Below are 288,358 nucleotides of genomic sequence, written 5' to 3'. Positions count from 1 at the left end.
AATCCATTGATTCAAGAGTTTGATTGAGGAATTGTTAGAAGCATTCCAAAGCTTGTGATGCCCTTTATCAAGCTATACCCCACTACACTAATTACAAACACTTTTGAGTTGTTTAGGAGTCTTTAAGACCTTCAAAATTGACTTGTAACTTTTTATGCCAACTTCAAAAACAAGAAATTTTATTACATTAAATCTAGGCATTATCTTTCAACAAAAAGTTATTAGCATTCTTATTTAGCCCCATCCAAAGTTTCGAGAAAGGTCTAGGAATAATTTGTGCTGAAATGTAAACTTAATTTAAATAGTAACCTTATGCAAATTCAAGGTTGACATTGTCCATGAAAAAATCATTGCTCAATCAACCTTGTCCTCTCCAATTTGGAGTTCTCCCTTGTCTACCAAATTAGTCTAGAAAAAAACTCAAAAAGGTCTAATCATTCTCAAATTGATTATGTTTGAGAAGGGTACATTTAACTCACCTTCAAGGTGTGAATCTCTTTGTAATGATAACATTGCTCTCACAAAAGCCATAATATTGAAACCCAATGAATGCATGAAAATACCAAATTGTAGGTCATGTGTCTAATGGCTTCTTGTTTACTCATTTTTTTAATATTCATTACACATCCAAATTGTCACCAACTCTGTAACTCTCTATCCTCCACTAAAAACATCAAATTGCTAGAGGCAACTCATTGTTTTGTGTTGTTTGTCATGACTAGGGATGATAAGAGTATGAGTAGATATAAAATATTTTGTACAAAATATAAATATATTCCTATGTCACAATGGATAATCAATATTGATTAACTTTAAAGATGTTAAGAAAAGGGGAAATTTAGTTAAAAACATTGGAAATTTAGTTTAAAATATTGATAAATTGTTAATGAAGATAAACTATTGAATGGACTTATATCAAAGGTAGTGATTTAAAAATAGAAGATATGAGTCAAAGGGGGAGAAATGAACTATTGGTGAATGCTACTCAGGGAGAGAAGTGTTATAGTTAAGATATGAGTCAAGCAGAGACATGAAGTAGAGAAGTGTTGCAAGGAGGAGATGAAGGGTTTATTAGTTCTATGAGTATTTTCATAAGGGGGAATATATAATAGAAAAAAGTGGAAACATTATTGTGTTTCATCATAATTTGAAGATGATAAATATTGGTGAGTAGAGGAGGTCTGAGGCCATGCACCAATTCATGCACAATTATCTAGTAATTACTTTGAAAACCAAACCTAGTGTGACCTTATTAGGTCTATGTACTTTACATGGGTTAGGTGCTATAGGAATGGAATTGGGAATCTAAGCTTTGGAGTCTTAAATAAATTTGAAAAGGGTGTATGAATCTACCCATAAAATAGTTAGATTTCAACCTAAGAGGAATTTAAGTCTACAAAATTAGAGTAGGAGACCTATAAGGAATTCTATGATAGTCAACATTTTGTACTGTATGACAATTGGAGGGTTAAACCAAGAGTTGATTCTCAATCAGTTCAACATAAGGAAGGTGTCCCAATAGAAACTTGGGGTTGGTGAAGCCATTGGTGAAGAGTTATAGTTATTGGCTTGGAATAGGGCTAGTATCCCTAAAACAAAAAGGTGCAAGATCTTGATTGGAGAAGTACTCACCTTGGAGGAGTTCACAAATGACCCTATCACTTTGGATAGGCCACAAATATGATATCCTAAAGGAGTAAGATATTATGAAGGCCACAAGTTTAGTTTGGTAGATTAGGAAGAAGAAAGTGCTTAACCCTATTTTCTTGCTCAACATCTTTGCATTAGTGAGGGGGAGATGAAGAGGATAGATGGCTACATAGATATGGAAAAAATAGAAATATAAAGAGGGGGGGCGGGAATAAGAGAGAGTGAGATACAAGGATAACATGAGCCAAAACTACCAAATTGCAGTGCTTGAATCCTTCATTAGAAAATTGACACCCAAATTTGAATCCGAGTCTACAAAACAACATGTTCCTTCCACTTGTCATACTCTTTTATTTCCTTTTAAAGATGCTCTATGATTTTCCATAACATGCATTGTAAATTTGTTAACAAGTATAGCTCCCTCCTACAAGTATTTTATGTGTCATCTTAGATTCGTCCCCCTCTCATGTGAGATATCTCTCTTTCTTATACATCACAACTATTTATTGAAGCTGAACAAGCTAATTGTGTTTTTTCTTCTTGTCTATATTCTTTTTGTAACAATGATTTTTTCTTCTACACAAACTTTGCGATCACTTGTGATCAAATTTTTATCTTATTTTTAACATAAATGTTTAGAGAACTTTTGATCTAATTTTGTTGGATAGAGTAATTTCAAACTATTGATTTCTTTCATGGAGTTCCTAATAAATCTCAAGGTTCTCATTTAGGTGATCAATTGCCAGGAGGTCCACAAATATTTCCTAATAAAGTTTATTGCCAGGAGGTCCTAATCGATCTTGACTGATAAAGTTTATTGCAAATCAATATTGTATCGAAAATTCAAACTAATTAGGTATTGAATTAAACTTGATAACAAATGATAGAAAAGGAAAACTTTAAACATGAACAAGATCATAAATCATATGACGATGACATATTGCAAATGATTATCTTATGTTTAAACAGTGATAAAGTTTATTATTAATCAATATTCTATCAAAGTTTCGAACAGATTAGATATTGAATTTAATGTCATACATAAACATATCTAATTTAATGTCATACATGCACATATCTAATTTAATTTCATACACGAACACATCTAATTTAATGTCATACATGAACAAACATATAATATAAAATGATAACCAATAATGTCATGTACATTAACAAACACATAATATATTATGATAACCAATAATGTTGTATATGAACAAACATATCATATATTAACCAATAATTTCATAAGTCGAATAATGTCATACATCAAATATAGAATGTCATATACATCAAATGTGTATTGAATATGTCCACTGATGCCTATATATATACATGTCTAGATCAACTATATATTTTCCTTCCCACGAGGGGAAGGAAACAAATCTCTTGACGTCTTCTGTTGTCGTATGGAGGGAGATGGTGGAGACGACGGGGTCCTCTTGACATGCTCACTCATCCTCTTGTTGAGGCTCTTCTCCAACTCGAGCTGATACAAACAAAGTAGATATGAATCAATATTTATTATACGTTGAAATCAAATATATGTACACACAAAATCAATTATTTTCTTACCACCATCAAATAGTCACTCTGCAAGTCCACCTCGAAGGCTCGTGGACAATTAGGTGTGATGAGACCCTACAACAATTCAATAAATATAATAACTTATAAATAACATTAGAAATTTTGAGACTAACTATTATAAACAACTAAAATGAAGAAAATTCTTTCATGCCTCAGTCAATGGCTATGAGCTAGCCATAGCTGCGGCCACTCCACGATCAACAGACTGTCGAAGATGAGGAGGTGTGTCTAATGTCATGAGCTGCATGTCATACAATACACATTACATGTAACATGAAACATGAAATAAATATAATCAAATGAATTAAATTAACATGAAACAACTATATCTGTATGAAGCTCATACGATGTCTATGCTCCGAGTCTGTAGTAAAGGTTGAGGGTCCTGTGGAGAACTGATGCACATGCATAATTTTTTTTGTCAATCCTTAATATGATTACGTAATATATATATATATATATATATATATATATATATATATATATATATATATGTATGTATGTATGTATTAATTAAAATGATTAAATTGATACATACCTCTGGACTTGTGGAGGGGACAAAAAATGGGCCTAGAGGATCGCTGCTAGGCCCAACAACACTCTGACCCTAAATTTTGAACAATATCAATAGATGCTAATTAATTAATCATTCACTATACATATGAAATTTCATCAGATTAGTAAATTATAATTGTAATTTACCTGTGTGTCAATGCCAAATGTGTCGTTCAGGAACTCATCAGTGACGAGCCCATCATCCTCACCATCTCCAGTATGAGTGCCAAATGTGCATAGGGATCCACATGAAGTGTACATGTGACCATGATGCACAAAAGGCTCCCCCTCAACTAATGGGCTCATGGAATGGATGAGGGTCTGCGTCAAAGCATTAACGGTCCTTAGAGTGTTGGCCTCTACATGTTCCTTCACAACTAAAGGAATAGTCACATGCTCATGATGTGGCTTGACCACAGGTGCCCTAACTACATTAGGGTCACAACATGCTCTCGGCCTCTCAAATGATGACCCCCCACCTCTACCTTGGGAGTCTAATATATCAAAATAATTGGGGATCTCCCCAAGGACAAACTCACAATATAATTTCTTCAAAAAATACATGGGGACCTTGTGATTGTTGCAAGGAGGGGCATCAAAAACCATCCACCATCTATCTCAAAAATTATTTCTAATAGCATCATGTATGCACCAATGGATGGGGAATTGTTTAGTACCCTCTCTAATAGTATTTTGCTCACCGGGTTTTCTAAATAATGCACATATACTACCTTTTGGTATTTCTTTTTTTTTAACATCTTCATATGATAATTTATTTGCATAAAATATTTTTTGTTCATCCCTCTTAACCCTCCAAATATCTAACTGACCACTAAATGAGGCTATTTGGGTTTTAATGGATTTGAGGGATGATGCCAATTGAGCCCTCATTGGATTGGTTTGTCCAGATTCTTTCAATCAAGCAATGAGACCTTCTAATTTAGTTTTGCCTCTCTCTATTTCATTTATTATATTTTCTTGTGTGCCTGGTAGAGGTCTTGCAATTGGTTCAGGTTGTAAAATTTGTTGTTCTTCTTGAGGAGGGTTTTGGTTTTGAGGTTGTTGAGGGTTTTGAGGTTCTTGTGGATTTGCTGGTTGATTATGGACATTTCCTGATTAAAAATCAATTGAAATCCAAATAAATAAACAAATCTAAATGAAAACTATAAAAACCCTACAAAACAGTATGAAAAACATATCAAACAATGCAAAGTTAAGTTTAGATTACATATGGCGTCGGCGTGGGTGCACTTGTGATCTCAAATTTTGTCAGCGAGAAGGCATATTGGCAATGGATGGTGCAAAAATGTTGAAACTCCAACCCGCATACATGTTGCTCTATAGGTAAAGGGCAAAAACACTGATGGAAATGATGGGTTGCAGGTGTGTAGCCCATCATATATAAAAATTATGTTTTGCTAATAGCACGTACATGCTATTGAAAACAGAGGGAAAAAAAAAAAGTTGGCATCTTTTTAGCACCACAACTCGGTGCATATGCCCTTCAATTGAATTACCAAATAGGTTGAAAAATAACCATCTAGAACCTTGGAGTTAGTCATTTATTAGATTTTCAAGAGAGATATTTGAAAGGATTTATATCATTGAAGCATTGTGCAAAATGACCGCTCAACAACTATGATACCACATCTTGAGTTATAGTTAGGACTTGAACATAGGAACTTCAATTTGATACAAGAGTGGTCTACCAAGATACTACCTTCTTTTGGCTAGTAGCCATCAACATTAACTTATTTCAACAAATTTCACTATCTGTTATATTTGTCCCTCTTAATCTTGTTGAGAAACTCATGTCTTCTATAAAGTAAAAATTTTAAAAAATTCTTCAACTATGCTAACAAGATTATCTCACTTAAAATGCTAGTCAAACCCTAACTCTTATGAAAATTCTATAAAACATGGAACATATAGAATAATTGTAGATCCCTCAACTAAAATTCATTAGTTAATAATCATTGCTTGCTGGGATGCACATGACCTATTATAGAAGTCACAATATGTCATATACATAATGAATTAAAATTACGTATTAGTTCAAGAAGAGACATCTCATCCAATCAACCTGCTGCTATCAACTAAAAAGAAGACCATCTATTATAAGTGCCCCTTACCACCAAAGCATGTGATTTATGGTATTCAACATGTAATATACATAGTTTAACCCAATAGGGTTCATGCAAGTAGCTTTAAAATGTTCATCTTATTAACCAAATTTGTATTTTATTTTGAATCTTCATATGATTTTTTAGACGTTAAACATATACACAATATTTTCTTGTGTCGTATCTCATTTCCTGGATAAATTTTGTAGACCTTTGGCAGTTTTTCCTTGATTAAAAAAAAAAAAACCCAAACCCATTTTGCTTACTACAAATCAAAGGAAATTCAACAAAAAAAATTAAAATTCTCAGTGAACACAAACAGTCACCAGCAGCTCTGCCTCCAATTTACCTATGTCCAAACTAGTAATAGCTGTCAAAAAACAAACTAATAAAAAACAAATACTAATAAAAAGATTTAAAAAATGAAAAAGAATACAACACAAGTATGTGTGTACCTTTTTTTTTCGTTGATTAGCTCCACCCATTAATTGTTGGAAATGATTGAAATGATCATAAGAAAAGTTGTTGGAATAATATATGGAACTGGTAAAGAATGTCCTCAATCATTATTTTATCATTGATGTCAAACTTGCTACTTGCAGGAATGACAATTGCTTTAGTGATCCAAATACTATCAATTAGTTGATTGTCAAGGAGGAGTCAATCAATAAGATGTAACTAGAACACCTAGAGAAAGGTTGAAGTTATGATGTTGTAATGAAGTACAAGGATCAACTAAGCCACTGATGAAAAAGTGTATTTGATGACATACTATAAGATACAAAGAATGGGCACACTAAAACATATCAAAGATTTAAGGTTTTAGCTAAGTCTTTTGTAAAGCTCAACTAAGTTCATTAGAGAGAAGGAGTCGAGCAAGCTAGTAAGAGCCGAGAAAATTCCTAGTTAATGCCGAGTAAACTTCAAATATCGAGTAAACTTTAGATGCCGAGGAAACTTCAGATGTTGAGCAAGTTCAGATGTCGAGTGACATAGAGTTTACCAAGTGTCGAGCAGGTATAAGTGCCGAGTAACACAGAGGTGTTGAGTAACATAGAGGTGTCGAGCACCAGTAACTCAATAATGCCGAGTTGCTGCATTATTTTGGAAATCAAAGATTCGCCAGATCTAAGCCAACAAGGTTGTTATCTAGAAATTTGTGAATTAAAAGGAAGATAAGAATGATAAGTTGGTGGCACAGAACACCATGTAGAACATTTTTAAGGATACAACTGGAGAAGTTTTTAGAAGAGAACAAGATATGGGGTAGATACATTGTATCCTACCTAATCCATTTTGAAACCCTAAAATTTGAGAGGGAGAATTGAGTGGCAAAGGCAAATCAGATTTCTATTTAAGAAGACATAAGTTAATAAAAAAAAAGAGAGAGGTGGTCAAGCATAAAAGCATGAAGTACTGAAGAAGGTGCTAAGGAGAAGAAAGCACAGGAACTCTGTTTGGATAGACGACCACAAGGATGATTGCATTGGCAGAATGAGTAAGAAGACTCAAGGAGACAAAGCTTGAAAGGAAGACAAGTAGTCAGAGCTAGAGTGATTGAAGCCAAGCATAAGGATTGAATTGAAAGTGTGATATGAAATTTGCAAAGTATGTTGTAAGTTATATCAAATCAAAAGACCATTATCGTTACTTTCTAGCAATTGTAATAGTAAGTTTAAATCCTATGGACTTAGGTTGGTTTAATAGCCATAAGATAAATCTTTTAATAGGGTGACATTCCAAGTGAATGTTCTAAAGACCTTTAACCAGGCCCATTCCTAACAGTTTGGTGAAATCCTCTAACAGGGTCACATTTAACAGTGTGTTGTAAGCCTTTAACAGGGCATCACTTAAGAAGAGTGAGAATCAAGTAGCATGTTACTGGTGGTTTTTCTCAAATTGGGTTTCCACATAAATCATTGTGTCATGTGTTGATCTGGGATGTTTTATCTTTGCATATTGATTTACTATAACTTGCTTATATGATTGATTTAAGTTTGGATGGATGAAAGGTGTGTGGATTCATTAAATGTAGTAAAAAGGTATTAATAGGGCATTTGGACCTTGGATAATTGATTCACCCCCCCCCCCCCCCCCCCCTCTTAGTTATTCTAAAGAATTCTAACAATTGGTATTAGAGCCTGACTGCTTATTTAGTTTAAAGGGACTACAAGCAGAAAAGATCAAAATGCAAAAAAGAGAAGTTCCCAAGCTGAACAAAGACAACTTTGTTGCATGGCAAAGTTTGATGAAGCTACATCTTAGATCCATAGGAGATTATGCCCAAAATTCAATTTTCACTGAACATGTAGATCCAACAGGTGCTCCTACTACAGAAGACATGAAAAAAAAGCAAGAACACAATCAGACAATGCTGGAAATTGCCTTTGCACTCAGTTATGCTGAATTTGATGATATCAAAGGATGTGACACTGCATTCAAAATGTGGAAAGCCCTATTAGACGTCTATGGAGGAGATCAGAATGTACAAAGAGCAAAAAGAGAAAGTCTCAGAGGAAAGTTTGATGACATGAAAATGGAAGAAAATGAGAATGCTGCTCAATATGGTGCAAGAATAAAGGAAGTGGTAAGTGCAATAAGATGCTTGAGTGGTTAACCGGATGAAGATACTGTTAATAATAAGCTCTTAAGAACTTTTCTCCCTATCTATGCTATTAGGGTATCAGCAATACAAGAGCTAAGATGTATACCAGGAAATAATCTAAGTTTTGAAGGTATAATAGGTAGACTCACTGCATTTGAGTTATCTAACTTTGACAACTACAGACTTGAAAATGTTGAATATGCTTTTAAGGCCAAGTTATCACTGAAAGATGTTGAACATGTGAAATCAAAGAAAGGAAGAAAAATGAAGTATGTATCCAATGACAGTAGCACTGATGAGGAAGATGTGGAACAATTGGAAGCATTGCTCGCTAGAAGATTTCACAGGGGCAAAGGAAAATTCAAAGGTAAGATGCCTATCATTTGTTTCAATTACAATGAAGTAGGTCATATTGATGTAAGGTGTCCACAGAAAAAGGATTCCAAGGAAGGCAACAAATACAAGTACAGAAGAGATGATGACAAGAGAGATTACAAAGAAAAAGGTAAGAAGTGTTATATTGTTGAAGAAAATTCTAATGACAATGATGATGAAGTTGTTTATGTAGCCATGAAGGACCAATCTGATGAAGAAGAACCCACAACACTGGTAGCATGTATAAACAAGAATGACAGATGGATCATAGATAGTGGATGCTCACATCACATGACAGGAGATAAAAGTGAGTTTGTTAACTTTACTCAGTATGATGGAAATAGTGTTAGATTTGGTAATGATGCTCCATGTCAAATCAAAGGAAAAGGTTCAATTAAGCTCACAGAACAAATTTCATGTGACAATGCATACTATGTTGAAGGATTAAATTACAATTTACTGAGTGTCTCACAGTTAGGCAATATAGGTTGCAAAGTGGAATTTGGAAACAAAACTGCAAAAATCTATGATACTGATGGTAAACTAATAGAAAAAGGAGATCAAACAAAGAGTAATTTGTTTTACCTTGATATGGATGATGTTTCTTGTCTATTTGAAAAATTTGATGATGAATGGTTATGGCATAGAAGATTATGTCATGTCAACTTTGACAATCTAGTCAACATCAGTAAAATGAAGAAAGTCAGAGGTTTACCAAAATTGAAGAAGCCTGATAATATTATGTGCAATCAATGTCAGTTAGGAAAGATGACAAAGTCAAGTTTCAAAAGCATAAACTATACATCTAAAGAGATACTTGAGTTAGTTCACACTAACTTATGTGGTCCAATGGAAATACAAAGCTATAGAGGAGATAAATACATAATGCTATTTGTTGATGACTATTCCAGGATGATGACTGTTATGTTCTTAAAACAAAAATCTGATGCTTTTCAAATGTTTAAGTGGTATGTGGCTAGAGTTGAAAAGGAAATTGGAAAAATCTTGAAATGCCTAAGATCAGATAGAGGTGGTGAATTTACATCAAATGAATTTGAGATATTCTGTAATGATAAAGGAATCAAAAGACAAACGTCAGCTCCTAGAACTCCTCCATAGAATGGAATTGCTGAGAGAAGAAATAGATCTGTGATTGACTATGCCAGAACATTAATGATGGAAAAGATTGTTGCTCTAAAATACTGGAGAGAAGTGGTAAGTGTAGCTATTCATACACTGAACCGAGTACAAGTCAAGAAAGGTACAAATACAACACCTTTTGAATTATGGTATGGTTACTCACCAAATGTAAAACATTTCAAAGTGTTTGGTTGTAAATGCTTTATCCTTAAAGATGCTAGAAATGGAAAATTTGATGCAAAAATTGATGAAGGCATATTTCTTGGTTATTCCACTAGAAGTAAGGCATATAAGTGCTTGAATACTAACACTAACAAAATTGTGAAAAGTGCAAATGTAAATTTTGATGAGCACATAAAAGTTCAAGCTGAAGTACCAAAGAAAATGGAAGAGTACAGAACCTTTGTGTATTCTTATGAAGGAATGACTGTTGATAAGGATGATGTCAATCAAATTGAAACTCAACAAAAAAATTTAGTCTCAGCCGAGTCTCAACCAGTGAATGCCAAGTTGCATTCAGAAGTCGAGTTCCAGAATGAAGGAAATGGACAATCTAATTCTGAAGATAGTACACATAATGAACAACAACCTGACAACGAAGTGCATAGTGATCCTGAATCTGGAAGATCAAACATGGAAACAAGGATAGAGCCAAGGTTATCCAAATATGTAAAAAGACATCACCCTGCTGAAAAAATAATTGGTGACAAAGATGTAAGACCAATGACAAGGAACAGACTAAGACATGAATCATGTCTGATCAGCAAATATGAACCCAAGACAGTATATGGTGCATTACAAGATGATGACTGGTATAAAGCTATGGAAGAAGAAATTGATCAAATAAGAAAAAATAAAACCTGGAGTTTGGTTCCCAGACCAACTGACAAGAATGTGATTGGCACCAAATGGGTATTCAGAAATAAACTAGATGAGAATGGTGAGATTACCAGAAATAAAGCTAGACTAGTATGCAAGGGTTATGCTCAAGAAGAAGGAATAGACTATGGAGAAACATTTGCCCCTGTTGCTAGAATGGAAGGAGTAAGAACTTTACTTGCATATGCTGCCTACAAAGATTTTAAAGTCTATCAGATGGATGTAAAATCTACCTTCTTAAATGGTATACTAGAAGAAGAAGTCTACATTGAACAACTAGAAGGATTTGTTGATGAAAACAATAGGGATATGGTGTGTAAGCTACATAAAGCACTCTATGGTTTGAAACAAGCACCTAGAGCATGGTATGAGAGACTTCACAAGTATCTAGTGCAAATTGGATTTGAAAGAACTAATGATAACAACAACATGTACATCAAAGCAGAAGAAGGTAAAGACATTATTGTATCTGAAATATTTGTGGATGACATAGTGTTTGGTGGTAAGGAAGTACTTTGCAAAGGCTTTGCTGACAAAATGAAACATCAATTTGAGATGTCTATGTTTGGAGAAATCAAATTTTTTGTTGGGTTGCAAGTACATCAACTCAAACATGAAATATTTGTTACACAATCAAAATACATCAAATAAATTCTTAAAACGTTTGGATTGGAGGAATCCAAACTAGTCAGCACACCAATGGCAATAGGAAATAACCTGTCCAAAAATGATGAGTCAGCTGAAGTCAATCAAACAATGTACAGATCCATGATTGAAAAACTACAATATGTTGTACATAGTAGACTAGACATAGCATTAGCAGTTGGAATAGTGGCTAGGTTCTCTGCTAATCCTAAAGAAAATCATCTCATAGCAGTAAAAAGAATAATGAGATATCTTAAAGGAACTAATAACTTTGGTCTATACTACAAAAAGAATAGAAAATTTGAGCTCAATGCATATACAGATGCAGACTGGGGAGGAAACATTGATGATAGAAAAAGCACAAGTGGAGGTGCATTATTTCTAGGCAAAAGGCTAGTCACTTGGACTAGCAAGAAACAAACATGTACATCCCAGTCCACTGCAGAGTCAGAATATGTGGCAGCTGCAATCAATTGCAAAAACATTGTATGGCTCACACATCTATTGAATGGAATGAAAGAAGAAGTAACAAAACCTATGATATTGTATTGTGATAATACAAGTGCTATAAACATATCCAAAAATCCAGTGATGCATGCAAAAATCAAGCATATTGCAATCAAGTATCATTATGTCAGAGAATTGGTAGAAGACAAACAAGTAAAGTTGGAGTACATTCACACAAAGGAATAAACTGCAGATATCTTCACCAAACCATTGCCCAAGGATGCCTATGAATATCTTAGAGGCAAGTTGGGGGTAATACCCCTAACTCAAGCAGTTTAAGGAAACAAGGAAGCTGCCCTGCATCAATAGGAATAAATCATTGAAATATTAATAGGTTGATGCAAAGGATGACAGCAGGAGCAGAAACTCCAAATCAGTCACAAGCATGGTGATAGAGGGAGAAAATCAACAAGAAGCCAAAGCTTATATTTTGCATGATAAAGATGCTACATCTTTGGCATTTATGTCAAAGAGGGAAAAATATGCAGGAATCTGATCAATACAAAGAAAGAGGGAGATATATATGAAAGAGGGAGATATATGAGATCAATAGTAAAAATGAAGCAAGACAATGTATACAATCTTGGTGGTAACTAAGTTGATTAATTGATCAGTTTGGTTTGCCATCAATGCCAAAGAGGGAGATTGTTGGAAATGATTGAAATGATCATAAGAAAAGTTGTTGGAATAATATATGGAACTGGTAAAGAATGTCCTCAATCATTTTTTTGTCATTGATGTCAAACTTGCTACTTGCAGGAATGACAATTGCTTTAGTAATCCAAATACTATCAATTAGTTGATTGTCAAGGAGGAGGCAATCAATAAGATGTAACTAGAACACCTAAAGAAAGGTTGAAGTTATGATGCTGTAATGAAGTACAAGGATCAACTAAGCCATTGATAAAAAAGTGTATTTGATGACATACTATAAGATACAAAGAATGGGCACACTGAAACATATCAAAGATTTAAGGTTTTAGCTAAGTCTTTTGTAAAACTCAACTAAGTTCATTAGAGAGAAGGAGCCGAGCAAGCTAGTAAGAGCTGAGAAAATTCCTAGTTAATGCCGAGTAAACTTCAGATGCCGAGTAAACTTCAGATGCTGAGTAAACTTCAGATGTCGAGTAAACTTTAGATGCCGAGTAAACTTTAGATGCCGAGCAAGTTCAGATGCTGAGTGACACAGAGTTTATCAACTGTCGAGCAGAACCAAGTGCCGAGCAGGTATAGGTGTCAAGTAACACAGAGGTGTCGAGTACCAATAACTCAATAATGTCGAGTTGCTACATTATTTTGGAAATCGAAGATTCGTCAGATCTAAGATGACAAGGTTGTTATCTAGAAATTTGTGAATTAAAAGGAAGATAAGAATGATAAGCTGGTGGCACAAAACAACTGGTGAAGTTTCTAGAAGAGAACAAGATATGGGGTAGATACATTGTATCCTACCTAATCCATTTTGAAACCTTAAAATTGGAGAGGGAGAATTGAGCGGCAAAGTAAAATTAGATTTCTATTTAAGAAGACATAAGTTAATAAAAAAAAGAAGAGAGGTGGTCAAGCATAAAAGCATGAAGTACTGAAGAAGGTGCTAAGGAGAAGAAAGCATAGGAACTCTGTTTGGATAGACGACCACAAGGATGATTGCATTGGCAGAATGAGTAAGAAGACTCAAGGAGACGAAGCTTGAGAGGAAGACAAGCAGTCAAAGCTGGAGTGTTTGAAGCCAAGCATAAGGATTAAACTGAAAGTGTGATCTAAAATCTGCAAAGTATGTTGTAAGTTATATCAGATCAAAAGACCATTATCGTTACTTTCTAGAAATTGTAACAGTAAGTTTAAATCCTATGGACTTAGGTTGGTTTAATAGCCATAAGATAAATCCTTTAACAGGGTGACATTCCAAGTGAATGTTCTAAAGACCTTTAACCAGGCCCATTCCTAACAGTTTGGTGAAATCCTCTAACAGGGTCACATTTAACAATGTGTTGTAAGCTTTTAATAGGGCATCACTTAAGAAGAGTGAGAATCAAGTAGCATGTTACTGGTGGTTTTTCCCAAATTGGGTTTCCACATAAATCATTGTGTCATGTGTTGATCTTGGATGTTTTATCTTTGCATATTGATTTACTGTAACTTGCTTATATGATTGATTTAAGTTTGGATGGATGAAAAGTGTATGGATTTATTAAATGTAGTAAAAAGGTATTAATAGGGCATTTGGACCTTGGATAACTGATTCACCCCCCTCTCTCAGTTATTCTAAAGAATTCTAAAATTAATCATGTGTGGATTCATTTGTTACACAAGCGATGGAAAATAATATGCATGCACAAACACTTAAATGCTATGTAAGGAGATGGAGCTCACAATAAATGACATCTATGGAATTATAAGGCACATTACAATAGAAGATGGATTACTCTTGTGGGCTTCCATTTGTCCCATGATCTTCAAATATGTGGAGTGTGCACTTTTGTACAAATGTCATTCTTGAAGCCTGTAGAACAAACATCTTATTTTTTCCTTAATATTTGTATGAAAAAATAAAAAGACTACTGGAAAAATATAAGCATAGCCAATAAGAACCCAGAAATAAAAATTATAAAATTTCATTTTAATAGTATGATTTACACAAACCATAGGATAAGTGAAATTATAAGCAGTCTAGTTATTTTCTGAGGAATGAATTAATAAATAAAAGAAACTCAAAAACCTTAGTCTCCTGCCTTATGAAGGGACTAATAATGCAACTTTTGGCTTGCCCAATTCTTTAGTAACTTTTATAATTTGGCTAACTTGCTGATGAAGTAAGAGGGAAAGATATCAATAGTATATTTTACAAACTTGAGCCATTTCCCAATGATGTCTCTTTTGCTTCTTCACTCAACATTCACTTCTTTCACTAAAATAATGACCCCCACATAACATTGATTACACGAAATAGATGTTCATTGAATCTTGAAGAGGTGATGACTCATCTCCTTACCAAGATATTAGACTCTTAAAAAAAAATTTCAACTTCTTTAGCCATCCTTACACCAAGGAAGAAATTAAGATTGAAAAAATAAGTCAACTTTGACTATTTAACACTTTTAGTTTGAGAATGAAACTTTAACATGTGATGTTTAAGTTGTCCTTCAACTACTGAAGCCCACTCTCTTTCTTTCTTCCATTGTGTAACATTGATCATCTTCAAGTTATTCACTTTTCCTAATTATCAATCCATTATGTCTTTGTGGATGCTTAGAATCACTACATGCTAAGAGTTGACATCTCTATGTGGCCTCGTTCAAGCCACATGTGTTGCATGGTGTTCGTGTAGATTCTTCTTAACTCCTTAATGGTTTACATGGAGAGAATTGGTGAAAGTTGGTGGCTTCAATATTTCAATGAGGCACCTAACTAATTCAAGTTGTGAGTTTTCTTATTCATTTCATACTATGCATGCTTATTTACCAAAGCGAAATATATATAATGCATGTGGCATAGGCATGAAGGATGTTGTTGTTGATAAGTTGGGAGCCTTGGTGAATATTTAAATATACTTCACAATCTTTATAACTTTATCTAAACTTACCATTCACTTGTATTTATCGGGATTTGTGTCAAGGTGGCCAACTCTTCAATAAGGAGAGACTTTGTTTTTGAACTCCAATTTTGAAATGAATTCAAAATACAATATATTACTAACATGGCACTAATAAGATGATTTCCTATAGCTACCAACTCTCCTCCGAATTGATAGGATTAACCTAAGATGGAAATAACAATTACATGCAAATATAAACAGTATAAGAAAATAATAGATCGCACAGAAGAGAACATAAGACACCAAGAATTAATGTGGTTCGCCCAAACCCTGGGCTACGTCCACCAAACAACAAGACCAATATTATTATGATCCATTGATTACAACATGATTACAATCTGTAATCCCTTACAACTCAATACCACCACAAGAGGCAATCTTTGCATCACACATAATGAAACAATCCCTAATCATAATCCCTTTTGTACTAGTATTTTTTTCACTTTAGGGTTAAAATTAATTACAACATATCGGCTATAAAATGCCAATAAAGTAGCCCCAAAAAAAATTTGTATAGTACTTCCTGATTAGTCACCACAAACTAACAATCTCCTACTTGGGGACTAATTAGGCTCCACACTAAATAAAAATCTCCCACTTGGAGACTGATCCTATAGCTATGTCACTACTCCATGAGGCACCCACTGGATCAAACCATCCTAGACTCTACTGTTAATTTATTCTATTCAGTCTACAAGATCAACTAAAGCTGAAGAGGAGTTCAACTTCTCCCTTGTAAATACCTTTGTAAACATATATGCTATATTGTCATCTATATGTATCTTGTCCAGCTTTAACTGTCCATCATCTAGAACTAACCGAATGAAATGACACTGCAACTATATGTATTTTGTCTTTGAATGCATAGCTGAATTCTTTGCAAGATGAATGACACTCTAACTCTCTATAAACAAATAATTATCCTTCTAAGGGTGTCCCAATTCTTCCAAGAAGAATTGAAGCCATATCATCTCCTTGGCTACCTCTATAGCGGCAACATACTTTTCCTCTGTAGTGGATAAAGCATTAACCTTATGTAATTGAGAAACCCAGCTTACTATTGCCCACCAACAGTAAATACATAAACTGTAGTACTTCACCTAGTATCAATATCCCCTCCCAAATCTAAGTCAACATATTATTGTAAATCAGTAGTAGAGCCCCCAAAGTGTAGACACTTACTGGACATTCCTCCCAAATATCTGAGAATCCATTTTACTGAATTCAAATGCTCAATTCCTAGATGACACATATACATGTTAACAACTCCCACTGCATGTGTAATATCTAGCCTTGTACATACCATAACATACATCAAGCTTCCTACAGTTGAAGCATAAGGTAACTTGGACATCTTATCCTCCTCTTCTTGTGTCTTTGGACACATCTCCTTAGTCAACTTCAAATGACTAGGTAAATGTGTGTTGAGAGCTTTAGCATTCTCCCTAGAGAAATGTTGCAACACCTTTGCAATATAATTAGCCTGAGATAATATCAATTTATAATTCTTCCTATCTCTGCAAACCTTCACACCAAAGGTTTGGTTTGCAACCCCAAATCCTTCATAGAAAATGCATGTGCTAACTGACATTTCAGCCCCTTAATGTGATCCATGTTAGACCCAGCTACAAGCATATCATCAACATTTAAGCACAAAATAATGTAGCTGTCATAATCCAACCTCTTAAAATAAACATAATGATCTGAATGACACCTACTATATCCATGCTCATGCATAAAACTTTCAAATTTTAGATACCATTGCTAAGGTTCTTGCTTCAAGCCATATAAACTTTTCTTCAATCTACACACTAATTTTTCCTTACCTTTGACCTCAAATCCCTATGGTTGTGCCATATATATCTCTTCATCCAAATAACCATAAAGAAATGTTGTTTTAATATCAAACTGCTCCAAATGCAAATCTTCAATAGTCACAATACTTAAAACAATGTGAATAGAAGTCATTTTTACAACATGAGAGAATATATCATCAAAATCAATGTCCTTTTTCTATGCAAATCCTTTTATCACTAACCTGGCTTTAAATCATTTCTTACCTCCATCCTCTTCTTTCAACCTATAAATCCATTTATTATGTAAAGCTCATTTACCTGAAGGCGACTTGCATAAATCCCAAGTCTTATTTTTTAGCAAGGAGTCCATTTCATATACCATTATAGACTCCCACTAAATCTTAGTATCCACCTACACAACTTCATCATAACATTTAGGTTCACCAACATCAGTAAGTAAAATAGAATACAAAGAGGGAGAAAATCTTTCTAAAGGTCTACTTAGCCTTGTTGATTGTCTAATATTCACTGGTGTGTGTGGTATTTGTTGTTGTTCATTGTTGTAGATCATGAGGAATTGTTGGAACATCATCTTTTGGAGTATCATCCAACACTACATAATCATCTTCTTTCTTCTCATATTGCTGCAATAGATCTTTGTACAACATTTTCTCATTGAATATGACATCCCTGCTTCTTACAATTTTACAATTTTTAAAATCCCAAAGCCTATAACCAAATTCATCAATGCCATATCTAAAAAATACACATTTCTTTGACTTAGCTTCCAACTTGGTTCTATTTTCAGAATCTATATGAGCAAATGCTTCACAACTGAAGGTTTTGAGAAAAAAATAACTCACCTTCTTACTAATCTGTGCTTCCTCTAGAATACCACAACCCAAAGGAGTAGAGGGACCTCTATTAATCAAATATACAATATTATTAAAAGCCTCCACCCACATATTTAAGGGCAACCCTACATGAAATCTCATGATCCTTGCACACTCTATTATAGTCTTGTTCATGTGTTCAACCACTCCATTTTTCTGTGGAGTCCTTGCAACAATTTTTTGTCAATGAATACCATTAGTGGAGCAATAATCTTCAAATTCATGACTACAATACTCATCATCATTATTATATTTGAGACATTTTAATTTCTTACCAATCTCATTTTCAACCAAGCATTTCCATTTCTTAAAAGTTTGAAAAATATCCTAGATTTCTATCTAAGGAAATAAATCCATCCTTTTCTAGTTGCATCATCAATAAATGTAACATAATAATGAGAGCCACCAAGGTAATATACCTAAGTAGGTCCCCATAAATCTATGTGCACAAGCTCTAATCTCTCACTTTTCTTTTCCTTCCCACTCTTCACAAAACTCACTGTCTTTTATTTTCCATACACACAAATTTCACAAGAATCCATATTAACACATTTCATACCTAGTAAAACTTGCTTTGAATGAATTACTTTCATACCTTTCTCACTTGTGTGACCAAGTTTGTTGTGCCATAGCACTATATCAAAATCTACAACAACTATTTGTTCTCCCTGCTCAACAGCAAAACTATTCCTAAACACTCATTTTTCTCTAAAATAATCAAGTAGAAGGAACAATATGACATGTACAAAGATATAAGATGCCTAATTTCACACCTTTTGCTACTACAAGGGAACCTTTTGAAACCTTCCAATTTCTATCATTAAAAGTAACTACACAATCATCATCACTAACTTACCCTTTTGAAATTAAATTCCTACTCAGCCTTAGAACATGTCTTACCTCATGTTGTAGCCAATGATTCTCATTTTACAACTTAATCTTAAATTTTTCCTTTCCAACAATTTGATAGGGTTCATTATCACCCAAATAAACAAGCCCAAAATCCTCTTGGACATAATCAATAAAATAACCTCTATGAGGTGTAGCATGAAATGAAGAACCAAAATCTAAAACCCATGAATCATCAACACTTTCTAAAGACAGAAGCAAAACATCCTCTTCAGATTTGTTACTTACCACATTTTCCTCCTTGTTCCCTTCTAGTTTATCTCCTTTATTTTTCTTTTGAATCTAGCAATCTTTCTTCTTATGCCCTAGTTTCCAACAGTACCAGCAATCATTTGGTCCTCTCGATTGAGATCTCTTTCTCTTTTGACTTTCCTCTTGATTTCCCACGATTTCCAATATTGTTTCCTCTCTCAGTCATTTTGTTTGGGCTTTGTGCATTCAAAGAACTTCCTAATGTAGATCCACCTAAGGTTTTCCTTCGAGCTTCCTCACCCAAATTAACACCGGTCACATCATCATATTTTAGGGCTTGTTTGGTTGTAAGCGTAGGAATTGAGAATTAGAATAGAAAATTTGAATGAGAATGGAGAATGAAGAATAGGAATGGAAAAATGCAATCCAATCTTGTTTATCCCTTGTTTGGTTATGCACGCTTAAATTCGAATAGGGTTAACTTGCAATCGGCGCCATTTGAAAATATTTTTGAAAATGCAATCGGCGCTATTGGAAAATCGCTGAAATATTTGAAAATATTGAAAACAAAGTTCCAGCGCTCACCCCAGGTCAAAGCGGATTTGAAAATTTAATCAAATTTGAGAAAGCTAAAATGAATGCAAGAATAGCAATTCCAATTATAGATATTTTTTGGAATGGACAAAAGCTCATTTTGGGGCTAAAATGAGAATACATATTCCTATTACATATTCCTATTCCACACACCAAACAAAGAATACAAATCATATTCTAATTTCCTATTTCTATTCCGGTTATATTCTAGCAACCAAACGGGCCCTTAGGGTATTAGATCCAGAAACATAATTACTCAGTCGTTATCAAGCCATTCTAGCTTTCAGGCAAAGAACACAAAATCAAGAGAGCCCTAATTTGTACATCAAAATTAATACCCTTAGAAGATAACTAACTAGTAATAGTATTAAGCTCATTTAAATGATCCACAATAGATCCACCTTATGCCATATTCATATTAAAAAAACAATTTATACCTTATTTGAAGCAGAGGGTTTTTCATACAATTTCACTAGGGTTTTCATCAACTCTTCCATCATCTTTGTTGTTGTAATGTTAAATGTCACTGATGGAGCCAAGCATAATGAAATACTTCCAAGTGCCTTTTAATCTAAAATCTCCTAGTCCTCATATGTCATAATTCCTTGTTTCTTGGATTTTCCTTTCAACGGCTTCCATAAATCCTTCTGATAAAGATAGTCTTCCATTTGCATCTTCCATAATTGAAATTTTTTCCCATTAAACCTATCCACCTTCACCTTACCCTCGTTTTTCATCACTCCCACTCAACCATGAGACTCCTACTCAATCATGAGACTTTCCTACAGAGAATAATTGAAAAAAAAAACCTTACTCTGATACCATTTGTTAGGATTAATCTCAGACAGAAATAAAAATTACATGCAAATATAAAAAATATCAAAAAAAATAGATCGTACAGAAGAGAGCACAAGACATCAAGATTTAACATGGTTCACCCAAACCCTGGGCTATGTCTACCAAACAACAAGTCCAATATTATTATGATCAAGTGATTACAACCTGATTGTGATCTGCAATCCCTTATAAATCAATACTACCACAAGAAGCAATTTTTGCATCACACATAATAAAACAATCCCTAACCCTAAGACCTTTTTTACAAGTATTTTTGTCGCTTTGGGGTTAAAATTAGTTACAACATGTTAGCCATAAAATTTTGATAAATTAGCCCTAAAAATTTTTTGTATAGTACTTCCCTAATTAGTCACCACAAACTAACACATATATCTTGTAGATATGGTACTTCATTTGTTAGGCACAATGAATAGTTATAATACTCTTTGAAATTAGTTATAATAAGTACTCATTCGATTTCAAATTTGGAAGGGCTAAACCAATTTGTCAATATTAGAGCTTCATGTATTATGGTCAGCTAAATCCTTGATTGAGGTACTTTAATTAGTCGATAGGCTATTATATGTGGAGATTTCACATAAAACCTGTTTGATCATACTGGATACCAATAACTGTTTTAATTTCAAAATGACTTCATTCAAAACTACTAAAAGGTCAATAAATGAAATGAAAATTTGCTTTTGAGATTTATGCGCTTCATAGAACTAACCATGGACTGAAGAAACTGAAAGCATATCAGACAAATGTGAACTTCCCTAAAGGTGCACATAGCACTGACATCGATGACGTGGATGTATTGTTAGAAACAATAGTCCACCAAGATAACTAAGAGGGGGGGGGGGGGGGGGGGGGGGGGCGGGGGTGAATTAGTTATCCAACAATTATAACATTTATATTCTTTAAACAAACTTAACCATTCAACCAAAGTAAATAGCAACCATACAAAGATGCACATAGACAATTACACTAGATATGTTAACCAGGGAAACCCTTGATCAGAGGGAAAACCCCGGTGGGAATGATGCCCACAAAATGATGTACTAATATAAATATTTCTTATTAGAGGATAGACCCTATTAGGAGTCTGTTACAATATTTAGTATAATGAGTCCCTGTTAGGAGACTTTGAATCCCTGTTAGGAGATTCCAACCCTATTAGGAGTTGTGCCAACCTTGTTAGGAGTTGTGGTATAATGTATGCAAGAAGAGCCCACTGCCCAAACATGCAATTTCAACTACAAGAAGAGCTCACTGCTCAAACAAGTAATTTACTGGTATCCTCTTCTTTGCTCTATCCTTTCCTTCGTCCTGTCAATTAGACCAATCATTGTTAGACCTTGTAGACCAGGTCACAAACCTTGGATCCAAATACCAAACCTTGGATCACTAGGAAAAACATCAGCAATGAAGTTTCCTTCACTTTCGCACTGCTCTACTCAACTTTGCATTCCTCACTCTTTGTTTCTTTTTGAACATTCACAATTTGCATTCATCCATATCCACACATATCATGATAAAGGAAAATTTCCTTCCTTTATACCGAGTTCATAAAATAATTCCTTGAGTAGGTTGTTAGTCCTTCTCAATTAATTATTATAGGACCTCACTAAGAACATGTTACACTTAGTGATAACCTTAATCTTCCGCCATGCAAATAGAATAACTTTTCGTACATGTAATATTATTATGAGCGAGTTTAGGCACGTCATCCTCAACATATCTTCTACATGTCCTCAACCTCAACCCTCAAGATATCAACTCTAATAAGAGATATAACAAGTTTACCAGAACATGCCTCTATAAACTCTATCTCAAAACAGACATCACCAAAACTTACAGAACTTCTTCTAGCCTCATCCTTTCTACTTTTGACATTAACTATATATACTAGATACTTTGAAGTATCTCCCATAACCTCAGATAGTTATCATGCTCAACTAGTCATTTGTACCACCTTGATCTTTCCATTGTTCTTGTGCTAGATACCACATAAGACATCAAACATGCTATGTTGACATCAATGACAAACTTAGTCATGAATGTAACATGTCATCAAACCAATCTTCAACAATCTTGCCAATCTTCCAAAAATCTCCCCCTTTGGTATTGATGGCAACATAGATGAAAAAACATCTAGTTCCAAGAATACCAACAAAAGAACAAACAGTCTTCAAATCCTCTTCATCAATCATACTCCCCCATTAATATACCTCAATGTGTTCTATATCAAACTGTTATTACAAATTCATGCCTAACTCTCCCCCATACTCATTTTGAACATCTTCTGAGCATAATGTTTTTCATGCCAATCTCTCCCCCATTGACATCAATGTCAAAGGTTTCTGCAACCAATGTCTCTGCATCAAACTCTACAACAACTGATACTTACTAGCTCGAGTGTCAAAAGACACTTTTCAAAACAATATCAACAAGATTCCTAGATGACTTTGTCCATCATAGATACTCACCCATATAGGAAGCATTAGCATCCAATCTAGTCAAATAATGGTGCTCTGTTACCCTAGACTATTGCACTCTTGCATCTTCTACTCTGATGTAGGAAGGGGCATAACCCTAAGCATACCTCACAAATACTCAAAAGTCTCTTTGGGAAGAGTCTTACTGAATATATTTGCAATTTTCTCTTTAGTGCTCACATACTCCAATCTGATTTCCTTGTTTGCAACTTTTTCTCTTAGCATATGATACTTAATAGAAATGTGCTTCATCATCGATTGCAATACTAGATTCTTAGACATATTTACCATGCGTGTGTTGTCACAATGAATAAAAACAAGTTCACTAATTTATATCCTTATATCCTTTAGCATCTGCTTCATCCAAATTACTTTCTTGTAGTTATTTGCTGCTACAACATACTCTGTTTTTGTTGTACTTTGAGATGTACAATCTCGCTTCTTGCTTAACAAAGAAACCAATCTTCCTTCAAGAAAGAAAGCTCCTCCATTGGTTCTCTTTTTTTCATCCATACTGCCTACCCAATTTGCATCAATATAAGCACTTAGAATAAAATAATTAGATCTATCATACCACAATCCAAACTTAGATGTTCCCTTCAGATATCTAAATATCCTTTTCACTGCTGCATAATGGGCTTCTCTGGGATTAGCCTAGAATCTTGCAACAATTCCAACTGCATTTTTTATATCTAGCCTTGTGTGAGTCAGATATTAAAATCATCCAATCATAGATCTATACTTCTTCTACTCAATAGTAGGTGTCTCATCCTTAGTAGATAACTTGTGTCCAGTTACCATAGGTGTTCTAATAGGCTTACATGTTCCCAAACCAAACCTTTTTAGCAAATCCTTCAAGTACTTAGTCTGAGAAATAAAGATTCCTTCTTTATTCTGTACTATCTGTAATCTTAGGAAATATTTTATCTCTCCTATCATACTCATTTCAAATTCCTTCTTCATTTCTTCTACAAACTTCTCACTTTTTTCATCATTTCCTCCAAATATGATATCATCAACAAATATTAAAAAATCATCAAACCATCATCAGTTTCTTTCCAATATAGATTACTATCTATCATACCTTTGCTATATCCAACCTTTTTCAAATGCTTGTCTAACCTTGCATACTAGGTTCTGGGTGCTTGCTTCAATCCATACAATGCTTTCCTTAGTTTGCATATTATGTCCTTGTCATATGTCAAAGGACATCCTTCAGGCTGCTTAATGTATACCTCTTCTTCAAGTTCTCCATTTAGAAATGTTGACTTGACATCCATATGATATACTTTGAATTTCTTCTATGTTCCATAGGTGAAGAATAATCTTACAACTTCTATTCTAGCCACTAGAGCATAAGTCTCTTCATAATCTATTCCTTCTTATTGTGAATAACCTTTACATACCAATCTTGCTTTGTTTCTCACAACTTCTCGTTGCTCATTCATCTTGTTCCTAAATACCCATTTGGTTCCTATCACATTCTTGTCTGCTGGTTTGGGGACTAATTCCCATGTCTCATTCTTTTCTATCTAATCTAATTCCTCTTTTATAGCTTGCTTTCAATAATCATCTTTACATGCTTCATCTGCATTCTTCAACTCAACTTGAGATATCAAGCATAATTCTTCATTCACTCAACTTCTTGTCATCACACCTTTGTCTTTGCTTCTAATGATTTGTTCAGATGGGTGATTCTTTATCATGTTCTTTCCTGAAGTAGGAGTTGCTAACTCAACTCTTGGCTCTACTAAAGGTTTGAGCTTTGTTCCTACCTTTGCTCTCCTTCATTCTACAAATCATTATTAGTCTCAAGAAATACCTCATCATTCCTTGGCTTAGTAACACCGTCATCATCTGAATTGTAATCAACTATTCTCTCTTGTACTCTAAATTTCTCATCAATTGTCACATTTGCACTTTTCATAATAGTCTTATTTCTCTGATTATAACATCTACAATCCTTTCTTTTCAATGAATAACCAAGAAACATACCTTCATCACTTGTAGCATCAAACTTACCAATGTCATCATCTCTCTTTATGTAACACTTACTTCCAAATATTTTAAAATACTTAACTTTAGGTGAGTGACCAAACCATAGTTCATAAGGTGTATTGTTTGTGTCCTTCCTGACTTGAACTCTATTCATAGTGTAGACTATTTTATTCATAGCTTCTCTACAAAATGTCTTGGATCCATCATTCTCTGCTAACATAGCTCTTTTAGTTTCTGTAATAGACTTGTTCCTTCTCTCTGCAATGCCATTTTGTTCAGGGGTTCTTAGATTTGATAGCTGCCTCTTAATTCTATTTTCCTCACAATACATGTTAAACTCATTTGAAGTAAATTATCCTCCTCTATCTAATCTTAAACATTTAATCTTTACACCAGATTCATTTTCAACTCTATTCTTGAATATCTTAAACTTGTCAAATGCCTTAGATTTCTCTTTAAGAAATGCAACCCACATCATTCTAGACAAATCATCAACTAGAATCATAAAATACTTTTCACCATAGAATCCTCTTGTCTTTGTAGGACCACTAAGATTTGTGTGTACAATCTCCAACTTCACTATAGTGGTAAACTTCTTGCTAAGAAAAGAAGTTATGTTGTGCTTTGCCAATACACATTCTTTGCAAATTTTGTTAGTAGGCTTTACAATCTTCGACTCACAATACTATCAAAGTTTATAAGATAGAATCCCTTATGTCATAACCAACTATCATCTACCTTTTAACCAAACATGTCATTTTAGTAAGATTCAACTGAAATACATTACCTCTAGATCTAGTTCATGTTCCAATTACCTTTCCATCTTTGTCTCTGATCATGCATGTCTTTTTTGTAAACAACAACTGATAACCTTTGTCTACTAGTTGTCCAACACTCAAAATATTGTGCTTTAAACCATCAACAAAGTATACATCCTCAATATTAGTTTTACCATCAAGAGTTATAGATCCAATACCTTTTACTTAGCATGTTGCATTGTTTCAAACTCTGGCAATTCCTCCATCCTGACTTTTGAAGTCAAAAAACTTGTTCATATCACCAGTCATATGATGTGAACAACCACTATCAATTATCCAATTAGATTTCTTCTCAACTTGTGATACCAAAGCTACATTCTCTAGAATTTCTTCTTGAATTGCCACAAATCCAATTTCATCATCACTAGCACTTAATGCTTGATCATTAGAATCATTATCCTCATTTGCATACATACAATCTCTATCTTTTCTAGTCTTATGATTTCCCTTATACTTTTTCTCCCTTTTAGCACACTTAGATGCATAATGACCATATTCATCACAAGTCCAACACTTAAAGATTTTCTTACCTCCTTTCTCTCTTCTTACCAGAAGGGCTACTGCTTCATCAATGTTTCTATCTTCCTCAGATCTGCTATTGCTAGCAAAATCTCCTCTAGTGCTCATGCTCCTTGATAGGTTAGGTCGAATATTCAAGGCACTAAAAACTATCTCTATTTTGGTCAATTCTCCAAACTATCTAAGTTCATTCTCAACTGCTTCATTTCTTCCAAGCAATGTCTCCTTAGTGAAATCTTTGGTACAAGATATCAACAACTCTATCATATGAACTGCTAACTTAAATGGTGGAGTTAGAGTCTTCAATATCTTCCATATAACTCATCTTCTTCTTTATTTCCTCCTTGAGCTTTAATACCTGCAATAATTTCTAATATCCTGCCTATATATGTTCTTACAAATTCATCTTCCATCATCTTACCATCTTGAAATGCACAAATACAACTTTGTAGCCTCAACTTCTTAGAATGTGCATCACCTTCAAAACTATTTTCCAGAGCTTTCCAAATCAAATGTGAAGTAGGAAGTGATTTTACTTGATTGTACTCAATTTCAAGAAGTGCAGTCAATAGTGCTTCCCTAGCTCTCATGTCACACATGAAAAGATCTCTTTCTCCCTCGAAGCAACTTTCCAACTCATTTTCTTTGATGATTGTCTTCACTGATTTTGTCAAAGATCCAATATCCCAAACCTATACACAACAAATGTGTCTTCATCTTTTCCTTCCAACTATCATAGTTTGTTCCATCAAACTTCAAACTATCTTTCCTGAACATGTTTGTCATGGATCTCCCAAAGTTGTTAAACTTTTTCTTCAAGGACCTGATGCTTTGTTACCAATTGTTAGAAACAATAGTCCACCAAGATAACTAAGAGGGGTGGGGGCTGAATCACTTATCCAACAATTATAACATTTATCTTCTTTAAAAAAACTTAACCATTCAACCAAAGTAAACAACCATACAAAGATGCACATAGACAATTACACTAGATATGTTGACTAGTGAAACCCTTGATCAGAGGGAAAATCTCAGTAGGAATGATGCCCATAAGATGATGTACTAATATAAATATTCTTTGTTAGAGGATAGACCTTGTTAGGAGTCCGTTACAACATTTAGTACAATGAGTCCCTATTAGGAGACTTTGAATCCTTGTTAGGAGATTCCAACCTTGTTAGGAGTTGTGGTATAATGTATGCAAGAAGAGCCCACTGCCCAAACATGCAATTTCAACTACAAGAAGATCCCATTGCTCAAACAAGTAATTTACTAGTATCTTCTTTCCTTTTTCCTTTCCTCTATCCTATCAACCTGACCAATCACTATCAGACCTTCTAGACCAGGTCACAAACCTTGGATCCAAATACCAAACCATGGATCACTTAGAAAAAACCTTAGCAATGAAGTTTCCTTCACTTCTGCATTGCTCTTCTCAACTTCGCATTCCACACTCTCTATTGCTTTCCAAACATTCACAATTCACATTCATCCATATCCACACATATCATGATAAAGAAAAATTTCCTTCCTTTATATCGAGTCCATAAAACAATTCCCTGAGTTTATTGTTAGTCCTCAATTAATTATTATAGGACCTCACTAAGAACACATTACACTTAGCGATAACTTTAATATTCCACTATGCAACTTGAATAACTTTCTGTACACACAATATTATGATGAGTGAGCTTAGCCATGCCACCCTCAACATGTCTTCTACATGTCCTCAAGCTTTATCCTGAAGATATCAATTCTGCTAAGAGATATAACAAGTTTACCAAAACATGCCTCTGTAAACTCTATCTCAGAAAAAACATCACCAAAACTTACAAAGCTTCTTCTAGACTTATCCTTTCTACTTCTAATGTTAACTACATATACCAGATACTCCTAAGTATCTCCAATAACCTCAGGTGGTTATCATGCTCAACTAGTCATTCGTACCAACTTGATCTTTTCGTTGTTCTTCTGTCAGATACTATAAAAGACATGAAACATGCTATGTTGACATCAATGAAAAACTCAGTCATGAATGTAACATATCATTAAACCAATCTTCCAATAATCTTGCCAATCTTCCAACATGTATTGTTACCAAGTCTATAGAATTTAAATGCCCGATAGCAACCCGAATGTCAGGTGGATGAATTGTCTTCCTATGTGGACTGGAAAAAGGGGATATCAAAACACATTGACAGGGGAGTGTGAAATTTTTTGTCATATTCAATAAGCATTTGGTAGGATTGTTTCCTTATGGGCACACAGATAGAATAGTGGGAAGTCCATCAAGAAATTGGCGCAGAAGATGGATTTGGGTTTGCTTGCTAATATGGTCATAGCTAACATGCAAAATTTTCCTTGTAGATGCTAACAACAACTGGTCTCCAAAGACACACAACAAAGGTAACTTATCATTCATTTTACCAGCCAAGAGTACTTAGGATTGCCATTGTTGAGTAAAGAAAAATCTTCGTGATTTGATTTAGGTAATTATTCATATTTTTTTATGTCAATGCTTGTAGAACATTGTTTTGACACCTTTAGGCTACCAAATATTATACTTTGTTTACTGGATGAAATGACTACAAGCTATGTGAATAAGAGTATTAGATTAAATGTGAGGGGATCCTCATTTGTAGTTTTGTGATGGCCCTGTAGTTCGCCATCACAGATGTTTTTTGGCCTTGATACATCTCCAACGTTTCCCTAGCTTCACCACCAAAAACTCTATCCTATCCAAGTTGTTGTGGCCTATGGAATAGAGAGACATGGAATGGGAAATCTAGTGGAAGCTACACTTAAAAGGATAGTCAATATCCAACCACTTATTGATGGTTGTCGAGATAACATTTCTTAGGTACCTCACTACTATATATGTGGATTTTTTAGCTTGAGGAATTGTACTCTCACATTATTGTCATAATTTTTTCTATTCTTCCCTTGTGGATTCTCCCTTGTAAAGGAAATTACAATTAATTTTTCTAATTAAAATTAGAATTTCTTGTTAAGTGTCAGTGGAATGTTTCTTGGACACCTAGCTCTTCCACAATTCATCTCCCTTTTTCAGTTGGATTAACCTATGAATTTTTTAAGAGAGTAGCTCTAGAAAAGTAAAATTGATAAAAATACTATAGATGTCATCCCTAAGAAGAATACGAATTATGAACTAATATATTTAAAATTTCAAAGATCCTACACAACATTGCCAATTTTGGCTGAATTATATTGGATATGTTTAATTATTTTAAATTGAGTTGCATAATATTATTATTTATTGTGTGATATTATATAAATTAAATCAAAAGTTAATTTAAGATACATCTCATATTAAAGTTAATAATAAATATCAAATCAATGTGTGATTTTCTTTATTTAAGTTATGAAGTTTAGTAGTCTATTGACTATTTTTATTTGATTACTCAAGCGAAAGTGGAGCATTATTAGGTAAGTGTGAATTTTTTGACTTTTTTCTATTGTATTTTTAAGTTGTGAGTACATATTTTATGCAACTTAAGCGAGCTTAAGTGATTATAAGTTTCAAAAATGTCTTTTTATGCATATTAAATGACTCGTAATCTAAAGACTTAAGTTGCCTCCTTAGTTTAATCATTTAAGTGACATGCATTTTAAATGATTTTAACAACCATGTGCTTAAAGACTAAGGGGGTGTGGGATTCAAGGATCCTATTGCCTCATATTAGTGATATTTTTTGGAGCATTTGAATGATTTGGTAGTGGATCAAGGGTTGAGGTTAAATCATAAAAATCTTCAAGGATACTTTTGGAGTGCACTATGCTATTAGTTTTTATATATATTATTGATGCAATCTTTTTCTTAAGATGTAAAAGCCTTACGATATCCTTGGTTTTATAAATAGATGAGCTATCCCTATTTAGAAGGTTGTGTTTAGTGGAAGGGCTTTGGTTTGTATGACTAAACACACCATTTTTAGAGTTGTGATTGTCTATCAAGTTTGAAGGACAATTTGGGGGTGCACATTAAAGTTACATTTAGATTGGATGATATGTAGCAACGTGTCTTCAAATTTCTAATCATTATTTAAAATAACAATATAAAGGACAAGTGGATAGACCAAACACTAGTTTTCTAGGAGTTTTTCCAAGAATAGCTAGGGTTTGAAAATATTCTTGAGATTTCCTGCCTGAACTTGAACACTTATAATCATCCTAATCTCTTCTCACTTGTACATGATAGTCTCCTTTGTGAGATACTTACTCTAATGGAATTTGGGTTACATCTTTCATTACCATCACTCTTGGAGGTACCAATGTTGATGTCACCAGAGGAGGTGGTGTTGAATCTTGACCACATTCTCCCAAGTTGAAAACATTTGATAGCTAAATGTTAATTTAAAAAATCATTTGTTGTCTTGGTAAGTTTACTGTAGTGAAATCATTTCTTGCATGGTCCTAATCTTATGATCTCTCTTGGCAAGAGGAAAAATTCCCTATAGAGCTAAGCTACGATGATAATCACAAAATGTGGGTGGAGGCCAAAGAGTAATCCCTTGCTACTCACTATGAATCTCCTCCATTGCCTTGGACATATCCATTAAATGTTTGTTGCATTTCTCTTGGCATAGTAGTCAGAGTAGGTTAGGTTTCCTAAGATCCAAGTCTTGATTGTTAAAGCCTATGCAGATTTTGACTAACACGTGAGCTTGATTTTTTACATTTTTATGTCATTTCTAATATAAATCTAAACTCTATTTTCCAGTTTTCCTAGATAAATTTAAAATCAAAAATTAAAAAAATCAAATAGAAATGATGACTATTGGTGTTAGCATGTGTATGACATTTACATGAAAACTATCTCCATTGTATGTTTGTATTATATGTGTTTTTTTTCTATTGAATTAGGATAATGGGATGGAGACATGAATTCCATGGAAAATTGGGTATATAGATATACATGCACACACAAGCTCAATCAAAGTACAAAATGATACCATTGAAGTTTCAGAGACAATATCATTTAGGTTAGTTTATGAATCTCTCAAGTACTAAAGACCCCTAGAATTTAGTTTCTAGTATTGACTTCATCTTTACCAACATTTAGCCTAAAAATCATTTTTTTATGTTGGTCATTTATGTTCCTCATAAGAGAAGACAATATGAGGTCTTTTAATAAATTTTAAACAATAGAAACAGAGCAGTGCCACTAGAAGAATAGTATATCAGGTATGAGACAATTAGAAATTTGAGAATGAAAGACAAGACCGTGAAAGTAGAAATTTTGTGAATTTTGAATTATTGTATTCTTGACATTTTGTTTTATATATTATTTATGACGATTGACTAAGGACTTACAACTCTTGAGTAAGGATTCTCTCGCATATTGATACTTTATAAGAATTATTCTCTTTCTACACACTCTATTTGGCATGAAAAAACATTTGCAATTACTTTTTCTATGACATGAGCATTTGACAACTTCTAAACTACCCTTTATTTCCCAATACTTATTTCCATTTTAAGCTTGTGCAATTGAATTCCATTTAGCCTTATGGTTTTCCACATAAGTATAATGCAACTATAGTTTAAAACTTATTTTGGTAATAGAAAAGAGAAACTAAGGAATAAGGTCTAACTACAGAGCTAACTAGGATAATTCATATGGTTTTCACGACAAAATGATTCATGGCACAAGAATGTTGGATGTGAAAAAAGACAAGTTTGTTAGAGGAAGATTCAATAGTTTAGTTTTGGGAACTACACCAAAATAAATTTGTAGACCATATAGACAAAAGGTTGACTATGAGGATATATAAATTAATTCATATGAAAGCCATAATCTATTTTCGAATTATAAAGAAAAGATTGCTTATTTTCTAAAAAAACTATAAATAGTGTGCCACAATATACAAAGGACTTCTGTTTCTATAAGTATAGTAGGCTTATTCATAATAAGGTGGTTTGTTTATGCCAATTTATCTAATCTAGCTACTCAAGTGATTATCAATGCAGAAGTTGCCAATGAACCATATAGTGTTAGTTTATACTTCACAAATCTAACAATAGGAAATGTATTGTACAAATAAAAAATAATCATTATTTTTGTGGTTTGTAAGAAAGAAACAATAATAAATAAATAAAATGGTTAGACAAAAATGATTCTCTTTTAATTACCATTCGATCCCAAAATGGAATCAGTAAACAATATAAAAGGCTTTCATAGTAACTTCCTCCTAATATATAAATAACAATGCCTTTTTTTAAAGAATTGTGTGATCTAATAGTTATTCCAACTTTTATTTTGAGTAAAACATTCAAGATACACCTATTAAAATAATGCACACATTGCCAACGAACCCTATAGTGTTTGTTTACACTTCACAAATCTAACAATTGAAGAGACATGTAGGACAAAAATTAAAGGAAATATATTGTACAAATCAAAATTATTCATTGTGATTTGCAAGAAAGAAATAGTAAAAAAAAAAAGGAAATAGTTAGAGGATAAATAAGCTCTTTCAATAACCACTTGACCCCAAAATTAAATTAGTAAACATTCCAAATTGCTTTCATAGTAACTTCCTCCTAATATGCAAATAACATCACTTAAATTATTTTAAAAGTGTTGTATGATCTAATAGCTATTCTAGCTTTGATTTTAAGTAAAACATCCAAGATATATCTATTAAAATCAATTCAAATTTAAAACATTTGATTAATATACATTAAAATTTCAAAAGTACAAACTACAACATAATAACAACTAATCAATGGACACTCATATTTTGTATTATCATCTTTGGTATTATCTTCTACTTTGAAATATGTAGTCAAATAACATTTTGAAAATGGTGTCATATTTTGACTAAGTAATTAGTTTTCTTTAGGATTTTTCCTATTTTTCTATTAAACTTCTCTTAGAGTGCTTTGTAATTCCATGGTGTGGAAATTTGAAGCAGAAATACAAGATCCATTTGCACAAGCTTGAAAGCTCTACCAAGAAAACCACTAACCATAGTCAGCCGTATACTTAAACAAGTTTGGCTAGTGGACATATGTAGAACAAATGTTACATTTTTCAACAATACCATGTGGCCAATAAATATTGCTTGGATCAAAGAGTTTCTACAAAGCATTCCTAACTTATATTCTCTCTTGATAAAAGTGCCAACTTGACTTGCTTAAATTTTTTCTACAATTCAAATTGAAGAGACTTTATAGATAATACCAGTCAAGCAATGGAGTATTGACTACCAATCATTAACTATTTTAATTGTGACTTGTCATGCAACATTTTTTGTTTTTCTCTAAAAAATTGAGTGCAATTAACTAGCTACATTTAAAGAAAGCAAAAAATAATTCGTTTCTATGTGATTAAAGAAAATATGGATAGATTTGGTGACTACATAACCAAGGGTTTTAGGGATGCAATTTGGAAAGGTTTGTTTGGAATTAAGATCTAACAAGTCCTAATTATTAAGAGAGTTTTGAAAGAAAGAAATTGTTTCTTGATATATCCCATTCGGATAATCAAATAAGAAACCTTGATTGTTTTTAATTTTGGTAATTCTATTGATACAAGTATAAACATTTCAAACATGCTTCACAACATTGATGTTGACCATTGAATTGAGCTATCAATTGATATTGAACAATGACACCTAAGATATATATCATCAAAGAAACCTTGCAAATTACAGTTGCAAATGACAATCTTATGCATTCACCAGAGCTTGAATCCTCTCAAATAAATGGATATAATATTGAGGGACTTCTAGAAATGGCTTTTCCCACACTCTTCTCGAATGGTATTTCATTACAAATGCAACCTCACTATTATCAAGTTAAAATGCATGAATATGTATTACACTTAATTAGATTCCATGACAGAAGATTTGGAAACCACCCTTGAGGTTTAGCTATTTTGTATTGTATCTAATGATGAGATATCACAATCAAGGATTCTCTTGTGTGTTTGTTAAGAAAAATCTAGATGACTACATCCTAACAATCATTGAAAATATTTGCACCCACATACCACAATTGCCCAAATCTCAATTGACTAAAAAATTGATGTATTTTGGATCTTCCTTACAGGGAACCTGAGTGTATTGGAGAAAATTTCTTGGTGGGCTTTCAAATATGATTAACCAACTAGGATCCCCTACTCTATTCTTCACATTTAGTGTCACAGATACTAAATGACCAGAATTTCAATGATTATTTTTAATTGGCCTTCCATCTATCCTTCAAAGTAACAAAAAATACACAAACATTATTATTAATAACGTAGATACCACATCCGTATTATTGTATCAAAGGTTCACAAATTTCCCCAAAGAAGTGATAGATAACTTCTTTTGTATGACAAACTAGTGGTACATATAAGAATGGAAAATGAATTTAAGAATAAACTACATATGTGACCCAACCATTCATAATCATATCAATTTAACCATATTTATTTTGTTATCCTCTTTTACATTTCCTTTCATGTATTATAACAAAAATGATATATGTGGGCAACTATCTTATATTTGCTTGCACTTTTTGTCACTATCGGCAAACCCCTTGCTCCACTGGGTGCAACTGCTAGTTGCAAATTACATTCCATGCTTCTTTTCATGATCATGACCTCTTAAAAGTTACCAAACATATCGATTGCCAAATCATACAAGTTTATGAAGTAGGTTAATTCTCCAAAGACCTTGCATCTTCAATAAGTATTCTGAGGTGCATTTCATACATTGTAACTATAATAATGAGAGATCACATGATGACAATCAATTATTGCTTGTTTTTTCCCACAAAATTTAGCCACGATGACAAGGAGTGACTCTAAGAACAAATGCTTTCATATTGACTGATATTTTGTGAAGAACATCCATGCAAAATAATTTTGTGTCACTCTTAGAGATCTTTGAGTTTAATAATTCTTGTATTTATTTCTTACACATGACTAACATCTCTCTTCAAGATTTGGATTGTGATTTCCATGCATCCCCTTTAAATGTTAGAAGGTTTGCCATTTAAGGATTATTAGAGGTCTTTCAAGCAAAATAGTACTTTATCATGGTTTTTTAATGCAAGAAAATTTAAAAATTTTCAATGGAACGGAGCTGACAATATGGAAACTTGCAACTCTATTGTCTTGATTTTTATGAGTGTATGATCAATAGAACCAAATTTTTGGAAACATATTCTCTAGATTTAGTCATGAGGCAATTTGATCTCTAACCATGTTCTAGTTTGAGATATTTGACAAAGGAAATGCTATGCCTTATGCCTTGTTTTACTTTTGCATTTTCTTACCTTACTTAATGATTATGCTTATTTGAATACTTAGATTTGGTAACAACCCATCACTAGTATTAAATGATGATATAAGAGTTTTCTAAATAGAAGAAAATTATTATATAGAAGATTCAAATAACTTGTATGGCTAACATATATAATAATAAGAAGTTTATGGTACATTTTATTATAGGATCAAGGACTAGCTAAATCCTTGATCCAAATTAAGCAACATGATTATTTAACTATCACCATCTTTTCTTTATTTTGTTCTATTTTAGAAACACGCATTTAAAAAAAGGAAGTAATATATAACTATAAAATATGAGTTCTTGAAGGGGGGCAAACCCTTTACAATGAGAGTCCAAACATCATTGAAAATTCAAAAGGGCTAACAACTTATAGTTGCAATAAAACTATACAAAATTTTGTAATCCATGTGTGACATATTCAAGAATATGGTCACCATAATGACATTTGTATAAACCTTGAAGAATGTGTACAACATAATACTATGTCTATGTAACAACAATACCAACAAAATAGGATTAAACTTATTAATACCTTTGTACTTTCATTAACACTTGTGTGACACTATGTTCACACATCAATTTCTAATTTAAACATGTTGATTGAGACAAACATTATTGACAAGCCATGGTAAGAGTCATCGATGAAAGATAAAATTATTTACTATTGATCCATGCTATAGTAGAGTTCTAAAAACTTTTAAATGTGTACATAATTCAATTAAAGCGTTAGGAAATAATTTAAATATTTAAGTGATTCTAAAAATATCTCATTTATGTCATATAATTAAGGTTGAAAGATACATGTGCAAAATAATGATAAACCTATAAAATGCCAAAATAAAAGTCTACATTCAGATTTGAACATTGATTCTTACCCCTAGTGATGCTTAGGTTTCATTTATTGTATCCTTAGGTACAAAATTTTGGTTGCGAAGGACCTAGTTTGAGTGGGATTTGTCAAGTTCAAAGAAAGCATAAAAAACCACAAATTTCATCTACTAATCGAAAGTTGAAACATGTAGAAAATAATTGAATCAAGAGAAACAAATATGATAACATGTATGTTACAAATATCAATATATGACATAATAGTTTTAAAAAAATTTAAAAATACTCAATAAAATTTTAGTATTATTGCAAACCCTAAAAACTAATCTAATTATTACAAAAAAACAAGGAGCGCAAGCACCAAAGTTCCTGCCTTTAGTGTGGTGGGTTTGAGGTAAGAGTTGAGCGAAGTTGTATATTTGATTAGAAACTTGGAATATAATGTCGGATGTTCATGATGATCTACTGCATCAAATCTACTTTTATAAGTTCTAAGAATCTGTAGATGTCAATATAGATTTCACAATCTAGAATTTAGCATTTAATGCTTACTACCTCTTCTTTAAACATACACATGTTCACTTTTTCCATTCCGCTCAAAGGATTTTTCATGTATATAATTTTTTTATGTATGATGTTGGCAAGCATGTACGTAAACCAAAGATAAATCACCAAATTCTATGAGAAGTGTTGGTTTTACATTGGAGCTCTATCTTGTAGCAGTTTGACCTATTAATGACAATGCGCATGATGTATAAATATAATATTCAAAAATTAATTTCTCAAAATTAGCAAGATAATTTTTTATTTAATACTTTATCATTAACAATAGATAATTAAGATACTCTTTTTAATAGTGATTCTATTTGGGGATGAAACCTTTAAAATTGATTTGGTGAAGGTTAGTGATAAATGTGTAAATTGAGAAGTTGTAGTTTGATATCAACTATCCATCATGCTTGAAAACAATTAAGAATGAAATCTTGAACTTATTCTTGAACCATCCCCCATCACGTAAGTTCAAATGAATTTGATGCCAAAGATTAAATTAAGAATTTGTTGAATTCGACAAAGGCTATTAAATCAATAATTAATTGTCTAATAATGCAAAAACTTTTGTAATTATATTAAAAAAGAAATTATTTATAAACATAAATAGAATCTTTAATCAAACATAGAAAATAATGTACATGCATTTTCTATGTTTCTATATTTCACACATGTTACATGGTATTCTAAAGTTTTGACATTAGTAGGCCATACACATTGCAATGTGGAGCTTCCCATCATGTGGCAATTATCGTGAGTTTGGTCCATTTTTTTTTTCACTTTGATCCCTATAATTCCAAAGATCTTACAAGATACACCTACAATTTTTCGCATTTAGCATACATAGGTACAAATGAATTCACTACTAAAACAATCACATATTCATGAATTACCTCACCTTGTTCGAAATCTTCTACAATAGCAAATGTTGATATAAGACTTGCAATAGCAATTGCATTGGGTTTGAAACGTGTAAGAAGCATTCGATTGAAAAGACTAAGAAAATGTAATAATAAATAATTATAGTACTTATTGTAATTGATCAAAAAATATAAAAATATATTATATTTTGTTATATCATATTAATATTTAAGTTTATATAAAATAAAATCACACATTTAATAGGAAAAATAGTATAAAATTTTAACATGTACTAAAATTTTGCATATGGAAGAAACAATTGTTTCTTCCCAAAAAACAAGTCCCTTATTATTTTTTATTATTTGCACAATTATTGAAGTACATAGACAAGAGTAAAATTCAATAATAAATTTTATAATAATAATAATAATAGATCATTATACTTTTTAAAAATAAATAAATTTAAATTTGTTTGAATTCATATAAATTGTAATTTTTAATTTTATGAATTTAGTTTCTTTTGCTTACAAACTTTTATTATAAAATAGTGATAAATATTATAAACTAAAATAAATCATTAAAACTAAACAATATTAGCACTTCTTCATTAATAATAATAATAACACTTGGAACTCAAAATATAAAATATAAATATAATTTTTTTATTAGAACTTTTTGAACTTGATATTACATCAAGTCTCATATAAATCTCACTTCATTGTTTTCTTAACTGCAATTTTGAAAAACCAAAAAAAAACCAGCTGAAAAAATAAGAGACGCAATGCGTCATAGTTCCTGCCTAATGCATTATGGTTGTAGAGGTGTAGATGAGTGGGAATAAGGTTAAATAGTTCTAAATTAGCATTGCAAATTCATTAATTTTTACCTAGAAATGTGATCTAATAGGATGGCTCATATCTTATTCTTAAGTTAAGTTCTCATCTTATATTATTATATCTTCAGGCATTTAAGCCTAAGAATAAGAGGCCAAAGTCCCCAATATGGCACTAAGTACTTAATATCATACTATGATCAACACATATGCTTTGGACAAATTTGCACCTATCATTAGCATTGGACAAAAACTAGCATATAAATATAGATAGAGATAAATAGCTATACAAAGCAATAACAACATAAACATGTATGCAGAGGAAAAAATGATAGATAATATAGAGGAGGAAGAAGAAGAGAGATAAAATAGCAAGATAGAGCGATACCAACATAAGTTGTGTGTGTGAGAGAGATAATTAAATACAAATTTTTTTCGTAATAAAACAAATAGTCAAAATAAAATCATGGTGAAGGGATTTATTTTAGAGATAGTAATTATAATATGAGTCATGACTGAGATTCTATTTGGAATGTGGAGAAGCGTTGGCTGCCGACTGGGCTAGGATTTTTCCCCTAGCCTGTTCTTGGTGATTGATCTTTATTATTTTTTTGTTCTGTTTGGATTGCTAGCTACTGGACATAATTTGCGTCGGTGTTTTTGGAAATCTTCTGCAGTCAATTTTAGATTGGGGTTTTATTGTTTGCATGGAAGGGCCTGGGATTTCTTCTCCATTGGTGAGAACATATGGTTCTTCTCCAACTATGCATGCAATGCGATCTAAATCGTTTTATTCAGGGGAGAGCTCCAAGCTGAAAAAAGTTAATGGTTGTTTTCCGCGTAGCCATGATCGCCCTGTTCTGGTTATTCCTCCAACGACTGTAATGGAGGACATTGATTATTGGACCAAGCATGCTTTGATATGCAAATTTCTTGGAATCCAGATTTCTCTATCCGCTCTTGAGGCATGGATCCGCCGCTCATGGCAGGTGGAAGGCGATATGGAGATTATGTTGGCAGGGAATAGTTATTTTTTTGTTGTATTCTCTTGCATGTCTGATCGGGATCGTGTTTTTGAAGGAGGCCCTTATTTCTACAACCATGTGGGGTTATTTGTCAAACCTTGGCATTCAGGTTTTAATTCTACTGAGGATCTCCCTTCAACAGTGCCAGTTTGGGTTCGCTTGCCTCGTCTTCCCTTGGAATTTTGGCGTGAAGACATCCTTGGACAAATTGCTGCTTTGTTGGGGAAGCCGGCTATGATCGCACATCAATCCCTTGATAAAAAGGTTATTTCTTATGCTAGAATTTGTGTTGACATTAATTTGAATAACCCATTACCAAATTCTTTGGAAATTTGTATGGGGGATTCTTCTTGGGTGCAACAGTTAGATTATGAATCCCTCCCTTTCCGTTGTCGGATTTGTCATGAGTATGGTCATTTACAGCATCAGTGCCCCCGTAACTCGAGTTTCAAAGGAGTGGATGGTTCTACAGCTGGCAATGCTGGTGGTTTGGCAGATACTACAGGGAAAGGACAATCTCAAATGGCTAATACTACCAAGGGGATGAATTTGCAAGATGCTACAGGTAAGGGTAAGGCTCAAATGCAGGATAAGGATGGATTTACCCCTGTTCGCCCTCGAGCTAAGGGACGTGGTCAAAAGAGGCCTTTGAAAGAAAGATTATCTGATTCAGGTTTTAACCGCTTTGAAGTGCTGGATAGTATGGTTCTAGAGGAGGGTATTCCTCCTCCTATCTCTTTTGATCCAGTTTTCCCAGATGAGAGATCTGTTCCTAAGGATGCTTGTGGGGCATCCCAAGTTGTAGTATATCAGAACTGTGAGGTCCCTGTAGCTCCTGTGACAGAGGCTCTGGTGACTCTTGCAGTATTGGAGGATAATGATGTTGTTTTAGCTGACTTGGTTAAAGATGTGCTACCATCAGGTAAGGGCAAGGGATCTCCTCTCCCCTTGGGGTTGATGTCTCGACCCTTTAAGCGGGCTTCTTCTACTCCCCCTCTAAGGAGTGGGCGCAAAACAGATCAAGAGAAGATTAAACTCACAGGAGATATATTGATTGAGTCTGGTTCAGTGAAACCTTTGGATTCTCATTTTCCCAATTCTACCCAATGATGATTATTCTCTCATGGAATGTAAGGGGGTTGAATAGCATCCCTAGACAAAAGGCTATTCATAACTTGGTGGTTGATCATAGTCCTGATGTTTTTTGTATCCAAGAGACTAAGCTCTTTGTGGAGTCTATGGTCCAACATGCCTCTAGTATTTGGTCTCGTGGCCAATGCCAGTGTGTTGGGGCAATAGGCAGTGCGGGTGGTTTAGCTATATTTTGGGATCCTCAAAAAAATTCTCCTCTTGGCTGGATGTCTTCTCGCTCAGCTCTCTCTATGGTAGCTTCTGCTCTAGACTCAGGAGAGGTAATCATGGTTACTAATGTGTATGCACCTGTTGATCTTGTGGGAAAGGAGGAACTTTGGGAACATATTCAATATGTTAGAAATTGTCATCCTTATCATCCTTGGGTGTTAGCAGGGGACTTTAATTCAGTTTTAAGTTTGGAGGAGAAGCCTGGTGGTTTGGCTAGATTAGGGCCTTCTTCTGCTCTTCTTCGGCAACACATATCTCTTTTGCATCTCTCTGATGTTAAGCCTTCTAATGGTCTCTATACCTGGAATAATCGTAGGACTAGTGTTGCTGCTATCTCAGAATGTCTGGATAGATTTTTTGTTTCTTGCTTCTGGGTTAGCGGCACCCTTACTATCTCTTCAGAAATCCTTGATTGGAGGGGTTCAGATCATTGGCCAATCAAATTTTTCGCTATAGGGGCTTATGTTCTGAAGCATCCTCCTTTTAATTTTCAGTTGATGTGGCTTCGTGACTCCTCTCTTCATGATTTTGTTCTTTGTTGGTAGAAAGATGGTGCTCCTGCATATGGTACTGCAATGTTCTCATTTTCTAAAAGGCTTCAATATGTTAAAAGGCAGCTCAAGATATGGAATAGGGAATGCTTTGGGAACCTTCACTTTATGAAGAGGCTTGCTCAAGAAGATCTTGATGTCATCACAAGGGAGATTAGAGATCGAGGTTTCTAAGAGGATCTTGGCAAGGCTGAATCCCTTGCTTCTAGAGCTCTAGAAGAATGGAAACTTCGAGAGGAAATTTTTTGGAAGCAAAAGGCTAGAGTTGATTGGCTTCAGGAAGGTGATCGAAACACTGCCTTTTTCCATAAAACAGTGCAATCTCACCAGAATCAGAGCACTATCTCTTCTTTGGTTAATTCTCAAGGTATCCAACTGAATTCCTTGCCAGCTTTGTTCCAGGAGGCTATTTGGTACTTCTCTACCCTCTTCTCTGAGGACTCTCCTCCTGCTGATAATGAAGAAAATCTTATTTTGTCCTGTATTCCTTCCCTTATCACTCAGGAAATGAATGATTATCTCATGCATCCTATCTCTTTGGAAGAGTTGGAGGAGGTGGTCTTTGGCATGCCTAAGGGGAAGGCTCTTGGTCCTGATGGCTTTCCAGTTGAATTCTTTCAGGAATTTTGGGACATCATTAATCATGATTTGTTGGAGGTGGTTAAAGAATCCAATGCTAGCAAGAAAATGCTTCGAGCTTTGAATTCTACATTCTTGACTCTTATTCCTAAGAGAGAGGGTGCTAATCAATTGGAGTTTTTTAGACCAATTGCCTTATGTAATGTGGTTTACAAAGTTATTACTAAGTTGATTGCTGAGAGACTGAAAAGGTGGCTTCCCATTATTATCTCAGAAGAACAAGGTGGTTTTGTTGCTGGCAGACAAATTTTGGATGGGGTGGTTATTGCTACTGAGGCTATTCACTCTATGGCTACTTCAAGGGAGAGAGCCATGTTTGTTAAGCTGGATATGGCTAAGGCCTACGATAGAGTTAAATGGAGCTTCCTAAGGAGTATTCTTCTTTCTTTTGGATTTAGCTCTGACTGGGTGAGTTGGATTATGAGTTGTGTTACTTCTGCCTCTTTTTCTGTTCTTATTAATGGTCAACCTTCTCAACTATTTGGTGTTTCTAGAGGCCTCCGCCAGGGTGACCCTCTCTCCCCATATCTATTCATCATCATGGCTGAAGGCTTGGGCAGATTCATTAAGCATCAGGTGTCCCAAAATTCTATTCAAGGCTGGCGGTGGGGTAATGGCTTACCTTCTCTTTCCCATCTTCAATTTGTTGATGATTCTGCTCTTGCCGGTCTTGCTAGGATCAAGGAAGCTAAAGCCTTTCAACATGCTTTGGATGTTTATTTGGCAGCTTCAGGCCAGAAAGTTAATGAGCATGAATCTTCCATTTACTTTTTTAACACTCCTGATTCTATTCAGCACAGGATTGTTGGTATCCTACGGTTTCAGATAGGATCACTTCCTTTGACTTATCTTGGCATTCCTATTGCTGTTTCTAGGCAGCCACATCTCTTCTGGCAAAATTTGATTACCAAGCTTCAGGATAAGGTAAATCATTGGACTCATAGATGGCTTTCTACTGCTGCTCGGATTACTCTTCTTCAAGCTGTTATCCAAGCTCTTCCTACTTATAGAAGCATGGTTCACGCTGCACCTATTTACTTTCTCAAGGAGTTTGATGCTCTTTCTCGACAATTCCTTTGGAGTGGTAATTTGCGTAGTACTAAATGGAGCTTGGTTAATTGGGCAACTATTTGTAGGCCTAAAAAGGAGGGTGGTCTTGGTCTTCGATCTGCTCTATTGAGTAGTCAAGCTTTGGCTGCTAAACTTTATTGGCGATGGTGCTCTGGACAACATCAACTTTGGGCTCGTATTATCACTCATAAATATTTTCATGGTGCTGATCCTTGCTCTATTTCTGCACTTCCTCTTGAAGGTCGTGGCTCAATGGTTTGGCATACTTTGAAGACAGGTGCGATGTTGGTGAAGAGGGGTCTATTCTGGATATGTAAAGGAGGTTCTCAGGCTTTGTTTTGGTCTAATGCTTGGGATGGATTCCCTTCCATTTTATCCATATACCCTCATCTTCAACCTCTTTGTGACTCTTTTCTTGCTGCTGGATGGGATAAAGTGGCTCATTACAAGACTCCTTATCAATTGGGACCTGTTGTTGGTTACAGATGGAAGCATTCTTCTGATTGGCCTCCAGGAGGTACAGACATGGATCGTCAGGAGCTTTCTCAAATTTTGGCCTCTAGAGAGTGTTCTTCTTTGCTTGGTCCAGATGTTTTGGCTTGGGGCAGTACCTTGTCTAGTAAATATCATGTCTCTGTTGGGTATCAGGAGATAACTAGACAATTATTTGGGGATGCTGAGGTCCCTTGGTGGAAGCAAGTTTGGAATAAAGTTTCTTGGTCCAAGTGCAATTTTTCCATGTGGCTAGTGGCTCACAACCTTTGTCTTACCTGGGATAATCTTTGTAAACGTGGATTTCAGGGCCCCTCTTACTATGTTTTGTGTGGTAATGGAGAGGAGTTTGTCTCCCATCTGTTCTTCCATTGCTCCTATTCTACTCAGATATGGCACCTTTGGTGGAGTGCTTGGGGTTGCTCTTGTTGGCATGCTTCCTCTTTGCCTGAGTTCTGGGCCCGCTTGGATAGTGCTCCCTCCAAGTCTTCTTCTCTCCATGCTGCTTGGATTGCTGGCCCATCTTTCATGCTTTGGCATATCTGGTTGGAGAGGAATCGTCGCATTTTCCAAGATGTTTGGCTTGGTGTTTTGCATCTTTGGTGGAAAATATCACATTCTCTTCAGGAAACTATTCTTGTGAAGTGTGAGCTTGATGGGGGTATGGATCCAGTTGATCTTGCTATCTGTAATCGCCTCAATTTTCATCTGCAGGATGGGGCTGCAGCTCATAGGTTTCCTTCTATGTCCAGGCAGCTTCACCATCAGAGGAAGGGTCGGGTTAACCGGGATGGGCACTGGACTCCTCCTCCCTGTGGAGTTTTGAAAATTAACACTGATGGTTCTTCCCGTGGGAATCCTGGTCCGACTGGTATTGGCGGAGTGGCTCGTTGTAGTTCTGGGGATGTTAAATTTTTCTTCTTAGTTCATAAGGGTGATTATACTAACAATCTCATGGAAGCTTAGGCTATTTTATATGCTATGGAACAGTGTTGCTTGTGGGGATGGAGTAAGATTATCTGTGAGTCTGATTCACAGGTGGTGGTGAACATGCTTTCTTCGCAAGAGCTTGAGGATGTTAGTTAGCAGCTGGCCACTTTTGTTAAGCAGTTTCTTTTCTTCTCTTCCTCTTTTCAGTTCATTAGGTTCACGCATATTCCTCGTGAATGGAATAGAACTGCTGATTGTTTAGCCAAATGGGCTTCTAGTCATGATCTGGGTTGGAATATTAGGGATAGGAGGCAACTGTCCTTTGAGATGGTGCAAGAATTTGATGATCTTGTTGCTCAGGATCGAGCTCCTTGTTGTATTCCTTTCTGTCTTAATAAATTTTTACCCCTCTTTTTGCAAAATAAAATCATGGTTATAATAAAAAATTAAAATATATTATATTTTAATTAATGAAACTAATAATTTAATTTTTATATGAAAACTTACATTTGAGAAAAAATGAAATGTATTGAAATATAAAAAAGATTTTATAAGTAAAACTAATAATTGTTTAATTTTACACAAATAAAGAAGGTTTACTATTTAATGTTTTGTATTTCCAATTTTTTCATAAAATAAAGTAATTTTTAATTATGAAATAATATCTATATAATTTAATATGTACATTTGTAAATAAGAAATATATGCAATAAATAAATACAATATAATAAATAAGAAATAGAATATAACTATTTAATTTTTAATACTAATGTAGATACGACTCCGATACCACTGATGAAGGGCCACACCACCTTAAGTTAGTCCAGATCCACACTCTTGTAAAAACCTCCAAGATCTCAACTTGTGCTTGCAAGCCACCAAGCAACCTCCTTGTTTCTAAACCGCAGTCACTAGCTCTTCTCACAAACCTAATGCAAGATCCAAGTGTAAACTGCCTCACATTCGGCGCTCTGTCTACACACTCACAAGTCCACCACAATCCTACTGTAAACTGCCTCACATTCGGCGCTCTATCCATAGACTCAGGAAAACTCACTCTTCACTTTCTCCTCTTTCTCTTTCACACCTTCCAACTTTCACACATTCAAGCTTTTCCTTCCAAAGCTTCTACTTCCCGAGCTTCTCCTTCTCGAGCTTCCACTTCTCAAGCTTTCACCTTCTTCTCGAGCTTTCACTTCTCAAGCTTCCACTTCTCAAGCTTCTCCTTGAGCTTGATTAGAAATGCTCATATGCCTTTCTTAAATAGGCACTTATCACCCAATGCATGACTTATCCACAACCTTCTAGAATTCCTTCACAACCTTCTACAACTTCCATAACCTTCTACAATAGTCATAACTTTCTAGAATTCTTCCCACACACCTCGATAAATGGAATGACAACAATTTATTTTTTATTTTTTCTATTATGCCACCTATGCACCTCGAAAATAGAAATCCCATTTTCCTTTCTTTTCTCCTTTTTTATTTTTTATTATTTCTCCTCTAATTTTCGTCACTTTCTCTCTCCTCCAAATTTTTTTTTTCAATAATTTTTCCATGCAAGATGCTCCTGCATCAGACTCCCCCGGTAGATAGAAAAGTGTGTCCCACACTTTGACGCCAAAAAGAAAGATCTACAACCATCTTCATCTTCACCAAAGGTTTCCACCTCAACAGGGACAATAAAACCACCATGCAAATCTTCCACATCTGCATTACTCTATCAAACACTAAAATCTCAACCATCCAATCAACATGCTCACTCCCAGAAACAAACTGAACATAATGCTTAATCAACAAAACTTCATTCTCATCAACAACTAGTGAATCCACACTAGTAGCAACAAACCCTGCATCAACAACAAACTCCATATCGGCACCAACATGTAGATCTCCATCAATGCATGCCAAACTCTCAACACCAGCAACCTCATTGCTCACAATAAGATGCTCTGCAAGATACAAGTCACCACCAACAACTAGATCATCCACGACCAAATGCTCTGCAGTCTCCATGTCAGATTCAACCAATTGATCATGAAAACCAAGCTCTGTCCCAACATCAACAACATTAGGAATATCTTCAACAACAACCTCTAGTTGCTCTGTAGGTTCTGCATCAGACTCCATAATCTGATCAACAAAACCAACCTCTTCCACCTTGACCTTCTTAGCTTGATCAGCCAATCTAGCATCCAACCGAGAAATCATCTTAGAAAAATTCCTCTCCATTATATCATGGATTTTCGCAATCATCTTAGGGTCCAATCCTCTTGGAGCCATCTCCCAAGATCTTCGTAGACCCTCTGCAACAAATCCTTCCTACGCTCCTTGTGACAACCAATTTGTTTGCAAGTCAGATCGCAACCCGCCACCTCGCATGAACAATCAGGAACCACATCACAAGTCTAGGACCACGGATTTGCAATCCACAAGCTCTCTATGATCATGCCTCAACAATTTTAGTCTTCCATCTCCGCATCCATCGATCAATCTACATGTCCTCCCAAGGTCCTGGTGCAAACTGCCTCAGCTTCGGCGATCTGTTTACACGCTCAGGAACTCCCACTCTAATAAACTTCACCCAACCAAGATCCCGGTACAAACTGCCTCACACTTTGGCGATCTGCTTGTACACTCAGGGACTCCTTCTCTGATACCACTAATGTAGATACGACTCTGATACCACTAATGAAGGGCCACACCACCCTAAGCTAGTCCAGATCCACACTCTGGTAGAAACCTCCAAGATCTCAACTTGTGCTTGCAAGCCACCAAGCAACCTCCTTGTTTCTAAACCGCAGTCACTAGCTCTTCTCACAAACCTAATGCAAGATCCAAGTGTAAACTGCCTCACATTCGGTGCTCTGTCTACACACTCACAAGTCCACCACAATCCTACTGTAAACTGCCTCACATTCGACGCTCTATCCACAGACTCAGGAAAACTCACTCTTCACTTTCTCCTCTTTCTCTTTCACACCTTCCAACTTTCACACATTCAAGCTTTTCCTTCCAAAGCTTCTACTTCCCGAGCTTCTCCTTCTCGAGCTTCCACTTCTCAAGCTTTCACCTTCTTCTCGAGGTTTCACTTCTCAAGCTTCCACTTCTCAAGCTTCTCCTTGAGCTTGATTAGAAATGCTCATATGCCTTGCTTAAATAGGCACTTATCACCCAATGCATGACTTATCCACAACCTTCTAGAATTCCTTCACAACCTTCTACAACTTCCATAACCTTCTACAATATTCATAACTTTCTAGAATTCTTCCCACACACCTCGATAAATGGAATGACAACAATTTATTTTTTATTTTTTCTATTATGCCACTTATGCACCTCGAAAATAGAAATCCCATTTTTCTTTCTTTTCTCATTTTTTATTTTTTATTATTTCACCTCTACTTTTCATCACTTTCTCTCTCCTCCAGAAATTTTTTTTTTTTTTTTCAATAATTTTCTCATGCAAAATGCTCTTGCATCAAATACACAGTTTATAGAAACTTAATAATAATTTATATATCTTTTAGAATTGAATTATTTCTTTTTTGTGGTTATTTCTTTTAGTATGCTTTTTTTGATATAAAATATAATTATTAATTTAATATTAAAATATATATTTAAGTTTTAAATATATTTAAACTATATGATAAGTTGTTTAAATAAATAAATAATAATAATAATAATAAATGATATAATTTTTAAATTGTAACATTATACATATTAAAAACACTATTATAAAATATAATTAAAAAAATATTGTTTAATTTATTTTTATAAAAAGTAAAATAATAGTAATAATTTAATTACTTTTATTAAAAAATAAAGTTTTTAAAAAATTAGAAATTCAAATACAAAGATACAATATTTAACTCTATATTTGATTAAAATATGTATATTTGAACTTGGGAAGAAAAATAGATAGTGATAATTTATTTTGATTAGACATTCATTTGTGAGGTGGAAGATAAAAAATGATTGTTTTTGAAAAAGTTAATCCACTTGTCACAAATGTAGAAAAGATAAGGTTGTAATGAATGCATTGATAGATTTTTATAAATCAATGTATTTGCAAAGTGTTTTAAAAATCTATATTTATATGTAATGAAAAATAATTTTACTCACTATTTTTACTCCCAACCAATAGCAATAAAGATAATTAACTTTTTTCATATTTTAAAATTATAGATAAATGTATGAACTATAATAAATATATGTCAGCTGAAAAAATTCGTTCATGTGATTGGTTGTTTATAAAGTTTTAATTGCACCCCACAGATGCAATAGTATCCTCCAGGAACTAATAAATAGGCCAAATAAATACAAATGGGTTGGCAACGTAGAAAATTCTTATGCATAAGTATTGGTAGCCATGGATATAATTCTGGAGCAATTTTTTAATAATAATTGCGTATCAAGTTTGTCCACAATAAATCCGCTCACAATGGAGTGCATGTGACATATGCACTTTATAATTTTATTACTCATTTAATGATAGTACTTGTAATTTTAGTGATTTTTATAGTGGGTAAATTAATTAATTCATTGCCTTTTTGATTGAAAGCCAATAGAATTGAAAATAAATTGCATTATAGATAATTGTTAAATATAATAAAATTAGAAAACTTTAATAAACATAAATGAGTTTAAAAATATTGAAATCTAATTGGTACATTTAAATGCAAATGGGATTAAATGAAAACAATAGTTACCTCTAAGAAGATTAGGTCTTTAACTAAGAATTACTTTAAACACATGAAAACATATGAAATTAGTATATGCATGAAAATGACATAGACTCGACTCAATTTAAAATGGAATAGTTGCTAAAATTAGTCACATACCTCAATGTTTTGCACAAATGATGTCCTCTCACAAATTTGAGGATAATTTTTTTTTCCAAATTCAGAGTAATTTCCATGCATAACAAAACACAAAGTAACTTTATACTTTTACAAATTGATCGACCATTTTATAAACAAAGGGAAGTTCCTTCGTGCACTAAACTTATTAGTTACATTCAGCACATATTTCTTTTATTCCATGCACTACGATACTTTTTAATGAAATCCATCGTCCTGGTTCCTCCATTTAAATATGTAGCGTAAAATGTCAGAACATTCAAACGTTTGTCTAATTTATTAAAAAACAAATTCTTTACCAAAAATTTTGTTCTATTGTAGAAAGCCTTCACTCCAAATTAAAAGTTATAATTATCCATTAGACATAAATTTGTCGGGAAAATTTCTCACTCTTTTTACTTAGTTTTTCACTTTTCCGCTTTTAAGGCTGCGTGACCGTTGAACGTTAAGAAATAAAAAAAGTAGTGGACACCCCATTATCTTCTTCTTCATTGTTGTGCGTGCACATAATCCATGAAAATTCTATCAAATCATGTCAATAAGGAAAAGCTAAAGAAAACCGGCACTCTGATAACAAGCAGGCAAATTTCCACTAAAATTTGTAACAGGTAGCCATGGCGATGCTCAATAGCTCTACAATCAGTTCACTCAGCAATTCATTTGTGAGCTACCCGAATATCTCTCTTGCCCACAGTGCCAATACCTTTCAAATTCCAAGATTACCCAGAAGATATTTTTTCCCCAGGTGCTTCAATTTTTTAAAAATCGCAGATGTATGCTATTATAGATCTATCAGGATTTGAAATTGGAATGTGATAAGGAGGAATGTGATGTATAGTTATGTGGAAGCTATTAGTGTATGTATAGTTCTTTGGAAGATTCTTTATATGTTTTTTCCCTAAGAGGATTACACTTTCCAACGTTTCTCTTTGCGTCAGAACATAATTGCTTATAATCCGGCTTGTCTGCAAATCTTAGCTTTGTTTGCGTAAATTAATCTGTACAGAGTTTTGCTAAAAGGAAAATATGGCTATTCTTCTGCTTATTAGTATAAGTACTCTTCATTTACAGTGGATAGCATCTGGGGTCATCCAGGACAGATTCCGAGAACTAAGATTTCCGGTAATTGATTTGCGTTGTCTTGCGTTCATCTGGTATATAGAAAGAAGGCGAAAAGAAAAATTGTCGAAAATATTTATGATTAATTTGATGGGATACGAGATTAGTTGACGTACTTGTTGATGACATTGTTTACATGGTATCTAATTTGGAAGTAAATTTGTAAAGTTTTACCTGACTGTCTTCACTTGAAATTCGTAGGTTAGGCTATGACTGCAAATATTTATGTAATAGATGCCAGGTATCGTTGTTTTGCATGGAGGTGAGCAGACAATTTGTTTCTTCTTCCACTTTATTAGCTTTATAGATAACAGGTTCTATATATAGCAGGTTATTTTTGCCATGAAAAACATGCCGCATAAGGGATCAATCAGTAGCCTAAGTGGCAGCACCCAAGGATGCTGGAAATGTCCTAGGCTCATTGATAATAACATGGTATCGGAACTAGATCAGAATGCCAACCCTAGAAATGTGGCTCGAGGGATGCTTGGTAGAATAACAAACCTCACTCTGAGACAGCAGGGTACCCCACTTTGCCTAGCATTGCCACGAGAAGTTTTTAGGATTAAGAAATATACTTTGCACCTGTAGCAAATCTGACAGTATAGTTATCAGGTTAAAGGATGTTATCTGTTTTTCATTTTTCGACTTCATCTAAGTTACACAACTTATGGATTTAAAACCAACTAGTTTATGACTGCAAATATTTGCTGTCATTATGACTCATATCATCGTATGGTGGATGGTTTAAACTTAGAACTTAGAAGGAAACTTGTTTGCTTTTCAATGCTCCTTACGAATCCTTTGTTTGTAATCAGCTTACAAGGAAATGGCAACTGCTTTTTTTTCCTTTTATAAATTTTGAAATTGGATTCAATTTCTGTTTGCAGGTGCGAGGTGAGTACCGAAAGCAGGACAGACAGCAGGAAATCAAAGAGAACGCTGTTTGACAATGCGAGTAATTATCTGACAAATTTTTTAAGTGGTAGTCGAATTGGATCAATGCCAATTGCTGAGGGGGCAGTGTCTGATCTATTTGGGAAGCCTCTCTTCATTTCCTTGTACGATTGGTTTATTGAGGTCAGTTATATTCCTTTGCATATTTTCTAAAATATAATTTGATTAAAAAATCAGGACCTTGTAGGCATAAATCTAGCTTTTATGTTTGAAGTGAAAATAGCTTTAGTATCATCTGGCTAAAACTTCAATTCCTAGAGGAAATTTGAACACCACCCAAAAAAAGTAAATCTTTATGGAGACAAGATTATAATTGTGGTGTGAAAACTATCACGAGGTCCAAGGGAAAAAATCTAGTACTGCTTTGAATTAGTGGCACCGAATAAAGAAAAAGCAACCCAGTGAGGTCTACCGTCTAATACAAACTGCCAGCAATGTTATAGTAACATGATAGTAGCTGTGGTTAGTTGAACTGTCATCGTGCATTAGCAGTAAAATGAACATTTAAGTCCTTTTGTGATGATTGCCCCTTTTCAAAATCTGTGGGTGTATTGAACAATAAAGGTCTGTGCTAATGGAATTGCTTCGATGTGGCAGATGGGGCAGCTTTCAATAAAAAAGTAATACAATGGCAGTAAGATGAGCTGGTTGATTTTTCTGCTAAATTAGAATACTGAAGATCCCAAGTGTACTGAAGGGTTGGATATCGATTGCTGAGGATGATGTTATGTTTCTTGGTCAGGCCATCCACCAAGGTTCAAATCCATGGAGGTACGATTGGGGCAGGTTGGATCCTTGGGTGATTTAATGCTGATGTCAGTCCTTCCTGTTCAAGGTAGCTTAATCAAAGGAGAGCTTCTGGTTTAGACATATGCTTGCAGATCACGTTGTGATCCACTTAATGTTCTGGAAGAGATGTTGATATTGTAATTCATTTGTTTCTGTAGAAAAAGTAAAACCTCAAGTGTAACAGGAAGGAGACCTGCTCGGCAACTCACCCAAATGATTAAGAGTAGTAGTGCATTCACTGAATTGGTTTCTAAATGTTAAGTCTATAACAGTGATAACATACTGGTCTGAGAGCGCAGATCACACTTAGTCTTCTTCCTTTTAATATCATTCAAGGCATTACATATATGTCTTACATCTCTTGTGATGGGCGGCAATTTCTAGGATATGTTAATGTTAAACTCATTTAACATATTATGTTAGTTTTGTTTATGATTAGACATCTCCATTAAGTCGCCGATTTCTGGGAGAGGAGTATAAGCCGACCTAGAGAGGGTCATGTCCCTTTGAGGGACATGCCCTTTGGTTATGGTGTTAAAGGTAGGAATTATTGTAGTTTGAGGACACACAATAATTACAAGTCTGCTCCCTCAAGCAATATTACCAGTTCAAATATATTGCAGAGATAAAGAACATTCAGATCAGAGTTAAAGGAAGACAATTTCCTCCCTACTTCAGAATTTAAGAAGATCATATTCAGCAAGAAAGGATATTATACAAATCTGAATTATTTAGTACAGGATTTGCAGAAACTTTACATGGTGTCACAGTTCTGTTAGTCGAACCTAGGCTCTGCAAATTAAGTAATCAGACCTTAAATATATCTAGCATCATTCTCCTATCTTCAGTGGCATACACAATCAGATCCGAGGACAGGTTTGATGGGAAAGCACATTTTGATGTCTGGAAATTCAGAATCATGATGATTCTTAAAGAAAATGATGTAAAACAATTTGTTGAATTATCAGCTAGACAACCTATAGTTGAACCTCATAATCCGTCTGGATTAAAAGAAATAGGAAAGCCATTAAGATCATATTAGATGGAGTGAAAAATGATATCATACCCATGCTTACAAAACATCAAATAGCATTTGCTATGATGAATGCACTACTAAATGCATATGAGGTTAACAATGCAACCAGAATTCTAGCACTAAAAAGACAACTAAATCACATACAAATAAAGAAGGGAGAATCGATGAATTCTTGCTTCCTAAGGGTTGCCAGCATAAGAGATGAAATTTCAAGTATAGGAACCATCATTAGTGACACGGAACTAACACTGATGGCTATAGATGGATTACCAGATTCATGAGAAACTTTCGCACAAGGAGTAAGTGCTAGATATAAACTTCTTGACTTGAACAGACTTGAGGGAGATTGTCTTCAGGAAGAATCCAGAAAACTAATGAAAGGAGGGAAATTGAAAATGGAAGATGAAGAACTTCATGTTCTTAATACAAACTCCTAAAAGGGCAAGAAAAAACGTTTCAAGAAGAAAAGGGAAAATCAAAAGAATAACAAATCTAAAAAAGATCTATCCAAAATAAAGTGTTTCAAATGTGAAAAGTTTGGACACTATAGATCTAATTGTCCTGAGAATTCTAAACAACAAGTGAATTGTACAAATTGTTGATGCGAGTTTTGTATCACTTACATAACATATTAGCAATTGAACATTTGATACGGAGTATCAAACATAAAATTCCTCTGTTGAAAAGTTATTGCTCATGGGACATGAGTATAACTCCAATGTTCCTTACACTATTGGATACTCGCTTAGTTTTATCGATGTGATTTGCTGATAATCACGTAGGCGGCCTTACGCTATTCTTTCGAGGATGACTTGGACTTTGGTGGGATGAAGGTGATGTTGGCTCAGTTTGTGAAATGTGCGGGTGGTAGATAATGTTGATGGTAGTGATGATGGAGGGTGTGTCTGCCGATGATGATGTTGATGGAAAGAGGTGGTGGTGGAAGGCGATTGGATGTATTCTAATACTTGACCTACTCCTCTTTCTCTAAACTTTGACTACCCAGCTACTCACTATTCTACTCCTATTCCTATGAATGGAAGGTTGGCAAATGGACGGGGATCGAACCTAATGAGAGCTGACCAGTGGCCTCACTTCCATAGGTGCAATGATTCAAAGGAATGATAAACTAGTTTACCACGCAAAGCTTCCCAACTAGCCGCTAGGATGCTAGTGGTCTAGTATTGATCCCTATCAAACATTTACCAATGCTACCATACAACTATTCATCTACTTTACTCTCACTTAAACAACTTGAAATGAAATTTGCTTCAACAACTTGAAAGGAAATCTAACTAAGTGGAAGTAGAAAACATGCAATAATACTCAATGTTCTTAATCAACATGCAAATCGCAACAATGAAAAAGAGAGCAATTTTGGTATTATCTTCGCAACAATTTCTCCAACACTTTACAAATGAGAGAAAATGGCCTTATATAGGGGCCAAAAATACAATGGACGGTGGAGATCAAAACAAAATCAACGATTCAGATTGGATCCTCCAAACCCTAATTAGGGTTGCCACCCCATCGGCCAATGAGAAGCTGCCACCTCATCAATGGACCAATGAAAAAGGTGCAAAAAGTGGTAACCAATGAGAAGGCACCAAAATGGTGGCCAATCAGAAATAGACACTTGTCCTATTCTAGAAGAAAGAGAAATTGCCACTTAGGCTTACATCAAATGATCTTCTAATATAAATCTTTCATTTTCTTTCATTTTCTTAGCTAAGGCAATGCACTTAGCTAGCCTTTCGTTAACTTCTTCCATAGGAGGACAAGGTGTGTGCTTTGCCCTGAGTTCCACTGACTTCACCACGCTGCTTGTTGCTTGTAGCATCTTTTCATGATCCTTCTCATATTCTTTCGCAAATCCAATAAAAGCACTTAGAGAGGAATGGGTGCCCAAATGCTTTTTCTTGATAGCAACCTTTCCTAACTCATCCAACTTCAATCCAAAATCTATCTCATTGACATCCTCTTTGCCAAGGGGGATTGTCCTTCCTTTAGTCTGTTCTTTATTCGTATCATGTCCATTGTATCGATATTGGTGTTGGTTATTCTCTTCATTTTTAAGAAGGGCGTTTTGGCCATCATATCCTCTTTGTCTTTCTTAGTCTTGTCCGCTTGGGATTCTTACTTGCATTAACATCCTCCATGCTCGTCACCCTATTGCGGGATGGTAGAGTGGTGGACCAGAAGGCAAGTAGAACCAAGGGAAGCAATCTTAAGACTAGAACGAAAGAAGGATGTCAGCTTAAGGACCCCTTACAACTCTAGATGATGAAAATTCACCTTAACCAATAATCTTACAGCGACTTTTCGGAATTAGGACTTGACCTTAAGAACTTCAAATCCCTTGCAAATCAGAAATTTATCATGTAATTCACCTCCAAATAAAATTGCCCAACCTAGGGAAAAAATCGCAGCTCTTCTTGAAAATCAGAATTTTCTCTCCCACAAAATTCGGCTCCCATAAAATTTACCCTCCACAAAATTCGGCTCCCACAAATTTTGGCCTCCACAAATTTCCCCCTCCACAAAATTCACCAAGCAAGACGAGTGCAGATCTGCTCTTGCAAAATTGCCAACGCCTTGAGAAGTGAGGAAGAAATGGGAGAGAGGCCTCCTCTTATACTCAACTTTCTTACTCTCTCCAAGCTAGCCGACTTGGACCCTGGGAGAAAGAAAAACAATAATTAATGCAAAAATTATGGCTCACAATTAAATACTTAGCTAAATATTAATTTTGCTAAAATGAAAATTGCCTTTTAAAATTGCCAATTAGTTCTAAATTGCAAAAATAAATTAAATGATGCCTTGGAGATGTTAAATATTTTCATTTAATGAGGATTTAGTAATTAATACGTCATTAAAATTGGATTTTGGCTAACCAAAAGCCATTTTTTAATATTAAATTACCAATTTCATTAAAGGCAAAAAGTTTTCAAGGCAATTTTAATCTATTAAAGCCAATTTTTTGCAATTTTTACCCAAATCGATTTTGCTATGCCAATAATTTTTTTTTTTGACAAAAATAATTAAAATTTCTTCTAGAGCCAAAAATTGATTTTTTGCAATTTAGCATCATTTCAACAAAATTAAAATTTTCACCAAAGAAAAATTTGAGATTTTCCAAAACTTAAGTTTAACAATTTTTTTTTTTTTTTTCTGAAAGATTATTCAAATTTATATAATTATATCCGAATTTTCAAAGCAAAACGTCTAAGTACAAATTTACAATTTTATCCTGCCAAAGATTGCTCTTTAAAATTTTGTTCGGCCTAAGGATGAAATTGGTTGCTCTGAAAAATCAAGTTGAAACCGGGTGAAAATAAGCTAAGCCTCCCCACATTTGTCCTGAAGGTGCCAAGGCATGAAATTTTCAAAACTCAAAAATTTTGGACAACCCAAAAATTTGCTGAGGCAAAAAAGAAAAAAAGAAAAAAACGGGGGGTCCCCAAAGAATTTGGGGCGATGGTGTGAGAACCTCACGACAAATGTTATTAAGGAAGAAGATAACTATGATCTTGAGAATCATGTATTGTATTCGTCACTATCAAATGAAGTCTCAAGTAAAGTATGGGTAATTGATAGTGGATCTTCTATACATAGAATAGGATACAAAGAAGCACTAGACTCTATATCAGAAAAGGTTAATGGCAAAGTTATCATTGGTGATAATTCAACACATTCCATTGAAGGAATTGTAAACTGTACCTTGAAACTAAAATCAGGAAATTCTCTTTTTTTCAAAGGAGTACTCTACATACTAGGAATAAAAAAAAATCTAACCTCGGTTACAACACTGAAGATGATGGGCATAATGTTGCATTCATGGATGGTAAAGTAATAACCTGGGCAAAGAACTTCTCAATTAAGAAAGCGAAGTTGATTGGTCAGAGAAAAGGGTATTTGTATGAATTAAAATTCAGAACCTAGTCAACCTATTCAAGCTTTAATTCATGAAGTTGCAGACATAAATGAAATATAGCACAAAAGATTAGGACATCTAAATTTCAAAACCTTATCAACTATGGAGAAGATGGTTACTGGTTTACCTAAACTAAATAAAGACCACTTAAGCATATGCAAAGGGTGCACTCTGGGTAAGAACACCAAAAGTCCTTTTCATGATAGCACTAGAAAAACCAACAATGTTTTGGAATTAATTCTTTCAGATTTATGTGGACCTATGTCTATTCCTTCTCTTGGAGGATTCTGGTGTTATATTTTGTTCATAGATGACTTCTCTAAGAAAACATGGATTTACTTCTTAAAGTGCAAAGAATCAAAAGAAATCTTAAAGAGATTTAAAGAATTCAAAACATTAATTGAAAACTTATCAGGACATAAAATTAAAACTCTTAGAACTGATAATGGAGGGGAATACACCTCAGATTTGTTTAAAAGGTTTTGTAAATAAACATGAATTAAGATGGAGTGCACCATCCCTTATAATCCGGAACAAAATGGGGTAGCAGAAAGAAAGAATAGAACAATTACAAAAGCTACTAGAGCTATGATATTTGATCAAAATCTAGAGTATTATCTTTGGGCAGAAGCCTCTTGTACTATTGTCTATATTCAAAACGGAAGCCCTCACTCCTACCTTAGATATAAAACTCCTAAAGAAGTCTTTACTAAGGTTAAACTCAATATAAGTCATCTTAGGATTTTTGGTGCCCTGTATACATCCATGTTCCAAAAGAAAAGATAACTAAGTTAGAACCCTCCGGAAGGAAAGGTATTTTTGTAGGGTATAGTGAAACGTCTAAAGCATATAGGATTTTCATACCTGGACATAAAAGTATTGAACTTAGTAGGGATGTAATTTTTGAAGAAGATCTAGCATTCAAAAGAGCCCCAAGTTTTGAAAAACCCTCTCCTTTACCTAGTTCCAAAAGAAATACCGAGTCTGAGTCTTAGAGGGAGAACATAGAAGAAATTGAAGATGAAATTCAAAATCTTAATCTTGGAGAAATTCAAAATTCTAAGAAAAGACCACTTTGAGCCATTAAAATAGTTGAGGAAGCACAAGACTTTGTTGCATCTTTTGGAACAATAAGAGAAAGCAAAAGACCCAAAAGATTTTCTAGTTATACAACAAATATGAATGATCTGTCCAAAATAGAATCAACCAATCCTTTAGATGCTATAAAACATATAGCTTGGCCAGAAGCTATGGCAGAAGAATATCGGTCTATTATGAAGAATGATGTTTGGGAAATTGTTCCAAGACCTAAAGGAAAATCTGTTGTTTCTTCCAAGTGGATATTTAAAATAAAGCATGCTACTAACGGTAGCATTAAGAAATATAAAGCCGGATTTGTAGCTAGAGGATTCTCTCAGAAAGAAGGGATTGATTATGAAGAAACTTTCGCTCCTATTGCCAATTATACTTTTGTAAGAGCAGTCCTAGCCATTGCAGCATCAAAGGGATGGAATGTACATCAGATTGATGTAAAAACAACATTCCTAAATGGAAAAATTACAGAAGAAGTATGTTTGGAGCAACTTGAAGGATTTGAAATTCATGATCTTTACGTTTTTGTTTGCAGGCTCAGGAAAGCTCTCTATGGGCTTCAACAAGCTCCAAGGGCTTGGTATGAAAGAATTGATAAATATCTCACTGGCTTAGGATTCTCCAAAAATGAAGTCGGCCCTAACTTATATTATAAAAGGGATAAAGATAACATGATAATTTTGATACTGTATGTTGATGATTTACTAATAATAGGTGATGATCATCGCATAGATCAATGTAAGAAAGATCTAATTAGAGAATTCGAGATGAAAGACTTGGGACTCCTTCATTACTTCCTAGGACTAGAAGTACGATAGAATTTAGACAGCTTATACTTAATCAAGGGAAGTACACATTAGATATTTTGAAGAGATTTGGAATGTGGAATTGTAAGTCTATGTCTTCTCCAATGGAGACTAATCTACATAAACTTAAAGAAGCAACAACAGAATCACCTTCCATAGATTCTACTCTTTACAAACAAATGATTGGGTCTCTTATGTACTTGGTAAATACAAGACCTAATATTTGCTATGCTGTTAATGCCTTAAGTCAGTTTATGTGTGAGCCAAAGGAGATTCACCTAGTTGCAGTCAAACACATTATGAGATACTTAGAAGACACTCTTAATTTTGGGCTCAAATATGAGAAAATTGATTTAGATTTACATGGATTCACTGACTCAGACTGGGGTCGAAGTGTTAAAGACAGAAAATGTACTTCAGGATGCTGTTTTAGTTTAGGATCAGCAATGATATCTTGGATATGCAGAAAATAGTCTTCAGTAGCTCAAAGCTCCACAGAAGCCGAATACATTGCAACAGTGATGGCTTCTAGAGAAGCAGTTTGGCTAAGAAAGTTACTTGTGGGATTATTTGGGCAAGCCATGATTCCTACGATTATTCATTGTGATAATCAGAGTTCCATCAAGCTTTTGGTGAATCCAGTTTTTCATGACAGGTCCAAGGATATCGAAATTCCTTACCATAATGTAAGCGATATGGTAGACAAGAATACTGTAAAATTAGAATACATTTGCACTGTAGATTAGACAACAGAAATTCTCACCAAACCACTATCTAGAGTGAAGATAGATCACTTCAGGAAAAGACTTGGTATGGTTGAATTGTAATCCATTTGTATTCTTTAAATTATTAATAAAATAATTTTATTTGTCAGGCTATTGACTGTTATGGGCTCCACCATCTGTATTCATTATTTAAGAGGTGACTATCTCTGAGATAATGAATACTTGTATAAAAAACATTATGAGAGATGACGATCCCTCAGATAATATATTAAACAGTATAGAACTATTGTTAGATCTAGGTGAGTTCAAGATCAATTTGTGAAATAAGCATTTTTATGCCTATTAATCACAACTTGGATAAAGGAAGAGTTTATTCTCCAGACTTTATTCTATTTTCTAGTAGATCTTAACTCAAGATCAAGTTGTGATACAAGATTACCAATACCTATGAGTCACAATTTGGATAAATGAAGAATTTAATCATTCTTTAGATTTTATCCTATGTGTATTGTATTACATGCAATACTGACATCACTAGTATAAGTGATAAGTCATATCACAAGATAGTTATATGACTCAGTATCATGTGTTCCATGATGCCATTTTCTCAAGAAGATTCAGATAGTTATAGAGTATCAATCTATGCTTATTCATCGTAATTGATGATGCTAGATATCTTATCTCTTAGTATGATTATCAAGTTAAGAGGGAGTGTTAAGTTAATAACAGTGATAACATACTGGTCTGAGAGTGCAGACTGCACTTAGTCTTCTTCCTTCTAATATCATTCAAGGCATTGTCTATATGTCTTACACCTCTTATGATGGGCGGTGATTTTTAGGATATGTTAATGTTAAACTAACTTAACATATTATGTTAGTTTTGTTTATGATTAGACATCTCCATTAAGTTGCCGATTTTTGGGAGAGGAGTATAAGCTGACCTAGAGAGGGTCATGTCCCTTTGAGGGACATGCCCTTTGGTCATGGTATTAAAGGTAGGAATTATTGTAGTTTGAGGACACACAATAATTACAAGTCTGCTCCCTCAAGCAATAATACCAGTTCAAATATATTGCAGAGATAAACAACATTCAGGTCAGAGTTAAAGGAAGACAACTCTTCCCTACTTCAGAATTTAAGAGGATCATATTCAGCAAGAAAGGATATTATACAAGTCTGAATTATTTAGTACAGACTTCGCAAAAACTTTACACTAAATGGTAAAACTCAGAGCTCAAATGCTAATACACAATTATTAAGGTGTTTGAGCTCAAAACCGATCCATATAGAATTTCCCTAATAGGGATACACACTACTCACTTGAGTTCTTCTTGGTATATGTACCATGTGCAAAGGAGGATGTATTCAAGTTAGAGTTGTCATTAATTATATGAAATTAGAAGAAAATAAGATTGAAAGAGAAGAAGAATGAAGATTGTAAGACACCACCACCAAAGCAAAAGGATGGCTGGTGTTTTGTTCTTGCACTTTGTCCTACAAATGAGTTGTTTTTAAGTATATATGGATGCATTGGTTTCCAGATTCTGGACTTTATATGTAGATTGTTATAGACAATCCCTGTGGAAAATACAAGATCCATTGTATCTCATGGATTTAGTCCATGTAGATTGTGTCTCAAGGATTTATTGGTTCCCAAAGGGCTTGTTTTTCATAGGTGGTTACTGTTAAATATTCTTTGATTAAACCAAGGAATTTTCAAAGGTGGTCGAGTAGTCTTTTTCTGGGGTCCTCCAAAACTCTTAGTCATAACTTAGGTCAGTTATTTTAATGTAACTGCACAAGTCAAACCATTGTGCTTATACTGTTCATGTCTAGCATGTAGGCGACATCTGTCAGAAGAAGAGAATAAGGTAGGAATTTTGACAGCCTATTTAAGCAACATGAAACCACTGCAGCATTGAGCATGATGATCCCATGAGTAGAGACAAAAAGGAAGGAAAAGTATAAGGCCCAGCCACACATAGAAATAGATATGGGAAGGTTGTTGTGTAGGTGCTTCAGTGCCTCTAGAAGCAACCAGCTAATGTGATGTCCCCAGTCCAATTCAGCAGGAAAACTTGACGACAAGGGAGCGCCGGTAGAGTAAACAGTAAGATGATGCTGGCTTCATATTAAGAATGGCTAATCATAATAGAAAGTTTTTTTTTTAAAGTAAATATTTAGCTAAGTAACTCCACTCTCCATATGAAAAAATTCTTAGGCAAAGTAGGCCAGATCACATATATTAGTAGGTGAGAGTGGAACGTAAGACCTCCTATATCGAGGTCACCCCAGTAATGCACATAAATGTTTGAAGGAGGCAATACTTCTTAATAGAGGTAATTACATCTATCAAAGACGGCGATCATCTTTGATAACAGCAATCAATATACAAACAGCCATCTGTATATATATCAAAGTCTACAAGATTATCTAAGAGATATGACCATTCTTCTTCATATCCCCTCGAGACATATTAAAGAGACATTGCTGTTATTCCAAAGGCATTGAGAATCAGATTAGTTTATACTGCTTGCAGACCTAAGTGGAAATAATACACCAACAGTCAAACCATCAGATGGCATGAATACTTAGAATACAATCAGAGCTAGTGATTCAACCATTGCTTAAGTAACAAATATTATATCAGAGACAGTGACAAGTCACTTCCTATCAGCCAGTTTACAAAAGCCATAAATTGGATCTGAGGTACAATCATCGCCAAATCCACGGATTTTCTAGCTGCTTATTCCCAGCATAACCTTTTCATCAAGGAGAACATTGAGAAGCTTGGGGCCCAAATCTTCATTTTGTATAGGAAAAGACTCGATCTGCTGATAGTGACAGGCTGTCCCATAGATTATATTCAGTCTCATGGACGTTAAATTTCTTTCTTTTGCATAACAATAAAGCATTACATCTGGGAAAGTGATAACCAATTATACATCATTGTTCATTTCCATTACAAAGACAGTATATTAGAGAAGTGATCAATCTGTATACTTTCAGATCAGTATAGTTAGCATTGCATAGGCATCAAGGGAGATATCAAAAACCGCATACTTCAAGTTGCATATGTCCAAGGAAGATATCAGGAACAGCAACATTCATTTTGATCCTAGACTCATCAGATTTTAGATCTCTAAGATCGATTCATTTATCCAGATCGTTATTAATCTCCAGTATTTAGACCAGTGCCATATAACTCACAGCGAGTCATTGCAAGTTCAGGTGGGTCACTGGCTGTACAGTCTCTGGCAAATTTATATAACCTGCCAGCATGACCCACTGGGTTATGGGTGGATAATGGGTCATGATCCGCATGACGTGCTGAGCCAGTGGGTCATGCCATGACTCACTAGGTCTGATGGCCATGACCCTTGTGCCACTCGTGCTTTTCAAGTATTCTAATTTCCTCCCACTGTCACAAATGCTTGTGCTTTCTCATGATTGATAACTTTAATCACAATCTCTTTGACAAAGTTGCTTACCACTTGGGATGGAACTTTGTATTTAGGGGATATTAAATTCTTTGCAATGGCTCTGCATTTTGTCAAGGTTTTGATAGGATTTTTATCACCAGTTTCTCAATGGTTAATACTTTAGATGCCATTTCTTTCTTCATTCTATGATTCAAAAGTCCAAAGACCACTGCCTTCTATCTATTTGTCCTTGTATTATGCCTTCTCTTCCCTAACTTTGCATCTCTAAATCTTTAGCAATCTGATCTTATTCACATACGGCAACTTCCATATACTTCATGTGCACAGCTTGAATTATCTTTAATAGCCTTTACACCTCATACAAACTGGTTTCACTCTCTTTCATGCAGTGAGTAGCCTGGGAAGCCTTTCACACCATAGAAGGAATGACACCCAACAAATAACTCCCAAATCTATCACTAGCCATAGATATAGCTTCTAGCAATAGCGCTAAAAGAATCACCCTTCACAGCTTATGACTAGCAAGGGTTGGACATTACAAAATGTGGTGGCTACTAGAATGTAATGTATAGCCTTCAGTTTTTTATGAAGTTATTTTGGAAATTTGAGTTATGGCAAGGAATAGATAATACAAAGTTTGCTGATTTGTTTTTCAGTTTTCATTCACCATTCTTCATGAACATGTGCAGGGCATAATGTATAGGTAATATTGGATAAACTAATGTGCATTCATCATGGATGTACGCGATCAACTTAGCTTCTATTTGATGATGCTATAGTGTCTTTAAGTTTAATTCAATAATTGGTGCATGAAACAAGTTCAAAATCGTTAAAAATCTCTAAATTTCAAGGATTTTTTCATTTTACCAAGTATAGCCAAGTTGTTGCCTAGTAAGAGTCGAAGTACCCTTGCCGAGTCATAGCTGAGTCCGAGTCATGGAACTATGGTCATGATCGATATGGCTTACATCCATGTGTTGCATTTAAAGTTTACACATTATTTAACATATGTGCATACCCATGAGAATGCCTGCTTGAATGGTCCACAATATCATTTAATTAAGTTAATAACTATTGTACCCGTACAAAAAATTTGTATGTAGTCACAGTTTGATTCAAATTCTTAAAATTCCTCATTTGATGAGCCATACTTGAATCCTTTTCATGGTCATCAATGTCTATGTTGTTTCTTGTTGGTTTCTTTGGAAAGCCTTCAAAAGTCACAGTGACTACAACTTACAAAACTGTGGATACTTTGCAATGGATAGGTTTTAAGGATCAATTGCAAACCAGCAATATCGATCATGACCATGGCTCCATGACTAATGTGGCTTTTGAAGGCTTTGCCCTTTCCCTTTTGCAAGCTTTTCTTATTAACAACCGTTCTTAATTAGTTTCACTTAGCTTGTGACATCTCTCTCTGTCATTGGAAAATTTATTTCATCTAATTGCACAATTTTTTGGGGTAAAATACATTTATATCTTGAATTATTTTAATGACCTTTCTACGGAATATTGCTTGAAGTTGATCTCACAATTTATAATTCTTTTACCTTTCACCCATTTTAAAATTGGGTTATGAACTAATGGTGTGATCTCCTCTACATACTTAGAATCTGCTATTGCATTGTCAAATGGAAAAAAATCCTTGAAATCATTGACATGGAATATCAGATGCATCTCCAGATTATAATGACATTATGTGTAGGGAACATTAAATTTTTCTACTAGATTTTTTCAGCTTAAAAGTGAAATCATTTTGTAAGTTACTCGAATAAGATTCAAGTAAATGGAGGCAAAAAACGTGTCCTTAATGTCTAGGTCTCTTTGTTTGTTTGCTAGGGCTAACATCTTTTCTTCAAACTATATGACAATTCAATTATGATATCGTTTGGATAGCTCTCCCCTTATTAACTAGCAAAGGATCATCAAAAGCTATCCGAACCTTATCAGATTTAATTATTAAATTCCTCAAAAAATTACTTGTTTATTTAGAAAATTGCTTGACCCTCATCTATTTATTTATAATGTCCACGGAAAGAACTACTGTAAAATTGATTCTTCATACAATTGCTATTTTAGCAAGTCATTTTTTTATCGCTAATATAGTAATTTTGTATTGATAGTTCAAAAAGTTACATTTATGCCCCTGGTTTGGCAGAATGATCAATTCAGACCCCTTCATAGACAAAAAAGTATCACCATAATATTCAATTATCCATCCCGCAATACTTACTCAAGTTCTACAGTTAAAGAGCACTAATAGTAAACTATCAACTATTGAAAACATCATTTTCATTTCAGCTGCCCATTCGACAAAATTGGACTAGACCACACTACTTGACTTTAGAAACAAAGGGGAAACAACAGACCTAGGGCACACTATTCAAACCACCGCTGCATCGCCTCCTGAGAATGATTTAAGACGACCATCCCCCTGTGGGTATCCACCATACTTTGCTTCCTTCCTTTCACTTACCTTACAACACCAGAAGCCCCAGCTCCATTGGAGGAAGTTGCAGATTTTAGAGGAGCTGTTCTTCTTACATTCGCGGTCTTGTTCTAGCAGCCGAGTTCCTCCTTAGTTCTTTGGACGTACATCAATAGCTCTTCCCAACCATCCCACACAACATCAATTTGCTTCTCAACTAGCCGTGAAGAGCTCCACAAAGTTAGTGGCTGCAATTCCACATCACCACCCTCAATCACATGCCATGGCCCTTGCACCATACATAGATCAACACCAGGCACTGCCTTCCCCACTATGGGCACCATTCCTCCAACCCATTGCGGACGAATGTAAACCCTCATCACATTCAATGCCTATTTCTGCATCTTGAGCTACAAAGACTATGCTAGAAAAAGTGACAAACGTCCAATTCATTTATGGTTGAATGTCTGTGCTTAGCTACTCCTTGCCGAGAATTTTGTAGGCACACCCCCAAAACCTATATCGTCAAACTGAAAAATGCCTTGTGCGTTTCATAGTGATCACCCCCCAAAATGTTGGAAGCTGGTTGGGCAAATTCAGAGAGAAATTGGCCTCCATCCTTGGATCACAACCCTCACAATAAATCCAACTCACAACTACTTGCATTACCAAAACACCCCCATAAAAAGACTACTGAAAGCTCTAGAAAGAAACAACCATCGTCATCTTTCATGACGACAAGGAAAGAACTCATCCCTGATGTAATGCTAGGGTAGTTTGCTCCTTTAGTCCTTTCTTTCTCAAGAACTTGCGCAGGCTTTCTCTTGTCCTATTAGGGTTCCTTTGATGCCCTAATCTCTAGAGGATCTCTACCCTATCCTCTAACTACTCACTACCTAGTTACACCAATGGCTTTAGTTCCTTCTCCAAATGCCTCTTCAAGCTAGCTTGCTGACTTCCTTCCTTAGTCTTTCTTGATCATTTTTCTCAACCTTGTAGGACAAGTGATGTCATCCTTCTACACTTCTAAACACAAATTCCACATGTCACATTCAAGTTCTTTACTCCTCCAAAACTGCCAAAAATAGGGCTACTAGAATTAGTCCTCTAACTTGAGTTTTTGGACTTCAATCTAATTTTCTTTGAATGAGGTGGGAAACAAACTATGGCTTTGAGTACCCTTTTGGAAAACCTAAAGGATTTTGTGGGTCTCAGGTTTCCAAGCTATCCATACACCTAAAAGCAACTTTTATGCCTATATTTAAGGGTTTCATAACATGTATGGTAGGGCTGACTAGGGTCTGATCATTCCCTCAATAAAACTTGTCATGAAGCCTTCTCCTTTTGCATATAGTGACATGAATCACCTCTCCTCCTTCTGCAACACTTGGTTTGAAGTATTTCTCACATTCAAACCCCTAATCCTTCCTTTCTCTGCTGTGATCACCTAACCAAGTATTAAAAATTTGCTTGGGGCATCACATTTAAATTGCTTAACACACTTTCCAGGGCCCCAAAAACTATGTACATAGGCTTCACTCCCATTTCCCCTAAAGCCATGAAGAACTCACAATAGGAACTCATGGGGGAGCCATTATTGCACAAAGAATCAAAACTGAACCAGAACATAGGAGATTTCCAAATGAATTTCAAAACCTTCTTAAATGAATACCTACAAACTTGCAGCCTGAATGGAAAAGTACTATAACAACACGAACAACAAAGATCCAACACTAGAATGAAAGCTTCAATCCTTTATTCCATACAGGCAATCAAAAACCTCAAAAACTATTAAAACTGAACTAGAAATCGTGGATCTAATTGCACAAAGTTTTCTGATTACAACTCCCAACCCTTGGGATGTGTTTATTTCATGGTTTTATAAGATCGAGGTTGCAGGCAGTTGGACTAACCACCAACCTCGTTCTTGCATTTTTCAACTTTTTGTCAAAAAGTTGTCAAGCAACTTTTCCAAAAATTGTACAATTTTGACAACTTTTTGCATCTTTGAGCTATTTGGCTCTCCTTGACTTGGGAACTTCCAAACCTGTCTACTTTGACACATTAATGATGTCTAGGCATGATTTAGCTACCAGGACATCCATTAGCATGATTTTTGCCATTTTTGCATTATTGACAACTTTTGCACAATTGTAGCACAACTGACATCTTTTTGACATCTTCTCCCTTTCTTGCTCCAAATGACAAGTTAGGAGCTCCAATCCATGCAATAGGATGTAAGAACATTATGGAGGTCAAGATGGTTCACAAACCATAGTTTCCTCATGTTTCCATGGTCCTAGACCCATAACCCCTAACACAAGCAACACTAAACAAGCACACCAACAACTCCTAAAATGGAAACTTCACCTAGGAACAAACTCCAAACAAAAAGATGACCTTGAAAGGTCCAAACTCATACTTCTGACTTGGCTAGAGTCAGTACATGCCAAAAAAACAACTATAACCAAAAATGGGAGGTTGTTGACTGGGTGCCCCTGCACCAATCCCGTACAAGCTCCTGGGGTGAAAAACCATCATTTTAAAATCCCATATACCAACTTGCCGCTACATCATGCTCCGTGGCCCCCCCAACTTCAAAGCCATAAAACTCATATTAAAATATTGAACTGCATGAGCTTTGAAAATATTTTCTTTTCAAAAGATTAAGTTATTTCCCCTCCACCTCAATACTCCTCCAAAGCTCTGTTTTTGAAGTCTTCAAATAACTCAAAAGAAGCATGTTCTGACCCTCTAACTGCAACATTTGAAAATTTGTCCGCTAACCCATTCGCTCCACGTAGCACGTGTCATTGTGAATTCCTCAATCAATTTGAGCAGGGATCAAATTCTGCTAATATGTTTATTCAAATACTAAGTGTGATATTGCTATCGGGATTTAAGTGTGTGATTTTGAGTCAAACTCATTGACCCATGTTTCATGAGTAGTGATTCAACATGAATCCATCTCTCATGAGAATAAATGGAACACTTAGCACTCATTGGATCTAGGTGATGCTCATAGGGGTGAAGCACTGAGACTTCCCGGGAGGTCAGCCATCCCAGTACTACGCCAGCCTGAGTGTGCTTAACTTCGGAATTTCCTCCATGGTTAAACCCAAAGCTTGCAACCCCATTTGCAAAACCTTCACCAAGTGTTATGCCTTATGAACCATTCATTTGAAAGCCCCTTAAGCTCATCAATTGATAAGTAAGAGATAGTTTCCACAGTAAAATCCTGATAGCAATATCACAATTTGTCTTACTGTGGAAATTATCTCCTACTTATCAAATACTAAGTGTCAACTTCTTTAATAACAGCGTTAATGATTATATGCGAATCACCTTCAAGGTGCAAATTTCTGACACCCATCGGTTTTGCCATTAAGACTGCATTGACTGCAGCCATACACTCAGCTTCATTATTAGTTCCTTCCATCAACTTGTTTGCCCCGATTGAAAAGATACTCCCTGTTTCATCTCTAGCAACATATCCCGCCCCAGACAGACCAGGGTTCCCCTTGGATGCTCCTTCAAAACTTATCTTGATCCCTTCCAGATCTGGAGGCCTCCAAACCTTATTCATGCTGGCATTAAACAGAGGTTTAACCCTTACCAGTCCATTAATGGGCCAGCAACTCATAATTACTTAGTGTGACACACATATTTGAATAGCTTCTTATCTTAATGGCCATCCATCTATAGAATCAACATTTTTGGAGGAAGCATTGGTTCTTTGCAGATAAATGCACAATCAGAGATGCTAACTGTTATTGCCTTTGTTGTGAGAGTATCTCCAAAACATGACTGCTCTTTCTGACTCTTTTCTATTTAAGTAATAAATAATGAATTTCAAAAAGAATTAACTAAATCTTCTTACCTTAAAAGGGTCGCTAATTTTTACTATGTTGGTTACTTTATAGATTTGAATTCATATTGTTGATTTTGATGATCCATTATAATAGCAACATGCAGTTTTTGTATACCGTGTTTGATCCTTTGAATTTAGTTCTACGATTATTTGTGGTTTCTTGTACTTGGTCTTGTGGCTGACTATTCTACATTTCTCTATGCTTTAGAGGGCAAAGGGAAGCATGTATGGGTAAATAAATAGATATTATTCTGCAAATACAGGAGAACAAATCTGAGGCTATTCTGATGGCATTTGGTATTGGCAGCATGGTTCTGTTTACAAGCTTGCTTTTGGGCCAAAATCTTTTCTGGTAGTTTCAGATCCAATAGTTGCTCGACACATTCTTCGGGAGAATGCATTTGCATACGACAAGGTCAGTATCACATCCGTTGATCTGTTGATGCTCATATTTGGAAAGGATCTGGTTCACATAAATATTTTGTTATTCAAAACCATTCATTAATATGTTGCTGTGATCATGTCTTTTTATATTTTTGTGCAACATGCAACCTTTTGAAATTTTCATGCAAAACTTTTGGATTATCTCTGATTTTCCACAACCCTTTTTATTCAAATGACTAGCTCTATCATGCATGACCTACAACCTGGTAGAGTTCTTTATTTGTAGAGGTTCTCAGATTTATAATTATTATGTTCAATATAATCATTTTTACATCCAAGATAATAGGCTACAAGGATCTAGATGTTTTAGCATTTTAATTTGCCTCTTCAGAGATATTGCACAATGGAACAGCATGCAAGCATAACCTTTCTTCAAATTAGCAGGGAAAGCTATCTAATATCTGAACACTACAAAAACCTAAAGGTATGAATAGGTTTTTTAGTCATGTGTACTATAAAAGATTGCGGATTGGGTTTGTGAAAGAAGTGTTTGAAAGTAGGCTTATCTTTTTAATATCAGAGGTTGAGCACAGAACCTGAAAGGTACATATCTCACAAGCAATGTTGTATAAATATAATGTTTGGAATCAAACTAAGTAAATTGAAAGGCAGATGCTTATTACCAGGCTAAACATTGAGATAGGTAGATCCTGATTGACAAAATGAGATTAACAAAAACCAATTCTACTAAACGAAACCATAATGTAAGACTTAAGAAAAGTAAATCCTGATAGGTACACAAAAATACGTGCCAAGACAAAAGATGAGAATTAATACAAAGTTTACCTCAACTCTTTAACAGAATCTACTTTTAAAAGCTTTATACAGAAATACATAACTCAATCGAAAATGTGAATGATTATCCTAGCAACACAAGCTTTACTTCAACAATCATTAAGCATGACTTGTGCCGAGACACTTTTTTATAGGTTACAATAAATTGCTTGAAAGGATTTTATAATATTTATTAAAAACCCAAAAAACTATATCTTTAAAGGAAACTATCTTGCAAGTGCTGAAAAGCAGAAAGAAATGAAATTTAAAGCTGACTAATCTAAAAGCAATTGATAAAATACAAGCGGCCTAAGATAGGCTGAAAGATGCTGGGAAGGAATAATGAGTGAATATTGATTTCATTTCCCAAAGAAGCCTTTGACTAGTATGAAATAGTACTCTGGATTTTGCAAGATTTGACTTTGACCAGCGGTATGGAATTGTTTTTTGAGTTCTGTTTATATTCTGAATTTTTTTTCTTTCAATTTTTGGTATTTTATCATGATTTGAAATGCAAGGTAATTTTAACTAATTTTGAAACTAATAACAGTAAAATAAATCATACCAAATGAACAACTTCAGGTGTTTAATAAATGTCAAGAATCATACAGAGTTCGTAGCAGGCAAAATGCCGAATAAGATTATTGCTGATAAACCAAAGTTGACATTTAAATTACACTCGAGGGCTAAATTTTGCAAATCCAGGCATAACTGTTCAAAATTATGATGCACTTTACCAAACCCTAGCTGATGTAACCTGCTGGAGTGAATGTGCAGCGAGCTGGCATTGTGTGGCTGGCTGCATGTAAGATAAAACTGCTTAAAAAATAAATTCTGATAAGCGTCTATTCACTCGAGGGCTAAATTTTGCAAATCCAGGCATAACTGTTCAAAATTATGATGCACTTTACCAAACCCTAGCTGATGTAACCTGCTGGAGTGAATGTGCAGCTAGCTGGCATTGTATGGCTGGCTGCATGCAAGATAAAATTGCTTAAAAAATAAATTCTGGTAAGCCTCTATTCTGTTCTAACATTAATTCTGCCGACACTGTCTGAAACAGTGAATTTTCCCTCCCAAGAAGTGATGCCATTCCTGCCTGTAGGTGTACAGCCTGCTAGGGATGAAGAGGTGATACAATGCAACAATTATCAAGCCCGATCTGCACCCTCTGACCCTACTTTCCACCCAAATTCTGATCAACAAAGTGCTTTTCCAGCTGATTAAATAATCAATTGTCACTATGATCAAGTTGGAGGATTCTCAATATGATCAAGTTGGAGGAATGTCCAACCCTAATTCTTCAAGAGGTTTCGTTCCTCAAGAATAATCTGCTGCAGATTCCAAAGAGCTCTGCCATTAATCACCTTGAAAAAATGATAAGCTGGGATGAAAATAATAGCCTGGATAATGAAAAATAGTTTAGGAGTAACTCATCAAAATACGAGTTGAATTTTTCCACATGGAAGAACAAAGAAGATAACTGAAACGCTGAAATTTGTTTGCTCTATTTGCTTGTTTTGTCATCTTCTTGCTTTCAAGTTGTACTTATACAGTTAAATTGAGTAGTTTAATGACCCTTCTAAAGTCGGCCTCATTGAATTTTATCTACCTTTTTAATATAATGGTCATGTCCTTGGCTTTTAGAAATTCTGGTCTTATCATTGTTATGAATCTTTGATCTGGCCAAATATGGGCCTAGGAAAGCTTGAGAAATGCTTTTTACAATGGCTGAACTGATATCATAATATCACGTTTGAAATTGATCTTGTTTACATTTTTCTCTCTCACAAAGACATATTTTACACATGACATCATAGGTTTGTTCATTTCATTTAAAAAGTTATCGCTCATTAAATATCAGCATGCAGCACATTATAAATTGACCAAGTGCCTAGTTTGTACTAGATTCTAATCTCTTGATTCATGCTACAAACCTGCAAATCTAAGATTTTGTAAACTTCAAATTTTTACGCATTTTGCACAGTTTGATAATTTCATAATGTCATGATTTACTTTTGAGACTTAACATGTTACTTAGCACTTCTTGAAATGCTAAATTAAGAATGTAGATATACTTCTGCATGGATTTACAAAATTATTTCTCTTATTGCATTTTCATGCGTGTATTTTTCTTGAGTCTTGTAAGCGTATGATAGATTTATGCTATAACGGATTTTTTTTTTAGCATGGTTTTAACAAAAAACTTATGGTTTGGAAATTACAAGTAAAAGACGACTTCAATCTGGGACAAGAAAAGTGCATCTAGACAATTCTGTTAGGTTGGAGGAGTCTGTTTTCAATTTTTCTTGTGATTTAGTTTGCCTTTAGAAGTATCCTTTAGGATGTCTCAAGGTAAATGCTTTGTGCAATGTAGATGTCAATTTATTTTTCTTGTACTTAAAAATTGCATAGGTAAACATTTAAAAAATTAAAAAGATTGAATCAAACAATATGCAAGCATTTTAATATCTATATTTAGTTTATTTTGCATATACTATATTTAGAGAAGGGTCCTCCATTCTACTTAAGGGGTACTTTATTCTTGCCACACTAAAATATGTCAAATAGGAATATTATTTTTAGAAGCATTTACAAGACATTTCGATAAGACATTTCGATAGTAAGCAAAATTCGTCCTATTGCATGCCTAAGCTTCTAGCTACCATTTCAGGGAGTTCTTGCTGATATTTTGGAGCCAATAATGGGAAAGGGCCTTATCCCTGCTGACTTGGAGACATGGAAGCCAAGAAGGAAAGGTAAGTGATTGAAGGAAAACAATTGCTCTACTTTTTCTTTGAATGCAAAGACCCTATTTGTTTTGGCTTAGTTGAACATTAATCCTTGCAATTAATACTAATGCATCTTCTAAGAAAATGGGATTGATTTTGTTTAACTTTTTTTGGTTGCTTCATTTTTAACATTTTAAGATTACAATATTATTTTCATTCTCTACTTTTTGGGGGCTTGATATCTGACACTCCCTTTATCATGAGTAGGACTCTTCCATTGGCTATAACTTCATCTACTATTGTTTTATTGATCCGTCTATACATCTATATTTTCTTTGTTGTTTTAGTCTATACGTCTATATGTTTCTTTACTTGTGTTCTATCTATCTATCTTCTTCATTTATTTTTTATTGTGCTAGGGCCCATGGGTATCCCCATGACTGCTCTATCTGTTTATCTTCATAGTTGATGGTATTTTATATGCACTTATTTTGATGTTGGGCTTGTATTTGATGATTGAAAAAGCTAAAAGTGGATTTTTCTATATGCTCTTGCTGTAATACCATTGCCTGAGTTTTATTGTTATAGCTTTCATAGGATTATTTAGATAGAAAATAATAGTTACATGCAAATATAACCAATAATAAAAAAGGAATAAAGCATACAAATGGAAAATAAGACACAAAGATTTAATGTGGTTCCTATGTTAGATCGGTGCGGAGGTGTGGCGGTGCGGAGGGACGAGTCTTGGGTGTGGGGAAAAAAAGGCCTCAATTTCGGGACGACCGGGGTGTGGGGGGGGGGGGGAAGGGGGGAGGTTGCATAGTATACATATATGACTTGAACTGCTAATTATGAAATGATACTTAAATATAATATACCAAATATAGTTGAAAAATGAATATAGAAAATTGAAATGTAATTCACAAACCATAAGTTCAAACTTCACACTTGAAACTTCATAACCAATGACCATTGAACTTAGTAACATACTCATAGTAAGTTGTAACATTAATAATATTAAAGTTTTAAACATTAACTATCAAATGACAAAGATGAAAGATTCAAAATTCATTGTTTAAATTATAAATATGATATATCATAAAGATCAAGATGCTTATGATTACAATGAGTAGAGTAGCATGAAACATTGAAATGAAATAATGTATCATGGTCATATCAAAGTGAGTACAATCTACAAAATGTCAAATGAGAAGGTAAGGGTTGGAGCTCTCTAATCATCCCCTAGACCAAAGTCCTCATCACTAGAACTACTAGACTCCTTATGGGTAAGATAATATAAAAAACTTAAAAAAGTTGACTTTTCAACATGGGTGTTGGATGTGTTGGGTGGATATTTTGCAACCGATAGTTTTGGGTAAAAATTCAGTCGCAAAATAGGATGACCAGCCATAGCGTGTGAGATAGAGTCTCTCCTACCTTATAGGGAAGGCTCCCCCTTCTCACTGTTCCTTGGATCAACTCAAGCTAAGCAAGAAGTCGAGAGATTTGGTAAACAGGGTGTTATTAATATCCTTTCTTCTTAACTTTCAAGAAAGGATCCACTTATTTGTAAGGCAAGTAATGGGCAAGGTGAATCTCTAATTACACTTCTACAAGAGCTGGAAACAGTGATACTAATAAACTTTACCTAACTCAAAGGTTAGCCAAAATGTACTGGTTTGGCTCTAAGTCCAGTTGTACTTCTATATGGTAAAATTTTTACAATTAGGGCACAAAGACTCCTAAAAGTAAGAACAATCTAACTATTTTGTGAATTAAGATGAAAATACAAGCTACTGACAAAGCTTCTAGCTATGGATTTTCACAATTGTCCCTGGTCAAAGCTCGAGCTGTAATTGTTTCTTAACTCTTTTCAATTCAATTCACTAGAACAATTACCAATAACACAAGATGATGAATCAAAGACAACTTGGATGAATCATAGACAAAGCTTACAATTCACTCAAATTACAAGTTCACTTAATCAAAGTTAAGTCTCAAATGCTCCTTTGTATTCACTTTCTCTCAAAATAGTGTTTTACACAAACAAAGTTATGCTAGCACAATTTCTCCAGAGTTTTCTTGCATAAAGATAATGATGATTTTACAATGAGGGGGCACTCCTTTATATAGGCAAAGAAGTTGAGAAAAAGGGGGAGGAAAAAGTGGGAGCAACTCAACCAACTTTGACTAAGTCTAACTACAGAAACTAAAGGGTTACATGCAACTGCACATGCAACTCGCATTACATCTTTTGCATACATGCAATTACACTTTTTCATGTAATGCATTCTAAACAACTATGAAATAGAAACTATACAACAATCTTAAAGATTGCTTCTTAATACCTTGAATTTCACAATGACGTCACGCACTGTGGGAAGATCAGCAATCTCCATAGTCTTTGATATGGCTTCAATTCTCACTGCATTTTCATATGCTGATTGCACAACTTTGGAATTTGTTGTTGTATTATCTAAAAAGTTTTTTGTCAAGGATTTGTACAACACAAACTTGTTCATTGTGTGCGAACCAAAATTTTCGGAATCTACATCACCATTGATCTTGATTGTATATTCTAAATTCACTCTTTCTGCTGCCAAAAGATTACCAAGATTATCAGTAACACTGCATCCCAATTGCTCCAAATCACAAGTAAGGCTTATTTCAACTGCTTGACAATCTTCAAGAGCCACTTGCAATTTTGTGATAAACTTTCTTAATATCTCTTCCTTATAACCAATGAGTCTTTGAAATCTGAAAAACATTTCACATGACAGAAGAACGTCACATGAGACCATAGTATCTAGATCAAATTTTATTATTTCATCCCAATCCTCAAGGATTTCCTTTAGATTATCTGCTTCTTGAGTCAAAGAAGAAATTAAGTTTAGTTCCATTTTGTTCATCTCTTTGACACGCCTTAGAACTGCAAGTGTCTCTGTGATTGCTTGAATTCCTTCAATAATGATTTCTTGTATCCAAGACTTAGTAGCTTCAATCAACCTTCTCTCTTTAGATATTTGTGATGTAACAATAATATTTTGAGAAGATTGCTTTTGGATGACCTCATTCAAACGAGCTATTTCCTCTTTCAACTGATTCTTCTTTTCCCAAAGCTCATGATTGCTTTTTGATACATTTGTTAATGCATCTTGAACATCTTGTAAACAACTCAAACGAGATTGCTTTCCAACTTCAACCTTAGTAAATTTGTAGTGAGAACGGGTAAGCTCTTCAACAGGTTTATCTACTAAGGGCTCAGTGATCTCAACATATTTGGTTTTGTCAGAATCAACCAAAATTCTGGAAACAATCTTATCTTTCAAAGATTTAGATTTAGTCTTCTTCACAGGAAGATTGTCAGGAGGAATAACCACTTTCCTTCTCTTTGTTGTTATTCTACTCAACCATGCAGGTAGGCTGAAACTTTCATCTGTAGAAGCAGGCACAGTGGAGACCATTGGCATTGATCCAGATTGTATATCTATAGTAACTAAGGATGATTCAGTCTATACCGCTGAAGGCATAGGAACATGTTGAGAAGATTCCGTCATGAAAAATTCAAATCTTGTCAAAGATGTATCGAGTTGGGAAACTTGACTACTGGTAAGAGTCGAAAAATCTTCAAACACATTTGCTAAATATTCATATTGATCATGTGCAGGAACACGAGGAGCAATAGATGAAATTGGAAGAGCCATGGTGTTAACTTCTGAGATTGGAATGGAGTGAGTGAAAACAGTAGAGAATGAATCTACATCATCATCAAACTCATGCAAAAAAGGCTCTTCATGTGGAGAAGACGTGCAGGCTCGTGCAGGCTTTGGAGGAGATGTGATCCTAATTTCTCCTTCATTTGAATTTTCTTTTTTGGATTCTGTTTCCAATTCTTCTTATGATTGTCACTGATTCTTGAATTGGTTCAGGAACTTGAGATGATTTAGTTCCTTTTCAGTCCTTTAATTTGAATTTGAGAGTACTCTTGATATTAGAAGATGAGGCACCATCTTTCCTTGTAATTTCCAGTTGTGATTTCCTGCCAGGAGGACCAAAACTTCCACAATCCAGACCCATCTTAGGATTTACTCTTTTAAGGCCTTTACTTTTCAACCACTTGTTAGTGTTTGCTAAGATGGATTGAAACCTGTCCATAATAGATGTACCTTCCTTTTGTTGCCATTGAATAGGGAAAGGGAACATTTTATCAAAACCGGCTTGATGAAATTCTGGAGCAAGGATGTTGCCATCATCTTCAACTTGGAAATTTGAAAGAATTTCCAATATTAAAGATTTGATTATTTGTTGCAAGCTTAACCTGCAATAATCTATCTTTATAATGTCAAGTTCTGTTCTCATGTCAATCTAGATATCTTCAATGCGATGAACATGAGTGTAGGCCCTCTTTATCTGAGAGTTCATTTTTCAATAATCAAAATCAAATCTAGCTTTGAATCTCTTCAATGTAATCAATTGCAATTCTGCTTCCATATTCTTCGCTTTAGGCACAGAAACAATTGAATAATTGCCAATAGATAAAGGCCTAGCTGAGGTGATGCCAAATCTGGGCCTATGTGAAGCATGCTGATCACTCTGCATGTCCATGAGTTGTCTTGCTAACTCCATTAGAATGATTCAATTTGTAGCATACCTAGGTAAGGTATATGACTCTCCTTTGAAATATTTGTAATAACCCCAATAGGTTATAACTTCTTCAAACACCAAAAAATCTTTATACTTCAGTTGTATGACATTTCGTCAAACACTTTGCAAGCAAGCTCTGATACCACTGTAATAACCCACCTCTAATCTGCCCTAAAAAAAAAGCTGATGAAAGCTCAAAGAATTTCATCAAACAATTCACATGCAAAGGACGTATGACTGATATAGTATTTCAGCTAGCCTCAAATGACCTTTTCTTCAATTTGCATCAATGAAAATCTTGTGCTAGAAGACTACAATGGACTACACAATGACCTAACATGAGTGTGCTACTAATTTTGACAATATTCAGTGCATATATATGATCTAAGCATGAGAAATGAACACCTACAACCAACTGGCATTTTTACAAACAATTGGTATGCAAACTAACTAGCTGATAAATAATGATATTAAATTGCTTAAATGGCACCAGCAACTATTATCTTCTTAATTGCAATGAAAATTACAATGCTCATGAAATATGGCCAAGACTTTGGCATTTACATGGATTACAAAATGATAATGCTGGTATAATGCACACTTACAGCTGAAAGCTTATAACACTCTAAAAACCAATACATAACAAAGAACCTGGTTGTAGATGGCTGTAATAATTTTCTCCTATGCTGCCCCTTTTACTTCGTTTTTTTCGAATTGCTTTTTCGGCCTGCTTTTTCGCACCCGCTTTTTCGGTTCCGCTTTTTTCGGACAGCTTTTTCGTACTCGCTTTTTTTAGCTTGCTTTTTCGGTTCCGCTTTTTCGAATTGCTACTATGTTGAATCTCAAGACCATATCTTTCAATGGCGTCAAGATTTCCAGCTTGAAGGGATTTCGTCCTCCAAACTATTGAGACATAATCTCCAACAAATTTCCCAATTTCTTTGATATTTCCAAGCATGCCTAAATGAGAGCTATCCTCTTTCTTTTAATCCTTTCCTCACTTGCTCCACGCTTCCGTCTTGCCAATGTGGGATAATACATGAGTTTTAATATTATTTCTTTTTTCCTTTTTACGAAGTCCATGTATGTACTCAAAAGGGGGACTCTTGATTTTTTATAAAGTGACTTTATGAAACATTATAATATTTAATTTAAATAGTCACTTTACCGTTGTAACTTCAAACATTAAAATAATATACCAAATAAACTCGAAATCCCACATATAATAGCTCATCAGAAAGAGCCCAACAAAACGCATCTCATCCTGTCACTGAAAATTGAAGGCACTGCATCCCCTTATTGGCTTACTAAAAATAGTAAGTCTTTCCGAAAACCCAACAAACGAACTCCGTTTGGCCTGTAATTAAATTTGACTAGGCCAAATAACCTCAGGATCCCTTTAGAAGTCCTGGTTAGCCCTCGGGACCATACAAAAATGGGCTAACGACAACATACCTCCAAACTGGCTAAGTGGGGGACATTACAGTCCACCCCTCTTGAAATTGCTTGTCCCCAAGCAATCTCAACTCAGGATGCTGAATAATCTCCTCTGCCTCCCATGTCACATCCTCAATTGGTAGGTTCCTCCACTTTACTAAGTACTCCCTGATAGTCCGCCTGCGAAGCACCCTCTCCTTGTAGTCAAGTATAGCCTCGGGAATCAAGATAAGCTTTCCCTCATCATCGAGAGGTGGCAATACTACTAAAGGCACCACATTATGCTCCAATGCCTTCTTAAGGCGTGACACATGGAACACGTTATGCACTTTACTATCTGCAGGCAGTTCCAACTCATAAGCTACCTCACCCACTCTTCTGATTACTTTGAATGGTCCATAGTAGTGTGGTTTCAATTTCTCTGCTCCACTCCTCTTGAGAGAGGACTGTCTATATGGCTGTAACATGAGGTACACCATGTCTCCTACCTCGAAAGATCTCTCAACCCTGTGCTGATCAGCATATTGCTTCTGCTGATTTTGTGCCCTTTGCAAATTTTCCTTCAAGGATCGCATAATGTCCTGACACTCCTGCAATATATCCTTGGCCTTAGGCACCCTACTGTCCCCAAATAACAAATCTAGAAAATTAAGAGCATCATACCCGTACAGTGCCATGAAAGGGGACATTTGAATAGACATATGGAAAGAGGTATTATAGCAGTACTCCTCTAGATGCAGCCACTTCACCCAAGCCTTCTGCTCTCTTGCAATGTAGTTTCGAAGGTACCCCTCAACCCATTTATTCACTATCTCTGTCTGCCCATTAGTTTGGGGATGGTAACTGGTACTCGGAGTTAGCTTTGTTCCACACAACCTGAACAACTCCTGCCAAAAGTGTGTCGTCGGTAGAAATTGTGCATCGGCCGACGGGTAAACAGTTTGTAGTGGGCATAATGTATCTAGCCGACGGATTCCTTCGGGAAAGTTCTTCGGAAGGTATTTATAACCCCTTTGGGAAGCATTGTAAATATGAGATCTTACCATCAAAGCATAATGTACTGTTCTAGCATATGTGAATAATAAAGAGAAGTGTTCTGCTGTTCAAGTTCGTGTTTATTATCTGTGTGCAATTCTTAATTAACCTATGTGATAAACATTTGGCGCCGTTGCCAGATGGACCTAGTACGCAGGCAGGCGGATATGAATTAAATGCCGAATCAATTGAACAAAGATAAGAATAAGCTGAAGGAAAAAGATGACATACGCGTTGCGCAGGAAAATTTAATTTTTGCTCAGCAGACAGAGCGCCGAAGGCGATTCTAGAAGATTGCCGATGGGAACAGGAGTGCCGAATGATTGTTGAAGGAGACTTGACAACGGCTTGAGTTGGTGGAAGAAGCGAGGGAGAAGTTTCTAAACCTGCATACGCCACGGGAAGAGAATCCTGACGGAAGGAGATCGACTCGCACGGCTCGGAGTGCCGAAGGAGCACGAGCGTGGAGTGACCTCTTCGTTCGAGATATACTTCCAAAACGGACAGCTTCGGTTGACGAACCCCCTTCTTCACCAAACACCGTAGGAGTCGAAAACAGCGCGGAAGCCGAAAACAGCGCGGGTGTGCGGAATAGTGCGGGTGTGCAGAACAGTACGGGTGTCCACAACAACACCGGTGTTGGAAACAGCGCAGGTGTGCAGAACAGCGCGGGTGTTCAAAATAACGCGGGAGCTCAGAACAGCGCAGGTACACAACAAAACCCTCGACATACAGTGATAATGGCAGGTCCGAAGGAAAAATTGCCTAAATTTGATGGTGATGAAGCAGCTGATCTCATTCGACATTGTAAAACATGTGAAACGATCTGGAGGGCAAATGGCATAACAGATACAAACGAATGGATCCGACAATTTCCTGCTACCCTATGGGGTGTTGCGATTGATTGGTTTACTGATGCTGATCCACAGAAATTAAATAGTTGGGATAATATTAAGGAGTTCATCGCGGAATTTCAACTTTTGCGTGATGATAATGAAATTGTAGCCGAGATATTCAATACCAAGCAAAAGAAGAATGAAACAGTACAGGTCTTCGCCAGGAGATTGAAGGACTTAATCAGTAAAATGGAGAATAAGTCGGCAGATGGACCCCAGAAAAGATGGTTCATTGAAGGCCTTCACCCGAAGCTTGCGGAAAAAGATGAAGATCGTACCACCATCCACATACAATGAAGCGTACAATCGGGCAATGAACCTTGAAAGCAACCAGAAGACAAAGAAGAAGAAGAAGAAGAACAGCTCGTCCGATTCAGATGACGATGCATCCTCAGGAGATGATAGCAGAGATGACGAAGGAAGCAACAAGAAGGTCCGTGCCCTCCAAAAGGACATGATGCGGATGATGAAGGACTTCAAAAACATGAACAAGGAAACTAAGGGCAATGACCTATGGTGCACAGAATGTAAGAAAGAAGGCCATACAAAGGGATCCTGCCCGAAAGATCAATTTTGTGAAATTTGTCAGATCCTGGGACACTCGGTAAAGGAATGCCCTTTCAATTTAAAAACAAGGACATCGCAGCAAGTGTTCGTGTCACAGGAGGCATCCCCGTCAGGAGGGAACGAGAACACCAGTACGGAAGGTGCCACATCAGGTGGATATAGAAACAACCGGCGCGGTCCAAACAACAGCAGCAATAACAACAATGGTGGCAACAACAACAATGGAGGAAGGAGTCGAATTCAGTACGATGCGAATGGTCGGCCAATTGTTCAATGCCGCGCATGCAATCTGTGGGGTCACTTCGCCTGAGAGTGCACAACGACGAACACACCGAAGTTGCTATGTCGATGGTGTGGACCTGGCGATCATGATGATACTAAGTGCCCGAAGTTTGGAGTAAACTTGATTACCGTAGGGACAGACGAGGAAGAAGTTCTGGCAATCACTCGGAAGCAGGCGAAGCTATACCCTGACCCAACGGAAGAAAAGAAGAGATTGGAGGAAGCAAGGGCAGAGATCCAAAAAGTAACACAGGCAGAAACATCACACCTGAAGGACCCGCCAAGTACCTCAGTCTGGAACTGTGCAGAACAGAATATTGTACGGCAAATATTGCAAGCTGAAATACCCATCAAGATAAATGATCTGTTGCTAACTATGCCTCAACTCCGTACGACCCTCACAAATATAGTCCCGAGTGCTAAGCAACCCGTAGAGCAAGACAACGAGAAACAGGGGGGTACAAGTGTAGAAGATCCGATGTTGTTAGCTCTCTAATCTGGACGCTATCTGGCGGTTGTTGAAATGGGCATTCTCGGGACTGTGCTAACGGACACGATCGTCGACGGAGGATCCGGTGTCAATGTGCTACCAGAGGATACTTGGAAAAAGTTGGGACGGCCGACATTATGGCCACCTACCTTCCAGTTGCTAGCGGCCGATCAACATGGAATCAAGCCATTGGGAATACTCACAGCGCAACCAGTGACAATCGGAACACAACCATTCCTATTGGACTTCGTTGTGATTCCTCTCAGGCGGAAGGGGTACGATGCTATTTTGGGTCGGGGGTGGCTGATACAAGCAAAAGAAAAGCACGATTGGAAGAAAAATACTTTATCACTCGAAAGCAAAGGCCGAAAGTACGTCATCGATCTGCACACTCAGATGGTCAGGGAAGAAGCCCTATCGTCAGATTCTGAGGGAGAAGAGGATGAAAAGGGGCAAACTATGGAACCGGATCAGGAGGGAGTTTTACGACTGGAAGGAGATGACGATTTGGATTCAGTAAATGGTCTTTACCATTGGCAGATAGAGGATTATGAATTGTTTCCAACCTGCAACGTACTGACAATAGAAGAAAACAATACCGATGCCTTTCGAAAGGAATTCACTGAAATAAAGGAAGGGGATGTGCCACTCGATGTGACCCCGGCGCATCAGTTCACTAAAGGAGAACCCATCAGATACATTGAAGTCACGTTGCAGACCATGAATTTGGGAGACGAAGCAGAACCACGGAACATACTGGTAGGAGACAATTGGGACCCAGTACTGAAGACAATAGCATTCAAGATATTTTTAGAGTATAAGGATGTCTTTGCATGGACATACAAGGACCTAAAGGGCATAACACCTGAATTGTGTGTGCATCGCATTCCATTGATTGAAGGAGCAATACCCGTACGGAAGAGGCCCTACAGAATGAACAAAAATTATGCGGCTCGGGTTACGGAGGAAATCAATCGGATGCTAGAAGCCGGAATTATTTTCAAGGTGCAAACCAGTGAATGGGTATCCCCGATCGTAATCTCCTTGAAGGACTCCATTTAGATCCGAATATGTGTTGATTTTCGATGCCTAAATGCAGTTACCATCAAGGATTCGTTCCCGATCCCATTCACGGACACCATCCTGGAGGAGGTAGCGGGACACGAGATCTACTCATTTATGGATGGTTTTTCCGGCTACAGTCAGATCTCAATCACAGAGGAGGATAAACTGAAGACAACATTTGTCGTAGAAGATGGGGTCTATGCCTATAATCGGATGCCGTTCGGTCTGTGCAATGCGCCTGCGACATTTCAGCGGATCATACTAAACATATTTGACAAGATGTCCGTCGGAAACTTCAAGGCATTTTTGGATGATTGGTCAGTGTTCAGTGTGGAGGACAAACATCTGGCAGCCTTAGGCGAGTGTATGGAAAGATGTCGTCGTGCGCGTTTGGCCCTGAACCCGAAGAAGTGCAGATTTATGGTCCCACACGGAAGGTTGCTCGGATACATAGTCTGTAAGGAGGGACTGAAGACAGATCCGGACAAAGTACGGGTCATATTAGAGATGCAACCGTCCACCAATGTAACAGAGGTAAAATCTTTCCTTGGGCATATAGGGTATTACAGGCGTTTCATCAAAATTTTTGCCAAGATAGCATATCCGTTGGATAGGTTAACTTTCAAGATAGAATCGTTCCGATGGGATAAAGAACATGATGAAGCATTTGAAGGACTCAAGGTACGACTGGCTACAGCACCTATTTTGGCATACCTGGATTGGAAGGAGTTTCATGTGCATGTGGATGCATCGAACTATGCAATCGGAGCAACTCTAGTGCAGATGGGAAGACATGGGTTGGATCATCCGATCTATTTCGCCAGCCGGTTGCTATCAAAAGCTGAACAAAATTATAGTACCACCGAACGGGAGGCATTGGGGATGGTCTATGCTGTACAGAAATTTCGACACTACTTGTTGGCCACTCCATTTGTATTCTACGTTGATGATCAGGCCCTGTTGTATATGATCAACAAACCAGTCATTCAAGGAAGAATCAGCCGATGGTTACTTCTATTGTAGGAGTTTACTTTCAAGATTATTGTCCGGCCAAGAAAGAAACATGTAAGCGCGGATCATTTATCACGTATCAGAACAAGAGAACCGGCAGACGGTGTAAATGATGACTTTCCTGATGCACAGCTGTTTCAGATTGCTGCACTACCAGAATGGTATACAAGCATCGGCGAATACTTGTCAACAGGACAGTTTCCAAATACAATGCCACCGAATGAAAAACGGAAGTTGGTGATACGGAGTGGAACATTCCAGCTGATTAATGGATTGTTGTATAAAATGGGACCCGATCAGATCTTGAGGCGTTGTGTCCTAAAGGAAGAAATTCCATGGGTACTCAAGGAAGCGCACGAAGGACCAGCGGGAGGACACATGGGGCCGGACGCAACTGCACGAAAAATACTTCTAGCAGGATTATGGTGGCCAACAGTATACAATGATGCTAGGGAATGGGTTGTTGCCTGCGATACATGTCAGCGAGATGGAAAACCTTTGAAAAGAGATTCATGCCTCTGAATCCTTCTCATGCTCAAGAGCTTTTTGAACGGTGGGGTCTGGACTTCATAGGACCGTTGAAGACAAACAGAATCAGAAGGTGCCATTACATTGTTGTTGCAACGGAATATTTGACTAAATGGGTGGAGGCGCGTGCACTACCGGACAATTCAGCGGTAAGTACAAAAAAGTTTATTTATGAACAAATAATTACTAGATACGGCATTCCGTTGCAATTAGCAAGTGATAGAGGCGGACATTTTGTAAATCATGTGATCCGACTGCTTACCACGGAGTTCAAAATTTATCATTTGCTATCAAGTCCGTACTACCCAAGGGCAAACGGATAGGCTGAGGCTACCAACAAAATCTTGGTATCAATTATATACAAATCTTGCGCAGTGGAAGGGGAGGATTGGGAGGAGAAATTACCTTCTGCTCTGTGGGCTTACCGCACGGCATACAAAGTCACAACAGGACACATGCCGTTTCAACTGATGTTTGGACAGGAGGCCGTAGTACTAGCGGAATTTATGATACCAAGCTTGCGGATAGCACTAGAAAACAAGTTGGGCCACATGGAAAGCTTAAGGGAGCGGCTGTATAAACTGAACAGGTTAGAGGAGAAGCGATTATTAGCATAGTGGGCAACTAAACTAACGCAGAATAGGCGGAAGGCATAGCACGATAAGCACCTGAAGCTAAACAGGTTTTAGCCCGGACAGTGGGTATTGAAGTACAACAGCCGGAATGAGATCAAATCGGGTAAGTTCAAGGTTAAGTGGGTCGGGCCGTATCAGATTCGGGAAGTAGGGGACAATGGAGCAATCAAATTATGGACTTTGGATGGACACAAAGTGCCTCAGGCGGTGAATGGGTCAAAGTTGAAGATATATCATGAGCGGAAGACTTTTGCGTCAGAAAATGGCCTTTGGGAGACCCCTCTGTCACTGCAGACCGACGGTGATGACAGTCAAAGGGAAAATTGACTGCTATTTTTTTTTTTTTAAAAGAAAAGGGAAAAAAAGTACCGTACGGTTTCCATTGTAAGGTATGGATTTCATTAGTACCGTACGGTTTTTCATTGTTAAGGTACGGATTTCATTAGTACCGTACGGTTTTTCATTGTTAAGGTACGGATTTCATTAGTACCTACGGTTTTTATTGTCAAGGTATGGATTTCATTAGTACCGTACGGTTTCCATGGCTAAGGTACGGATTTCATTGCCACCATACGGATTCCATTATTAAAGTACGGATTTCATTGCTACCGTACGGTTTCCATTGTCAAAGTATGGATTTCATTGCTACCGTATGGTTTCCATTGTCAAAGTACAGATTTCATTGCTACCGTACGGAATTCATTGCCAGAGTACGGATTTTATTGATACCGTATGGATTTCACAGTAAAGGACACTGTACGGTATTTAGTATATGAAACAAGGAGCACCACCGTACGGATTTCACAGTAAAGGAGGAATAACGTACGGTTTTCAATGTCTGCAGGATTGTGTCCGGCTTTCTAGATAAAGTAATGTGTAGTACAGTTTGCAATGTACGGCTTTCCAGATAAAGTAATGTGTAGTACGGTTTGCAAATGTGAAGTACGGGTTTGAAGACAAGGCTTTATAATATATAGGCCTTGTGGGGGTACCAAAGACAGAGTTGCAGATAAAATTGATGAGCCCTCTTTGACGTTTGCAGATAAAGTAATGTGTAGTACGGTTTGCAAATGTGAAGTACGGGTTTGAAGACAAGGCTTTATAATATATAGGCCTTGTGGGGGTACCAAAGACAGAGTTGCAGATAAAATTGATGAGCCCTCTTCGACGTTGAGCTTGTATGGATCCTGCAGTGCAACAGAGGAGGACAATAGCATTGACTGATCATCTTGAGTTGAAACCTCCACAAGGTTTTTTTGCTCTTTCCATGGCGGCAGGTATTTACAATTGAATGTACAACTTGTAAGTGGTAACGTACGGATTCCAAATTGTTCTCATGGCATGACCGTACGGTAACCACACCATTCCCATAACCCACTGTATGGACTTTTTTGGGGCAACCACTCTATAGACTTGTGCTCTTGCTGCTGTACGGATTTCTTAATTTCATCACCGTACGGATTTGGAAGACCGTTAGGAAAAGATAAATATAATTAATGGAGTCTGTAGGTAAACGGCAGTGGAAAAACAATTAGCACAGTTCAAACTTGTGGAAGGCAGGAGCATGGCAGGTACAGGTAATTTGAATGAAGGCTCGAGCAGCAGCAAGGAGAAGCGTAAGACTGTAGCACCTGCAGTAGCTAAAGTCACACCACAGACTATACAATTTGAGGGGTTAAATGGAATGGGTTGCCGGAAATGGTGGCAAGAAACCCCTGATGACCATCCAGTCAAAGCAAGCATTAGAAGAGCGCAGGTTGAATGGGCCATTCAAATGCCGGTTTTTTGCATTCGAGATTATGAAGGGTATCTGCGTACCATGATTGAGACATATGGCAGAGCTTCTCGCAGGAGCACATTTCAGTATTTGGGACGAAACTTAGTGGTATCATTCAAAGCAGCAGATTTCACATGGGTTTTTGGCATTCCAGGGCAGTAGGGCAGAAAGATTCAGCCGAAGAAAATTCCAAAGGACGGGAAACTATTTTTAATCAAATTAGTATGTGGAGATTTGACTGAAGTAGAACAGGCGGCATTAGCCGAGACATCAAAGGGAAGGGGTTTAAAGAAAACCGACATTTCGGAAGGGCCATGGCGATGTCTGATGGACTTGGTCAAAAGCAGGCTCACGGGATCCTCTAGGGCATCGGATATCACATTTCTGCAGATGTCCATGATGAACAGCATAATGACTGGGAAAGTGTATGATTGGGCGTCTGTGCTGGCTGAACGGATGCATGAATTCATGACTCTCCAGCACAAGACCTTCTATGCCCCATTACGCCATTGGTCTATTCCTAGATGCTGTAGCACGATTGATTCCGACAACGGCGCCAAATGTTTATCGCATAGGTTAATTAAGAATTGCACACAAATAATGAACACGAACTTGAACAGCAGAACACTTCTCTTTATTATTCGCATATGCTAGAACAGTACATTATGCTTTGATGGTAAGATCTCATATTTACAATGCTTCCCGAAGGGGTTATAAATACCTTTCGAAGAACTTTCCCGAAGGAGTCCGTCGGCCAGATACATTATGCCCGCTACAAACTGTTTACCCGTCGGCCGATGCACAATTTCTACCGACGACAAAGTGGCTCATAAACCTACTATCCCTGTCACTGACTATGTTCCATGGCATCCCATGTAATCTAAATACCTCTTGAAAGAATAGCTTTGCTATCTGTACTGCTGAATATGTGGACGAAATTGCAAAGAAATGTGCAAATTTTGTCAATCTGTCTACCACAACAAAAATACAATCCCGACCCTGTACCTTGGGGAGGCCTGTGATGAAATCCATGGAAATGCTATCCCACTTCTTCTCTGGTATGGGTAGGGGCTATAGTAAACCACCTGGAAAGGAATGTTCCTGTTTGTTCTGCTGACATATTGGGCACTCCCTAAGAAACTGAAGCACCTCTGTTTTGAGTCCTTTCCAAGTGAAGCGTTCTCTCACCTGCCGATATGTCTTAAAGGATCCGGGATGTCCTGCCAATGGTGAATCATGAAATGCCCTCAAAATCTTCTGCTTCATAGCAGACCCGGGTACTAAATAAATCCTTTCCTTGTAGATGATCAAACCATTTACAACAGTGTATCGACTATCCTAAATAGTTCCTTCAATAACACTAGATGCCCAACTATCCTTGGCATACTCTGCCAAGATCAACTCTCTCCAATCGTCCATGACTATCCCAACAGCAAGCAAATGAGGCCTTCTGGATAAAGCATCTGCGACGATATTTTTCTTCCCTTTGACATAGACTATGTCAAAATCATAAGCCTGTAACTTACTCACCCATTTCTGTTGCCTGTCATTAAGATCCTTCTGTCCAAGGAAATGTTTCAAGCTGTTATGATCTGTTTTTACTGTGAATCGGCTCCCTGCTAAGTATTGCCTGAACTTAGCTAGCGTGTGCATGATTGCTAGCATTTCTTTGTCATAGATGCTGTAAGTTCTCTCAACACCTCGTAATTTCCTGCTCTCATATGCGATGGGATGTTTGTCCTGCATGAGGACAGCTCCTACGCCCTCTCCTGAGGCATCACACTGCAGCTCAAAAGGCCTGGTGAAATCTGGAATGGCTAAAACAGGGCATGTACTCATCAGCTCCTTGAAACTGTCAAAAAAATCTTGAGCCTTCTCCGACCACTTGAAACTGTCTCTCCGTGTCAAATCTGTAAGTGGTGCTGCTATCTGTGAAAATCCCTTCACAAATCTGCGGTAGAACCCGCAAAGCCCAAGAAATCCCTTGAGTTTTGAAATGTTCCTCGGCGGTGGCCAATCTAGAATGGCCCTGATCTTGTCTGGGTCAACCCGAACACTTCCTGCACTAATAATATGCCCTAGATAGAGCAACTCTGTCATCCCGAACTCGCATTTACTCATCTTGGCATATAATGACTCCCTCTCTAGAATGTTGAGCACTGCATCAATATGCTTCAAATGTTCCTCCCAAGTACGGCTGTATATCGGTATATCATCAAAAAAGATCAACACAAACTTCCTCAACTGATCTCTGAATACTCTATTCATACAGGACTGGAAAGTGGCGGGGGCATTAGTCAACCCAAAGGGCATGACTAAGAACTCAAAATGTCCATAGTGGCATCTAAAAGCTGTCTTCTCCACATCCACCTCTCTAACCCGTATTTGGTGGTAGCCGGATCTCAAATCAATCTTAGAGAAGTAGCAGGCACCGTGCAATTCATCAATAAGCTCATCAATGCGCGGAATAGGGTATCGGTTCTTGATTGTCTTCTTGTTTAGTTCCCTATAATCAATGCACATCCTCATTGTACCATCCTCCTTCACCAATACTACTGAAGAAGTGAAAGGACTCTTGCTTGGTCGTATGTGCCCCATGTCAATCAACTCCTTGATTGCCTTTTCTATTTCATTTTTATATCTCTTTGGATGGCGGTAGGGTGTGATGATGACTGGCTTAGCCCCTTCCTCTAACTCAATAACATGCTCGATTCCCCTATCCGGGGGTCTCCTTGGAGGTATCTCACCAAACACCTTAGTGTGCTTGGTTATTATTTTTTGTACATCAGGTGGATACACCTGTTTATGTTGCTCTGTCACCTCAGGCATTACTCTGAACTCTGCTGTCCACTGCACCTGGTCGTGTCTGAAGAAACTCTGCATCCGCTTGAGTGACACCACTCGTAGTCTCCCGTCTGACAAACCTCTGAGTACTATCTTCTTACCATTGGCCTCAAACCTCATTTCCATTTTCTGTAGGTTAAATGTAAACTCTTCCAGAGATTTCATCCAATTCATCCCAAGCACCATATCCTGATCACCAATGTTGACAACAAAGAAATCTCCCACCATGTCATAATCTCCCAAACGAAGCTGCAAGTTGGAGATTTTCTTGGTACAGTCGATTTTGAAGCCGTTGGCAACCATCACCTTAAATCCCCTATGCTCTTCTATATGTAGCCCTCTGCGTGTCACAAACCTTTTATCAATGAAGTTATGTGTTGCCCCTGTATCAATGAGTGCCACAAATCTTTGTCCATCCAAATTTTCCCTAATTTTGAAAGTGACGGCCTCCCGTATACTGGACAACTGAGCTATCGTGCTATCACTGTGTGCTTCCTCATGTGAAGAATTATCATCTCCATCTGATTCTGATGACTGCTCTGAATCTCCATCAACTGACTCTTCGGTTGAAAAGTACTCCATCTGCTTAGCTTTTGCTTTCAATGGACACTTATGTGACAAATCCCAAGGCTCCCTGCAATGAAAACAAAGCTTCTTCTTTCTGAGATCATTAAGTGTCTCATTGTCCAACTTCTTACTTTCCTCCTTAGGTGGCTGACCCTCTCTATGAAAAGGTTTACTGTCCTTATCTTTCCTCGAAGGGAAACTCTTTGCTTGGAATTTATTTTTAGAAGCTGAAGAGGAATCCATGTCACGAGCTTTCTTAATGGCTTCTTGCAAAGTGGGAGGGTTGAGAGCTTTAATCCACCCTCTCAACGGATCAGCTAACCCATCTATAAATAGAACCAGTATCCTCCGTTCAGATACATCTGTTACTAACATTGCAAGTTTTAGAAATTCTGAAATGTATGTTTCCAGTGATCCCCATTGTTTAAGCTGAGCTAACTCCTTGAAATGGAGTTCTGGATCCTTCCTATCAAAACGTTCAATCAGTCTCTTCGTAAACTCCACATATGAGGTAATGTGTGCATGAGCCATAGTGACCATACCATGATGCCAGCACTTGTGTGCTAACCCATCCAGATGAATTGCTGCATACTTAATAGCTTCTTCCTCAGGCATAGGGTTCAATTGAAAGTATGTATCAAGCTTTTGAACCCAAGCTCTTGCTGTAGACTTCCCCGAGCCATCATAATATGGTAACTGAAGTTTCCCTACTTTCTTTCTTAGCTCATAGCTCTGGTTCCTGTCATGTCCACGTGGCATATGTTTCATCCGCACATCCATATACTCCTTAAAGGTAATTGCAGCAGTAAAATCTGGACCTCTGGCTTCCCAATCTCTTCTCAACTGGTCCTGTTTATCAGTGATCTGGGGCTCTGGTATGGGCTGCTCTGGGGCTCTAGGAGGAAATATGGGAATCATGGGCCTTGAACCCATTGTCCTAGCTTGCTGGGGAGCATGACCGAAATTGTTCCCAACTTGTTCACCTCCATTATGTGTCCCATCCTGATTATTCCCATTCTGATTGTTACCATTTTGATTATTACCATTCTGATTATTTCCTCCACCCATGTTAGCATTCAACCCCATTTGACAAGCCATCATCTGCATCATAAGCTCCATTCTCTGATTTTGTTCCTGTGCCCTCTATTCTGCTAATCGCTGTCCCTGTGCCAAGGTCTCTAATAACAGTAAGAATCTTTCCTCTCTAGGATCCCGAGCATTCCTGTCTCCCATATTGCCGTCTTGATCAAAGAATACCTCCTCTGTGTCTGTATGACTGGATTCTATGTCCACCTGCACGGATGAACTAGATTGTTTGCTCTGCAGGTCTGGAATCCTACTTTGTCTTGCTCTGGTATTGCGGAAATTATAAGGCCCCTGTCGCATGCTCAAACATAAATGCTCTGATTTTAGTGTTTTGACATTTCGTCAAACACTTTCCCTTCTATCTGGCTGTTCCAAATTCCCTATAAGACTTCCACAGGATGGCAGGACTTATAGCTTTGATACCACTGTAATAACCCCAATAGGTTATAACTTCTTCAAACACCAAAAAATCTTTATACTTCAGTTGTTTGACATTTCGTCAAACACTTTGCAAGCAAGCTCTGATACCACTGTAATAACCCACCTCTAATCTGCCCTCAAAAAAAAGCTGATGAAAGCTCAAAGAATTTCATCAAACAATTCACATGCAAAGGACGTATGACTGATATAGTATTTCAGCTAGCTTCAAATGACCTTTTCTTCAATTTGCATCAATGAAAATCTTGTGCTAGAAGACTACAATGGACTACACAATGACCTAACATGAGTGTGCTACTAATTTTGACAATATTCAGTGCATATATATGATCTAAGCATGAGAAATGAACACCTACAGCCAACTGGCATTTTTACAAACAGTTGGTATGCAAACTAACTAGCTGATAAATAATGATATTAAATTGCTTAAATGACACCAGCAACTATTATCTTCTTAATTGCAATGAAAATTACAATGCTCATGAAATATGGCCAAGACTTTGGCATTTACATGGATTACAAAATGATAATGCTGGTATAATGCACACTTACAGCTGAAAGCTTATAACACCCTAAAAAACAATACATAACAAAGAACCTGGTTGTAGATGGCTGTAATAATTTTCTCCTATGCTGCCCCTTCTACTTCGTTTTTTTCGAACTGCTTTTTCGGCCTGCTTTTTCGCACCCACTTTTTCAGCCTGCTTTTTCGGTTCCGCTTTTTTCGGACAGCTTTTTCGTACTCGCTTTTTTCAGCCTGCTTTTTCGGTTCCGCTTTTTCGAACTGCTACTATGTTGAATCTCAAGACCATATCTTTCAATGGCGTCAAGATTTCCAGCTTGAAGGGATTTCGTCCTCCAAACTATTGAGACATAATCTCCAACAAATTTTCCAATTTCTTTGATATTTCCAAGCATGCCTAAATGAGAGCTATCCTCTTTCTTTTAATCCTTTCCTCACTTGCTCCACGCTTCCGTCTTGCCAATGTGGGATAATACATGAGTTTTAATATTACTTCTTTTTTTCCTTTTTACGAAGTCCATGTATGTACTCAAAAGGGGGACTCTTGATTTTTTATAAAGTGACTTTATGAAACATTATAATATTTAATTTAAATAGTCACTTTACCGTTGTAACTTCAAACATTAAAATAATATACCAAATAAACTCGAAATCCCACATATAATAGCTCATCAGAAAGAGCCCAATAAAACGCATCTCATCCTGTTACTAAAAATTGAAGGCACTGCATCCCCTTATTGGCTTACTAAAAATAGTAAGTCTTTCCGAAAACCCAACAAACGAACTCCGTTTGGCCTGTAATTAAATTTGACTAGGCCAAATAACCTCAGGATCCCTTTAGAAGTCCTGGTTAGCCCTCGGGACCATACAAAAATGGGCTAACGACAACATACCTCCAAACTGGCTAAGTGGGGGACATTACAATATCCAACTCTCAAGTATGTGAAATTGGGAAATTGAAGAAAAATGCAGCTATACTGGTTTACCTTTTTCTATGCTGCATCAGATACTCTTTTGATACACAACTATTTATCGAACAAACACCTATAGTGTCCAAAGAAGGCATCTTGGACTCTTCTGTAATGGAATTTACGATTAGCCAAAGTGATTTGGTCATAGTATTGCCAAACAGGTATTTGAAGACAATCACCTTTGGTGGAAAGACCCGAAAAGGATCCCATGGCAGCAACAATGTAAACTAGATAAGAATTTATGTAAAAAGGTATTGATGTTTCTACATTGCATATTTACTGATAGAGCGCAGTACTGATAAGCTCTCCCCAACAGATGTGTTCTTTGCTCTCTATAATTTGAAACATAAATTTGTACATCTATGGCTCAAAATCTAAAGAATCCTTAAGACCATAGATCCTGCTGAGAAGGATGATGAGATCCTTGTATTCCTGTTTAAAATTTGACTAATGAAGAGTCTTTGGCCACCTTGAAAAAGTGCTTCTTTTGTTCTCTAACTAGTAAAGGTTGACATACTTCTGATAATTGCTCTTTTGTTCATTCCAACAAGCCAATGACAATTCTTTGGTTTTAAATCAACATATTCTGATTTGTAAGGAACTTTGAAGATTTGTTCAATAAATTCAGGGTCAAAGCTAATGATAGCCTTGCTGTCAACATCTTTGATAGTCCTTGTCTTAGGAGTAAACTGCCGTGCACATTTATAAACAAAATCAGGTTCTATGGCCGCCATGGGAAGTGTAGAAATCAAATAGACTTTGCTTCTTTTAATACGTTTTATCTCATGAGTAGCTGGAGCTTCAACTCTTTGTAGAAAATTAGCCACGTCTACATGACCAATCTTCGTGTCCAACACGTTGTCTAAGATAGATGTAATTGAAGAAAGAATTGCATGAGCCAATTCTTTATTATATTGGTATTTCATCTTGCCCTTGGATTTGGATGGCGAGGACATTTCTTGTGCTTGTATTGCAACTCAAAAATCCCAAAACACAAATACATCATTAGAAGGAGTCTCCATGCAAGTGAATGCTGGAGCAGCAGTGAAGATTCGAAAAGGAGTGACTTTCAAAGAGAAAGCATATGCATATGCAATGGAATGAAAAGTGAAATGAAATGAACAGAATGCGGAATGAAATGATATGGAAATGCAAATATGGAAAATGAAATCGAAAGAAATGGAATGGAATGAAAATGTGGGAAAGTGAAACACATGGGAATGTGTGCAAAGTGAAAGTTGCTGATTTCAAAAGTGACTTAATGTTTTCAAACATGCGTATATGTAAATGCAACATATAACGGAAGATGGAAGGTGAAATGAGATGCAAGTGCGAATGAAAGGTACACTTTACGTGTATATGCGGATGAAGGATAGCATGTAAAACATGTAATGAGGTGGAAACATGTACTTATTCATGTAAGTGCAAATGCGCATGTGAAGATGGAAATGAAACATGGAGGTGAGATAATGAGTTATACAGTCACTTTTGGAGAAAGGAAGAAGTCAAAGTACATGGAAAGTGAAAATGACATCCTTCTGTCTTTTTAAATATGACTTTTGATCAAAATCGGACCTTTTAGATGCAATTATACGTAAGACATTTCGTGTAGTCGTGTCGTGCGAATGGAAGTGGAAGATGAGATGGATGAAAATGGAAACGGAAAATGGGATTACATGCATGTGCGGATGGCAAATGAGATGAAAAACATGTAATTGCATTTGTCGGATGAGATGTGAGATGGAATGACATGGAAATGGATTGTGAAAAATGATGATGCTTTCGCAGGTAATGAGGGAAAAACAAGTTTTTGGGAAAAAACTTGCAACTTTTCCAAATGGAGAAAAACTGACAAACAAGCACACAAAACCAAAATAAAAGAAAAAACATGCCTTTGAAAACAACTCAAAACATGCCAAGATGTACTGCACTCCAAAGATAAAAGTTGAATTTGGAACTTAGGGAAAAACCAAAAACATCAAAATGAAGGAAAACTTCATATTTAAAGGAAAAGTGCACATTCTAAGGCAAAGATTTTTACAAATGACATCCATTCAACGGTTTCATGCATAAAATCAGCAAAGATAAGCATGAATTAAAATGCAAGAAAGAAGAGGTCCACTTACATGAAAGGAAGTGCCAAAAATGAAGGAAAAGATACTCTTTGTTTGAAATCTTCTTAAAAAATGGTGAGAACTTTTCAAATCTTGTAAATTCGAATGATGAAGGGCAGCAAACAAGGAGATTATTATGGAAGATGCCACAACGTGCCCTAGATCCTCTCCCTTTTCCAACGTTTTGAAGATTTCAAGCTCTTGGGATGTTTTTGCAAAAACGTGTTCCTCAAAAATGTGTTCCTCCAAGCAAAAACATGTTCTTCCAAACAAATCGATTTGGTGTTTTAACACCAAAATGATGATCACAATGTGATATAATCAGCAAATAAGGTAAAAACAATTTGATTCCAAGCAAAAACGTGATCCAAATTTGAAGATTTATGAAGTTTTATGCAAACTTGTGCCCTAGATTGGGAGATTTGAACATGTTTTTCGGCTCAATAAACTGATTTTTAATGGGGGCAAAATGATCACCACTCCAAAATGCCTTGAATGCAAGTGATTTCATCCAAATCCATGGAGAAAATCTCTAGTTATGATCAAAATCGGAAGTTTTTGGAGCAAGAACATATTTTCTTCACAAAATAGGACATTTTCATGTTCATTACATATTTTAAAACATGTTGAAAGGCAAAATCGGACCTTTTAGAGTCTATTGCATGTTTAAAAATATGTCTTAATGCATAATCTCACTTTTTGAAGCTCATTGCATATTTTAAAATGTGTAAGACTCCAAATTCGGACCTTTTGGAGTCACTTATATGTTTTAAAAACATGTCTCACCTTTTTGATGCACAAGCACAAAAACTCAACTTTTAATGTCATTGCATCAAAAAGGTCCACTTTTACAAGCTTTTGATGTAATGGCATGAAAAATGTCCTCAAAGTGAGTTTTTATATGCAATAACATGAAAAATTTTCACTTTTCATAGTTTTTTACATGTATTTGCACATAAAAAGTCCACTTATGTTTCTCATAGTGTTCCATAGACTTGGTTCTTTCCTTTTGTTGTTCTTTGATATATCTATCATGTTTATCAAACAATTTTTCCAAAGAAACCAAACCTTTAGGAATCTTGTTTCCTTTGAGTTGAATAACTTCATGACTGGTTTTTGGATCTACTTCAGAGAGCACTTCATTGGGACCACATTCACCTCTTTCAAAATACATTTCACCAAAACCTTCTTTTGTTTCAAGAAAGTTGATAATTTGATTATCATCATTGAACACTTGCCAATGTTCACAATTATCTGGAATACTTGGTCGGTAGACCAACTGTATCTCATAGATGTTGTCTTGGAAATCCCATTGTGGAAGTAGAAGAGTGGTTGAAACAGCAAGCGTATTCAATCCATCTTAGCAAAGACTAACAAGTGGTTGAAAAGTAAAGGCCTTAAAAAAGTAAATCCTAAGGTGGGTTTGGATTGTGGAAGTTTTGGTCCTCCTGGCAGGAAATCACAACTGGAAATTGTAAGGAAAGATGGTGCCTCATCTTCAAATATCAAGAGTACTCTCAAATTCAAATTAAAATTCAAATTAAAGGGTAGAAAAAGAATTAAATCATCTCAAGTTCCTGAACCAATTCAAGAATAAAGCTTTTAAGTTATGCATTTCACTTATTTTTATAAAAATGTCATCAATATGGGTCAAAAATAATATTTATGCATCATATTAATCAATATAATTCATAAACATTAAGTTAAAGTGACATCTATATAAGTATTTGATTTAAAAATAAAAATTTTTAAAAGCAACTATATAGTTCTATAGTCACTTTAAGTGAAAAATTAAAAAGTAATTCAACTTAAAATTATAACATAAAGTGCACTATAGTCACTTTAAGTTATAAATTTAAGAGAAAAATAACTACAAAACATAACAAAAAGTGAGTAAATGTTATATTTTTGAAAAAATGAATGTCAAAATGAAAATATAACATCATTTTTTAAATTCGTGCTGTTGCACCTAAAATGTCCACTTTTGAGGCACTAAAATGACCATATCTCTTGATTGACAACTTCGATCGATCTCTAGGCTAGACCGAATCAAAGGGAAAAACGAAAGGCATGGCATGAGCAAATCTAAAGGACTAAAAACAAGCAAACGAAAATTCAAAAGAAAAGAACGGACTGTGAAGACTTCAAAAATCAAGCAAAGGATCGACAGAGAGCAAAACAAAAATGACTTGACAAAGGCCTTTAGTAAAAAATTTTGATATTCGAATTGAAATAGATCACTCAATCAACATTAAGCAATTGAATATCAAATTCAAGCTTAGAGAAATGCGAAACTAGCTTGAAAAAGTTTTGTGCTATTACCTACATTTTGTGGTGACAAAATGCAGGACAACAGGATGCACCCACGCGTCCCTTGGAAGCACCCCACATGCACCCAAGATGCACCCGCGTACTTGTCGGTTACGTCGAATGGTGCAACTGCGGTGTGGTGCTGGTTAAATGGCGGCGGCGAAGTGTGGGTGCGCGATATACCCGCACTCGTGACATATGTGCACCCAGTGCACCGGGGTTTTACCTCGGGTGTGCACACTCAAGTATCACTGGGTGGTTCAACCAATCGTGGGCTTTGTTCAGAAATAGAGAGTCGAATATTATTATTGAGTAACTTCTAACTTGTTACAATTTGCAATCTCCCTTAAAACTCAATATTGTTGCAAGAAGCTATATATTCCCTTTAGAAAACCCTAACCCTAAGCCAATATTACATGACTTATATTGGCTTAACAAGTTAACCTAAACATACTTAATGATAAATGGTTGATGAGTCAACTCGAACTTATGGAAAGTGTACAATACTTGTCTGATTAGTCATCACAAATCAACAATTTCCCACTTGGGGACTGTTCAAGTTCTATAGTAAACCGTCTCCCATTTGGAGATTGATCCTATAGCCACTCTGCTAGCCCTGAAGCTCCCACTAGATTGACGCACCTTGGATGCTTTTTTTCTTTTATTATGTTTAGTCTAGAAGACCAATTGAAGCTAAAGAGGAGTTCAACTTCTCCCTTGGCACTACCTTTTTAAACATATCTGTTGGATTGTCATCTACATGTATCTTTTTCAACTATAATTGTCTATCATCCAAAACTGATCGGATGAAATGGTATTGCAATTGTATGTGTTTCGTGTTTGAATGTAAGGCAAATTTTTTGGCAAGATGAATGACACTCTTGCTATTTGTATATAGTTAAATTTTAGTTTGTGAGTGTCCCAACTCTTCCATGAAAGATTGTAGCCATATCATCTCCTTGGCTGCCTATGTAGCAACAAAATACTCTGCCTTTGTAGTGGATAAAGCATTCACCTTCTGTAATCAAGAAATCCAACTCACCGTTGTCTTACCAATAGTAAATACATATCCTATAGTACTTTGTCTGCTATCTAAATCCCTTGTCAAATCACATTCAACAAAGCCTTGTAAATCAATAGTAGAACCCCCAAAATGTAAACATTTGCTAGATGTACCTCTCAAGTATCTGAGAACTACATTCTTATGCTCAGTTGTAGGATGACTCATATGTTATGGTAAATCGATGTTGTAGTTGTATTAAACAAAGGGGATAAAGCTCCTTATATAGATTTACAAAGACCATGTTTCTAAAAGAAACAATCATGAATCAAAGACAAAAATAGAAATTACTGTTACCAAATTTTACACATGTTGAATTTTACTTTAAGTAACATCACAGAAAGTAACATTGCAAAAGGAAAATGTACATTTTCTATTCATTTATATTCCATCATTTTTGCAATCATATATGAAATCTTGAGCAAAAGAAATTCAATATTCATTGCATAGATCATCAATTGATATGTACAATTTTCATTTTTTACAAAGTATGAAAGCGTTAATGTGCTGAATAGAGAAGATCTCACACAAGCCGTGAGTATAACTACTAGGTTTCTTTCATCAAGAAATACACGAACAGATATATATATATATAAATGAAAGAATAAAGAGTAGAGATAACCATTCATTGCCTGTTGCTTTGACTGGTTATGAATTCTCTCCTTGCTGCACCCATCCAGCTCCAAGCTCCATGATCTCCAGCGTCTGCAAAAAACATAAAAGCAACTGATGTTAGATCTCGAAGGATCTAAGAAATGATTATATCTCTACGACTACATATTCTATCTGCCAATGCATTCTGTCATGAAAGAAAATAAGCAGTGATATTGGCATTTAGTGCTGAAAGAAATAAAATCATTTGTGAGTGTCATGAGCCCGTGCTCGAACCTCATAAGATATGCAATAGGATAGAAAAGATGAACAGAGTAAAAAATCTGTATTATGAAGCTTTGGATTCCTAAAAGGTAGGAATTAAGACTCTATATGGTGCAATGACCCTGAAGGATTCTTCAAAACCCAAGCAATAAATCCATTTGGAAGCATCTGCAATCTATCAAGTTATTTATGAACGTTTGCAACAAGCAAATGGGAATCCAAGTTCTAGTTTTAAATTCAACAAAAGAAATATGAAGGGGGAGTATCAATTTGAACAATGCAGAAAATCTTTACAAGGATGGACAGTTACAGCTTCAAATTAGAAGACAAAAGTGCGGTAAATGATAGGGATACCGAGGAATGCTGTTTGTATCTTATTTTCAACAAAAATGATAAGTACCTCAGATATAAGTTGTAGCTACAACAAGCCATTTATGTTTGTATTGAGCATTGAAAACATCTATTCAGAATTTTCCATCCACAATGGAAATATGCAAATTGGCAATCAACAAGAAATACCTTATGCAACATGATAGCAGGATAACGGAAATCAAATAAAGTATTTCTCAAGCAATATTAATAATAATGCCCTATCTATGGAGCTTCCTTTTGGTAAGGATGGAATTAGTAGACTAAAGTGGGCTACCCGGTTTGTTGTTCTGAGTATAATACTTACAGTCACAGTATATACAATTATTGTTCTTTTTGGGTGCTGCCCATTATGGGGATCAAACAAGTAATAAAATTCTTCAGAACAAATAGATGGAAGGTAGAGTCGGGCAAGGAGTTGCTGATGTCTGTGTCATATCATTTTCTGAGTCTTATTGTTATTATCATTTTCTGCTTCTACTTAACGAGGACTAGTCTATGGTTTGAGGTATCATCACTCATGATGAAGTGTGCTAGATCTGGGATGAATCAGTCACGAATCTTGGCCCAGTGAGAAGGATTCAAAATGATAAAAGCAAGTGGAGTTATGCATGCTATAACCTATATTAAAACAAGAAATTCAATTTTGATAAAAGCTTGCAGCTGAAAAATGTGAGGAAAGCACAACCCAACAAACAACAAACAGTATGTTTTTGCTTAAAAAGAGACGAGGCTATTACAAATTTTTGCCATCAAGTTTCATGTTCAGCCACTAAAGGTTTGGGATCCAGATCCACAAAAATTAATCAATGAGATTCATGATTATATGTTTAAAAAGCGACTCTTTCATCTGAACTTAGTCCTGAGACAAGATAACCAAGATGCCTTGCTACCTATAAGCTTGAGGTTGAAGACCATCCAAATGTAATTGTTGTAACAAATACAAGCAGAGGAGATAGAGAAAATCTCATCACAAAAAACAACTTCCAGCAAAACCCATGGTGGATTCAAATAAAGAAAACCCTGTAGACAGCATTAACATTGTATATTTGACCATGGGAATACATATAGATTCATAGAACAGCAATGAAATCCAAACACAAAATCTAGAATGAGTTCTTTTTAATACTACAACAGAGATAAGATCTCAATCATGGTGGCCAACAAATCTACAGTATGAAGTGATAGATAAGACACCAGATGCATCTTCTAGGAGCAGCAATGGTATATGCAATAGCCGCTAGTAAATGAAAGAAACCAATTCGAATCCATGAAATGAGTGTCCCAACAAGCAAACAGAGGAAGCCATGGTTGTTTTTTCCTTAAAAAACCCAAAAAGGAAAAGTGACAATAACAAACTCAGATGTAGCGAATACCCATGGCGGATTTAGGCAAAAACAACCATTTCAGGTTCTCACCAAAAAACAACTCTCAAAACCCATATGTGAAGAATGTAAACTGGAGTATATAGTTACAACAAGTAAGCATGGCGGCCTTCACCACAAAACAGCAATATGTTTTAATGAAGATTAAAAGAGTAAAACCCTTCCAAAAAATAGTAAATCTCTGTTATGGCGGCTGTAAGATTCAAAAAAAATGAAACCCTCCTATGCGTGATGCCATCAAATGTTCAAGCATATGGACATCAAAGAATAGTCAGAGATTTAAACTCCAGCTACTTCTCAGCAGAGAAAAAAACAAATATACATACAAGAATAGTGAAAAGGAAAGGAGCAACAGAGTAATTTTATAACGGCACCATACCTCCAAGCTCGGCAACAGAAATAAAATGAGTGCGTGCCTAGCATAAAAGAAGGCTCGTATGCTCACAGTTTTTGCTAGAAGAAGGGAGAAGTTTGACTTTTTTTTGTAGTTCCAGCAAATACAAGGATGGTGGCCAAAACACCAGTAAACTCTTCTAATAACAGCAAGCTCGATAACATTGGGAAGGAAGCAGTCAAGTTCTACCAAAAGACCAGCAAGCTCTCATGGCGACTTTGCAAAAGCCATCAAACCTTTCCAATGGCGCAAACTGAAACCCTCATTGCCTCCTCACAAATTCCTCATTCTTCCAGAACATGCGAATGTGAAAAATGGTGAAAAATGATTTCCCTTTTAGGGTAACAAAGGTTTTTCTTTGCCTTTTCAATATTTCATAATCAGTGAAGTCCGCAAGTAGTAATATGGGATTTTAATCCCTTTCAAGTTTTTATGTCGTATGAGGAGGGGGGTGTTATGTTTTGCCTTAGGAGAAGCTTAACATAGTAGTGTTTTCTTTTATTTTTGCATTTTTGCATAGTTCATTATTATAAGAAATAATATTTAAATGATAATTTAAATCATTTAATATTATTTTCTTATTCCAAATGCAAAATAAAAGGGCATTATTTTAATTATTTTCTTGCATTAATATCAATCATTGTAAAGGATTAATATTTAATGATAATTTAAATCATTAATGTTAATTCCTATTTTAAAATGCAAGAATGAGGGTTATTATTTATTTTCTTTTGCATTAAGTTTACTTGTAAAGAAAATATTAATTTGATAAAATTATAAATCACTTAATGTTTTCTATTATCAAATGCAAAAAGAAAATATAGGTCATCTTTTTCCTTGTCATCGCCTTTATGTCAGATATGTTGGAAATATCTAGAAGTTTTATATGTTTGGGTCGGATTTGATTTTGTCAGGGCAGTTGAGGGGTCTTTATTGCATTTTGGAGACTTTTGGAGTTTGCTCAAAGATAATAACTGCATTTATGAGAGACAGTTGTGATGATTTTTCAGACCATGCTTTTTGGGGGATTTTGTACACTTTTTGGAGTCTTTTCAGGGACTCAAGTTTGGCCTTTGGGGCTGTATCCGACCCAACATTTATGGCTTTTGAAAAATGCAGTTGGATGAAGGTGTTAAGTATGAGTTTTTCAATTCATTGTAGGGGGTTTTGATTTTATGGATAGAAGTTTTGTGGCTATTCTCTGAGTCCTGGACTTTATTCTACAGAGTCTGTAATTCATTTCTGGAAATATAATACAGGTAACAGCAGTGTGATTATGCTTTGTGAAGTTATCAGTTAGGCCTTTTCCTTTCTACAATTTTTGTGTGCATTTTTAAATGATTGGATGGATTAACTTGTGAATGTTTCATTATTCCTTGTTTTTTTGTCTCATTCCAGCACCTTTGTGTAGAACAGTAAGTTTGTTTGCAGATTATGATATGTGTTTCTAAGTGAAATTGGTCAAAGTGAGGTATTAGTTTATCCTCTTTTTTGTAGTTTCAGTGTGAAAACCTTATTATAAATCAATTGTGCAAGCCTTTACAGGAAGTTGTGCTTCATTTGTGTTCCATAGAGCTATATAATCCTCTCTGTTACATGTGGGTTACGTTTCCATAACCTTTTATGGTGTGTCACCTCCTTAGTTTAAACTTTAAGTTTTAGGTTTGGTTTTCAGTAATTTCTTCCCCTTTTCCCTCAAGTTTTTCTTTAAATTTTAGAGGTTATCACTGAAAGATTCAATAGGAGTCGGCCTAGAATCCGGAGGTTTCATTTCATTATCCAGTCTTACATAGTGAAATGAATCCCATGTTGAGTAAGGATTACTGAACATTTCCAGTTCAGTAAAGGGTGCAAATCCTGAAATTTAACAATTACTTAATAAACTAAAGACTAACTGAGATGACCATTCAAGAAACATTAGAATATTCTAATACCCTTTCGTAATAGTCATTGTTTAATTGTTGTTTTTTGGTCACAAATTCTTCAAAACGTTTAGCTATTGTTGAGACCCTCCCTGAATTTGTAAAATGTAAATGACTAAGAAGCCAAAATTCATCCACAAAAGATCAAAGAAGGGTGTCCCCTTCTTTAGAATATTTTGCAATAAAAGACAAACTTGCCACTGACTCGGTCACTAACCCTTCTAGAATCAGCAAAAGCATTTGACTAGAAATCATCACAAAATATCCAACCTGATGTTGGATAAGGAAGCTGCTCTTCCTTGGAGATAGAGACAATACTAAGAATAGCCAGCACAATTTTGAGGAAAAATTGACAAACCCTCCAAACTTTGCAAGTGAACATGATGCTCCAAAAAAAATTGCAAAAGGCCATGATTTTTAAGGAGAAAAATTGATGAAAACCCAACACAATTATTGAGGTGAAAAAATGATCAAAACCTAGCATGATTTTTGAGGTGAAAAATCAATCAAAACCAAATTGAATCCGAGACATGGATAATCACAAAACTTTGTTTTTAGAAAAAACAGTAAAACCCAACTGATAATTTTTGAAGAAAAACTATAAACCCACAAAGGAATCCCACACAACTTTGCAAATTATAGTCATAAATTTTTTTGAGGGAAATTATGAAAACCCATCAAATTCTTTTAAGGGTGGCAAAAACAAGACTTTGCAAGGTAAACCAGCACATACAAGTACATGCAACAAACATGCAATTATATGAAATCCTCACAAAATAGAGACATTTGCTGAAACCAAGAAATTGTGGGATCAAAACTCTTAACTAGGCTTGCGATTTCCAGCAAAAATCCTCGAAGACGAACCAAAAAAGTTTCATAAAATACCTCTAGCGATTTTTATTTCTAAAAATTGAAAATCAAATTTTTGGAGAAAAATCCAAACCAAAAGAGGTTTGAGTTTTTTTTTAAAAAATCACCAAATTTTATTAAATCCCATCGACTTGCTTTGATACCATATTTGGGTAAATCGATATTGTTGTATTTGTATTACACAAAGGAGATGAAAGCTCCTTATATAGATTTACAAAGACGATGTTTCTAAAAGAAGCAATTGTGAACTAAAGACGGGAATAGAAAATACTTAATAAACTCAAGACTAACTAAGATGACCATTAAAGAAACATTATAATATTCTAATATCATATACCTACTAACAACTCCCACAACATGTGCAATAACTGGTCTAGTGCATGTCATGACATACACTAAACTATCTACTACTAAAGCATAAGGTACCCTAGAAATTTTATCTTCCTCTTTTTGTGTTTTTGGACACATCTTAGTCAATTTCAAATGACTAGGCAAAGGTATGCTGATAGCTTTGACATTCTTTATATAAAATCTCTACAACACCTTTTCAACACAATCAGCCTGAGATAGAGTCAATTTTTCGTTCTTCCCATCTCTGCAGATTTATCATACGAAAGATTTGTTTTGCTGCCTCTGAATCCTTCATCTCAAAGGAATTTGCTAGCTATTGTTTCAACCCCTTAATGTAATCCATGTTTTACCCATGACAAGCATATTGTCAACATATAAACATAACATAATGTAACTATCTTCATCCAACCTCTTAAAATAAACACAATAGTCTGAATGACATCAGCTGTATCCATGCTCATTCATAAAACTATCAAATTTAATTAACCATTGCCAAGGTGCTTGCTTCAAGCCATATAAAATTTTCTTCAATTTGCACACTAAATTCTCCTTACCTTTGATTTCAAAACCCAGTGTATATTTCTTCTTCCAAATCACCGTGGAGAAAAGTTGTTTGAACATCAAGTTGTTCTAGATGCAAATCTTCAGTAGCCACAATACTTAAAGATAAGATAAATTTATTAATGTCTAACAAGAGACCACAAAAGAGTCTAAGGGATTGAAAGCATACAACGAAGGGAATTGCCAACAATAGGAACACCAAGCGGTGATTGGGAAAGGAACAAACAATAAAATAAAAGACCCAAAAGACTAGAGAAAAGATCTCATCAAAATCAATGCTCTTTTTTTGTGCAAATCCTTTTACAACTAACCTAGCTTTAAATCTTTTCTTACCTCCATCCTCCTCTTTCCACATATTAACCCATTTATTTTGTAAAGCCCTTTTACCTACAATTAACTTACATAATGGCCAAGTCTAAATTTTCAACAAAATGTCTGTTTCTTTTGTCATTGCGAACTCCCATTGAATCTTTGTATCCAGCTGCATAGCTTCATCATATCCTTTTGGTTCATCAACACCTGTTAAAAAAATAGAGTACAAAGAGGAAGAGAATATTTCAGGAGGTCTACTTGGCCTTTTTGACTATCTAACATTTATTAGAGTTTGTGGTAGTTGTTGTTGCTGTCATTGGGGAGCATGAGGGACCATTGGAACATCCTTTTTTGGAGTATCATTCAACACTACATAATAATTTTCTTTCTTCTCTTCTTGCTGCAACAGAGCTTTGTACAACACTTTCTCATTAAATATGACATTCCTGCTTCTTTCAATTTTACAATTTTCGAAGTCCCAAAGTCTATCGGCAAATTCATCAATACCATATCTAAGAAATATACATTTCTTTGACTTAGATTCTAGCTTGGTCCTATTTTCAGAATCTACATGTGCAAAAGTTTCACAACCAAAGGTTCTGAGAAAAGAATAACTCACCTTCTTGCCTGCCCATGCTTCCTCTGAAATACTACAACCAAAAGTAGTAGGGGAACCTCTATTAATTAAATAAACAATAGTGTATAGCTTCTGCCCCACATGTTTAAGTGCATCCATCATGTAACTGTATACTTATTGCACACTCCATTATTGTCTTGTTCATGCATTCAAACACTCAATTTTCTTGTAGAGTTCTTGGAACAATTTTTGCCTACGAACACCATTAGTGGAGTAAATTTTCAAAATCTCTTCTGCAATACTTACCACTTTTATCAGATGTGAGACATTTTAGTCTTTTACTAGTCTCATTCTCAACCAAGCTTTTCCATTTTTTAAAAGTTTCAAATACATCATATTTCTGTCTAGGAAATAAATCCATACTTTTCTAGTTGCATCTTCAATGAATGTAATTTAATACAAAGAGCCACGAAGGGAAGACACCTGAGCTAGTCTCCATACATCTCTACACATAAGCTCTAATTTTTCATTTTTCTTTTCCTTCCTACTCTTTAGAAAACTCTCTTTTTCTTTCTATAGACACCACTTTCACAGAAATCCATATTGACACATTTTAGACCAATTAAAACTTTCTATGAACAAAATAATTTCTTACCTTTTTCATTCATGTGCCCAAGTCTGTTGTGCCATAGTGTTGTTTCAAAATCGACAACTATTTGATGTTCTTCTCGCTCAACTGCAGCAATTGTTCTCGAACACTGTATTTTTTCTAAAACAATTAAAATAGAAGGAACAATATGACTTGTACAAAGATATACGGTGTCTACTTTCATACCTTTTGCTACTACTAAGGAACCTTTTGGGACCTTCCAATTTTTATCATTAAAAGTAATTGTGTAACTTTCATCATCTAGTTGCCCTATTGTGATTAAATTCTTACTCAACCATGGAACATGCCGTATCTCTTTTAGTAGCCAATGATTCCCATCCTACAACTTAATTCTTCCCTTTCCAACAATCTGATGCTGTATCTCTTTTAGTAGCCAATGATTCCCATTCTGCAACTTAATTCTTCCCTTTCCAACAATCTGATAAGGTTTATTATCTCCCAAATTGACTAAGACCAAAATCCCCCTAAACATAATCAGTAAAATAACTTCTATGGGGTGTAGCATGAAATGAAGCCCTGAATCTAAAACCCATGAATCATCTACATTTTCTAAGGAAAGAAGCAAAGCATCCCCTTCAGATTTATTACTTGCCACATTTACCTCTTTATTTCTTTCCTTTTTGTCTCTTTCATCTTTTTTTTGAGACCAACAATCTTTCTTCTTATGACCTGATTTCCTACAGTGTAGCAGTCTCTTGGTCCTCTGAATTGAGATCTCTTTCTCTTTGATTTTCATCTTGATTTCCTATGATTTCTAGAATTATTTCCTCTCTATCGTTTTGCCTCTACCTTTTGCATTCGAAACACTACCTGATGTAGATCCACTTAAGCTTTTCCTATAAATTTCCTCAATCATAATAACACCAACAACATCATCAAAATTTAGGGTATTTGAACCAGAAACATAGTTACTAATAGCCATTGCCTAGCTATTCCAACTTTTAGGCAAATACCACATAATTAAAAGAACTTTAATTTCTTCATCAAAATTGACATTTATAGAAGATAATTGAGCGGTAACTGTATTAAACTCATTTAAATGATCAACAACAAACCCACCTTCTACCATCTTCATATTAAATAATCACTTCATGGGAAGTACCTTGTTTGAAGCGGAATGCTTTTCATACAACTTTGTTAGGGTGTCCATCAAGTCTTCAGTTTCTTTTATTTTGTATTATTAAATTCCATTGATTGTACTAGACATAAACATATACTTTCAAGTGCTTTCTTGTCTAAAATATTCTAGTCCTCATAAGACATATTTGGGTCTTTCTTGGATTTTCCTCCCAATAGCTGCCATGAATTCTTTTGATAAAGATATTCCTCCATTTACATTTTTCAAAACTGAAAGTTATGCCCATTAAAGTTTTTATCCTTCAACTTACCCTCATCTGCCATTACTCCTACTCAATAGTGAGACCTTCCTACAGAGGATAATTAAAACAACTTGGCTCTGATACTACATGATAGGATTATTTAGATAGAAAATAACAATTACATGCAAATATAAGTAATAACACAAAGGAATAAAGCACACATAAATGGAACAAAAGACACAAAGATTTAATGTGGTTCACCCAATCTTGAGTTATGTTCACCAAATTGAGAGTCCAATATTATTATCCAGTGACTTCAAATTGTTAAAAATCAACAATCTTTTCCTTTCCTTCACATTTTCCTTACTTTTCCTATTTTTGCAATATCCAAAATAGATGTGACATCAAGCAACTCTGATTTGAAACATCACTAGGAATAGAAATCTTTTAGAACAAACATAACAAGTTGGTTGTAATGGGAATAGAAAAAGGGTTTTCTATATTGACACATAGTTGTATGTTTTTTTAAATCAAGGTTGCATGGGGATGGGGGTACTTGGGTACTTAGGGTATGGGTATGACTATTTTTCAAAATAGGGGGCGGGGGTACTTGAGTACATCAAACTTTTTAAAAATATAATTTAATATTTATAGAAAATCATATGAGTCATGTCAATGGTTTTTCAAAACAAGAACTGTGACAAAGTTTGTAGATGTTATGTATTATTTTCAGTTTCATATTTGCTATACATTTGTAATAATAATATTTGATAAATGTTTAGATGTATAATAGAGAAGGCAGACTTTAAACATGAACAAGAAGATCATAAATCATAACAATGACATATTGCAAATGACAAACTTCTGACTTGAACAGTGATTAAGTTTATTGTTAATTAGTATTCTATCAAAGTTTTAAACTTATTTTATATTGAATTAAGCTTGATAAACAACAAGCTGATATGCAAACAAAAAACCGATATAGAAATCAAAACTCTTATTCAAGGTCCTTAGCTATGATGCTTCCCACTTAGTACACGATAGTTGGATACATGGGTACGTGAACCCATGCAAGCTAGGTTTAAACCTTTCATAGTACTCACAATGATAGTTAACGATAGTAGAAAATTAAAAAATAGTAAAAATATTATTAAAAAGGGAACATGCCCCACAATTTCATCAATAAAAATTATAGCCTATTTACATTACTTGCCAACGAAGTTAGAGATTTTTTAAATTAAAAGTCACACGAAGGAATGTAAACCAAGAGCATGTATTCCATTTGCATTGAATGCGAGATCTAATTTTCTTTTTGCATTGCATGTGAGTGTTCTTTTTTCTTTTTCATTACATTTCATTTACGAAGCCACCTTTAAGCTTTTTCCTATCCGTTTATGGTCTATAAATCATGTCTTTTATAGATCTTCCTCCACGTCTCTAGTATATGCTAAGCTTTTGTCCTCCCTGTCTTCATCTTTGATCATTTCATTTCAAGGATTTCTCACCATATTTCCTCCCTATGCTTTCTTGTGTTTGAGATGGATTTGTTCCTCTTGGTGCATGTTTATGTGTATGGCTGGTTTTATATATACCAAATAATAACTTTAGCGCTGATTTGGAAATCTCCTATTTTTAACTCCATTATCTTTGAGGTATAATCTTGTTAGCAAATAACATAGTCTACAACACTTTGACCATTGTTAGTCTTACAAGTGATGTTTCCTAACTTTGGCCCTGCCTTTATGCCATTGCATATGACTATTGTGTACAAACTGCATAAGCTGAATAATTCTGCTCCACAAGATGTGACATTACCCTTAGTATCTTGTGAAGTTCTTGCTCAACTTTGATTGCTCTATTGTTCTAACCATATTGGGTCACTTTTTTTTGCAATTTCTTTTCAAATTGAGGGCTTGGTTATTGGCTGTCCTGTGATTAAAGTCTGCTATTATTAGAACTTCCCTCACAGTGTTAAAAACATAAATGTCTTTTTTTAGTGATGTATAGGGACTTTCTTGATCTAGGCTCCTTTTTATACACGATTTTGAGCCTTTTGGGGTGAAATAGCACAAGAACACTTGGCCTTGTATAGCCAACCTTCTCCAAGCACAAGAACACTTGCCCCATGAATAGGTGGTTTGATGAGGACTACAAGTCCTTCCACCGTGTTTTCACTCTGTTCCCTCTCTCCACATGACTTCCTCCACCTGGCTTAAAAAATTCTATCACTAGTTCCTTTGCCATATGAAGCTCATTTTTATTGCTCATCGCAGTAGGATCCTTCTTCCTTCGCTTTCGCAGTACCCATAAGGCCTTTTGGCGCACTCTTTTTCTTTGCTAGTCCCCCCTTTCCCCTACGTTGGATCATAGCTTCTTTGTCTCCCACACACTACCACTCTTTATGATTTCCCCAACCAATGCTCCATTCATATACCCCTCCCACCCATTGCCATCTTTTCACATGCATCTTGGATCATAGCTTCTTGGTCTCCCACACTGCCACTCTTTATGATTTCCCCAACCAAGGCTCCATTCATATACCCCTCCCACCCATTGTCCTTTTTTCACATGCACCAATGTCAGGAAGGCTATCAGATTGATGAATAGTAGTAGGGCTACGAATGAGGAAGGGTTCTAAGAAGAACTCTTCAAGCTTGGCATCGTAGTGTTAGGTCCTTTCCTCATGACCTTTTCAATAAGGTGGTTTGTATGAGGCTCCTCCCTCTTGATGACGACATATCATACACCTGATACACAAGGTTGGCCTTGTCTTGGATCTCAAGAACTATAGGAATTAGATTAACGTTGGCCTCGTCTTGGATCTCAAGGTTGGCCACAATTTTACATGCTTTTCTTTCTTAGGAGTTAGATTAACGTCACCTGGTGCTAGGGGACTAGCTAGGTTCAGATCTGATTATTAGACCTTGGATCACACATTTACTTTCAGGAATATTTTTGAGTAGGCTAGACATCGCTCTTCATAGGTCTACTATTGCTTTGTGGACTTTCACAAGGCCATGATTGAGTGCCTAGGGTTGCGCTTTTTTAGGAAGCTCCATGACATTGGCATCTCTGAGACTCTGTTGAGTGCCATAATGAGACTCTATGAGATGGTGGTTGTTCATGTGAAGACCCTCCTTGGGGTTTCAAACTTCATTCAAAGCACCAGTAGGGTGAAGTAGGGTTGTCCACTTTCTCCTTCCCCCTCAAAGTTGAATATTGATGTGCTTGAGGGATTTTGCAAGAGCATTTGCTTTCAGAGGATGGTTGCTTCGCACTAGGTCTTGATTTCTATCTTTCTCTTTGTGGATGATGTGGTCGTCTTGGCCTCCTCTCTTGAGGGTTTGTAGAAACTACTTGATGGCCTTGCTTCTTTCTATGACTCGTCAGTTGACCATTAACCTGGGGAAGACTAAGGTGATGGTCTTCAATGGCCTTAAGACCTCTCACCTCCACTTCTCTTTCTAGGGTAGCGAGTTAGAGATCTCCTTCATACACTTATTTGGGAGTTCAGTTTTCTAGCCCTCATACATCTGACCCTTCAACCTTGTATCAACAAAGGGTATGGTTCCTTAGCTATTTTGGAGACACCTTGTTGAAGATGATTCTCATGGACTTCTTGATTAGACTGATGGTGCTTTATGGCTCGATTATTTGGGAGACCTCTTTGTTGGAGTTGGATTGGGTTTCAATTGAGAGAGTGCAGTTGTAACATTTGGATACCCTACAACTACAATTAGCTGAATTTAACATTCTAATTATTAGATGAGATAAAAAGCTATTCGAAAATTCTGAATCTATTTTGATTACTAAATATCAAATTTGTTCTAATAGTTGAGAATACTGAATTTTAACTCTAGTCTAAATTATTGCAAGAAAACCTCAGCTAATATACTTAAAAGAATCATTTTATTTTACTTCTAATTTACAAGAAAGTATCTTTCAAATTATATAAAGAAACTTAAATAAACAAAGATACGTACTGATTTTCTTGAGAGACTCTTCCATTTAATTGACCAAGCTCTGACTTTGGTGAGGAGAGAAGCATTAACATGGGCTTAACCTCCCAACCGCAGACCTTTTTACTTATCCCCACAAGTTCTAATTTAATAGAACGGCCCTCCCTACCCTGAGGTCAGGCTTGGGATGTTCATCGATCCAGTCATCAGAGTACTCTGGTGGGTTGAGGTCCCAACAGCTATTCGATTGAATAGCTGAAGTATCAGGACAACAACGCGATCATTTTGTTGTGGCATGAATGCCCTTCTATCGCCCTGGTCAGGGATTTCAGAGGTGGGTTTTTGTAACCCGATCTCCACCGCTCAGCTTGACAATCAAAGTGGATTTACATGAGCTAATCAGATTATTTTGAATTAAATAATTATTGATATCCTTCTTGTTTTTCTTGTGTCAGGTTCATCTACACATCTCACCATTAACAGATCTACAGATCGGTGATTAATCAGTGCCTGAACCTTTTATATCTTATTCATAAGATTATGGTTCTGCTTTCTCAGATTTTCCTTGGTTTTTTTTTTCAGAGTTGATCTTCATTAATGATTTTGGTTAGATGAAATAGAGCAGTTTATGACACCATTCTACGGATTTGTGATACAGGTTGATAATGATGCAATTCTATATTCAAGTATTGTGGATTGGAATGGTGTATAACAAAAGAATGAGATCAAAAATCTTAACATATTAGAAGCATCATATACTACATTGCTAGACAATGTTTGCAACTCTATTGTTTCCTATAGTTATGATGAGCTTCAAGATTAATATTATGACTGAATCTTTTCACTTAACTCTTCCTCACTGTTACAACCCGACTCAGAAAGAAAGAAGTCATAGAAGATGAAGAAACAAAACGTGAGTAAGGGAATGAAGTACGTTTTAACACACTCTTACTTGTCCACAGTCTGTTGAACGATTTGCTTGTGTCTTCAATGCAACTGACTCCCGGCTCTCAGAATGTGCAAGATCGTCTTCACGTATGGTGTGATGAAAGGTTTCGTGGTTAGACAAATCGGGATTGCAGGCGTGAATGCTTGGCAAGAAATTCGGGTATCAAAAGAACAGTCTAAAATGGATAACCCACGGCAGAGAAAGAAGGCTTTTCCTCATCACCAATTTCAGATCATTGATAGACAATTTCTCAGACCATGGCGAGAGTATCAGCAGGCGGAAGGCATTGGTTACTGTCATTTGAAAACGACAAAGGCAGGATTTAAAAGATATGAATCGACTTTTCATCTTCTACCGTTACAAGATTGAAATACGATTGGAATTCCCATTGATTTGAAATATAAAACGTTGGGACAATGGGTGAAAAGTTTTATTAATATAATTTAATGTTATATTATTATTTTGGTTAGATTATAGTTAAGTATATTCAAAGTGACATTATTGTATTATAGATCCTTTTATAATAGTGCCACTTTGCAAATATTTAATTGTGATTCTAATCAAAATAATGATATAATATTAAATGATATTACTTATTTTTTAAAAGGTAAGAATTTTATTATTTAATTTAATAATCTTGTATTATTATTTTTTTAGCTCATGTAACTTTCCACTTTGAACTTTTATTGTCAAGCTTTAACAACCTTGCCATGGCTTCTTTTTGATCAAACCTGATATTCTTGATAACTAGGTCATAGGATCGTCCCATTTCCGGATGACCTCATTTCGTAATGCTTCCCCTCCTTCTCGAGTCTTTATCCTGCAACCTTCAAAACAATCATTCTCGCCAAAAACATCAATTTCATAATTCATAATTTGCTTAAATAATACCGTTAGGAATTTCATCATACATAATAATTGATTGAACAATGGTTAAAGAAAAATTATATTCGTTTCACATGAACACAACGGCTATAAACTATATTCATTTCATATGAACACAACGGCTATAAACTATATTCATTTCACATGAATACAACGGCTATAAACTATATTCATTTCACATGAACACAACGGCTATAAACTATATTCATTTCACATGAACACATTGGCTATAAACTATATTCATTTCACATGATCACAACGGCTATAAACTATATTCATTTCACATGAACACAACGGCTATCTTTTAACTAAAGAGAAATTAGGGCAAAAATTGGGATGTAACAACAGTCCATTCTTTGACGCATCACTAGATGCAAGCAACATACACCTCACAATATTGTCCTTGCTAAGTTTGGTGTCAACCGTTCTAGGCTTGGTAGGATCTTCGACCTGGTTTGATTTTTACATCGTCTTCATTGGTTTTCAAATTCCATGGAGGGGCATCATAGGTACTCCTATCTTGCTTCTTGCTCTTCGTAAGCTATTGTGGCTTCTAACACCTCCGATAGGGTTCGATGCTGGTATACTTAGGTCGCAACTTTCCTTGGTTCGATTTGGATCAAGATTGATTGACTCCTTCCATTCTGGTCTTCTTTGGATGCCCTTGCTCGTCTCCTTCCTTCTCTGTAGGAGTTGGACATGCATATCAGATTAAATGTTTACAAATACTATATTCACACCACTTGGATTAGTCCTCATGGGGGGTTTGCCTAATGATAACCTATGCAAAGCATTTTCTTGAGGTCTAGGACAGGATCATTATCCACCTCTTGTATCTTTCCCACCGCTGGTCACATGCTCCTTGAATCTCCCTTGGTTCCTTTAGAGTGAGATCTCATTGGCTCTGTGTTCAAACCAACCATCAAATTGCTAGAGAGGACAGGTTTTGCCAACTTTCTACTTTGGGGGAGGTCAAGACAGAGTCCCATTCATCTTTCATTGTCCTATTTACTATGAGATAAGAGGGAAATTTTGCTGCTTGTTTAATGGGGTTTAGTCTCTTTCTGTCTCTTTTAGATACATTGACTAGTGGTGCTTTGCTCTTTATCCTTAGGAGGCCTCAATGTTGGCAGTGTGTGAGTGTCCCTCACAAGGATTCATGACAGAGTGTAACAACCTCATGTGTCTTTTATATGTCTAGTGGTTGTATCAGGCATTGACAAGTTGATCTTTTGGTGCAACAATAACCACTACTTCTAACACTTAGACTTCGAGACCACTCCATTCAATGTCAACTCCCCACAAGACTGCACCCCAACCGACTCATTACTTTGTTCTTTGGGGCACTTTCACAGGTATGGGGTACTAAGCATTAGTTCGGTCTCCCCCATGCCCACTTTTGGGCACTCTAGATATGGTACTGTGGGAATTTCATTTAGTAGAGGTCTTCTTCATCTAGAGGTCTTTAGAGATGGTGTGGGAATCCTTACTGCCTTGGGAATTATCCTTCAGTCTTGGATTTCTTCTTTGTTGCTCAGAATAACTAGCTAGTTGTTTGCCCTTTAGTTGTAGTTGTTCTCTCCCTAGTACCTATCTCACCACTGGTCACATTCCATCTGGATTCCTGTCAGTTCCCTTAGAGTTGGGTCTCACCATCTCCACACTGAGATAGGTCATTAGCTATAGAGAGAGCACAAGATTTGTCTGCTTTGCAATAGTGGAGAGTCGGAGATCAAGACCATTTCATCTTCCATTGTCCTATTTATTATTAGACCTAGGGGAGATTCTCATGCCTTTTTAGGGAGTCTTGGGATCTCTTCACTTTCTTCAGATACATAGATTAGCAGTATCTTACCCTCTATGTCCAGGAGGCTACCATACTTCGACGCCACATGCTTCACCTTCAGGCTCCAACACAGTCACATTCAGACTCTTGCTAGCTTATCACCTACTTGTTCACGGTTCTCCCCTTGGATCGGGATATTGAGCACTAGCTTGCCCCCCCTCGGACTTTTGTAGATTGCTTAGGCCCTGTAGAGGTTCTTCTTAGCACTGACACACTTCATTTGCCTAGACTTGCTAGAGGCAATAGTCCCTCTTGACATCTCAGAGACATTCTAGGGACACTCATTGCTCCTTGTTCTTATTATGGTAAAATAATGAATGTGTTATTAAACAGAGATCAGAAGTGATCTATATATACAAGTACACACAAGAATTTTCTATATCGAACAAAGAGAGAAATAGAAACATTCTGAAGAGAGAAAGAGAAAGTTTCCATCTTGAATAGAGAGAGAATATGAAAACATAGAAGAAGAGTGACTATTAGAAATAGAAGCAAATTTATGAAAGAGAGAAAAACAAAAATAGATCTATACTATCCTCTCTTAATGGTCAATCTAACTTCAAAACAAAAAAAATTACGGGAGAGTCCTCAAAAAGTGTAAAACACAAACTCTGTCTAATCAGTGAGCTCTACATGTTCTACAATATTGGTTTGTGGTAGCATTGACTGTCATAGGATGAGTGTCAGTACCTAGAACAAGCACCTCAAGGTGACGGTACATGAAGATATCATCATTCTATGCTTCCAGGTGTTGTAGTTCTTTTTGTTGAATTGTTGATTGCCTTCGAAGAGAAGATTGATGAGAGATGCCATGACACATTTTTTTATGCAAAAAAAAAAGAATATCTGAAAAGGCACGAAGTTAGAGGTGGATTGACGGAAGACCCTGAAAAATGAAAGGACACCTAGAAGAGAGCTCAAAAAACCCATAAAGAATATGAAGTTAGATTTTGAATCTGTTGACACAATAATCGAGGCATGAAAAATGATGTACCTAGAAAAACATAGACTGACCCAATTGAGATCTGCAAAAAACCACCAAGAATCTGCAAAAAGTTTTCAAAACTGACACGAAAAAAGAGAGTTTCAAAAGGAAGCCTAGCTGTTTTTGAAAAAACCAAAAAATTGTAGGTTTGACTATAAAATATTGTGGAAAATGAAATTGTTGGACAAAAATCAGAGACAGGGGGTTTAAAATACCCTATATGTCGCCCTTTGCAGATGATGTGCACAAAAGACAGGTTGAAAATGCCCAAAAGAAGGCCACAAAATTGCAAAAAAACAGGTTCACATAAAAACATCAAATGCAGGCCCAAGAATGCTAAATGCTAAAAAGCTTCTCATTTTTTAGAGGAAATTGGTTGCGTGGGTAGGGGAAAGGCAGATGATGCATGGTTGTAGGAGAGAATCCATCTAAAGAAAAATATATACAAAAACCCTAGAAGAATTTTAGAAAAATATCCCTACAAACAAAGTTTTAAACACACCCAGACAAAGGATGTTGAAGAGTCTAAGATTTCATGAAGAAATTAAATATTTTCATAACCTATTTCGAAAAATAACTCATAAAATTTCAATAATAAAATTATTATTTTTCGAAAAAAAAATCTTTGATACCATATTATGGTAAAATAATGAATGTATTATTAAACAAAGATCATAACTGATCCAAATACACAAGTATACACAAGAATGTTTATATAACGAACAAAGAGAGAAATGGAAACATTCTGAAGAGAGAAAGAGTGTTTTCATATTGAACAAAGAGAATATGGATACATAGAAGAAGAGTGACCATTAGAAATAGAAATAAATATACATAACAAAAAGAAACAAAAATAGAGAGATTTAACTCTAATAGTCCTACCCTTTAGTTCGCAGGTTCGTTCAGGGGGCTTTGGGTTCCTACGTACAGGATGGTCCTCACCCTTGTGGGGATCCACCTTGTTCTTGTGGCTCTTGTTCCCCTTCTTTCAACCCTTTCTATGCTTTATTTCTCATATCCTAGGACATTGTTTGATGTTCTTTCTATGCGCTAGTCTCGGGTTGTACTCTTGGAAGTCCTTTTGACCCGTTTTGTGGTCACTTGTTGGAGATTAATAAAGTTATCTTATCTTATCTATCTTCTCGTTATTTTGCTTTCTCTTCTTGGACGACGTTTGGCATCCTATTGTTGGTTGGTCTTTTGTGTTGTTTCGGCAGTCCCTTGGGCCCTCTTTGTTGTCATGTATTCGACACTAATAAATTTATCTTATCTTGTTACTTGATTTTCTGTTATTTTCAGCCATATGTACTGCTTGTTTGGGTCTTCTTTCTCTACTTTTACAAATCTGCCCTAGTTTTCTTTAAGTTAATTCAAACTCTGGAACTTTACACCCATCATATTCATGTGTTTTTGCAAGAAAGATAATATCTTTATCTACTGCTATTGTCCCTAAATGAGGTCCTCTTCTAAATGGGTAACCTTATTTCCAACTTATCATTTTTAAGTTTCGTTAGGAGCCTCAAATTCCTATTTCTTGTGTGTCCTTCTGTTGCTGATTTGGGCCTTTCCATTTTGTAAGCAAGCCTATTTTCCTATATGTTGCTGACTTTACTTTTCCCACACATTCCATCTTTCTTCTTGCTGAATTATTTTTTGGGTCCTCATCAAGATATATTTGTGTACCTTTTGAGGAATCCTTTGTTTCTTAGTATCCTGTTTTTGTCTTCTATGTTCCTTAGGGTGACCCTTACATGTCTGCTCTTGTTATCTCTTATTCATTTTCCAATCCTTTGTGCTTGCTGAATGACTCCTGACCATTGGTATTGGTTTTTGGGAAAAAGTATCTTGTTAGCTCTTGTGCTTTCCTTTTTCCCATAATCTTTCAACACTTAAAATGATGATATTGATATTCCTGTCAGTTCTGTCCTTTTCATCTCTTATCCGTTTCCTTATTTTTTATAAGATCATTTTATGTACTTGATGGTCTTTTCACAACTTGAGTCAATGATTTGACCTCTTGATTGTTTTTTAATCTCCGTGTTTTCCATTGCAGATTAGATCTCTTTTACTTGTGAATCATTACTTCTTTTACTCTTCTGCTTTTTTTATTTGCTCTAACATCTGCCTTGGCGAAATCAGATCTTGTTCACCCTTCTCCATGTTATTTTGTAATTAATGCTGCTCTCTAAGTGACTTGTTCTCCCTTATTAGTTTCCAATTGATTTCAATGATATTCTTTATCTTAATGTTTTTGAATTGGCCTGTCTCTAGAGACTGAATTCTCTTCTCTGTGTTAGCTCACTTGTATAAATCTGAGGACCAAATTAATGGTGTTGAGGTAGGGCTATATATATTTGTGGGTTCATATTCAACATCTTTCACCTTATTTGCTGGTTGAGTCTCAACCTTGGGTTATTTTGCAATTAAGTCAAAAGAGACACTGGACTCAACTTTTTCTTTCCTTTAGTCTGACTTTTCTTGCTTTGATCTTGATGGGTTTCTGTTGCATTTGAACAAGAGTTGTTTGTGCTTGACTAATGGTCAGACCTCTTGTCCAAGGTTTTGTCATTAATTAATAAAAGAAAAATTGTAGTCGGAATAAAGTACTTGTTGTCTCCTCCTTTCCCTTTGTGTCTCTGCTCTTTCCTCTTCCACTCGTAACAAATTTCGTGCTAACAGGCAAGGGATCTCTCCCAAGAGATCATACACTGCTGGTGGCATCGCAAGTTTGTTGCGTACCGTACGCTCAGGGACCGTTCTCTCACGGGCTTCCCTTTGTATGTACTGATTGACTGCAACTTCCCAGGCCGTTACCAGATCACGTGTCAACTGATCTTCCCTGGTTATTTCCTGCTCTTCCCTGTCACTATTTGTTACTTGGATGAGCAGTACAAAGGGCCTTCCCATTACTCCATCCTGCCAACCTCCAGGTTTGGACTTAGGCAACGGACTACAAAAATAAAGGAAACTGCATTCAAGTTGCACTGGAATCTATTTGGAAACACCGCATCTATCTAATAAAGCAATCCCTGCTCAATTCCACAGGGATGAGCCGTACCTGATTTAGTAACATAGGACTTACAAATAACTATGTCTGTTAACTAGTTGGCCTAATAAGATGTTAACAGTTGTTCTAATTACCTGTTATAATAAATAGTGAATTAAATTATAACCAAAAGAAATCATAGAGTATAAGGAATATAATTAAAGAGGGCCCAAAATCATTTTTTATAAAAATCTATTTTTAAATAAAACAGCACCAAGATAAATGTTGAAAAGCAATTATTATGAGGAAGTGAAAAATAGCATTCTAGAAAGACACCTAATATTTATTAACACTACAGATTTTCAAATTATGGAAGTTAAATAATTACGAATTACTAAAGAACAAAAAATTATGCTGGGAATCATATTATTGAGTCTGAATCATGTTTGTACTGACATTCTTAGTGGGCTATTTTAATTTTCATCCATTACCACCAATTATCCCTTGGACATTATGTTCCTGGTTGTCTTTCTGATGATGTGCAGATAATTCATTTGATCCATCAAGACAGAAACTTGTTTGCACTTTCTCACTGGCGCTAAATTAAAGCAATCATTTTTTTCCGAAGTTTCAATACTATTAATAAAATAAGAAAGCAAAAGAAAGACAATTTCCAAAACAGTGAATTGACATCCTCCCTATGGCATGAATGAACCCAAAGATGATAACCATTAATGGAATTGCCAATGGATCCTCAATTTATTTTTATTCCTCAATCTTAGAAAGATATAAAAGCTTAATAAAAAATTAAAACAAACTTTAAATCTCACATCTGCCACATTTTTGTAAAAATACAAATATTATATATAATAGGACCTTTTCCTGATTTGGTGTACTGTTCGGGATTTGGTTGGTTAAATTTCTTTCCTGGTACAACATGTCATTGACAATAACTTAAGTTCAGTATTTCCAGGAAATAATCATTGTGAACTTTGTGTTCATTACTATATCTTACCAAAAATTTATGGTGCTTGTATTTGTTACCAGCCATTGTACCGGGTTTTCATGCTGCATTCTTGGAAGCAATGGTGAAGGTATTTGGTGATTGTTCTGAACGAACAGTAAAGAAGCTAGAAGCAATGCTTCTGACAGCACAAGATGATAAAATTAAGCACATTGAGATGGATATGGAAGCAGAATTCTCAAGTTTAGCCCTTGATATTATTGGACTTTGTGTCTTCAACTATGATTTTGGATCTGTTACTCGAGAATCCCCAGTAATCAAGGTATGCCTAGTGAATATAGTTATTTACTTTTTTCACTTATGCTGATCCGTTGTCACCAATAAATAGAAAATCAGGAAACTTGAGTTTATTTTTCTTATCATGGTTCATTCTATAGCATTATCTGTTTTCAAAATTCAGAGTTATTCAAGCAGTCAACTGCAAGTATCTTGTAGAATAGGTTGCTTTCTGCATCTCAGTATCAGCACATTTTTTTTTCCTAAGTACTTATTGCTTTTTTATAATTTCTGTAATAACCTGTGCTGGATTATTTTGTGCCTTGAAATGTTTGTTCAATTTTTTGCATTATTCATTTTTAGGTGTTGCGAAGCTTCTAATAAAATTTGTATGCACAAGATTTTTTAACAACCACATGATACTTCTACAAATTTTAGAACTCAAATTACAATTTTTTTAATGCAGAAACAGAGATGTTCAATAATTCTGAAAACTAAGAGAAAACTCAAACTGCTTAATACAAGTAGCAGAGTTAAACGCTACGATTGATCTCCAAGCTTTAACACTTTGCAGGAATGGAAGTGCATAAGTAGGTGTCTATCCCAATGCCAAGTTATCATTGGCGTTGACAGAAAAATAACACCGCTTCAGGTTGAACTAGCCACCAAAGATGTGCTATCCTTATCATGTCATAATTCCAAACCCTAAATAACCCCTTTGAAGTTTCATAGTGGATAAAGGCTGGTGTGACTTCCTATTTATGCATTTCTCTATGGACAGAGATGATTAAATGGATTTTTCATGCACATTGACATCCATTTGCTGGGCAATTTTCCTCCCTTTGCTGGCCCTTCAAGAAAATCAAAATGTCTTTCTATTTTCTTCATTTCTACCTCTAAGCTGCATTTAGGGTTTTGGATACCATGTCTCCTCAACAATAACCAGTAGTAATCCAACACTCATATATTAATCGCTTAGTATGGTGATCATCACTGCTAAATGAACCCAAAAATCTATTCACACTGACAAATTCATTAGACTCAAATTAAATTTTACTAGCAAAGCTTCAATTAATTTGTGTCGAAAATCTTTGCTAAATTTATGTCCACCTAGCTCTTTGTACCTGCAATACTATTTTGTTCTTCAACAGAAGCCCAACTTTGAATCTTGTTAGAATCCACTGTTAAATCTTTTCTGTACAAACTATGCGATGAATGAATCACACAATATTGGCTTGGGAGGAATATTTCACCACCAAAGCCAACCTCGTTTAAGGTGGAAGAGATGAACAATCTCCAACCTTAGAGATAACATAAAGTTAATCAAATATTCCCCAACGAGCTTCATCTCCTCCAATTTCCCTTTTATAAGCACTGTTGGAATTTTTTGGAAATTACAATTTTAAACTTCGTTTTAACAATAAACATTCAGCTTCAAATAAGTGCACTCAAGTCACTTAAAAATTTACCTTTATAAATAATTAAGTTGTTCCATCCCTGAAATGCCTAGGGAACCCCTGAAATGTCCCCAATCCTTCCCCAAAACAAAAAAGCGTTCCCTTAATATTTGGATGGTTTTTGGCATCAAAAATTTAATAAAAATAGTTTTTTTAAAATTCTACTTGCCAAATTGACAATTTGGGGGGGCACACAAGGTTCAAAATTTGAATTCTTGCCTAGGGATGATAAAATTTGTTATTAAATATTCTGAAATGAAAGTCATGATTCAATACATTTAATCTTATATATTAAAATTTATGAAAATTATAAAAAAGAATCTAATATTTAATTTAAGTTTTTTAATATTCGTCATAATAAACATATATATATATATATATATATATATATATATATATATATATATATATATATAATTAATTTAAATTTGATAGCTTTTAAATATCTAGCTATTAGAATAAAAACCAATTTAACTACTATTGTTTTATATATATATATATAAACATGTTAAGGCTATTAAATTTAAAATTTAAAAATTATTTTTAAAAACAGAAAAAAAAATACTAAAAACTAAAATTTAAATAAATACTAAAACCTGGACATATGTTTGAGACACTTTGATTTGGATATTTGTATTGAGAAACTATGATTTTGATGTTTGAGACTATTGTTATAATGCTGTTATTATGAATTATCGTTTTTGTTTTTATACTACTATCGTAACTGGTGGTTTATTTGCATATTGCCTTGTTAATAATCAATTATTGGCATCTCTCTCTTTCCCTCTCTTTATTTATAATATCTTAATATTTAACAAAAAATTCACACATGCATATATATTTTAAAAATTTGTATACTGTCATTCCCTGCTGTCGTGTATTTGTTTTTTCCAATGGGTTGCTGTCTTGAATTTTTGGCTCCTTAGGAAACATCCCAGAAGCACGTCCCCTGCCGTCCCAAGACGTCATGTACCATAGATATGAAGTGATCATTATACCTAAAGAAATGTTGTAAGATTTCATCATATATATGTTGGTGTAAATGAGGGTATATCCTATCTGAATTCTGTCTTGTTAGTATAATTAAGGCACACTATTTAACAAGGAGTATATATAAGAGGATCTGACTACAAAAGGCAAATTGGATAGAATATAGCCCCATTTAGCCTCATTGTCTAAATTATATATATATATATACACATTAAGGCTATTAAATTTAAAATTTAAAAATGATTTTCAAAAACAGAAAATAAAATACTAAAATCTAAATAAATACTAAAACCTGGATATATGTTTAAGACACTTTGATTTGGATATTTATATTGATAAACTACGATTTTGATGTTTGAGACTATTGTTATAATGCTGTTATTATGAATTATCGTTTTTGTTTTTATACTACTATCGTAACTGGTGGTTTATTTGCATATTGCCTTGTTAATAATCAATTATTGGTATCTCTCTCTTTCCCTCTCTTTATTTATAATATCTTAATATTTTTAAAACAATTCACACATGCATATATATTTTAAAAATTTGTATACTGTCATTTCCTGCTGTCGTGTATTTGTTTTCTCCAATCAGTTGCTGTCTTGAATTTTTGGCTCCTTAGGAAACGTCCCAGAAGTACGTCCCCTGCCGTCCCAAAACATCATGTACCATAGATATGAAGTGATCATTATACCTAAAGAAATATTGTAAGATTTCATCATATATATGTTGGTGTAAATGAGGGTATATCCTATCTGATTTCTGTCTTGCTAGTATAATTAAGGCACATTATCTAACAAGGAATATATATAAGAGGATCTGACTACGAAAGGCAAATTGAATAGAATATAGCCCCATTTACATCAACACCCTGCATTAAGTGCAACTTAGGGAGATTGTAAACAAATGAAAATGATGCAAACATGATGATGGTTGGTCTTGATTACTAGGCTATGTTAGGTACCCATGCACAAAAGCAATCTCCCACAAATAGAGAAAATGAGAGACTATATAGCCACTCACAATGAATAATCTGTTAAGTTTTTAGCCCAAAAATAAAGATGAACATAAGAAAAGTGAATAAAATGTACAAAAGACACAAAAGCTTTATCTTGGGAAACCCTTCCACTTGAAGGGAAAAACCCAACCACACCAGCAAAATTCTCTCTTTTATTGATAATAAAAACTTTGAGTACAAGGCTTTCACTTGACTTTTTTTACAATACACTAGGCAATCACATAAATAGATTGCATTTGACTCTTCATCTTACACACGAAGGTCTCTTCAAATCCCACATGTAAGACCATTCAAATTTCCAATACACAACACTTAGTATTTTCATATGCATGCCTCTTCATATGACATTTGCCACATGTCTATTTATATAATATTAACTTAGATATTCTCACAAATGTCTCTTTCAGCTGAAGGTGACTATAATGGTCATAACAAAAATATTTCCATTTTAGAAGAACAGAGATAAAAATCTCTATTGCAGCTACAAACTTCAACACTCCCTCTTAGCAAGAGAGAGATCTTTAATACAATAGTCACTCACAGCTGCAACCAAAGATGTCAATGATAATTCACTTCATATAAAACATGTTATCTCAGTATAACATAATTCACTATGTAATTTTATAAGCACATAAAATTAAAGTCACACACATGAATTTCACCATGCCTACTTGCCAAGGGTGGAATGAAGAATTTTACCTCAAAACTTCTTCTAGAGAAGAATACAATTCCACCATGCCTACTCGCAGAGGGTGGTCCATCATACCTACTCGCAGAGAGTGGATCGAGGGCTTTCACCTCAAACTTCTCCCAAAGAATGCATTTCCATCATGCCTACCCACAAAGGGTGGTCCACAATACCTACTCATAGAGGGTGGAACGAGCGCTTTCACTTCAAACTTCTCCTAGAGAAGAATCCATTTCCACCATGCCTACTCACAGAGGGTGGTCCACCATACCTACTCACAGAGGGTGGAATGAGGGCTTTCACCTTTGACTTTTTCCAGAGAAGAATGCATTAAAAATTGAGATTTTCTCTTAACAGAGACTCCCTTTCGTTAGGGACAGCTTTAATCACCACAATAAGGTGGCTGACTATTGCATAAACTTGCAAAAGGTTGGACATCTCTCTTGTCATGTAACCTCCCTCTGAAGCTGAATAGTCTCTTTCTCTAAATATGATCTTCACCTTTTAAAAATGTGCCGCCAGTTTAGTATCAATTCTGCAAACAACGTTGCATAATCTCTCACCATCCCATTGCATCTTGCATCCATGAGAGATACTAATAACTCATAACTATCAATGATAAAAATAACAACTAAAAAATCAATATTCAAGGGATATAATCATAAATACTTCTCTCTTTGTGGTCTAATCTCAACATGCACACAATCATACACACATAAGAGATTCTGTCTTGAGCTTCTACAACCAACGCTCATGACATCAATGTAAATTTTACTACCAATGTTATGGTTGATCTCTCATGCAATTTAGAAGCACCCACTTCACAGAGCATCAATACTGTATTGATTATGAAGCACCAATCTTCCTAGAGTACTGAACCCACACCACTTTTAAAGCACCAACTTCTTAAAAAAAAAAGAATACAATTTTATTTTTTATCAGAGGGACTCTTTGTTTCTTTATAGAGTACATAATCACAATAGACATCTTGTCAACAATGATACTATAATATCCTTAATTTCTAATTGTTATGCTGCAACTCTAATGGTTTGCATTCTTCTTTCCACCTGCATAAGTCAATGACAGACATGCTCCCTCATAAATATGCTTGCACATACAACTTGTTACATATAAATTGTTTCAATTGTGACAGTTGATGATATTAACCAATCTCACAAAAATAACTGTCACAACAAACTTGCAGTCAAACTTGATCAATCATTAATATATTATAAATACAAAGCTACCTCAAACCACAATTTACTTCAAGAATAGCTGTCAATTAATGATCCCAAACCTTATCACAGATATCCGCAATATTTGCATAGTGACACTTAAACACACATATTTCAGAATCTTATATTGAACAAATTGTGATACTCAATAAAGATGTTACAATAAAGGAAAATGAGAATTGGCATCTTCTAGATTAACCTGTCAGTCTAATCACAGGGTTTGGCATAAAGTCAATGGATAAAACAAAATATGATCTTAGAGTTTACCTCAACAATAAGGAATTAGACTCAATATATATAAAGTTGTGACACACCTTCAGAACTTCAATTCGAGTCAGAGCGAGAACCAACAACACAATCCAATCAAAACAGCATAATTCAACAAATTTCATTTCAAAAGGTAAAAAAAAAAAAGTCAAAAGGCTGTAAAACAATAGCTGGAGACCCACAGACAAAAGTTTAATTTCAATAATCCCATGAATGCTACAACGTTGAATGATTGTTGCATGACTCATTATTTAAAAGGAATTCTGAAAATGAACTTTTTCCTGTCAATATGCATATGAAACCATTTTGCTTACGTTATTGATCTATTATGACACAAGTGAACGAAATTTCATATAATCTATTTATATTTTACAATAAACAAAGAATAGAAAACTAAGTTGCTGATTCGGTTCGGGGTTCGGGTTCGTGGGTTCGGGCAAATTTTTTTTCGCCATTTGGGTTCGTGGGTGGGTTCCTGAGTAAATGTGTGTATATATATATATGTGCAAAAAAAAATAAAAAAATCGCATAGTTGTAAAAGTAACTTACTAAGTCATTTCATAGTATGAATATATCAACGTTACTTGATTATTGATCAATGCCAAATGTCAAAGATAAACATTAAATACTCACTCATTAATCTATGATAATGTTGTAAATAAAATCATACATTGAATTACTAAAATGCAAAATGGAATTTCAAAACATAGACTACTTCATTAGATTGATAGATAATAAATTCTAATTTAATAAAGTTTGAAACATGGTGATAAATCATAAATGAGTCTGACAAATGTTTAAACATAGTTTATCAAAGATGCAAATGCCCTTCAAGGGTCAAATGGGTCATCGCAATATGAGGGATCAATGGCTTCATCCTCATCTATATCATTTTCCTCATCATTGGAACCCAAACCGGTTCCACTAGCCCCAAATGCAACCACATCCTCCTCCGTGTCCTCCTCAACATCTAGCAAGGCAATTCTAGATATATCCTGGACAGTCATATCCAAGTTAGAAGTCTCGGATAGTACATCCCACAACTTCTCTGGTCCCTTCTTATATCCTAGATCCTTGCATGATAGGAGGCACCGGTTGTTGTGAATAAATACCAAGTCCTTTGCTTTCTTCGAACCCAACCGGTTACACTTCACTGAGTGGATAAAGGAGTATGTACTCCAATTCCGCTTAGCAGCAGAAGAGCTCGCAACCTAGAGAGACAACCAACACAATTTAAAAAAATTAGAAATTGTAATTTTACAATACAATAGAAATTTAAGAATGCTAATTCGACAAGCTAAGTGGCCATACGAAAAGGAAAAGAAACTTAAATACATACTTGTGACAAGATTTTAATGGCAAGAGGTTGGAGGTACATGTAACATTGCTCATGTAAGTACCACCATCCAATGACATCCATTCTACTTTGGTCATTGATTGCATCAGGGTTTGCATTTTTGCCTGAGACAAAATCTACAAACTCTCTCCTAACATTCAATGCCACATCAGGATCACTAAAGAGCCTACTCAATGCCCTCTTATACCTAGTAGCAACTTCAGGATCTCTATATGGTGCCACTCTACTAGGAATAGAAACTATGTCATTGCTATAATATCTGGGAGAAAGTGCATATGCGAGGAGGTGTAAAGGTGTAGTCATCTTGTTCCAGCAATGTAGAACAATTTTCTTCACCTTATCGTACAAGGTGTCAAGATCCTGCTCTCTCCTTTGAATGACCTGGGATGTCAAATGATGTACATGTAAGTTATCTTGATGCAGTGTTAATAACTTAATTAAAATAAAAAATCAAAATCTTTCAATAAACAAGGATAAAGTATTGTATAAAAATTTGAACTTACTGATTTCATTCTTTCTAGCATGGAGTCCATGGCATCGTATATGTCCCCCAAACAAGGCTCATCAGTGTCGGCATACCGAAGCATAGACATGATGGGCTCGGTGAGTTCAAATGCATATTCCACCCTATTCCAAAAATCACCACTCAAGATCAAATCTGTTTACCATATGGGGTAAATAGATTAATGAACAAAGACAATAGATAAAAACAACAAAACTCCTTATATTATTTGCATATGCCAAGATATTACATGATGCTTCTGATGATGATTACAGTAATGCCGGAGGGTGTATATATACTTCTCGAAGAACCTTCTTGAAGGGGTCCGTCGGCTACATACACCATGTCGGCTACATAACAAGAACCTTTCTGAAGGGGCATTTACCGACAACATACACCCTGTCAGCTACACAATATTTACCGACGACATCATCCCCCCCAAAAGGAAAAGTCGTCTCCAGACGACAATTACAAAATCTTGAGACAGATTAACAAAACGAAATACATTAACTGACTAACTACAACAAGATAAATTTGTTTTTGTCACACCACTTTCACATTCGTTCCATGGCTGCACCAAATTGGTCTCCAACCCACGTTGCATCTGTAGCCTCTGCTAACACAATACTGTCTCCCTAGTCAAGCTGACCTGGAGAGCCACTTGTGCTGCTTTCTTTGCTTCCAACTCTGGGTACCTTGAGCCAAGTGTCGTTGTGCTGTCTCCAACTAGATGATCAGATCCTCCCGAGCTCTCTATACATCCACCAAGACAGCTTCACGTCCAAAACCTACTCCAAGTGCCTCAGGTACACAGACACTCCATGCCTGTAGCAGCTCCAGGTCTCATCAACTGGTCACACTTCCCACGACTGATAACTGCACTGACTGGGGGTCTAGGGGGCATCACCCCTAGCGGGGTTGAGGGGCAGCGCCCGAAGCGCGCTCCTTGTCACGATACAGGGCAGGGTCGAGGGGCAGCGCCCCCACTGCCAAGACCAAATTAGCACTCCGAAACCCATAGAAAACTGCATGGAACACACTATTTTTGTGATTTTCTTCTGATCCCACACTCTTTCTGGCAATTGCTAATGTTTTACTACCTGCTTATGTCTTTCCCTTCCCTTGGGCATCGTCCGTTATGCATTCTGAACATTTTTGATTTGTCGACATTTTCTTTTTTTTTAGAAAACCTCCTGTCACCTTTCTTTTGCGCTCCCAAAGTATAGCTACACCATGGATTGCCATACAAACGCATCAATTATTCTTCCACAAAATTGCCATACAAACACATCAACTATTCTTTCAGGAAATTGCCGTACGGACACATCAAAAGGAACCCGTACAATGCTATGTTAAAGTCCGTACGACGAGAAAATCTTTAATACGTTCTTCCGTATGGTGACAAGAGTTAAAATGCCGTACGATGCTCCTCAGGAAAACCATGCTCCACTTTGCCGTACGGTGATTTGGCTCTTGCTGGGTTTCATATTGCTGTGCTGTGTCTCCAGGAGGCCCTCAAATATCCGTACGGTGCAAAACTTTAGAATGCCTTCGTTTGCAAAGAGTCGTATGGGTAGGGGGCCGTATGGTTGATGTTTATGCCTCTTCTCAAATCTCCTTTCGTGCCATACTGTGCTTGAGTAACTAGGCTGTACGGTATCCCAAATGTTTATCGTACGGGGTAAATAGATTTAATGCACACGGACAATAGATAAGAAGAGCAGAACATCTTGTATTATTCGCATATGCCAAGATATTACATGATGCTTATTACGATGATTACAATAATGCCGAAAGGTGTATATATCAAAGTAACAAGAATCGGAATCGGATCGGAATCGGCAAGGCCGAATCGAATCGTGAATCGGAAAATTTGAAAAAACCCTTTAAATTTAAAAATTTTAACAATTTAAAACTTATTTCATGCACCCTTTATTGAATATAACTTAAACACACTATAACATCATCAAATAGAAGTTAAAACTTAACATACATAAACATGGAACATAAAAATTAAAATCCATCACATATGTAACTATGTTATCTAAAATGTAAATTGTAGGCTAGCTGAAGTAAATAGAAATCAAATGATCACAATGATTTAAATCATAGAATGTATGTAAGATGATCCATAAGACATCAAATCATAAATGTATGTAAGAATCTAAGATGAAGATCCATGAAAGTTTGAAACATATGTCTATCAATGATTCAGTATCAATATCTGTAAACAAAATATAAAAACAAGGCTCCAGCTCAAGCCTCAGACTCATAGTCATCATCATCATCCTTAACATCATCCTGAAGCTCGGCTGCAGCCTCAGCCTCAGCCTCTGAGTATCCAGTCTGCCTAGTAGCAAGGCGTCTAATGTAGGTCCTAGAGGACTGCCGAGCCATATCTCCCGCATGTAAGATGGGCTCATGAACGTCGCTAGGGCCTGTGCCTGTGCGTGCACGTGTGCGTCTACCAATGCCTGAAGAACGTGCTCTAGCTGCCTCAGCCTCTATATCCACCTGGTCAACCCACACACGGTCTTCCTCAGTGAAGACTGGATCCACAACCTCTGTGAGCCACTCTGATTCTGGATCAATCTCCTCCAGAATGATCGGAGAGGAGTCAGTGCCCAAAATTTGTCTGATCCTAAGACGGAGGTTGTAATGAACAAAGACAATATCATTCAACTTCTGCATTGTCAACCTGTTTCTCCTCTTCGAATGGATGTGCTCGAACATGGACCAACTGCGCTCACATCCAGAAGCGCTGCTTGGCTGACTCAGAATACGAATGGCAATTTTTTGAAGTTTTGGGGTTGTGGCCCCAAACATTTGCCACCATCTATCTGCAATAAGGGAAAAATTGAAAATAGAAACAATTAGTCTCATTTACAAATTACAAGTTAACTCTAAAATTACATAATCAACTTTAAGATTAGAATCTAGATTCATGAACATTGAATATATTATTTAATTTTTACCTGGCTGTAGTGTTGTCTGAGCATTTATGGCCATCTTGCCAGAGAAAAGTGGCCCCTCTTTATTGTTGAACTGGTCTAGCTCAACAATCGCAGCAGCGCTATCTTCATCGCTACTCAACCTCTGAATCACTGTGTATAAGCCAGTGAGAACCTCCGCATCTGCCTTGAACTCAGGACGGAAACGATATGCCGGATTCAGAAAGTAAGCTGCTGCATGGATGGGTCGATGGAGCTGATTCTGCCATCTCCTATCGATGATGTCCCAAATAGGGCCATACCTCTCCTGCACTCCTGCATATTGGGCTCTGATGGCCTCCTTGGCCCTATCCATGCCCTCATAAATGTAGCCCATAGAGGGCTTCTCCCAAGCAGCAGTTCGTAGCAAAGCTACAAGGGGCTCAGTGACCTACATATAAAGTAAAACAAAAAACTTGAGTCAAAACTTAAATATAAAATAATATAACTTAAAGTAAAAGTAAAATACTAAATGTTAAATTGCAATAAATTTACCTGCAGGATTTCTCTAGCGGGTTTCCAAAAACCATCCTCATCAAATATGCAATCCGCCACATCTATCCCTACAGTGGTCGTAGCATAGGAAGAGGAAATCCACTCCCGCCCAACAAACATGCTCCTCAATTCATCCCTTGATGTCAACAAGGACTGCAAGGTGATGAAATTCGAGGCAAACCTCGTGATACCTGGGCGAGCTAACTCTTTGCCTTCTGTGTACTTCCTCATTGTGCTAAGGACAAATGAATGATTATAAATGAATTTGCATATGTTTTTTGCCCTTTCCACACATGACTTGACAAACTCAAGTTTGCCAATTTCCTCTAACATGAGGTCAATGCAATGTGCCGCACAAGGGGACCAAAATATGGTGGGGTGCCTCTCCATCAAAAGTTTACCTACAACAATTTTAAGTCAATTAGAAATTCAAATTTCAAAATTCAAATAAATTTATTTTCAAAACTTGAAAAGTTAAAAGTTTACCTGCAGCAACATAACTTGCTGCATTATCCATCACCACCTGGATCACATTTTGTTCTCCCACCTCTGCTATGACTTCCTCAATAGCCTCACATAAGTATGTGGCATTTTTTACATGTGCGGAATCATCAATGGATTTGATGAATATGGTATATCCTACAAGTAACAAAACAACGAATTAGAATATTAAAATTAAATGGATCATCAACAAATTAGCATTCAACAAATCAAAATTTACAATTATGTATGTAGGAAAGTAGAATGATCAATTACCTCCACAGGATACAAGAAAATTGAGGAGTGTTCTATTCCTCCTATCTGTCCAACCATCAGTCATGATGGTGCAACCCTTTGCAATCCACTCCTTTCGGTTCTCCTCGAGCTCAGCCCTCATGTCCTCTAACATCTCATCCAAGAGGTATCCGCTCAACTCAGCCTCAGTTGGGGCTTTGAACCCCGGACCACAAATAGCAACCGCGTCTATCATGTTCTGCCAATAAGGAGCCCTGTCACAAATAAAAATTTAGATGTCAAAGACTCAAATTATAAAACAAGTAAATATAATTAAAGTTTTACTTTTACTTTTAATGTTAACTTTAAAGAAAACAACGAAAAAAGAATCAATTACCTGGCTGCAATAAATGGAATGTTGCAAAAGTACCAAAATTTGCATATCTCCTTTCTGGCAGCATCATGAATTTCCTTGTTCAAACCCATGCCCTCAAGCGTGGGTTGGGAACCAGGAGTAGTGTGGGGCACAAAGTAACTATCCATTCTGTTTTTCTGCACTCTAGGCTGCAATAGGTTGGTGTGGGACTCTGTCTCAGTATGTGACCGACTAACACTAGCGCGAGCAGAAGAACTAGGATAAAAAGGAGGCCTAGAAGAACCCTCTCCAACACAACCTACAGATGCAGAAGCTGATGCAGATGCAGATGTGGATGCGACTGCAGATGCGGATGCGGGAACATGGGAGCCAATACCCCTTAACCCTTCAAGTTGCATTTTCCTATTGGCTTTGTCTTTTTCAATTTTTTCTAATGCCATTAAGCAAGTGCGTTTTGCCTCAGGAGTTTGGTGAGAGCAAATTGTAACATCGTGTCCAGGTATAGTAGCAATGTGGTATTTCAATCTATAAATACCCCCAGAAGTTATTTTTTCTTTACAAAAAATACATTTTGTTTGATATTTGGTTCTTCCAGGAAACTCTTCGTTATATTTCCAACATTCATCTTTTCTACCCATTGCGAATTTGCAAAAAATGAAAGCAAAGGCTGCTGCAATAAAAATTTATATGTAAAATATCAAAGTTTGAAGCTAATAAAAACTACAAAACAACAAACCCTAGTTTGCAACTTAGTAAAAATAAAGAACATTCAAGATCTAAACTAAAAATCTTGAAAACTATAAAAATTTAACAAAAAATGCATAATACACTAACATGCAAAAAAAAAAAGAGCACTTACCTCTTGCAAATGAGTTGAGGAGTGTTGAGATTGGCTCCCTAATGCTCCCAATGCAATTGATGGCCTCCCCAAATGGATTGCTGATCTCTTTTGTGCTCTTTCTTCTTGCCGGTTAGAAACCTATGGCTTTTCTTTTCTCTTCTTCTCTCTCACTTTTCCTCTCTTCTACTCATGTTAAACAAATAGAAGGCCCTTTAGGGTTATAACAAAGAGAATAGGTCAAAAACAAAGTAAAAAAAACAAGCAATTTTTTTAAATTTTACAACTCTATACTTTATTGGCCGCGGGCGATTCATGCCGATTTTTCAGGCGATTCATGCGATTTTTTGGATGAATCGCCTGAATCGGCGATTCACCTGAAGAAATCGGCAATGGCGATTTCCGACTCCAAAAAAATCGCCATTGCTGAATCTAATCGCTGAATCGCTGATTCAGGCGATTTTATGGCGATTCTCGTTACTCTGGTATATATACTTCCCGAAGAACCTTCCCCAAGGGCTCTATCGGCTACATACACCATGTCGGCTACATAACAAAAACCTTTTCGAAGGGGCATTTACCGACGACATATACCTTGTCGGCTACACAATATTTACCGACGACAAAATCCTTTACAATTTTAGCCTTTTTTGTATTAGCTTGCTTCCATCCACCCCATTTGTTTCTAATAACCATTTGACACAATGCTTCTTTCACCCTCACAAGTCGTCTAAGGACAATTGTGTGTGAAGCAAACCTTATTTCAGCAACCTATTACCATGCTAATTCAAATTGTAAGTTAATATAATAACACAAAAAGTTAAAAATATGCATTAAATTATGTAAAGTATGACACAAAAATTAAAATCATAAATGAAGCTAAATAAAGTTTAAAATTTACCTTCAATAATTCCAAGTGGGAGAAAGTTCTAAAAATTGCTTGTGACATATGGTGGTTTGTCACAAACATTTGGATCTGCTCACCCTCCTCATACACTTTTTTTATCCATTTAATTGGGTGCCAATTGTTTTCATCACCAAGTTCAAGGAGTGGACAGTGCATGTTGTCCAAAAGATATGCTCATATCGTGCTTCTACCAAAGCACCTGTAGCCTTACAAACTTTAGCATTGTCTGTTATTTCTTGGACAACATTGTCAATTCCCACGGACTCTATGGATTCAATGAGAAGTTCGGCAATAAAATTTGCATCCTTTATCTGCCCTTCATGATCAACCACCCTCAACAACATCGCCCCCTTGGGGCAGACAACAATCACATTTATTAATAGACGGTTTTTGCAATCTTTCCATCCATCAGAGGCAATGCCCAACCCCGTTTGAATCCAAGAATCTCTTATTGGTTTGAGAAGGTTTTCTACATTTTTTCTCTCATTATGCAGTATGGCGGTTCTCAACTTTTCATATACAGGGGCTCGGTAACCACGAGGTGCTTCATTTATTGCTTGCACTATCTCTCTCCAATAAAATGATCTCACTAGATTGAATGAAACACCATTTGTAATGAGGCAATGTCCAATCTTTATATTAGCAATTTTTCTCTTTTCATTTTCAAATGCCTTATCTAACAGGCCTCTCTTGTGGGATGGGGATGTTTCTATTTCATCTTCATCTATAGATGGTGTGGGTAGGAAGGGATGTGGTCTAGTGGTTGTTTGAGAGGGTGGTGTTGGTGGTTTTTGCTTTGATTTATCTTTTTTCGCCTTTGACACTAACCTATCAGCCTCTTGTTCTTTTAACATGCCTACTATTTGAGGAGCCGACAACCCCTTTTTACCTCCCTTTGGGGGCCCCGCACACATGTTAATCCCTTGATCTAGTGGGCCTATCAAATGATGTTTAAAACAGTAATATGAGCTTCTATATTGGTTTTGGCAAAATTTGCATTTCCATATATACCCTCCCCTTCCAACACATTGCTCAATTCTTGTTGTATACTTCCACAAAGGAGAGCTTTTATCAATTTTAAATCTTTGGGATCCCACCCCACCCACTGAACCCTGACCATTCATTCTATGATCCTTGCAATCTATAAAAAGGGAATTAAAAAAAATATTTCAGAGCTTATACAAAACTTGATAAAAAATTAGAACTATAAATATTTAAAAAACTAAAAAAAAACTATGAAAGAAGCAAAAGGAAGGATCAAATGCATACCTGGAACACTCAGCATTGATTATTTGAAGGATTTGAGACTCCACAAACATTAAACTTGCAAAATGGCCACACCAAAATGAGAGAGCAAATAAGAAAGCAAATGAGAGATTAGATGAATGAAAAGCATCTAATATGCCTTACTTTAGGGTTTGCAAAAAATAGAAACAATAGAAAAACTCATTTTGTAATGTTTTTTGCCCACCTTTTGGCCCTACATGCCGTGGGTCCTCCCATATTCGACTGGTTCCACAGCAGGTCCGGGCTCGAATCTGGACACGGACCCGAGCTCCAGGGTCCAAATTCGGTAGCTCAGATAGAAAATAGATATAGAATTTAAAGAATTTAAGAACAACTAAGCCAAAGATTGTAGAACGGAGCACAACACTTTAAACTGACAATCAGAAACCCTTGAATGGAATACACAATAAAATGTGACTACAATCCCTGATCTAAATATGTAAAATCCATAAAATCATGAAAGCAAACATAGGAATGTAGAAAGTCAGATTTTATTGAATATTAATTTTATAGAGTTACTTGTTTTGGACAAGCACGAGAGAGTAATCCCTAATCTGAATATGTAAACTCCATAAAATCATGAAAGCAAACATATGAATGCATAAAGTCAGATTTTATTGAATATTGATTTTATAGAGTTACCTCTTTTGGACAAGGGTGAGGGAGTATTTGGCCTCTGCGACATATCTTGCCATAGAAACGATACCATGAATAATAAAAACAAAACACCTCATTGTGTAGAAGAAAAACGCTCGATTTCCTTTAAAAATAGAAAAGAGAGAAATTGCTACAAATCACCTGCGACAGCTCTAGATGATTTTACTAGCAAAACACTCTTGCTCCAAGCCCATCAAAACGCTGACAAGAAAATCGAAGCTTCCACATAAATAGTGATCACAAAACAAAAACTTTTATTAAAACAGTTATTTCTGATGTGGAGGGAAAACTAGGAACAAAAGATCTATTCAAACCAAATCATGCATAAGGATGAAGTATATGATGGAGAAATAAACACAAATATCCTAGTTGTAAAGTTGATATGGAGAAATAAACACAAATAAACACAGTTAAAACTACAGGGAATAAGGGTAGGCTTTGGGTTCGTCAATTTGACTCAACTAGAAAGAGGGAACATTACAATCCAATGCTCTAAAAATTGCTTTCCCTCAAGCAATCGTCAGTTGGGATGTTCAAGAATCTTTGCACCCTCCCAAGGGGCATCCTTGGTAGGAAGATTTTTCCATTGCGCCATATATGCTGTTACCGTCTTGTTCCTCACTTTCGTCCAGACCATTTCAGGTGCCAATGTCAGTTTGTTTTCATCCTCCTTGGTAGCACTAGCATGCTTCTGCAAGATTTCTCATTTAGACTCGCAACTTCAATTTGTTGATAGCCAATCTACTGTTAATTGTTTCTGAGTGCCTTCTGCAGTAGTACGGACCTGTTTGACCATCACACTTGTGAGAAATCAAGTATTTGGGAACTACAATCACTCCTAATTTCTTTATCAAAGGTACCTTCTTTGTTGGGCATTTTACCATATTGATTTCCTCAGATATTTGGCATCATTTTGGGATATTAGAGTAATTTATTTTGTATTAGCACCTTTATTGGCAGTTAATCGATTATAATATTGCATATGGACTAACATTGTAATGCTTTGAATAGTCATAGCATGAAAAGTTATGTCTCTAACACATTTCAAATTACAACATTCGAAATAAATATTCTTTGTGGGGAATCTTTTAGTAGGTCTCCTTTCAAAGTCTCCAATGTGAAGTAAGTAATTGGAGCTCATGAGTCAATATCTAGTAGGCTAAGGGTGAAATTATACCACCGGCAACATTATCAGGTGGCATATTAGGTGGAAAAGTAAACAAAGACATAGGTAATAGATTCCTTTAAACATCAAGATCAAGAGCCCATGACAAAGGCATCTAAGGATCAATAGGGCCGACACAATAGTCAAAAATATGCCAGTTGAAGACCCAACAGGACTAGTGAATGTGCTAGCCACAGTGTCATTTTAAGCGGTGGATCTAGTGCTGGAACCATATAAACCCATTACAAGCCTTGAATGATTCATGGTATTTGTCGTCGGTAGAAACTGTAGCCGATAGGGTGTTGTCGTCGGTAAAGATTTTGTAGCCGACGGGTTGACGGGTTCATGTCATTAGTAAAGATTTTGGCCGACGGGTAGATTAGGATTGTTTTGTAGCCGACGAACTCCTTTGGGAAGGTTCGGCGGAAAGTATTTATACCCCATCTGGGATCATTGTAAATCATCTTATGAAGCATAATGTAATGTTTTGGCATATGTGAATAATCTAAGGAGTTCTGCTGTTCGTGTTCATTATTTGTGTGCATTTCTTAATTAACCTATGCGATAAACATTTGGCGTCATTGCCCTATGAACCTGGAAGGTGGGAGGAATGAAGATTAATGCCAAATCAGCTTAACAAGGATCGAAATAAGGTCAAGAGAAAAGATGGAATCCGTACTGTGCAAGAAAATTTAATTCTGGCATAGCAAGCCGCACGCCGAAAGAGATTCCAGAAGATTGCCGACGGAAATAGGAGCGCGAAAGAATTGATGGAGGAGACTCAATAGTGGGTGGAATTGGTGGAAGAAGCACGGGAGGAGTTTTTGAATTTGTATTCGTCGAGGGAAGGGAATCCAGATGGAAGAGCATCGACTCACATGGCTCGGAGTGCTGAGAGAGCACGAGCGTGGAGTGACCTCTTCATCCGAGATACAATTCTGCACGGGACAACTTCAGAAGATCCTTCTTCACTAAGCTTTGCAGCTGTTGAGATTGCCGGTGTGGGAGAGAAAGCCGCCGGTGTGGGAGAGCAAGCTGCTAGTGTGGGAGAGCAGACCGCTGGTGTGGGAGTTCAAATCGCCGGTGTGGGAGTTCAGACCGCCGATGTGGGAGTGCAGACCGCCAGTCTGGGAGTGCAAAGCCACAGTGTGGGAGTGAACAGCCCTAGTGTTGCAGGAACAAACAATGCTCGTGTACAAAATTCAGGAGTGATGTCGGGACCCAAAGAAAAACTGCCAAAGTTTAATGGCGATGGTACGGCTGATCCCATTTGACACTGCAAAACATGTGAAACGATCTGGAGGGCAAATGGCATAACTGATTAAGACGATTGGATGAGGCAATTTTCGGCCACCCTATGGGGAGTGGCAATTGACTGGTTTACTAGTACAAATCCGCAGAAGCTAGACAGTTGGAATAACATTAAAAAGAAGTTTCTCATAGAATTTCAACTATTGCACGATGATAATGAAATTGTTGACGAGATCTTCAATACCAAGCAGAGGAAGAATGAAATTGTCCGCGTCTGCACCAGGAAATTAAAAGACTTGATGAACAAAATGAAAAATAAGCCGACGGACGGACTTCAAAAAAGATGGTTCGTGGAAGGTCTATGCCCAAACTTGCGGAAGAAAATGAAAATTATGCTGCCGTCGTCACACATGGAAGCTTATAACAGAGCATTGAACCTCGAAAGTGAGTAGAAGACAAAGAAGAAGAAGACTAGCTCATTTGATTTTGATAACGACGAGCCTTCCGAAGAAGATAGCAGCGACGATGAAGGCAACAGCAAGAAGGTCCGCGCCCTACAGAAGGACATGATCTGCATGATGGAGTTTAAAAATATGCAGAAGGAGACAAAGGGCAGTGAGCTGTGGTGCACGGAGTGTAAGACTGACAGTCATACTAAAGGATCGTATCCAAAGGACCAATTTTGCGATATTTGTCAGATCATGGGCCATTCGACAAAGGAATGCCCTTTTAACTTGAAAACCAAAGGATCTCCGCAGGTGCTTCTTGTTGATGCGAGTTTTGTATCACTTACATAATATATTAGGATTTGAATATTCAATATGGGATATCAAACATGCAACTCCTCTCTTGAAAAGTTATTACTCATGAAGACATAAGCAATATCTCCAATGTTCCTTACACCGTTGGATACTCGCTCAGTTTTATCGATGTGATTCGCTAATAATCATGTAGGCGGCCTTACGTAAATTGTTGAGGATGACTTGGACTTTGATGGGATGAAGGTGATGGTGGCTCGGTTCGTGAAATGTGCGAAAGCAGATAATGTTGATGGTTGCGATGATGGAGGGTGTGTCTGCCGATGATGATGTTGATGGGAAAGTGATGGTTGTGGAAGGTGAATGGATGAGTTCTATCACTTGATCTACTCTAACTTTCTTCTCTCTAAACTTCAACTACCCAACTACTCACTATTCTACTCCTACTCCTGTGAATGGAAGGTTAGCAAATGGATGGGGATCGAACCTAATGAGAGCTGACCAGCGGCCTCACTTCCACAAGTGCAATGATTCAAAGGAAAAATAAACTAGTTTACCACACAAAGCTTCCCAACCAGCCGCTAGGATGCTAGTGGCCTAGTATTGATCCCTATCAAACATTTACCAATGCTACCATACAACTATTCATCTACTTTAACTTAAACAACTTCAAATGCAACCAACTTTAACAACTTGAAAGAAAATCTAAGTGGAAGTAGAAAACATGCAATAACACCCAATGTTCTTGATCAACATGCCAATCGCAACAATGAAAAAGAGAGCAATTTTGGTATTATTTTTGCAACAATTTCTCCGACACTTTACAAATGAGAGCAAATGGCCTTTTATAGGGGCCATAAATACAACGGACGGTGGAGATCAAAACAAGATCAACGATCTACATTGGATCCTCAAAACCCTAATTAGGGTTGCCAGCCCAATGGCCAATGAGAAGACGCCACCTCATCAATGGACCAATGAAAAAAGTGCAAAAAGTGGCAACCAATGAGAAGGCACCAAAATGGTGGCCAATCAGAAATAGACACTTGTCCTATTCTAGAAGAAAGGGAAATTGCCACTTGGGCTTACATCAAATGATCTTTTAATATAAATCTTCCCTTTTCTTTCATTTTCTTAGCTAAGGCAATGAACTTAGCTAGCTTTTCGTTAACTTCTTCCATAGGAGGACAAGGTGTGTGCTTCGCCTTGAGTTCCGCTGATTTTGTCACGCTGTTCGCTGCTTGTAGTATCCTTTCATGATCCTTCTCATATTCTTTCGCAAATCCAATAAAAGCACTGAGAGAGGAAAGGGTACCCAAATGCTTCTTCTTAATAGCAACCTTTCCCAACTTATCCAATCTCGATCCGAAATCTGTTTCATTGACATCCTCTTCTCTAATATCCTCAAAATCAAGTGCCACTCCAACGTCGTTCATCACGGTTGAAATAGAAGTGTCGACGCTTGGACTGTGTCGTGCAATCTCATTATGTATTTCCTCAAGTGTTCTAAATCTGGTAGTCAATGCAACAAACCAAGACTCAACTATACTCAATCCTCTCTCATCAACCAATCTGGCCCTTTGCAAATGTGCCTTTGGTAGCCCAATGAACACTTGTAGCCTAAGAATAGCCAAATCTCTGATGGGAAAGAAACCTTTCCACTCTTCTTCGAATAATCTGAACTTGTCTTTAACGGTTACTAATGACTGGAATGTTGAGATGAAGGAAGGCAAGAAATTTCGCCCATCTTGGATTGTATCATGGATCCAATCCCTGACTTCATGTAGTTGAGCTGATATCTCTCCTGAATTGCTCCCACTGTCTTGAGGAAGGGCTGCCTGGTGCAGCTGTTGGATGGGCTGGCTATCTCTCCAATATTTGTTCTCAACCTCCAACTTTACTATCCTTTCATTTGCCTTCCTTAAACTTTCTCTGCTTGATGCTATACCTTCCTGGACCTCCTCACACTCCATATCATCTGTATTCCTTCCCAAGTTATGTTCTACTATCTCGTATTCTTGGGCCACAATCTCATTCACTGCCTTGTTGACTGTTGGAATAGCAATCTGAACCTTTCGATGATCATCATTGTCGTTCCTGATTACCCTTGCCACTGTTCTTGCTATTTGTTTTTGGTTCTCACTATCGCCCTTTTCTATTAACCCTTGTATGTCCTCAGCTGTATGGGCCGTTGTCACTTCACCTCTTGGCATAAGCATTTGTCTTAACCATAGTGGTGTAGTGCATCTCCCCAAATCTGGATTTGGTTCGACTAACAAAGCATCACCAACGGCCTTAGGTTCCTGACTTAATGCCTCGATGTCGATTGGTCTATCTTCTTCTCTACTAGTTTCTTCCGTATCATTTCCTTGCTGGTTCTCCAAGAGAGGGGAGTATTCGGTGCTTTCACTATAGCCACATGATTCTGAATCAGAGCTCACCTCCACCGCGGCCCCTTTATCATTCGAATTGACCTCTTGGCCTCTAGCCTCAATTATACTCTCTCTTGATGGCGCTGCATGCTGTCTCTTAGCTGGAGGCTTTGGATGTTCTTTGCCCTTCTCTATCTCCAAAACTTTCTTCTTGCCATTTCTAATTATTTCCCGTTGCTGGCTATTTCCTTCATTCTTGTGTCCCACTGATTCTGCTTGTCTTTCTTTTGGCTTCATCATCTCATAGGTAAGGGGAATCCTTTGCCTTTGTAGCTTCCTTAGTCCTTCATTATACCACGATTTGGTATGTAAATCCACTACCCTTGTAACTGCTTCCAAGGAAGGATCTTGATGGTCATCCCAATCCACTAGATTCAATTCTGTTTCTTCTACTGTATCATAGTCTTTTCTCAACACATTTCCATCATCCTCCAGTTGATCCGGAATATCAAGGCCTCTCCATCTAATAGCCCTCATCATGTTCACCGTCAGCCTTGAGAAAGCTAGCTTTGTCACATGAAAGTCATCTTTGGCGTTGGCCCAAAAGTCTTCTATGCTGGGAACATGCTTGAATTCGTTTCCATGAGATGCCTTGATAAGACCATTAGGGTCAAACCCTTGCCTTGCTCTGTACCATCCTAGATGATACCATTCCAATTCCTTTTCCGTGGCTTCAAAGGAGGCCCGATTTGGGCAACTATAATTGCCAATTATGATTGAGAATGAAATGCCTGATTTTTCTTCGTTTCTCAATATTCTATCATAGTGCTCAAGTTGTCTAGCCAATTCTAACAAAACTACCTTGTCGGGTGGGTACCTTGGAAGCCTCTTGGGACAAACTGTACTTCTTGCCACTCTAATGTATGTAAACTGCGGAAATTGGATGAACCAACTCCCAAACTTCTTAATTCTTGCTTCTGCTTTCGATGAAAGTCTCTTAGCAGGTGTCCCTTGTAATACCCTTATTGTCTTCATGGCGAAGGCATCGCAAAATATCTTGTAATCTTTGTTATTGTGCAAATTGAGCTGCAGATAGTATTCATGTACCAAATATTGCCCCGGTCCGCTACCAACTTCTCCTAAGGCCTTAAGTCCCAGACTTTTGTACAATCTAGCAATTAGGTAGAATAGATAGGAGCTCATGTAGAATTGCCTTTGGTTTTGCACGGTTCTGAGTTGCAATTCTAAGTTCTCGCTTATGATCTTGGCCCAATCGAACCTTCTTTTCCCTTTCTCAATCTCATCAATGAAGAAGTACATCCAGTTTTCAAATCTCGTTCCTTGAGCTAGGCCCATGATCCGACTGAGCAGAACAACAAGATCACCATATTCTGGTTTGAGATCTGCCATTGTAAGCCTCGATGATCTGTTAACTCCTTTTCTTCCCTCTCGTATCCAATTCTGCTTTAGATGAGTGTAATAGGCCCCTTGGTTATCTTGAAATGACTTAGTCGCTTGATCCATCATTACAATTGTCATGCCCTTGTATTGGGGAATGTTAAATGTTTCTTCAATCGCTTGTTCGCCAATGCTGGCCAACACTCTTCCCTTCATCAAAAATGATAGAATTACTATTTAGATCAAATCTGGATGAACATTCCATAATCAATTCTGGACAAGGCAATGTGGGAGGAAAAGCCGCTGCGTGTACAACTCCACTCTTGTAAATCCTTTTTGCCAAGGGGGATTGTCCTTCCTTCAGTCTGTCCCTCATTCGTATCATGTCCATTGTACAGATATTGGTGTCGGTTATTCTCTTCATTTTTGAGAAGGAAATATTGGGCATCATATCCTCTTTGTCTTTCTTAGTGTTCGCCCGCTTGGGATTCTTACTTGCACTATCATCCTCCATGCTCGTCGCCCTATTATGAGATGGTAGAGTGGTGGACCAAAAGGCAAGAAGAACCAAGCGGAGCAATCCTTAGACTAGAACGAAAGATGGATGTCAGCTTAAGCACTCCTTGCAACTCTAGATGACGAAAACTCACCTTAGCCGATAAACTTACAGCGACTGTTCGGATCCTAGGATATGACTTTCAAGTAGTTCAAATCCCTTTGCAAATTAGAAATTTACACTCCTAAAACTATCCAACACTTACCTTCTATGCAAAAATCAAACTTTCATTTGTATCTCTTCTCCCAACAAAATTGCCAAAATCTGGTATAAAAATGCAGTCCTAAGTAGAAAAAAATCAGACCTTCACCATGAAGTGCTCAAAAATCAGAATCAGATCTGTCTCAATAAAATGCCAAGAATGGAAGATTTTTCCTTTGTCTCAAATCTGCCCAAGCATGAAGTCTGACATCTGCCCAAAATGCTACCTGGGGCACAAATTGCAGCCCACAAATGGAGGAGAAAACCACCAAAATATGCAAAAATCTGCCCACAAGAAAAATCGCCAAGGTCTGAAAATGGAGAAATGCAAGCAAAAAATTGCCCAAGCATGCAAAAAACTGCCTTCCACTAAATTCGCCCAAGTCTGAAAAAAATCTGCTCCTCCACAAAATTCGCCCAAGTCTGGAAAAAATCTACTCCTCCACAAAGTTCGCCCACATGGAGAGGAAGAAATGATTTGTGAAAATGAGATGGGGAGGAGACTCCCTTTATAGCCAATTTTCTTTCTCCATAAAGTTGGCCTACATGGTCTAGGAGAAAACAAAAAACAAAAATTAAATTCAAGTTAAGGCCCACAATTAAATACTTAGCTTAAAAAAATTAATTTTGCCAAAAGAAAATTGCACTTTTAAATTTACCAATTAGCTTCAATTGCAAAACGAAATCAAATGGCCTTGAGGATGTTAAATATTTCCATTTAATGAGGGTTTATTAATTAATACGTCATTAAATTTGGATTTTGGCTAACCAAAAGCCATTTTTTCAATATTAAATTACTAAATTCATTAAAAACTTATAAGTTTTCAAGGCAATTAATTCAATTAAAGCCAATTTTTTGCAATTTTCTATCAAATCGATTTTTCCAAGCTAAAAATTAAAAAATTAAAATTGAATTTAGATCCAAAAATTGATTTTTTGCACTTTTCCTCATTTCAACAAAATTAAAAATTTTCACCAAAGAAAAATTTGAGATTTTCCAAAAACTTAAGTCTAATTAAAATTTCTCTTTTGAGAATTATCCAAATTTATAGAGTTAAAAACAAATTTTCAAAAGAAAACGTCTACGTACAAAATTCACAACTTTATCCTGTCAAGTTAAAATTAACTTAGAAAATTATTCGGCCTAAGCAAAAAATTGATAGCTCTGGAAAATCAAGTTAAGAAAATCAGGTGAAAATAAGCTAAGCCTCTCCATATCTGTCCTGAAGGTGCCAAGACATGACATTTTCAAAACTCAAAAATTTTGGGCAATCCAAAAATTTGCCGAGGTGATTAAAAAAACGGGGTCCCCAAGATTTGGGGCGATGTGTGAAAACCTCACAACACTTCTTACACAGGAGGCTTCCCCATCAGGCAGTAGCGGAAACACCAATAATGCAGGTGCCATGTCGGGAGGATACAGGAATAATAGCAGAGGGCAAAACAACAATAACAATGTGAACAATAACAATAATAATGGCAGGAGGAGTCGAATTCAGTATGATGCAAATGGACGGCCGATTGTTCAATGCCGAACATGTAATTTGTGGGCTCATTTTGTGCGGGATTGTACAACGACAAACACACTGAAATTATTATGCAGATGGTGCGGACCTGGCGATCATGAAGATGCCAAATGTCCAAAATCTGGAGTCAACTTTGATCACTGTCAGGATAGCTGAAGAAGAGGTGTTGGCGATTACACAGAGGCAAGTAAAAGAGTATCCAGACCCGGCAAAAGAAAAGAGGAAATTTGGGGAAGCACGGGCAAAGATTGAAAAGGCATTGCAGGTGGAAACATCTCAGTTGAGGGACACCACCAGCACTTCGGCAAGGAATTCCGCGGAACAAAACATTGTACGGAAAATTTTGCAAACGGAGATACCTGTCAAGATAAATGATTTGCTTCTTACAATGCCCCAGCTTCGATCCACCCTCACAAATATTGCACCAGTTCCGAGGATGCCTGGAGAACAAGGTAGAGGGAAAGAAATTGCTGCAAGTGGAGAAGACCAAATGTTGCTAGCCCTCACATCCGGACGACATTCGGTTGTCGTCGAGATGGGGATCCTCGGACATGTTCTCATAGAGACAATAGTCGACGGAGGGTCCGATGTAAATGTCTTACCCGAGGAGACTTGGAATAAGCTAGGATAGCCAACACTGTGGCCACCTACATTCCAATTGTTGACAGCGGACCAACAGGGCATTAAATCTCTCGGCATTCTGATGGCACAACTGGTGACGATTGGCACACAACCATTCCTGCTTGACTTTGTCGTGATCCGGCTGAAGAAAAAAGGATACGACGCCATTTTGGGCCGCGGATGGCTTATTCAAGCTAGGGTTAAACATGACTAGAAGAAAAACACTTCATCATTTGAAAGCAAAGGGAGGAAATTTGTCATTGATTTTCACACCCAGATGGTGGGGAAAGAAGCTTTGTCCTCAGATTCTGAAGCAGAAGATGAAGGGAGGCAGCATATGGAACCAGATTAGGAGGGAGTCTTGCGGTTGGAAGGAGGATCAACAGACGACGATTTGGATTCTGTCAGCGGTCTTTACCATTGGCAGATAGAGGACTACGAACTCTTTCCAAGCTGTAATATGTTAAGGGTAGACAAAGGTAAAAAAGAAGAGGAAAATGAATGTCCGAAGGAGAAGTGGAAGAAGGAAAGGCGATTACGGTTGAAGCTGAAGGGAAGAACATACAACACGAACCCAGAAAAAGGAAAGATCCCACAGTACGACTGTGCAGGAAGAAAAGGTTACGACAAACCATTGATCTATTAGAAGGGTGCCGGCAGCAAGGAAAACACATTGTATGGTCTGCATAGGAAACAAAGAGAACAGGCTCAATAAAAACTTCAGCAATACAGAGTGAAGGTTCTAAAATCAAGAATATAGTTGACGGCGAGGAATGGCAACTGACAAAATTCATGGTACGTGGCATGGAAAGCTCGAGGGAAAGCTCATATAATCTGAACAAACTCGAAGAGAAGCAATTGCAGCCACAATGGGCCACTGATCAAGATAATGAGGATTGTCCATTGGTTGTGCTGGACTCCATAAAGAGGCATCGAAAGAAGTGGTCGCCCAAGGTTTGACTCCAAGGGAGGGATATGGGGGATTCTTCTAAGGGGGATTCACAGGGAGCCCTTTTTAGAAAAAGCATCTCTTCAATTATGGGGAAGAAGCACTTTAGAGCTCAATCTATGGTTCAATGCGCTTTGAAAAGACAGGCTATGGGGATAACTCAAGTGTATGATTACGTTCTGCTCGCGGATAAGATCATGCAGGTGTCTGGAAAGAAAGTTTTGCCAAGAAGAAGTGGTCCTGCGGACTTGGTATCCTGTGGGCACTGGCCGTGGATACTAAGTGTCCCGTGGATAGGGTGTCCCACGGACATCGCCCGTGGGCACCGAGTGTCCCGTGGGCTGGGTGTCCCGCGGACACTGCCTGCGCCGCGGACACTAAGTGTTCCGCGGTCACATGGCCGCGGACACCTTTGCCGCGGAAGGTGACGCACGAGTGTAACAATTCAGAAGGTTTTTTGTTGCGGAAGGTGATGCATGGGTGCAATAGTTTAGAAGGTCCTTTTGCCACGAAAGGTGACCCACGAGAAGATTGCAGTACACTGGTAGATGCAGAAGAAGAGTGATAGGAGGTTTTAAAAAAAAAAAAAAAAAAAGGTCAACAGATTCAAATTGTTTGGAATGAGTAACGCATAATGCCAGAGGGAAGGGAAAACATCAGTGGTTGCCAGAAAGAGTGTAGAATCAGAAGTAAATCACAGAAATAGTGTGTTCCATGCAGTTTTGTGTGGGTTTCGGAGTGCTAAAGGGAGCGCACCTAGGGCGTTGCCCTAGGACCCCGCAGGTGTGCTGCCCCACGACCCCGCCGGGGGCGTTGCCCCCTGGACCTCCAGTCATTGCGGATATCAGTCATGGGAAGTGTGGCTAGTTGATGAGACTTGAAGCTGCTGCAGACATGCAGTGTCTGTGTACCAGAGGCACTTGGAGTAGGTGTTGGACGTGAGGCTGTCTTGGTGGATGCATAGAGAGCTCAGGAGGAGTTGATCATCCAATTGAAGGTAGTTCAGCGACGCTTGACTCAGGGTTCCTAGCAGTTGAAAGCAGAGAAAGCGGCATGGGTAGCTATCAAGGTTAGCTTGATTAAGGAGACAGTATGTTGTTCACAGAGGCTGCAGATGCAACACATTTTAGAGACCAGTTAGTGTATTCTGTTTTGTTAATCTGTCCTGGATATGTTGTAATTGTATTTTGTAATTGTCGTCCAGAGACGACTTTCTTCTTTTGGGGGGGATGATGTTGTTGGTAGAAATTGTAGTCGACAGGGTGTTGTCGGTAAAGATTTTGTAGCCGACGGGTTCATGTCATCGGTAAAGATTTTGGCCGACGGGTAGATTAGGATTGTTTTGTAGCCGATGGACTCCTTCGGGAAGATTCGGCGGAAAGTATTTATACCCCATTTAGGATCATTGTAAATCATCTTATGAAGCATAATGTAATGTTCTAGCATATGTGAATAATCTAAGGAGTTCTGCTGTTCGTGTTCATTATTTGTGTGCATTTCTTAATTAACCTATGCGGTAAATAGTATTCTCTTCTCAATCTTGAATAAAGGGATAAGTGGTAGTTGGACTTAGTAATACAAAATGGAAATTTCCTTTATTTTTCTTAGGAAATAAATTCCACCTTTTGACAGTAGACATATTTCTCGCCTTAGAGTTTTCTCCTTAATAATATTAATTGTTTATGATTCTTATGAATTAGAATGCATATATGATCTGGAAATAGACTTCCAAATTTAGCCATATTGAACACATGAAAATGACAATACTGAATAAATTTTGTTGGGTATTCAATTTTATGTCTGCCCAATCTGTTCTTGTGTTCTGATGAGTATAGTTTGTGCTTCCTGATAAAGACATCATCTGAAACATTATTAGCTTCTTGCAAATTAGACCATGGAACTGAGGTGCACATACATTTAGATTTGTGTTTTGTTATGTACTTTTACTCCAAAAATTTCTAGTTTGAGCTGTCTTGGTTTGTGTACCATATCCAATTACCATTGTTTGGATTCACTTACGTTCAATTAGTGATCACAGCTTTAGAATTGCTCGACATAATGTGCTTTGACATGCAGGCAGTCTATGGTACATTATTTGAAGCTGAGCACAGATCAACCTTTTACATCCCATACTGGAAATTTCCTCTTGCAAGATGGTTAGTTCCTCGACAGCGGAAGTTCCATGAAGACTTAAAGGTCATAAATGAATGTCTTGATAACCTCATAACAAGTGCCAAGGCCACAAGACAGGTATGCATATGATTTGATGTATTTCATACAGCAGTATCAAGTCAACTTTAATATTTCCTTAATTTGTTGCTATTGGCAAAGTAAGTATATCTACGAGATAATTATAATTTATATTTTAAGGTTACACTTTATAAAGAGTCTGCACCTTCTTGAATAGGGAAAAGTGCAAACAATCTGTACCTAGTGCTAAACTAATTTGAATATAGACGGACAAGATAGAATCAGTCAATATAATTATTTGGATAGTCTAATAAACTTTTAACATCTGGGTAGATTAATATGATCCTTCATCTTGTGATGTTTTTCACCAGCGTGAGACTCTTGTATAATCAGATAGTCTTTGTATCTTTAATAAAGATCCATAACAGAGTTTGAAAAATTGGTTGCAAATCGCTGGGCCTTGCAGGATTCATGAGTCAACTCGCCATGGACTTGCAAGCCGCGTCTAGGCAAGTCGTCCCCAATCGTCCCCTAGAATTTGGGTGTTTTGGATTGTGACTCACGTAAGTCCTAGGGTTGGATCTAGAACTCCCATGCCTGACTTGAAATGCCCAGTCACTTGAAAAACACAATTCTTTTGGTTTATTATTTAAATTTCATTCTGTTTTACAAAATAGGTATACATTGTGAAGAAGGGTTTGAAGAAGATGAGTGTGTGAGATCAAAGATTCGAAACAGAGTCAAATGATTTTTAGCATCTCGTTTTTGTATTCTTTGATTCAAAATTGAAAAACTCTTGAAAAATAAGGGGAAATGCTGGAATTAAGTAATTTGGTGCTGATGAAAGAGGAGTCTAAGTAGCACTAGGAAAAGAACCTTCAAGTCTCTCACTAAAAGATGAATGTTGTTGATGCATGCTTGGACTTGGGCCAACAAGGGGATCCAATGGTGTAGAAGTGGATACATTCCGAGTCTTTGCTGCTGCTATGAATTTCTTTATTTTAAGCTCTTGTTTTTCTCAAACTCAAAATCAGCAAGAAGGGCCATCATCTCTTTAACCATCTTTAGATTTGATATAGGGGATATTTCCACACTTTGTCCAGGTATTTTTGCGATGTGGTATTTCAATCTATTAATTACCCATGTCATCCATTTATTGCATTCAATACAAGTGACCTCACTCCTTTTATTTCCTCATATCCCATCCTTCTGTTGGTTCCCAAATCAACAGATTAGAAATCCTACAAGCTTGCCTATTCAATTATGGGATTTTCCAACTGACTTGGCCAACAAGTGAGAGTGATTGAGTACAATCCTCTTCCCTTGCACTTTAGGCTCTGTAGAACCAAGGCGGGTGGGCCTATACCTCAACCTAAATTTGTTGGTAGGAGACTTTTTATAGCAGATGAAAATGCATGTAAACTTTATGTGATTTGTCAAAATGGCGAGTAAATTCTTGAAAGAAATCTGGTTGTATGCTTATGTAGGTTGAATAAATTGTTTATATTTGGGTGATTACCTTAGTATATTGAGAATATTGTGGAGGCTTTGATTAAGAAATGCTTTCAGAATACTGATTGACCAAAACCCAAATTAATATAATACCAGTGCCAAATTTCCCTTAGATAGTCCAATGATGTTTAGAATGATTTATGTATAACATTATGAGACAATTTTTAAATTTGCTCCTTGAGCAAATTTATCAACTGAAAGGCTTCTATGTTCAAGTAGTCATTAATTTTTGTTACAATCAGTCTTATTGAATTTAACCCTTTCTCAGAAAAGACAAACAAGACAAAATTAACTTGCCAACCAATATCCCTGATGCTCAAATTGTAGGAAAATTAAAATACCCTTAAACAAGACTGAACATTCAGCATCTGCTTTCTTAGAAATAGATATCAAAAGGAATGAACCAAATTATAAAAAGAATTGCACACCTTTAGAAAAGCAAAGCATTGTCATTAGGAGATAATGTAACAGGATGTACCCATCGGGGTATCGGGAGGTATGCCGTCAGGCCGACATGTATCGGGATGTATCCAGAAGGTTCTATTATTGTAGTTGACATGTTGTATGTGGCCGACGGATACCTTCGAGAAGGTTCCTCGGGTAGTATTTATATCCCTCTTCGGGATCATTGTAAGGAGATATATCAGCATCATAAGCATAATGTAATATCCGGGTGTATGCGAATATAATCAAAGGAGTTTTGCTATTCTTATCTGCTCTTCTGTTCTATTATCTGTATGCTTTGATTTCTTTACCTAGTACGGTAAACATTTGGTGCCGTTGCCTGATGGACTTGGAAAGGTAGGAGAATGATGAGTAATGCCGAATCAGTTGAACAAGAATAAGAACAAGCTGAAAGAAAAAGACGAAATACACACAGCACACGGAGATCTAATTTTGGCGCAGCAAGCCGAACGCAGAAGGAGATTCCAGAAGATTGCTACTGACGGACGCAGAACTGCGGAAGCATTATTGGAGGAGACTCGACAGTGGGTAGAATTGGTGGAAGAGGCAAGAGAGGAGTTTTTGAATTAGTGTTCGCCGAGGGAAGACAATCCAGATGGAAGAGAATCGACTCACACGGCTCAGAGTGCCGAAGGAGCAAGAGCATGGAGTGAACTCTTTGTCCGCGATCCACTTTCAGAAGGCACAGATTCGCTTAATGGAGACCCTTCTTCACCAAACAGCACAGCTGTCAAAATATCAACTGTGAGCGTCGGGATGGCGGGACCAAAGGAGAAGTTACCTAAATTTGATGGTGATGGAGCAGTTGATCCCATCCGACATTGTAAAACCTGTGAAATGATTTGGAGAGCCAATGGCATAATGGATACAAACGAATGGATGAGGCAATTTCCGACAACCCAACGGGGTGTTGCAATTGATTGGTTTACTGATACCGATCCACAAAAGTTAAACAATTGGGATAACATTAAAAAGGAGTTCATCGTAGAATTTCAACTCTTGCGCGATGGTAATGAAACTGTAGTAGAGATATTCAATACTAAGCAGGGGAAGAATGAAACAGTCTGAGTCTTCGCGAGGAAATTGAAGAACTTGATCAATAAGATGGAGAATATGCCGGTTGACGAGTTACAGAAAAGATGGTTCATTGAAGGCCTTCACCCAAAGTTGCGAAAGAAGATGAAGATCGTGCCACCATCGACATACATTGAAGTGTATAACCAAGCAATGAACCTAGAAAGTGAGCAGAAGACCAAGAAGAAGAAGAATACTAGTTCATCCGATTTAGATGATGACTCCTTTTCAGGAGAAGATAGCAGCGATGATGAGGGCAGCAACAAGAAGGTTCATGCACTCCAGAAGGACATGATTCGGATGATGAAGGAATTCAAGAGCATGAACAAGGAGACTAAGGGCAATGAACTATGGTGCACGGAGTGCAAGAAGGAAGGCCATATGAAGGGATCCTGCCTGAAAGAGCAATTTTGTGAGATTTGCCAGATTATGGGACACTCGGTAAAGGAATGCCCTTTCAATCTGAAAACAAGAACACCGCAGCAAGTGTTCCTTACACAAGAAGTGTCCGCGTCCGGAGGGAGTGGGAACAGCAGTACGGAGGGTGCCACGTCGGGAGGCTACAGAAATAATCGGTGCGGTCAAAACAACAACAATAGTGGCAACAATAATAATGGTGGGAGGAGTCGAATCCAGTATGATGTGAATGACCGACCGATAGTCCAATGCCGCGCATGCAATCTGTGGGGTCACTTCGCTCGAGAGTGCACAACGACGAACACACCGAAGTTGTTATGCCGATGGTGTGGACCTGGCGATCATGACGATGCTAAGTGCCCGAAATTCGAAGTAAACTTGATTACTGTCGGGATGGAGGAGGAAGAAGTTCTGGAAATCACTCGAAAACAGGCAAAGCTCTACTCTGATCCAACGGAGGAAAAGAAGAGACTGGAGGAAGCCCGCCTAGAGATTCAGAGAGCAACGTAGGTAGAAACGGTACACCTAAAGGACACGTCGGGTATCTCCGTACGGAATTGCGCAGAATAAAACATTGTACAGCAAATATTGCAAGTCGAGGTACCCGTTAGGATCAATGATCTGTTGTTCACTATGCCTCAACTCCGTCCGACACTCACGAATATAGTCCCGATTGCTAAGCAACCACTAGAGCAAGAAAAGGAGAAACAGGGGGCCGCAAGTGCAGAAGATCCGATGCTGTTAGCTCTTTCATGTCGAGATGGGCATTCTCAGAACTGCGTTAACAGACACGATCGTGGACAGAGGGTTTGGTGTCAATGTGCTGCCAGAGGATACCTGGAGGAAGTTGGGACAACTGACATTGTGGCCACCTACCTTCCAGTTGTTAATAGCCGATCAACATGGAATCAAGCCATTGGGAATACTCACAGCGCAACTAGTAATGATTGGAACACAACCATTCCTATTGGACTTCGTCGTGATTCCTCTGAGGCGGAAAGGATACGATGCTATTTTGGGTCGGGGGTGGCTGATACAAGTCAAGGCAAAACACGATTGGAAGAAAAATACTTTATCACTTGAAAGCAAAGGCCGGAAGTATGTCATTGATCTACACACTCAAATGGTTGGGGAAGAAGCTCTATCGTCAGATTCAGAAGGAGAAGAGGATGAAAAGAGGCAGAGTATGGAACCAGATCAGGAGGGGGTTCTACGATTGGAAGGAGATGACGATTTGGATTCAGTAAATGGTCTTTACCATTGGAAGATAGAGACTATGAACTATTTCAGAGTTGCAACGTACTGGAGATAGAGGAAGGATACAGTGTTGATGAATTTCAAAGGAAATTCATCGAGATGAAGGAAGGAGATGCGCCACTGGATGTGACACCCGCACATAAGTTCACTGAAGGGGAACCCATCAAATATGATGAAGCCATGTTGCTAACCATGAATTTAGGAGATGAAGCCGAACCACGGAATATACTGGTGGGAGATAACTGGGATCCAGTATTGAAGGTAGCAGCATTCAGGATATTTTTGGAATACAACGATGTGTTTGCATGGACATACAAGGACCTAAAAGGAGTACCCTCAGAACTATGTGTGCACTGCATCCCGTTGATTGAAGGCGCAATACCTGTACGAAAGCGGCCCTACAGGATGAACAAGAACTATGCGGCACGGGTTACGGAGGAAATCAATAGGATGTTGGAAGTTGGCACTATCTTCAAAGTGCAAACTAGCGAATGGTTGTCACCGATAGTGATCTCACTGAAGAAGGATACCACTTAGATCCGGATATGCGTAGATTTCAGATGCTTGAATGCAGTCACCATCAAGGACCCCTTCCCAATCCCATTCATCGACAACATCTTGGAGGAGGTAGCAGGACACGAGATCTACTCATTTATGGATGGTTTTTTTAGATACAATCAAATTTCAATCACAGAAGAAGATAAGCTGAAGACGACATTTGTCGTGGAAGATGGGGTGTACGCCTATAATTGGATGTCGTTCGGTCTATGCAATGCACCTGCGACATTCTAGCAGATCATACTGCACATCTTTGATAAGATGTCTGTCAGAAACTTCAAGGCATTTCTGGATGATTGGTCTGTGTTCGGTGCGCAGGACAAACATCTCGCAGCCTTGGGCAAGTGTATGGAGAGATGCCGACGTGCGCGCCTAGCTCTGAACCCGAAGAAGTGCAGGTTTATGGTTCCCCAGGGAAGGTTGCTCGGACACATAGTCTGTAAGGAGGGGTTGAAGATAGATTCGGATAAGATGCGAGTGATATTGGAGATGCAGCCAACTACCAATGTGACAGAGGTAAAATCTTTCCTTGGACATATAGGCTATTATAGACGCTTCATCAAAATTTTTGCCAAAGTAGCATATCCACTAGATAGGTTGACATGCAAGGGAGAATCATTCCGATGGGAAAAGGATCAAGATGAAGCATTTGAAGGGCTTAAAGTACGGTTGGCTATGGCACCCATCTTGGCGTATCTGGATTGGAGCAAAGAATTTCATGTACACGTCGACGCGTCGAATTATGCAATTGGAGCATCCTTGGTGCAAATAGGTACCCACGGGCTGGATCACCCGATCTACTTTTCCAATCGACTACTATCAAAAGCTGAACAGAATTATAGTACGACCGAACGGGAGGCTTTGGGGATGGTCTACGTAGTATAGAAATTTCGTCATTACTTGCTTGCAACACTGTTCGTCTTCTATGTTGACCATCAGGCTCTACTATATATGATCAACAAACTTGTCATTCAAGGAAGCATCGGCGGATGGTTACTCCTATTGCAGGAGTTTACCTTCAAGATCATCATACAGCCAGGGAAGAAGCACATAAGCGCGGATCATCTGTCACGTATCAGAATAGGAGAATCGGCAGACGGTGTGAATGATGACTTTCCTGATGCGTAGTTGTTTCAAATTGCTGCACTACCAAAGTGGTACACAAGCATTGGCGAGTACTTGTCGACGGGACAGTTTCCAAGTAACATGCAACCGAATGAAAGACAAAAGTTAGTGATATGGAGCAGAACATTCCAGCTGATTAATGTACTGTTGTATAAAATGGGACCCGATCAGATCCTGAGGCGTTGTGTCCTGGAGGAAGAAATCCCATGGGTACTGAAGGAAGCGCATGAAGGACCGGTAGAAGGACACATGGGACCGGACACAACTGCACGGAAGATACTTTTAGCAAGACTATGGTGGCCAACGGTATACAATGACGCCAGGGAATGGGTCGTTTTATGCGATACATGTCAGTGAGTCGGGAAACCTTTGAAGAGAGACTTCATGCCTCTAAATCCCTCTCATGCTCAGGAGCTCTTTGAACGGTGGGGTTTGGACTTCATTGGACCTCTGAAGACGAGCAGAACCAGAAGGTGTCGTTACATCATTGTCGCAACGGAGTACTTGACCAAATGGGTGGAGGCGTGCGCACTACCAGACAACTCAGCGGTAAGCACAACAAAGTTTATATATGAGCAAATTATTACTAGGTACGGAATCCCATTGCAGTTAGCAAGTGATAGAGAAGGACATTTTATAAATCATGTTATTCGCCTGCTCACCACGGAGTTCAAAATCTATCATTTGTTATCAAACCCGTACTATCCAAGAGCAAACGGACAGGTCGAGGCTACCAATAAAGTTCTGGTGTTGATTATATACAAATCCTGTGCGGTCGAAGGCGAGGACTGGGAGGAAAAATTACCGTCCGCCCTTTGGGCTTACCGCACAGCATATAAAGTCACAACGGGGCACACGCCGTTTCAACTGATGTTCGGACATGAGGTCTTAGTACCAGTGAAATTTCTGATTCCGAGCCTCAGGATAGCATTGGAAAACAAGTTGGGTGACATGGAAAGTTTAAGGGAGTGGTTGTGCAAACTAAACAGTCTGGAAGAGAAGCGATTATTGGCATAGTGGGCGATTGAGGTAACACAGAATAGGCGGAAGGCGTGGCACGATAAGCACTTGAAATTGGACAGGTTTCAATTTGGACAGTGGGTGTTGAAGTATGACGGCTGGAATGAGATCAAGCTAGGCAAGTTCAAGGTTAAGTGGGTCGGGTCCTATCAGATCCGAGAGGTAGGCGACAACGGAGCGATCAAGTTGTGGATGCTCAATGGATACGAAGTTCCGGACACAGTCAACGGATGCAAGTTAAAAATTTATCGAGTGATGGGTAAGCCTTCGCCATCCAGAACTGTGAAGGAGCAATAGTATTTTGCTATAAAACATTTATTTTATAAAAAAAATAAAACTAAAAATAAATTGAAAAAAAGAAAAGAAAAAGAAAAGATCACCGTACGGTAGGCCAGCCTATGTCACTGCACAACATTATTCTATCACCGTACGGTGTTATCCATGTCACCTTACGGGCCTATCTTAGGGCCTATTTTGTTTTTGGCTCTATTGTATACAATTGCACCGATGAATGTCCTAGTTTCAGCTTCCGAACCACTGTTTTATGAATCCGTCGAGGGCATGTGGATCATATCAGAGAGTCCTCTTTCATTCATGGCTCTGTGTTTTGTTCAGAGGAGGTTGTCAGTAGAACGCCATGAGTTCGAAGCTCTGGGCGAAATACCAAGAAATGAAAAGAATCTGTAGCGGCGAAGTTGCAGGAAGATGAAAGAAGTGATGTGCAGTTGCCTAAGGGGACTGGGAATGCAATTCATATGCATTTCAGGATGATGCCGGACACGGAAGTGCGCGTGGTGCCTCAAGTTTAAACCCTACAAGCTCCGAATAAATCTCTAAAACCTTAGACTAAATGCTTGGCATTCTCAAAATACTACTTTGATGATAATGATTGTTGAAGATATGATTGTTGTGCATAGATAATGGACAACGACTTATCATAAGGTGCCGATCCACCAACATGCAGCTTTGGAGGTGTGCTCATAGGCCTAATGATTCTCTCAGTGGATCTGATATTCTGTGACTGCCATGCCCTGTTTGGTAGATTCCCAGATGAAATTGGTTCAGATGATGCAAAAGCGAAGTCACTTTGAGGATTCCATTTTCTCCTTTCAAAATCGTGGAACCTAGGCGGTACTTGTAGATTAGTCGTCCTACTCTCAAAATCAGGACTTCTCCCTCTCAAGCTTCTATTGGCACGAACAGCTGCATGACTCGACTGCAACAAATTGGACTGCTCCCGATAAGTCTCTACAACCTTAGGTATTTCCTTAAGCCATTCATACCGCTCGGCTTCCATTAAATTGTTCTTCATTAGTGTGGAACAAATGCCACCGTACGCATAAGCAGATTGCAAATTGTTACCGTACGGTCTACCAGCCACTCACTGTAGGGCCTTTCAAACCAATCTCACCATACGGCATACAAGAGGAAATAGGAAAACATGTCTGAAAGAGGTTTTTGCACCCGTACAAACAGATAACTGACCTAACGGCTGTAACCCCAGCGAACTGATATGCAATCAGCCGGTAAGAGAGCTTGGACGAAGCACCTCGAGCAGGATTCGGCCATGAATCAAGATGTGCAGGTAGGACCTTCTCAAGCATGCCCGCGAGGAAAAGACAAAGGCAAGCACAGGGCAACAGTACAAAATCAGCCGGATGTCCAGAGAACGCCACGAATGGTAGTCTTTGAAGGATTGAATGGTTGGGATTGTCAGAAATGGTGGGATGAACACCCGGATACTCACCTGGTTAAAGCAAGCATCAGGAAGGCACAGGTGGAGTGGGCTATCCGGATGCCACTGTTCTGTATCTGAGATTTTGAGGGTGTCTTGTGGCCGATGATTGAGGCATATGACAGGCATTCTCGGAAATGCTCAATTCCGTATCTGGGGTATGACATCGTGGTATCTTTTCGGCCAGCCGATTTTATGAGAGTATTTGGTATTCTAGGAGCGGCGCAAGGTGGAGCCAAGATTGATGGTAAACCCAAAAAGATGAGCAAGGAGACGAAGTTGCAACTGATATGAATGGTGTGTAATGACGAGGTACAACAACACATTGATACCCTCATGGACAATTCGAAGAAAAGAGGGCTGCAGAAGTCTGATATTCGTGAGGGACATTGGAAGTGTTTGATGGATGTGGTGAAAAGCAAGCTTACAGGATCCAGTAGGGCATCCGACATTTCTTTCCCATTGGTCAATATGATGAATGGAATCATGAACGAGAAGGTGTATGACTGGGCTTCATTGTTAGCTACGCGCATGGATGAGTTCATGACCCTACAACACAAAACATTCTATATGCCGCACTACACCATCGGACTCTTTTTGGAAGCTACGGCCAGGACGATACCCCATGAGCAACTAGAAGTTAAGCCGAGTCTGGTGGCACCTGGCAAGCCTCCAGTAATGCAATGGAAGCATTTGGATTCACCTACAGGTCAGAAGAGCGTGGACCAGAAGAGGACACGGCAAGAGATGGAAGAATCAGGTAACATAGATAGTGGCCATCAGGACACATCCGACGAAGAGGACGATGACTCTGAGGGCTTGGAGGTGGAACAGGATGGAGAGGAAGAAGATGAGGAAGGCAGAGTGATTGCAGCAGTCCCACTTCGCTTTCCATGACAGTTGATAGTTGCACCTGTGACTACTACTTCAGCTCTAGTAATTTCGGCACCACATATACACACCATGGCAGATGTTCACATCCCAAGGTTCGAACAGTTTCGGCATCCAGTGGTGATGACCCCGGTCACTCTACACCCTATATCACGACCAGCAGTAGCACCTATACAACCTTTAGTAAGCCAGTGGATGACATCACCAGTGGCCACGACTATGGGTACGCAACCAATAGTTTAGGAATCGACTCCCATACCTGTAGTAGAGAGTTTCCTCAGCCACCTCCGGTGGCGGATCCAGTGACAGAGGAAGGAGTCAGTGAGGGGCATGTAGGAGTAGGTTCGGCTGGAGGCGATTGGGTTAGATGCGGTAGACACCATAGCAAACACTCTATTGGGTGAGGATCAGGGTGCTCATTCTAGTATTCCTGAAGCGGCACCCTAGGGGCCAGCAACAAGCGTAGCAAGTGGGGCGAGTAAGTACCTGAGGTGCCGACTACTTGCCCCTGTCACTAGAAGTCATTCCATTCAGTCTCCCATGAGAGAGCACATGCCCGTGGAGGCCAATTAGTCCAATAGCGAGATAGTCGAGATATCGGCATCACCAGAGGTGGAGGATCAGAGTGCAGTGGTAGCCGAGAAAGTGGCTACAGGAACGCAGGTGTCAGATCCTCTACTAGCAGAGGAGGATGACATGGATATTCATTCTCGCTTGGCTGTCATTGTAGAGTAGAGCAAGTCCATAGCGGAGATGGTGCTGACAGAGCGAAGAAGGGCAGAGGTTGGACTGAAGGCTCGGGAGATGGTAGAGAAGGCTCGGGAGGAGATGGCCGACCGACTTACCACCCAGTAGATTGCATGGGAAGCAGAGTGGACAGCCCTGTTAGCACAGCTCGAGGAGAGTGCATGACAGAAACAACAGGCAGAATAGCAGTTAGCCACAATGGAGCAGCAACTAGCAGCAGCCAAGCAATGGTTGGCAACAACACTTCAGGAGAACGACTCAACGCAACAGGCTCATGATTAGAAGGAAGCTGAGTGTCAGGAGGTTGCATTGATGTTGAAGGAAATGGTGGAGGAAAACTCACAGATTAGAGCTGATTTGCAGATACGGACAGATCAAGTGTATTAGCTTCTACGCAGCCGGTCTTCACAGTCAAAGACTCAGCCTTCGGCTTCATGATGTATAAATCCATGTTCTTTTTGCTTTATGAATAACGTAGTTAGTGGTTGGGTTTTTTTGTTGTCTAGTCGTCGGGAGATAACTTTTCTTTTTGGGGGGGATGATGTCGTTAGGAAATAATGTAACAGGATGTACCCGTTGAGGTAACGGGATGTACCTGTCGGGGTAATGGGATGTAACTATCGGGGTATCGGGAGGTATGCCGTTAGACCGACATGTATCAGGATATATCCGGAAGGTTCTATTATTGTAGTTGACATGTTGTATGTGGCCGATGGATACCTTCAAGAAGGTTCCTCGGATAGTATTTATATCCCCCTTTGGGATCATTGTAAGGAGATATATCAGCATCATAAGCATAATGTAATATCTGGGCGTATGCGAATATAATCAAAGGAGTTCTGCTATTCTTATCTGCTCTTCTGTTCTATTATTTGTATGCTTTGATTTCTTTACCCAGTACGGTAAACAAGCATTTGATAGTATATTAAATTTGGATGTTTGATTTTCTCCAACTGAGTAGAAAATTTGAGAAAAGGACTTTCAGTCGTGCATTCTTCATACATCGATTCATAAAGATTATTGTATTGTAAAAACTTCTATATCAGTTTTAGAAAACAAAGGGATGCAATATGAGCTTCAAACCGTTACAAAATGGCTTTTCATAATAATCTTGAATACCTAATCACAACTGAAAAATAAACAAAAATTTCTTAACAACCTCACAGGATAAGAGGAATGCCATTGATTGGAACTAGGCCAATCAATTTCAGTAACTCGTCTTGGAAGTTGGCTGGAACCCATCCTCAGTCATTTTCTTGTACTTCTTGGAAAAGCTTACACAACTTTGCTTTGTTATGTTTTCCTTCCAACTCCACTACATCACTTTCGTATACAATGTAGCTTGTCCTAAGATCCCAGGTGACAAAGAGCAGACTGGTGACAACATCCAATTGGTCTTCTTCTACTTCACTGAGGTCAAGCTGTTGGACAGGTTTTGGCTCTTCATTCCTAGGACCAATGATCACTAGAATTACCATTTTAGTAAGCATATGACACAGTTAATCCCATTCAAAACTTCTTTTTAAAAGTACCAGACATCCCGTTGCTTTTAAAACATGTAAAATGTATTAAATTTGACAATCTGTAAGAAAATCTCATAGTGTGATTGCTACATGCAAGTGTATTACTTTGAGAATTAATAACATTCCTTTTGTCTCAGTTTTTAGAAAAAATAGAACTGATATGACAACTCCTTATTGTTATAAATCTGTCCAAGGCTCATTTTATCTTGGCACCATTGGTATAACCACATTTTCTTATCTCGAAATCCTTATTCTTGCTTTCATCGGCATACATCATACCGATAAGCTCATCGGGGGTCGGTACAACCATTGAATTGTCATACCGATAATGGTAGTTATGTCGATGAAGATCCCCAATACCAGAGGGGTTGGAAATTGTTGTTTGTTTCACAATTTGAGTCTTTGGCTAGCGTTTGGCATCTCTGGAAGACTTTGCTCAATTCTGAATTTTTTGTTTTCTTGCTGGTTATTCAATTGTTTTTGGATTTTTGAAGATATTTGCAAAAATAAAAGATAACTAACAAACAAATCTGAATTGCATATAATAAACAACATTCATTATTGAAAATAATTAACAATCTAGAAATGCCTCAAATCGTACCAAGAATAATAATCAGATTTCTGCATTCAAATAGAAAGATTGCCAATGTTGAGTGCTGCCTCAACTGCAAATAATGGCCGCCCAACTGAAAATGGGTCTCCCACAAATGCAAAGTTGTCTAGGAAGAAATCGATTGCTCCTCTAATCTCACTGTCATCAATATCTTAAAATTCAATCACCCAAAGATTTGTTGAGGTTTGCGTCCCAACAATCTAGACTTGAGGGTTTCGTCCCAAGTGACAAAATCACTCTCCCAGAACAATTCCAAATATCATAAGCTTCAAATGTCAAAAGATAATGAACAATTAGGTCTTCATCTCCTTATAACTTCTCCCAAGTGCAAATCGAACCCTAAATGAGAATTACGCTTCGCACTTTATAATAAATTAACATTTTCCCAAATAAAGGCATCCAGGCTATAGGAAAAACATTACTTTATTAAAATGTCATAACTCAAAGTGCCAAAAAGTTCTCAGATAGTGAAAATAGTTTATAATAATTCAAGATCTTTCCAACGAGCTATAACACAAGGGCATATTTGACCAGACAAAGACATATTCCCCTTAGTACTCCAAAATGGCTATATAAATAGCCTTATTATAAATTATTTAAATGCTAACTTAGGAAATATTTAAATATATTAAAATATTCCCCATTTTGCCTCTAAAAGCCCAAATCAACCAAATAAACGTGAAACTGATCATGTCACATGTCTGTGATTGATAATGGATGAGACGGGTCAACTGGCAGTCCCTTCCCTATATTCTAGGGATTCTCCCAGGAACTAGGGAATACACCTTGTCATCCTAAAACTGAAACCATGGAATGGTCCTGTGGAACCTCACATCTAGAAATTGCCACATCCTCCTAAAATGTAGGGATACCCCCTAAAATTAAGGAACTGCACCCAATTGGCTCCTAGTTGCCTGTAAAGTCAAGCTTGGTCATTGAATATCCTGTATGAGTCTCTATCCACAACTGCTAGCTTACGAGACCCCCATGATAGGCTAACTCACATAACTTTGCTAGTCAGACTAAAGAGGGGACATGACAGTCCTACCTTCTCGGATATGCTTGCCCACAAGCAACTGCAATGTTGGGTGCTGCAAAATTGATTCACCCTCCCAAGTGGTATCCTCTATGGGTAGACCTCTCCAGTGTACCAAATACTCCCGAATCACCTTGCTTGTCAGCCGTCATTCCCTCACCTCAAGAATCTCCTTAGGAACCAAAGTCAACTTACCTTCCTCATCCAAGAGAGGTAAATCGAGTAATGCTATAATATGCTGTCCCAATGCCTTCTTCAAGCATGATACGTAGAATCCTACTATTAGGTGGTAACTCAACCTCATAAGCAAACTCTCCAACTTGCTTGAGAACTGTGTAAGGTCCACAAAAATGAGGTTTGAGCTTCTCAGCTCCCCCCTCTTTAAGGATGCTTTGTCGGTAGGGCTGTATGTGTAGGAAAACCATGTCATCCACCTCAAACACCCTCTCGGTCCTATGCTGATCAGCGTACATCGTTTGCTGATTCTATGCATGCTGTAAATTCTCCTTCAGAGAACTCATGATATCTTGGTTCTCCTGTAACCAATCCTATGCCAAAGGAACTCTACTGTCACTAAAAGCCAAATCAACAAAAGATAATGCATCGTAGCTATAAAGAGCTTTGAAAGGAGACATGTCAATGGACATGTGGTGCGTAGTATTATAACAATACTCGCCCAAATACAACCAATGCACCCATGCCTTCTTCTTGACTAGTACCACAGAAGAGGCAAAAGGACTAGAGCTAGGGCGAATGAACCCCATATCTAACAACTCATGAATGGTTTTCTCAATCTCATCCGTGTATGCTCTAGGATGACGATATGGAGTGGTGATTATTGGCTTAGCTCCATCCTCCATGTCTTTCCCATGCTCAAATCCTCTATTAGGAGGTACACTCAGGGGTATATCACCAAACACTCGACCATGTCGATCCATCATTGACTGTATATCAACATGAAATGCCCTACCATCTAGAGGTATAGGTGTCTTGGACTTCACATAACAATGTGTAGCCCAAATCACGTCATCATGTCTAATGATAGTCTCCATCTTGCGAGAAGACACCTCCCTAGGTCCATTTGATGCTGCCCTCAAGATAGTCTTCTTCCCTCCAAAAAGGAACTCTAACTGCAGACAGTGGTGGTCAATAATGTACTGTCGAATACCCTATAACCACTACATACCCAAAACCACATCATAATCATCGAGTGGGAGTACATTGAAATCATCTGTCAAGGTATAATCCCCATCTCAGCGCTAAGCTGAGGAATCCTTTTAGTACATCCCAATACTATGCCATTTGCAAACTTCACCCCAAAAACAACAAACACCTCATATTGCAAGCCACGCCTATCCACTAATTTCTAATCAATAAAATTGTGTGTGGCACCTGTGTCTACCAAGCTCATAATCCGCTAGCCTTGAGATGTTCCTTTCAAACAAAGGACTTGAAATCTAGGATAACTGGATAGAATAGCCATAGTCACCTTAACTGACGTCAAGGGCTTAGAAGTGTCTAACTCCAACTATGGATGCTCCTGCTCAATCTCCTCTAGACTATTCTCAGTATTAGTGTCAGGAATCTCCTCTTCTCCCATCTCAGATGTCACCTCAATCAAATGAACTTTGCCTTTACCAAGGCAATGGTGTCTAGGAAGCATAGCTTTCTCCTTCTCAAATCATTCCTCTTCTCTTGGGCCATCCTGGGAGGTCGAGGTGATGGTCCACCTCTACCCTAGGAAGTGTTGGCCTTTTGTGGAAGCTGCAAATCCTTGAATGGCTTCTTATCTGTTTGATGAGTAGGGGTGGTGTCCAATCTCAATGTCACATCAATGTCGTCCTTAAGAGTGGCTAGCTTGAAAGCACGCACCAATACCTTAAACCTATCCTACAGTCCCTCAATAAATAACATCACCCTATGCCTTTGAGGCATATTGGGTACCATAACTGCAATATGCTAGAACACATTAACATACGCCTCTGCATGTCTAGTTTGTCTAAGATGCACCAACTAGAGTTTTGTGTCCTTATGGTCAAATCAAGTAATGAGACACTTAGTGAACTCTGCATAGGAGTGAACCATGGTGTGATCTTGGGTGACCAATCCATGGTGCCACCAATCATAGGCAACCCTGTCTAAATGCAAGACCGCAAACTGAATAACATCATGCTCAGGCATGGGCCTCAAAGATAGATATATGTCCAGCTCGTACACCCAAGCTTGTGCACTCATAACACTAGTACCATCATATGTAGCCAATGTGATCTTCCTAGTAGCTCTACTGAGGTCATTGTTCTGCTTTGGCCTACGACCCTTGTCTCTTCTAAACTTGGCAGCATCTCTCTGCTGTGCACAACATTGGGGAAGAGGAAAAATGTCCCTAACCTCTAGAGGTAGGGCTTTCCACTCATCTATGGCTGCCATAATTGAATCTTGGAATCCCATCTCAGGTGGCTCTACCTATATCGGTTGCTCACCCGGTACAAACTGTGGAAGTAGGGGTCTATCCCTAACTAGTGTACGAGGTCATGCTTGTCTGTTGGAAGGAAGGGAGCTCCCAAATGATATGTGGGATCTATGACTATGCTTACTTATTGTGACTGAAACTGATTTGCTTTGCCCCTATCTCTCATACCTGCCTCCTTGTCTATCCAACTCCATCTGTTCCAAGGTACCCTGTAACCTTTTCAAGGTCTGAACTATTTTGGGCTGTGTAGTGATGAGAGTTTGCATCATCTCCCTCTCTTCCTCCTCTTTTTGGTTCGGTCTGACACCTCTTTGTTCATTTGCCATAGTGGGTTCCTGTTCTATATCAATTTCCAAGTCGTTCCGAGCTCTCAGACTAGTGTAATACTTGTATAAGTTTGCTCTCCTCGGATGCATATAATACATATTCAATCCACCAACTAGTGACTAGCAAGATGCTAATATGAATTATCAAAACTTTTGATCTAGTACCCAGATGCCGAAATGAATTATCAAAACTTTCTAGCCAGTACCTAGATGCCGAAATGCATTACCAAAACTTTCTAGCCCCAGATGTCGAAATGAATTATCAAAACTTTCTAGCCAACACCCAGATGCCAAAATGAATAATCAAAACTTTTTAGCCAATACCCAGGTGCCAAAATGAATTATCAAAACTCTTAGCCAATACCTAGATGCTGAAGTGAATTATCAAAAATTTCTAGCCAATACCCAGATGCCAAAATGAATTATCAAAACTTTCTAGCGAACACTCAGATGCCAAAATGAATTATCAAAGCTTTTTAGCCAATACCCATATGCCAAAATGAATTATCAAAACTTTTTAGCCAGTACCTAGATGTTGAAATGAATTATCAAGACTTTTCCTAAAATATGTCGTGACAATTTCTGACAAACCCTACAGGTTGGCAAGATGTAAGCTCTGATACCACTGAAAGATCCCCAATACCGGAGGTGTTGGAAATTGTTGTTTGTTTCACAACTTGAGTTTTTGGCTAGCATTTGGCATCTCTGGAAGACTTTGCTTAATTCTGAATTTTTTGTTTTCTTGCTGGTTTTTCAATTGTTTTTGGATTTTGGAAGATATATGCAAAAGTAAAAGATAACTAACAAACAAATCTGAACTACATATAATAAACATCATTCATTATTGAAAATAATTGACAATCTAGAAATGTCTCAAACCATACCAGGAATAATAATCAGATTTCTAAATTCAAATAGAAAGACTGCCAATGTTGATTGCTGCCTCAAATACCGATGCCTCAGCTGCAAATAATGGCTGCCCAGCTGAAAATGGGTCTCCCACAAATGCAAAGTTGTCTACGAAGAAATTGATTGCTCCTCTGATCTCACTGTTACCAATATCTCAGAATTCAATCACCCAAAGACTTGTTTAGGTTTGTGTCCCAACAATCCAAGCTTGAGGGTTTCATTCCAAGCCACAAAATCTCTCTCCCAGAGCAATTCCAAATATCATAAGCTTCAAATGCCAAAAGATAATGAACAATTAGGTTTTCATCTCCTTATAACTCCTCCCAAGTGCAAATCAAACCCTAAATGAGAATCACTTTGCACTTTATAATAAATTAATATTTTCCCAAATAAAGGCTTTGAAAAAACATTACTTTATTAAAATGTCATGACTCAAAGCGCCAAAAAGTCCTTGGATAGTGAAAATAGTTTATAATAATTCAAGACCTTTCCAACGAGCTATAACACAAGGGCACATCTGACCAAACGAAGCCATATTCCCCTTATTACTCCAAAATGGCTATATAAATAGTCTTATTATAAATTATTTAAATGCTAACTTAGGAAATATTTAAATATATTAAAATATTCCCCATTTGCCTTTGAAAGCCCAAACCAACCAAATAAATGTGAAACTGACCATGTCACATGTCTGTGACTAATACTGGATGAGATGGGTCAACTGGCAATCCCTTCCCTATAATCTAGGGATGCTCCTAGAAACTAGGAAACATACCCTGTCATCCTAAAATTGAAACCATAGAATGGTCCCGTAGAACATCAAATCTGGAAACCGTCACATCCTCCTGAAATGTAGGGATACCCCCTAAAATCAAGGAAATACACCCAATTGGCTCCCAACTGCTTGTAAAGTCAAGCCCGGTCACTGAATATCCTGTATGAGTTTCTATCCACAACTGCTAGCCTATGAGACCCCCATGATAGGCTAACTAACATAACTCCGCTAGTCAGACTAAAGAGGGGACATGACAGACAATTGTCAGGGTGAAACTCACCAATATAATAGTGGCTACATCGGTAAATGTTTCTTAGATATCTTTCAACAACTTGACAGTTTCATTTCATGGGGAAAACAATTTCCATCCTTGGCCAATTAGTTTTGTACTCTTGTAATCAATGTAGTTCCCACCAATATTATCATCTGGCATCAGAGTGACTTTGAAAAGGTTTTACTGTTGTATGTTGCTATGGCAATATGCCCATTAGTGTGACCCCCTTCGATAATCTTCATTTCATTCTGTCGACATATGTTATCTCAATGTTTCTTATGACAACTTTTTCTCCTTGTATCACCATAAGTTATGCCGACTTCTTTATGGGGTGTTGAAGAAACTTTTACATACATATCCCGACCACTCTAGCTGTATAGATAACATTCATCGGTGAAGCCTATATCGACACCATTTCCTTTTGGGCTTGCTTCAATGTAGGTATTAACAATAACTTCATTGGCTATTGCCAAGACAAATAAAATCCTTTGTTGCTTGTGTGTGCTTTGCCGATGAAGTATATTGCTATACATTATATTGATCAATGACTTTTCTCTCATTTTGCACTTATCTACATAACTTTTTCCAATATGCTTCTTGCCTTAGTGATTCACTTTCTCTTCATCGGTGTAGGTTATGCCACCTTTATTGGTTTGCTTGTTAGCTCTTATTGAGGTAATTCATGTTGATGATTTTGATCTTTGTAGACTATTATCGGTATAGCTCCTTCCTTCTCATGCCAATTTCGTCCAAATGCCATTATTTCTAGCTTCTTTGCCTCATATTAGTGCAATCCCTTAGCAGCCCAGCCGATGGTGAATTTCCAGAGCCAAGTCAAATGAATGGGTACTGATGGTGCTTATTCCTTGGGTTCAACCTACACATGAAAATCTAGTAGTAACTATTCTTATGGCTTAATCAAAGTGCTTACACAAGACGAGATTCACAATAGAAAAGGATATACTTTACTATTCCAAAATATATAAAACTAGAGCAACATTATCAAGGAAATAAATCAATTTGAAGATTTATGTGTCAACAGTAGCTCTTTCTGGAGATTTGTGTTTCTTTGTGCACACAACGAGACCCGAATTATCTTTGGAGAGCAGACTACTATATCTTACATATAACTTGTACATAACAAGGAAATAAAAAGAAAATAGAAAATAAGCTATTCTAATTTACTCCCTGTCGTTCTTAGGAAAAGAAAATGTTCAAATACTGTCCATCTACTAGGAGCTCTCTCCTTTAGTATTTTGTAAGAAGTAGTTGTTCTCTCCTTTTTCCACAATGATGTAAGGTCCAATCCAAAGTGCTTCAAATTTTCTATGCTCTCCTTTGTCTCGATCCTTGGTATTCCACTTTAGCATCCAGTCCCCTTCTTTAAAGACTATTCTTTGGCCTTTTTATCATGCAATAGCTTAACCTATTTCTGTCTTTTAATGTTCCACTCTTGGTCTTCTCTTCTGACTTCTTCAAATTCTGTCAATTTTTCCATCCTTTATGGAGAAAATCCTATAGTTTTCTTCATGTCACTTTGTCAGCCCATAATGCCAAGTTTGACTTTGAATCCTAGGATTTCTTGTTATTGTCCAACATCCTTTTAATTATCTTCAAGATATTTTTATTGTCGGACTTTGCCTAATCATCTCCTTGTGGATGGTAAGGTGAAGAATAAGATAGAGCAATACCATAAGTTTTATGAAAGTTAGAAAATTCCTTTGATATAAAACACATTCCACTATCCACCACAAGCTTATATGGAACTCCAAACCTGGTCAAAATGTTTTCCATCAAGAACTTGATTACTACTTTACTAGTAGCTTGTCTAGTTGGTATTGCCTCTACCTATTTTGTGAAATAGTCTGTTGCCACCAAGATCCATCAATGTCCTCTACTTGATTTTTTAGTAATTTCTCCAATGGAATCAACTCCCCACATTTTGAAAGGTTCTTCAGCGTGCAATGGTTCTACGTTTGTTTCTATATTTGTATTTTGTCTCCTAATTTTTTCAGTTTTCAGTCTGCTAGGAGACGACTTTTGTTTTTTGCGGGGGATGATGTTGTCCAACAAACTAGGTAGTTAGATGGTTATGGGTACGGGCATGGCTGTGTTGTTTCATTGGCACCATGTCGCATATTATAATTATGGCATACACTTATGTAATTGACATCATGTTGGTATTGAATATTATTACTTTGTATGGAAGCATTTGATGAATGAACAATACTTTACTTTGTTAATTTATATGTTTACTTCCTGTTCACCTACAGGCTGAACACCATCATATTTTAACTTACCTGTAAACTTCTGGCACGATCACCTTTCCTAACATGTGAGTAGAAATCTTTGAATAAATGAGGCTGATAATAGCCAGCATGTAGAATTTTGTGTGTCGTAGTCTTTGCTGAGAAGTGACCCCCACAAACTCCATGCAGCTCCTTTAGAACAGCATTTTCCTAATACACATCTAGATAGAAAAGTAAAATACCATATTTGTCTTTCTAATATAAACCACCTTGAATTAACACATACTTGGATGCTTGAAGTTTTAATGTTCTTCTCTGGTTGTCAGTGAAACCTTCAGGACATTTCATGTGTCCTAAATAATAAACATCTTTATGTCACGGGCAGTGTTCAATACTTACCATTGTTTTTCCTAACTCAACATTATGCACTTGAACTACTTCCAAATTATATTTCGCCATAAGTTTTGCTAAGACTTGGCCTCTTACTAACTTCGTGATTTGGATGTCAATGTTAAATTTCTGAATTCGATTTATCCCCCTGCACCTTCTTCGAGTAGGCTCTGTTTGTCTAAAGAAGTCTTATACTGCTGCATTAGGCACATATGCTGCTATATTTGCTCCTACCAAGTAAGGCCTAAAAGACTTTACTGTCTTTAGCAAGGCATAAGCTTGCTTCTCATTTATGCCATAATTTAATTCTGCTGATGTATATTCTTGTTGAAAAATGCAATAGGCAGTTCATACCCTTCATTATTCTTTTGTAACATAACAACAACCATTGTGTGAAATGATACAAAACAAAATACCCGAAATGGCATAGTAAAATTAGGAGACTTGAGGGAAAAATTAGGAGACTTGAGGGCAAGGGCCTCTTTTGTTGCCTTTTTGATATTTGCAAAGGCTTCCAACACCTCATGAGTCCAATCTATTTCTTCTCCTTTCTTAAGCATCTTAGCAATGGGCTTAATTTTTTTTGAAAAATTTGAAACAAACCTTCTGACAATTTATTTGGCCAAAGAAAGATTGAGTCGCTTTCATTGTTTTAGGAACTTGGATTTTGTCAGTTACAACTATCCTTTCAGGATCTTTTCGTACTCCCTCCTTTGATACAATGTGTCCCAATAGCTTTCCCTTTGTAACTCCAAACTGTTATTTCTTGGGGTCGAGTGAAATTCCATATTCTAAAGTTCTCAAAAATATTTTCTTGAAGTGATTGTAATGATCTTCTACTTTCTTTGAGTAAGCTGTTAGATCATCCTGATATGCTACTAAAATGACACCAATCAAACTTTTGAAGGCTACATCCATAGCTCTCTGAAAAGTAGCCCCAACATTGGTGAGACCAAATGGCATATGTGCATATACATATGCTCCCCATGGCGTAGTAAAAGTTGTTTTATACTATTCTGATTCCATCACTTTTACCTGGTTATAGACCGAAAATCTATCCATCATCGAGAGTAATTCATTTCCTGTTACTTTCTGCAACAAAACTTCCATGTTAGGCAAAGTGCAATTATCCTTTAATGACGATTCATTCAATTTTCTAAAATCCACACAAAGTCTAATATCACCAATGTTTATTTCTAATAGGAACCAGGTTAGACATCCAAGTTGAATGTCTGATAGGTTTGATGATCCCTGCATCTCTTAATCTCATCAACCCCTCTTTCATTTTTGGAGCCAATGTTGGATTTATGTGATGCTGCCTTTGCCTAAATTGTTTTGCATCTAATTTCAAAGGTATTTCATGCTGAAAAAGATCTTTTGTATATGCCTTTAGGTCATCATATGACCATATAAAGACATGCCGATATTTCCTTAGTAGTGCTATAATCCCAGATCTGATTCTAGGTACAAGCTTCTTCCCAATATATACTTCCTTTGGAGCATGCTCATTTCCTAGATTAATTTTCTTTACACCTTCATCTTTTACAGGGGTTGACTTTAGTTCAACTCTATCCTTATCATCACAGATTCTTTCCAATGCTACTAACCCCCTAGGAATCTTGTTTGTCTTTGATTGGACAACTTATTTTCCACATAAGGTTTCCTTACCATTTTCCTTTTCTACTATGCATTCCAATCAATTTATTGGTCCTCATATTTAATTTCACATGTCAAAAATCTCATTACATCCTGATCATCTTCAAATACTTCCCAATTTTGCACATTGTCAGGGATTGATTGTCTTGTCTTAATTCACACTTTAAGTTATTCATCAAATGGCACATCATTGTGTCTGATAGCTAAACTTTCCATGAAGTCTACCAAAATGTTCTTTGATCTATCTATCCAGTTTATTGGGAAAGCATCAAAAGGTTTTATAAGATCCCATGCTTCATTTCTGTAGCATTTTAACTTGTGTTTTTAGCAACAAACTTGTTTTTGATTTGAGCGCTGATTAGTTCTGAATCACCAAGCACAATAAGTACCTTTATTCCATGTTTACTAGCTATTGTGAGACCTAGCAACAGAAGTTCATATTCAGCCACATTATTAGTGCATTCAAAAGTAAAAGGAAAAGAATACTTAAATGATTTACCATTGGGAGAAATAAAAATTACACCAGCACCATTACCTTCTTTACTACATGCACCATCAAAATACATTTGGCAAGGTATTTCTTGATTTTCCATAGCATGAATTTCAATTTGTTCAGTATTTTTCACAGTGGGTTTAGTAATTCTTACGTGGAAGTTATCCATGTGTGTGTGGCAAAAGCAAGTTACGTGATCTGGGTGGACATTCTCAACAATGTATGATGATCTTGGCTCCCTGTCAATTTTAACTTCTTTGCCATTCATAGGGATAGTGGCGTATGCTAAATCCAACTGAACAAGCCCAGATACCAAGTTAGACCATTATCTTGATAGTAGCATTCCATAGTTTGGAGGGACTTCAACTATTGTGATGTCAGTTTTGTATGATGTATGTGGGCAAGCTGGGAGTTTAAACTCCACATTCTTCATGATCCCCACCACGGGGACTGACCTGTTATCCATAGCATAACACTTTCCAAATGTAGTGTCAACTTTCATCCCAAGTTCTTTCATGACTTCAAATGGCATAATTTTTAGACCAATTTGTTGTTGATTAACAGTGTAATTTAAAATGGATCCACCTGTGTTGGATTTTTTTAACAGTAGTTACTAAATATACTATTGTTGGCTCGCCAATAATCTGTTTATGAGTAGTATCCTCCTTGGATGTTTCACCCACATTAGATAATATTCTTAATCTTTCATTTTTATACTCGGGGAATTTCATTTTCTAGCAAAGGTTCAATTTATTTAACTTGGGAGAAAGCCTGAGACATATCAAATGTATTGCTATTTGTAACTTATTTACTAACCATTTTCTTCTCCAATGGCTTTGTTAGTTTTGGGACATGGGTCTGATTTGTCTTTTAAACGTGCTTAGGGATGTCTTTTTACCTTTCTTAACAATGCTTGTTTTGCTGTCTACCTATTTTGGTATGTTTGCAAATATCCTAGCTGGCTTCCCTCGATCAATGTTCCCTCAGTTCTGTTTCTCAATTGGTAATCGCTTCTAGCTTGGGCTACTCCTATGATCAAAATGTAGGTCCTACCGATATTATCATTGGGTAGTAGAGTGACATTGAAAAGGCTTTACCACAGTGTATTGCTATGCCGATATGCCCATTGGTATGACTCCTTTTGTTATCTTCATTTCATTTAGGCGGCATAAGTCATCTTGATGTTTCTTATGACAACTTTTCTCCTTATATCGCCACAAGTTATAGCAATTTCTTCATTCGGCATCGAGGAAACTTTTAAATACATATCCTAATCACTCTAGCTATATCAATAGCATTCATTGGTGATGCCTCTGTGGACACCATTTTCTTTTGGACTTGCATCGGTGTAAGTCTTACTGATAGCCTCATCGGCTATCGACAAGACAAATAAAACCATAGTTACATTGCCTTGGGAGACGGGGGGACGACGGGATGGGGGGACAAGTTTTCGAGACGGGGGGACAGAGGGGCCTTGATTTGGGGACGACGGGGGCTCGGGAGCAGGGGACGGGGTGGTGGTGGGGGGAGTAGGGGTATATATACTATACATAAGGTACTTGAAATGCTAGTAATGAAAATATGTACTACAGTTATACAATATAACTTGATATAATCATATAAAGATGTAAAAAATAGTAAACTTAAACAATAAAAAATTAAAATTGAACATTGCATTGAAGTTTTGAACTGGAACATCATGATTCATGATCAAATGACAAACAAACAATGAACATTGACATTGAACATCAACAAATATCAGTCTATATATCAGTCTTCAGATCAATAGTATGACTATCTAGATTCTACTATCTAAAAGTAATCAATGATCATACGAGTTATGACATAAATATGATTACAATAAGTATCATGTGCCATGAATCATGATATCAAAATAAGTATATAATATTATAATGCAAACAAAAACTATAAGTCTCCCTGTACCCACAATAAAGGAGACTACGTCGTGTCCCCCCGCAATTAAGGAGACTTCGTCGCATCCCGCTGCAATAAAGGAGACTTCGTCACGTCCCCCTGCACCCACACATAGGAGATATCTTGCTGCCTTGAAGACGTCTCGCCGTCTCCGGCGGAGGTGGCGCTCTAAGTGGCGCCGCTCGAAACGTCGACACGCTGTCCCCCCATCCCAGGGACGTCCCCGTCTTTGAGACAGCCTTGTTTTTTTTTTGGGGGGGGGGGGGGGGGATGCGTCCCCATGTTACACTGAATAAAACCATTTGCTACTTGTGTATGCATTGCCGATGAAGTATATACATATACATAATACCGATCATCGACTTCTGTGTCATTCTGCACTAACTGCATAACTTTTATTGATATGCTTCTTGCCTTAGTGATCCACTTTCTCTTCATCGGTATAAGTTATTGTGACTTTAGTGGTTTTCTTGTTAGCTCTTGTTAGTGGTTTGATGATTTTGGTTTTTGTAGATTGTTCTTGTTATAACTCCTGCCTTCTCATACTGATTTGATCTAAAAGCCAATATTTCTAGCTTCTTTGCTTCGTATTACTGCAACCCTTTAGTAGCCCACCTGATGGTGGATTTCTAGAGCTAAGTCACAGATGAATGGGTACTCATGATGTTTGTCCTTTGCTTCAACCTACACATGAAAATCCTCCAGTAACTATTCTTATGGCTTAATCAAAGTGCTTACACAAGTCAAGATTAAAGATAGAAAAGGATATACTTTACTATTCCAAAATATACAAAACTAGAGCAATACTATAAAGGAAATAGATCAATTTGAAAATTTATGTGCCAACACCTTCCATGCTTGGTCTTTTCTAGATGGCCTTACCAAGTTAGCAATGTTTTTTTTTTCTTCAGTGAAACATTATATTTATATTAATAATAACTGGTTCAAAAATGGCTCCTAAAGAAAAGAACCAGAAAAGAAAACTCCGATCATTGCATGATACAAAAAGGGTGCAGAAGAAGAAAGACTACATCTAGAGAGAGTATCTATCAACACTAATGAATCTTGTCCTTGTGAATCCCAAATCTAGAACATTGTGATTACAAAGAGCCCAAAACTCATATGAATACAATTCATTATTGGTGTTGGAGACAACTCCAAGAGCCAAGCTAAAAATTGTCATAAAAGTTTCCATCATTGATCTTCATCCAGAACTCCAATTGAGACCGTGATATTAGAAGAAAGCCAACTGATGCAAGTGCAATACAAGACCCTAAATTGCATACAATATCCTAAAAGAACAAGTGAGATTCATAAAGGTAAAACATGTGAAATCACAGATAAGCCGTGATTTATTATCAAATAATATTTGAGAAGGGCTCAACATGATTCTAAATATATTCATGAAAAATAAATGATTTTAGTAGGGTTTTGTGAAAAATCAGCAAAACAATGATGAATAATTATTTGGAAAAAAAAAGAATGAAAAACAAGCTAAAAATACTATGAAATAGATAATGAAGAGAAATGGATTTTTTTCCCTACATTTCTCCTTATTTTTCAAGATTTTTAATCAAAGAAAATGAAAAAGAGAGAATAAAATCACTTAGCTCCATTTTTAATCTTTGATCTCATATGATCATCTTCTTCAGACCCTATTGTACAGTGCAGATCTGTTTTGGGCACCAAAGAGCAAATGAAATGAAAAATAAAACCAAAACAATTGTGTTTCTAAAGTGTTTGGTTGTTTCTATGAGCTACAAGAGTCCTAGGTTGGGTTGAGTCTGACCCTAGGATTCTCGTGGGTAGTAGTTCAAAACGCTCGAGTCTTGGGGGACCACAACTCATGAGTCTCTGGCAAGTCGATTTGGTTAGCCAATGGATTCATGAGTCTTGCAAGTCAAACAAATCTAGCCAAGTTTTCAAACTTTGGTTATAATTTTGGTATTATAGAATGGTGATGCAATCAAATATTCTTAGAGTAGAAGTTACAATTATCTTTGTATTTATTTTCATGCAATGGTGTTGTATAATGTAAATGTTATGAATAAATGCATTTTATAGTTGATTAATGCTAATTTTCATGCTTTCACATAAGTGAAACTTGAAATTGCTATTCATTATTATTGTCAAGCCAAAATTCCATTTTTGTTCGATAGAATTTAGTATGCTTATCATGTTTAAAAATTGTTATTGAAATGTTTGTTGTGTTGAGGGAGATTATATTTCTTTTAGCAAGCTGCAAGCGTTGAATTACAAGTTTCCTCAAAATTGAAGTATGTGTCTTTGTCTTTGTTGCCTAAACATTTTGTACTTTACTGATTACGACTTACAAAATTGTGACTTTAGGCAACATTTCATGAGATTTCTCTCTCCTCTCAGCAATAGGGCAGTCTCCCTTCTTACCATAAGTGGCTTCAACAGGAACTTAACTGAAATTACAAAAGGATGGTTCTCTTGACCAATTTTTCTTTTGTCAGGAATGATTTGCATACAACTATAACTTTCCAACTTAACAAAAAGTGCCTTATTGCTATGATAATACTAGTGACCCTAGAATTGATGTAAGAACAACCCTAGGGGTAGTAATTTACTTTTTATATTTTGTGAAACAAAACAAGAACCCAAAGTCTTGTGCACTTGTCTTGAATGAAGATTTGCGTAGAGTAACCAGTAAGGCACATAGTCTCTTACCAGATATCCTACCATGGCACTAGGTAGATCCCTACTATTTTATAGACTCGTGGACGTGATTGCCTATAGCCCCCCTCGCTCCTAACCCCCACTAACGGTAGCTCGACCCTATTATTCTTCTATTCTGAATGTTACGTATAGAATATAACACTTACAATTGAAGTCCAAAGTCTTCAACTCTAAGTAATTACAACCACTACTATCTATTGCAATTTGTCCTCCTGCAACACAAAGTCTTCGAAAGTTCAAATTGACCCTGAATGGAATAGGCAACTCAAAGTTTGCATGAGTAAATTCAAATCCCTTTGATCAAAGCTTCAAAACTCACAATCAATATTCAAAAAAATGTTGTCACATAACACCTTGAATCAACACAAAATTTGAAAGCAAGTTGTCGCTTTTATTGATAGCAATTTAGATTTACATCCAAGCTCAATGTCTTAGAGTGTGCATATAAATTGGCAGAATTTTCTTGCCTAGCCAAAAGTTGATTATTTACATTGAGCTCTCTCCTTTATATAAAAAAATAGGAGAGAGAAAGGTGGAGGAAAAAGTGGAACACTCTCAACCGCCTTGACTTATCTCTAACTAACTACCTTGACTTTGTTCAAAATTGCATGCCTAACGCGATTGCAACTTAACTACATGAGCTGGTTATACAGGTGCATGTTATCTTGTACTTACAACATAGATGCTCTTTACATGTGGCATTCCTATTGCTATTCCACTTAAAGCATATGAAAATCTGATTTGAAGTATTCACATGGTATCAATCAACTTTCCAAACTTCCATAGCGACTCGCGTACAACTGTAGCATTTGGTTCATCGGTGTGTTGCGAGATCATTGTAACCTTCTTGACTATTGCTTGCTGCTCTAGATATCTCTTTGTTACAAATCTCCATTTGATTTAGCAGATTCTTCAATGAATACTTCCAGATTGCACATGTATCCATTACACTGATGTTTAAGTCATCCACTTCAAGCTGTAAGCGGATGGCCTTTGCGAACTCTGTGAGAACATCTTGTTGATTCTTGAGTTCGTTATCTTCAGTGATGATTTTGCATGATAGCCCTCTGAATGCCTCTCTGATCATGCTTTCTTGGTTAGTTATCTGGGCTACTGCTGCCTTTGCATCTTTTACAAGTTCTTGTAGAACTTTCTCTTTGTTGGTCATCACACGTGCGTAATCATGGTACATTTCAACATACATGACTTTGTACTCACACAAGACATCCAAATCAATCTCCATCATACTGTTCCAAGCATCAAGATTCCTGTACAACAACTTAAGTTGATGATTGAGTGACTTGAGAATGTCATTCAATCCAATAGTAGTCTCTTTCCCTTTTGCTAGTGTAACTTCTCTTGACATTGCTGAATGGTGTGCTTGCGCAACTTTCACATGAAAGTTCCACAATGTATGAACATCGTCATGTGAGGGGTCCATGGAAAGCTTTTGATGTAAAAATATGGATTTTAGGCAAGGTTTGGATAGGGAGAAATGATGAAATGTTGAGGACAGCGAATTAACAAATGGATCAAGCTCAGAATGGTTCAAAAATGACTAAAATAGCCAAAAATGTTTTTTTTGGAGTGGATTGCATATGTTAACAGAAAACTTTAAAATATGCAAATGAGGAGTCAAGTGTAATGAAATGAAAATACAACATGCTTAAATAGGATTAAGTCATACTATGTATCTAGCAAGCATGTGAGAAATTCTTCTTTAACCATAGGACAACCATATGGATGTACATGGAATGCATGATGGTGGGGTTTGCACTTTTGCATTCTCATGAGGGGAAAAGAAAGACTTGCTTCCATATTAGAACGAGATTTTATCCCGAACTGCATACGCAAGCAAATGAGACCTTGCATTTGCAACTTAGAGAAGTAGACAGAAGAATAGAAGAAGCAACTTGATCTATACAATACAAGAGCAAATCTGAAAATGAAAATGAAAGACTTGCAATAAGACATTCAACAACATCAAAATGCTTTAAGGAAAATAAAGGAAAAACATACCTCTCTTTACCAACCACAATTTTTCAAATCTTTTGACAAATCTGAAAAATCCAAGAGATTTAGGATTTTAGATTTGTCCAATATCACAAGACTTATATAGATTTTGGATTTCAAACATTGGGGATAGTCAAGATTCGAATTTTAACATGTGGAGATAGTTAGAAAGATTAAATGCCCAAAACTTGCAACAAACTTGGACCAAATCAATACCATATGCAAATGCATTAAAATATGGCATCTAGGGCATCATTTTAAGCTTGGAAATGATGAAGAACAAGCTGCAAATCGAAATACATACCTGTTGTGAGGTTTTCACACATCGCCCCAAAATCTTGGGGACCCCCTTTTTAATCGCCTTTAGGGCCAGTGGAGAAGGTTAGATGTATTTTTCACCCGGTTTCAACTTGATTTTCCAGAGCTATCAGTTCTATCCTTAGGCCGAATAAGTTCAAAATTGATTTCAACTTGGCAGGATAAGATTGTGAATTTTGTACTTAGACTATTTCTTTTGAAAATTTGGATTTAATTGTAAATTTGAATGATTTTCAAATAAGGAAATTTTTCGTTAGACTTAGGTTCTTGGAAAATCTTATTTTTTTTGGTGAAATAGAATTTAATTTTGTAAGATGAAGTTAAATTGCAAAATCGATTTTTACTCTAGAGGCAATTTTATTTTTTGTCATAAAATTTTAATTATTTAGCAAAATCGATTTAGAGGAAAATTGCAAAAATTGGCTTTAATAGATTAAATTTGCCTTGAAAGCTTTTGGTATTTAATGAAATTGGTAAATTAATATTAAGAAATGGCTTTTGGTTAGCCAAAATTCAACTTCAAGGATGTATTAATTAGCAAACCCTCATTAAATAGAAATTTTTAGCATCCCCAAGGCACCATTCAATTTCGTTTTGCAATTTGTGGTTAATTAGCAAATTAAAAGTGCAGTTTTCATTTTAGAAAATTAAAATTTTGGCAAAGTATTTAAAGTGGGCCACTAACTTAGCTTTAATTTTGGTTTTTTTTCCTCTATAGGACCAAGTCGGCTAGCCTGGGAGGAAGGTGAAAGCTGCTATAAAGGGAGTCCCCTCCCATTTCATTTTCATCAATTCATTTGCTCCTCATGCTTGGGCGAATTTGAAGCAAGGGCAGATTTCCAGACTTGGGCGAAATTGGTGGAAGGCAATTTTTTGGCGATTTTTGGGCAATTTCTCCATTGCCATTGTTGGGCGATTTGTCTAAGGGCCAGATTTTTTGCGTTTTTGGGGATTTTTTGCTCCACTTTGTGCGCTGCGATTTGTGCCCTAGGTGGCAGATTTTACAGATTTTGCTCCTTCTTTGCTTGGGCGAATTTTGTGGAAGGGCAGATTTTTTTTCATGCTTGGGCGAATTTTGTGGGAACCGAATTTTGTGGGGGCCGAAATTTGTGGAAGACAAAATTCTGATTTTCTAGAGGGGCTGCAATTTTTATATCAGATTTGGGCAATTTTGTTGGGAGAAAAGATACATATGAAAGTTTGATTTTTGCATAGAAAGCAAGTGTTGGATAAGCTTAGAGGCTTTGTTTTCTAATTTGCAAAGGGATTTGTAATTCTTTGATGTCATATCCCGGGTTCCGAAAAGTTGCTGTAAGATTATTAGTTAAGGTGAAAGTCATCATCTAGAGTTGCAAGGAGTGCTTAAGCTGACATCCATTCTTTCGCTCTTTTCTAAGAATTGCACTACTTGGTTCTTCTTGCCTTTTGGTCCACCACTCTACCATCCCGTAATAGGGCGACGAGCATGGAGGATGATAGTGCAAGTAAGAATCCCAAGTGGGCAAACGCTAAGAAAGACAAAGAGGATATGACGCCCAAAACTTCCTTCTTCTCGAAAATGAAGAAAATAACCGATACTAATATCGCTACAGTGGACATGATACGAATGAGGGACAGACTAAAGGAAGGACAATCCCCCTTGGCAAAGAGGATATACAAGAGCGGAATTGTACATGCAGCAGCTTTTCCTCCTACTTTGCCTTGTCCGGAATTGATTATGGAGTGTGCATCCAGATTTGATCTAGACAGTAAATCCATCATTTTTGGCGAAGGGAAGAGAGTGTTGGCCAACATTGGCGAACAAGCAATTGAAGAGACATTTAATATTCCCCAGAGCAAGGGCATGACAGTTGTAATGGTGGATCAGGCGGCCAAATCATTTCAAGGTAACCAAGAGGCCTACTTCTCACATTTAAAGCGGAATTGGATACACGAAGGAAGGAAAGGAGTTAACAAATCAACAAGGCTTACAGTGGCAGATTTCAAGCCGGAATATGGCGATCTCATTGTTCTTCTCAGCCGGATCATGGGCCTAGCTCAAGCTATGCAATTCGAAAATTGGATGTACTTCTTCATTGATGAAATTGAAAAGGGAAAAGGAAAATTTGATTGGGCTAGGATCATAAGTGAAAATTTAGAGTTGCAACTTAGAACAGTTCAAAACCAAAGGCAATTCTACATGGGATCCTATCTGTTTTACTTAATTGCTAGATTGTATGAGAGTCCGGGACTTAGGGCCTTAGGAGAGATTGGTAATGGGCCGGGGCAATATTTGGTGCATGAATGCTATCCGCAACTTCATTTGCACAATAACAAGGATTACAAGATGTTTTGCGATGCATTCGCCATGAAGACAGTAAGGGTATTACAAGGGGCGCCTGCTAAGAGACTTTCATCGGAAGCAGAAGCAAGGATTAAGAAGTTTGGGAGTTGGTTCATCCAATTCCCGCAATTCACATACATTAGAGTGGCAGGAAGTACAGTTTGTCCCAAGAGGCTTCCAAGATACCCGCCCGACAAGGTAGTTTTGATGGAATTGGCTAGGCAGCTTGAGCACTATGATAGAGCAATGAGGAATGAGGGGAAAACAGGCATTTCCTTCTCAATTATAATTGGCAATGATAGTTGCCCAAATCGGGCCACCTTTGAGGCTGCGGAAAAGGAATTGGAGTGGTATCATCTAGGATGGTACAGAGCAAGGCAAGGATTCGACCCTGTTGGTCTTATCAAGGCATCTCATGGAAGCGAATTTAAGCATGTTCCCACTATAGAGGACTTTTGGGCCAATGCAAAGGATGATTTTCACGTGAGAAAGCTAGCTTTCTTGAGATTGTCGGTGAACATGATGAGAGATATCAGATGGAGAGGCCTTGATATTCCTGATCAATTGGAGGATGATCGTAGTGTGTTGAGAGAAGACTATGAGACAGTAGTTGGAACAGAGTTGAATCCAGTGGATTGGGACGATCATCAGGATCCTTCCTTGGAGGCAGTCACAAGGACAGTAGATTTGCATACCGAGTCGTGGTATAATGCCAAGTTGAGAAAGCTACAAAGACAAAAGGTTCTCCTTACTTATGAGATGATGAAACCGAAGGAAGGTCTAGTAGAATCAATCGGACAGAAGGGTGAAGGAAGTGGCCGGCAATCGGAGACAGTTAGAAATAGCAAGAAGAGGGCTTTGGAGGTAGAGAAAAGCCAAGAACGTTCGGAACCTCCAGCCAAGAGACAGCGGGCAGCGCCGTCAAGGGAGAGTATAACTAAGGCTAGAAGCCAAGAGGTCAATTCGAGTGATAAAGGGGCCGCAGTGGAGGTGAGCTCTGATTCGGAATCAAGTGGCTACAGTGAAAGTACGGAGTACTCCCCTCTCTCGGAGAACCAGCAAGGAAATATGGCAGAAACTAGTAGAGAAGAAGATGGGCCGATTGATATTGAAGAGATAAGTCAGGCGTCTAAGGCCGTTGGTGATGCTTTGTTGGTCGAACCGAATCCGGATTTGGGGAGATGCACTGCACCACTATGGTTAAGGCAAATGCTTATGCCGAGAGGCGAGGTGGTAATGGCTCATGCAGTTGATGATATCCAAGGACTAATAGAAAAGGATGGTAGCGAGAACCAAAAACAGATGGCAAATACGGTGGCAAGGGTAATCAGAAGCGACAGTGATGGTCACCGAAGGGTTCAGATTGCTATACCAACAGTCAATAAGGCAGCGGATGAGATTGCAGCCCAGGAGTACGAAATAGTAGAACATAATTTGGGAAGAAATACAGATGAGATGGAATGTGAGGAGGTTCAGGAAGGCATAGCATCAATCAGAGAAAGATTGAGGAAGGCAAACGAAAAGATAGTAAAGTTGGAGGCCGAAAACAAATATTGGAGAGATTGCCAGCCAATCCAACAGCTGCATCAGGCAGCCCTTCCTCAAGACAGCGGGAGCAATTCAGAAGAGGTATCAGCTCAGTTACATGAAGTAAGGGGTTGGATCTATGATACAATCCAAGATGGGCAAAATTTCTTGCCCTCCTTCATCTCAACATTCCAGTCATTGGTGACTGTTAGAAACAAATTCAGATTATTTGAAGAGGAATGGAAGAATTTTCTTCCCATCAAGGATTTGGTTATTCCTAGGCTGCAGGCGTTCATTAGGCTACCGGAGGCATATTTGGAAAGAGCCCGGTTGGTTGATGAGAGAGGATTGAGCATAGTTGAATCTTGGTATGTCGCATTGACTACCAGATTTAGAACACTTGAAGAAATTCATGATGAGATTGCACAACACGGCCCAAGCGTCGACACTTCCATTTCAACCATGATGAGCGACGTTGGGGTGGCGCTTGATTTTGAGGGTATTAGAGAGGAGGATGTCAGTGAGACAGGATTTGGATCGAGATTGGATGAGTTAGGAAAGGCTGCCGTCAAAAGGAAACATCTGAACACCCTTTCCTCACTCAATGCTTTTATTGGGTTTGCAAAGGAATATGAGAAGGATCACGAAAGGATACTACAAGCAGCAAACAGCGTGGCAAAGTCAGCAGAACTCCGAGCGAAGCACACACCTTGTCCTCCTATGGAAGAAGTTAACGAAAGGCTAGCTAAGTTCATTGCCTTAGCTAAAAGAACAAAACAAAAAGGAAGAATTATATTAGAAGATCATCTTATGTAAGCCCAAGTGGCAACTTTCTCTTTCTTCTAGAATAGGACAAGTGTTTGTTTCTGATTGGCCACCATTTTGGTGCCTTCTCATTGGTTGCCACTTTTGCACTTTTTTCATTGGTCCATTGATGAGGTGGCATCTTCTCATTGGCCGATGGGGTGGCAACCCTAATTAGGGTTTTTGGATCCAATCTGGATCGTCGATCTTGTTTTGATCTCTACCGTCCATTGTATTTTGGACCTCTATATAAGGCCATTGGCTCTCATTTGTAAAGGGAGGGGGTTGGAGAAATTGTTGCGAAAATAATACCAAAATGCTCTCTTTTTCATTGCATGTTGACTAAGAACATTGGGTGTTATTGCATGTTTTCTACTTCCACATAGTTAAATTTTCTTTTCAAGTTGAAGCAATTTCATTTCAAGTTGTTAGAGTAAGAGTAAAATAAAATGGATAGTTGCATGGTAGCTTTGGTAGATGTTTGATAGGGGTCAACACTAGGCCACTAGCATCCTAGCGGCTGATTGGGAGGCTTTGTGTGGTGATCTAGTTTACTTTCCTTTGAAGCGTTGCATCTATGGAGTTAGGGCCGCTGGTTAGCCTTCATTAGATTCGATCCCCGTCCATCTGCTAACCTTCCATTCTTAGGAGTAGGAGTAGTTGAGTAGCCAAATTTCATGCTTAGAAGAGGTTAGTTAGAGAAGTAAACCAAAACATCGGCATTCTCACCTTCCATCGCCATTCACCCTACATTGCCATCATCGCGCCATCAACATCATCTAGCATTCACACCGAACCACCATCTCCATTTTCTCACCAAGATCCAAATTTTTCTCAAACAAGAAAACGTAAGGCCGCCTACGTGATTACCAGCAAATCACATTGATAAAACTGAGCGAGTATCCAACGGTGTAAGGAACATTCGAGTTATACTCATGTCCCATGAGAGATAACTTTTCAAGAGAGGAATTGTGTATTTGATATTCTGTATCAAGCATCCAATTACTAATATGTTATGTAGTGACACAAAACTCGCATCAACAATACCCTAGAATCCTTCTTGGAGTGATTGGAAGCCAAGAACCATGAAGAAATGTAGTGTTTTTGGTTTAGAAACGTGCCCTAGATGAACTGTTTTTTATCAAATGCATGTGTTAAAGAACGTTTCGCCACTCTTCAAAAATGCCCAAAAATAACTTCTTTTTTGGTGAAAAACGTGACTTTTCTGAAGGATAACACTTGCCAATATGCTATCAATGCTTAAACGCCCTTTTTTGGAATGTTTGCATGGAAAAAGTGCCCAAAAACCCTCCAAATGCAGGCTGCAAGTTAAAAATGAGATTTTCTTGTGCTAATGCATATATTGTAATGCATGCAATGTGCTCAAAAATCACCACTTTCCCTTATATGGCTTTAAAAGTCACTTAAACACACTTTTGATGACCAATTACATGTATTTGAAAGACATGCAAATGGGCAAAAAATTGCCACTTTGCCTTACATGAAAACACATTTTAAAATGCATGCAGTTGGGCCAAAAAATGCGACTTTGGCTTATGCTAAGTGAAATGAGTTTTTAAATATTACATACACATGCAATTGGGTTCAAAATTGCCACCTAGTGCATTTACAAGTTATTTTAACTTAAAAAGCCCGTTAAGTAGCAATTTTAAAAGACGTATATGTAATGAGTTAGAAAAACCTCGTTTAAATGCATTAATATAATCTAAAATAAACTTATACATGCAACAACATAAGTAAATGAGTTAGATTTTCTCACTTACATTAATTGAATAAGCTTAAAATATGCAAATACATATAAAAACCCACTTAACACATTAAAACATGTTATTGCAAATAAAAAGTTCATTTAATTTAATGCTGGGACATATAATTTACTGGGTATGGATTTTCATGAAGTATTTTGCATGTGGATGTATGTAATATGTAATTAAAATCCCACTTTTCTGCACTTAAGTTGTCTCGTGTATTTATACTTAATATCTAACTATAGTTTTTGATAAAGTAATATGAAAAATAGTCTTGAAATAGGCTATTTTCATAGAACATAAAATACTATGGTCAAATCAACTCACAATGAGTTGTAATTTTAAAATTGACCACAAAATCCACTTTTATATTAAATATAACTTAATATTGTGCAATCACCAATAAAAAGCCCACTTGTATGAGATCTTAAATAAAAATATGCAGTTGACCTGAAAAACTCCACTTTTTTCCTTATAACTTGAGCTAGACAACTCCGATTTGGACCTAAGTTAGCTCGAATCGAGCAAAATTCCAAAGGCTATTCACCTAAGGAAAAAAACAAAAGCAAAAATTATTTGCAACATAGAAAAACAAAAAAAAAATGTGAAAGTTTACCAAAAATTGAGTGTTTGCAGTGTGAGAAGAAAAACACTTACCAAAAAACAATCGGGGATAATCTCGACAGAAAACCTTCAAAAGAACACATAGACAAGCCTACACAAAGAACAATTAAGAGATAATGAATTTTTTTCATGATGCCTCATCAATGCGTTGAAACAAAGAGGACGCGCCTACAAATCCATTAGAAAATTTTGTAGGGTCGCCTCAATTTTGACCTCAATTTTTGTAATGTCAAAATTGAGGACAACGGTTTTCCAATCTTACTGAAGCTTTTGTTTCTTTCTACATAAGTTTGTCCTATCTTTATATGCACTTGTGTTCTTTGTGATCTTAATTTAGTTAAATTAATGCAAATGCGTATATGTAGGGTTTTTTCACTCCAAAAACATAAAAATATTTTACCTAGAGTTGAAGAGCATGTTAGTCTTTTGTCCTAGGTGAATTCAAAAAGACACTTTTTAATTTTATTCAGTATGAGCATGAACTACCTCAAGAAACCATTGTAAAAATTGTAAATAGTGAGCACATATTATTCATAGTAGTTTAGTTTTTCTTTTATAGGAAGCTTTCCTTCTAATTTGTAGAGTAATTCTTTTGCATATTGTTGGTTAGTAGATTTGTCCTTGATGAATTTCTATAAATGAATGACTATATTAGCCCCTTAACAACGATTAAATTTAACCAATAGTTGGGTGAACTACTCATCGTTAACCCTCTGCATTAAAGGTACAACTTACTATAAGATGTTCAAGGAATTCATCGAATAGAAAAAAAATTGTGATGGTAAAAAAATTGCGATGATACTTTACCACAAAGTAAGAAAGATGTTCAACATCCACTCATAAAGATGACACGAATGTAGTTGAAATATCATTTAAATAAACAAAGTGCACAAACTTTGCTTTGGTTTTAAATACTTCAGCAAAATAAACTCACACACCAACTTAATTCATTCATATACACGATCAAATTATCAAGAAGCCAATAGAATCTACACTGAAAATTAAATCCCACTAGACATTCACCCTTCAAACTTCAAACACACAGATCTGAAATAGAAGTAAATATGTTTTCATTCACAAATAAAAGCCTTCAATCAAATCCACATGTAAATCTAAAATTTAATCTATGAGTTTATCAACCATTTGGACACTTTCAAAGTTTTAATTAAACATACTTGTAGCCATCGGGCTCATTGTCTTTGAAAACCGAAGTAAAATTAACAGAGCAGCTCGGAGTTGGAGAGAGTGCCATGCACAAGGTATTTGACCAGAGACCGATGTGTGTTAGGTAGCGAATGCCGAATGTATAGCTCAATGCCGGAAGGTGTTTGGTAGGTGTATGCTTTAGTAAAATTCCTCAAAACAAGTAATTGTACTAGTTAAAAATCAAATGTTGTACTACACTCAGACACAGTTGCAAGCATACACAGAGAAGATAGGAAAATTGTTGCCGTAATTGAAATTATAGTTGCAAAGAATGATGGTATTCAAACCTGCTAGAGCCTAGCAAAGTAATATAGAGAAAGGGATAGGGTGAGGGTTAAATACCATCGAAACCATGATAGCCAAGTAGGGAAGGTCTTTCACTTCCAAAATGGTGAACAATGGTAGAATTCCACGGAATTACAGATACAATAAGTAAACCAAGTCACATACCTACAACAATTAACCCAACGGACATATATACCTCGTAGGAGAAAAACTCCGGAGGGAGAAACATGTTGACACATGATATGAAAAACACCTACACCTACGGAAAATTAAGAATGGCTCCGAGATATACATAATTGGGACCTCAAATATAAGTTATTATTTTGTTTTTATTTAATAACGGGGATATTAGATGTTGTTAGAGATCAGATTGGATTGGTAGACTTGCATAATCTATCAGTATATCATTGCTATTAGAGATTGTGATTAGAGTTGGCAGTGATCACATCATTCCTTGCGGTGGGGGAACAAGGATTATACACCTGCAATATCTTTCCATATTGTTTGGGCATGCTTTGAGCTTGTGAAGCCTTCATACATTTGTGGTCAAACATTGATGCCATCGGTAATAATCAAAACAATAAATTTGTGGTAGTTGTGAACATACTCCTCTACTGATGATCTCTTCTATTCACAACAATGGCAACAATTATAACATCGGCATGCCCATTGCATATGTGGCAATCTTGTTGTAGGATATTGCAAATTATATCATAGTGATATATATTTTGTGGCAGTGATAGCAGTAACATGAGATCAAAAATACACATTGGAACGTGGCGGTCACATTTGAATAGACATAATTCTTGATTTCATCACATTTTGGAACTTCTAACTTGGAAATTATCGTTAGAAGGCTAAGGAACAAGATTTCTTGAGATTTTGTCATCATTGTAATCGCAAACTGATTTGTATGAACATTTATTGAAATTGTAAATTGTTTGCCTATTAGTTTTTATCTTTGTCTATCTTTGGTTTTGTATGCTCTAGGATATTTTAGTTTTGTATCACATCGGGAGGTGCAAACCAAAATTTTGACATATATTATCATCCAAACATGTCCTTGTGTAGATAGTTTGTTTGATTGAAGAGGGTACCTGTTTACATTTCAAATAGATTGCTGCATTGGCTCAATGAGCGACTGTCATCACTTTCCAGATTGGGGTTGTGGTGTGTTCATTGTCCTTTGCTAACATTCCTTGGTCTTCTTCTTTGTTTGCTACAATGTAGTTGTGGACTTGACAACCTAATCCTTAACGTCTATTGTAGCTCTTCAACTCCCTCATTGAGCTTTCTTTCTATTTTGCTCCCTCTTGTACCTTGGTTACTCTGAGTGGTTTGCGTGGTTTTCTGCCACTGATCTCCTTCATATTACTTATCAATGACTTGTGGACCGCATGGCTAAGCTGGAAAATGAAAATGCAAGTAGTCCTCCCTAACTTTTGAGATTGAACAACAATTTAAGTCTTGGGCCTCTATTTGCAACAACTTCATCTCTGTTCCACTCTTTGGGGTCGAGGATCTCGTCCAAGCCAAGCTGGCTGACGAGAGCATTAGGTGGGTCCAGGAACTCAATTTGTGAGTTTGGGGCCTTCCTCCCTCCTCCACTAACCCTTTCCTTGCAGGCTAGTCCTTTCTTAATGACCATCTAGGCATTATAAATATTACTCTTGATAGGGCTTGTGTGGGCCAGGACAATGCTCTTTTCCTTAGATTAATCACACTTGCTGACCACTTGCAACTTGCAGGTTCTTAGGGTGAGTAGAAAGCTTTTTTTCTTCTCGCTATGATTTACCTTGATGAGGATCTCACTAGATCCCAGATGACTAAGTTGAGACATTCCAAGGGACTCATGGTAGAGGCTAGACGCAATGAGAAGTGGGGCATTATTAGGAACCTCATAGCTGTTATTCAGGACTCTCCCTCTCCTAGGTTGGAACTGAGGCAGGCCGCCAGGGCCAAAAGATGCTCTTTGTAGCAGTTTGACATGGCAGAGCCTCTTAGTTTTTTTCTGCATGTCAATTGCTAGAATGACAATGACTTTGTATGGTCCTTGTCAAGTCTTTTTCAGGACACCCTTGGTTCAACTGACATTCTCCTTGTTATAGAGACTAATGAGAGCCCTATTTGCCCTCTTCTTGGGATTTTCGATCAGTGGTTATCAACACTCAAAGATGTGGTTAGGTGTTATAGTGGGGTGAGGGGGTCTAGTGGTGTTGCCGGTTTGATCAAAGACTGCCTCTTCAACACGACTTCTGTGGTCCATTTCGACAGTTCTGCTAGATTTAGGTGCATCCACATTAGCCAAACGACGTCATATGATAATGTCATCTACATTGCAGTGTGTTACTTTCCACCAACTTCTTTATACTATGCAATACATTGTGCAGAGAATGGTGACCCTTTTGCGGACTTGCATGAGTGCATTACCAGATTCTTTGCCATCGATGAGATCATTATTTTAGGAGGCTTTAATGCACAAACTAAAGACTTTAAGACCCTCCAAAATCATGGGTCCGATTTTGTTTCCTTGGATGAGTTGGATCCGGGCACCATGGGTCTACAATGTTTCTTAGAGGATAGTCGGGGGCCTTCTAGATACGACCACCATCTACTAGAGTTATGCGAGTCTTTTGACTTTGTGATCTTGAACAAGTTTCCCTACCTTCTTGGGTTTGGCTTTTTCACCTATTCGGCTTATTGCAGTGGTGTGAGTGTTGTGAACTATCCCCTCTCATGTACCTTCCCCTGGCTGACCAAAACCTCTTTAGCCTTACCATCAATGTTCCCCCCCACCCCTCGCTCCTCTATCCCGTAACCCCCTCTTAGCGCTACGCCCTCCACTTGCACCACTTTTTTCTTTCCTGAGAGTGATCGTGATCTCTTCCTCTGCCACCTCAGATGACTCCTCCCCAGGATTCCTTCATTGATTTAGGGAATGCTTCCTCCATGTTTGATTCGCTTGCAATCCTGTTGTGGAAGTCTACCCTGCTTTCCATACCCCACTACACTTGTTCCTCTCTTGTAGCCCCTCGTGTAGGAGCACTTGCCCCATGAACCAGTGGTTTGACGAGGATTGCAAATCCTTCTACCACTCGGTTTGCTATGCCTACTCTAGCCTTTGCCCCTTGTTCGTCTAGTTGAGGTTTGAGTAACGCCGCTTTCTTCGTCACAAGAAGTGGTTGTTCTTGATGTAGCGTAGATCGCTTTGTATCTCTCTTTTACAATCCCCGAAGTTTGACGCACTATATTCCCTCGCCACCATTGTCTGCCCTCTACCCTAGATCACAACTCCCTTGCAACTCACACCTCCACTCTCTATGCGATTCTCGGTCAGCCCCCTCTCCTTCTCACTCCCCCGCCTTGTTGCCACCTCTTCCTCCAACATCAGTGAGGCATTTAGATACATGAACAATAGCAGGGTTGCAGAAGAAAAAGGGTTCCAAGCTGAGCTCTTCAAGCTTGGTATTTTGGTCTTGGGTTCCTCTCTCTCAGTAGTCTTCAACAGAGTGGTCTATATTGGTTTTCCCGACTTTTGGTCACTACACATTATCTATTTGATCCATAAGATTGGGTCAGTCTTAGATCCGACAACTACAAGACCATCATGGTTTGACATACTTTTGCCAAACTTTATGCCACAGTGTTGAACACCATCTTATCCAAAGAGCTTGATCGCAGGCACTATCAAGCTAGGGGGTAGGTTGATTTTTAGACAATGGACCATATGCTGGCTTTGCACGCCATTTTTGAGGAGGCTCGACACTATTGAGCAAAAGTCTATTGCTGCTTTGTAGACTTGCACAAGGCCTTTGACTTTGCTCCTCGAACGACCCTCTTCCAAAGGCGTAGGAATTTTGGGATTTCAGAGACTATCCTGACAACTATCATGAGATTATATGAGAGGGTTCCAAGCAAGTTCAAGATTCCTCAGGGCTAACTAGACTATAATCAAAGCACCATCGGGCTGAAATAGGGCTTCCCTCTCTCCCCTACTCTCTTTGGTATTTACATTGATGAGCTCAAGACCTTACTTCATGACTTCTTGCTTCCTGGTGACAATTGCCTACTTACACCTAGTTTTGATCTCCATTTTGCTCTTTGTTGATGATGTGGTTCTTTTGGCTTCTTTCGAGGGGCTCTAACAACTGCTTGATGGGTTGGCTTCTTTTTGTCTTTCACATCAGTTAGTTGTGAACTTGTGCAAGACTTGGGTGATGACCTTCAATTGCTTGAAGACCTCTCATCTCCACTTCTACTTTCATGGCAAGGAGGTTGAGATTATTCCCTCCTATACTTACTTGGGGGTTAAGTTCTACAAACCCTGCTTCAGCTTGAGACTTGCTATGAAGCCCCATGTGAATAAGGGGCTAGGTTCTCTGGCTGTGCTCAAGTGACATTGCTTTAGACACCACTTCTAGGATACCACGACCAAGATGTCCCTTTTGGAATCTTTGATTAGATTGACGGTCCTTTACGGATCCATTGTGTGGGGACCCCTCTTCTAGAGAGAATCAGTTTGGGCTTCCATTGGGTAGTTACAATTCCTTCTCCTTCGATGCGGTATCAGATGCCATCGATCCACTCACAGTATCATCTTTGCTAAGTTCGATGCTCATCCTTTCAAACTTGGGACCATCTTTGATTTGGTTCGGTTTTTTCATAGGCTTTGGGGCTTTTTAGATTCTTATGAGGGTCAACACAAATGCTCGTTCTTGACTTATTGCTCTTTAGAGATAGTCGCAAGGTTTGATCCGACTGGTAGAGCTTGATGTTGGTTCACTCAGGCCTCAACCCTTCTCCATTCTGTTGGGATTGCGATTGATTGTCTTCCCCCCCTTTCAGTTCTCTCTTGATGCCCCTACTCACCTCCTCCTTTCAGAAAGAGTTGAATGAGCATGTCAGGACTGATATATATAGGCAGTATATTATCACGACTTGGAGTAATCCTCTGGGTGGGCTACGTCCGAGGATAGCTTTCTATGTCGAGCACTACATGGATATTTAGGAGTATTGTGTGCCCTTTGTACCTCACTCGCTATTGGATTCATGCCCTTTGCATCTCTTTGGACTCGTTCAGAGTGGGTTCTCATTTGTTTTGTATTCATAGTGACCACCAAATCGATAGAAGATAGGATCTTCTGCCTTTGTCTACCTGGGGAGACGGAGTCAGAGACACATTTTATTTTTTGTTACCCCATCTTCTATGAGATTAGAGGGAGGTTTCACTTCTTATTTAGAGAGTGCAAATCTCTTTCTTCTTTCTTTAGAAACATGGATCAATGATGTCTTTCCCTTTATCTCCAAGAGGCTTTGCAACTCTGTTACCACACTTTGCAGATTCAACTACCATTGATTAAGAAGTTTACAGGTGATCCTTGCCATTTTTGTGGCAAGGAAGGACATTGAGTTTCTAGGTGTTGGAAACTTCTTGAGGCTTTAGAGGAGGCCATGCAAGAGCATAGTATTGCTTCTCCGAAGCCACCGCCTCCTCCTTTAGAGGTCTCTCACTAAGGGGACAAAGCGGTTCCTCAACCATGCTTTGGGTTAGACCAAGTTTGTGGGTCCTCAGAGAGGGTACATTTGGCTGCAACACCACCCTGCATCCTGCAGCTCCTCAAGATAGTTTGGGTTATTCCCTTGTCCTAGAACGCACCCTTTGGTTCTAGACTACTTGCCTGTGAGGAGTATTTAGGTTTTCTTGGTTTTGCTCTTTTGCTTTCCTATTTTGTTCTTTTTATGGACAACGGTTGGTGCTCCCGCTACTGGTAGTTGTCCTTGTACTGTTGACAATTGTCCTTGTATGCTTTCAGTCCTATGGACCCTCATAGTCTCTTGTTGGACATTAATAAATTTATCTTATCTTATATTTGTTCACCACTTTAAAAGGATCTACATAAAATGTCTCATTTAATTGTTGCCAATTTTTCTAAGTTTTCACGATTTATTTGTGTATAGTTGTTGCTTGGTTATATTATGATTTGCATGTTTTCTATGGTAATCTTAATATAATCATTGATCTACTAGATGTGTAAGTAGAAGATAATAAATAACAAGACTAAAAATATCTAAAATCTTACCTTGTATTAACAATGTTAATATTGCTTTCTAAAATAGATCTTTATAGGCATGAATGCTTAGGATTAGCTAAACAGAGAAATTGTATGACAGAAGTAAACATCAGCAGTAAAACATTAGAGTCGACTTAGCTCATGGTGACTATCCATGCCAAAAGAGGATTTATCATTTTCCCGCTGCTCACATATTCTTACTTGCTTCCTCCTATTGTGTGGTTTTCACTTCATCGCCCCATTGCAAATGGGGAACCCCTCTTTTGCTTTAGCAAGTGGGAGTTGTTGTCTTGGGTGACTTGAATTGGCAGCATTTTCAATCCTTAAGTTCCAAGGGTGAGTTCAGGCAATTTTGGCTCGCTGGAAAGTAAGGTTTGTTCAGGGTTTGTGTGAGAGTTTTAGTGTCCTTTCAAGGTATTTCTCTCAGCCTAAGTTCAAGTGGGGGATAGAATTTTAGTCCAAATGGTTAAGGATTGTGAGAAAAATCAAGTTTGGTGTAAATCCTTAGTGCTAAGGATTTCCCAACAGCTACCATTTCTCCCCAAAATCTTAAGATTTCCCCTTTGGATAAAATGACGTGCAAGTGTTGGGAGAGATTTTTATTATGTTGGCAAACTAATCAATGTAATGCTAGACGATGAAGAGAAGGAAATGATATTTTTTCTTAAGGATAACTATTGCGGTGAATTTGGTGGAAATCCTTAGCACCAAAAATTTCCCCTTGTGGAAATCCTTAGCGCTAAGGATTTCCCCTTTCTCCTCATCAACCCAAAAGAGATGCAAGGTCACACTAAGGCATAACAAACCGAAAATTAGTGAAAGAATGGGCATAAGGGCAAAATAGCAAGTTTTCAGAGTTTGAGTGACAAAAGTGAATTTGGTGGAAATCCTTAGCACTACTGGGGAAAATCCTTAAGGTTAAGGATTTCCACCACATTAATCCTCCCAAACCTGAAATTCCACCACCCTCTAAGACACCCAAAATCCAATTTATGGCTTGAAGGCAACATAATGAGTAAAATCAGAAAAATGAATCACCAAGGAATGTTGAAATAAGGTAAATTTTGAGAAAATCATACTTGGTGGAAATCCTTAACGCTAAGGATTTCCACCACATTAATCCTCTCAAGCCAAAATTTCCCCCTTTTTGTTTTGGCACCAAAATGCATTTCAAGCAAGTGTTAGGGGTAGAGGATGTTGAGTTAGGATGAAATTGAGTGACAATGATGAAGTTTGGAAGGTTTTAGGACAAAGGAAGGCTATGCCATATTTGGTGGAAATCCTTAGCGCTAAGGATTTCCACCAGCCAACTCTTATCCTCTATAATCACCAAGGCTGCTGCCATGAATTATTTTCGCAGCCCAAGGATGGAAGGAAATGAAGCGCCAAGAGAATTTGGTGGAAATCCTTATAGTTTAGGATTTTCACCTGTGGAAATCCTTAGCACAAAGGATTTCCAGCACATTAATCCTCCCAACTTGGAATTTCCCTTTTTCCCTTTAGCCTTATTTTCCTCATGTGAAATGAAAGACAAATCGACTGGGAAAATTGGAGTTCTGAGAGAAATGAATTTTAATGCTAAGTGGGATGAATTTTGTTCATTATTAATATGAATTTATTTTCAGATTTCTTTTTCAAAAGCTTAATGCTTTTCTCCTTTGTTTTGCAAGGTGAATTCAAGAAGGGCTGAATTGAAATTCATTATTGGAAAATCTTGGAAAATCATAAGTGTTGTTGGTGCACATACCCTCCATCGTCATGCCAACAAAAATTGATGCTATAAGGAGAAGCTAGAGGGCAAGGTGATGACCAAGGCCTCAAAACTTCAAGTGGATACTACAAGAAGATGGTTCAAGCCCTAGGACTCGAGTGAGAAGGAAGGATTCATGTTCAAACTATCAACCCACAAATTCAAATTGCAATCAAGAGGAAATTCAGGAAAGCATAGAGGATTCAGCTAAATGAAGACATATTCAAGGAGAATCAAGAAAGATCAAGTTCATAGGTTCATGAAGATGCAAGTGAGGAAATCTCAAAGGATGGAGAAAAATGTTGAGAGATACTGACAATCGAGCAAGAAATATTTGCAATTTTAGTAAACACCTTTTACAAGTTGAGACTCCAAGAACAAGATAAAGATGATGATGTGGCAATTGTTTGTCTTCTCCAATTAGAAAATTTCAACTTCAAGCACAATCATTTGCAACATGCCAAGTGTCTTATTTTCTCATTGGTTGGGAAAATCATTGTAGTTTTCTTATTGGCCCATGCATTGGTAAGAAATGAGCTACTTTATCTTGAATTGATCTTGGTCCTTCGTTGTAATGGAGCTACTCTAAAAGGCCAAGGCCTTCTCATTTGTAAGAGATGAGCTTTGGAAATTAGTTTAGGAGGTAAAATTAGAGAGCTAGAGTAGAGTAGAACAGCTAAGGGAGAGACTTGATCAAATCGTTGCTATGATGCTTTCAAGTAATGGATAGTTCATTGTTGGTTCTTCATGGTGAATTACTTATTATTGCTTTGCAATGTTGCATGGTTTCCTCAATATTTCACTTGGAGTAGATTTATTTTCATGTTGAATTAGTTTAGTTGAATGGAAGTTGTGGATGTTTACCTGTTTGACTCGAACAAAATAGGGCCACTAACCTATTGCTGATGGTAAGAGTGCCTTGCATGGTAAACCAATGATTGAATTCACTTAAATTCAATTGATATTTAATCTAAGTTAGCATCCATTTTATGGGATTGGAGAGGAGATATTGATTTGAAAACTATTCAAGTGTTCCTTAGAAGCTTTCATTAGGTGGGTGGAGCCATTGGTGAGATTAGATCTAGTAGAGTCCAAGTCATCCATGATTCCTTGCATTCAGTTAGAAGTACAAGTAGAAATAGAAGTTATAAGTTTAAGTTGGAGTTGAAGTGGAAAATCTGGAAAATCAGAAGCTATATTTTCATTGCACATTGTGAAGCAAAGTCTTTAGAAGTGCAAGAGTTGATATACATTGGATGAATGACATAAGTCCCTTTCTGATAACCAACATATCACATCATAAAACTAAGTGAATTCCACAATTAAGAAGGAACCTTGAGGTCATTTCATGATATTAGTTTGTAAGCTGAGCATGAGAGATGACCTTATATCAAGAGAGGATTGAGTGTTCGGTGTTTCTCCTTGAAACATTAAGTATTTGATTCTGCATGTTGTAGTGGAACAACACTCACATGAACACCTCCTAAGGCCCATACCTTGTCTCTTTTGTAAATCGCCTCGCTTGTGCTCTAAATTAACTTCAAAAATCAGTTAAACAAACTTCATTGGCTATGTAGAAGTCACATCAAACACCAAAGGAATTACTCTGCTGTCATCTGCTCACAAAAATGAAACTAAACTTCATGCCATTCATTTCAAGACCGGTGGCCATGGTTTAGAAGGCCTTCATGCCTTATGATAGAATAGATATGTCATCTAGGAAGAGTTAAATATATCCTAATGACAGTGTATTTCAATGCGTCCTTACATCAGCTCATGCAACATTGGTATCCACCATCGTACAGTCTAGGAGCCTCCCAAAAGCCACAAACCAGTTGTGATGATTCAAACCGTGGCAAATTTATTTTTCCCACATGTATTGGATCACCCAGGGAACATTATTAATTTTCCTAGCAATAGGAATACAAGTAATGGCACACAAAACTCAGATGAATGTCTCTGAATGACTGAAATTTGTCTTTTACAAAGGCTTTCACAAATTTTAAACTTCAAATGTTGAACTCCTAGTGAGAAATCTATTTGATCTCTCTAATAGCCAGCAAGGAAAGAATCTTGGACTACCGAAACTAGCACCCTTAGGGTTTTTGTCCTAGGGTTTCCAACTCTTCAAGAAGCTCTACAAATTTCAATATAGAAAAAATAATTGAGCCTATTCAGATGAGCCCCGAAAACATTTATTATTAATAACCCTAGGAAATCTTTAGAAAGTTTTACTAATTCTCACACTTTTTAGATATTTCATTTTTCTGATAATAAAGCAACTTCATTAATTTCCTTTTGAGTAGAGTAACGAGACTCGTTGCGCATCGTTCGAGTCGGCGAGTCGAGTTACCTCAGCCGGGTCAAAATGACCCATGACCCTGATTCGGCTAACTCAGCTGACTCACCTAGCTGAATAGGCTGACTCATTTGACTTGGCTGATTTTTAATTTTTGTTTTCAAAATTTTCTTAATACATCTAAAATTTACCTTTGTACTCATGTAATTGATGTATGTTATGTATGTGATCAAATTACCTTCTATTTCATGATGTTATTGTGTCTTTAAGCTTTATTCAATAATGGGTGCATAGAATTTCTTTAAATCCTAAAATATCTCTAAATTTCAAGGGTTTTGTCACTTTGCCGAGTCACAGGCAAGACTAAGCCGGGTCACGAGTTGAGATACCCTTGCCGAGTCCGGGCCGGGACCGAGTCTCATTACTTTTCTTTCAGTATTCCACTCAAGTCATTAAATTAATTAACATTACCCCAAATGCACTATATTGGATAATATTGAACAATTAATTTAAATGATTCTGTCAACTTTAGTTTATAGGAATAAGATAGGCTAAATTATCTCCCGGGCTAGTCCTTGGAAGGGGACTTAACATTCTACACAGTCAGTGCCTTTGGGTAAATGGAGAAGGTAATGGAAAGGAAGCTCCCATACCAAGGATAAATATCAGTTTGAACACTTCCTCTTAAAAAGTTACTTAATACTGTTTGTTCATGTAAAATTTTAAAGGGGCTTCACCAGTCACACCAATCAAGTAGGTCTCACAGCAGCAGTATACCAACTATGATATTGATCTTTGAGAGTTTTCGGACTTGAAAATTAAACCCAACCACTGTGTTTGACTTTCTGCAATATGAATATTGTTGTGTTTACAAATACACATAATTTTACCGAGCTTGTCACAATGAATGCGACAGCTGCCTTTATTGGAAGATGTTATAAAGTTGCCTCAGTGAATGAGAAAAATTAATAGGGATAGATATGCATGGATAAACAACCAATGATTATTACTGATATTTTTCTCTAGCCTTTGATTGTCCAGAATATCCCCTTGGAAAGAAATAGTATTTGATGGAACTGATTTCAATTATGAAATGCAGGAGGATGATATTGAGGCTCTTCAAGGGAGGGATTACTCTCAAGTGAAGGTATATTGTGTTTATTTTTTGTATTCTTCTCAAAAAGATCTATAAATTTTACACTTGTGAAGTCTTACGTACACTCTTGAATCATTATGTGTATTTTTTGAGACAAGTTGTTCTTCTGTACCAAGCACATTGGATTTTACATTGGACTAATTGATTTATTTATATTTCCCAAATCATTGTAGGACACAAGTTTACTTAGATTTCTTGTGGATATGAAGGGAGAAGATGTCGACGATAAACAGGTAAGTATTACTTTTTATAATTAAAATTTCATGGGACACTCACCAAGAAGTAGTTGTCTTCTAAACTGAGTTGAAATTCATGTCTAAAATTGAACAAAAAAGTATATTTCTATGAATTTCACGTTTTAGGTTTAATTAAAATCCATGTTTAACTATTCAGTTTGTAGTATTTGAAATCTATTTTGTGGTCTCCAGCTTAGGGATGATTTAATGACTATGCTAATTGCTGGGCATGAAACTACTGCTGCGGTGCTTACATGGGCTGTGTTTATGCTTGCACAAGTATGTAAAGACTTTATTATCAGGTTTGATTTGGTTTTTTAAATCTAACTACTGTGAGACATTTATTAGCTAAAGAAGCATTCACTAAACAGATTTATTATAAAAAAACTAAAATAATGATGAAATCTATTAATCGTCCTATGCTGATCATTGACTCCTGTTTTGGAAATCTAACTACTACGAAAAGTTTATTTGCTTTAAGATTCATTTGCTCAACAGATTTCTGACCAAGAAATTGAAATGATGATGGAATTTATTCATAGCCCTGTGCTAATCACGGACCTCATGAAATATTACTAGAATTTTGTATTTGCTTGAAATTGTTATGTGCAGAATCCTGACAAAATGGCGAAGGCTCAAAGTGAAGTTGATGTAATACTGGGGCAAAGAAAACCAACATTTGAATGCATCAAAAAGTTGCAGTGAGTGTTTGTGACTTCTTTAGGGGTTAAAATGGCGTTTTCTTTCATTTTAGAACCACAGAAATTTATATGCTATATTAACTCATTTATTTAGCACTATATAATGATAAAAAATGAAGATAACTAAAGGGCTATCATGGCACTAATAAATAAGAATGTGGTATGTATCAATTCACATCACTAGATAAATGATGTAGGGGCATTTTATTTTTTTTGTACTGAAGGTCTGTTGCACCCACACAAAAATTCTTGTGTTAAGATCTGTTTTACATGTTTCATTAGGTTCATTTTTCAAGTGTTTCATACAGAAGCATCATTCTAACTTTTTTAGCATTTTTATTCATACTTTTTAGTGAGAAACAGAATGCAAGAGATATGTAGTACAACCACTCTTTGAATAAAAAGGGGAGGCTCCCAGTAAGCAAAAACAAAAACAAAATCCTAATTATGTAATTAGTTACAACCTTTATAGTGGTACACACTCATGTTGAGTAAACATAAATTCTGTTCTTTTTGAGTTCACCTAGGCCAACGGTTAGCATGCCCTCCAATGTAAGGCAAATGAGAAATCCTTGTTAGCATTTGATTTGCACTTTTCAATGCAACACAAAATGGAACAAATGTATAGTAGAATTTATCATCAAATTAGAGGAGCAAGCTCCCTATAAAATAAAAAATTAACCTGCTATAAACATTTATTTACAATTTAGAATTTTTAGAATTTTTATATGGTGTTTTAGATTCAGTTTGAATACATTTTAAATTTGTATCTTTCAACACAATGCAATAATTTAATACTCGGTAAAAAATAAACTCCAATACTAGACTCTCACTATCTAGCTAAATGCAGAGACTAAACAATGCAGGTATTATATGAAGATTGAATAGGCTAGAACTCATACATAAGATCTTATAAGTCAAAGAATATGATTGTTGCATTTAAAGCTACAATTGTTGACCCAACAGCTACTGCAATACAATTTTTTTAGCCTTTTTCCAATTAAGATAGTTAATGATCTGATACATAGTCCATCTTCTGTAAGAGATTTTAGATTACTAGTATTCCTATATATCCATCATTACATCTGTATTCCAAAATAGGCCTTGCCTGTGATCATTTTACATCGGGCTACCTTTTACATGACATACAACATTAACACCTTCATTACAAAATCTATCAAATCCAAAAAAAGCAGAAGATATATTATGACACTAACTGCTCCAAGGATCACCACTGATATTACTCCATCCATCTTGATCACCTGCAGTAATCCCACTAGCAGAACCGTCAATCAACTCAGAATTTACATGCCTATCAGACCTTTGCTTAGGTGTCACAGAATACCAGCCACTTTCATTGCCTTGTTCATCATCAATTTTGAGATATTTGATGTACTTGTTCAGAGCATCAAGTTCCTTATGATTCAGCATATCCTTGTGATTGTTGAAGTACTGGAAAGGGTGAATGTCGCTTTTGTGAATCTTCAGATTACCTTCTCTCATGAGAATCATAAATCTCTCCTTAGAAATCTCTAGAGCAGCAGATATCTGTGATATAATATGGTAATATATGAGTTAAAAACTAAACCCAGTAAGCTGCCTTTTGTTGTTTTAAAACATTTCTCTATTTCTTTCCTTCCAGAGGAACCACAGAATATCACAAGTAAGAGCATACCAAAACTTATTAGATTTAAGATCAAAAGAACCCACAAAACCAGCTAAGATCTCACCCCAAGAAAGTCCAGGGTGACAATTCCAAACAATAGGGGACCCAAAAAAGATAGACCAGATACCATGGGCATAGTTACATTCAAAAAACAAATGCTCAAAGGTTTCAGGGTCAGAAAACACCACAGCTGATAGGTTCAAGCGCAACTGCAGACAACATACACCCAACAGCCAATTTCTTGAGAAGCCCGAGCCAACAAAAGCAAGATTTCTTGGGTTCACAAGGAGAATGCCAGAAAAGTTCAAGCCAACTGCAGATAACACACACCCAACAGCCAATTTCTTGAGAAGCGAGAGCCAACGAAAGCAAGATTTCTTGGGGTCACAAGGAGAATGCCAGAAAAAATCAAGCACAAAGTGCAACTCAAGGCCCCAACATTGGTTAACTCGATTGAAAATAGAGCAATCATCGTTCAACATATTGTATATTTAATTAGTAAACACATTCAAAAACATAGTACCATCAGCCTATGTTTATTGCTGCAGAAATGCTTCAAAGTTCATAGTTTTACCGGGGAAAAAAGATCCAGTAGCCTTTGCAATAAGAAAATAAGTCTTTTTTCTGGGAGAGAGGAGTCAGGAGCCCCATATTTAGAACTAATCTCATTCCAAGTCCCTAGCCAATTGTCAAACAGGATATCACTGATTAAGGAAATACCTTTCTCATTCCAGTTTTTAGTAGAGGAACTTTGGGTCAAAGTTAGGGGTTTGCAATTCATAACCACTCCCTACCAAATAGATCTCTGTAACAGCATATGAAGGAGGACCACCAATAGCCCCTTTATTTGAGATTAATCCTCTTACCTGGGATAATGCCTTCCATAAAGAATTAAACACTTGAGAGGCAAAGATTTTCATATTGGATTCCCCCATAAAAATATCACAAATCGGAACATTCTCCACTTTTTACCTTTCTTAACAGCAGACCTTACAATGTTATTCCTGACCAAGATTTACCAAGGCTCATTGCCCTTCAAAGATTTGATGATCCATTTAGAAGCAAGAGCTATACCATGTGCTCTCAGATCTCTGATCAAAGTTTCTAGTTATTAATAACTTATAAAAGCACAATAACACAAGTTAAAATACTTCAACATTAGCTTAAAACTGAAATAAACATACTGAATTGTATTGAATTAGGGATCTTGGATTCAACAGTAACACTGAATATTCAATGAATGGCAACTTAAACAATATATGGATGTGAGAATTACTATTAGAAATTAAGCGCAAAATTATGTTTTTTTACTAGTATTCTTAAAGCATTGCATAAAAATAAATCAAGAAAATTAATTGCTACTTCTACCCTGAATAGCTTGATTGCATGAATGCAATCTTTGTTTAAAAAAACGATCCTTTCCACTAATTCTAGACAAGCAATTGTTAACTTAGTTGGCAACTGGAATTATTACAATTTATCCTGTAGTATGTGCCATCTCTTGAAAATACTTATAAGTTTATAACATTAGATGATTGAAAAATAATTGAGTCCTCAAAATTCTCTCTGTGCTAAAAATACTAGTGGCTGAAAATAATAGACCTCAAAATATGCTCATTTCTTTGAAGTGGTGATTCCTAGAAATAGTGTGAGATATTTTACTTTTGGGTAGGTGGGTTTGGATGATTTTGACAAGGCTTTCCATTTGTTCTAATCGTGGCAAATATTATGAAACTTTTTTCCTATTGTTTTTGCCAAATAGTGCTCCTCTGTGTCAAACAATTTTTTTTTTTTTTTTTATACCTTCGAGGAACTTTTTTCCTATTGTAGTTGCCAAAACGTGTGCTTCAATATTGCACTTCTAAAAATAAAATTGGAGGGACATTTTACTATGGGTGTCACCAAAAATTATGCCTCAATATTTACACTTTAATTCTAAAAGTATTTTTGGAGGAACTTGTTATTGTCGTCATAACGAAAAGGTGCATATTACAATTTTTAATTGCCTTGCATGGAATCATCCAATGTTATTGTTACTCAATTTTCACGCATGTTCAAATGGAGTAAAGCATACATGTTTATCACTTTCAAGTTATACTCAGAATTGCAAAAGGAAAGCATTTTATTCATATTGAAATAGTATACAATGTTTGTATGATGGTACAATTGATGTTTACAAGTGTGGAATGAAGATGCTGAAAGTAGAATTCTCACACATTTGACCGCGAGAGTAGTCTCTATCTACTGATATATATTCCTACTCTACTGAAATGAATAACATGAAAAAAGAATGTCGTCAGTAGATTTTGTATTTTGTATCCGACTGGGTTATGCCGTCGGAAATTTTGTATTTGGTAGCCGACGGGTAGATTAGGATTGTTTTGTAGCCGACGGACCCCTTCTGGAAGGTTCGGTGGAAAGTATTTATACCCCGTCTGGGATCATTGTAAATTATCTTATTGGATCTTATGCTTTGGATGTAATCTGTTGGCATATGCGAATAAAGGAGTATTGCGGTTGCTGTTCTTATTCATTGTCTGTGTGCATCAATCAATTAATCCATGCGGTAAACATTTGGCGCCGTTGCCCTACGAACCTGGAAGGAGGGAGGAATGAAGCTTAATGCCAAATTAGCTTAACAAGGATCGAAATAGGATAAAGGGGAAAGATGGCATACGTACTGTGCAAGAAAATTTTATTTTGGCACAGCAAGCCGAACGGAGGAGGTTCCAGAAGATTGCCGACGGACACAGAAGTGCAAAAAAATTGTTGGAGACTCGACAGCGGGTGGAATTGGTGGAGGAAGCAAGGGAGGAGTTTTTGAATTTGTATTCACCGAGGGAAGAGAGTCCAGACGGAAGAGAATCAACTCGCACGGCTCAGAGTGTCGAGGGAGCAAGAGTGTGGAGTGAACTCTTCGTCCGGGATACACTTCTGGAAGGGACAACTTCAGAAGATCCTTCTTCACCAAAGTTCGTAGCTATTGAGACCGTCAGTGTGGGAGAGCAGACCATCGGTGTGGGAGTGTAGACTGCCGGTGTGGGAGAATAGTCCGTCGGTGCGGGACTATAGATCGCCGGTGTGGGAGTGAACATTGCTAGTGTTGCAGGATCAAGCAACGCCCATTCACAAAATCCAGTTTTGATGGTAGGACCAAAAGAAAAGTTGCCGAAGTTTGATGGTGATGGTACGGCCGACCCCATCCGACATTGCAAGACATGTGAGACAATTTGGAGGGCAAATGGCATGACCGATACAAACGAATGGGTTCGGCAGTTTCCGGCCACCCTACAGGATGTTGCAATTGATTGGTTTGTTGATGCAGATCGCCAGAACCTAACCACTTGGGATGACCTTAAGGAGTTTACAGCGGAATTTCAACTACTTTGTGACGACAACGAAATTGTAGTAGGAATATACAATACAAGACAAGGAAAAAATGAAATAGTCCGAGTCTATGCCAGGAAGTTGAAGGACTTGATCAACAAAATGGAGGATAAGCCAGCTGATGGATTACAGAAAAGGTGGTTCATTGAAGGCCTACACCCGAAATTGCAAAAGAAAATGAAGATCGTGCTGCTATCGTCATACACTAAAGTGTACAACCGGGCACTGAACCTGGAGAGTGAGCAAAAGACGAAAAAGAAGAAGAAGAAGAGTAGCTCCTTTGAGTCAGATGATGATGCATCCTCGGAAGAAGAAAGTAGCGATGAGGAAAACAGCAACAAGAAGGTTTGAACCCTCCAGAAAGACATGATCCAGATGATGAAAGAATTCAAGAACATGCAGAAAGAAACAAAGGGAAGCGAATTATGGTGCACAGAATGTAAGGCAGAAGGTCACACAAAGGGCTCCTGTCCAAAAAACCAGTTCTGCGATATTTGTCAGATCATGGGACATTCCACAAAAGAATGCCCTTTCAACATGAAAACCAAAGGCCCTCAATAGGTGTTCCTGGCACAGGAGGCTTCCGTGTCTAGAGGGAGCGGGAATATAAGCACAGAGGGTGCCACGTCTGGAGGATACAGGAATAGTAGACGTGGGCAAAACAATAATGCGAACAATAACAATAATAATGGCAGGAGGAGTCGAATCCAATATGATGCGAAAGGACGGCCGATCGTACAATGCCGAGCATGTAATTTGTGGGGGCACTTTGCCCGGGAGTGTCCAACGGCAAATACACCCAAACTATTATGCAAATGGTGTGGACTCGACAATCATGAAGATGCCAAATGTCCAAAATCTAGAGTAAACTTGATCACTGTTGGGACGGATGAAGAGGAGGTTTTGGTGATTACGCGGAGGCAAGCAAAAGAGTACCTAGACCTAGTGGAGGAAAAGAAGAAATTTGGGGAAGTGCGGGCATAGATTGAAAAGGTATCGCAAGAGGAAACATCTCAGTTGAAGGACACCACTGGCACTTTGGCAAGGAACTCCGGAAACAAAACATCATACGGAAAATTTTGCAAATGGAGGTATTGGTCAAGATCAATGATTTGCTTCTTACGATGCCTCAGCTCCGATCCACTCTTACAAATATCGCACTAGTTCTGAGGATACCAGGAGAACAAGGTAGAGGGAAGGAAATCGCTGCAGGCAGAGAAGACCAAGTGTTGCTAGCTCTCACATCCAGACGGCATCCGGCGGTCATCAAGATGGGGATCCTCGGACATGTTCTCACAGACACAATAGTCGATGGAGGGTCCGGCATAAATGTCTTACTCGAGGAGACCTAGAAAAAGCTGGGACAGTCAACGTTGTGGCCACCTACATTTCAGTTGCTTACAACAGACCAGCACGGCATTAAACCTCTGGGCGTTCTGATGGCACAGCCGTTAACGATTGTCACATAACTGTTCCTACTGGACTTTCTCATGATCCCGTTGAAGAGAAAAGGATACGACGCCATCCTGGGCCATGGATGGCTTATTCAAGCCAGAGTTAGACACGACTGGAAGAAGAACACCTTATCATTAGAAAGTAAAGGCCGGCGATTTGTCATTGATTTGCACACCCAAATGGTTGAGGAAGAGGTCCTGTCATCAGATTCCGAAGAAGAGGAGGATGAAGGCAGACAATGTATGGAACCAGATCAGGAGGGAGTCCTACGGTTGGACGAAGGCTCAACAGATGACAATTTAGACTCAGTGAATGGTCTCTTCCACTGGCAGATGGAGGACTACGAACTGTTTCACAGCTGCAATGTACTATCAATTGAGGAAGGTCTGCGGGGGAATGAATTTCCAAAGGAGTTAACTGAGGTAAAGGAGGGGGAGGCACCGTTGGATGTTACACCCGCTCATACATTCAGTGAGGGGGAGACAATTAAGTATAATGAAGCCACACTGCAAACAATGAATTTGGGGGATGAGGCAGAGCTGAAGAACATACTAGTCGGAGATAATTGGGATCCAGTACTCAAAGCAGCAACATTCAAGATATTTTTGGAATACAAAGATGTATTCGCATGGACATACAAGGACCTGAAGGGAGTATCGCCGGAGTTATGTGTGCACCACATCCCGTTGATCGAAGGAGCAGTACTTGTACGAAAGTGACCCTACAGGATGAACAAGAACTATGCGGCATGGGTTACGGAGGAAATCAATAGGATGCTGGAGGCCAAAATTATTTTTAAGGTACAGACAAGTGAATGGGTGTCACCTATAGTTATCTCATTAAAGAAAGACACCACCCAGATCTAGATATGCGTGGATTTCTAATGCCTCAATGTAGTCGCGATCAAGGATCCCTTCCCGATTCCATTCATAGACAGCATCCTGGAGGAGGTCGCCAGACATGAAATCTACTCCTTCATGGACGGATTTTCCAGATACAATCAGATCTCTATAGTGGAGGAGGACAAATTGAAGAACACGTTTGTTGTTGAAGATGGGGTCTATGCATAGAATCGAATGCCATTCGGCTTGTGCAATGCGTCGGCCACCTTCCAGCAGATTATATTGCACATCTTTGACAAGATGTCCATGGGAAACTTCAAAGCGTTCCTCGACGATTAGTCGATATTTAGTGTGGAGGACAGACACTTGGCAACACTTGGTGAATGTATGGAGAGATGTCGCAGGGCGTGGCTAGAGTTGAACCCCAAGAAGTGCAGATTCATGGTTCGGCAGGGAAGACTGCTTGGACACATTGTCTGTAAGGAAGGGTTGTAGACTGACCCGGACAAAGTGAGAGTCATCCTGGAAATGCAGCCCTCCACTAATGTGACGGAGGTAAAGTCTTTCCTTGGACATATAGGCTATTACAGAAGATTTATCAAAATTTTTGCCAAGGTGTCATACCCACTAGACAAGTTAACTTGCAAAGGAGAATCATTCAGATGGGACAAAGAGCAGGATGAGGCATTTGAAGGGCTGAAGGTACGACTGGCTACGACACCCATCTTGGCATATCCGGATTGGAATAAGGAGTTTCATGTTCATGTCGATGCCTCCAATTATGCGATCGAAGCAACCCTGGTGCAGACAGGTAGCCACGGGTTGGATCACCTAATATACTTTGCTAGCCGGTTGTTATCAAAAGAAGACTAGAACTACAGTACGACCGAACGGGAAGCATTAGGAATGGTCTACGCTATGCAAAAATTCCATCATTACTTGCTCACCACATTGTTTGTGTTCTATGTTGATCACCAGGCTCTATTGTACATGATCAATAAACTTGTCATTCAAGGAAGGATCAGTAGATGGCTACTTTTGTTGCAGGAGTTTACCTTCAAAATCATTGTACGACCGGGGAAGAAACATGTCAGTGTGGACCACCTGTCATGGATCAAAACAGGGGAACAAGCAGAGGGTGTAAATGATGACTTTCTTGATGCACAACTATTTCAGATTGTAGTACTGCCAGAATGGTATAGGAGTATTGGAGAATACCTGTCAACAGGACAGTTTCCCAGTGAAATGCCAGCAAATGAAAGATGCAGGTTGATAATTGGGAGCCGTACCTTCTAGTTGATCAATGGATTGCTCTACAAGATGGGGCCAGATCACATCTTGTGCCGGTGTGTGTTAGAGGAAGAGATACCACGGGTGTTAAAAGAAGCACATGAGGGTCCAGTGGGAGGACACACGGGACCCGACACCACTGTGCGGAAGATATTGCTTGCAGGACTCTGGTGACCGATAGTGTACAACGACGCGCGAGAATGGGTCGTCAGATGTGACACTTGCCAACAGGCAGGAAAGTCGCTAAAGAGACACTTAACCCCTCCCATGCGCAGGAACTCTTTGAACAGTGGGGATTGGATTTCATTGGACTTGAAGGTGAGCAGGACTAGACGATGCCAGTACATTATTGTCGCAACGGAGTACCTGACGAAGTGGGTGGAAGCACGCGCACTACCAGATAATTCGGCTGTCAGCACAGCAAGATTTATTTGAGCAGATCATCACTAGGTATGGAATTCCATTACAGCTAACAAGTGATAGGGGTGGACATTTTGTTAATCATGTCATCTAAATGCTCACAACCAAATTCAAGATTTGTCATTCATTGTCGAGTCCATACTACCCCAGAGAAAATGGACAGGCCGAGGCTACAATTAAAACTCTGGTATCAATTATTTACAAATCTTGCGTGGTTGAAGGAGAAGATTGGGAGGACAACCTACCCTCGACTCTTTGGGCTTATCGCACGACGTACAAGGTGACGACAGGGCACACACCATTCCAATTAATGTTTGGACAGGAGGCAGTTGTACCAGCGGAATTCATGATTCCGAACCTGTGAATAGCACTGAAAAATAAGCTAGGTGACATGGAAAGCTTAACGGAGCGGCTGCATAATTTGAATAAGTTGGAGAAGTGATTGTTGGCACAGTGAGCCACAGAGGTGACTCAGAATAGACATAAGGCATGGCATGATAAGCATCTGAAACTCAACAGGTTCCAACCGGGGCAGTTGGTACTGAAGTACGACGAGTGAAATGAAATCAAACCGGGAAAGTTTAAGGTTAGATGGGTTGGACCATACCAGATCCGGGAGGTCGGCGACAATGGAGCGATAAAGTTGTGGACCTTGGATGGGCAAGAGGTATCTCAGGCAATCAATGGATCCAAATTGAAAATATACCATGCCAGGAAGACTTTGTCACTGTCGCCGTCGCAGAATGGCCTGATGACTCCCTCGTCGTTGTCGTTATAGAATGGCGACGCCTCGAGGCAAAATTGAGGTGTTGTCTTTTATATCAAAATTTAAAAAAAAAAAAAAAAAAAAAAAAAGATGGGTGGAGGATGGGTTCGTGGAATGTTTCCCGCGGACGAATTCTTTCTCGTGGAGTGGTCCCTTGTGGGTTGTGTTATTTGTCGGCAGTTATCCCCGCAAACTACTCTAGTTCCCACGGCCTTGTATGCCCTGTAATTGTCCTCGTGGCGCTTCATCTCCCGCAAATTTCTTACTCTTGCGGTCAAACCTTAGTCCCTGCAGGTTTCTAATCCTTCTACGGACGTCTTCTCCCTCCTCTTTGTCCACCTTAAATTGCAGAATGCCATCGTGGTACACGGAGATTTCAAGTGTTAAGGTTGGAGGAACACTGTTTTGGTCGTCGGAGATCGTGGATTTGAGCCTGGCAGATAGTGCTCCGTCTTGAAGGGATACATCAATAGCTTTGAAGTGAGCTAAGTGGGGTTTTTGCGCTCGCCCTTGCCTTCAAAAAGGGGTCTGCTTGCAATTTTGAAACTCTTCTCCCTTCGCAATATAAACTATTGGCACGGGAAGATTACAACAACAGACCAAGCTTGATAGTAGATTGTGTTCTCGTGGGCATATTGCGTTCCCGCGGCTTGCTCATTCCGCGGACTTGGTTTGATTTGACGAAGTTGTGTTCCGTGGGATATGTTCTGCCTGCACTGTCTTGTTTCCACGGAGTGATTTTCTTTTCCGCAAGCTGCACTACGTTCCACGGTTTATGATTATATTTTCCGCCGGTTAACACTTTATCTTGACTTCTCTCTTGCGGTGCAAAGGCCACTGATCAAGATAATAAGGATTGTCCATCGCATGTGCTAGACCCCATACAGAGGTTTTTCGGAAGCGTTCGCCCAAGTGGTAAGGAAACCCCTTTCAACAAATTGTCATTAGCACTGGAGGCAGCTCTTGCAAGATTTTATAAGCTTATGCATGCATCACTGTTGCGAGGCCTAAACTTTCTCTCCGTGGCAGTGTTCTCTTCTCCCATCTTGCGGCTTTACCTTCATTCCTAGGAACGTTTTCTATTTCCTTCAGATTGAAGATCTCCCGTTGCTAGTTTTTCTTCCCTCCCATGGAAGGTATCATGTGGAGTATTTTTTAATTCTTTCGCGGATGGTTATCTAGCTAGCACTTCATTTGTTGGCCTTCATGCAAAAGGGGGAATCATATATTATATAAGAAGCCGTTATTGCATGGAATTGGCAGGAAAACGGAAGCAGTGGAAGAGTCAGTTGAAGGCAAGTATGGAGAAGAATGCAAGGGTCTTAGCTTTTGGAATCCAAGGTACAAGGCCATCCGTCTCCAGCAGCAAGAAACAGAAAGTCAAGGAGGAACTCACTCATCTCACCGTCCAGTTTGAGGGTCTTAATGGCAGTGAATGCCAGAAATGGTGGCAGGAAACTCTGGATGTAGACCTAGTTAAGCAGATTTTGATACGAGCACAGGTGCATTGGGCCATCCAGCTTCCAATTTTTTCTATCCGATTATTCGAATCAGTTTTGAGGACCATGATAGAAGCATATAATCGGCACAACGAAACGAGCACATTTTTGTATAAAAAGCATCGGATGATAGTTTCTTTTAAGCCTAGGTATTTCATGACGGTTTTTGGCATTCCTGGTCCTGGAGGTAAGAAGGTGGAAATCAAGAATCACAAGCTCTCTCAAGAATGGAAGGAACACTGGATTTGATTAGTGGTCCACGATCTTACACTCGACGAGATGGAGTCAGTTATCAAGGGGTCAAAATGCAGAGGACTTCGACGAGATCTCATTCGGGAAGGCCACTGGAGGTGTATTATGGATGTTATCAAGAGCAAGCTAACAGGGGCAACTTGGGCTTTAGATATAACATTGTCGTAGATAGTATTCATGAATGGCATCATGAACGACACGGTGTATGATTGGGCTACAGTTCTGGCTGATAGGATGGAGTTCATGACACTTGAGCACCGCACATTCTTTATGCCACATCATGCGATTGGCCTATTTTTGGAAGCAACCGTTTATCAGAGACCTATGGATGATTTTGAGGTGCCACTTCGGGGGAAGTTGGCACAGGGAGTGCTTTTGATATTTTATTGGAGAAATTTGGACATAGGTGGGACAGCAGCAGGATAGAAGAAGGTATTTCGGGGATTGCAGACGGCTCACGGGGATATTGACTGCGGATGGGAGGAGTACGAGGAAGAGAGTACTTCCACGGAGGGTGGCAGCAAACCAGCAGTTAGTGAGCCCACATTTTTCACCTTGCCCCAGTTGTCAACTTCGGTGCACTTGTCCGCTCCCACGTCACACATTCCTCCTTTTGGTCAGCGTCATGCACCGGTCGTGATGACCCCACCGGTAGCAGATGTCCCCCGGGCAGTAGCAAAGTGTGCCCCACCGACAACAGTTGTTGTTACACTAGCGACCACTCCAGGGGCTACTTTCTCCACGGCTGTAGCAGATGTTCTAGTTGCACCAGTGGAGCCAGCCTCGCCGAGGGTGGAGTTGCCAGCGTTGGAGCCTGAGCCCCAGGTTCACTTGGATGTGATTGACTGTGATGCAGTCGTCACCGTTTCGTCTTCCTTGTTAATAGCCGCCAAGCCAGTGCAGACAGTCTAGTCAGGCTAGCCAACACACTAGGAGGAGAGAATGGAGCCCGCACAGTCAGAGCAGCCGGAGGTGATGGATAGAGCAAGTGCTTTCTTGAGACAGCAGTTCCGACTCATCCCTACTGAGGTTGGTCCATCCATCCAGTCCCCCGAGCACCTAGGAGTATCAGCTACAGTACCAAAGCCTCAGGAGGTGGGGGTGCCACAGGCCGAGGTTGCACCGAGAGTAGAGGAGGCCGCACTGGATGTGGGCAAGGTCCCCACAGATGAGGAAGAGAATAGTGATGCCGAGTGGACGATGCAGGGTGTTGCAAAGGAGTATTATGGGTTGGATGAGGACAGGTGTAGGGAGTACCTTAGGGCTATGAAGGTTGCACTCAAGAAGGGACACGATGTGGCATTGTAGGCTATGACTCGGCGAAGGGAGTGGCATTTGGTTCGAGCTTACATCAGGGGGATTTGTCCGTAGCAGTTCCATTCATGTTTTGAGGAAAGGGGTTGGCCAGCACTTGAGACACCGAAGATGTTGGCAGATTGGGCCATCGAGCTAGAGTTGGGGCCCCGCAACACTCCGTTGGAGAAACAGGTGCATGAGATAGTGGGACTGTATAAGGAGGTTTATTATGCTCGTAGGCGTGTGGAGGCAGACAGGGCAGCAACAGGATTGCAGCGGAGAGATCTATGGTAGTTGAGAAGGAGGCTAGGGAGAAGTTAGCAGCAGACTTGGCTAGCCAACAGGCAGCTTGGGCAGCACTGTTGAGGGATAGGGAGGTAGCTGTGCGAGATAAGGAAGCAGCTGAATAGGAATTACAGTTGGCAAAGACACAGGCTATGGATGCAACGCTTCTTCTGAAGGAGGCCGTAGAGGTTAACACACAGATTCAGAAGGATTTGAGCATCCGGACAGAGCAGGTCTATGAGTTGCGTCCTCAGCAGCATTCTTCAGGGGCACCACCTTCTCTCTAGTATTTTTTGTTGTATATGGGTTGTCTCCTATTTTGTTAGTCGTCAGGAGACGACTTTTCTTTTTTGGGGGGGATGATGTCGTCGGTAGATTTTGTATTCTATAGTTGACTGGGTTATGCCGTTGGAAATTTTGTATTTGGTAGCCGACGGGTAGATTAGGATTGTTTTGTAGCCGACGGACCCCTTTTGGAAGGTTCGGTAGAAAGTATTTATACCCCGTCTGGGATCATTGTAAATCATCTTATCGGATCTTATGCTCTGGATGTAATCTGTTGGCATATGCGAATAAAGGAGTACTGCGGTTGCTGTTCTTATTCATTGTTTGTGTGCATCAATCAATTAATCTATGCGGTAAACAGTATAAAGAAAGGAAAGGTCATGGGCACCAGTCATTGCCTATAATGACTGGTTGAGTTGCATCCATCCGCATCCATCTGTTCGCTGCGCCACATCTCGTCCTTTCCATGCATCCGATTTCTGCATTCATGAAAAAAGATAGGTTAGATCCAATGGATCTAAGCAATGTGGTACCTCAGTTCACCTCACATTCACCATCCTAACATGCTACTTATCTCAGCAAAATAAAAACGTTCATCAATAGATAAAGAAGACAATCATGAAAAACAAAAGTATTAAAGGGACAAGACTTTGAGCCTCAAAATTTTTTGTTTCAAACAGACTAATGTAGCTGAAAGACATCAATTACAGGAAACAACAGTAAAAGAAAATGCAGTATTGTTTAGGAAGTTGAAAAACATGGTGATGGAAAAACAATTCAAGGAATAGAAGATGTGAAGATAAGTTTGATAAACAAGGAAGCATGATGTAATCAACAGAAAATAAGAAGTGGTGACAATAACATGCTGAAGGTGTATCAAATACATATGTTGGAGTAGCAAAGAATAAAAGAGAAGACAACATCCAGAGATAGCAGAATAAACTGAAATTCTATAACATTCACTAGCTAAGAAATCATGCTTTTATATGGCATAATAACAGAAGAACAAAACTTATTCAAAGAAAAGCTGGGTACAGGTAGTCCTTCATAGGATTGAGTAGTTTCTATAGGCAGAAATGTGGCGGGCATAGAGGAAATGTGCTCAATTTTCAGATTTTATAACAAAAGATCAGAAGTCAGCCAGCTAAGACCTTCAAAATTGCGTATAAAAGTATAAGACTGAAAGTAAGTTTCTGTGAAAAGACCATGTTTTCATGAATATCTCAATACCAAAATTATGGAAGAGGCCACATCTTTTCTTGAAATTTTATTTGAAAATTATTCATATTTTCACAAGAAAACCCCATTAATGCAGCAACATCTTTGAAAAAGTGAAGGTTTCTTGTGCAAGATGTCAGTATATATAAACAAAAAGTCCAGCTACAGTTGAGAAATTATGATTTCCAAAAACATGGTTCATACTGTTTATACCATATCTAGCAAAAATAGCATCAACTTACAACAGTAAAAAGATTACCTGCAAAAAGGCCTCCAATATCATTGTAGAAATGTGGAGAATGAAGTCATTTTTATAAAAACAAGAGCCTGATTACGCTGTATGCAGAGCAGAATAATGGCTAGTCAACAAGATTGAAGAACTCAACTCATGGCTAGCAGAAATAGAGCCACGTAATCAGCAAATTAACCATCAAAGCCACGAAAATGGAGAAGAAATCATGGCATCTGAATATACCAGCATATATGGTGTCTAAGAGCCATGAAAGAAGGAAAATTGCCCATGGCAGCCAAAAGAATCAAGAAAAAATAATGGAGTTCACGCCATCAGCAAACAAGAAATCCAATAGCACTCACGGCAAGGCAAACATCAACCAAATCTGCAAGAAGAAAGAGCCAACAAGAGGAGAAACATGGTGTCTAGATCAATCATGACTACCAACAGAAAACAAAACCAAGAAACATGGCGTCCAATATGATGGAGCAAGCAGGAAATTACAAGGAGAAACTCTCATGGTGGCTAGGGTTTGAAGACTTTCAATAAATATCTCTTCTCATATTTCTTCTAAGGCATTTGAATGACAACATAAAAACAAAGACTTAGAAATTGCCTTTCCTTGTCTATGTTTTAATTCATAGCATTTTGGGTCCGCTTGGTATAGGAAAGATAAAATTAATAATATTGATAATAGTGTAGGACTTGTTGTTAAAGTCTTTATTATTATTATTTTTATTAGTAATTTATTATTATTTGTTGCATTATTGTTTTATTATTGTAAATTATTATTATTTGAGTTGATAAATTATTAAAAATCAACTATTTAATACTAATTATATTTTTTAATGCAACAAGTAAAAAATAAATTGAATTACGCTATTTTTCAACTAAAGTGTCTTCAAAAGGGAATTTGTATGATCAAAATGCTTAAGTTTGAGGGTGGACATTCAATTGCTATTTTTGGACGCACAGTTTAGATTCATAAATTTGGAATCAATTATGGAGCTATTTTTGGCATTTTTAGAGTCTTCTTGGACTTTTTTACATGCATGGGTGGTCAAGACTCAGTTTGGGGTACATGAGACATATTTTTGGAGCTATTAGGCTATTTTTATAAAAAGTTAACTCATAATTTCGACCCTCACTTCCTGATTTTGTTGGAAGGTGGTGTTGTTTTTGATATTGTTATATACCTCTCTTGTTTATAGAGAAGGGGTTCAGACTTTGAGAGGGGAGAGATGTGCATGTGATATTCATTCTCGATTGTTCTAAGCTATTATGCAGACATATTGTTATTTGGGCCTTTGATCGTAATATAGTTTTCATTGGATTCAGCTTTTGGAGTAAAGGATTTGGTTCCATGCTTCGTGGTGATTGATGTTATTCATTTGTTTTTTATTAATAAACCTTTTGAATTATGTCTTGTTTTGCATCTTCCATGTCTGATATTTGTTTTCATAGGTTTTGAGTTGGGTTTTCTTATTGATATTTTTGATTGTGATCAATTTCCTTTCGTATATTTAGATTCTAATGTTCTTTTAAAATATTGATATGAATTAACAGTTTTTTGTGTTGGGTGGATATTTTGCAACCAACAGTTTTGGGTAAAAATCTAGTCGCAGAATAGGATGACCAGTCATAGCGTGTGAGACAGATTCTTTCCTACCTTAAAGGGAAGACTCTCCCTTCTTACCATTCCTTGGATCAACTTAAGGTAAGCAAGAAGTCGAGAGATTTTATAAAATGGGTGTTGCCAATATCTGTTCTTCTTATCTTTCAAGAAAGAATCCACTTACTCATGGAGCGAGTAATGGGCAGGGTGAATCTCTAACTACACTTCTATCAAGAGCTGGAAACAGTGATACCGATAAACCTTTACTAACTCAAAGGCTAGCTAAAAATGTACCGATATGGTTCTAACTCCAGCTGTACTTCTATATGGAAAAACTTTACAATTAGGGCACAAAGACTCCTAAAAGGAAGAATACTTAACTATTTTGCAAATTAAAAAGAAAATATAACCTACAGGCAAAGCTTCTAGCTAGACACTTCCACAATTGCTCCTGGTCAAAGCTTTGGCTTCAATTGCTTCTTAACTCTTTTCTATTCAATTCATGAGATACAATTACCAATAACACAAGATAACATGAATCAAAAACAACTTGGATGAATTATAGACAAAGCTTACAATTCACACAAATAAAAATCTCACTCAATCAAAGTTAAGTCTCAAATGCTCCTTTTAATTCATTTTCTCTCAAAATAGTGCTTAAACAAACAATGTTTTGCTGGCACAATTTATCTAGAGCTCTCTTGCATAAAGATAATGATAATTTTACAATGAGGGGACACTCCTTTATATAGGCATAGGAGTTGAGAAAAAGATGGAGGAAAAAGTGGGAGCAACTCAACCAACTTTCACCTAGTCTAACTACAGAAGAAAATAAAGTGTTACATGTAACTGCACATGCAACTCGCATTATATCCTTTTATATACATGTAACTTGCATTACATGTAATTATGCTTTTTCATGTAATGCATTCTTTACAACTACTAACATGAAATTAAAAAAAAACAACAATCTTAGAGATTGTTACTCAGTGCCTTGAATTTGACAATGATGTCACACATTGTGGGAAGATCAACAATTTCCATAGTCTACGATATGGCTTCAACTCTCATTGCATTTTCATATGCTGATCGCACAACTTTGGAACCTGTTGCTGTAGTATCTAACAAGTGTTTTGTCAAGGATTTATATAAAATGAACTTGTTCATCGTATGTGAACCAAAATCTTCAGAATCTACAGCAGCATTGATCCTGTTGGTATATTCTGAATTTACTATCTCTGCTGCAATACGATTACCAGATTCATCTATAACATGACATCCCATCTGTTCCAAATTACAAGTGACACTTGTTTCAACTGTTTGACAATCTCCAAAAGCCACTTGCAACTTTGTGATCAACTTTCTTAATGTCTCCTCCTTGTAACCAATGAGCCCTTGAAATCTTAAGAACATTTCACATGACGGAAGAATGTCACATGAAACCAGGGCATCCAAATCAAATTTCACCATTTCATCCCAATCATCAAAGATTTCCTTCAAGTTATCTGCTTCTTGAGTCAAAGAAGAAATTAAGTTTTGCTTCATTTCATTCATCTCTTTGGCATGCCTAAGAATTGCAAATGTCTCTATGATGGCTCGAGCTCCTTCAGAAATGATTTCCTATATCCAAGACTTAGTAGCTTCAATCAGTCTTCTCTCTTTAGATGTTTGAGACATAACGACAACACTCTAAGAAGATTGTTTCTGGATAACCTCATTCAAACGAGAGATCTTCTGTTTCAGTCGATTCTTCTTTTCTTAGAGCTCATGATTGCTTTTTGATACATTGGTCAATGCATCTTGAGCCTCTTGCAAACAACCCAAACGTGATTGCTTTCCAACTTCAACCTTAGTAAATTTGTAGTCAGAATGAGTAAGTTTCTCAATAGTTTTATCTACCAAGGGCTCAACAACCTCAACGAATTTGGTTTTATCAGAATCAACCAAAATTATGGAAACAATCTTATCTTTCAAAGATTTGGATTTAGTTTTGTTAATAGGAAGATTGCCAAGAGGAACAACCACTTCCCTTCTCTTTGTTGTTATTTTACTCAACCATGCAGGTAGGCTGAAACTTTCATCTGCAGAAGCAGGCACAGTAAAGACCATTAGCATTGATTCAGATTGTATGTCTTTAGTGATTGAGTAAGATTCAGTTTGTACTGCTGAAGGCATAGGAACATGTTGAGAAGACTCCGTTATGAAAAGTTCAAATCCTGTCAAAGATGTATCAAGTTAGGAAACTTGACCACTGGTAAGAGTCGGAAAATCTTCAAACACATTTGTGAAGTAATCATATTATTCATGTGTAGGGATGTGAGGAGCAGCAGAATAAATAGAAAGAGCCATGATATTAACCTCCAAGACTGGAATGGAAGGAGTGAAAACAATGGAAAATGAATCCACATCATCATCAACCTCATGCAAAAAGGGTTCTTCATGTATAGAAGACGTACAAGCTTGTGCAGGCTTTGGAGGAGATATAATCGTGATTTCCCTTTCATCTGAATCTCCTTTATTAGATTTTGTTTCGAATTCTTCTATTGATTCTGCTACTAATTATTGAATTGGCTTAGGAATTTGAGATAATTTTGTTCCTTTTCCACCCTTCAATTTGAATTTGAGGGAACCCTTGGCACCAAAAGATGAGGCATTTCCTTGTAATCTCCAATTGCGATTTCCTGCTAGGAGGACCAAAACTTCCACAATCCAAGCTCATCTTAGGATTTACTCTTTTAAGGCCTTTACTTTTTAACCATTTGTTAGTGTTTATTAGGATGGATTCAACTCTGTCCATGATAGATGTACCGTCCTTTTGTTGCCATTGGATAGGAAAAGGGCATTTCTTATCAAAGCCGGCTTGATGAAACTTCGGATCAAGAATGTCGCCATCATCTTCAACTTGGAAATCTGAAAGGATTTCCAACATGTTAAGATCAATTATCTATTGCAAGGTTAATTTGCAATAATCCATCTTCATGATGTCAAGTTCTGTCCTCATATCTATCCAGATGTCTTTGATGCGATGAACATTAGTGTAGGCTCTTTTCATCTGAGAATTCATCTCTCGATAGCCAAAATCAAATCTGACCTTGATCTTGTTCAAGATAATCAACTGCAACTTTGCTTCCATATTCTTTGCTTTAGGCACATAAATGATTAAATAATTGCCAATAGCCAAAAGCTTAGCTGAGGTAATGCAAAAATTAGGCCTATGTGAAGCATGCTGATCACTCTGCACGTCCATGAGCTGTCTAGCTAGCTCCATCAGGATGATTTGATCTTTAGCATACCTAGGTAAGGTATATGGCTCTCTTTTGAAATATCCAACTCTCAAGTATGTGAAAGTGGAAAATTGAAGAAGAATACAGCCGTATTGGTTCACCTTTTCCCATGCTACATCAGATACTCTTTTGATAATCAACTGCTTATCAAACAAGCACCGGAAATGTCTGAAGAAGGTATCTTGGACTCTTCTGTAGTGAAATTTACTATTTGCCAAAGTGATTTAGTCATAGTAATCCCAAATAGGAACTTGAAGACGATCTCCTTTGGTAGAAAGATTAGAGAAAGATCCCATGACAGCAGCGATGTAAACTAGATAACAATTCATGCAAAAAGGTACTGATGTTCCTAAATTGCATGTTTGCTGGCAAAGCGCAGTAGGGATAAATTCTCCCCAAAAGATATGTTCATTATTCTCCATAATTTGAAACATGAACTTATACATCCATGGCTCAAAATCAGTAGAATCTTTAAGGCCACAAATCCGACTGAGAAGGATGATGAGATCCTTATACTCTTGTTTGAAATTTGACCGATGAATGGTCTTTGGCCATCTGAAGAAATTGCTTCTTTTATTGTCTAACCAGTAAAGGTTTACATACTTCTGCCAATTACTCTTTTGCTTATTCCAACTAGCCAATGATGATCCTTTAGTCAAATCAACACATTTTGATTTATGCAAAACTTTGAAGATTTGTTTGATAACCTTAAGATCTAGGCTAATGATAACCTTGCTGTAAGCATCTTTGATAGTCTTTGTCCCAACGTGCACATCCATAAATGAAGTTAGGTTCTATAGCCGCCATAGGAAATGTAGATACCAAGCGAATGTTGCTTCTCTTAATGCGCTTCATTTCATGACTAGCCAGAGCTTCAACTCTTTGTAGAAAATCAGCCACATCCACATGATCAATCTTCGTATCCAACACATTATCCTAAATAGATATGACTGAAGAAGGAGCTACATGAACGAATTCTTTATCATATTGATATTTTATTTTATCTTTGGATTTGGATGGCGAGGACATGTCTTGTGCTTGCGTTGCACACAAAAATCCCAAAACATAAATACATCATCAGAAGGGATCTCCATACAAGTGAACTTCGGATCAGTAGTGAAGATTCGAAAATGGATTGGAGACTTCACAAATCCGTCAAAATGACTTCAAGAGAAAGCATATGAATATGCAATGGAATGGAAAGCGGAATGGAATGAGATGAAAGTGAGAAAATGGAAAATAAAATGAAATGGAATGGAATGAGAATGCGTGAAAGTGAAACGCATGGGAATGCGTGTAAATGAAAATTGCTGATTTCAAAAGTGACTTTCAAGGCATTATTACATGACAAATGAGTACATGTAAATGCAACATGTAACGGGAAGTGGAGGGTGAAATGAGATGCGAATGCGGGTGAAGAATACACTTCACATGTATGTGCGAATGAAAGTCAAGATGGAAAGCATGGAAATGGAAAATGGAAGTGAGATATTGAGTTTTATAGTCACTTTTGGTGAAAATGAGAAGTCAAAGTACATGGGAAGTGAAAACGACATCCTTTTGACTTTTGAAGATATGACTTTTAATCAAAGTCGGACCTTTTTGATGCAATTATACATAAGATATTTCGTGAAATCCTGTTGTGCGAATGGAAGCGAAAAGTGAGATGGGTGAAAGTGGAAGTGGAAAATGGGATTACATGCATATGGGGATGGCGAATGGGATGAAAAACATGTAATCACATTTTGTTGAGTGAGAGATGTAGTGTTGTGACATGGAAACGAAATGTGGAATATGACGATGCTTTCACATGTAATAAAGCAAAAACAAGTTCTTGGGAAAGAACTTGTAATTTCTCCAAGTGGAGAAAACTGGCAAGCAATCACAAAACACAAAACACAAAAGAAACAACGTACCTTCGGAACATAACTCAAACATACCAAGATGCAATGCACTTCAAAACTCAAATTCGAAATTGGGACTTGGGAAAGAACGAAAAACATGAAAATGAATAAAAACTTCATATTTAAAGGAAAAATGCATTTTCCATGGCAAAGGTTTTCACAAATGGCAACCATTAAGTAATTTTATGCATAAAATCAGCAAGATAAGCATGAATTTAAAGCAAGAAAGAAAGAGTCTACTTACATGAAAATAAAGTGCCCAAAATGAAGGAAAAAGATGCTCCAATGTTTGAAAAATTCTTTAAAAATGGCAAGACTTTTTCCAACTTTGCCATTTCGAATGGGAGAGGGCAGGAAATAAGGAGAAGTTGTTGGGAGATGCCAAAACGTGCCCTATTCATGCTTCATTCATATTGCAATGTTTTTGAATGTTCATGCTTGCAAGATGTTTTTGGCAAAAAATGCTTTTTCTCATGCTGTAGGATCAAAACATTTTGATCATTAAACACCAAAACGTGAACTTCAATGCAATGTGATCCCCAAAATATGCCAAATCGATTTGGTTGTGAGGAAAAAGATGCATTAAAAATGGACTTTTTTGCAAATTTCTTCAAAAATGCGATCCATTATGAAGCTTTCAAAAACATTTTTGAGGTAAATGAATCCATTTTAGAAACAAGAGAAATCATCGCCATCGAAAAACATTTCCAATGAAACAAATCCTATGCAAATCCATTGAGAAAATCTCAAGTTATGACAAAAAATGGAGCTATTTGGAGTTTTCTTCAAAAATGTGCCCTATGATTGATCTCCCAAAAACAATTTTTAGCATGTTAAATCCATTCTTGTTGCAAGGAAACTCATTGTCAAGTAAAAATGCCTTAAATGGAGAAGATTTCATGCAAATCCACCAAGTAAATCTCTCACAATGAGCAAAATCGGGTTTTTGGGGAGCAAATGCATGCATTCTTTCAAAATCAGACTTTTTGGAGGGTACAACACATTTTAAAACATGCTTTTAATCAAAATCGGACCTTTTTAGGTGCATAGCATATTTTAAAATATGCATCCAAGTAAAATCGGACCTTTTTGGGTGCATGACATTTTTTAAAACGTGCAAGTCATCAAAATCGGACTTTTTTGGGTCACTTTTATATTTTAAGTTACATCTCACTTTTTAGATGCAAAGACATGAAAACTTCACTTTTGATGCAATTACATAAAAAAGGTTCACTTATGATGAACTTTTGATGTAATGACATCAAAAAGGTCCACCAAAGTAAACTTTATATGCAATGGCATGTAAAAAGTCCACTTTTGATGAAAATTATATATTATTACATATAAAATGTCCACTTATGAAGACTTTAAGTTATTTAATTCACTTAGAATTTTAAAATTGTTACAAAATGGGTCATAGATGATATTTATTTATTATATTATGAAATATAATAGTATAATACATAAACATCATTTTAAAGTAAAATTTAATAAGCATTTGATTTTTAAAACAAAAAATTAAAATGAAACTATATAGTTATATAGTTACTTTAAGTGAAAACTTAAAAAGTAACTCAACTTAAAATTATAACATAAAGTGCACTATAGTCACTTTAAGTTATAAATTTAAAGTAAAAATAACTTAAACACATAACAAAAAGTGAATATAATGTTATATTTTTCAAAAAGTGAATGTCAAATTGAAAATACAACATCATATTTTTGGTTCGTGCTATTGCACCTAAAATATCCACTTTTGAGGCACTAAAACGGACATAACTCTTGATTGACAACTCTGATTGACCTCTAGGTTAGACCAAATCGAAGGGAAAAACGAAAGGCATGACATAAGCAAAACCAAATGACTAAAAACAAGCAAATGCAAACTCAAAAGCAAAGAACGGATGATGAAGGCTTAAAAAATCAAGCAAAGGCTCGATAGAAAGCAAAATGAAAAAGACTTGATGAAGGTCTTCAATAAAACAATTTGATATTTGAATTAAAATGGATCAATTGATCAATATTAAACAATTAAATATCAAATTCAAGCTTAGAGAAATGTGAAACTAGCTTGGAAAAGTTTCGTGCTGTTACCAACATTTTGTGATGACAAAATGCAGGACAACACTTTCAAGCTGGGTTTTTATGATTATCTGTCAATTTTTCATTGTGTTACAAGTATAACAGTGTTTTGCATTATCAATTCTGGTGTATCACCGTATTTTTCATCTTCTAGGTTTTCATTTTTAAGTTTACATCTTTATCCTTGTCCATACAAGTTTTACATCTCCATTAGCATAGGTGAGATATTAGATATATCAGATAGGAACCAACCTAGAATCCAGAGGTTCAATCAGGTCATAGGTTACCCACAACCTCTGGTTGATCTAATGTTTCTCCAAAATTGCTAAGGGTTTTAGGACTTAAAGCAAATTAGGGTGCAGATTTTGGAGATAACAATTACAAGATGCACCTTTTCCTTGCTAACTATGTTGTTTAAGATGTATATTATTTTGTTTAGTGTGATTCCGTTTGTGCTAGTCAGGTTTTTGGGATATTGACAATAGAACTTTGTTTTATCTCCTCTTAGAATATAAAAAGGCATATATTTTCTAGCACTTGACTTTTCTTTTATTGAAGTGTTGATCTTCAAATTTTGAGTTAGATTATTCACTTGTCTTTTCTTAAGTTGTCTTGATTTGGCATAAAACTTTCAAAATTGCTATCTTTTTTCTTACTCTTTGATTTCTTTCTATCACCATCTATCAAGAATTTACCACACCATGGACAATACCCAAGAATTTATGAATTTGTAATATTGGACTTTGACATGACAACATATATCCTGACTAGAAGTGACATTTTTTGATCCATTGTGGCGAATCTACAAAAATTGTTGATCTTAGATATTGGACTTTGACATGAGAACATATGATCTGACTAGAAATGATTGTTTCTAACTTTGACTTGACACATTATGATTGATTTTTGATGTGAAAGGAACCTCATGTAATACAATCATTAAGTTTTGGGTTGGGTACATCAATTAGCATTTTTTAAGAGCATGACATGTACTGGTGTAATAGGAGAACCACAAAATCTCATGTTTTATAGTAGATTGGTGCTTTATCAACTGGATAATGGAGTCAAACTATTACTAAATTACAGTAAAATGATAATGAGAAAATACAATATATTACTAAATGAGGAAATATGACACAACATAATGAATATATCCCAACTTGTGAAATCCAGTTCAAAACAATATGGGGAAACCAAAACAACACATGTTGCAGCAAAGAGGAATAAAATGATTTTGACAAAAGTGTTTATTGGAAAAGTAGCTATTGTTCCTTGTGTGTTGAGAATTTACTTGTCCTTGCTCATACATTGAAAATTGTTGCAATACTTTCTCAAAGAACAATAGTAGAGGTGGCTAGATATGAACATGCATTTGGAAATTCAAGACAAATTGATTGATATGTATAGCTTTTGACAATCGTTTTCCATTCTGAAAATCCTTTGTTGTAGATAGATACATATGCCTCATAAAAATATGTAGCACAATTTTATGGTAGTATTATAGGAATAGAAACCAGCAAGTATTGAATTTGCTCTATACCATCTGTGTCTTTTGACAAACACAACCTTGAATTCAGTCCAAGTACTATCCTTTGGAAAAGACTGAAGCTGTTCAAAGCTAATTTCAATCATTTGGTCATGTTTTTATAAATCTACAATAGATAACACCTATGCACCTTTGTAATATTCCTAACTGGGTTAACTACATGCTCTGCCTGAAACCCTCTATGGGTAGTCTCTATGGTGACAGTAATAATCTGTACATAGAGCAAGGGAGGCTATGGAGGGAAAGACAGTACAATCAAATAACGCTCCAATTACACGAGGGAGGGAGTTTTATATCCATACAAATGTGGGTGTATGGAGGTGGCAAGAAGGGGTGCCATATGATGGTGTAGTCTGTTTTGGTTCCCAAAACCGCAAATTGGAATCCTACGAGCCTTGCCTGCTCGATGCTGGGATATCCAACTGGTTAAGGCCAATTTGACGGAACTGAACAACACAGTCTGAGTTCCCTGCACTTCCAGCTCTGTAAAACTGAGGTGTAATGCCCCTTTTTTAGCATTCATAGCATGATGTTGTCATTAGCCTATTCCCCCACGGTCCCGTAGGCTAACCAAAACATTAAAGGGGCTTAGAGGCCATTTGGCCTAGTTAGTTTCAGTTGCAGGTCTTTCTGAGGGGTTTTGAGGCAACTTTGGGCATACTTACTATTTATAGTAAGTCATCTTGGACATGGTCGGACATCCAGTGGCAACGGTATGTCGATGGTAATTGTTTAAAATCGACAAGAAGACATGTTTATCATTGATAAGATTTGTTATGCATTGATAAAGCTATTTTATAAAGTTAAATTTAAATATTTAACTTTATTAATGCATAGACTATAGTTTGTGAGAAATATTTAAATTAAAAGTCCCCTTTATTTTATAACACACTGGAGACATAAGTTACATAAAAGGAGTTATGTTTTATCCCACATTGAGAAAACGAAGGATGGAGCTCTTGTGAGAACACTATAAAAGAAATGGAAGAGCTTCTTTTAAGCATGCTTGGAAATATCAAAGAAATTGGAAAATTTTTTGGAGATTGTCTTAATAGTTTGAAGGACGAAATCCCTTCAAGTTGGAAATCTTGACGCCATTGAAAGATATAGTCTTGAGATTCAACATGGTAGCAGTTTGAAAAAGCAGATACGAAAAAGTAGTCCGAAAAAGTAGAACCGAAAAAGCAAGCTGAAAAAGCAGTTCAAAAAGAAGATCCGAAAAAGCGGTTGAAAAAGCAATTGGAAAAGCAAAGCAGAAGGGGCAGCATTGAAGGAAATTGTTACAGCCATCTACAACCAGGTTCCTTTGTTAGTATTGCTTTTTAGGGTGTCATAAGTTTCAGCTGTAAGTGTGCATTATACTAGCATTATCATTTTGTAATCCATGTAAATGCCAAAAGTCTTGGCCATATTTCATGAGCATTGTAGTAGAAATTTCATTTCAATTAAGAAGATAATAGTTGCTGGTGTCATTTAAGCAATTCAATATCATTCATTATCAGCTAGTTAGTTTGCATACCAACTGTTTGTAAAAATGCCAGTTGGCTGTAGGTGTTCATTTCTCATGCTTAGATCATATATATGCATTGAATATTGTGAAAATTAGTAGCACACTCATGTTAGGTCATTGTGTAGTCCATTTGGAGTCTTCTAGCACAAGATTCTCATTGATGCAAATTGAAGAAAGAGTCATTTAAAGCTAGCTGAAATACTATATCAGTCATACGTCCCTTGCATGTGAATTGTTTGATGAAATTCTTTGAGCTTTCATCAGCATTTTTGAGAGCAGATTTGAGGAGGGTCGTTACACGAGGTGGGTGTACTTGATCCTAGACAATAGCCTTGTATCCAAGATGCTTAAAGCAGATCGGTTAGAACACGAATACAACAAAAGCTTTCAAAATGGCAAGAATTATTGAAAACTTCAAACTTGCGATTTATGAATTGAGAACAAAGGTAAATGATTGAAATAATGTTTTGAATAAAGAATAAATATAGATTAATGCAACAAATGAATATATTAATTCTTCAAAGGCAAGAAATGAAACATTTGCCAGCATATGGATTATGAATTAAGAATAAAAGACCAATGCTTAATTAAATGGGCAATAGAGTCAATATTATTAGTTGAAACGTACAACTTTATGAAGTTTGATATATTAAACTATAAACAATTTTAATAATTCTGATGCGACGGATCAATTATTTAAATGCAATTTTAAATAAGTCTAAAATGCACTTTAACTCCTGCGGAGACAAATCAGACATAAATATGGAAACAATAAAATATTTAACAATATCTATGTTTATCAAATTTAAAATGCAATAACGATCCAGTCCATTTATCTAAATATTAAAATATTTATAGAAAATAATAATAAAACACTTATAAAGGACACAACTTAATAAAAAATTAAAACTCTAATGCAAATAAATTAAATAAATACTTCTTACTAATCCGGAAATAAAATTGTACTGGAGACACTCCTTACGGATGATCCATCCAATACAACTCGACTCCAGACACGCACAAGAATTCAATCGAAAATCCACCATCCATAGGCTTAGTTCAAAAATTTATTTCTCCGCCAATTAAAAGAATATAATACATCATAAAGTATACAATAGGTAAAAATTAAAAATATGGATATGAATTGTCTTCTATCTCCTTGTTTGATATTACATCTATATTTATAGAGATTGAAGGATGCCCATTGCTTTTCCGAGCACCGCACCTCTTCATAACTAATACCATATTTTTAATATACTTTTACTTCTGGTATAAGCAGCAATTAAATTATTGTTTTATAATCTGGAATGTAAAGCAGCGGCTATAACATGGTTCATATGATACATGCATCTCAAATTCTGTACCCACACAAAACACAACCTCTTCCATACACTTTGCGTGAATCAACGCCATCTTCAGATGCTTTGAGTGCCCCTCCCACTGGATTTCATCTTCTCCTCCGCTTTGGTACATTAAACCTGCAATGAACACAGAGAAGTGTTAGATATAAGTCCATCAAATATTAATCAATATGCAATAATCCTCCGGCTTCTATAAAAACGGGCGGCAAAGTCTCTTATGATAGCAAAATGCAAAGCATAGAAAGAATCACGTGAAGACACCAAAATCTCCTTCAAAGGTCACTTTCCGGCATTCGAAACTCATGTTCCTCTATTGATTTTCCATCACATCCGCTGGTCTTTGCCCATGCGAATAACCCTTGCTTTTGTGATGGCTCCAAAGGAAAACCTGAATCCATGTTACAACCTCTGCATATATCCGCAAACTCCAGATTCTGAATCCGCATGGATGCCTCTAAATGGGCAAATGGACCTCATTGATATCACCGCAACTCCTTGCTTTCACGTAAGAGTCTTCCTCTGCGAGCATCCTCAGACCTGCCTGCAAAATGGTTCACTATCCTCTTACAAGTCATGTCATTGCTTAAGTGCTTATTGTTTTGTTTTATTAGTCTTCTTTCGTCTTGTTTGCTGCTTTCCCAGTTTCTATACATCTTATCTCCATTTGCAGATATGAGTTCTATTGATTCTAATATATGCCTAATTTACAATGATCTCCAAGTGTACTTGGTAAGAGTTATTCTTGATCCAAATATCTTCTAAATGACCATAATAACTTCTGAAGATTTCTCTGCAATATCTCATGTTGAATCTCTGGTATGAACTCCATCTCTTATCTGCATATAATATCTGACTTTACTGCTGACAAATCTCATATATCTTTGTCCTTTGTATCTTCCAGTTATGATAAGTGTGTTGCAATCTTTCTGTCCACCCAGCTGTTTACCCCTAAATGCACTTCTGATCTGAATTCATCATGTTAATTGCTGTCAAGTTCATTTCCTTTCACAAAAAATGAGTTTTTGGAAGTGTCTTCAATACTCCTATTTTTTTAAATCTTTCCATCCTATAGCCTGATATAACCTCTACTTACATTTATACTCTCATTGCATTAAATACAAGTATTTTATTCAAATCATTAACCCCTGGAACTGATCTAACAATGATGGCCAACAAATAGTTTCCTCATATAAACTCTACTTTGCTCTATCTAGAAAGCTTGCATATACAATTTGACAGCCATGAATACAACAGCATGATGGCATCACTTGCTAAAAGATTTGGTAAGAAACTCAGATACCCACACACCAAGAATCATAGGTGCTACTGCATCTTCTCTAATGAGTATTTTGCTTAAGTCTCTGTCAACAGTACTCACAATTACACTTGGGCTCTTTTCTGTAATAGCAGGATTAGTTGCACCTCCAATGAGGTTAAGAAGCAGCACCCTATCTGGAGGAGCACGGCCAGGAAATAGTGAAGAACTGTATATTGTTCCTAGAGTCTTGATGCCTTGGCTGTGATGGTGCAGCTTGCCCAAATCCTTTCAACTCCCCATTAATCAGGCATTTCTTTCTGATTGCAGACTTAGGGTAGGAGATTGAAACTACAGCCACTGGTGGATAGTAAAACTGTGAGAGAGCATCTGCTGCAGTAGCAGAAAGTGGTCGCAAAATATGATAGCACAGTGAGTACAACCGGCTTTGTTTGTTCAAACTGAAATTAGTTTCTTTGTCACTGCTGCTGTAAATCACACCATCACCTATAATAGTTCTTGAAGAGAAATGATTTTCTAAATCACCATCAAGACACATATTGCTTTCTGCCATAGATATCTATCAACTTTGACAACCACTAGGAAACTGAGGCATCTAAATTAGCTCTCGATCTGGTTTCTTCAACTATGACAGAAGGAAAATAGCCTGGCAGTTGCATTGCTCCACCTCTCCGGCTCACAAGAGAAACAGGAGTAATAGTCAGAGGTTTCAATTGATATTCAACTCCTCAATCTCTAGTGCCATCTTCCCTTCATTAATGATGTCTTGGGACTCTAAATTTGCCAAAATTTGGAGTTCCATCAATGGCTCTTTCTGGGAACATATGCTCCTCGTGAGCATAGTGAGATTCCGGTTATCTTTGGAGGAGCAGATCGAGTACCTGTGCTGAGCATGATGCATGGCGAAATTGGGTAGCCCTAGCCCCCCAAAAATGAACACTGATTCTTTCCTCTATTTAATACTCGATTCTGATCATGTAAGACTTTGGATGTCTTGAATATGATATCACATCGCTCATTAGTAAAATCTGATCTGTTAGTACATATAAAACAATCATCACATGACATGTGTGTTTCATTTATCACTTGTCTAGAGATAATTCTTACCATTTCTTTCAATAAGATCAAATGAGAAGAAATACATTTCACTATCATTTAAATCGAACATCTGATCTCTTGCTTCATTCATTTGTTTAGTATACATGGAAGAAAAATCTTCAAAAGAAAAATGATAATAACTTAAAAACATCTCCCTAAGCATATTGTTAGCAAATGTTACCATAGGGTCTTTGAGGATACTTACCTCAGTATGCTGTTCATATTTCACACCTGTATCAAATGCACTATTCTTATGAGTAATACGTACTGTTTGTGCTTCATCGATGCAGTCCTTAGTATCTGATTCTTGTTTAGCCTTTGACAAATTTTCGAGCACATTGTAATCCATGCTGAATAGAACACCCTTATGTTTTTGATTTGTCATAGAAAATATTGCTTCAGTATTATTAAGAATCTGATTAGGTAGGATATTTGGAGAACCTTCAGCACTAATTTGCAACACGTCCTCCTTATTTGATTGCATCTCATTCTCACATTCTAAATGCAAATATTGATTGTAAAATGGATTGGAAAATGGCACTTCCTTTGAATATATTTCTCCATGTATGCTATGATTTTCATTATTTTCAAAATTATCCTCAAGAATGTTATCACAATGCTGATATAAAGATTCTTCCTCAAACAATGGACTGAACATAGAATGCTCGGCCATATCTCCGTGAGATCCTTCATCCCACATTTCTTCCTGTTCATATATCACATGTTGTTCTACTTCACCTTCACAAGATATTATGTCCAGATTCTCTATTGTTTCATTGAATAAAAAATCTGAAGTGATTTTGTAATCCTTACTAGGTGCATTTTCTTCTTCATTTACATTCACATTGTCTTCAAAATTTAGAAATGTATAAGGACTATATTCTTCATTCTCTTCTGCTAGTCCATCATATGTAGGATCTGAAAACTCTTTGAAATGGTGTCCAAATATATCTCTTTCTATACTTGGACTCCAATACTCATCTTCAGCAAACATGTCATCCTTTTGAGAACTATATGCTTCTTCTAGTTTGTTGGTTTCCTCCTCATGAAAATGATATGCTTTTGTAGAAATCAGATTTTCCTGTTCATTAAATGTTTCATAGGACACATCCTTGATCTGATTTTCTTTATGCACTAGAAGAAAAATTTGACCACCCCTTTTAGCATACTTTTGATACTCCATATCTAACAAGGTCGAAATCCCATCCACACTAAGAGAATCTTCCTCATCATTTCCATTTTCGCCATCTAATTCCTCACCGTTCTCATCATGATCGGATTCTTCTTCCATTTTCTCTATAGTTGAATCCGAAATATCATCATATTCTTGTGTTTCTTTGGTAGCCTTTGCTTCATCTTTAATAGCTTGATCCCATATCTGAAGAGGAAGTTTCACATCAGGGTCCTTTGGCGAAATTTTCAACTTGACAATTTTGTTTAGAAATTCCTTGTAAGGAGGTTTTATATTTGATGGAATCTCATGGTAAGCATTTAGCACCCTCAAAAACAAATGTGCTGAAGTCTCGTCTTCATATCTTTCTATATTGAAGAATGCATCAAGTAAAGACATATCAGGATCCTCTTCCATGTTGTAGCTTTGGTCTTCATATTGTTCATAATACATCTCTTCTTCATGGCTTGCATCGTCAAATTCAGATAGGAACCATTGTTCAAATTCTTTCCAAGATGAGATACATTGTGTGGGTAATGATTCATATGCCTGTGGATTCATGGTGGATTCATGATGCAGGAGCATCCTAGGCTTTCTAGCAATCGTGCATGTTTGGAGGGATTTTGGTTAAGTGGTTCGGAACTCGGCATGATCTGGTAAGTTGGCATGATCTTTGGTTGCTTGGCATGGTTTGGGAAACTTGGCATGGTCTTTGGTTGCTCAGTGTGGTTTGGGATCTCGGCATGGTCTTTGGAGCTCGGCAATGCTTGAGAATTTACTAGTGCTTGGCTTGGTTTTGCTGACACTTGGTTTGGTCTTAGTTCTGTTGGTGTCGTGTTGTCTGTGAGTTGACTTTTGGCATTTAATTTGTGTATGGGTATTAATTTAGTGTTGTAGCCGACTTGTGGCTCGACCTATATTTAATGTACGGGATTTGATTTAGTTTGTAATGAGCTTGGCCGAGTTGTGGCTTAGTTGGGTATAAGTAACGGGTTTTGTGGAGTCTTTAAGGAGTAGCGATCATTCCATCTTTGATAAGGGGATGAAGGGTAGATGCAAAATTTAAAGAGCTAGGGCTGCGGCATGAGAACCAAAGGATCGCTTGGTGGACTTGAGGGTACAAGTATGGATTCTTCTTGGTGTTCTTTCTTATCCAGTTGTGTATTTGGACTAGTTGAGATTGGATTTGTAAGTGGATCTTGTTGAATCTTGCAGAATTGATTTTGAAATTGTTGTTTGTATTTGGCCCTAACCCGAAAGGCCTTACAGTCGGGCATATTGCATGTAATCAGTTATTATATGAATAAAGAGTTGTGATTGGTATCAAATCTTGCATTGTTCTTGTATTGTTGTGTTGTTTCCACTGTGTGGTTTTTTGCTGAGGGCTTGGACATCTGCTTTTGGGATTCTCTTGCCTTGCATTGCATCAGATGGTATCAGAGCAAAGGTTTTCCTGAGTATGTAGACAGATCATCGAAGCTGAGATAGTTTACACCAGGATTTGCAGAGCAGGTTAATATTGTGGCTTATTGATCTTCTGGATTGGTGGATCTATTGCTCAAGGTTTGCTAAAATTTTGGGAGATGCCTCCAAGAAGATTGGACCCTAGGGCAATTGATGATCTTAGCGATGCTGTGGAAGAAAAGATCTCAAAGAAGATAAGAACAAAGTTCAGATTTGAGATTGCATTAATGAAGAGTGACATGATTGCTGAAATTGTAAGTGCTTTAGGTGGTGTACCTAGGCATGTGGGTACTAAAGGTAGTTATGAGGAAGTTGCTGAAGACTTTGAAGTTGTTGGATCTAGTGGTGAGGACAAAATTGATCGTGTGGAGAGACCTATTGGAACTAGGGCTAATCAATTTGCTAGACTTGATCTCAGTTGAAGTTGAAGCATAAGATGGAGGTTTCTAGTTTCTTAGGTACTTTGACTCCTAAAGACCTGATTGATTGGATTGGTGAATTGGAAGACTACTTTGAGCTTGAGGATATTGAGGATCCACGTAGAGTGACATTGGCACAAACTAAGTTGAAAGGACATGCTACGCTTTAGTGGAAGGAAATGCAAAGAGATAAAGAAGAGGAAGGTGAAATGAAAATCTCTAGATGGAGATTGATGGTGACTAAGTTGAAGGCTAAGTTCATTCCAGTTGATTATGAACTTGAGTTGTTTAAGAGATTGCAGAATTTGAAACAGAAAGATATGATTGTGAAGGATTATATCGAGGAGTTCTACAAGTTGACTATTCGGTCTAGTCATAGAAAATTGTCAAAGGAAAAGATAGCTCGATACATTAATGGCTTGAGATTCAATATTCAGGATGAGGTTGGTATGCTGAATATTTCTTCAATTGAGGATGCTTATCATTATGCCTTGAAGGTAGAGGATAAGTTGAAAAGGAAAAGTCAAGGTAATGCTAGAGGGAAGGAGAAGCAGGATAACTTGGCACAAGCTAAACTGAATGCAGAAGGTGAACCAAAACTTGTTGAACAGAAAAGAAGGACAGGTGGAGGTGGGTTTAGAGGTAATTGTTTCAAGTGTGGTCAAGAAGGGCATAGGTCTTTTGAATGTCCAATTGGTAGGACAGCTGCTATTGTGAATGATGTTGTAGTTCAAGACAGTCAGCCTGAGCAAGGAGAAAGTTTGTTGGCTTGACAAGTACTGGTTGGTGAGAGGACATTGGAATCTTGTCAGAGGACTAGTTTGTTTAGGACTTGTTGTTAGTCTGGTGGTAAAGTCTACAAGGTGATTATGGATGGTGGTAGTATTGATAACTTTGTTGTGGAGGAGATGGTTCAAAAACTTAGTTTGAAGAGAGTGAAACATCCTTATCCTTATAGGATTGGCTGGTTATAAGGTGAGCATGTTTTGGAAGTGAGGGAGCAATACCTTGTTGATTTCCAAATTGGGCAATATAAGGATCAAGTGTTGTGTGATATTGTGGACATGAATAGTTGTCATGTGTTGCTTGGTAGACCTTGGTAGTATGAATGCAGGGTTGTGCATGATTGTGTCAAGAATGTATTTACTATTGAGAAAGGTGGTAGGAAGTTTTCCTTGTTTCCTTTACAGAATGAAGATCTTGGTAGGAGGAACCTGAGTATTGGCAGCCGAGTTGAGTTGGCAAATTCTGGGAAGTTTGGAGATCAGTATGGAAATCAGACCTATAGCACACCTAAGAGGGATGTAAAGAAGTAGAAGAACAAGGGAAAGAGTGTACAAGTTAAGGACTTGGAGGATATATATGTGAATAACCAATTTGGGATATGTGTTAAATTCTAGAAGATGTTCTTCCAGCTACTGAGAACATCTTTACGAACCTGGGTTGTTTGATGCAGAAGCATCTCAGGCTTCTTAGCAATCTTGCATGTTTGGAGGGATTTTGGTTAAGTGGTTTAGAACTCGGCATGATTTGGGAACTCGGCATGGTCTTTGGTTTCTCGGCATGGTCTAGGAACTCAACAATGCTCGGGAATTTACTAGTGCTCGGCTTAGTTTTGTTGACACTCGGTTTGGTGTTAGTTCTATTAGTTCTATTGGTTTGTTAGTTCTATTTAATGCACGGGATTTAATTTAGTTTGTAATTAGTTGGGTTGACTTGTGGCTTAGTTGGGTATAAGTAAGGGGTTTTGTGGAGTCTTTAAGGAGTATTAATTATTCCAGTTTTGGGAAGGGGATGAAGGGTAGATGCAAAATTTAAAGAGCTAGGGCTGTGGCGTGAGAACTAGAGGATTGCTTGGTGGACCTGAGGGTACAAGTGTGGATTCTTCTTGGTGTTCTTATCTAGTTGTATATCTGGACTTGCTGGGATTGGATTTGTAAGTGGATCTTGTTGGATCTTGCAGAACTAATTTTGTAATTGTTGTTTGTATTTGGCCCTAATCTGAAAGGCCTTACAGCTAGACATATTGCATGTAATCAGTTATTATATGAATAAAGAGTTGTGATTGTTATTAAATCTTGCATTGTTCTTGTATTGTTGTGTTGTTTCCATTGTGTGGTTGTTTGTTGGGGCTTGGACATCTCCTTTGGAGATTCTCTTGCCCTGCACTACATCAATTCAGGTACCAAATATATCCTGTCCTTGTACTAGATGATATCATTGACTGCCTTGTATTGGTCATCTTGGATGTCGCCATCCATCAGTTTGCATGCAAAGGTGTTCGTGGAGTATTCCACCAATAAGTACACCTTCCAATTGGCTAAAATATGAAACAACAAACAAATGATGGGTTTTCTCGACAAAGCATCTGCAATGACATTATTTTTCCCTTTCACATATTTAATATCAAAATCATAGGCTTGAATCTTACTTACCCATTTCTGTTGCCTCTTGTTTAGATCCCTTTGTTCTAGAAAATATTGCAAACTATTATAATCGGTACGAACAACGAACTTGACACCCAACAGGTATTGCCAAAACTTGGTTAGAGCATGCAAAATAACTATCATTCTTTGTCATAGATGGAATATAAGCACTCCACTTGTGTAAGTTTACAACTCTCATAGGGTATTGGGTTTTTATCTTGCATCAGTACATCACCAATGCCTTCTTCGAAAGCATCACACTCTAGAATGAAAGGTCGAGTGAAGTTACGTAAGCAAGGATTGGGCAACTACTCATTGCTTCTTTTATTTTGTTGGAAGTTTGTTGTACCTTTTTGTTCCACTAGACGGATCCCTTCTTAGTCAAGTCTACCAAGGGTGCACTGAGTTGAGAGAAACCTTTCACAAATCTTCTGTAGTAACTGCATAACCCTAAGAATCCCCTCAACTCTGAGAGTGACTTTGGCGGGGTCCAGTCAATGATAGCCTGAATCTTTTCTTGGTGAACCTGAACTCTTTATTTAATGACAACATGCCTTAGGTACAATATCTCAGTCATTTCACTTCGATTGCTTGGCAAACAATGACTGTGCTTCCATGATTTTGAGAACTTTATCTAAGTGCTTCAAATGTTCTTCCAATGTTTTACTGTAAATGAGGATGCCATTAAAAAAAACTAGCAAAAACTTACGCAACTGTTTGTTGAAGATGTAATTCATGCATGACTAGAAAGTAGTTGGTGCATTCGTCAATCCGAAGGGCATGACCAAGAACTCATAATGCTCGTAATGACAATGGAAAGCTGTCTTTTCCACATCTTCCCACATGCGGATTTGATGGTATCTAGAATGGAGATCTATTTGAGAGAAATAAACTGCACTATGCAATTCATCGATCTTCGGAATAGGGTATGCATTTTTTATTGTTTTCTTATTTAACGCACGGTAGTCCACACACACGCTTAACATCTCGTCCTTTTTCACTAACACCACTAATGATGCAAAAGGGCTAGAGTTGGGATGAATCCATCCCTTTTTGAGAAGCTCTTGGATTGCCTTCTCAATTTCATATTTGAATTTTCTAGGGTGGTAGTATAGTGTAGTGATAACTGGTTTGGCGTTGGTTTCCAATTCTATGGTGTGCTTGAAACCACGATGGGGAGGTATGCCAAGAGGAATGTCTGCAAAAACTTTGTCATGTGTATCCATGATGGCCTATAGCTCATCATCTTGATACGCTTGTTGCCCTTTTATTGATTTTGCCAAAATGAAGCAATGTGCAACCCACACAATGTTATCATGCTGGAAAATGGCCTCCATTCGTTGAGCAGAGACTTCCTTTGGTCCTTTATTGGCCAATATCCTAAAAAAAACCTTCTTTCCAGCTACAACAAAGGTGAAATTCATCTGCTTGAAACTTTGTGAGTATTCATTAAATGATTCCATCCACTATATGCCTAGAATGACTTCCGCATCATCTAGGTCCACTATAAAGAAACCCTTCGTCACTGTGTGATTAGCCATGGTGATACTCAATTGGGGAGCAAGGTGTGTGTAGGGTAAAGGTCTTCCTCCGGTGACCTTGATTTGGAATCTAGCGTGAGCCTTTGTAGGTAGACCTCTACGTTTCACCAATGATGAGTTTATAAAGTTTAGAGTGGCTTCGCTACTTAGCATCACAATGACCCTTTGTCCTTGAAAGGATCCCTATACTCAAAATATCGTACACCTCGGGCTCTCGGCCAGGGTGATGGTTCCTCCATGCTGTACCAATGCGGCAATCTTCTCCCTATGGTTCAAGCTAACCACTTTGAAGTCCTCCTGTGGGTGACTTCCCTCTGTTGGTAGATTCTCCTACTTGTCATCATCATCATTTATGACCTCAATGTAGTGTATTTTTCCCCTTACCGAGGCATCTGTGTCTAAGTTCCCATGGTTCCTTACAATTGAAACATAATTTTTTCCTTCGGAGTACCTGTCGAGTAGCTTCAACCAGCGAAGGCTTCCTCGACAGAGGCTTGTTATCTTTGTCCCTAAGAACGAATGGCCGTTTGGAATGGGAGTAACCTTGAGAGGATGATGTCGATGATAATGCCATACTTTGCGCCTTCTTTATAGCCTCCAAAAGGGTTTCCGAATTGAACCTCTTAACCCAACCCCTCAGTGGTTTTGTCAATCCGTCCATGAAGATTACTATCCGCCTCCTTTCGAAAATGTCCGTAACTAGAACAAAGAGTTTCTGAAACTCCTTGATGTTCTGGTTGACCGAACCTATTTGCCTTAACTGTGCCAACTTTTTAAAATTAAGTTCTAGATGTTTACCATCAAATTGGTTTGTCAATCTTTCAGTGAATTCCGCATAAGTATTTAGTTGGTCATGTTTCAGCATAATGGTGTTTCAGCATAATGGTGCCATGATGTCACCATTCATGCATAACATCCTCCAAGTGGAGTGCTGCAAATTTAATTACTTCCTCTTCCGGCATTAGATTGAGTTTGAAGTAAGTATTGGCCTTCATTACCCATGCCTAGGTAGATATGGTTCCGGATCGATCAAATGGTGACAAATTTACCTTACTCAACTCCGTCTGAAATCATTGTAAAAATTTCCACGGTTTCCACCTCTAGAATATTGCATTCTTAATTCTCTGTAATCTTTATAGGATATGTCCTCTTCCAAGTTTGCATTCTTCTAGTCTTCTTTCAATTGTTCTTGAACTCCCTCAAAGGTTGGTTGCCTTCCTCTGTGTGGTACCTCCGTCCATGGAGAGAAAGTTGGCATGGAAGTTTGAGAGCATGTTAGATGATGATTTACCTTTCCTGAAACCGAGTCGACATTGTGACCATTTTGTTCACTAGATATCTTATTGTCCACCTATTTTTGAAGAGTTTCTTCCATAACTCACTGAGTTTCATTGATCTGTGCCTGATTCTTCGAAAGATCCCTCAATAGTGCCATGACTTTAGCGAGAGCGGGTTCTTGATTTTCCATTCTATCAATTGAGTGAGATTTCTTTTGTTTCCGTCTATGAACTTGTTGTGAGGTTTTCACACTATCGCCCCAAAATTTTGGGAACCCCCCTTTTTTTTTGGCTTGCCTCGGCAAATTTTTGGATTGCGCAACAATTTTGGTTTTTCGAGAATTTTGAGCCTTGGACGCTTTCGGGCCAATGGGAGAGACTTAGCTTATTTTCACCCGGCTTTCTTAACTTGATTTTCCAGACCAACCAATTCTATCCTTAGGCCAAACAAATTTCAAGTCTATTCCAACTTGGCAGGATAAAATTGTGAATTTTGTACTTAGACATTTTTTTTTGAAAATTTGGATATAATTGTATAAATTTGGATAATTTTCAAAAAATGAAATTTTTGTTAAATTTGGTCTTTTGGAAAATCTTAATTATTTTTTTGGTGAAGAAAATTAATTTTTGTGATGGTGAAGTCAAATTGCAAAATCGATTTTTAGGCTCCAAAGAAATAATTTTATTTGTGTTAAAATGCTAAAATTACTTCGCAAAATCGATTTGAATTAAAATTGCAAAATTTGGCTTTAAATGGATTAAATTCCCTTGAAAACCTTTTTGCCATTTAATGAAATTGGTAATTTAATATTGAAAAAATGGCTTTTGATTAGCCAAAATCTGATTTTAATGATGTATTAATTATTAAATCCTCATTAAATGGAAGCATTTAACATCTCCAAGGCATTGTTTAATTTCTTTTTGCAAATTGAAACTAATTGGCAATTTAAAAAGTTAATTTTCATCCTGGAAAAATTAATTTTAGCTAAGTATTTAATTGTGGGCTATAATTTTGCATTAATTATTTGTTTTTCTTTCTCCCAGAGTCCCAAGTCGGCCAGCTTGGAGCAAATTAGAAAGTTGGGTATAAGAGGAGGCCTCTCTCCCATTTCTTCCTCACTTCTCACTTCTCCTTCTCAAGGTGTTGGTGATTTTGCAAGAGCAGATTTGCACTCTTCTTGCTTGGCAAATTTTGTGGAGGGCGAAATTTGTGGGAGCTGAAATTTGTGGGGGCCGAAATTTGTGGGAGCCGAATTTTGTGAGAGATAAAATTCTGATTTTTGCAAGAAGCTGCGATTTTCGCCCTAGGTTGGGTAATTTTATTTGGAGGTGAATTGCATGATAAATTTCTGATTTGCAAAGGATTTGAAGTTCTTAAGGTCAAGTCCTAATTCCGAAAAGTCGCTGTAAGATTATTGGTTAAGGTGAATTTTCATCATCTAGAGTTGCTTCCCTTGGTTCTACTTGCCTTTTGGTCCACCACTCTACCATCCCGTAATAGGGCGACGAGCATGGAGGATGTTAGTGCAAGTAAGAATCCCAAGCGGACAAGACTAAGAAAGACAAAGAGGATATGATGCCCGAATTGCCCTTCTACTCGAAAATGAAGAGAATAACCAACACCAATATCGGTGCAGTGGACATGATACGGATGAAGGAAAGATTGAAGGAATGACAATCCCCCCTTCGCAAAGAGGATGTCAACGAGATAGATTTTGGATCGAAGTTGGATGAGTTGGGAAAGGTTGCCATCAGGAAGAAGCATTTGGGTACCCTTTCCTCTCTCAATGCTTTTATTGGATTTGCAAAGGAATATGAGAAGGATCACGAAAAGATACTTCAAGCCGCGAGCAGCATGGCAAAGTCAATGGAACTCAGGGCGAAGCACACACCTTGTCCTCCTATGGAAGAACTTAACGAAAGGCTAGCTAAGTTCATTGCCTTAGCTAAGAAAATGAAAGAAAAGGGAAGATTTATATTAGAAGATCATTTGATGTAAGCCCAAGTGGTAATTTCTCTCTCTTCTAGAATAGGACAAGTGTCTATTTCTGATTGGCCACCATTTTGGTGCCTTCTCATTGGTTGCCACTTTTTGCACTTTTTTCATTGGTCCATTGCTGAGGTGGCAGCTTCTCATTGGCCGATGGGGTGGCAATCCTAATTAGGGTTTTGAGGATCCAATTTGAATTGTTGATCTTGTTTTGATCTCCAAAGTCCGTTGTATTTTTGGCCCCTATATAAGGCCATTTGCTCTCATTTGTAAAGTGTTGGAGAAATTGTTGCGAAGATAATACCAAAATTGCTCTCTTTTCATTGTTGCGATTTGCATGTTGATTAAGAACATTGGGTGTTATTGCATGTTTTCTACTTCCACTTAGATTTCTTTTCAAGTTGTTGAAGTAAATTTCATTTCAAGTTGCTAAGTAAGAGTGAAGTAGATGGATAGTTGTATGGTAGCCTTGGTAAATGTTTGATAGGGATTAATACTAGACCACTAGCATCCTAGCGTCTGGTTGGGAAGCTTTGTGTAGTAAACTAGTTTATTATTCTTTCGAATCATTGCACCTGTGGAAGTGAGGCCGCTGGTCAGCTATCATTAGGTTCGATCTCCGTCCATTTGCTAACCTTCCATTCGTAGGAGTAGGAGTAGAATAGCGAGTAGCTGGGTAGTCAAAGCTTAGAGAAGCAAGTTAGAGGAGTAAGTTAAGTATCAGAGCACATCCATTCACCTTCCACAACCATCGCTTTCCCATCAACATCATCACTGGCAGACACATCCTTCATCACCACCACCATCAACATTATCTGCCACCCACACATTTCACAAACCGAACCACCATCACCTTCATCCCACCAAAGTCAAAGTCATCCTTGAATGAATAGCGTAAGGCCGCCTACGTGATTACCAACAAATCACATTGATAAAAATGAGCGAGTATCCACAAGAGTAAGGAACATTGGAGTTATTCTCATATCCCATGAGCAATAACTTTTCAAGAGAGAAATTGTATGTTTGATACTTTGTATTGAATATTCAATTACTAATATGTTATGTAAGTGATACAAAACTCACATCAACAGAACTTTCATTCACTGTCCATAGACTAGCAAGATCACTGGCTTTGATACCACTGTGATGTTCTTAACTGGGTTGATTGCACACTTTGCCTCAAATCCCATATGGTTAGTCTATACGGTGACAGTAATAATCTGTACATAGAGCAAGGGAGGATATGAAGAGAAAGGCAATACGTTTGAATAACATTCCAATTGCGTGAGGGAGGGAGTTTTGTATAAGTACGGATGTGGGTGTGCAAAAGCGGCAAGAAGGGGATTCATACGATGGTGTTGTCAGTATGGTAGAAATGTCATACCGAGGGGTGGCAGCTAGCGGATGACGTGGGTAGCTGGTAGATGATAGAAGGTAGGATGGTGGGTGGTGAATGGCAGATGGCAGATGGCGGATAGCAGATGGTGGATGGTTGTTGGTAGCTGGAAGATGGCAATATGGTGGGTGGCGAATGGTGGATGGCAAGATGATAGATGGCAGATGGCAAGATGACAGATGATAGGTAGCGGATGGGGGATGGCGGTTGGTGGATGGTAGATGGAAGTGGAGGGAAATCAATCATAGAGATAACTTGCAAGTTGTATAATTAACAGCTGAAGACACACCTATGCCAAGGATTGCATAATGAAATATGTGATGATGAAACTTAATGCCAAATCATGTAAATAGGATATTTACTAAAACCAAAAATAAAAACAAGAAAGACCAATCATAGATATATGCAATGTATTGCTGAATTTATAATTGCAGACAAAGATGGTCCTCTAGATGTGTCAGATCCGAAGTGAAGTAATACAGGGACGGAATAAGGTGAGTGTTGAATCCCATCGAAACTGGAATACCCAAATAGGGAAGATCTTTCACTTTCGAAATAATGAACAATCCGGAACTCTGACAGGAATTCGTAGTACAAAGAAATAATCCAAATCGCATACCTACAACAATTAATTTGACTGACATATATACCCCATTGGAGGGAGAAATTAAGTGTCGTCATGAGGCATGACAAAACACCTACCGAAACAATTAAATAAAAATGCGTCCCAGCTATACTAAATCAATCGACCCATAAACAAAGGTTTAAATACTTTATTTATTTTAATCGGGGACAACACAACCTTGTGATGGGAACAAGTCTTCATTGTTCTAATTTGTTTTTTCTTCATTCAATAATCAATCAAAATCTTAATGTAAGAGGTAATCAAAGTCTAAATCTTCAAGTATTAGATCATTATCAAAATACACATGTTGGAAACTTGAAAGACATCCATCTCCGATGACAAACTTTGCCACCTATCATCTTCTAACACAAAAACAAAAGTAGGAACATGATATTTGTAATGTCCCCTTTTTGGGCTTGCCCTAAAATCACAAATTCTATTAAAGAAGTGTATAATAGAGATATAAGTCTACCAATTAAAATGCCTTTTAAGAAGATTATACATTTAGTAATCATAAATATGAATTCAAATATGTATAATCAATGATCATCATAATTCATTAGATAAATCATGTCCAATCTATTTTTTTTTTTGATCAACAATCACAATAGTTTTTGAATAAGGGAGCACAATAGGTTGGAAAAAAATAATTTTCACGCTAAGCCCAAGAGTAGACTTTATACCTCATTGGCCTGAATGGCATACATATTAGACATCCATCATGGGGCAATCTACCTACTAGGATGCTTGTGGCTGACCTCCCTATTCATGTCTCCATATTCATCCTCTTATGACTGTGGTTAGTCCTAGTAGAGGTTGGAAAGGAAATTACGATAGCATGTGCGGAAACCCTCCCAAGCCCAAGAGAGGACTTTATACCCCCTTGGCCCCATGTGGTAGGCACGTTGGACATCCGTCATGGGGTGGTCTACTTAGATGGTTTTCTCGTATCTACTCCTCTTTCTAGCATTTCCTTATTTTCTCTACAGGATTGTTTGTTGGGTTTGTTGCTCAATTTTCACACATGTTCAAATGGAGGAAAACATACACACTTATTACTTTCAAGTAATTCCCAGAAATGCATTAAGGAAAGTATTTTATTCATATTGAAATAATATACAATGTTCGTATGATGGAACAAATCAGGATGGAAATAAAGTATTGAAAGCAAATTTCTCTCACACATTTGATTGTGAGAGTAGTCCCTATGTGCTGACATACACCTATACTCTACTGAAATCAGTAACATGAAAGAGGAGTAAAGGAGAAAAAGGTCATGGGCACCAGTCATTGCCTGTAATGACTGGTGAAGTGGCAACCATCCGCATCCACCTTCTTGCTGTTCTGGATCTCACCCTTTCCGTGCTTCCAATCCCTGCATTTACAAAGGAAAATAGGTTAGATCCAATGGATCTAAGCAATGCTGATAGCTCACTTCATCTCACATTCATCATCCTACACGCTATTCATCTCAGTAAAATACAAGCATACATCAGTAGACAGAGAAGCCAATCACGAAAAATAAAAGTATTAAAGGGACAATTCATTTTGTTTTGAAACCTTTTATTTATAAAAACTGGTGAAAACAGGATAAGCGTAGCATGTGGGATTGGTATGCATACCAGGAACAGTAAAATGAAACATTAAAGGGACGAACTTTTTAAGTTTTGAAACCTTTTGTTTCATATATGCAAAAAAGAATGAATGCTACAGCTAATAGAAGGTGGTATGAACTTGAGGATGGTCCTAGAGAACATGATCCAGCTTCTTGAAATGATGTTGAATGCATACTTCTCAATGATAATGAAGAAGGTAAAAATTTTGTCATGGACAAAGGGGGAAGGACAGGCAAGATCATATCAACATTGAAACCTGAGAATGCAGCGTGCACTGACAGCAGTTCATAGTCTAGCCACAGAATAAAAGAAAAGGAATATGCTACAGCAATACAGTATGATAGATGCAGCAATTATAAGGAAAATTTTATATATTTGAAACAATGAATAAGGACAACTAAGGACAGGAAATACTCAATCAATATCACAACCTTTTCCTGATTCAAGGACTTGATCATATAGTGGTTAACCTAGCTGCAGGGGGATAGCGTTCTACAGCAATTAAATACTGATGCAGAAGTGTATTCTTGGGGCAGAAAAGAGCATGGAAAATTAGGCTTTGTTGATGGCGTAAAATGGAAAAATGGTTCCACAAAAGGTTGACCTTCTTGCTGGTGAAAACATTGCATAGGTTTCTTGTGGAAGAACACATTCAGTTACCCGTGCAACTAATGATGGACTGTTTTTCTTATGAAAGAGGTGGATTTTAAATACATATGAATTATGTGATTTAAATAACATCAAAATCCAAACTCAAGTAGGCTTCAAAAAATCATGCCTTGAATCAGACAGAGTAGATATGGTGTCCAAAATTCACTTCCAGCGGAAACAAAACATCAAATCTGGTATGAATGATTACTTTCAGCAAAAAAATCACAATGATTACTTTCAGCAAAGAAATCACAGTCTCTAGGAGTTCAAACAAATACTGTCATCATAGAGCTTCATATATCATGAATTTTTTGCAAAATACAACAGTAGATATGGTGTCCAGATTCACTCACAACAAGAACCAATAATAGAGAAATCTAAGATGAATTTCAAACATTCAAACAAGCGAGGAAGAAGAATCCAATATAGAACAGCAAGATAATAGATACATCTTCAAACAATAAGAAGATAAATAGCTGGAGTCGTTTTTTTTTCATACCCATAAGGTAAAACCACATTTTTCTTAACTTCAAACAAAAAGTCAGTTTCCAGGCGTCTCATATTCAGCCTGCTGTTAAATCCATGACAAAGAAAAAAGAAAGGGTGTCTAGTAAAGCCCAGTAAAAGAGAAGAAACCCACAAGTCAAATGCCAAAAAGAGCAGATTTCGACTTTAGATAATAGCAAATATCAGTCGGCTCCCAATAAAACCCTCCATTTTCTTTAAATCTAAATCTCAGAAATTTTTCATAGCGTCCAAACAGCAAAGACACAAGGAAATGGAATCTTACAGCAAAGAAAATCACAGGATCTGAGAGAAAAAAAAAAGAAGGCGCCCAGATTTTATAGCAGCAAAGGAGAAAAACCCATAGAAAGAAGATACGTCTTCCAAAGAACAACAAAGAGGTAACCAGCCAGCCTAATCTTGTGCCATGAAGTAAAAGAAATGTAAAAAACTGAGATAAGTAATTTTACTTACAGCAGAGACCAGCAAAGGGCCACGTTTTGCTTCCAAAGCAAAACAAAAATGAGTCTCTAGATGTTTAAAACCCCAGCATACTATCATAGTCGGCGGCCAAAGAGAGGTAGAAATGCTTCATGGTGTCTAAGATCCAGCAAAGAAAAAGAAGCCATGAAAATAGTAGGCACGTTTTTGCTTCCAAACACACCAAGACCAGTAGGCGGTCTCAAAAAACCATTGCTTTTCATGCCACGAATCTAAGAAAATTTCCAGGCGTCTTTTTAACAGCAAGATACACAAAAAAAAAAAATGGCATCTTATAGCAGCGAAATTGCAGGGTTTGAGCTAAAAGGCGGCTAGGGTTTCATAATTACCCTATCGTTCTTTACCTTCAGCATTCTCATAAGTTACAAATGATCAAATAAAACTCTCCAAGACATTTTCATTATTTCCTTAATTGTTTTTCATGAAGTTTTTCAGGTCCATCAGTTAAGGATAATAAGGAGTTTGTTTATTCTTTGTTGAAGTAATACATAGACTTTATATTTTAAATGTCTATATATTATTTTAACGTTTTATTATTATTTAATTGCATTTCATGCAAATTGTAGATATTATTATTTTTCTTTAGTTGATAATTTATAAATCAAGTATTAGATTATAATATTTTTTTTAAAAATGCAATTAAATAATAAGTTAAAAGGGAGTTTGCTTTGTAACTTTGGAGTTCAACTAGAAGTATCAAGCAGTTGAAAGGGAGTTAACAGTGTTTAAATGCCAAAATTCAAGGAGGAGTTTTAGTTGATATTTTTAGAGGCCTAATTCAGACTGAGGAGTTCAGAGTGCATTATGGAGTGATTTGTGGCAGTTTGGGGGTCTTTATGAGACTTTTCTTATGCATGGATGGTAGAAGCTCAGTTTGAGATATTTGGAGCATATTTTTGGGGTTTTTAGAGGTTCTTAATAATGAGTTAACTCATTATTTCGACCCAGATTTCCTGTTTTGGAAGCAAATGGTATTGTTGTTATATACTCTTCTTATTTTTGAGGAAAGGGTTCAGATTTTGAGGGAAGAAAGTTGCTTATGTGATTTTGTCCTTAGTGCCTTTTTCTTCATTATTTTGAGCTATTATGCAGATGTATTGTTTTTTGGGCCTTTGATTGGAATAAAGTTTTCATTAGAACCAGTTTTGGAGTGAAAGATTTCGTTGTATGTTTCAAGGTGATTGACATTATTCAAATTGTATTTTTATTGATAGACCTTTCTGAATTATGTCTTATCTTGCATCTTCCTTATCTAAAGCTGTTTCATAGGTTTTGAGTTGTGTTTCCATTATTGATATATTTGATTGTGATTAGTTTTCCTTTCATATATTTTCAAGTTCATAAACCTTCTCTTAAATTATTGATATGAATTAGCAGATCTTCAAGCAGGGGTTTTGTGATCATCTAGCAGGGGTTTTGTGATCATCTGTTAAAAACAAAACTTTCATTGTGTCTCAGGTATAACAATATTTTGTGTTATTGATCTTGGTGTATCACCTTATTTTAATCTTTTAAGCTTTTCATGTTCAAGGTTGTCTTTGTAACCTTTTCCATATAAGTTTTTCACGTCTCCATTAGTATAAGTAAGGTATTAGATATATCGTATAGGAACCGGCCTAGAATCCGGAGGTTCAACCAGGTCATAGGTTACCCATAGCTTCTGGATGATCCAATGTTTCTCCAAAATCGCTGCGAGTTTTAGGACTTAAGGCAAATCAGGGTGCAAATTTTGGAGATAACAGGGTTATAAATAGATTAATGATTTAGTATATGCATTTTACATCATTAACTATATCAAACATATAAGAAATCATACATTAGACAATATCTTCATCATGCATTCACTTAACATATCTCTCATATTTACCAATTATCACTATACCTTGTTAATTACATACACTTTACCATAAACTCATTAAGAGTTCTAAACTTTGTAGTACGTTTGTCTTCACTGATCATTGTTGAAGGTTCCATGATCTTCTCTTTATATGTATGTGTTAGACATGTAGCATATTGGTGTTGGCATGGATTGCCATTGATGTCATAACATCCGTACTGACACTATGTAATAACCCCTATCAGTTATGGCTCAAACAATCATCAATTTCCACACTAATCAGTGGTTTGACATTTCGTCAAACATTTGGCGAGCAATTCAGCTATCACTGTGAATATGATTTTTAACTTTCTAGTACAATATTAGGATATGTAATGAGCTACTCATAATTAGTAGATAAATTAAACCTTGAAGGCTCTTGTATAAATAAATACCAAACAACTGATTTACAACTTCTTCCTTATTTGTTTGCATACATAATTCTGAAAGTGTTCTATAACCACTAATTTTGAATGGAGAATGCAATAACTAGAACAACAAAACCAAATAATAATCATGCCATTATTAAGTTCTATTGCATTGAAAAAATCACAATAACTTTTGGAACCTGTATGCAGGAGCAGATTTATTAACCCCAATGGCCAAATCGCTGCCAAAGTGTGAACAGCTATCCTCAAAAACCAGATTGCAGCCTGTAGGATGATATGTATTTGCGAACATGCAAAAGCCAAGCTCTTGGAGAAATCACAGGTGAGAGAAAATGCCAGAATTGCTTCAGATCTCCGACGTAGTGCCTGGAAATGAAATCTGCAGTTCCCCAAAATACCAAACGCTGCAAATACTAGTAATGGCTGCCTCTGAATAACTTGTATGGATCCTCACATGTAAATTGTAGCTATTAAAGAATCCTCCAATTCCTTAACAAATTCAATCAAAGTAATTTCTCCCTAGCCACAGTAAAGAACAATAATTTCTCCCTAACTTCCTTTAGATTCTCTCACTTGACTTGGCTTAACTAATTAATAAATGACACTTTCCAATGATAATTCAACTCTCAACTTAAGTGAAATTATAAAGTTAAATTATAACTTCATAATAAGCCATTTGATAAGTAATAATAATTTGGCCACTAAAAATATAATAACTCCCGAAATATTGATCATTTAAATATGTTATCTGAAGTAGGAGTAATACCTATTATTTCTCCATGGGACACTTCGATAGGTGACAACATGGTCAGCTTGACAAAAGTATTGCTCAGGACGAAGATATCCTACACTTGTTCAGTTGGTTTTTATGTATTTGGTTTCCTATATCAGTTCACCTAGTACAGTTTCTTGGTGCAATCTTTCTGGTCATGAGTAGAGTATATCTGAAAAAGTGCATTCTACATTTCCTGTTGTTGGTGAACTTGATTCTTCTGGTCCTGTTTATTGGTACACCCATTGGCTTTTGGATGGTTGATTGGACTCTCTTGTTTGATCAACAATTTTTGTCTTGGTGAATGGTCACAATTGTTCTTGGTTTTTGGTTTCATTGGCATGATACTTGAGGTCATCAGTTTATCCAATGATAATATGGTGTGCATCTTTTGGTCTTGGTTGTGGCATTCTTGTAGTGTTGACTATTGTGCTATATCTTATATGTGACCTATTTTGCAATGGTCTTGGTTGTGGCATCCTTGTAGTGTTGGCAATTGTGCTATATCTTATGTGTGACCTATTTTGCAACCATGTGACGTGGTGATAAAGTTCCCAATTTGTGGAGTGGTAGTATCACATATCCTTGTCATTTCTACCGATAGATTTAATCTTGAATACTGGTATAAATAAAGAAGACCTTTATATATTCAAGTGTATGTGAATAAATTTACTTGTGAGTATGCATATCCAAATGCATGTTGATGCATAGTGTATGATGCTTATGAGTTGCATGCGTTGATTTTGTAATGAAAGTGTGTACTACTCGGACAAGTTGATCGGGGAGCTGCAAATAGTTTTTAACTAGAATTCGCAGATTCCTGACACTATACTATGTTTTGGTTTCACTTGAGCATTTGTATTGGCAGTGAGCCTTTCTATGTTCGGGGTGTGGCTATTCAAGTAGTTAGCCTACTGACGATACCCTTTGTTCAGGCAATTAGCTTTGTTGTACTAAATCATCTATTCAGTGTCACCTTAATTGGTGTTATACATTTCATGAGAATTAGCTTTTCTGTGGTTTTTTCCATGTATAGAGCTAGTGTTCATTGTGTTGGTGTACCTTGCTTTTAATGCTTATCTTTTGATGGTGTATTGTTGTGCTTTAACTAAAAGTTCTTAAGTAGCAGTGGATGTATGTTAAGTGTTTAACGACAGTTGGAAACGTTTTATTGGTTGTGTGAGAATAGCTGTTTCACCCCTCTCAGTTATTCAGCCTGTTCAACAGTATCTGCTGAAACATAGAAGTGTTAAGTTGGATGCATGATTGGCAAAGAATTATCATATGGTACTGGTTCATAAATAAATGTGAAATGTTTGACATTGGCAGCTTCACTATCATTCATGGGATCCATTGAAGATGAGGATGAGTGAAAAAAATATAACAAAAGATCAAAATTATTGGATAGCAGAAGTATTGGAAATGATTTGACTTAGAAATCTTATCATCATAGTGAAAACAGTAAGACAATCTAATGCTTATAAAGGAATCAACAACTCCAGAACTATGAAGATGAAGCTGGAAATCCAGCATTCTTCCTTGGAAAGGCTGCCCACCATCCTGGAGGAAAGTATGATGAATACTGGGAACTTATACAATTGAATGACCTCTTAGAAATCTTTACACTACAAGTTTACTGTTACTCTTCTTTTCTATACATAGTGAATTGGCTTAATAGCTTTTTGTAATATGCTCTTTTGTCTGTTCTACTTCTTCTGTACCTATATGCCTATGGCACTTAGCCTTCTAAGATTCTACAGGACATCGAGTACTTCTGTAAAAAAAAAATTCGCTTTAAATACTGTTTATTTTTAAATTTTTTTTGAAAATTGCTTTGTATATCTCACTCTATCTATCTCAAAGCAATTCATTTGGATATTTTTGTAATGTTTCTTACTAATTACTTTTTGTAATGTTTCTTACTAATCAACACTCAAAATATCTCTTATAAAAAAACTGATGATTTCTTTGTGTGATTTTTATTATAATTTCCCAGTAATTAGTTTGATTACTTTTTCCTGATTAGGCTATAGAGCACATTGAGATTGTTTCTGCAGGCATATTTTTTAAATATTTGGTTCATCACTTTATCTTGATTAGGCTATGCAGTAACTTTGCGCTGTTTGTAAGCCATTAATTTTAATCGTAAGAACTCACACAAAAGGGAGTCCAGTAACCATCTACTCATCTAAATGCAACATACTTGAAATCTTGTCTGTCTCCTTTTTTTCACTCCTTGTATACAAGCACATCTCATTTAAAATTGCTAGCTGATGTTTGTGCTGCAACAGGTACATTCGGCTGATAATAGCAGAGGCACTGAGACTTTATCCTCAACCACCTTTGTTGATTAGACGAGCACTACAGCCAGACACTTTACCTGGTATGTGTTTAGAAAGTTGTTGGCTTCCTGAAATAGGATAAATTGTTTTTTTCATTTACTTGAAAGGAAACATCAATATTCGTTTCTTTAATAATAATAAGTGATAGCTGATAATGATAAACATGCAATATTGTAGTCTTTTGAGAAATGTTAAAAGTTATCTCAGTTTTAAATAGTTCTGTTGGATTATTTTTCTTTATTGGCTTTTAAATATTTCGACTAGCCTAGGTTTTACAAATTTGGACTTGCCCTACTCTAATTCTGTTGAATTGCTTCCTAGTCTATCTATTTTTAAGATACGGTTTTCGGGTTGTTAAAGTAGCTTTTAGACATCTTGAGTAGGTACTATAAGATGTTGAGTCCCTTTGACCTACTTTACTCCTTTCTTGATACATTATAATTTCCTTCTAGGTGCAATTTCACTTCCTTGATGAAGAATATTTGTTGGCTCTCATGAGAAAAATGCTGTTCCTGTCCCAGAAATAGTAGCGGCTAAAGACAACTTAATCCATTAATATCACATCCTTGAATTTCTTCTCAGTGTTGCTCTCATCAATGAATTGAGCTCATATAGAAAATCGTAATGTATCGTTGCCCTATGGCTGCCCTATTCTCTCTTACTGTAGCACTGTAGGACTGTAGCACCATAGGACCTCTCCGTAGGACCGCATAGGACTATAGCACCATAGCAACATAGGACTGTAGCACCATAAGACCATAGCACTGTCAGATTGTAGGGCCACGTTGGACTGTCAGACCATGGGACTACATCGTCTTGCCGCATGAACAAGTTGTCCTCACCATAGGACCAAGTTGTTCTCATCGTAGGACCAAGTCTTTCTGCCATATGACTGTAAGGCAATCCTCTCCCTTTGGACACTTAGTCGCCCAATGTGATCTTTCAAATTTGGAATTCTCAATGACAAATTGGATCACTAGTAATAGGAAAGATCAGTATTAAAAAACAATGAAGATTTGCACTTGCAAGAGATAAATTGCATTCAATAATGATAGCACTTCAAATTATAACAAATAAAGCTTTAGTGCAACAATCTCGGACCAAGCACATAGCAGAATAGGGTGAGGAGTTACTCCCATGAAATTGGGAATGCGTAGTAGGGAGGATCTTTCACCTCCTAAATGCCAGAACACTGAATTCTAACTGGAAGTTTGCATATACAAATAACATATTTTAATGCCCATTGTACTTCTTGGTTGAACTTTACGATCTCCTGGCTAATGAACCTGCAACATATATTAGTATTCCAATAAAGATAGATACAAATTGATAAGATTAGATCTAGTTACCGAAATTTGTATGCAAGAATATAAGATCCTACCTCCCACTTAAATCCCTTCTTGAGGAGAGGCTATGATCAAATGCTTAGTTCCTGGGTGAGTGGTCCCTATTTACAGCATAGGTTAATTAAGAAATGCACACAGATAATGAACACGAACAGCAAACTCCTTTTATTATATTCGCATATGCCAGAACATTACATTATGCTTGATAAGATCTATGATCAATGATAGAAGATGAGATACAATGATCCCAGATGGGATATAAATACTATTCGCCAAACCTTCTCGAATGAGTCCGTCGGCCACAAACATTATGTCCACTACAAACTATTTACCCGTCAGCTACAGAATACAGAAACACTGACGAGAATCCAGTCGGCTGACACCATCCCCTCCAAAAGAAAAGTCGTCTCCTGACGACTAATAAAATTAGGAGACAACTTACAAGCAACAAAAGAAATACTAGAGAGAAGGAGGCGTCCTAGAAGATTGTTGCTGGCGACGCAACTCATACACTTGCTCTGTCCTAATGCGCAGATCTGTCTGAATCTGGGAATTAACCTCTACGGCCTCCTTCAGTAGAAGTGCGGCATCCATAGCCTGCCTCCTAGCTAACTGCATCTTGTGCTCAGTTGCATCCTTATCTCGGACAGCCACTTCGGTACCTTGCCTAGCCATGTCCCTCTCCTGCACCACTGCTGCCATATCTCTCAATAGTGCCACCCGCTCTGCTGCCCACGTTGCCTACTGGTTGGCCAAGTCGGCAGCTAGCTTCTCTCTAGCCTCTCTCTCAGCTGCCAACGATCTCTCCGCTGCAACCCTGTCCGCTGTCCTGTCAGCCTTCACGCGTCGACTAGCATAATAAAGATCCTTGTACAATCCCACAATCTCATGTGCCAACTTCATCAGTGGAGTGTCACTGGGTCCCAACTCCAGCTCAGTAGCCCAATCTACCAACATCTCACCTGTCTCAACTGCCGGCCAACCTCTATCTACAAAACAAGTCTGAAATCGTCGAGGACAGATCCCACGGATATATGCTCGGATCAAATGCCACTCCCTTCGCCGAGTCATAGCCTGAATTGCCACCTCGTGTCCCTTCTTCAACGCAAACTTCATAGCCGTGAGGTAATCTCTGCACCTATCCTCGTTCGATCCATAATCCTCCTTGGCAAAGCCCTCCAATGACCATTCCAAATCACTATTCACCTCCTCGTCAGCGGGAGCCATGCCCACATCCAATGCTGCCTCCTCTGCTGCCGGCGCAACCATGGCCTGTGGCATTCCCTCCTCCTGAGGTTGGGGCTTTGGAACTGTAGGTGATGGTCTTGTACGATTGGGAGACTGAATGGATGGACCCCGCTTGGCAAGGGTGAGTTGGAACTGCTGCCTCAAAAACATACTAGCTCTATCCATCACCTCCGGTTGCTTTGACTGCGTAGGTTGCATGGTCTCCTACTGCTATACTGGCTCGGCTGGCGCATCATCTGCTAAGAGGGATGACGAAATAGTCACAACTGCATCGCAGTCAATCACATCCAGACTAACTTGAGACTCAGGCATTGGCAACTCCCCTCCTTGTAATACTGTGATTGTAACACCCTCTGCTTGTGAAACCTGCCCTACTGGAACAACTGAAATCACCTCCACGACACCCATCGGCAATGTATCGGTGACTGCCTGTGGAACATTTGTTACTCCCTGTGAGATGACTTTTGTCGCTGTCCGTGGGACCATCTCCGTCAGTGCTCGTGGGGCATCTGTCGCCGCTGGAGGAGTCATGAGGATCGGGGCATGGTACTGGCCAAACGACGGAATGACTGTCGCAGAGGTAGTCAAGTGCGCCGAAGTTGACAGCTAAGGAGGGGTAAAGAATGTGGACCCACTACCTGCTGCCTCACTGCCAACTTCTGCCGAAGTGCTCTCCTCTTCTATGGACTCAGCCCCGTCACACACCGAAGTGTCCTCCCGTCCACTATCTGTCTCTCCAGGAGCATCCAGTCCTCGGAATACTCTCTTCTGGCCCGCTGCTATTCCCCCTGTATCCAAGTGTCGCCAATAGAATATGGGAGGCTCCCCATCTACCAACTTGCCCCTTGGAGGAGCCTCGAAATCGTCCCGTGGTATCTAGCTAGCTGCAACCTCCAGGAATAACCCAATAGCGTGGTGCGGCATTAAAAATGTTCGGTACTGGAGCGTCATGAATTCCTCCATCCTATCGGCAAGGACTGAAGCCCAGTCATATACCATACCTTGCATGATGCCATTCATGAACACAACTTGCGACAACGCTATATCTGAAGCCCGAGTGGCTCTTGTCAATTTGCTCTTGATGACGTCCATTTGGACCCTCGAACTGTTGCATCCCTCTCCGTGGGTGTAAGATCCCAGCACACTAGATCTATCCAATGCTCCTTTCGTTCCCGTGAGAGTTTGTGGTTCTTGATTTCCACTTTCTTACCGTTGGGGCCAGGAATGCTGAAAACCCTAGTGAAATCCCTAGGTTTAAACGACACTGTCATCTGATGCTTTTTGTCCATGAATGTGCTTGTTCTATTCTTCTGACTATATGTCTTGATCATGGTGCGCAATACTGATTCGAACGATTGGATGGAGAAGATGGGAAGCTGGATGGCCCAATGTACCTGTGCCTGTATCAAAATTTTCTTAATCTGGTCTACCTCCGAGGTCTCCTGCAACCACCTCCGGCATTCGCTCCCATTAAGACCCTCGAACTGGACGGTGGAATAAACGAGTTCCTCCCAGGTCTTCTGCTTCTTGCTACTAGAACTCGAGGGGCCTGCAACTCGAATTCTCGATGCCAAAACTCTTGAATTCTTTTCCATATTTGCCGCCAGCTGATTCTTCCACGGCTTTCGTTTGCCTGCTGATTCCATGCAAGAACGGCTTATTCCTCCTTATATAGGTTTCCTCCGTCAGTTACATAAAAATCTCAGCCCATGGAAGAGGCAAAAAGAATATGTCGTAACCAAGCACACCTTTCCCGCGGAAGGAATCGTGAATCTATGCTCCGCAACCACCAACAAACTTTTATTTCGAAATTTCTTCTACGGCAATGAGCAACAAAAACTTGGAGCACTGCTCCTTACAGACGAACAAGCACGAACAGGACAGTATTGGCGCTAAAAGGGAACAAATCTCAACATTGTAAGATAGCCTACACAAAACATCTAAGCACCCCTGCCAACACTATCCAACTTCCAAAAACTTGGGCTTCAGATCTCCCGATAACCAACCCCTTCCTAAACTGGAAGAAAAACTTTTATCCAACAATCTGCAAATGTTCCACCAAACTCACATCACATCGCTCCTAAGCATCCAATAGTGCGATTCGAACCACAATCTTGCAATTTGACCGTAATGCTGCTAATCTCTAAGTGCCTAACTAAATATACGGCACATTTTTCCCACTCACAAAACTCTGAGCTTCTGCTAGTTATACGCATTTAGTTTTCCCTCGTCTTCCTGGCTTCGAGGTATACAAAATATCAAGGGAGCCCTTGCTTTGGAAGTCGTCAATCAGAATTTACATCACTTTTTGGAGAAGTGCACGCAACATTTTCAACATGATAGGCGTTACAAAAATGACTTGCTCCTAGAATATGTGCCCAATCAAAGAGAAGGTTTGTCTCCGCTCGCGTTTGCAGGGATGTCACTATGAAGACTCGTTAATTACGCTTCTGCTGCGGTGCAGCTCGGCTCCTTCCGTTGCTTCCGACCCAGATGAACGAAAGGTAATGGCAAAGGCAATGACGAGAGCTATGCATTTGCCTGATTGAATTGAAACATCGTTACCCTATGTGAAGTTTAATTGCAGCGAAGATGGCATGGAAGAATAGCAACGGCAGTATATTGTTTTTCACCTGCGGCAATTAGATTGAAATCCGTGGCCTCGAGATAACGCTGTGGGAATAGGTCCTCCACCAATTGCAACGAAGAGGAATCGAAACCCGCGGAAGATGTAGAATTCGCGGCTTGACAACCCCGCGGATAAGTTGCCGCGGACAGGTGCCCGCGGAGCACATCCCGCGGATGACCTTTTTTTTTTTTCATTTTTTTTTTTTGATACAGAAAAATACAGAGGTACCTCAATTTTGCATCGACGCATCGCAGTCGTTTAACGACAATGACGACGGAGGACTCATGCAAGCATTGGGCAATGGCGACTGCGACAACAACACCCTTCTAGCTCGGTATATCTTCAATTTGGATCCGTTAACCGCCTGAGGCACCTCCTGTCCGTCCAAGCTTGATAGTTTGATTGCTCCATTGTCGCCAACTTCTCGGATCTGGTATGGTCCGACCCATCGTACCTTGAACTTACTTGGTTTTATTTCATTGCGACCGTCGTATTTCAATACTAACTGTCTCGGCTGGAATCTGCTACATTTTAGATGCTTATCATGCCAAACCTTGCATCTGTTATGTGTGACTTCTGTCGCCCACTGCACCAGCAATCGCTTATCCTCTAGCGTATTCAAATTATTTAGCCGCTCCCGTAAGCTTTCCTCGTCATCTAGCTTGTTTTCCAATGCTATCCACAGGCTCGGGATCATGAATTCCGCTGGGATTACCACTTTCTGTCCAAACATTAATTGGAATGTTGTGTGCCCTGTCGTGACCTTGTATGCTGTGTGGTAAGCCCACAGGGCGGCGGGTAAGTTTTCCTCCTAGTCTACACCTTCAACCGCGTAGGATTTGTAGATGATTGATACCAGGATTTTATTGGTAGCCTTGGCCTGTCCGTTTGCTCTTGGATAGTACGGACTTGACAGTGAATGATAAATCTTGAACTGGATGGTGAGCAGTCGAATGACATGATTAACAAAATGTCCTCCCCTATCACTTGTTAATTGCAACGGAATTCCATACTTGGTAATGATCTGTTCATAAATAAACTTCGCAGTGCTGACGGCTGAGTTATCTGGTAACGGACGTGCCTCCGCCCACTTGGTCAGGTATTTCGTTGCAACAATGATGTACCGGCACCGTCGAGTCTGGCTTACCCTCAGGGGTCTAATGAAATCTAATCCCCATTGCTCAAAAAGTTCTTGCGCATGGGAGGGGTTAAGTGGCATGAAGTCTCGCTTCAGCGGCTTCCCGGCGCGTTGGCAAGTGTCACATTCGATGACCCATTCCCGCACGTCGTTGTACATCGTCGGCCACCAGAGACCTGCGAGCAATATCCTCCACGCAGTGGTTTCGGGTCCCATGTGTCCTCCCGCGGGACCCTCATGTGCTTCTTTTAACACCTACGGTACCTCTTCTTCTAACACAATGCCGAAGAATATGATCCGGCCCCATTTTATACAATAATCCGTTGATCAATTAAAAGGTACGGCTCCTGATTATCAACTTGCGCCTTTCACTTGGTGGCATCCCAGTGGGAAACTGTCCTGTTGACAAGTACTCGCCGATACTCCTGTACCATTCCGGCAGTACCCCAATTTGAAACAGTTGCACGTCAGCAAAGTCATCATTCACACCCTCCACTGGTTCCCTTGTTTTGATCCGTGATAGGTGGTCAGCACTGACATGTTTCTTTCCCAGTTGGACAATGATTTTGAAAGTAAATTCCTGCAACAGGAGCAGCCATCTACTGATCCTCCCTTGGATGACAGGTTTATTAATCATGTACAACAGGGCCTGGTGATCAACATAGAACACAAACGGCGTAGTGAGCAAATAATGATGGAATTTTTGCACAGCATAGACCATTCCTAACACTTCTCTTTCAGTCGTGCTGTAGTTCTGCTCGGCCTTTGATAACAACCAACTGGCAAAGTATATCGGTGATCCAGTCCATGGTTACCTGTCTGTGCCAGGGTCGCGTCAATCGCATAGTTGGAGGCATCCACATGAACATGAAACTCTTTATTCCAATCCGGATACGCCAAGATGGGTGCCGTAGCCAATCGTACCTTCAGCCCTTCAAATGCCTCGTCCTGGTCTTTGCCCAATCTAAATGATTCTTCCTTGCAGGCTAACCTGTCTAGTGGGTATGACACCTTGGCAAAATTTTTAATAGATCTCCTGTAGTAACCTATATGCCCGAGAAAAGACTTTACCTCCGTCACATTAGTGGATGGCTACATTTCAAGAATGACTCTCACCTTGTTGGGGTCTGTCTTTAACCCTTCCTTACAGACAATGTGTCCGAGCAGTCTTTTGTGCGGAACCAAGAATCTGCACTTTTTGGGATTCAACGCCAGCCACGCCCTGCGACATCTCTCCATGCATTCACCAAGTGTTGCCAGGTGTCCATCCTCCATGCTAAATACTGACCAATCATCCAAGAAGGCTTTGAAGTTTCCCATAGACATCTTGTCAAAGATATGCAGTATAATCCGCTGGAATGTGGCCGATGCGTTACACAACCCAAATGGCATCCAATTGTACGCATAAACTCCATCTTCGACGACAAAGGTTGTCTTCAATTTGTCCTCCGCTATAGAGATTTGATTGTATCCAGAGAACCCGTCCATAAAAGAGTAAATTTCATGTCCGGCAACCTCCTCCAAAATGCTGTCTGTGAATGGAATCGGAAAGGGATCCTTGATCGTGACTACATTCAGGCATCTGAAATCGACACATATCCGGATCTGAGTAGTATCCTTCTTCAGTGAGATGACTATCGGTGACACCCATTTGTTGGTTTGCACTTTGAAGATAATGCCAGCTTCCAGCATCCGGTTGATTTCCTTCGTAACCCATGCCGCATAGTTCTTGTTCATCCTATAGGGTCGCTTCCGTACAGGTACGGCTCCTTCCATCAGCGGGATGCGGTGCACACATAATTTCGGCGGTACTCCCTTGAGGTCCTTGTATGTCCATGCAAACACATCCTTGTATTCTAGAAATATCTTGAATGTCATGGCTTTGAGTATTGGATCCCAATTATCTCCGACTAGTATGTTCTTCGGCTCTGCCTCGTCCCCCAAATTCATTGTTTGCAGCGTAGCTTCATTATACTTGATTGCCTCTCCTTCATTGAATCCATGGGCGGGTGTAACATCCAATGGTGCCTCCCCCTCCTTTACTTCAGTAAACTCCTTCGGATATTCGTTCGCTCTCGGGCCTTCCTCAATCGACAGAACATTGCAGCTGTGAAATAATTCATAGTCCTCCATTTGCCAATGGTAGAGACCGTTGACCGAATCCAAGTCGTCATCCGTTAATCCCCCGTCCAATCGCAGGATCCCTCCTCATTGGGTTCCATCTGTTGTCTGCCTTCATCCTCCTCTTCCTCAGAATCTGATGACAGGGCCTCTTCCCCTACCATTTGGCTATGTAGATCAGTGACAAATCGGCAGCCTTTACTTTCTAGTGATAAAGTGTTCTTCTTCCAGTCGTGTCGGGCTCTAACTTCGATAAGCCACCCGCGGCCCAAGATGGGATCGTATCCTTTTCTCTTCAATGGAATCACCACGAAATCCATCAGGAACGGATGAGTGCCAATTGTTACCAGCTGTGCCATGAGAATACCCAACGGTTTAATGCTATGTTGATTGGCTGTCAACAGCTGAAATCTCGAAGGCCACAATGTCGGCTGTCCAAGCTTCCTCCAAGTTTCTTCTGGTAATACATTTACGCCGGACCCTCCATCAACTATTGTGTCCATGAGAACATGTCCAAGGATCCCCATGTCGATGACTGCAGGGTGTCATCCGGATGTTAGCGTCAACAACATCTGACCTTCTCCGCCTTCAACAATCTCCTTTTCCTTACCTCAACTTGGTTCTCCCGGTGACTTTTCCTTCCCTCGACTTGGTTCTCCTAGTGACTTTTCCTTCCCTTGACTTGGTTCTCTTGGTGACTTGGGAACTGGTGTAATATTTGAGAGAGCAGATTGGAGTTGAGGCATGGTGAGAAGCAAATAATTTATCTTTACTGGTACCTCCGTCTGCAAAATTTGTTGTACTATGTTTTGTTCCGCAGAATTCCTTGCTGAAGTGTCGGTGGTGTCTTGAGGTGTTGCCGCTTGGGATACTTTTTCAACCTCCGGCCGTGCTTCCGCACATTTCCTCTTTTCGTCAGCGGGTTCTGGGTATTCTTTTGCTTGTTTCCGCGTAATTGCCAGAACTTCTTCTTCATTTGTCCCGACAGTGATCAAGTTCACTCCGGATTTTGGACACTTGGAGTCATCGTGATTGCCGGGTCCGCACCATCGGCACAATAGTTGAGGTGTATTCGCTGTTGGACACTCTTGCGGAAAATGGCCCCACAAGTTACATGCGTGGCACTGAACAATCAGCCGTCCATTTGCATCATACTGGATTTGACTTCTGCTCGTATTGTTGTTATTGTTTGCATTGTTATTGTTGTTCTGTTTGTGTCTATTGTTCCTGTATCCGCCGGATGTGGCACCTGCACTATTGTAAAAGGGGCACTCCTGCGTAAGAAGCACCTGCGGAGATCCTCTTGTCTTCATGTTAAAGGGGCACTCCTTTGTCGAATGGCCCATGATTTGACAAATGTCGCAGAATTGATTCTTTGGACAGGATCCTTTAGTATGACTGTTAGTCTTGCACTCCGTGCACCATAGCTCATTGTTTTTTGGCTCCTTCTGCATGTTTTTAAACTCCATCATGCGGATCATGTCCTTCTGTAGGGCGCGGACCTTCTTGCTACTGCCTTCATCGTCGCTGCTATCTTCACCAGAAGGCTCATCGTCATCAGAATCAGAGAAACTAGTCTTCTTCTTCTTTGTCATCTGTTCACTTTCGAGGTTCAATGCTCTGTTATAGGCTTCCGTGTATGACGACGGCAGCACAATTTTCATTTTCTTCCGCAAGTTTTGGCGTAGGCCTTCCACGAACCACCTTTTCTAAAGTCTGTCCGCTGGCTTATTTTCCATTTTGTTTATCAAATCTTTTAGTTTCCTGGCATAAACGTGGATAGTTTTGTTCTTTCCTTGCTTGGTATTGAAGATTTCTGCTACAATTTCATTATCATCTCGCAACAGTTGAAATTCGGTCAGAAACTCCTTTTTAATGTTATTCCTACTATCTAGTTTCTGCAGATCTGTACTAGTAATCCAGTCAATTGCTACTCCCCGTAGGGTGGCCGGAAATTGTCTCATCCAGTCATCTTCGTCAGTTATCCCATTTGCCCTCCAGATTGTTTCACATGTTTTGCAATGTCGAATGGGATCGGTCGTACCATCGCCATCGAACTTCGGTAGTTTCTCTTTTGGCCCCGCCATCACGATTGGTTTCTGTAAACAGGCTTTGCTCGGTCCTGCAATACTGGCGCTCTTCACTCCCACACTGGCGGTTTGCACTCCCACACCGGCAGTCTGCTCTCCCACATCGGCAGACTGCTCTCCCACCCCGTCAGACTCAACAGCTGCAATCCTTGGCGAAGAAGGTTGTTCTGAAGTTGTCCCCTGTGGAAGTATATCCTAGACGAAGAGTTCACTCCACGCTCTTGCTCCGTCGACACTCCAAGCCGTGCGAGTTGATGCTCTTCCGTCTGGATTCTCTTCTCTCGGCGAACACAAATTCAAAAACTCCTCCCGTGCTTCTTCCACCAATTCCACCCGCTGCCGAGTTTCCTCCAACAATCTTTCCGTGCTCTGGTTTTCGTCAGCAATCTTTTGAAATCTCCGTCGGCGTTTGGCTTGCTGTACCAGAATTAAATTCTCTTGCGCAGTACGGATTCCATCTTTTCCCTTAACTTTATTTTGATCCTTGTTAAGCTGATTTGGCATTAATCTTCATTCCTCCCACTTTTCAAGTTCATAAGGCAACGGCGCCAAATGTTTACCGCATAGGTTAATTAAGAAATGCACATAGATAATGAACACGAACAACAAACTCCTTTTATTATATTCGCATATGCCAGAACATTACATTATGCTTGATAAGATCTATGATCAATGATAGAAGATGAGATACAATGATCCCAGACGAGATCTAAATACTATCCGCCGAACCTTCTCGAAGGAGTCCGTCAGCCACAAACGTTATGTCCACTACAAACTATTTACCCGTCGGCTACAGAATACAGAAACACCGATGACAATCCAGTCGGCTGACACTCCCCGGGGCTCTAATTATTTAGTACAACTCTCCACTAAGCACTATCTCCTTACTTTATTTCCTCTCTTCAAGATCTTATGGTAATCAGTATTAATGTACCCATCCTTCCTAGATGAGATTTCCCTCATTGAAGACCTTATGGATAACTTATTGAGTATCTCCATCCTTTCATATGCATATGACTTAAGCCTTTCAGTATATTGACCTTCAAAGATTTTCTTTTGATCCCTACCATAATTCCATGGTAGGAATAATAACATTCAAATTTGAATGTCGTTGCTTGATTCCTTTATATAGTTTTAATGAGGGTTCCTCTAAGTCCTCTTTTCTATATTTGATGGTCGCCTATTCCTTGCAAGCAATTGATTCTTAGCCTTGAAGCTGAATTAAGCTCCACTTCTTATCTTGGGTGATATCTTGGATGCTAAACTGTATTTTTCCAGTCTCTGTTCGCTGCTTGGTTGTTGTACATTTTGTTGACTGGTTGTCTGTCTTTTCTATTACCAATCAATATTCTTCCCTTTCTATAATCTTTGCATGTGTGATCATTATTATTTCTTGTTTGTTGTATCTACTATTTGGAAGCTAACACTGGATAAGAGTGCCGAGTAATTTGATCGATTCCTTTATTTCTGTCTTATCTGTTCTTAATTTTAATTGATTTGACTAGTTAAATATCCTCGATGATGGCCCCACAAGTGTTGGCGAATGGGACAAGTGACAAGAAATTTGGGGTCGGTAACTAGGTCGATCTATTCCTTGTGGTGCTTGGTTGTTTGAAGAATGGATATCGTATTGCCTTATATGCTATCAGTGCGAATGGAACCTGTCTCGGGACTTAGCAATTATGGCTGAGTGGATGTTATTTGAAAACTCAGACTGGTCTCCTCCTTTGCATCAAGACAAATCCACAGCTTTGAATGTCCCTGGTGTTGTTGTATTTTCTTGTTTAAATAGAAAAGATAGATATCCCCATTTTTGTCTGCTACTAGTTGTGGTGGATGTCTGTGTTTCCGAATCGAATTCTGTTCTGCTCTCTCCTTAATTCCCTTGAAATTCTAATTAATTAAAAAGAAGTCAATTGATATCCTTGCTGTCAATTGTTGTAGTGGCTTATATACATCGGGCTTGGAGATAGGAGGTTGTGACCATAATTGGTCTCGTCCCTTCTTATTAATTTATGCTTATAAACCATTATCGTTATTAGGTAAATATTTTGTTTAGTTAATTATTACTGGTACTTGCATCTACAGATATGCAATGGTTAGCTGATAGAAAGATATTTTGTATTCTTTGCATTCAACGTCTTCTTTTGCTCCCTCACCTTATACTAATTCATCTTCTTTTCCTAATTCTTCTTCCTTTTCTTCCTCTTTTTCATCCTATTCTTCCTTTGCTTCATTTTCCTCCTCTTCTTCTTTATCTTCTTCACTGTCTTTTTTGTCCTTTTCTTCCTCCTCTTCATCATATTTTCCTTCCTCCTTTCAAAAGATGATTTACTCAAAATTAGAAATCACATACATATTACAACTCTGTTCATTGTGTGATAGATAGTACAAATTTCAATTTTAGGTTTATCTACAAAGTACAAATGACCATAGACAACTTAATTCGAACTCAAATTTTTCCTTGTTATTACATACTACTCTAAACTGGTGTCACTTCATTCTTTTTGGTTTTCATTTTATGTTTGATTCAGTTTCCCACTGCAGATATCTTGTAGTAACTAAAGCATAATTGAAATGGCCTTACATGCGTAGCCATTTACCTGAAAAAAATAGTGAAACCATTAATCAATACAAAAGCAGTAATTTTTTTAGAAATTCGGGCAAAATACGAATTCAATATAATTATTGTAATAAAAATGAAATCATCAATCAATACAAAAATAATAATCTTTTTAGGAATTCAGACACAATAAAAATTCAATTATAATTTTCAAAAAGTTACTACACTTTGGCATATCATAATTATTTAATACTAATTATTATAATAAACAAATATTACACCCATCTCTTCTCAAGCTTTTTCACTTCTATCTTCTAAGCTCTATGTTTATGTAAGGGGACCATTGACAACGCTATTTTTCCTTTAAGAAAGTTTGTGTGGTTTAGGATTCACTTCTTTTTTATTACCCTTTGTTTACTCCCTGTTGGGTGGATATTTTGCAATCGACAGTTTTGGGTAAAAATCCAATCGCAAAATAGGATGACTAGCTACAACGTATGAGACAGAGTCTCTCCTACCTAAAAGGGAAGACTCCCCCTTCTCACCGTTCCTTGGATCAACTCAAGGTAAGCAAGAAGTCGAGAAATTTTATAAAATGGGTGTTACCAATATCCTTTCTTCTTATCTTTCAAGAAAGAATCCACTTACTTATGGAGCGAGTAATGGGTAGGGTGAATCTCTAACTACACTTCTATCAAGAGCTGGAAACAGTGATATTGATAAACCTTTACTAACTCAAAGGCTAGCTAAAAATGTATCGGTTTGGCTCTAAGTCCGGTTGTACTTCTATATTAAAAAAACTTTACAATTAGGGCACAAAGAGTCCTAAAAGTAAGGATACTTAACTATTTTGCGAATTAAGGAGAAAATATAAGCGAAAGACAAAGCTTCTAGCTATACACTTTCACAATTGCTCCTGGTCAAAGCTCTGGCTTCAATTGCTTCTTAACTCTTTTCTATTCAATTCACGAGATACAATTACCAATAACACAAGATAACATGAATCAAAGACAACTTGGATGAATTATAGACAGCTTATAATTCACACAAATAACAATCTCACTTAATCAAAGTTAAGTCTAAAATTCTCCTTTGTATTCACTTTCTCTCAAAATAGTGCTTATACAAACAAAGTTCTGCTGGCACAATTTCTCCAGAGCTCTCTTGCATAAAAGATAATGATGATTTTAGAATGAGGGGGCACCCCTTTATATAGGCACAAGAGTTGAGAAAAAGGTGGAGGAAAAAGTGGGAGCAACTCAACCAACTTTGACCTAGTCTAACTATAGAAGAAAATAAAGGGTTACATGCAACTCGCATTACATCCTTTTACATACATGTAACTCGCATTACATGTAATTATGCTTTTTCATGTAATGCATTCTTTTCAACTACTAACATGAAATAAAAACAAAACAACAATCTTAGAGATTGTTTCTCAGTGCCTTGAATTTGATAGTGATGTCACACACTTTGGGAAGATAAGCAATTTCCATGGTCTTCGATATGGCTTCTACTCTCACTGAATTTGCATATGCTGATTGCACAACTTTGGAATTTGCTGCTGTAGTATCTAACAAGTGTTTTGTCAAGGATTTATACAAAACAAACTTGTTCATCGTATGTGAACCAAAATCTTCAGAATCTACATCAACATTGATCATAATGGTATATTCTAAATTTACTATCTCTACTGCACTAAGATTATCAGATTCATCAGTAACAAGACATCTCATCTGTTCCAAATCACAAGTAACACTTGTTTCGATTGCTTGACAATCTTCAAAGGCCACCTGCAACTTTATGATCAGCTTCCTTAATATCTCCTCTTTGTAACCAATGAGCCCTTGAAATCTGAAGAACATTTCACATGACGGAATAATGTCACATGAAACCAAGGCATCCAAATCAAATTTCACCATTCCATCGCAATCATCAAGGATTTCTTTCAAGTTGCCTGCTTCCAGAGTCAAAGAAGAAATTCAGTTTTGCTCCATTTCATTCATCTCTTTGACACACCTAAGAACTGCAAATGTCTCTGTGATGGCTCAAACTCTAGAAATGATTTCATGTATCCAAGACTTAGCAGCTTCAACTAGGCTTGTCTCTTAGACATTTGAGACATAACAACAACACTTTGAGAGGATTGTTTCTGGATAACCTCATTCAAACGAGAAATCTCCGGTTTCAGCCAATTCTTCTTTTCCCATAGCTCATGATTGCTTTTTGATACATTGGCCAATGCATCTTGAGCATCTTGCAAACAATCCAAACGGGATTGCTTTCCAACTTCAACCTTAGTAAACTTGTAGTTAGAAAAAGTAAGTTCCTCAACAGGTTTATCTACCAAGGGTTGAGCAACATCAACAAATTTGGTTTTATCAGAATCAACCAAAATTCTGGAAACAATCTTATTTTTCAAAGATTTGGATTTAGTTTTCTTAATAGAAAGATTGTGAGGAGGAACAACCACTTACTTTCTCTTTGTTGTTATTTTACTTAACCATGCAAGTAGGCTGAAACATTCATCTGCGGAAGCAGGCATAGTGGAGACCATTGGCATTGATCAATATTGTATATCTGTAGTGATTGAGCAAGATTCCGTCTGTACTACTGAAGGCATGGGAACATTTTGAGAAGACTCCGTCATGAAAAGTTCAAATCCTATCAAAGATGTATCAAGTTGGGAAACTTGACCACTAGTAAGAGTCGAAAAATCCTCGAACACATTTGCTAAGTCATCATATTATTCATGTGCAGGGATCCAAGGAGCAACAAAAGAAATAGGAAGAGCCATGATATTAAACTCCGAGACTGGAATGGAAGGAGTGAAAACAGTGGAAAATGAATCCACATCTTCATCAACCTCATGCAAAAAGGGTTCTTCATGTATAGAAGATGTATAGGCTTGTGCAAACTTTGGAGGAGATATAATCGTGAATTCCCCTTCGTCATCTAAATCTGCTTTATTAGATTCTGTTTCCAATTCTTCTTCTGCTACTGATTCTTGAATTGGCTGAGGAACTTGAGATGATTTTGTTCCTTTTCTACCCTTCAATTTGATTTTGAGAGAACCCTTCGCATCAGAAAATGAGGCACCATCTTTCCCTGTAATCTCCAATTGCAATTTCCTGCCAGGAGGACCAAAACTTCCACAATCCAAGCCCATCTTAGGATTTACTCTTTTAAGGCCTTTACTTTTCAACCATTTGTTAGTGTTTACTAGGATGGATTGAAATTTTTCCATGATAGATGTACGTTCCTTTTGTTGCCATTGGATAGGAAAAGGGCATTTTTTATCAAAGCCGGCTTGATGAAACTTCAGATCAAGAATGTCGCCATCATCTTCAACTTGGAAATCTGAAGGGATTTGTAACATGTTAAGATCAATTATCTATTGCAAGGTTAATCTGTAATAATCCATTTTCATGATGTCAAGTTTTGTCCTCGTATCTATCCAGGTATCTTCGATGCGATGAACATGAGTGTAGGCTCTTTTCATCTGAGAATTCATCTCTCGATAGTCAAAATCAAATCTGGCCTTGAACTTGTTCAAGGTAATCAACTGCAACTCTGCTTCCATATTATTTTCTTTAGGCACAGAATGATTGAATAATTGCCAATAGCTAAAGGCTTAGCTAAGGTAATGCCAAAATCAGGCCTATGTGAAGCATGCTGATCACTTTGCACATCCACGAGCTGTTTAGGTAGCTCTATCAAAATGATTTGATCTGTAGCATACCTAGGTAAGGTATATGGCTCTCCCTTGAAACATCCAACTCTCAAGTATGTGAAATTGGGAAACTGAAGAAAAATACAGCCGTATTGGTTCACCTTTTCCCATGCTGCATCTAATACTCTTTTGATAACCAATTGCTTATCAAACAAGCACCGGAAATGTCTGAAGAAGGCATCTTGGATTCTTTTTGTAGTGAAACTTATTATTTGCCAAAGTGATTTGGTCATATTAATTCCAAACAGGAACTTGAAGACGATCTCCTTTGGTAGGAAGACTAGAGAAAGATCCCATAGCAGTAGCGGTGTAAACTAAATAAGAATTCATGTAGAAAGGTACTGATGTTCCCACATTGCATATTTGCTAGTAGAGTGCAGTACTGATAAGTTCTCCCCAAAAGATGTGTTTTTTATTCTCTATAATTTGAAACATGAACTTATACATCCATGGCTCAAAATCAATAGAAACTTTAATGCCAAAAATCTGACTGAGAAGGATAATGAGATCCTTATACTCTTGTTTGAAATTTGACCAATGAATAGTCTTTGGCCATCTGGAGAAATTGCTTCTTTTATTGTCTAACCAGTAAAGGTTGACATACTTCTAATAATTACTCTTTTGCTCATTCCAACAAGCCAATGATGATCCTTTAGTCAAATTGGCATATTCTGATTTATGCAGAACCTTGAAGATTTGTTCTGTAAGCTCAGTATCTAGGCTAATGATAACCTTGCCATCAACATCTTTGATAGTTTTCATCTTGGGAGTAAACCGCCGTGCACATCCATAAACAAAGTCAGGTTCTATAGATGCTATAGGAAATGTGGATATCAAATTAATGTTGCTTCTCCTAATGTGCTTCATTTCATGATTAGTCGGAGCCTCAACTCTTTGTAGAAAATTAGCCACATCAACATGACCAATCTTTGTATCCAATATGTTATCCAAAATAGATATCATTGAAGGAGCCGCATGAGCCAATTCTTTATCATATTGATATTTCATTTTGCCTTTGGATTTAGATGGTGAGGACATGTCTTGTGCTTGCATTGCAACACAAAAATCCCAAAATAAAATACATCATCAGAAGGGATCTCCATACAAGAGAATTCCGGATTAGCAGTAGAGATTCGAAAATGGATTGGAGACTTCACAAATCCGTCAAAATGACTTCAAAGAGAAAGCATATGCATATGCAATGGAACAGAAAGCGAAATGGAATGAAATGGAAGTTACAAAATAGAACATGAAATGAAATGGAATGGAATGAGAATGCGTGAAGGTGAAACGCATGGGAATGTGTGCAAATGAAAATTGCTGATTTGAAAAGTGACTTAGCATTTTCAAGGCATTATTGCATGAAAAATGAATACATGTAAATGCAACATGTAAAGTGAGGTGGAGGGTGAAATGAGATACGAATGTGGGTGAAGAATACACTTCACATGTATGTGCGAATGAAGGTCAAGATGGAAAGCATGGAAAGATGCGGAAACATTTATTTGCTCATGAAAGCACAAATGTGTATGAAGAGATGGAAATGGAAAATGGATATGAGATAATTAATTTTATAGTCACTTTTGATAAAAAGGAGAAGTCAAAGTACATGGGAACTGAAAATGACATCTTTTTGACTTTTCAAAATGTGACTTTTAATCAAAATCAGACCTTTTTGATGTAATTACACGTAAGACATTTCATGTAATCATGTCGTGCGAATGAAAGCAAAAAGTGAGATGGGTGAAAATGGAAGTGGAAAATGGGATTACATGCATATGCGGATGACGAATGAGATGAAAAACATGTAATCACATTTTGTTGAGCAAGAGATGAAGTGTTGTGACATGGAAACAAAATGTGAAATATGACAATGCTTTAGCATGTAATGAAGCAAAAACAAGCTCTTGGGAAAGAACTTGCAATTTCTCCAAGTGGAGAAAACCGGCAAGCAAGCACAAAACACAAAAAACAAAAGAAACAATGTACCTTCAAAAATAACTCACACATGGCAAAATGCAATGCACTTCAAAACTCAAATTCGAAATTGGGACTTGGGAAAGAACCAAAAAACATGAAAAAAAATTAAAACTTCATATTTAAAGGAAAAAAACACTTTCCATGGCAAAGATTTTCACAAATGGCAACCATCAAGTAATTTCATGCATAAAATCAGCAAGATAAGAATGAATTAAATAGCAAGGAAGAAGTCCGCTTACATGAAGATTAAGTGCCAAAAATGAAGGAAAAAGATGCTCCAATGCTGAAAAATTCTCCAGAAATGGTAAGACTTTTTCCAACTTTGCAAATTCGAATGGGCGAGGGCAGCAAACAAGGAGAAGTTGTTGGAAGATGCCAAAATGTGCCCTAAAAACACTCCAAGATCCAACGTTTTTGCAAATTGAAATTCATGGGACATTCTTGGTGAAAAACATGTTTCACCAAGGAGCATAAGTAAATCGATTTGGTATTTAAACACCAAAATGTTAACCCATATGCAATGTAATCACCAAATAAGAGCAAATCAATTTATCCTCATGCAGAAATGTTGATAAAAAAATGGAGGTATTTGGAGTTTTCTTCAAAAACGTGCCCTAGGATTGAGCTCCCAAAAAGGATTTTCAACATATTAAATCCATTTTTGATGCAAGGAAACTCATTGTCAAATAAAAATGCCTTCAATGGAGAAGACTTCATGCAAATCCACCAAGAAAATCTCTTACAATGAGCAAAATCGGGTTCTTGGGGAGCATATGCATGCATTCCTTCAGAATTGGACATTTTGGAGGGCACAACACATTTCTAAACATGCTTTTGATGAAAATCGGATCTTTTGGGGTGCATAGCATATTTTAAAATATGCGGCAAGTTAAAATCGGACCTTTCGGGGTGCTTAGCATGTTTTAAAATATGCAAGTCATCAAAATCAGACCTTTTGGAGCGCATAGCATATTTTAAGTTACATCTCATTTTTTAGATGTTTAGACATAAAAACTTCACTTTTCATGTCATAGCATCAGAAAGGTCCACTTATGATGAACTTTTCATGTAATGACATCAAAAAGGTCCACCAAAGTAAACTTTATATGCAATGGCATGTAAAAAGTCCACTTTTGATGGATTTTACATGTTATTGCATATAAAATGTCCACTTATGAAGACTTTAAGTTATTTAATTCACTTAAAATTATAAAAATGTTACAAAATGGGTCATAAACAATATTTATTTATTATATTATGAAATATAATACATAAACATCATTTTAAAGTAACATTTAAATAAGCATTTGATTTTTAAAACCAAAAATTAAAATGAAACTATATAGTTATATAGTTACTTTAAGTGAAAAATATAAAAGTAACTAAACTTAAAATTATAACACACTACAGTCACTTTAAGTTATAAATTTAAAATAAAAGTAACTTAAAAACATAACAAAAAGTGAATATAGATAAATAGATAGATAAAATTTTAACGTCCACAAGGCTAAAAATAGCCTATGGGACAACAAGACAACTCAAGCAGACTTAAGTAACAATGTTCGTCGCTTGTGTAGGATGATGATGAGTCCACCCAATTGCTCAATGTACTCTTCGTTGAATAAGTTATGCCAAGAACTGTCACATATAGTGTCCGCAAATTTATCTCTACTACTCTTGTAGGCTTCACATTCTAAAATAAAGTGCTGTTCAGTTTCCACTTTCCCAGAATTGCAGAATCTGCAAATTCTTTCTTCCCAAGCCTCCTTTGGCCTCTTCTAACGTCCGGTCTCACAACGAAGTTGGTGAGAGTTGGTTCTCAACTGAGCAATAAGAATTTTAGCCCTCCAAGAAATGTTGGCTCCTATGTATGCTTTTTGGAGTTGATCACAAGCGAGGTTGAACTCATTTATATAATATAATTTCTTCCTTCCGATCTCGCTTCTCCAATTTCTCTTGTAGAATTTTTCTCCATGACAAAGACCTTTATTTCTTTATTATTTGTGGGACACATATTGAATTGAATATTCCATTTACTCATCCATTTGATGTTTTGTTGCATCCATGTCCTTTTTCGCTGACATAGTGTGTCACTAAAGACCACTTTAGGCCATCTATCCTCTTTCATTTTTTCGATTCTTTTTAGATAACTTAGAAGGCGAACCATAGCAAGTGCCTCAATAGGAGCAGCCCCCATTTCACTTAGCATGATATCATATGGAACAGTGCTTTTGATTTTAAACTTGCTTGTGATCAAGCGCTTTTGGATTCCTTTGATTTGTTTCCATTGTGCTATAGTAGTGTTGCTGGCCCATAATTCACACCCGTAAAGAACAATTGGCAGCACAAGAAGACCGAACAAAGTTTGAATAGTTTTCCAATCCCACAACTCTGCTTCACGGCACCTATTCTGAAGAGCATAAAAAGCCTTCCACCCACCTAATATCCTTTTATACCTGCAGCTAGACCAGCTTAGTTTTTTGTTGAAATCGATGCCAAGGTATTTATACTCCGCAACTTCTTCAAGAAAACTTCCATTGTAATAAAATTCATGTTGGTGTTGTTTTTTATTATTAGAGAAAATCATAACCTTAGTCTTGCTGATATTGACCTGCATCCCCACCATTCCGCAAAAGCGCTCAAGAGAAGATAGATGATCTTGCAAACCATAGGCAGATTTGGCAATTAAAATGAGATTGTCCGCATATAGGAGCAGTTTTATAACAAATTCACCTAGTTGAATGCCTTCACCCTTTTGCATGTTTAACCACTCTTCCAGTTTGTCAATATATAAACCAAATAAAGTAGGAGATAAAGGGCAGCCCTGTTTGACCCTGATATCGCTCCTAAAACATTCTGAAATGCCATCTGAAGTTCTGATTTTAACTTTCACCTCTTCGTACATCCTATGAACAGCAGCTCTGAGATGCATAGGAATCCCCAATTCTTCCATCCTAAACCAAAGCTCGTCTCTCGGGACGGTGTCAAAAGCCTTTTTAAAGTCGACAAAGCAACAAAATACCTCTTCCTTTTTCTCCCATTCTTTTTCAATAATGTGTCTCAAAGTGACACAGTGATCCACTGTCGAGTGCTTTGGCCTAAAACCAGCTTGTCCTTTAGCACGTTTATGGTTTTCTTCTGCCCATTTGCTGATCCTAGTTTCTATCATGCTGCCAAAAAGTTTAGCAAAGAGGGGATTGATCATTATAGTCCTGTAGTTGGAGGGATTGTTAACATCACCACTCTTAAAAAGTGGTATTGCAAGGCTGATTGTCCAATCTTTCGGAAACCCTTCTTGGCAAATTTTGTTGAAAATTTCAGTGATGTGCGGTGCAAGAGTTTTCATACCCCACTTCAGATATTCTGCTTGGAGCGCAACAAGGTCTTTTGCTTTACCTCCACCTAACTTCTTAATCCTTGGCTCTATCTCTTGCACAGTGAAAAGATTTGTATCATCATTGACCAAAGGTGGCTGTCCCACTCCACCCTCTTGTTCATAAAGTTTCTTAGCATATTCAAACCATTGGGTGGCAGTAATATTATTATTTTCAGTTTGCTTTCTCCATGGTTGGAGTTCTTTCCAAAAACGTTTGGGGTTATTTCTGCCCAAGAAAATTAACTCCTCTCTCCTTGTGAACATAAAATCAGTTTTTTTCTTCTTTAGGATCTATTTGTAGGCCTTAATGTAGGCCTTAGGATCTATCTGTAGAACATATAATGTTATATTTTTAAAAAAGTGAATGTCAAATTGAAAATATAATATCATATTTTTAATTCGTGTTGTTGCACCTAAAATGTCCACTTTTGAGGCACTAAAACGGGCATAACTCTTGACTGACAACTTTGATCGACCTCTAGGTTAGACCGAATCGAAGGGAAAAACGAAAGGCATGACATGAGCAAAACCAAAGGACTAAAAATAAGCAAATGCAAACTCAAAAGCAAAGAATGGACGATGAAGGCTTCAAAAATCAAGCAAAGGTTCGACAGAAAGCAAAATGAAAAAGACTTGACGAAGGCCTTCAGCAAAACAATTTGATATTTGAATTGAAATGGATCAATCGATCAACATTAAACAATTAAATATCAAATTCAAGCTTAGAGAAACGTGAAACTAGCTTGGAAAGTTTCGTGCTGTTACCAACATTTTGTGATGACAAAATGCAGGACAACACTCCCTATAGGTTATGATTGTTTAATTTAGATAGTGTAAACTGGAATATTTAAACATCATCAGAAATATAATTATCCAGAATAGAAACCATGCATGTGATATTGGAAGAATGATAATCTTTTTTTCCATGTAATGTCATATCAACCTTAACATATTCTCAATGCTAGATTACATTTATAAATTACCCGACGGTTGGTTGAGCATACCAATCATTGGTTCGTACAATTACCCTAGAACCAAATTTCTTAATATTGCCATCACTAATCAAAACATAAAACATAAAGTATTATTCTGACTAACTAAATTACAATTAACATTAGTAACCCCACAAAAAAGAAGTCTTCTAGATGACAAAACAAAATGGCTGATGTTACATAAAGAAAGTTTAATATGAGGAAGGATGAGACGATGTCCTTGGAGTGGTAGAGGACATTAGTCTTGGGAGCTACTATTGGAGGAGCTAGAGATCTTGACCTGCTACCATCTATTTCTCCCATGTTGCCTTCAACAATTTGAATGCATTCGTTAAATCCTGCGTATTGCTTTCCAACATCACTAAGGTAGCTCACAACTGTCCCTTTCTTGCATGAGCTATCTTCTCTTGAGCTAGTTCGTTTTCCAACTCAACAACTTTCACTTGCAAGGCCACCTCTCATTCCAGTGATAGAGTATTCTCCTCATTTGTCTTTCATGTTGTGCGGTTCATTCGTTAGAATTGAAGGAATGTATCCCATAATGCCTGGTCCATGTTCTAGAGGACACCCATCACGATTGTTTTACCCTTTGGAATGTATGGACTATCCTATTCCTCCAATGCGTTTGCAGTCTTTGTATTGGACCATCTTTAGACTATGAGGTGCCTTGTCAAATCCCTTTCACACTCCTGCATGAGTCTCAAAAGCTTCTCTACCATCATTGTGATAATGCCAACGTCCAACTATTTGGAGAGTTCTACCACCTCATATGTTACTATCGCCATCCCCTCCATTTCTACCAAGAATCACTAAATGGATGCTTGGAACCTTGGAATGGAGGCCTCCTCCTGGTGGATCTCTAGTATAATGTCTCATGTAGCTCCTTCCCTCTAGAGGGGGATGTTCCCCTCCTTGTGGCTCCCATTCTCTACCTTGATTAACCTCACCCTATAGGGCTACCGGTGCCTCCTCTATCCGCCTCTTCTCATTAGTTTGTTGTTCCATCAATAGGGCTGGTGAGGGTGGGAGAATGTTTCCCACCTCCATCTCAAACTTCTTCAAGAATCTTTGGATGACACTCCAACTCTTGCTTCGTGAGGGACTTAGAGATTCTTTGACAATTCTTTGTCACTATCGCCACATCTCACTTTTCTCTTTGGTTCGCAAGATCTTCTTATAGAGGTTTTTGCTTCCCTCTACACTCTTGTCTCTCTTCTAGTACATCTCCTTTTGTCCTTGTTCAATAGAAGGGGGAATTAACTATTTGAATTCCTGGAGGTATGAAACCTACTTGTGTCACAGTCCTCTTCCCTCTAGTTTCGGTCCTCATACTATTGATATATTTTCTTCTTGTCATGTTCCCTCTCTCTTGCCTCACGTCATTCTTGGAATTGGACCAATGTGTGAGCCAATAATCTTGGAAGGCTTCCTAGAAGATTGTAGATAAGAGTGTTCACCATGAGTTCGGCACGTACTATGTTAGTGGCGACTGCTCTCTACCAAGCCTACTACTACACTTTCTCATCAACCAAGATGACCCATGCCTAAGTCAAATTTTGTGTGAACTGGTATTCTTGAGTCTCTTCCCTTTCGTCCTTAGGGTCGTTGTTAGTTATCGATACTTTTTGATCGAAGGTGCGGACCACTATTTTTCCATCCCGCCTATTCATACTTCCTCAGACCTCCAAATTCGGACCTAAGCAATGGGGCCAAAATGTTTACTCCCTACGGGTTATGATTATTTGATTTACACATAGGGTAAATAATAATCTTCATACAACAATGTAAGAAACATAATAATCTAGAGTAAAACCATACACATAATATTGGCAGAATTATAAGCATTTTTTCCATGTAATGCCATATCAACCTTAACATATTCTTGGTGCCAGATCACATTTATAAAGCACCCAATGGTTGGTTGAGCATACTGACGGTCGGTTCCTACAACTACCCAAGTACCAGCTTTCATTACATTGCCATGACTAATCAAATCATAAAACATAAAGTATTATTCTGACTAACTAAACTGCAGCTAACACCCTTGCTTAGTGCTTTGTGCTTATTCAATAATCATAATTTGGGGTCTTTTTTACTCCATTGTTCTCTAGTGTAGCTTAAGTCTGAAGGTGCTCCACAAGTCCCATTGACCGACTTATTTCCATATGATAAGTAGGAGATAATTTCCACAGCAAGTCAAATTGTGATATTAATATCAGGATTTAACTGTGTGATTTTGAGTCAAACTCATTGACCCATGTTTCATGAGTAGTGATTCAACATGAATCCATCTCTCATGAGAATAAATAAAACACTTAGCACTCATTGGATCTAGGCGATGCTCACAGGGGTGAAGCATCGGGACTTCCCAGGAGGTCACCCATCCTAGTAGGGTTGCAAGCTTTGGGTTTAACAATGGATGAAACTCTGTAGTTAAGCACGCTTAGGCTGGACTAGTACTGGGATGGGTGACCTCCTGGGAAGTCTCGGTGCTTCACCCCTGTGAGCATCACCTAGATCCAATGAGTGCTAAGTGTTCCATTTATTCTCATGAGAGATGGATTCATGTTGAATCACTACTCATGAAACATGGGTCAATGAGTTTGACTCAAAATCACACAGTTAAATCCTGATATTAATATCACAATTATGTCCATATGTTGACAATATTTAAAGTGAGATTGAGTTATAGAACTTTTTTTGGCAATTTTTCAAGTCCACTGCAAGAATCTGACATGGAATGATCTGAAATATTATGGGGAAATTTTTTTAATTTCTAAGAAATCAAACTTAGATTTACTATTTTTATGCTAGTTTGTTTGCCAGATTCAATTTTGTATTTCACTACTGCGCTGTCAGAATATTGCGAACATGCACACCTTGACAACACTTTGTGATTTAGAAATATTGACAAATACAAACTACATCCATATCACAATGAATTATATTTTCAAGAAATGTGTATGGATATGACAGAAGAAGTTCAACAGAGTTCAACAAAGGAGGAAATTTGAACAAAGTTCTGAACGTATCCTTATATATTTTGACATATGAATACAAAAATTTAAAGAGAGCCAATTGTTTCATTTTCATTATTGCCTATCTTTTGCAGCTAAGCTGTTTGATTTGGAAGATCGTTTGATCAGCCATGTTTTTTCTTTATTTTTCCATTTCCTCAAGCTTCTTTTACTGTGTTACATTCATATTTTGTGCACCCAGCAGGTCAGTTGCTTCTCTTGTTTTCTTTTCTGCAAACTGATCAGAGTTCTTTCTTAAGATTGGAACTGTACATACAGCACCATCAAAAAATTGGAGTGATATTTCCCTGCTTCTAAGGTTTCTCCCATTTTTCTAACACTTAGAAGACTTTTTTCATTGACTACTGACTTGCAAATGGATAATGTCACGTTGACTGCTAGTTGATGCTCAGTCTTACATGAAAGAAATGTGAATTAATAAGCTGTTTGTGTTTCCTTCATAAACACATTAACTAAAAATTAATGGACAACTGAGCCAAACAAATTAATCTAATCTAACCTATTTTTGACCTTACTCTTGAACACTGTATGTGGAGATGAGATCAATTATTTAGTAATCCAAGCTTTATGTACACAAAAATGATATTTCATTTTTCAAAAAAACGTTAAAAGTGAACAACATAAAAGACTGGAGAAATCACATCAGATTGACTAGGTGTTTTATGTAGGTCCCATAGGCTTATGGCCTTCTGGACGTCATTAAAAATCTTTCATTTATTCATTCATTCATAGTATCGCTTCATTCTGTTTTCACATTGTTTGATAATAGTCTTTTTGTAGTAGTATAAACATGTTTGAAGCATTAGGTGGCGTACAACATAGTTCAGTGATGCCATGTATTTTGTGTTAAACTATGTCCATCATGACCTATTATGTTTTGTATCTCCATGCAGGTGGATATAGAGGGGATAAGGAAGGCTATTTGATACCCCAAGGGACTGACATATTTATTTCTGTAAGAATAAATGTCCTTACACACGATCACATTTCTCACTCTTTAGTGTGTTTTTAAATGTTGCCAAAATTTAAATTGTTAGGTTTCATTATCGCTTTGATCATAGTTTTAGGACTTGGACTCAGACTTGATTTGAGGACCCAATGTTTTGATTCAGCATGGACTCAGGAAAGAAAATGACCTTATAAGTTCACCAAAAACTAATGCATTTAGAGGATAAATCTGCAGAGGCTATGAAACCCACACTAGATAGAGATCTTTGATGCCAATAAAGATGATGACAAATCAGTGATAAAGGTTTCCCTATTGCAGTATAAATGAAATTAACCTCCGACAAAAACAGAGTATTCCAAGCCATAGTAATTACAGAAATAGAAGACAAACAGATTCCTAGAATTTCAATATTATACGCCTCAGCACACAATTACTTCTCAGCTACAGTAGACACAGTTAGAGGAGTCTCTTTAATTTCAGATTGCAAATCAATTCAATACCACTTTACCTCAGCAGTGGATCGATGCACAAGCTCAAAACTCCAGACTGAACTCAAATTCAGAAACTAGGAAAGTTTTCCGAAAGAACTCAGCTCTTGAAACTTTCCAACACAACATCAATTTAAATATTTAATACATGGCTTAGGCATATAAATGGTCCCTTCCAATGATGATTCAACCCTCAACTTAAGTGAAATTATAAAGTTAAATAATAACTTTATAATAAGCTATTTAATGATTTGATAATAATTTGACCACTAAAAATATAATAACTCCCAAAATACTTATCATTTAAATTTTAAATATGCTATCTGAAATAGGAGTGATACCTATTATTTCTCTATGTCACCAAATGCACTTTCCAAAAATAGAAAGGGTCCATCTCAATCAACACCCAACTTGCAACAAATAGTAAGTACACAAATCTAGGACCAAATGAAATCTGATCTGAGCCAAACAAAGACCAACCTGTAGCTTACTAAATTGTGAAGAAGACAAGACCCTCCCAAACCAAGCCACTGCCTCAGAAGACCCTCTATCCACAATAATTAGTCTACAAGGATCACAATAATAGGGTAATCCCTAAAAGTCCGATGCTGGCAAAAATGGGGACATTACAACACTCAATCACTTCTAGAGTTTTTTCTTTCATTAAAGCTTATATGTTCTCAAGTTTCCACTTAATAATGGTTTCACGATGAGAATAAAGCATTTTTTGTTTTCTTTTCTGTCAGAATCTTCCTGATATACTGATTTGTTCTGTCACTCAAATGGTCTTTGGAGATGATTTCCTGCACTGACCACCTCCTTAGTCTTCTCAACATACCTATTTTGTATGCTAGGAAGGACCTCCTTGAATTGAAGCCTCTATATTTATTTGCAAATAAATAACTATCGGTACTATATTTTTTCTTCAGATTTTGGATTTGGATTTATATATTAGATTTGTGGATGACTATTTTTCAGAGCATCATTCAATAAGGAAATAAATCAATATGGCAGGTTTATAATCTTCACAGATCTCCTTATTTATGGGACAATCCTCATAAATTTGAACCAGAAAGATTCCTTGTACCCAAGGAGAACAAAGATATTGAAGGTTGGGCTGGGTTTTCTCCATACAGAAACCAGGGAGCATTATACCCAAATGAGGTGATTTACTTCTATTGCATGCTTTACCAAATAGATAAAGAATTTTTCTCTACTAGAAGCATCTAAAGAGTTTTTAGTTATGTTCCATTGCAATTTTTCTCTTGATGTATTGTTAAATGATCATGCGTCTGGTGCTCCTTTTATGTTTTGATGTGTCTGTGCCTGATGCATCAAGTAATTATTTGATCAGGTCATATCAGATTTTGCATTTCTTCCTTTTGGGGGTGGTCCTCGCAAGTGTGTAGGAGACCAATTTGCACTTATGGAAGCAACAGTTGGGCTGGCTATGCTATTGCAAAAATTTGACCTGGAGCTCAAGGGTTCTCCAGAATCAGTACAGATAGTTACAGGTGCAACAATTCATACAAAAAATGGATTATGGTGTAAAATAAAACGACGAGAGGGAATTCAGCTAGAGAACATAGTATCCTGATAATTAGTTGTAACGATATGTCTACATGGTTAAAAAAATTCATATTTTTCCTTCTATATTGGTTGAATTTCATTCTGAATGAATTTACTATAGGTTTTTCATTTTAACTAAAATTAGAAATTAGTCTAGTTGATTTTTGCTCCACAACCTTATTCTTTACATGCCCATTGGCTCATGTCCCGATGTCAAGATAAACAGTTCATAGTTACTAGTTACAAAATCAGACTTTCAGTTTGATTGATTCAATTGAAAATTCATCCTTAATATTATAATTTAGTAATTTACAGTTAAAAATTCCAAAGCTTCTGCAATGTGGGTTTTTGTTTTAACAGAATTGAAAATTATCTTTAATCTCAAAGAACTGAGCTTCTTATTTTAAATACTAAGCATTTAACTCGGGGCATTTTAGAGGGTTGTCTTGCAGGATCTAGAATGTTCTGCCTTGACAAAGTGTAGATGGATGAAAATCGTTCATCTTAACAAATACTGCACTGACCTTACTCTTGAAGTAGTTATTCTCATTTTAGGAAGGAGAACTCCTCATCTTGAAATACCATGTGTACAAGCCTTTAAAGCAGTCTGTCTAGTAGAATCTAGAATAGTCATTACCCTACAAACATGAATATAGATGAATGAAAGTTCAATCATTTGAATACTGCACTAATCAATCCTAAAATAGTTCTTGATATAGTATAAGACAGGTTTTGAAAAAACAGGAAACCCTACTTACAATAGATTGTCACAAGGATAATCACAGATGACTGACAGATGAAACACCTTAACAGAACAAAAGTTTTAATTAAGAGTTAGCAAATTCCCGCAATCCATATGAACAGATTCTTGTAATTCTAAATTTTGACTATGTATGCATTTTTTAGTCATTTTTTTGGGTGACACTGTCATCCATCATTGGGAAAAAGATTCTTTCCCTTTTTTTAGCGGTTCAGCAGCTTCAATTTCGTGGAGGAAGAATTTCTTTTGTAAATTAGTAAACTCTAGTGCCAGCTGCTTCATGAAACTGTTTCTTTTTTCTAGCCCTCATGGGAGAACTAAGCCCTTTCTCAACATTTTGGGGGACTTATTGGTCTTAATATGCTTGTTGCCATCCTATTTTTTTTAATCGGGAAAAGGTTGAAGCCAAAAAATTTTATTAATCAAATTTAAATACAAATAATCTCTGTTTATTGTGGGCACTAGTGGGAAATAATGGAGATAGAAACCTCCAGTCTTGCTCGGGACCGAGTCCAAAATATAGAAAATTAAATACAAAGCTTGAGGAGGCATACCTCCTTTTGTAGAAACTTATTAGGACATACCCTAATTCATGGAAGGTTTATAAATCATTTGATTTAGATATGTTCTTGATGTTATCCATACTTAATCCATCCATCTGATAGAAATAAACAACTGTCTTGTGACATAGAGTCCTTCTCCAGCCTTATCTTGATTGTATTTGCAAGACTCAATGCATCTTGATGAAGATCATTGTTAGCTATATAATATAGACGAATTACTTGCAACATCCATGTTAAAAGAAAACATATCTCCTTTAGACATATTGCCAAAAGATGCTTGAAAGATCGACTCAATGTTTAATTAGTTAGATATATATTTTGGTAAATATGATTTAAACATATGGTGTCATTTTAAGAAGGTTTATTGGTTTACTGGGATTATAATGACATTGGATATATTAAGATAACATTTGATTAAAGTATTAGACTGTAAGTAAATACTATTTTGAATTGTTTCAATATAATATTGATATATAATGTTGACATGTTATTAATGAATGCAGAGAGAATGTTATTATAATGAATCCACTGAAAAGCACTGAAGACTTATGTATGTTTCTGTGTTTGTTGTGTTTTACTCAGCAGGGTTCAAGGTTATACAATTATGATGGAGGGCAGACAGTGAGTCACGACCGATAGGCGTGACTCACGCTATAGTCACGTCTATTGGGCATGACTCAAAGTTACCCCCGATACTTATAACTGATGAGAATAGTAAACTGTTGTTTATTTAATGTAGTCGATTACTAATTGCAATATATTGAAATATGTTTATAATATAAAATCTGTGTGTGTGTGTGTGTGTGTGTGTGTGTGTGTGTGTGTGTGTGTGTGTGTGTGTGTGAGTGTGAAAATATTTAGCAAGCTCTCTAGAGTAATGGCCTATCAGAAACATCAACTGAATGATGATCACCAAATACTCAATGTGGTATTGGCCTATTAGAATATCAGGGCAAGATATCCACCAAGTACCGAAAATAAATCTATACAAGCAACTTGTAGATAATCAAATTGATGATATCAAACGCCTAGTTGTTGATTTATAAGATAAAGCCTTTACATGAAACAATTTCACAAAAATGAATCATGCTACAAGTTATTGAAAGGACGCCACTTTACAACAACTTCTCCTGATACAAATGAAATCATTTTGAAGTTGTCACTTCTTAATGATTAACACAAGTTTTATAAATTTATAATATATAAAAATGTACAATAATCAATTTCTCTAAGACATTTCCTCATATTTTACAATCATACCAAGTTCTTTATGAAAATGCTCTACTTTTGTTTTAGCAAGTGGTTTGGTAAGAGTGTTTGCAATTTGATCCTCTGTACTAATATATTCCAACTTGATTACATCCTTCTCAACCATGTCTAGAACATAGTGGTATGGTATTTCAATGTGTTTTGATTTGTTATGAAACACTGGATTAAGAGATAGCTTGATACAACTCTGGTTATCAGAATAAATAATAGTAGGTGGAAGTGGCTTCCCAAATAATCCAAATAGAAGTTTCCTCAACCATACAGCTTCTCTTGCTCCCATAGATGCAGCTATGTATTCAACTTCTTTAGAACTTTGTGCTACTAAAGACTGCTTCCGACTAAACTAAGATATCATTGTTGAACCCAAGGTAAAACAACATCCTGAAGTGCTCTTACAATTTTCTGAATTTCCTGCCCAATCAGAATCTGTATTTTTTTAAAGATTTAGTTCACTTGTAGTGTATTTGAACCCATATCCAATTGTACCACTGAGATACTTGAGACTGTGTTTTGCTGCTACTAAATGAGTTTGTTTAGGTTTGCACATGAATTGACTGAGAACATTTACAACATAACAAATGTCAGGTCTTGTGTTTACCAAATACATTAAAGAACCAATTATTTGATATAGAGTAGGATCGACACTTTCATAATCTTCAGTTGCTTCTTTTATTTTCTGAAGGTTTGTTTTCATAGGAGTTTTCATTGCCTTGTGGTCTAACATACCAAATCTATTCAGTAGGTCCAGAGTATATTTCCCTTGATTTAGGAAGATTCCTTTTGAATGCTACCATACTTTTAGTCCCAAGAAGTAGTGTAGTATTCCTAAGTCTTTCATTTCAAATTCAGATATGAGATCTTGTTTACATTTTTCAATTAGATGATCTTCTTTTGTAATCAAAAGATCATTAACATATTGTACCATGATTAACATATCCCCTTGTATTACCTTGTAATATAAATTTGGATTTGCAATGTTTTTAGAGAAATCAAGTTTTGTTAGATGCTGATCTATCCATTCATACCAAGCTCGGGGCGCTTGTTTCAATCCATATAAATCCTTTAAAAAAAAAAAAAAAATTGCATACATGAGATTGTTTATTTTGTACTTCAAATCCTTCTAGTTGTTCAAGATAAACTTCCTTTTCTATAACAACATTCGAAAATGTTGTCTTTATATCCATTTGATGAATTTTCCATCCCTTGGATGCAACAATGGCTAAAACAGTTTTGACTATAGTATATTTGGCTACTAGAGAAAAAGTTTCTTCATAGTTGATTCCTTCCTTTTGAGAAAATCCTCTTGCTACAAACCTTGTTTTATACTTGTCAATACTTCCATCTGTAGCATGCTTAATTTTAAATAGCCATTTTGAGGAGACAACTGATTTATTTTTGGGTCCAGGAACAATATCCCAAACATCATTTTAAGAATGGAGTTATATTCTTCTGTCATGGCATCTTTCCAATGTTGATGTTTTATTGCTTCTTTAACATCAAATGGTTCATATTTGGAGATTTCACTCATTAATGCAATGTAACTTGTGTATATGTTAGGACATTTTCTTTCCCTAATGAAATCTGAGGGAATGGAATTGTTTTCTTCAATTAGCTTGCTGGCCCATAATGGTCTTTTCTTTTCCTCAGAGATGTGAGTAATGTCCATGGGTTCAATTGATTTATCTTCCTCCATTAGAGACTCCCTCTCATTATCAAAGTTTTGTTCTTCTAAAGTTTCTTCTAGGGTTCCTTCTGGATTTGAGTCATTTTCATCTTTAGATCTTTTGCAAGCCAAATCTTCATCAAATATTACATCTCGACTTAGTCCAATATTTCTTTGTCTAGGGATATAGATACGATAAGCTTTGGAATTTTCACTATAGCCTACAAAGATTCCTTTCTTTCCTGAGGGCTCTAGTTTGGTTCTCTTCTCTTTAGGAATATGTACATAGACAGGGCAACCAAAAATTCGCGGGTGTTTAAGATTAGGTTTCTTCTTGGTAAATTCCTCTTCAGGGGTCTTGAATTCAAGATGAGCGTGAGGACATCTATTTTGAAG

The 288,358-nt window shown here is 37.4% G+C and overlaps 3 protein-coding genes across 4 annotated transcripts; 1 reads left to right on the top strand and 2 right to left on the bottom strand.

Annotated features, from left to right (window-relative positions):
* Positions 1 to 50,455: 50,455 nt before the first annotated feature.
* CYP97B3 (cytochrome P450, family 97, subfamily B, polypeptide 3) lies at positions 50,456 to 284,036 on the top strand. 2 transcript variants are annotated; one of them, XR_016355364.1, is made up of 15 exons: positions 50,506 to 50,769; positions 52,034 to 52,223; positions 70,537 to 70,644; positions 74,122 to 74,206; positions 122,726 to 122,964; positions 151,570 to 151,743; positions 201,925 to 201,972; positions 202,155 to 202,214; positions 202,410 to 202,496; positions 202,830 to 202,918; positions 254,397 to 254,488; positions 281,595 to 281,656; positions 282,885 to 283,047; positions 283,153 to 283,302; positions 283,493 to 284,036. XR_016355364.1 is itself a non-coding variant. In XM_089796842.1 (14 exons), exons 1-14 carry the CDS (start codon positions 50,639 to 50,641, stop codon positions 283,733 to 283,735), a joined length of 1,758 nt encoding a protein of 585 aa, XP_089652968.1. In that variant the 5' UTR covers positions 50,456 to 50,638; the 3' UTR covers positions 283,736 to 284,036. The 2 variants fall into 2 exon arrangements, 1 of the variants encoding a protein (XP_089652968.1); XM_089796842.1 differs by lacking the exon at positions 282,885 to 283,047 and having other exon boundaries at positions 50,456 to 50,769.
* LOC149541721 (uncharacterized) lies at positions 132,512 to 133,757 on the bottom strand. The gene is made up of 2 exons (XM_089796117.1): positions 133,408 to 133,757; positions 132,512 to 133,272 (listed from the first exon to the last, which is right to left on the bottom strand). The coding sequence occupies exons 1-2, from the start codon at positions 133,736 to 133,738 to the stop codon at positions 132,689 to 132,691; spliced, it is 915 nt and encodes a 304-aa protein (XP_089652243.1). The 5' UTR covers positions 133,739 to 133,757; the 3' UTR covers positions 132,512 to 132,688.
* LOC149541720 (uncharacterized) lies at positions 133,783 to 135,280 on the bottom strand. The gene is made up of 4 exons (XM_089796499.1): positions 135,029 to 135,280; positions 134,827 to 134,906; positions 134,404 to 134,556; positions 133,783 to 134,318 (listed from the first exon to the last, which is right to left on the bottom strand). The coding sequence occupies exons 1-4, from the start codon at positions 135,172 to 135,174 to the stop codon at positions 133,891 to 133,893; spliced, it is 807 nt and encodes a 268-aa protein (XP_089652625.1). The 5' UTR covers positions 135,175 to 135,280; the 3' UTR covers positions 133,783 to 133,890.
* Positions 284,037 to 288,358: the final 4,322 nt, after the last annotated feature.

This window comes from Cupressus sempervirens, chromosome 8 (genome assembly GCF_028749045.1).
Source record: "Cupressus sempervirens isolate cs-2001-9-10 chromosome 8, ASM2874904v1, whole genome shotgun sequence".
Taxonomy (NCBI): domain Eukaryota; kingdom Viridiplantae; phylum Streptophyta; class Pinopsida; order Cupressales; family Cupressaceae; genus Cupressus; species Cupressus sempervirens.
This window is presented reverse-complemented; position numbering and strand designations above follow the sequence as displayed.

Excerpts from the sequence above, each read along its gene's own strand:
- CYP97B3 (XM_089796842.1), top strand. The coding sequence starts at position 50,639 with ATGGCGATGCTCAATAGCTCTACAATCAGTTCACTCAGCAATTCATTT. Across the intron at positions 122,965-151,569 it reads GAGAATCCCCAGTAATCAAG|GCAGTCTATGGTACATTATT; the intron begins GTATGCCTAGTG and ends TTTGACATGCAG. Across the intron at positions 202,215-202,409 it reads AAGATGTCGACGATAAACAG|CTTAGGGATGATTTAATGAC; the intron begins GTAAGTATTACT and ends TGTGGTCTCCAG.
- LOC149541721 (XM_089796117.1), bottom strand. The coding sequence starts at position 133,738 with ATGGATAGGGCCAAGGAGGCCATCAGAGCCCAATATGCAGGAGTGCAG. Across the intron at positions 133,273-133,407 it reads TCAGACAACACTACAGCCAG|ATAGATGGTGGCAAATGTTT; the intron begins GTAAAAATTAAA and ends CCCTTATTGCAG.
- LOC149541720 (XM_089796499.1), bottom strand. The coding sequence starts at position 135,174 with ATGGATAGTTACTTTGTGCCCCACACTACTCCTGGTTCCCAACCCACG. Across the intron at positions 134,557-134,826 it reads CCCAACTGAGGCTGAGTTGA|GATATACCATATTCATCAAA; the intron begins GCGGATACCTCT and ends TGTTACTTGTAG. Across the intron at positions 134,319-134,403 it reads AGCAAGTTATGTTGCTGCAG|GTAAACTTTTGATGGAGAGG; the intron begins GTAAACTTTTAA and ends AAATTGTTGTAG.